The following is a 288,358-nucleotide window of genomic DNA, read 5'->3' as shown; positions in this document are numbered from 1 at the left end:
ACTTTTTTTTTTTTTTTTTTACCTCGTTTCTACCTCGTTTCCCTGCGTTTGTGTCCCCCTCCAAAAAGAACTTAACAGTAAGTTACTAGTTACTGGCAGTGACGGATGACAACATTTTATATTGCATTGATTGTATTCAAATTGCTAAAATACAAGTGTAATAATATAATATTTCAATATTTTCTATTTCTTTATTATTATGAAAATTGAGTCGGAGTGTATTGGGTAACACTGCAGCTTCCAATAGTTGACACAGTACTCCTATTTATTGTTATTTAGGCCCTCTTATTCCCCTGTGGCTTCATTAAATAATTTTAGCTGACATTCTCTCTCATCAAACTCAGTGGGCAGGCGCTGGGTGCAGCTAGCCCTGTTTCAGCACCAACAAAATTGCGTGTTTCTGCATGAGCTCTCTGTGAAGTAATCACAGATATTTTAAGAAAAGCCATGGATTTCACAGTGAACACTTAGGACAGCATGTTTCATGCGCTTCATGTCTCAGTTAAAGACAGATATTTTAGACCTTGCAGAGAATGCAGACGCAGGAATATTCGACCCTGAGCATGTGGCTTGCAAAGCGGAAGGATTTATGCAAGTTCTTAGGAGGTAATTTTCTCTCTGGTCAAGATACTGACCAAAGAATGCAAAATTACCGGAAGTTCTCCAGACATTCTCCTGGACTACAGTTCCTATTTTTAATTTTTAATTTCAACATATACATGCATACATTGGCCTGAAGAGAAACAGTGGTTCTGTAAAGCTGACTAGGCCTTTAATTAAGCTTATAATTTTATATATTAAAAAAAGACAATATTGGATGTTTCTTAGATGACTTGCACCTTGTTTTCGATTACTGATTCTTAGCGTGCATAAAATGTGTGATTTTTTTTTTCATATTTAACACAGTTCAAACTTGTCCTAAAAAGCAAAAAACAATAATACACACATAAGGTGGTATAAATCAATTTAGACATTTACGCTGATGGAATTTTATTGCTTTTATATCGACCACAATTGTTCTCTCAAGGGATCAGCCACATGTTGAATACACAATTAAATGCTCAATAACTTGATGTGAGAAACACTAATGTATTTATGTTGGCATAGTCAGGTACTCTAGGTGTTATTGACATTTTTCTAATCAATTAACATCCAGTGCATAAGGAGCATTGACTGAGCGTGGCGATAATGAACTGAAGTGCACATCTTCACTTCTTGTGCCTCCCTGTGCAAAGTTTCCACTATGATGAAAAAAAAGCATTTTGATCAAAGTGAGGAAATGTGAATATACTAAGCCACCAAAAAAAACCAACATGCAACATAACATTTTAACTTAAAACATATGTTCCAGTGAGGCGGCTACCGTTTGCCTTTTTGTCACCGGAGAAAATGAAAATTAGTTTTTCTTTTCATCATTGAACTATTAGCAGTGGAGTGGCCAATCCATGTAACTAAATACTATATCATACAAACAGCTGTGTACAGAGACTATTGAAAACAATGTTTCAATTCCTATTGTAGCTCTCAATCTTTAATCTCACGTGTCTTCTTGATCGGCCTCATTTCAAATTACAATGAGCTACATCCTTGACCTGGTTACTCTAGTAACCTGTTTTTTGTTGAATGCATCAAAGAATAACTGGGTTACAATGAGACTCAGTCTGATTGTGGGCAACATTGTTCCTCCGCTGTGAATTTCTCCCCATTCCCCAAACAAACCAGAAAACAATGATTTGCAAATCTTTATTTTCTATTCAGTTGAATACATTACAAAGACGAGATACAATTGTTAATGTTCAAAATGATAACGTTTTGTTTTTTTGGGGGGAAATATTCACTAATTTTGAATTTGAATTCCTGTAACGTGTTCCCAAAAAGCGGTCGATAAAAGACAGGGGCGAAAAGGAATGCTCAGAAACACGCCCCATATGAGCAAATGGGGGGAGACGATACCAGATGTCGTATTTTAATACCATAAAAGACAAAGTCAGTCAGAGTTTCTCCAAAATAGGCGTCTGACTCTCAATGCACACAAATGACACTTTTTTTTTTTTTTTTACCAACAATTCAGTCAGAAGCGAGTCTACCTTATCTACTCTCAACAAAATAAATATTGACTTGAGTTGTTTTTCTTTTTCTGCTGGTCCCACACAATTGCACAACAATGTTGCCTTTTTAAAACCTCTGGATGGCGGATTTAAGGATTAAGTGAACGTTAAGTCTTTCTTTGTTTTGGAACACTTATGAAATGATCCACAGACATCCTCTTTAAAGTAACCTAAATGAGGATGTTTTCCTTGGTCACGTTTGTGGGTTGTTATTGTATAGGTTTAAATGTGTGCTTCTGGACGAGAAGAAGAAAATCCCAAGCTGAACTTGTGTTGCACTCAACCTGGTCACACAACGATGCCACCTTAAATGCAGATTTTAAATCAAGAAAAGCATTGAAAATGAACAACAACTCAACATGCTGTCTTTCTGTAAATCGGATGTGAAAGGGCCTGTTCAAAAGAGGACGGGATTGTCGTCTGGCTAGCGACTCGTTCACAAGTGTCAAACTCGGGTTCTCGAGGGCCAGCAAGCTGTGCAGGAGCCTGATAACCATCCAGATCATTGGAATCAGTTGCCTTGGAGGAAGGAAACATCTAAAACATGCAGGGTAGCAGTCCTCAAGGACCGACTTTGACACTTCTGGCTTTGTTGATGGTATCATTGTTGACTTGTATCACACCACTATGTGCTGTGAGCTATGCCAAGAAACAATTACTCTGCATTTATGTTTTCAACCATCAGCTGGAGTGTTTGGGCCCATGATGGTGCTGGCTCCATGCATTTCTAAAAGCAGGCATGCTACCTGTTTTCCCGAGTTAAAGTGACAGTCAACATGGTGGCGCGAGCGCAAATGGAAGATTACACGCCAAGGCTCTGCTCTCTGACGATATTTCCTTTCCTCTCTTTTCACTCTATAGCAACCAATCCCTAACAACATTTTGTCTGTTTCCCCCTGTAACCCATCGCCTAAATTATCCCCACTCCTTCCATCTCACCCCCTCGAAGCATCTTCTTTCTGTATGACAGCGGTATGTAGCTCCGCTGGGAGGTAATTAGGAAAAAACTCAACACGCGCACACTCATGCACACTCAGCTGCTGAAAACAAGGCATTCAATTCTTGCTTGTTGTATTACAATAGCGACAATACGAGCAGTCAGGGATAAGGAGAGGTGGCATCCACGGAAAATACTGGGACACCCTCAGGGAATGTTGGGCAGAAAGTGCTGTTTTGGTAAGCTCAAACATCATTGCAGAAAAAGTCCCAGGTGCCAGTTTAAAATCACTTGGTTTCGTCAATGTGGCTCGACTGCTCTCGTCGAGCAAATGGCACTCTCAGTGGCAGTGCAAAAGTAGCCGGCAAAATGAAGGCAACATAACAGCTAAGAATGAGGCTACTCGGAGGGAGACATTTTTCAGCAATCGAGGGAGAAGATGAAGTTGGTTTACTTCCCTTAAGCACTTTTATTCACTTGAAAGAGCTGCATATATTTTGGCTTTTTGCCTATTGTTCTGCAGGCTAGTAAACAGCACCATAGGATAAATCCTCAGTAAATGCACCTGGTGGTTATTTTAGTTTGAAAGAAACTCGTCACGTTGCCCTCTGGGTTGATCTCGTAGTGTTCTTAATCTTAATCAAGCAATCTTCTGTGCCCACTCGGAATTATGTTACCCGTGAAACTAAAGGGGTTTTATTCCAGCAATTTTCTTTCCAAACCCAATACTTCTGTCCCTTGAGCTGTTGACCCTCAGCCAACATGTAATTGTGCTAAAACTACCACCCTGAACAGAACCAATTCAATTAACCTTAGTTTAAGGCAGCCAATTTTTCCACTTTAAAATATGATAATACCAGCAGTGGCGCTTGGTCAAGCTTCAGGGAAGCATTTTAATACTGCTCAACCAATGAGCGACCAGCTGTGGTTTACGCTAAAGTATTGACTTACCAGGTACTAGAAATAATATCTGCTGTTGTGAATAATAATTTTTAAAAATTCTTATTCGGCTTTCTGATTAAATGTCAGGATTTCCCCTTACAAGTTAATTTGAACTTTCAGCAAGACTGTGTTTGCTGATCAATAACAAGGAGCTGAGCAGCAAAATTCACAACAGGTGTTTGATCCACGGTTGCATTTATGTGCCTCTTCCAGTTTCTCTATAGCTCTATTGAACGTTTTCTGCTAATGACACTCTGTGACATTCCATGCTCGGTGGCCACTTCCCTGTGATGACATGTGGTTTGAAGCCTCGCAGTAGTGAGGTACAGTTGATCAATTGTAGGGGGATGATGGCGATATATGTGATTGAGCCGACTGTTTATATTTCACTTTCATTGGAACAAGGGAAATGTATTGGTCAAATCAAGGATGAAACAGCTGTTGTGAACCCATGTGCTGTGTTTCGCCATCCAGCAACGTAACGTTGTGCAAAAAAATAAAATACTGAAAGCACACTCAAAGGTTTTCAGGAAGTCGCTTTAAGTTAACCTTTAAAGGTTATATTGCATTTTAACTTAATGCTGAAATTTAACCCAAAAGTCAAATATCCCAAATAACCTTTTGTTTAGTGCACATTCAAAACTTTCAGACTCACAAATAAGATTAAAGTGCACTGATTCTTTTTTTTTTTTTTTAGTCTTTTTAAATCCAGTCAGAAAGAATGAAAATAATCCATACCACTATCATGTTTTGTGTGCTGCTGTGCAAAAATGTAAGTTGAATTCTGAATAGCCTTGCACTGTTATTAGAGGCTATCATACAGTGTATTGCAATACATTTCATAACCCTGTGACCACATGTTCTCTTTGAAATTATTTTCAAAACGATTCCAAATCCCATAGATGCTGTGTAACCTAGGATTGCGACAGTCACGCATCTCCTACAGCACATTATAATCTGGATATGCAGTGAATTAATCTGTTAGGCCCTTTGTTGCCGTGCACATGCAAATTATGTTATTAGGGAGCAGAGGGTGAGATGACACAGCTGCAGCTGCAAGTTTGCATTTGTAAGCCCAGTGCATAGAAAGTGTTGACAGCCTCTGTAAGAATGTAAGCCAACTCTTCATTCTCAGTACCTCTACCCAGCATCAACCAACATTTCCGTATCATGTTACTTAGTGATGGCTCGTAACTTGAAAAGCTTGGAAGTTGGGGCGCTCATAACTCAAAGTGCCACAGTATTTTAAATATTTATTACTATTAAGAGCATATAGAAATATCATGTTACTAGGTATGTAAAATATATCATGCCTTCTTCGGAAACGTCTGAAAGCATTGTCTTCCTTCTTTTCCAAACGCAAGATGAATAGCCCAATGATGCTAATGTGTTGTTGAAAAGGGCTGAAGATGGATGGATGGTCACACGGAGGTACGGCGAGGAAAAATGCGATAGCTCCTCTCGCAGTTCGGAGTGAAGGGACGGATGATCAAACTGTGCCAGAGCATCAAGGAGGCGGCTGAGGATAGATGACTCACATTTGTCTTTGTAGACTTAAGAAAGGGAGAGGACAAACATATTTGGATGGCATCCAAAAGACAGTGCTTTTGCGAGCAAAGGCAAGTGACGACAACAAAGTTAAACCGAGCTTATAGGAAGCAGCAGAGTTTATACTTTTAGAAATCCCTTGAGGGTAAAATGAACTTCATACTGCTAGTTTTTCGTCGCACGTACAATGTCTGAATTCAGAATACAAATGCAAAGATGATCTATACAGTTAAATATATTAGATTTAACTTGACCAACTCCAATTTGTTAAAATCATTATTAAATAAATTAATCCCCGATTTAAAAAAAAAAAAGTAAATTAAAAGTATCTTAAGCTTGATTCACTCACTCTACAAACACAGTAATATTGTAAATGAACTTATTACCTTCATGTGTAATAATTAATACATTAAATTTTGGAAGCTACTTGCCCAACACTGGTAATGAAAGCAATTAGGGCTGCACGATAAATCGAAATCTAATCGACATTGAGGTTTGACCGAGTGCGATTATATAATCGCAAGACAGTGAGTTTATATAGTTTTTCCCCCTCCCCACCTTTTGGTGTTTGAGTGATAGATGAATTAGCCAACCAGAATTGTCGATGCTCGGGTCTTAATGGCGCTGGCCAATCAGTGTTGATGGCTTATACAAGTTAGTCTGCGCTTCGGTGCCTACAGTCAACACAGCGCGACAACAACAAGCTCCACGTGCACCTCAGGTTTTTCCATTACTGCTGTTTACCGAAATGAATATTAATGGAAGAAGTAAGTTCTGCCGCTAGAGAGGAGGAGACGGAGAACCTTGTGGCAAAGAAGGTCGGTATGTCTATAATTTGGATTTATTTTGGATTCGATAAAAATGACACGGACCAAAAGAAAGGCGCCAGATGCAAATTATGCCGTCAGCCAGTAGCCAGATCCAGAGGAAACGCGACAAACCTTTTTCAACACTTAAAACACCACCACCGACTTCAATATGAGGCTTGTCAAACAGAATGGAAAACAGCAGAGGGGGCGGCAACAACCAGCGACCAGTCTCGTGTTCAGCAAATATTGCTAGCATCAGCATTCGCGCGATGAAAAAAGTTCGCACCGGCACAAAAAAATTACAAGGGCTATGACTCATTATATCGTCAGGGAGATGATTCCCCTAAATACTGTGTCAGGGGAAGGCTTCAAAAACCTCATACCCTCAATGGATAAGCGTTATGTCATCCCTTCCCAGACATTTTTCAGTCAAGTAGCGGTCCCTGAGACATATGCAGAATGTACGGCCACTGTGGAAGCCGAACTCCGCAGCGTACAGAATTTGGCTACAACATCTGATTTAGTGGTCGAGCAGGACGAGTGAGCCTTACATCAGCCTAACGGTGCATTTTATTGATGAGGATTTCAATCTCAAGAGCCGCTGCTTGACCATGTCATACTTTCCTGAGGAGCACACGGGAAAAAACATAGCCAACGGGCTAAAGGAATGCTTGTCCAGTTGGGCCTTGGATGGAAAAAAGCAGACGTGCATCACAACTGACAATGCACCAAATGTCATAAAAGCAGTGAAGCTAAATGAATGCACTTGGCTATTGTTTTTTGTTTTTAAATCTTTTGATTTTATTTATGTGTTGCTTTTTTACTGACATTTTTCTCTGTCTCTCTCTCACTAATGTTTACTTCGTTTTTTCCTCTAGAAAATGCAGTAAAGAATGAGCCAAGAGTGAAGCGGGCTACAGGGCTTTGCAAAGAATTAGTTGGACATTTTCCCCATAGCTGAAAAAAAAAATTCAAACTGACTGAAGTGCAAAAAGAACTGCATCAACCCGAGCATTCGCTTGTCACTGAATGTCCAACCCGGTGGGGCTCAAAGCAACGAATGATAGACAGGGTGTTGGAGCAAAACAAAGCGCTGAGCCAGGTTCTGTCTGAAGACAGAAAAACCCGACACCTGGTACCCACTTGGCAAGACATTGATGTCCTTGAATCCATAAATGGTGCCCTCAAATCCCTCCAAGCGTTTACCGACATCCTCTCAGGTGAAGATTACATTAGTGTGTCATACCTTAAACCAGTCCTCTATCTGTTGAAACATACAACACTGGCCGAAAAAGAGGAAGACCAAAACCATCAAATCAAAAATGATCACCTATTTGGAAAGTCATGATGACGACGCAGCAACAGAGGAGCTCCGAGATGTTTCATCTCTATTGGATTTGCGATTTAAAACTGACTACATCACTCCAGAGAAGGTTACAGTCATCAGAGACAGAGTGACGCTTGAGATGGAGGAGATTGTACGAATGGTAAACTTTTTTTTTACTTATTTACAGTTCAGGGTGTTCAGTATAGCATTAATACATTATTTTTGTTTATATTTTACAGGCGAAGACCCCTCATGTCGGCAGCACAGACTCGGCTAGTGAGGGTGGGGCCACTGGAAAGAAGGCTTTGCGCACTCTGGGAAGTTTAACTAAAAAAAAATCCATCCACTACTTAACAGGCAATGGTGGATGTCATTGCTGCTGAACTGAACAGTTATTTTTGGGCTCCAGTCATTGAAGGAGAACAGGACCCCTCCATTGGTGGAAAATCCACAACTATCCAATACTTGGAAAACTAGCTCGTAAGTATTTGTGTGGACCAGTTACAAGTTCCCCCTCAGAGCGTCTTTTCAGCACCAGTGATAACATGCATGTTTAAAACCAGCAATGGTGGATATGCTGGTTTTTCTAGCCAAAAACCAGTAAGTATTTTGCACTACTACATTTTGCTCAATTTCATACAGAAGCATTTTTTTGTTCTTGTTCCCAAAAGTTGTGAAAGACAAGCTACATACGAGAAGTGTTACCATTATATACTTGATCCAGTTCATCTATTGTGTAAAGGCACTTTTCTTTTCAAAAAGTGTGCAATATTTAAACTTCGTTTTATACTGTTTATACGAGAGTGTTTGAGTATTTTTGTGAGTTTTAAAGGTTTGTTCACTTAAAATAAGTGTATAACAGGGTGCAGTGTTAAACTTAAAGAGATTGTTTAAATTTGTAAAATAGAAAAATCGCAAATCAAATTGAAATCGCAATATTGGACTGAATAATCGCAATTAGGTTTTTTTATTATTTTTTTTTTTTCTTCAAAATTGTGCAGCCTTAAAAGGAATTAAACTCGTATGTCAACCTTGCACCACTGCATCTGTGTCAAGCAACATGAGCACACATCGTGAGCGTTATGGACAACATTGTTAGCTGTGAATGATATGTCATGCATGGTGGTTTAACTTCTGAAGCACATTTTTCAACCACTGTGTTACTCCATTGCATATAATCCTCAGTGGCTCTTTCCAAGGATCCTTGTTAAAATGCACTGCTGAACCTAACCAGTTGCTCTTGATGCTGCATCATCAATATAACTAGTAAATTTTATTTATAGAGCACTTTCACAGACAGCGGTCCCCAAGTGCCTTCACAGACCTGTGCAAAAATGCACAGTGGTAGGAGATAAACAAACAACGCAAAGCATAAAACTCTTGTCTGCTGTACAACAGAACAATAAGACCAACAGACTGGAATATACAAAGCAATGGGGCCCTTTTGAAAATACTTCATTAAAAGTTTACCAAAGGCGAATAGGACAGAAACAGAAACTGTTACATTCCTTGGCTACTATCATTAAATTAATTTGCAGAGTTGAATGAGGAGACTGTGGTGCTTTGAGTACCCTGAGAGTTTGAAAAAGGTGCATGGCCAAACACAACAAAGACGAGACCACCTCTTATTCTCAGTCCGAACAAAAGAATTTTAAGTTCAGACAGCATTGTCAGAATAGTTGCATCTTGGTTTTACCCAAACCAAATGTTTAGTAAAGTAGAAACACACCCATGTGGTTAGAAATGGGATTCACGTGCTGTAATGAACACCTATCCGTTACAGGGCTGACAATTCAAGACAGACGATGCTTTCACAGTCAGTCACTTACTTCCACTGCCAACAAATAAATGAACATCTTCAGTTCCCTAAATTCCTTGAATTTTCAAAGTTGGAAACATCACATGGGAATTAGCAGGTACAGCTTCGTCTATGACAGAGAACTGAAATGTTTCTGGAAATAATTTGTAACTCATATTAGAACGTTTAAATAGGAAATGCATGTTCAAGGTATTTGTGATTTTAAGAACCATGTGTTCTCATTAAAACATAATAGTCAGTTTTTATGTGCAATCTTTGCGCAACTTTGTACGCATGCCCCCCCAAGCCCCCCAAAAAGGTTGAATTTGAAATGGAGACCTTAAAGGGTGTTAATCTCAAGAGGTTCCAATTTATATGTAAATCACCCACGGAAAACTGAATTACATTGAAAAATGGTCAGAAGCAATGCCATTAATCATAATTTGTTGATTAATAGGTTAAAACAAATAAAAGAGCCAGAATGGCTCTTCAATACAACTGCAGATTCTCAGTTGTTTCATTGCGAGCAAAGATCAAAGTGATATTTTAATGATTTATGATAAGATGTCCATGAATTTGCATTCTGAGAAAGAAGGAGAGGTGTGGGCAGGCAGGTCTGCTGGTCTAGTCCGCAGCAGTGTGAGCTCTCCAGGTTCTAAGATGATTAAGGAGTAAAAAAGATGAAAGTCGGTAGAGCTTGTGAGATGAAAGCTGATGGCCACTGGGTGGATTGTGTGGACACCTCTCTTGCGGCATCAACTCGTTACAATTGTCTTCAGTGAGCCACAACTTTTAGCTCACTTCTTAAACAGTGCAAGTTTAAACTACAAGTGCAAGTTTCATGTTATAAAGCTGACACAGTGGGTGATGTCTGGCCAACTATGTGACACAGTCCATCTGAGAAGCAATGGGGCTGATTTTACTGAATTGTTTTCAGTCGAACAGATTTGGGCGTATTGCACATGATTGGAAAAAAATCAAAGACTGCAATCTTTTTCTAATATCCCAAACAGTGAGCACTCATTCACTTGCTTGCATTATTGGCAATTGATATAAAAGTTATGGTGACCACAAATGATTTCTGCTTTAGGTGGCTGTGTTGTTTTTCACCATGGAACATTTGAAAGAGCAGCAAAAACTCAAAATAAGGTTTGAGATGATGGAAGTGCTTGTCTAAAACGCAAACAAACATAGGACATTGATTAAGGAGTTATGGAAAATAAATTAATCACAGCCAGCAATGGTTTTAAAGCCATGCTTTGTTGAATCTAACTCATTCCGAGTGGCGTGTAGGTATTTGTGTAAATGGGAGTATGGATATACGTGGAAATATGTATGGAAATGTGTGGAAATATGTGTGGTCTCTAAAGCAGAGAGAAATAAACCAAAGTCAGCGACTACACTTAAAATGTTAATATGCTTATCTAATTGACATCAAAGCAGGTGAACAAGCCGTAATAACATGCGCGAACATAACGTCGCGTCAGCTAACGTCGGTAGCAGGACTGAAAGGCGACGCAACTCACCTCTCATGGAGGCGCACTCGGGATTGGCACAGATACAACTTTGAGCCTAACACACGGATCGAGTCATAAAACTCTATCGGCGGCACACTTCAACTTCTTCGTAACTTGCCTCTCTCTCTTTCTCTCTCTCTCTCTCTCTTTCTCGCTCTCTCTCTCTCTGTGTGTGTCTCTCTCTCTCTCTCTCTCGCTCGCTCGACCGCGGCTCTCTCTTTCTCTCTCTTTCTCTGTGTGTCTCTCTCTCTCTCGCTCGCTCGACCGCGGCTCTCTCTCTCTCTGTGTGTGTCTCTCTCTCTCTCTCTCTCTCTCGCTCGCTCGACCGCGGCGCCAAAATTACGAAGGACCCCATCTTAGCAGCCCGAACACTGCCTGCCTAAGAATATGAAATATGAGTCTTGAGTACACCGAGTGCATGACATGTATGTGCTCATCTTGCATAATATTGCGTTTAAAACTGCAGCACACCCTGAAAACTATTGTGGGAGCAAAAAAGTTATCCTGAATTTGCATGCTAGCTTGCATCTGCCATTGTGGTTTGTCTCAATTTTGATAAATTCACATTGCATGTGCTAAACTATTCCACTAGCAGATATTCCTCCAGAACGCAGAAAATGAACTGCGGCAATTTTGTGCATTCATCAGTTGCACTTCTGGTTGCACCCGGTTAGTCGATCAGGTTCCATAGGTAGTTTGGAAGCAATCAATTCAGTGCCCATTTTTGCATGCATGAACATTTAGTAAATCGGTGTGAAAAGGTTGAGGTTATGTGTTGATGGCTTCCAAACCCAAAAATATTTTAAAGCTTGTTCAAAGGTAAACGCAAAGGATCAGTTTCCGTGCTGTATTTATGAACGCTAAAACAAATTTCGATGGCCTTTTTTTGATGTGGTGAGACCAGGCTAGGACACCACAGAAGCGCAAGTTGTAAACGGGAGTCCCCTCCCACCTCAGCTTCAATAGATCTAAACAATCTGGTGCTGAAAGTGCCAAATCATTATGTTATTTGATAGTTCATTGAGTCTCTACAGTTGGGTGGTAATTAAACAACAGTCGATCAATGTAAGACGGGAAAGGCAATGGATGCCATGAAGTATATGATTGGTAATTAACGTTCTCACCAACGGCCACTGGAGGAGTGACTTTGCAGAAGAACTGAGGCGCAAACTCCCAAGTGGTTCATTGTAATATGTATGTTAATGAAGACGGCCCACACAGAAATCTGATAGAAATTTAAGTGACGTGGATAACGCAGTCCGCGGTGTAACTTCTGGGCTTCTTGCCCAAAGTCAGCTGTGTTTTAATTCATCTCAAATGAACGAATTGCATAAAAATTAGGGCATCGGGAAAGGCTTTATTTTTGTGGGCCAACAGAATTATTTAAAAAAAAATATATATAAATAAAAACTTAATAAAACTGACGATTGCACAGCCATGATTTTCTACAAAGATGACCATTTTCAGAGCCCATCCTTACTAACTTCATTACAATACAATACAACTTTATTTCGACGAAAGGCAGACCACAACCTCGGCTGATCACTAAAGTATGATGTTTTGATCTTTTCGGCCTCGTGTTTATGGTCTTTTGTTCTGTTTGGACCAAGCTTTTTAAAACTGGGCTGCACATTTGGCTCCAAAATGGCTTGATGGTCTTGAAATTTAGTTTGACACCACCATAGTAAAACAGTACTGGAATCTTCTTGATCAATCCTTCATTTTACACTTTTTTCTTATTTTTCTTACTATAAACAGACTTGATTTGACATGCAAAAAAAAAATCAAGTTTCACCATAACTCATTTTATATATATAACATGGTCTGTGCTTGTTGATTTTGGTTTAGCATTTTGTTTCATGTTTTTCCTTGCGTTCCTTTTGTGTTTTCTCGTTAAAGCTTATTCTGTCCACCTGTGTTTGTCGTCCTACTACTCCCTATGAGCTCCCTCCAACTCGTTGCCTCTTGGCCAGGTGTTCCTTGGTGTCTCGTCAATTTGTATGCATTTAGTTCCCTGGTTCCTTTCTGTCTTGTCAGTTCTTTGTCGTTGTCTTCTGTCAAGTGTTTGTTGTCTGTTTGTTTCACTTTTCATATTTATTTTGCTAGTGTTTGTTTTGTACTTGGCTATTTTAGTTTTTCCCAGTCTCTTGTTTGGCTTTTTGTTTTCTTTACATTAAATACCCTTCAAGTTACTCCTGCCTCATTTACCTGCATTTGGGTCCTCCTCAACCACCACACCAAACCTTGATGATATATATATTTTCAGTGATGCGAGTCTGATTACCCGAATCCAGATATGGTAAAAATAATTACACCATGAATTCTGCTACTATTACAATTAACTGTGACTACGTTTTTGTCGGACTTGGGACTCCACATGCCGGTCATGGGTATTAAAAAAACTACTACAAGTATGCAAGTAAGGAATCTTCTTACTGTCATACAATGGTGACTTCAATTTCTGTCCAAGATTCAGGTGGCCATCAGGTCGCCTTATTTCTGTCAGACCCAATCAGGTGTTACTTGACATTATGAAAACAAAATTAATGTATGTATGTGTATGAAAATGAACTTCTTTTAAAAATAAATAACACAGTTTACAGGCAACTATTGGCGATTTAATTCTAGGCTTACTAAAGATAAAAAACCCAATCATGTTCTTATAGTTCCTTCAATTTCAGGCTCGCACATATGTAGCATAGTTTTCTTTACAAGTCTAATGACTAATACAAATAGGCCTCCTGTCCGTGACGACCATGTCACATATAATCAGACATTCGTGCTGAAATGTAAGAGGGAGTTAAAGTAACATGTTAAAAAATAGCACTGCATCAACGGCTTTAGCAGAACTGAGAAGCTTTCGAGGTAATGACAGATATTCTGTGCAGGGCCCAATCCTCAGCGGGGCAGATGGATGCCGTATTGATCACAAACACGACAGTGCCATGAAAACAACGGAAAGGTCAAGGCGGCGGGAACACCGTCTGCAAAATATGAAAATCTCAAACTTGTGTGATAATAATGACAGTGTGCCACCTCCTCTTTTGCCTGCTGGCAATTAGCATCTGGAAGGGAATATGTCAAGACAGCTGAAATTAATTTCACAGTGGGACATGTCTTGAGTAGTCGGCTTAAAGGGGAAGTCAACCCCCAAACAACGTTTGCAATAATGTGTTTTATGCGCCTTCACCAGTCTAAACATGGCATTCATTAATATTGTGTTTGTGGAATACGAGTTAAGCAGAAAAATCCACCCGTTTTTAACCATCAAGGTTCTTTCTTTCTTACAACAGAAAATGACATCACTTTTGCTCACAGGGCTCATGTAATGACCAATCACGGCTCACCTGTTCTCTGAATATTTTTAAAGGGAAAATTACGTCAAATTTATGCATGCAAGATTCATCTAGAGAATTTCCAGTTTGATATAAGGCTACTTTATAGCCCACCTGGCAGTGACACACAATGCTTAATTTGTTTACAAGATGAAAAGCATTTGCACTTTATCTTCCACTTGACCACTGCATTCAAAGTGCACAAGTTCAGTTTGTGTAGCATTCGCACTTGCCGTGTCTCTTGTCTGAAGCAAATGCTTGAACAGGATTCAATAAATGTGTTTGGTTCAAAGCAGAAGTGAAATTTCTCTTCATTCAACACCCTCAAGTTGAAATCGGGGTCATCGTTTTTTTTTTTGTTCACATGGGGAAATACAAGAATTTCCTTTTCAAACCATTGATTTTAAAAGATACACAACATGAGGTAAACGGTAGACAGTTTAAATAAATTTCAGTCGATCAGCCCTGCTGGATGTTTAACTGAGCATTTCGTCAGTACTTCTTCCATCTCAAGTGCTGATTGTTTAGCTCCCATAATTGTCAAATTTAACACCATTATTTTTCTCACCTGTTATCCTGTTTCTATGATTGTACAAAAAAGCATCAAGCCAAAAAAAAAAATCAATCTTCTCCCAGCTGGTGAAAAGACACTACAGTTGGAGAGAAAGTATATAAGCCTGAGATGGCAGACTGAATCTCGCAGAAGCTCACCCTTATTTAACGCTGTCCTTTTATCACTGCACTTTTGATCCCCTCAACCGGCCATTCTGAGAGAAAGTAATCAAAGTTATGTGTGGACGAGAGAAGAGCATCATTGTGACGATGAGAGTAGACCGGGCCCCCAAGAGAGATGTGGGGAGGCAAATCTAGACTGTCATAAAGTCAATGTGTTCGCTTCAAAGGGAGACAAGAGCAGGTGGAGGGCAGCGGGGTTTTGGTGGGTGGACGTTTCCTTTGTGAGAGGAGACGATAAAACCTTCGGGCGGCGGCTCACGAAGCAAATTTAACATTGACAGGGAGGAAATCAATAGCTACAGCAGGTGAATTCTCTGTGTATCCATTGTGTTGCTGCTCAGTCAGCTCAGGTAGAGGTTTCGACAGGGAATTTTCACTGTTCAGGGTCCTCCCCATTTAAAAAAAGATATCATTCGTCATCATCATCAAAAACATGGCCAATTCTCACCCAAAAGATCTCAGATGTGGAAAAAAACCAAAGTTTAAAGTTGAACCCAAGTTTAATAAGTCAAACAAGCATGTGCAGCATACATTTTCAAGGAAACTAAGAAATAAATCCACGGACTGAAAAGCAGATTGGAACATGGCACTAAAAAAATTCAAAGAGGAATGCAAAAAAAAATGTGCGCGGTCTCACAAGCAGTTTGCATATAGTGAACATTTGTGAAGTTAGTTATAAATTTATTAAATTGTTATTTTGCAACATAAGGCCAAGGGAGCGTAAAAGACCTACTTTAGATTTGACGCAATCATGAGATTGGAGATGCAGGAGAAATTACATCACTTTTATTTATGACACCATAACTTCATAATATAAAATATGAAAGAGGAAGAACAACATGGTCAAATTCAATTATTCTGACTACAGCAAAGATACATGTAAACGCCTCACCCTCCATCCCCTAACACCATAATATCCTTATTTAATGGTGTGATGTTTAGCGCAAATGACACAAACTACAAATCCCATAATGCAGTGCCACAGCTGCCTTATCTGCGATCATCCGTAGCGCTGTCTACATGTGCCTCAAACGCTGAGCAGCTGCTCTGTTTCCTCATGAAAACGAAGAAAACGTCACTTCGAACTCACCTCCTGATGAATGCCTGCAGTCAAACCTGAAAATATCTACATCGGAAAACTTTACCCCAAACATACGTAAGAAAAAAAAGCAAAGTATCCAGCTCTCAAAAAATGGCATAAAATCATAACATTTTTTTTTATTATTTTAACTTTTACTGGATGAAAAGTCAGTTCAATAAAAATCCTGCTGGGCCCATGACCTAAAGTTAGCTTTGATTTTTGACACACTGTGCGATAGTTTGAAACACCTGCTACTAGAAATTGTCCTTACTCAGATATTCATATTGCAGATGTACATTTATGGGGGGCACACCCGATATTATCATTATTTATGTACAACTTTAAAGGCAACATGTCTTTGAAACAGTTCAGTGTTAACAATTTCCAAGGGAAAATTGTTTCAACAGCCCAACGGGTGGACCACTTTTCAACAACATAGTGTGTTTGGGACGGCACGGTGGAGGACTGGCCTCACAATTCAGAGGTCGTGGGTTCGAGTCCGGCTCCGGAAGTTTGCATGTTCTCCCTGTGCCTGCGTGGTTTTCCTTTACGACTCCCACATTCCAAAAACATACCTGGCATGGACACTTGGACACTCTAAATTGCCCCGAGATGACAGCTGGAATAGGCTCCAGCACCCTCGCGACCCTCGTGATGAGAAGCAGTACAGATAATGGCTGGATAGTGTGTTTGTTGACATTGCATAAGCTCAAGGAAACAAAGCCACAACAAGGGTATGTTGTTGCAATCCGCGCTAAAAAGCCTAAAATGAAAATTGCTACAAAGCCCTGACCATTATAATTATCATGTTCAAGGACTTTTTTCATGTTGTGCATTTGTATATCTGTTTGTATACAGTGCATGATAAAAAATAAAAAAATAAAAAAACGAGCTCCACAGTGCAAGTAAGTGGTCTGTGATGAAGCTATTCTATCAGCCAGTGAGTCGGCGGTTATTGCATCCGTTCCGCATCTGTGAACTCGCTGCTTAAAAAGCCAGCAAAGCAGCTCTTGGGGAGGCCTGTTTGCAAGTGCTTGAATCACTTTACGGAACGCGGAGTGGCCTGGCCCCAAAGGGAAGGAATACATTGAAGTTGTTGCTTTCCTGTCTGGCTGTATCATGCACAGGTAATGTCACAGAGAACACGGCGGGAGACGGTGGAGATCATGAATGTTTCAGCAAAGTTTCCGACCTGCAGTTAAAAACAAGCATCTATATTCCTTGAGTCAATATCCGTTGTGGATGTGTGGAGGCTGATCTATGTTTAGCCATGCAAATGTGGGGATTAAAACTTCAGGCTATGCTGGAGAGTGGGATGGAAAGCGCTGCTAAATTAGTCATTCTCAGAGAAATGCATTCACAGGCAAATGCGTGCACGCAGTCTCACATTAGCGAGACCCAGTTTTTTTTCTTTCTTCTTATTTTGTTTGGTTGCGGTTTTCTGTCAAATTGTAATGTAAAACCGCTTCACCAAAGTGTTTGATGTCAAGAATAAACTGTAAATCTACTGGCTTGCCATTTTTGGATGATACGCTACACAGCAGGGTGAGTGATGTCGTCCAAATGTGACAAACATCCGCTGTCCTGGAGACATCACCAATCTTCTTCGGCATCAATCAGCCCGAGGCACAATACTTGTCCCCAAAGCTCATTTGGGTCCTTTCATCGATGTGCTTCCCTCAAAAAGGTGAATCATTTGTTCCACCCCCAGACATTCTCTAATTGGATTGTAAATCTTCAGTGATGATTAATCATACGGCCTGCTTCAGAGGTGCTAATGAGGAGCTATTTTAGCTGAATGACATCACCACCAATCACCTCTGGCCACTCCGGGCTATACGACTGAATGTATTTTCAAATGTGTCTGTCAAAGACAAAATGGATTGGATTTTTGCTCCTTTAGCTGTTCGCACTATCCCTTTCCTCTCGCAACCATATTCTGCGATTTGCACACTTATTTCTTCGTTACGGGGGGGAATTAAGATAAGTGTGTTTTTATAATATGGCCTTTATATTGAACCGCCTTGTCCAATTTTAGCACATTGGGACTATATAAATGATGGTCTCATAGGATTGAAATTCAAGTAAGTATGCACACTGATTGTGTCACACAATAGTGATAAATTTTTTTACGCCAAACCCTTCAATATTTAATCATTAAGGACTTCTTAATGCTTGTTCTACACTTTGCGTTAATGCCATTTTATAGATTCGTGATCCCCAACCATGGATCAGCTTCACATAGAGGAGTGCTTTTCATTTATTTTCGATTGTGCCCTCCTAGAAAGAAGCAAATGTTTTACAAACTCTCTGCCGGGACTCTAAATCACATCATTTGTCTCTAAAAATTGCTTTAAGTGTGTACACTGCATCCTTATTAAAGAAAATAAATTTAAAAAAAAAACAAAAGAAATATGTATGGATCAACTTACAACCAGGTATAACTTAACTTTGTTTTTTTCATCCTTGTTAAATATTTTTCATGGTGTCTCTTGGGTTTGTTCACTGTACTTTATATGTCTTGCTCTGTGCTGTGTATGGCCATGCTGCATGCTGCCACCTACTGGAATGAATGTGTAATTAGTCATTATTCTAGAACGGCAAAAACATTACACATCGTGAAATGGGTAGGTACAGGAATTAGATTTACAGATTTTTCACTCTGTGTGATGGAATATACATTTAATTGTGCCGTCAGCAAATTTTAGTTTGAGAAATTATATGCTTGCAATAGAAATATTCTGCTTCTGTTTCTGCTCCATCTTTTTTTCCTTCCATTTAGCACTGATGGTGGCTGTTATTGTGTTGGCATGGTGATATTCATGTCATTAAATGATTCCTTCCAATCAGTTTCTTTGCTGACTTTGTTGGTGAGCAACAGTGAGAGTCAGAATTAGGTGCATCCAGTTTTGGGTGAGAGACAGTCACAGTACATTAAAAAAACTCATGCGCAAACACATAACCATCTTGGGATCTTAATGTAACAAAACGGAAATTTTACTGGACAAACAAAATACAAAAAAGTAATAAAAAATTAGCTCAAAATTTAAAAAAATTAATTGTTTTATTTATCAATTTGTTCATATATTTATTTAGGTCAAACTATTATTTACATTATATATATATGTATATATATATATATATATATATATATATATATATATATATATATATAGATAAAAAAAATCTTTTTATTTAATTTTTATTTTAAACATTATTTTGAAATATTTACTATTTTGGCAAACCAGAAACCCAAGAAAAGCAGATTAGCATAAACAGAATTTCTGTTTCCTATGTATAATTTAACTCATTGGATCTCAGACAGTTTTTATTTGGTTATTTACATTCTTCCGAGATTAGCATTAATCATCAGTGTGTGCCTCTGATAAGTGGCACATGCATCTAGTGTTTGGAGACCAGAACGATGGATGAAAAGCCAGAATAAGTCACTCCCCCGAGTCTGAAAGTGCTGCTGTGAAGTGCTACCAAAGATGCAGGAAAGCAGAATCTGGAAAGCAATGTCAGACTACAAAAAACCTTAAAGGTGTAGCTGCGGGGTCCAGCAGACCGCCATTAACAGGGCAGACAAATGCACCGGCAGGAGACCCAGAGGACGACCCAGGACACGCTGGAGAGACTACGTCTCCCAGCTGGCCTGGGAACGCCTCGGCATCCCTCCGGCAGAGCTGGAAGATATGGCTGGGGAGCGGGAAGTCTGGGCTTCCCTGCTGAAGCTGCTGCCTCCGCGACCCGACCCCGGATAAGCGGCGGATAATGGATGGATGGACAAATTCACTTGGGAAACGGGGTCCTAAGGAGCTGAACACTTTCTTTGCACACTCTTAGTTTTTAACACAATCAGCACAGCCACACACCCTCAATCCAGCCAGATGCCAGCCACCAATCACTGACAGCATATAGTAGTTACAGGATGTGACACACAGCAAGGTCAACCCCAGGTAGCACTGAGGTATGATGGATTCCTGCAAGGGTGCTCAGGGTCTCTGCTGACCAGGTGTCCAGCACTAGTTTTAACGTGTCTCTTAGACAGGCCACCATTCCCACCTGCCAGAAGTCCCCCATTATCATTCCTGCATGCAGTAAAACCACCACTGTCAGCCTCATGGACTGCTGCCCAGTTACACTAGCCTCAATGAACGGCAAATGCATGGCGCACATCAAGGCCATCATTCCTTCATCCCTGACTTTACCAGTTTGCAGACAAAGCAAATAGATTGGCTGAGGATGCAATAGCCATGGCACAGCACAACATCCGGAGCCACATCAAACACCGGGAAGGAGAAAGTCAGGACGTTCTTCATTGGCTACAGCTCAGTCTTCAACAAACCTCATCCCCCAACATCCTGATCAGAAAGTTATATAACCTGGGAATTCCCCCTACTCACCTGCTGTTAGATCAAGATTCACTTCCTTTCTAACAGAACCCATACCCTCCACCCCCCCATCAGTCAAGCATAATCCCTTCCCTCCCTCCTGTCAAAAAGTAAGCACCGGCTCCCTACAAAAGGAGTGTGTTGATCTTGATTCACTACACGCTCTTTATCGCCAACTGAAGACTGGCCAACACCAGCAACACGACAGAGAAATATGGACATGACAATGGTAGTGGGGCTCGTTGGTGACAAGTCTACCTAAAAGGATAATAGTGGTGACCTCGCTCTGAACAGATCAGCCTGGACTTCCGGAGGCACGGCATGTGGCTATCCCCTTCCGTTCCTGAAGGATATTCTGAGAGCAGAGGCACACCTGCTGCCTACTGGTCTATCAGAACCACAACAGACTCAAGGACAGGTTCTTCCCAAAAGCCATCACCGCACTGAACCCACAAAGCGTCCAAACCATTGAACAATAACATACTGCCAGCCTCGCCTGGCCCTTGCCAACCTCCTCAAAGTGCAGATCAGAAGTGGCCTGGGCACTCTCGTCTATACTTGGAAAAATTGAACTAGTCAACTATACTGCCTAAGCTCTTGGGGGTGTCAATGTCTTTGGCAGGTGCAGGTTTGCGAGCAGGATTGATCACGCCACACTAAAGTATCTCCCTGGCAGCTGTTGGCATGTGCTGTCCACCCCATTGATCTGGCCCGCCTGTGTAGGCAGGGCTGCATAATTCTACTTAATGTATGAGGAACAAGGGGGTGCTGTAGGCTTGTCAAAGTCACTGTGGATGGATCCATCTGGCTTTATTCGAATGCAGCCAAGCAACTGCTCTACGAGGACAGACCACAGCTTTAGGCAGTACCCATTCTGCCCAAGTGAATCCGTCGAACAGGAGAGCACTCTTTCTGAAAACACCTCGACAGCAGGAGTGGGGGGAAAAAAAAAGGAATGAAGATATTGCAGATTAGTAACACAAGTTGTCAAGCCTGCACACTCAAGTATATTTTCTTTGATCACAAGGAGGATGTTTGATCAGGCTAATGCTAGTGAGTGAATAGCTCCAGCAAAGGGAAACATCTTTTAATCATAGTTTGTGCGAAGGTGTAGAGAAAAAAAAATCCATAGCGATGTTGATCTGTCAAAGCAAGCCGATAATATTAACTCAACTTTAAAAACTTCATTACGTCATGACAACAAGTGAGTCAATATTATCACCTTGTTTCATCTATTTTCTCCTGCATGGACATTTAAGTCTGAAGTTTGAAAATGACTAATGGGTATATTCTCCCGCGTGCTTCAGCCAGAAAAGGCACCAAGCTGCTCACTTTGGTTCTGCAGATTGACTTAAGCACATTAATTTCATTACAAAAAAAAACTGTTTGGAAATATAACCAAGAGTGCTGGTTAATTTGTGTTTTTTTTTTTTTTTTTGTCTCGCACGGCCGACAGGCAGAGTGAATATTAAAAAATAGTGACTGCACTCACACAGCTTTAATCAAAGCCATTGTTAATGACTGATTACATAAGAGAAGAAGAAATGCCAGCAGAGGAGACACGTCATATCTTAATCGGGTCGAAAAATAGTGATTGCAGCATTTATGGCTCCCCATTTACATGTCACTGCTCATTTCTGACACTTTAGACGAACAAATTATAGTGCACTGCAAACATCATAATTTTGCAAAGCATAGCGTGTTGGGGTCAGCAAAGATCTTTGCGACCGTAATTAGAATGGCATTAACAGCAGACTTATAGTATTGTCAGATGTTAAGTCAACACCCCAGGCAAGTAAGTATTTTAAAAAACATTTGCAATTCATGATAAATAAAACTGGAAAATATTGATTAGATCCGGTTTCTTATGCTTTGTAATAAGCAAAATGAACACCATTCAAGACACAGAACACGAAACAAAACTCCTGCAACACAGAAAATAAAAAACAGCGCGGCATGCAGAGCACCAAATGACGCTTCAGCAAGACATGAACACAAACTGAAAAATTAAGACTCGGGTTAATCAGCCATATGAGACGCAGCTGGTTGAGCACAAGGGCAGGCAAGGAGCTGATTAGATGAAACGGAGGGAGAGGTGCAGAGATAATGACAGCACCTGAAACCAATGACTAAAAGTAAACAGACACCAGGAGAGCATCTTGAAAACCAAGGAGCAAAATAAAGCCTAATGAAAACCAATGGAATTCCAACCGAAAACTGTCACACTTGAGACTCCTCAGTCCTTGACGTCAATTAGGAGTTTTGGTGTTTATTTTTGGGGAATGATAGCGTTACCAACTTTATAAAGTGGCCCGCTCACAACAATTACAACCACTACAACAACATACAGTGACAACTGTATGTCATAATCTTGGCCCATACATTTTCAAATCAATATGTTGGCACGACTGTTCATCTAGTCATTATGTAATGTGTAAATGTGTAGTGATCGGTGTATAACAGACTTTTTTTTTTTTTCTAACGTTCACAGTCGCCTTTTAGATGCATGTTATACTAAAGTTGTAATAAATCATTAGTCTGGACATCCATTATCTGGACCGCTTCTACTCACTCGGGTCGCGGGGGGTGCTGGAGCCTATCCCAGCTATCTTCGAGCAGTAGGCAGGGTACACCCTGAACGCGTTGCCAGCCAATCACAGGGCACACATAGACGAACAACCATCCGCGCTCACACTCAAACCTAGGGGCAATTTAGAGTGTCCAATCAACCTGCCATGCATGTTTTTGAAATGTGGGAGGAAACCGGAGTACCCGGAGAAAACCCACACAGGCATGGATGGCAAAGCACTTTTAAGGTTGGATCTGCCTGGTCAAAGTTAGATTAAAGCTTTCAATTCCATTTGAATTCATTGCACGTCTTTTGCATTCTGCACTCTGTGCACTGCATGTGCCATTATTACAAAGAAACTATTTTTCAATATATTTTGCAGGCCTAATTGAAAGTATACCTCTTGTGTATGAGTAGAAAATGAAACATGAAAACATAATAATAGCTCTCTTTGAAGTCTTTCTTGACAAACAAATACTAGGACAATGTTCTAAATAATACCGTTCCTGTCGAAAATCCAGCCTGAACAAAATATTTCTCATTATTTCATATTTCTCTCTTTTCGATTTTAATAAATTAAATAATAAATCAGTAGTCTTACAAGGATATTAATTAAAGAAAAAAATGTCACTTTAGTCTTCTGTTTTCTTCTCCAACCCACGTTCTCGAGTCGAACAATTAAGGAAAGCGGTCAACTTTGTCGATGAACTCTCTCCTCAAACAGCTTTTGGGTGTTTTTTTGCATTCACATGAACTTTGACATCTCCTTGCGTACTGTTACCTTTTTCGTGTGCCGTCGATATTCTCAGCTTGGAACCATAGTCAGGGGCAAACTAACTGGGATGTTCGTGAGAAAAAAATAAATAAATCACAGAATCTATCAGTAACAGTGGAAACCGTGAGGCGCCTATTGATAGTCCACAACACGATGTCTTGCGCCTGTCATCTGTCGTGCAAAACATCAGTCAAATTAAATGCTAACTGGCCCAGTGGAAAACAATGAAAGCCGGATATTCTCAGGAATTTATAAAACTCCTCCGCACGCTCGGACAGGTCACCAGCAAATCTCTAACACAGTAAGCCATATCATATTGAGCAAGCCAAGTTTTGATTAAAATGCCAATATCGTGAAACAGGAAATGGACAAATGCATGAACAGCAAAGCTTAAATTCATATTTACGTTTTTTTTAATTTTGTGCAGTTTGTCCTGAAAACTTCTCACTGGTGATTCATCTCAACAAAGTTATTATCGAACAGGCTCATGTTGTTTTACGTTTTATTAAGAGCAACATCAGAGTACTAAATGTACAGAGGAAGAATCCAATGAGAATCGCATTTACAGTGCTTGCAAATACAGAGCTTAGTAGTTAGTACAAGAGTAACCAAATCAAAGTCACTTGGAAATCGTAATGTGTACCGATACCTACAAAAAGAAGAGGTGCGGTTTGTAAAGACAAAACAAACAAAATAAAGTTCTACAACATTTAGCCGTCACCGAGACAGACTTCTTTGTGAGTTGTGTTGTTTGTACGTGTTTGTAAATACAAGTCATAAAGTCATAGGTCTTATACAAAAGTTCACAGAGGTACTCATGTATATATTAAACACAAATATAAAAACTTTTAGATACAAAGTACAAACCTTTCATTTTTATGGCAACAACACAACTTGAGTCAAGTTTCTCATGAAAACTATGAATTGTGATTGTACTTTAGAACAGTGTGTCCCCCTCTTTCTCGACCAAATAAAATAACTTCACTCGTGAAAATATATAATTATTTTTTTTTTTAAGCCCTCTTCCAATCTGATTTCAGGATCCCTCTGTGAATAAGAACGTTGGTCAATGTATTCCAGATTCTATCTGCATTTTGGAGCTGTTAATTTGATTGGTTGACTCAGCATTGCTACCACCATGGCTGGACTCGCAGATAGCCGCCTTCTATTTTTGGTTCTTATTAATTACGTTGTGTACTTTGAGGCCGAAGCTGTCTGAACAGCATATCGGAAGCAGACCTGGCGCTGACTGAAGTTGCATCAATCAACGCTTCACTTGCAGCAAGGCTGTTAGACAACGCAAATGTATATTTTATCTGATGCGTGGTTTTTGCCGTTCAATAATTTCTTTTTTTGAAGCAGCTCTCTAGTTTTGTGTGCTACTATGGGATGCTACACAATGGGTAGGCAATAAAGCACCTTAAGGTGTCACGTTTTTCATCAACTCCTTCAAGAGAAGGTTTTCCCAGCAAATGGCCGCATCGTAAGCAGGCATGCAGTAGAGCCCGCATTTATTCAATTATGCGATCGTGGGGCCAAATTTGTTAAAGCGGGATGTCGTGTTCGCCGGTGTTGCAACTTTTGCACATGCCGTTAAATAGATGCACGGCGAAGCCAGCGTCTGTGAAGTGACAATTGCTTCCAACACAAAGGGCCACGAGCATCGAGTCTGTGAGGTGTTGCACTTCACACTCTGGCCGCACGGAAGCTGGCAAATTTACAGGTTGAATTCAGTATCGATTGATAGCGGGGATAACATCTGACCTTAGATTTTGTGAGTAGAAACTATAAGCGAGAAAAACAAAACATGACAGCAGTGAACCAAAAGCGGACATTAGAGAAAAGGTCTTCTTTTTTTCACATTAATACAACCGGAGATAAACATTTTTCTCTTTTTTTCCCCCCGACTCAAACATTTTACTTGTCAAATGTGAACCAGTTCTTCGCCAAGTAGTTCCTTTCCTCTCTGCAAAATCGATTCCATCTCAATGCTTGCAAGTGACAACACAATGGTGGTAATTAAAGAGAATTCATACACGGAATTTGCCCGTGTGAATCTACCATCTGCCTGATACACAAAAGTCCCATTTCTTGCAAACGTTGTTCACAAATCCGTCTAAATCTGTTCATGAACACTTCTCCTTTGCCAAGATAATCAATACCCCTCCCAGGTGTGGCTTATCAAGTTTCATGATTTTTGCACAGGTGTGCCTTAGACTGGCCTCAATAAAACGCAACCACACTAAAATGTGCCGCTTCATCACAGCACAACGCCACAGATGTCCCAAGTTTGGACGGAGCATGCAATTGGAATGCAGGAATGTGCAACGGAATTTCTACTTTATATCATTTCGTCATCACAAGCTCTCTCCAAAGGTGTCGCGGAGAATCACAACCGCTCAACACGTGAAGCCCCGACTTCTGCGTTCAGATTTCATAACCATTCATTATTATTAGGGCAAAGGAGAAGTGCTCACGAACACAGATTTTGACAGATATATGAATGTATTTAAGAAAAAAAAAATTTGTACATGGGGAGGCTCAGATCTTTGAGTTCGCGAATACAAAATGAGCAAAAACCAAAGTGGAGTGTTTATGATTTTGTTTAGGGTTTAACTATTCCCCAACATCTAATGAACACAACTGGCATGTCAATACATTAAACTTTGTTATGTGGCGCTGCAGCGCCTGCAGCTTGACCGGATTTCTTGCTGATTGATTGTTTGTGCAGGGGGGAGCACACGCGTTAATGGGGAGAAAAGGAAACGGAAACAATAGTCTGAAAATATCCATTTGTTGTTACAAAGGCATGTCAAGTCTTTGGTGTCTCGTTAAGACTTTTCAGCTATTGGCCTGTCTGAACTGTTTATTTTGTTGTTTTTTTTAATGAACTTCACTATAATACACCAATCCAACAGGCAACACCTACAGTAGATACAAATGAAAAGGCAATAAAGCACAAGTCATTTCCTTACATATGAGAGGTATAAGAGAATTGATGAATTTTTTTCTTTTCTTTTCCCCAGCTAAGTGTAATTCTGGTCTACCTTACAAACACCACACCTCGGATTGAGCTACAGTAATTGTAGTTGTTATAATAAAAATCCTTTCATAGTGAACGTCAAGTTTCAAACTTCCTGGCATGATTATGTTGGTATCAAATTTCACAACTAAATGTTGAGCAAAAATTTATATTATATTGTTGAAGTAATTCAGAAATAATCAAAATCCGTTCACAGTTTTTCAGGGAGCCTCGACAGTCACAATGGTCAACATTTGTTTGGGTGGCTTTGATATGTTTCGGAACAATTTTTCACGACAAGAGTTTTGGATTTGTGCAACTTGGGTCTTATGTTTGTGATTTATTTGCCAGAATAACATCAACAGTAATTGTATAATTAGTCACCACCCACCACAAGGAATTGTAAACAAGTCATTTGAGTCTCCACCAGGAACCTAATTATCATTTGATCAGCTTTGTTTTTAGTGGCAGGCAGGCAATATCATCAAGCAGCCATCATAGTGTATATATTTTCAAATTAATTGAGGGTTGTTCAGGCGATCAATGATTCATAGAATTAGAACAAACACAAGATGACCCCATGCAAGGCAGCAAAAGTTAGAGTAGAAACCACTGTCATGCAAAATGTAGTGGACAGCTGATTTGAGGGTATCCTGCGCTCTATATATGAAAAAATATATATATATATTACATGCTCACAGAGATGATGGGCATGCTAGTGTTGTTGCATTTTTACATAACGAGGGGAGGGAGGGGGCAAATTCAGTAAATGTGAAAGCAATTCATGCAAAAATGGAGGCAGTCCATGATATAGCGAAAGCTCTTGGTGGCACTGGAAGATTAATCAGCGGATCAAAAGTTGATGTGGTGACTTTCATCAAAGGACTGTGACTGTCTCTGCAGAAGCTTTTTGACAGGCCATCCAATATTTAAATATTTCAGTTATTTTATTAATTATTAACATGCAGAAGACCAACCAGCATTTCACTATGACTTGCCACTCGAGAGACACGCACAGAGTTTAGGATAAGGCCCAAGTTGAAATAAACCAAGATTATGCTTTGATAAAAGTTTTCCATATCGCATCAGGGACAGATCGACGCTTGGCATGTGGAGCCTACTAAGATTGACTTCATATGCACATCAATCCAATTATTTTTCTTCCTTCAGATACCGTTCTTGATTAGTCATTCAAAATCCCTAATTCCCAATTGCAGTAAATAGAGACAAATCATACGTAATTTGGCAAAATATGACACAACATCCAAGTGTGACAAATGAATGTAACACCAACTTGTTCAAATGCAGTTGGTTGTCTTTTTGGCAGCTACATACAATTTCGATTCATACCATTTATTATTCAAGTGATGAAACACGATATATCATAATTAACATGGAAATGACGGTAAGTCATTGGTTTCCCAGCCGACCACGAATACAGAAGAACCAAAGATGCCCCATCGTCACTTCTTTTTGCCCGACGTAACAGCCGGAAATTACGCTCCAGTTTCTGATCTAATTGCAGCGTCTACAGAAGTATTATACTGGTTGTCTAGAGATATAATACATGTACTGCTTGAAAGTGCAGGTAAGAAGCTTGGCACAAGGTTAGTTTTGTGTTTTAAAAGAAATACTGTCATTACACATGTAAACAAAGACACTATCTCAGACCTAGCTTAAACCTTCCCGCAAACGGGCGAGTTGTTGAAAAAAACAAATGTCACACACCTGTACACAAATAGAAGCAAATATATAGAAAATACATTTACACGTGTATAATATACATTTTCTTTTCATAACCCTCTGTCTATTAAGATAACACTCTTCATTCAAAAATATATATGTTATGTCAAAGAAGCAACTCGGCAGCCTGACACACAAGTGAGGCTAAACTGGTCTATGTCATTCATGAGTGGTTTTCATGTTGTAAATGGGCAAAAAGCAGTTTTGCGCCACAGTGTTTTTTGACCCAGTCCATCAGGGTACGTCCTTGATAACTTGCATTTATGATGACGATCTCGTGGGGGGCGGAAACCTGCTGTGATGTATCGTACGGAAATGACTCAAAACCAACTTGCGGGGACCAACGCAGTTACGTCCACATCAGTCAAGTGCTATCTACAGCCAAAAACATTTATATTGGCAGAAATGTATTTGTGCTTTGTACAAAACGACAGCACGTACAAAAGTCGACTTATAAGCGGCTTCCTGAAAGCACGAACATGAGCCATCCTCTCTAAGTGTGTGTTTCATAGTTGGATTATTGGAGCTAGGAGGATCTCGAGAGAGCCTTAGCGTGCTTTCAGACTTGCACCTTTTGGTCCGTTGTGATCCAAATCGCATTTGTATTCCCCCTCGGTGCGGTTTGTTTACCACCACCCAAAAAAAAAAAAAAATCAATCAATCAATACCCTTATTGGTGAATCAACAAAAATACTTGGGCAAATTAGTCGTTAGTTTTACATGCCTGAAGTCACCATGTGGACGTTAATTTGTTTGCCAACGTCGTCTTCATGTGCACTCGGCTATTTTCTAGTTCCTGTTTACATTCTTGTGCCCGTTATTGACTAATTAGATAAGTGAACAATGTGATGTATTTTTTGTGACACGTTTTTGGTCGCTTGGAGTTTTTTTTTAATTTTTTTATAAAAAGTAACCAGACAAGGGGGGCGGGGCCATCAGCTGTTTTGGACCACAAAAAGAGAAGTATGAAAGCACACCCTCCTGTCTTTCGTGCCTGTGAACTTGGTTTAAAAGTGTAAAACACTCTTAGCATCTTGCCCAGAAATCTCAGGTGTGTGGTACTGACTCGTTACTAACTTGTTGAGGCCTACTTTTGGTTCTTCACGGATGACCTGGATCCTGAGATATCCTTTTCTCATATTAATTAATCGACACATACTATTTGATTTGTATTCATGATATTGTATTACGTCATGTTTTATTCAAGGCAAACTCATTTTGTTTCTTCAAATTTTCGGATCATTAACTCGCGTCATAGGCTATGAAACTATGGTCTCATAAATGGAACAAACTGTGAATTGTCGGGGTTTCATCGTGTAATATTTTCCTATTCATGCGAACAATCACATACATACAAACAGTTATTTGCTTGTGAGGCTCGTTGATCGATTGCTGAATCATGACCAAATATAATATTGATCCCAAAACAGCTTTTTGTGTGAAATATAATAAGCTAGACAGACCTGAGGCAAATAAATGTCCTGTCCAGCTGTAAGCAGTTTGTTGTATCATTGAATCCATACATACGTGGGCTGCTGTGAGATATGTTGCAGCAAACAGATCTGCTTTAAAAAAAAAAAAAAAGAATACTATGAACTTCCCAATCATCGAAATCAGAGAAAAAGAAATCTCAGATAAAAGTCTTTCATGAGCGTGGCAAATCCAAGGGGATTTGGATCTCCGTTGTCAGGGGGTGTGGCAGGGTGTTCGTTATAAAAAAATAGCACTGTTCTGTTTTTTTTTTAAATGGGATTTTATATTATCTTTTTTGTTCCATTTTCCCAGTCTATTAGAATTTTAAATAAATAACTTCATAACCCTTTCTCAAAATATTTCTTAAAACTACATATCCAAATACAATTGTAGCATTTTCACATTTCTTAAAAAAAAAAAAACAACAACCAAAAAAAACAAACAAAAAAAAACAATGTTGATACAAGGTTAATATAGCTCTCTTTGTTTCGTCCATCTGTTGTCATTACAACTTCCTTCCATCCAGGTTGTGGCACATAGTGGCATTATTGGCACATTGTTCAGAAATTGAGTTCATCTTCCACCCGCAGAAGCCCCTTTGGGTGCCTTTGTCAAATGTCAAATATGTATCAGTGATTCGCGATATCCGTGATGTTCACAGTCTCGTCCACACTTCCTGTGAATGTACCAATGCGTTATATAGTCAGCATCTCAACGATGAAATATGGAGACGGGATGCACTGTGACTGCTGTTTGTCATCTCTAGAAAAATAAATATCTTCACCAGCGTCCAAAGAGAGATCACACTACTTTACAAAAGAAGCCGCTGCGTCCATTTGGATCCTGTAGAGATGCAAAGATCAAAATAATTACACCGGATTAGTTGGCGTTAGTTCGTTTCCGCGCCACAAAACATCGTACATTCCATTACATTTGGGTAATGTCTCTGACGTTGCGAAGATAATAAGAAATCCAGTGCCTTTAACGAATGTAGCAACGAGAGCGTCGTCATGGAGACCTTGCAAATGCATGTCCAGGACCTGAATACAACCTGCAGGAAATCTATTCAGTTTCAATTATGTGTCAATTTTCACAATTTGAATTTCAAATCCAGGCAATTATTAGTGTGTATAAAGATGTCAAGTGAAGTGAAAGTGACAGTATTGCTTTAGTTTTACAAATCTTCAAAACAATATCTAGTCAGTCTGTTTTAATTTTTTTTATTTATCAGGGAAAAGAAATAATTTGTTTGTAATTTAACTTATGTACTTAAATTTATTGATAAATAATACAAAGATGGAATGAGCATGTACAAAATGTATATCAATACTACAATTATTTGATTAAGCTTGTTTGTTTTTTTTTCATGCCTTAACTATCATGCCTAATGTTCTTATGTTGCCGTTTTGGTGCTCGTGCTGTTTAGTGCCCAATAAAACTGGATATAATCCGAACTATGGTCGACTTTATGTGACTGTTTTTTTTTTTTTTTACTTCCTCATTTACCTGAGTAGTTTACACATGTGCAGAGCCTGCGCCACACAGCTGATCTCCATGACAATCAACTAGGCGCTCGGACAACGAGGAAATAAATACCTAACTCTTGCCTATGTGACACTATTTACCAGTCTCTCTGCTTGGTAATCTTGGCTTGTTTTGCTAAATTTGCCGCTCTGGCGTCGTGCATTCCTTGTGGTCTCTCTTGTTGAATAAAATTCCTTCTTTTGTAGTTCTTGTGTAGTAAAGATGAAGTTCTTATTTTCACTTAAGCATCTTCCATCTCCTGTTGTGTCTCCGTCACTCTATATTAATTAGTTTACTGTCGAGCGGGTATTTATCACATCAACACTTTAGTTTTTTTTTCAGTTAGTCCTTTGTGGTTATGTTCTTGTGCTCCCTCTGTTCCATACACTTCTCTTTAATTTATTTTATTTTGGTCGGTCGCTGTCGTGTTGAAGATTCAGCGCATTCCGACCGTAATAGTTTACGGCATGCTCTTCTTTCGACGCCAAGCTGCACCTCCGCTCGAGCAGTGCTCTCTATTTTGCTCGAGCGACATCAAGGGATGTTTTTAATCAAAAATCATGTCCACATCGTAGACCAAACTAACGTTTGATAAGCCAACCTCTGAATGTTAAGTCATCCTTTGAGAGGAGAGAGCAAAGTAAGAAGCACACAATCCTAAAATATCAAACATACAATACATAGTTTGACAGTGAGAGCACAGAACCTACCATAGCATGAATTCTTGAACCCTCTTCCTCCAAAGGGAAGTGAACAAGGCCTTGAGCTTGTCAACAAGAGATCTCAAACCATTTCTCTGACACAAAGGCGACAGGAATCAGTTGTCTTTCAGAGGGGGAAGGCCTGTGAGTTGAGTTGAAATAGGTTAACACCTCATCTTATATTCAATGCGATGCTACAATGTTTAATGAAATATGCTGCATACATATTGAGTCCTCACAAACATTATGACTACATAGGTGGACAATTATAATAATAGTCAAATGAATGAGTCACAACAACCAACAAAAAAAAAAATTATGAGCACATATTCACCAGCAGTACATTTTGCAGGCGGCGTGTTTAATTATTGAAGACACTTTGGACTGTTTGTACCAGATGAATTACTCTTCCCTCACTGCCAGCATAATAAATCTGTTGCAGGCTTTGGATACAATAAGTAAGTGTGACCATCTTTGCATGCCCAGCAGCTCAGATGACAGAAACTGTTATCCACTCTGACAGAGAATGCTGTTAAAATAAAGAAGCTTCTCGTCACACGACACATACAATGTTCAAGGTATTAAACTCCAAAAGGCAATTTTTTAATGTTACCCATGCCTGCCATCTTCATCCACAAAGTGAAATGATTTCTAAATTGGAGTGAAATACATCCGCACCAATGCTTTACCAGCGTTTGTGTTGTGGGAGCTCCCCACGGTAAACAGGTAAACATGGATTTAAGTGTCAAGTTGCAGTGGTGACTGTACTTTATTAAACCGATTCGGACGTATTGCACTTGTCACATATTACACTGAGAGCCTTCTGGGAGGTGAGCTTGACTTTTCAAAATAATATACCTGTCTGCGATTTGAGGCAGAAAATATCCCTGTAGAGACTTCATAGTGTGTTTCACCACATCTATGAGCCGACTCATTATTCACAATAACAGCAGAGGCAAACAGCCCCTGGTAGATTTTCAGTCATACGATTGAACGTACGGGGCGTGCTGTTGATCCAGCATTCTAGGTTCCTGGATTTGTAAGGGGCAAGGTTGCTTCAGGTTTGCATCAGTTCATATCAAGATTGAAGTGCACCAGTCATGGAACCGAAAGCTAGGATTCCCCAAAGATTAAGATGGCAAATGGGCATTTTAGGGTTATATAATACATGTGTAATAACTGGTTAATTGGGTTTCAATTGAGGGAATGTCTTGTCATGTTCTTCACCCCACATACAAAGTGTGTTTCATTAATTGTTAATGAGAACACAATCGTATAGTCTTCACCCTGGAAACACAATTGTGCTTATGGTTTGTAAAGACAGGCAGCGAAATCATTGATATAGGAACTGCTAATGTCAAACAAAATCTGCGCTGGTTCACGGCCGAACAGTTTTTGCCATAGGAAATAAAAATAATTCATTGTTGGTTCAAATTGTTGCCATCATTCAGGAAGGTTGTCATTTGTGGAGGGTTATTATAGTTTGGGAATTATAGTTATAATTATTTTTTATTTTATTTTGCATTTTGTTTATTAAACTAAATTAGTTTTTAATTAGTTTTCATTAGTTTTAGTTTTTTTTTTTTTTTCAAAAACACTGTTTAATTTAAGTAAACACGTTTTACATGTAATCAAGATTTAAAAAAGTAAAAGAATATGGTAAGTATTGTGGAGTAAAAATTCAACAAAAATATGATTTCAAAACTTTTTGATAATACAGGATACAGTTTACGGTTTTAACAGTCCACAGACAATAAGTGCCAAACATGCCGCTTCTAAAGTTAGACGGCAGGCACGCATGGACTACAACGCCCAGATGACTGTTCAACCTTCTCATCTTCCGGGAAACGGCCATGCCATGAATATCGAAATCAATGCTTTTAAAATCAACCCCCAAGGCTTGTGGATTAAATTAATTGCCGAAGAATTCTGACATGAAGCCAAGAAGATTGTTTGAATAACTAACGTAAGATGGGTTCTGTGTACCTGTTTCCGTTGTAAGCAGACTTGTAGACGGGCGTCTGCTGGATCATCTCATCGGTGTAGATGGGCACAGCAGTCCGAACGCACTCATGAGAGCACTGCAGACTGTCGTTGTAGGCAGTGAAGATATCCACCTTGCTCGGAACCCTGGCTGGGGTGAAATCTGTCAGGTTTTGGCAGCTTTCTTCCTGCTGGTGGATCTTGCGCTGATGGCTATTGTGACGGCCATTTCCTGACTGTGCACAGCTACAAAAACACGCACCAAAGACAAGAAACCAAAATAAAATCATACCTTGTGCTTTAGGATTCTATCGACCTATTGGAAGAAACCAGTGAAGTCTTTCTATACATTGTCGTGTCATGAGGAATAAGAAAGGAGACTTTCCTACCAGTTTTTAAGGACGAGTGTTGTGATCAAGGCTGCGATAACCATAATGAGAGACACAGTGATAGTGATTATCTGGTGAACTGCCAAACCTAAAATACAGTCAAAAAACAAGAACACAAAAATTGAAATTAATAGTTGGGCAAATACTTCTTAAATAAAATAAAATGCAAACATAAAATCCTAAGGGTTGTTGCTAGGGTTGGATAATATGGCCTTATTTTATTTACCCCACAAAATTCCTCCAATAATTTTTTTTAAAACTTACAAAAAAAAACATTCAAAACTATTTACTCTGATGGGATTTGATTTACTCCTGAAACAAAACACTGGTTTCATTTTTTTCCCCAGCGTTTTCTTGTGTAAACGTCCACTCTTTTTTTTTTTTTCATTGTTTATTTGGCTTTGTTTGACCATTTCTTTGTCGAACAAAGGAAAATAAAAGAGCTCCCTCTTGCCGAAAATGTTTCTTTAAAAGCAAGCAATTAAATAATGTTGTTATTATAACATACATTTTCAATAGTTTAACAACAGCACATTAATAAAAAAACAATGAAGCATTAATTAAAATAAAAGCGGTTTTGGGAAAATAGGAAAATAAAATGGCCTGACCCAAGAACTCATTGAATCCTTTATATTGAATAACTGCACAGCCCCACTTATTGTTCACTAAATTTAATATGAAAAACATTTGAATAATTAACATTACCTTTAACAAACATTTAGTTAAAAAATGTGTGCTCACTACTTATTAGTTCTCTTTTCCCCACACTAATGTAGATGAAAATCCTTCCCCACGAAAAAAGAAAAATGTGACATTCATGTCTTCCTTCATCATTTGTACATGAGTTTATTGTTTTATATTTTAATCTTAGTATGACATGTGGGGGTGAGTGACACAATGACACATTGCAGCAGGTGACAGGCTTCAAGAGGAAAAGAGGAGCCGTCATGATAAAAAGGCCTCGGTGGGCCTTATACATCTCACCTCTCCATCAGCCAGCTGTCTAGTGGGACTGATCCAAGCCAATTTGTCTTTGGAAAGCTCAAAAGGAAGTGCAGCTCAGTCATTTTGGAAAAGCTGCCGGCTGCCTGGCTGGACAGCCTCCTCTCGGATTATAAACTTCTCTGGTCCAAGTCAACCTTGGATAAATGATATCTATACTTGGCAGGGGAAAGCCTTAACTTTCAGCTGCAATCAGGAGTCCTTTGCCACAGAAAAGACAGATTAACTTCTGACAAGTCATTTGCATTTCCTTCATACTCTCTCTGGCCGTGACTGACGTCAAGGCTGTGGCCATTTATAAAATAACATCTGTTCAAGCTCAGCTATAATAGAGCAAGCCCCTGACCTTGATCAATAGCTGAGGTCCCTTCAGACCAGAATAGCTTCACTTTATATATGTGGTCATGGTAGCAGGTGCTGCTACACTCCCAGGCACGATCGAGTCAATGTAAAACGACGCCTTGTAAAACAACAATTTATTCTTGCAAATTAAGCTATAAGATGCATTTCCCAATACGGAGTTCCCTCGCCACTTCGTACTTCACGTTTTGCGGCTTCAGTGCCTTGCGGGGTTTTCTCAAATATTCATTAATTAAATCGATATATGAATAGAATAAAATACGGCCATATCCACAGCCATATTGCGTTGTTTCGAAGAGATGAGTTGACTTGGAGGCGTTTTACAAACTCACAGGCACTCATACAAGGCACGTGATTGGTTGACAGAGCGAGATTGACCAATGAGAGCACGAGAGGATTTATCCTGTCAGCTAAATCGTATTTGTTGATGTTTTTCAATTTTGATGTTTTTTTCCCCTCACACATTACTGGGTTATAGTAGTGATAAAGTCTTATTTTTATGCATGTTTGAAATAAATTGATGAAAAAAAAAATTTGTTTTTGGTGGGACCAACATATGTTCTACTGCTGATTATCAAACAACGGCAAAAGCTACAACTTTTTTTTTTTGGGGGGGGGGGGAAGAAGAAATCTACCCTTTTTAGTAAGTTGTGTGCTTTCAGTATTTTGTCAAAGAACACAGTGTTCTGTTAGTCTTTGAAGATCAGACCAAATGCCCTAAATGGCTGGCAATATGGGAACACGACTTTGAAAACAGCTAGCTGTAAATGTGTAATGATGCTTAAATAAAACAATACAAGTTCAAATATAAATGTGTTAAAGTGTACCTCCGGCAGCCCATTTCGAGTTATTGATGAGGAATATTGTCAAGTTTAATATCTGGTGTTCCCATTTTTTTTTTTTGTGTCGACGCTCCACAACAATCCCCCTGGGTAATTCTCACGCAAGGCACCATGTTACGAACGGCTGTAACGTCAAGACGTTGACTAGCACCCACCAGTTGCTAGTGAGTGGTCCAATACGCCAGATCACTTGCCTGTGGATGGAACTCTGTTTTGTCTTTTTTTTTCTTGCCCCGAACGAGGCATAGAGACTTGGATATGTATCTATATGATGAAGAAAATGCTGCATTGAATTGAAGAGACGGCCGGGCCAAGACGGTTTTCAACGCCGTAGTATGGCTGTCATGGCATCTCGACAAATAGGTTCCGCAAGTTATTATATGCTTTAATACAGATGTGGGTAAACTACGGCCCGGGGGCCACATGTGGCCCATTAAACGTTTTAATCTGGCCCGCCGAACTAGAAAAAAAAAATATGAATAAACCTTGTTAATGTTTTATTTTCTAAATACTGTGGCGTGCCAAATACAGATATTTTTTGTAATGCTTTTGTTTTGCTTTTAAAATTAAATGTATTTTTTTTTCACCAATGAGGTGAGTTACCAAAACACTCCATCCATCTGCTCCTGGTCCCGGCCTCTCTGTCAAATTTTAGAACCCATTATGGCCCACCAATCAAAAAGTTTGCCCACCCCTGCTTTAATACAACCAATGTAACCAAAAATACGGAAAAAATTAAAATACTACAATGGAGTAACGCAAAGAAACGGAGAAAACACAAGGTCCATTTGTCCTGGGTCTGGGTATGCATCATATCACAGTGAATGGCAGTCAGGTTGAAAAATGACTTTTGGCAGGCACCTTTCTTTAAAGATATCCAGTTTGTTCAAATTGCTGCCAAGTAAAAAAGGCAGCAGAGATGATGCAGTAGATAAAGATGAAGGGTACAGAAGAGACCTCTGGGCAGCTAGCGTTGCAGACTCCACTAAAGCCTTCATGATGCTTTGATGTACATGACAAAGGATAGCGGTGAAATGGATTATGCCCCCTTCCTACTTAATTTAATAAGAGATCTGGAGCTTAATATAAAAATTCAGAGCAGTGTTAATAAATGTGCATGTAAAGGTAATCGGAAAATACACCGGTGCAGATTGTATGACTGTTGAAATACATTATCTATTACAAGAAACAAAACAGTGGATAAACCAATAGAATTTCCTCATAGCTAGCAAAAAAAAATAAAAGGGGAGACTGTGGAGTACAGTAATTGTCAATATTTCACCACTTGCTAACATGTATTTTTTTTATGAGGAACCTATAAGAACAATTAGTTAACAAACAAATGCCCACCTCCTTCTATCGTGCCATATTAGTGGCAGAGAAGTTAAAAGCGAACAGCCGCGACAGCGCAATGAAACATTCCACTGTAGCTCCGAGTGGTCTTCACGCCAGCGAACGAAGATGCAGAGAAGTGCTCAGATTTTCTACAAGGGTGAACAGATGTTCAGCCAGTAATCGGAGACTGACCTGAAGAAACAAGCCTTTATGATATATGCATTCTAACAATTTTAATCTCCTTGAATTACTGAATCAAAAACAATAAAATGGCTTGTACAAAAATAGTAACTGGGTTTTTTACGGTTTGCAATGTGACGACATGTACGTCATTGTCCTTGCATATCTAGAGCACTTTTAGGACTCAAATGAACTAATTGAATTTAATGATAATATTAGATGAGTTTCAATTGATATTATTGTGTTCAGGGTGCACAGTTTGGAAAATATCCATCCATTATCTGAACCGCTTATAGGGGGTGCTGGAGCCTATCACAGCTGTTTTCGGTCAGGAGGCGGGTACACCCTGAACTGGTTGCCAGCCAATCGCAGGGCACACAAAGATGAACAACCATTCACACTCACGGTCACACCTTGGGGTAATTCAGCAAGTTCAATTAACCTTTCATGCAGATTTTTGTGATGTGCTAGGAAACCGGAGGACCTGGAGAAAACCGTCGTAGTCACGGGGAGAACGTTCAAGTGGTACAAAGGAAGGCTGAAGCCCAGGATCAAACCCTGCACCTCTGTACCGTGAGGCCGATGTGCTAGCCACTCAATCACCGTTCCGCCCACTTTGAAAAATACTGAGGGATTAAATGTTTAATTGAGCCTGCAACCCTTGTGAGTGGAATCAGTACAGATATAATGGAGGGATGGATGTTTAATTTAGGCAATAATGATATATTTTTTTTGGGGGGGAGTAGTCAATCACTTGAGGATTTTCACAATTTGAGTCAGGGCTTGACCCTTAACTTCTAATGTGGACGTATTTTTAGTTTTTTTGGCTTACCTTTCTTGTCACTTATCCTCCCCAATGACAAATCTGCATGACCAATGAGGAACCGTTATGGTTTTACGAAATGCAATCCTGTGTGGTCAGTAACCAGAAATAGTACAAATTATGATAGAGGGCAATTTATGCAAGCAAATGGTTACCGTATGCTGGCTAACTCTCATCAGGCCCCATGATCTGTATTGATGGATCAAAACATCACACCCACACCTAATGATGTTGTGGGAATCAATATCTATGTCGATGTAGAGATCTCACGTGTGTTTTAAAAACAGGGTATGGACACGATCCAAAGATTATACGTACCAAAACAACTATGAATTCAAACGTTTGCAGAGAGAGCAAATTATGTGGATGTGAAGGCTATTTATCTACTAAAATGTAAGACATAACATTAATGGGGATATATGGACCCATGACAAGGAGTGAATAGGAAATTGTGATGCAAATGAGTTATAAGTGTCAAACAGCTTTAATTTTGTGTGTCTGCCTGCCTATCAGTGTGTACGCTAATTGCAGGCAATTGTCATAAGAGACATTTCGAGCTAATGGAGACAACACCCACGCGGCTCTTGCTCATAAAGCATTTGAATAATGTGGGGAACGCCCTTATCTTATCTACCTCTAATCTCGTTGCACACTTGAGTACAATGACAATAAAGGGATTTCTATTCTATTTTAAATGTTGATGGAGCTTAAAGAAATACATCCACCGCACAACCATCTGAGAGTCACACAGACATATTTAATTCACCCGAACACTTTGTAACTTATCCAAGCTCACCTCTGCCACAACCAGAAACCTTGTCAGGACAGATGAGGGGAAGACTTCCGTCAAAGGCGGGCTGCTGATAGTTAGGAATTGGCAATTAACGTTGGTGTCAAAGTGTCAATCTATACTGATTTCCACTGAGCCACCAGGCAATCTAAAACACTTACTGAAGGACAGAGTGCTGAGAGAGGCAAAGTGGAGAGCGGGGCAGAGAGAAATGAGGGAAAGGTTGAAGGGGAGATCACAAACAATTGCTCGACAATGCGTTGCTCTCATTGTCAAAGACATCACTGAATAATTCAGTCAGGCTGAATGGAAAATTCTAAAAAGGAGGCCAAAAACTAAGAAGCTGGGGTGTATTGCTACTGTGGTGGATGGATTATGTCTGTCCATTTATTAAATATTGGGATGTTTGAAGCCACTTTTTTTTAGACCAATACCAGTACGAGTATGCACTCTTTAAGTACTCACCAATTCCGATCACCGATACCGATAGTACTTTTGATCTATAATTTCATTTAACACAAGAACAAAAAATTGTGAACAAGCGTCGACATCTGAATTTGTTTTACCTTAAGTATAGGTGGGTGGTATCGGTAGCCTCCACAAGTATCGATACCTTAAAATATCCTAGAATTGGTACTCGCCCATGTTTAATTAAATACATCACATCCAGCAAATGTTTGTCTGCACTAAGGGTTAATATAACAAGCAATCCATAAAATGTCTATAATAATTATTCCGATTTTCATACATATGAACTCCCTTTTTAATGGCAGTGTTGTATCCGACAGAATAAAGCTGCAAGAAGAAATTACTAGAGAGGACATCGATCAGGTGTGGGCAAACATTTTGAGTGGCGGGCCACAATGGGTTCTAAAGTGTGACAGAGGGGCCGGACCAGGAGCAGATAGATGGAATGTTTTGGTAACCTCAGCTCATCAGAGAAAAAAAAAATACATTTAATTTTAAATGAAAGTGGATAAAAGCATTACAACAATATTTATGTATATGAAAAACCACAGTATTTAGAAAATAAAACATTCCCAAGGTTTATTCATTTAATTTTTTTAAAGTTCGGCGGGCCGGATTAAAACGTTTAACGGGCTGCATGTGGCCCCCGGGCTGTAGTTTGCCCACACCTCACATAGATGATGCATAACCTTCCAAAACTGACCATCTTGTTCCTTTTAGTGCATAATATACAACTCTACTCGTACCCAATCTTGCCTCAACTGCTTCAAGATATGATGACTCCACAATTAATGTTCCATACCTGTTATTTAGAACCAATATCATGTTTCTGTTATTACACGATTATCATCTTAACTCCCTGGTTAGCAGAAAGACATTTGAATGCCCATTCATCTCAAATATTCCAAACGACTGTATTTCCTGTCTAATAGTGGTATCAAAAATAGCCAGCATCCGGACGTCTCTTGCTTAAGGCGGATATGTCAAAGCCATGAAAAAGTTGCTGAGCAAAGGACATGCAGACAGTGAAAGCATCTGCACACTCTCGTCTCTTCATGTCTTCTTGGCTGGTGTAAATCGTGGAAAAGGGGGGTGTGAGTCGCCTTGCCTGTCAACAGACATCAGCATTTAAGCTTACGTTGAATACCCGGGAGAAGGAGATTGATTTTCATCTACTTTCAATTATCTATAGTGATCTTGGTGAAATGAATTGGACTGCCAGGGTAACTGAAGTTAAAGTGGTTTCCATGTTTTTTTCTCTGTCTTTTGTTGTTCAAGAGGCTTAGTTGCATGTCTTTAAACGTCTCAGCCCAGGTCAAAATGCGAACTTTCAATGCTCAGTAAACGTGGTCACCTGACCCGTGATTGGTTGTTACCGGAGCTTGGCAATTGGCAAAATGTGTTTTTAAAGGTATTAATTATACATGAAAAATGATGACGTGATCAAATTCATTATAGACAAAATGTTTACTGCCAAAAATTGTATTTAATGCACTCACTTACTCAACGCTCCAGTTACTATGTCATCTCTATACTTAAACGTTGAAGGACAAAAGTGTAAGGCCACATTATATTACTAACGGCCCGTTTGAACGAATCCGTAAGACATAACGCTTTTATTTGCATTTAAATGAGCGTTTATCTTGCATTTGGCAAGGCTCAAATTATCTGAAGTACTTTTACTGACTACATTTTCAGTCGTCGCTTATCTCCAATGGTGACAACTGCGCTGTCTTCGGCATACAGTGCACTGACAATTTTAAGAACGCACCCAATGAGAATAACCAGAAACCATACGAGGACATCGAAACACATGCTTTGGGGTCTCTCGTGATGTCATGTATGAACTGTCGCATTCGTCTTCATTTTCATTTTTTTTCTGTCATTTCTATGTTCTTTGTCACACATTTATGTGCATTTTGTGAGTGTTTCATTCCTGGCTGAGTTACTCTGTTTGCTGGCTGCATTGAGCTCTTTAAGAGCATTTAGGGCCTTCAAGCAGCATTCCGTGACAGACATTGATCGGAATGTATTTGCAAAAGACTATTGAATTCTTTATTTAAGCAAATGGTAACATTTCATGTGCTGTTATTCAAACTCTCCAACCCTAAGAGCTGAGCTAGCTATGGGTGGTATTCGTCTGCACAATGGCAAACAGGCCGGAGTTATGTAGCTCATTATTAGGTCGGGAAAGAGCTCTGAATTACAGCAATGCAAAAAAATAAATAAATAAAAGTCGATTTGTTGAAATGATTATATTTGCACGAAGGGGGAGACAAAACCGCCGCTGCAAATGAGAATTGAACATTTGCCCTTACAGTGTATTTACAGAAGAGCGAAAACATCTGATGTGATGTACGAAGATATTTCATTTGGGAGGCAACAAATCTTGACCGTGTTTTTAGCATGCTCAGAAGCTTGCATTTCAAACGTCATTGTGATTATTTTTACTCTGCGGAAATTGAACTCAAGAGAAGACCGGGTAACACATCCACTGCTCACCAACTAATTTAATGTCAAAGGGGCATTTTTCGGAATGAATTTGGGGATTGTGCACCGAACACTCGCCCACCAAACACATCCTCGATAACTCGAACCGCACATGAGATAATTACGGTCATATTACATGCGTGCGTATTCACTGAAACAAAGCACATTAATGGCTTTCATTTGTGCTGACTGCTGACGTTATTCATGAGTCGGTTTTACTCATGCAGATTATTTAGTGCAAGGGTGAGCGCACATACTGTAATCTCACAGTTACTGAGAGCCTGACTAATTATGATAAGTACTTTTTCCCCTAATCTGCAGTGACAGGAGCCTTATGTAAAGTTATAAGAAGTATTAAAAAAAAGTTATACAGTCCACTGCAGTTTCTTCAAATGCTTTCAATTTCAATAATCAGTTGAATCTGTGGCAATGTGTCTTTGGAAGATTTTATACATGAATAATGTTACATTAAGCAGCCGATCCCAGCCGTAATCGGGCAGTAGGCGGGGTACACCCTGAACTGGTTGCCAAGTCTGGTCGCAGGGCACACAGAGACGAACAACCATCCGCGCTCACACTCACACCTAGGGACAATTTAGAGTGTCCAATCAAGCTATCATGCATGTTTTTGGAACGTGGGAGGTAACCGGAGTACACGGGGAAAACCCACGCAAGCACGGGGGGAACATGCAAACTCCACACAGGATGGATGCTGTCTCTCACTGTGAGGCCATCGTGCTAACCAGTCATCCACCGTGCCACCTTAGATATAATCAATATCTGTGGATATATAGATTTTGTTTTTACTATATATGTAGTCGTGAACTGTGGCCCTCATGCAGCTCTTTTGTGGAACTTACTTCGCTGTCCCCATCCACATTTTATTTCATGAGCAATCCTGTGCTATTGATTGCTGTGTGGTAATTATATCTTACCTCTGGGCCACTACCAGCAGACATGCGTTAATGTTTTGTGAAGGCAAAGCAAAGTTTTTTTTACAACAGTAAGGCACCTGGGCCTTGCCATGTAAAGTGATTCTATTCATCTCTTCTGATGAGTCTGTCCATTGATGTTGTGATGCACACCCAACCGGAAAAATCTGACCTTTATTTTTTTCTCTCATTAGCTTTCAGTGAACAGTTGTTGACTTTATTAATATCAAACCAGACTTTTAAAACTACGGCTAACTTCCCAATCGTGAGAAAATGGAGAGATCAAAACAATGCTGACAAGACAACTGCCTTCTGGCATGCAGCCACAGCACATGTTCAAATGTTGTTCAACATGACAAGTATAATTAGTCCATGCTGAGTCCTCTTTCGGGCTTAAGGGAACTCTTCATCTAATATTTCTAAAGAAGGGTTTATATGTGCCCTAAGGCAGTGGTCTCCAAACACCGGGTTTGGTCCGAGCCGCACAGATAAATGACAGAAAAAAAGTGCAATACTTCCGGTTTATTTATTATTCAAAGCTGAAAATTTGTATAAGTTTAGTTTAGTTATTTCTCTCAATTATTACATCGCGACTACTGTGTGCCATAACCGACACAAACAACAGAGCAACAACCGTTTTTCGTCAAGAATCACACGGGACTTCCTCACACCCTCTCTGCTCGCTCCCTTCTCTCACTCGCACAACCCTCCCGTCCCACGAGTCGGGTGACGCATTCAGAAATTTTGGAAATGACATAGCTCAGCAAAACACAACTGTTAACACAACAATGCACATAACACAATTGGTTTAATCTTTTATTTTGAAAAATGCTTGGCTTCACTCCATTATATCGGACTTTTGAGCATTCTAATTGTATTGGTTGCATTAAGATGGAAAAAAAAATGTAAAAAACAGGCCACTAGATATGTGTGAAATTTTGGTGGCAGTGACAAACAGACAGATAACCAAATAGATATCTTACCTGATGTATCCCCATATGGCTTTGGTGGCTTGACAGTCTCCCCAAAGCTGTTTGTGGCCTTTGTGGTGCTTAGCCTCTTGGATTCCGGTGTAGTCACCATAATTAACGTCCTTTGGGAGAGCCTTGTAGTAGTGCTAGTGGTTGTGGCCACTGTGGTAGTTGAGACCCGAGTGGGCAGGTTAACTTTGGGCTCTTGTCTACCATTCTCATCTATACTATCTGTCCCTGTGGGTCCCCAGTCGATAAATCCGGCCACCGTTGTAGTCCGGCCCTCCTGAGACTTGTCAAAGCTCTCCCATTTGAGCTGCCTTCTGGCTCTAAGGAGCAACCTTGCTCTGTCTCCCCTGTTTCCTCTGGAAAAAGCTGCTGGAGATTCTGCTTTTACTGGCTCGCCCATCTCCATTTCAGAGTAGACCAATCTGCATTCCTTACATGTAGTCGGCCGTTTGTGCAGGGGCCTTCGAGGCTTTTGCACTGTAAGTTTTGCCCCGATCCCTAATTTACTGTCTTGGGGTGGAGGGATAGGGCTGAAAAGCCTACGTGCCAGAGGGTTCACTGTTCTCCAGGAGATCTTGTTCGGTGTGTCCCAAATGGGCTGCAGGCGAGGTCTTGCGCGAGGCACCGGCTTCGGCATGAGTTTGAGCGCCAAACCTTGACTGAGGGGGCTGCAGACAGAGAAGTCCAATGTCATGTGGGTCATTGCCAGCAGAATCCACATCCGGTGCCCCACACAGCTGCCTGGCTTCAAAGCAGATGGACTGCTGATAGAAGAAGACATTAAAAGAAAAAAGTCATTTTAGATTCAGGCAGTGCGCTACATATTCAAACCATACAAATTTGATAAGGGTCTATCATTAAGATTAACGTCTGTATTTACCCTCCATTTAAACTCTTGGCAAAGTTTGACTCCACAACTTCTACTCAATTAAGCTGTAATAATAATTAGTTTCACCAAAACCCACTTGAATTAAAGTGTAAAGGTCAGACAAAGTGAATGTACAACATGAAAGATGATGGCTTTTCTCCTTTTACGTTTTGTATTTGGAACGCCTTTTAATTTCCAGATGGATACGAAGACAGGGATAATGAAAGCAACGCACAGGGACATCCTTTACCTAATCCTCATTTCATGCTTTCGTTACTGCAGACACAAAAGCATGTTTCCCAGAGGCTAATTATAATACTATAGAAATTGTTACGATCAGTAAGTTCAGAGAAGGTCACAGAAATCTAGATCCAAATGGATGTTTGCAATAATGTTTTAACCAACAAATTTAGCATTTTTTTTAAAACCCCAACAGTAGACAGCCTTGACTAGTCCCTGTCAGAAATTTACTTTCCTGGTTTAGTTCTTCCCTAACCGAGAGGACACACCGAGTAATTCATCACAATGCAACTTCTGATTTTTGTAACGTAACGTGTGGAGTCCCACAGAGATTTGTACTTGGCCCTCTATTGTTTAGCATCTACATGTTTCTGCTTGGTGACATTATGCATAGCAATAACATTAGTTTTCACTGTTATGCTGATGACAACCAATTATAGATGCTGCTGGAAAAATACAAACCTGGACAATTGCAGTAATCTGGAGGCATGCCTTGCTGAGATTAAACAATGGATGTTTTTAAATTTTTGGGGGTTTCTTAACTCCGATAAAACCGAGCTCTTGATCAACGTACCATTACTCAAGTATGAATACTCAAAGTGATTCAGCAAAACAAAACAAAATCTTGGTGTTATATATGATTCAACTCTCACTTCATATGCACATTAAGAATATTGAAACCCTTAAAAAGAGTGCTACCTTGTCTTTGGGGGCTGTGGCGGGCCACAGTATAGGTTTTAGTTATTTGTATTTCTTCTGGCGTCTCCCCTGATAAAGAGAAGCGACACGGCACGGTTGTTACATTCATGTCCAGGCTCTCTCTAATTCACCTCTCTCTCTTTTCTCCTGCGCTCATGAAATGCAACGTACCAAATCAACAGAAAAGGGGACATATTTTAGCAGGATAAAATTACGTAATACTCCTACTAATGGATTCCACAGATTAATGTAAAAAAATTTAAAATACCAATTCACAACAAAATCATACATTATAATTTTACTCAAATGTTCCAACATGCTAAAATCCGTCCAATTTTATCTGGTTGATGTAGTTCTACAATATGTTCTTTTTCTTGATCCCAAGAGCCAAAAAGCAGTCTGCAGGTTCGACAGCATTTCCTCTAGAATGCCCTACCCACGGATATTAAAGCCTGAGTAGAAATGCTTAAAACACGACTAAAGAATCATTTATAATACTCTTGTATTTAGTACACGCTGGCCTGTTTGACTGCTGCTTGTATTCTCTCTCCCGTCCCCTTTTCCCCAGTTTGGGAAGGGGGCTTCCCACTTCACAGAAGATGTCTTTCGGCAACGCTCCATCTGAATGGAATTTGACACTATTTGAACGAAGATTGGGTAGCATCATAATTTGTGTTAATTGCTGCCTACTGAGCATCCATTGCAGCCTGGTCTTCCTGAAAGAGGGATTCCTCCATCAGTGGCCCCTTCTTAAGGTTTCTCATTTTTCCCCACGTTTTTTTTTTTTTTTTCAGCTTAAGCATGCAGAGAATTTGATTTGGAATCACCACATCAATTCTAATTACCAAGCCAAAGCAGTGCAAAACTATGACGAGGTTGAATTAAACGATATTTTTTATTTTTTATTGCCCATTGGACATTTATGGATTTTATTGGACACTTTAAGGAAGTTAATACTTTTCCTCCCTGGTATCTCTTGTTTTCGGTACATCCATGCCTCCGTAGGACTCACTGACATTGAGAGATCATGAAACTTGCTCCCAAATATAAAGGGTAGAGAGGAGAGCACAAGTATGTTTGCTGATAAATAATTTAGGGTGGCATTTTAATTAAGCCATAAAAGGTAAATGATGTTGTCATGACACAGCAGTGACAAGGTCGACGTATTATTGACAGCTATAATTAGTATTTCAAGAGCTTCAGCCCTGACCTCTAATGAGATCCTGGTAATCATCACACTGGAAGTGACTCCAGGCCAGATTATTGCGATGTCTGGACTTATTTTTATGGCTGTTTGTTAAGCACCTTCATTGCCTTTGCACTGCCGCTCCTGACTGTGGCTACAATAAAGAGCCATAGAAAACTGATACAACAAAGTTAAATACAGTGGCTAATCTTAGAAAATATGTTGCACTCTTTCTAAAAGAGAGCTAAATTCTGAAGCATGCAGCTCACAGTTGACCACAGAGCATAATATAAGGCTGGAAGTGCATTTTTACAAAACATTGTATATTTCCAGGACAGTGTCAATCAATGTTACATACACTTGATAGGCTAAAACAAACATTTTGAAAAATTTCCATTCCATTATTCAAAACAACACATTATTCCAAACAGACAGCGCGCTAAAGTGCACAAACAGGTTACTGCAGAGCTCTTACAGTCTCTCATTTAAGAATAATTTAAAAAATAAAATGTTGACTAGCTGACTGATTGGTATGTAGGACGGTCGTTTCACTAACCACACTGAGCAACAACAAAAAACAATTTATGAACACTCCCACTGTGGCATAAATGGACAAAATCCGCACTAAAAATTGAGAGCTGAAGAAATGTTTTGGTTTCAAGGTGAAATGTCTTCAACAAACAACAGAGCAGCTGCCCTGATTAAAACATTTGTGAATTACCATGACCTGGTTGACTGAGAATCTAAACAGACGAGTCAACCAGTATTCATTGTAAATCTACTAATATTCAGCAAGTTAACCTGCTCAAGTAAAAATTAGTTATCTTTATTCCCAGTTGTACCGTTATCACAATCCCAACAATAATCTCTCTCTTGCTCTCTTTCATAAAAATAGAGTCAAACTTTGCTTGTTTATTGACACTGCAGTGGATGTTGACTAAAAAACATGTTCCAGTAGTCTTTTCAAAACAATGCTAGCAACGCTAACAGACTCAATGCAAAACTCTGTTGACATGCTAACAGAACTAGCGCCTAATAATACGTACTTTTATGGCTCCAAATATCACACCCAAACACTGCCAGGTTATGTGACACTACTGAAAGGTATCTATTTGAAAAGCATGTTATATTCAATGCAGTTCACTCTCCACTTGCTTCTGGTCTTTTATCTGATGATGTTGCGTTATTTGCATGTGAGCACCACGCTGCCCCTAAAACAGGGGTGGGCAAACCCACAATGGGTTCTAAAGGGGGCCGGACTAGGAGCAGATGGATGGATGTTTTGGTAACCTCACCTCATCGGAGAAAAAAAATACATTTCATTTTAAATGAAGGTGAATAAAAGCATTAGAACAATATATATATATATATATATATATATATATATATACGTCTTTGAAAAACCACAGTATTTAGAAAATAAAACATAGCAAGGTTTATTCATTAAATTTTTTTCAAGTTCGGCGGGCCAGATTAAAACGTTTAATGGGCCGTATGTGGCCCCCGGGCCGTAGTTTGGCCACACCTGTCCTAAAAGGTCAAGGTGCACACATCACACTCCAATAAATTCATGCAACCTGGATCTCTTCATACATGATTCAACGTGCATCATGGATTCATGATTTAACAACCGGTCTAATATTTTCACACCATATAAAAACAATTTACAAGTATGCAGCACAGATGGAAGATAAAGAACAGTATTAGCGATGTGAGCGTGCCAGATTGCTTTCTGATGGAAATGGCTGCCTTGTGTCCTATTTTAGGAGCACATGCTCCATCATACCATCATTACCAAAAGTTAAGCCTAAACAATACGGTTGGAAATCTCTTTAGTGCAGATTGTGATGTTCTTTGACTCGACTCACAGGGTCACAAAGCATTCTGACAGTTTATGCTCTCTCTACAGAGAAAAAGACAGATGGGTTTTCATTTGAAAGCCACATTTCGAGCTTAACGCTCAACAATTTGAACCTCTGTTGGAGCAGTGACAATTCCCCGTTCACGTTAATAGCAAGAATGGGATGGTTTAAGTTGACCAAAGGATACTTTATGTGTAACATGAGCCCTATGAGTGACTTTACTAGCTACAAACCTGGGACAAGAATCTCCGTTTATATGAGTGCAGTCTAAGACCGCAGAAAAGAACAGAACGGTTGTTACAGCTGTAAAATAACAGGGGAGGGGCGCGTAGTCCAAGATCAGCTTTGATCTTCATGTTTAATGTCTTATCTTTAGCAGAGAAACTTGATTTAATACTTTTCCAATAATACATTTGTAATTTAGCCATTCTTAGTTTCAATATCCAGACTATCATGTAATTCTATAGAGCAATGCCGAGGCTGGAAACATTTCAGCCCTGATCAATGCTTTATTACAACATGAAATCACATTTTGTAGTGCCAACAAAAATATAATTTTCTGTTTGTTTTTTTCCCCCCCAGTCCATGATGCTTTGCAAACACAAAAAGTGAGCACTGACTAATTAACTGAATGGCCCAAGTTCCTAACATCATGAAGCATCAAATGACCCGCATAATGTCAGCAAAATGAATCGAGAAGAGTTTTTATAATGAGCTTCACAACAAAATCCTGAATAAAATGAAGAGTAATGATGAGTATGAACATTTTCATTCTTTGATTACTGAGCTTTTAACACAATGATTGTTTTTCACGAGAGAATGTTGCCCCAGTAATCTGTTTTTTTAATGTATGAGTATTAATCTGTTCTCTTTATGTTTGAAATGAGCCAGAGTGGAAGTTGAGAGTTTAGGAAATATGGGGACTGACAAACTTGAAAGAAAATGACTTGAAGTATTACCTCATAGATTTCTTTTCCATAGATATGATATACTGACACTGGTATTTTTCCAAAGCAATAGAAGAGAGAGAATTGTGGCCTGGAACTGTCACAACACAGCGGCTCAGATTAATTGCACAACCACCTGATGCCTCTCTGATCCAACTTTTACATGTCCTGGTCTTAAAACCTTTTGTCACTGCTCTTCCATCAACCCTGCACAAGTCAACTCACAATCCTATCCATCCTTTTCCTAAGATGTCAAATGTGGGTTGCGGTAAACTGGACCATATCCCAGCTGACTGAGACAAAAGACAGGGTACACCCTGAGATGGCGACCAATCACACGTCAAAACACAAGCTCACTCGTTCCACTCCCAGCGCCTAATTTGCTATTCCAATCACAAACCAAATATGGCGATTATGTGTTGTATGGATGAAGCGGTTTTCTGTTCGTTAACACCAAGGCGCTCACCATTGTAGAGGCAGCGGCGTACCGAGTAGGCTGCTTGCGGATCTTTCATCTACCAGGAGTGGGCAAACTTTTTGATTGGCGGGCCACAATGGGTTCTATAATTTTCCAGAGGACAAGGAGCAGATGGATGGAGTGTTTTGATAACCTCACCTCAACGGAGAAAAAAATTTTTAATTTTAAATGAAAGTGAGCAAAAGCATTATAATATACATATCTTTGAAAAACCACAGTATTTAGAAAATAAAACATTAACAAGGTTTATTCATTTCAATTTTTTTCAAATTCGGCAAGCCGGATTAAAACGTTTAACAGGCCGCATGTGGCCCCCGGGCCGTAGTTTGCCCACACCTGATCTACACGCATTCCCCCATCCAGAGTTCTGACGCACCCACAGGGCGTAATCAGGGAACAACCAAAGAGGTGTGACTCCAAGTCTGAGACTGGCTGTTAACCACGGAGCATGGAGTTTTTCCCGAGACCTGCAAATGTAATCCATCAGATAAATATCGCACACTTTAAATATGAAAATGCCTTACATAGCGGATGTGTCATTGCAGGTGGCACGATCTAACACACTACATTTCCAAGAAGAGCATGGATTTTACTCTGTGTGAAATTAATCCACTGGAAGTAATTGAATTAGAATAGCGTGCTTTTGACTGAATGCAGGTTTGGAGGTCCGTCAATGTAAAAGGGGGTGCGGTGCGCCTGTTGTGCTACAAAGCAGCTCTTTCCAAACGTGTTTGCGTCACAGGTGGGGTGAGTTGCATTAACATAGTTGAGGATAAACAAAGATGCAAAAAATAAATAAATAATGGATTCAATAGTTTGCTCACCATTGCGCCATTACGATTACTGCAGTTTTTGTGATAATGGCAACCCTGCAAAAATAAAAATAAAAAAGACACAAGTAGATTGTTTGAAGCAAAAAAGCTCCAGGTGGAAAAGAGCCTGCTGGCGCTAATATTTTTTGTCATTTAATAGGATATCGTATTTTGACATTTCAATCGGAATAATGTGGTCAGGACACAATGCAGCAGTGTAGTAGTGTGTGGTACGCGCCAGGTGTGTTGACTGAATCAAAGCACGCAGTATCACATTTCACCTTCATGGGGCGCTGGACTTACAAAAGTCTTTGGTGTGTGGAAGAAGAAAAATCCTTAAGGTCGCGGTAAAAAGCAATCATTAATGTGCAGTACTACATTTGACAGGATAAAAAAAAACATTTTAGGGTTTCTCCACCCAGAGTCCTCACGTGGCATGAGTCTGCATAAATGACCATAAAAGCATGCAACTGCATTTCCTTTTTTAATTGACCGGAAACAGGGACAATCTGACCTAATTCCATTTTTTCGGACTCACTCTTTGTGTAACATAAAATCCCGTAAACAATAATCTCCGCAGCTAATTAGATATGGCACCTAATTATTGCCTTCTGTACTGTATCCTTGGCCCACTTCAAGTGTCGGTATCACACCGTGATCACTTGTGTGAAGTCATGTAGGTCTTAATTAGAACTTGTCTGAAGTGCTGCTTCAATAGGTGGTCTTCGCATTTGGGGAAGGTGAAAAAGGCATGCATTGTTTCATCGCATCGCCTCGCATCCCAGGGCTGTCGGCGCTAGAAATGTTATCAGCACGGCCTTGACAGCCTCACCACTGAGTACACATCATTTCCTAACCCACACAGCCATTGAAAGGTCCCTCGGTGAAGGTGACTCCAATCTTGTAAAAAGGCAAGTGTGGCAGCAGATTCTCTTTGCCAGACAGGATTGAGACTGAATCGACGGTTCAATGTTTGTTTCCATGTCGGGTTTAGTGTATGTTTGGAGGTAGGGCTGGGCGATATGACCTCAAATCAATATCGCGAGAAATCGAGCAATTTTACCTCGATAACGATAAATGCACGATAAATTCCCCCGTGGACTAAAATCAAAATAAATGCAGGAATTGCATATTGACTGTTTTTTTATTGTCCAACTGGTACACTTTACTTTCAATGAAAAATAAAAGTACAAAAATCATTTGAATAAACATTCCAAATAGCTTGCTTTGGATGACTTGAACAATGTCACAAAGAAAAAGGGTCCCTCTTGAAAAATCTTTTTCCTCAAATAGATTGCACCAAGATGCTGGCATGATGTAAATAAAGCCAAAAAAAAAGCTAAATAAAATGAAAGAAAATGTCAATGCAAGCCAAATAAACAAGTGTGCATCATCGGGGGAAATGTGCCGTCTCGAGTACTCCGGTGCGCAGTCGCCACTTGACGTCTATGTAATGCACAGTCAGGCTCAATCAGGGATCCATGTTGCGACCCGACCACAAGTCGGATGGAGATGCAAAATGCTTGACATGTCTAAGCTCCCGGCCCGATGTAGTCCATATCGGGAAATACGGCTTTCATGAAGCGTTTAAATCCTGTGCGCGCCACTGTAACTAGAGGAGCTCTATCTTTAGCTATGTGCTAGGCTATCGCGTCCACCTCTGAGACATTCTCTCGTATGGTGTCGCCTCCGTTCATGGGCTGTTGTCACTTGTCGAACCTTGCTTCTCACTTTGAACTTTCAGCACAGCATGGTTGTGTTGTGGGTGGTGAAAAAGCTTCTGGATTTGAATCGCCAGCTACGACAGCGACGTCTGTTTTCTTTCTCGATCAAACGGGTGGAGTCACGTGACTAGAGGCGCTGTAGCGGTCTTAAAGGGGCATGAACATTGCCGCAGACAGAAACGGCTTTTCTTTTTTCTTTTTTTATTCACCGAATTTACCGACATGGGCAAAATGATTTCGGTCATTGTACTAAATTTCGGTAACGGTAAATTTTCGGTTTATCGCCCAGCCCTATTTGGAGGCCTTTGCTAAAATTTCAGGGAAACTAAACAACTAGTTGTGTTATTCAAGGTTGCACGGTCAATTGATCGTGTGTTTACATGCTAAACTGTGTTTCCTCACTTTCTCGCATCTACGCACACAAATGTCACTGGTATAAAAAAAAAAGTTACTGGAAAAAAAAAAAAGAGTTACTTCGGTTGAGGAAGTTTCAAACTACAGTGGGTGGTTTTCCCTGGTGGATCCAAACAAAGACAGCAGAAGGTGTAACGGGAACTTTCTGAACATAGTGCAGGAAAAATAGAAAGCTCGTTATCGCAAACATTTGTTGGGCAGCAATTAGGTCAGACTTTTTAACAAAATATTTGTGTATACTAAAAAAGTATCTGACTGTGATCGTGCGCTCACCATTTGAGTTTTAAGTTTTAAATTTGTAATTCAATTCAATAAATTTTGGTGCTCAACTAAATGTTCAAAATGCCTCTAAGTGTCACGAACCCCAAAGTTCAAACCTCTTTTTAAAATAATCCTGCTCGGACTGAGTTTCACCAATTAACCAACACATTTTTACTGTCTCATGAAACGGTTGTTATTCAGTGTAGAAATCACTCCGAATGATATAATTTGTCCTCTTGATGAATCTCGGACTCCATTCAGTCCAGTAAGCATCTCAGGAGACAAATGACCCAAATGTTCCAGTTAGAGCGCAGTTGTGCGAGAATATGGCCGTTATTTACAGAAACAATGTCTGATTATCGGTTATATTAGTGCTGCAGAATCTCCTGAACATGATATTGCTTTTATCGCTAAATCTGCTTTGCAAGAAATGGAGATAGAGAGCCGTGCATAACACATGTTTTAAAATCCACTGAATATAACTTTACATTTTGGCAAACTTTGTTTCTGGAAAGTTTCCTGAAAAACACAATGAAAAAAATGTTTAACCGTTTCGGTATAACTCTCTGTACATCCTATATTTAAAATGCAAGTCTGTCAAAGATGACATGTATTCACATACGAGAAAGGTTTTTTTTTTAAGTAGAAGAAATGTAATTTATCATCAAAGGGCATTGCGCATAAAAGTTTTGACAGTAATTCCTGTTGGTGCTTGAATACTCTAAAGATAAATTCACCAGTTGATGTCTTTTTTAAAATAAGTGTGTTTTTAAAAAATATATTTATTGTTAAAAAACTACTTTTGAGCATTGTATTCGTAAAATACACAAATGTTCTGCTTCTAATTAAAATATTTGTTGTTGGGTTGGGGTTAGCGCTAAATTATTTCATCCTTTATACAGTTCTTCTATATTAGTTGGATAATCGGATATTAAGATTTCCTGCCAGATCTGAACTGCAATCAGACAAAAAAAATAATAATTTATTGGTTGGGCCCTATCTTGTGAGACTTCATATCAGTAATCATTCCGAGGATTAACGCAATGCCAGCTGATGGTGTTCATGTGAGCAATATGATGATTGCGCTGTACGCAGAACTTGAATCAATAGTTGGTGTGAAGCAGTGGTAACGTTGCAAAGAAAATGATTCATGCATATATAGTATCGTTGGATGGAGAAGAAAGGAAATGGAATTCATCCCGTAATGACTGGACTACGGTCTGCCCTTGAGGTTCCTCTGCATAATATTTATTTAGAACAATAATACTATGGCTCAATATCGTTGTAGTGAAGGACGATCTATAAAAATGTGGCAATCATCTTTTTCTGCCGCGTGTCAGATATTTTTCCTATTGAAAAGGATTGCGTAGTATTTTATTTATAGCCACAAGTTTTGAAGATCCCCGCACCCCCCCCCCCTGCAAAACCTTGACACTCTCACAGATCTCTTTAAATGCCTCAGGGGAATGAGTGTGTGGATTATAGCTCCTTTTTAAGTCTTACACTCCGAGACATATTCCAAAGTACGTCCGATAGTTGTGTTGCTTGATTGAGCAAATTCAAAAGGTTCATCAAGAAAGAGAGCGTATACAGGAAGAATAAAGTGATGCTGTTGAGAGCTCATACATTGTGGTTCCATCCATTCCACTTCCCCTAATTCTGCCAGCCTCGAGGACAACCAGTTCACACTGGGGAGGAGACTTAAAATAGAGGGATGGAGACCATGCATTTATATTACCCAAAGAGAGCAATAGACATTGAAAAAAGAAAAGAAAAGAGGCACCAGGGAAGGAGCGAGGCAGCTATCTTTCACCTCTGGGGGGTGAAAATTCTCTGATAGCATCCAGGCCAGGGAACAAGGGCACTTCCCCCTTTCACAGCTCACTCCGAGGGCAGATAGGACCCTATCGGCTAAGAAAGCTGCATTTGACTGCTTCATCAAATTATTACAATGGCCCCATGAGTGTGAATACATGAAATATATCTAAGGGCAGGCCAACAGAAACATGCAGCATAGACAGTCGGGATTGATGTTTGACGGACTGCATTCAAATCAATTACGGTGATGACTACTTCCAAATTATACAAGTGATGCAACTGAGAATCAACTGCACTCATTTGATTGTAATTTCTTGAAGAGGTGACAACAAATAATTACACACAATCACTTAAAAAATTGGTATTTTGATTAATTTTGCGAATGTGAAGTATGAGTTAAGCAACAAAATCTCAGGTGGGCGGCCATTTTGTTTCTTTCTGTCAACAGAAAATGACATCGCATTTGCTCAGGGCTCAGGTAATGAACCATCAGGGCTCACCTGTTTTCTGAAGCTGAGCCATGATTGGTCGTTATCTGAGCCCAGAACAACTGCAATGTCATTTTCAGTGGATAGCAAGGAAAAACGGGCGGATTTTACTGCTAAACTCATATTCCACAAACGCATTATTAACCAAAATGTAGCGTTTCGACTAATCGATTAATTCATTACTATGCCCTTCCTCAACAGGCGGAATAGATCCATTACTAATTTGATTTCAGTTCAAATGACAAATTGCACTACATTCTTTTCCATCCCTGCGTCTGTCACGATGGCCTTCCTTTCGTTCTCCAAAATGACAGCTCAATTGCCGTAAATACTACATGGCTGTGATAGTGCTATTGTTTGCTCCATCACAAGGGCAGACATGCTGACAACCTGACATTTACTGCTGGGTTTGGAGACTGAAATAAGCGCATATCTGGACTTGGACTGTCAGGAAATGTATGCATCGTCTAGTCCGCAGATCACTGTCAGGTCAGGTGAACCAATAAATTATCGACTATTATAACAGACGTACCTGTAGTCTTGCATAATGCTATTCATTCTGTTAATAACAACACAGTCAAATTACAAGCACATAAAACACTGCCTAATCTCCTCTTAAAAAACAAAAAACAAAAAAAAAAAACACCACAATGGCCAATCACAAACAATACTAAAGGATTAATCATGCATTCTTTTTAAATCAGTCTTAATTGATTAATTATAAAAATCTTTAATTGTCCTGTTTTGTATAGAAAACATACACTATAAGGCAGAAATTATTCTGACCTTTATAAAAGCGCCGTGGGAATTTGTTTTCACCCTCAAACCCAGTCTGTTAACAAAATGAGGGCAAAGCCGTGCCTCTCTGCCCTACCCAACGCTATTAATTTGGGAAAGCAGCTTGAAGGGAACGTGACCCAGAATAATCACCTTTGTCAAGAGGTACACCCTGGCTTACTCAGGCTTGATTAATGGTCTCTTTATAGAAAAGAACTGTATAACAGATGGGATTTTACTAAATACAAATTCTAATTAGGGCTTCCATATGGGTTGGGAGGAATAATCGATTATTAGATGCGATCAATTGATCATTCAAATGTTACGTCGTACAGCGCTTCAGATTGGTTTTAATGAATGATCAATAATCGATGCCTTTATTTCGGCTATCACATTCGTCATGGTAAATTGAAGTCAGAGAAACTACAAGTAAAACTAGTCACGTATTGTGGCAAGAAAGAAAATACCCGCATTCAGAGCCATTCATCGAGATTCATAGAGAAACGGAAATAGAATTGGGAGGTGGCGGGAAATTCATACCTCGAATCTCAATAATCAAGGTAACAGGGCTTGAGACTGCAATCAAGTTTTTTTCAGCATGTGTGAATGAGAACAACATCTTTTCACATTTTTTCTAGTACATTCATTTTGCTCCCTCCAACGCAGGCATAATATTAGACATAGGAGTTAAAAGCCATCCGCTTTTGCCGTCCTCGCTAGTTTCTTTATTGTGCGTACGTCAACCGGTTTGGACTCACATGTGAACTGTTGTTTTGGCTAACTATAATTGTTTAAAATATGCCATATTGGCTCAAAATTGTGAAACTTGTTCAGTAAACTATTGAGCTGGGAACCTGGAGGCATTATTGATATGTTGTGTTGTGCCTGAAATCTCAAGAGATGTCAGGGAAATGTGTGGGCATCAATTAAACAGAAACACAATTACTCAAACACTTTCTGAAATTGGTATTCAGTCTCATTAGCCAATCCTCTCAAGTGTTCTATATGTTTTACACTCTGAATAATAAAAGAATGCAACAATATTGAGTTAGAATAGAAATGTACTTTCCAAGCCATGTTATTACAGATACTTTTTATAACTGTTTTCCATTTGTATCTTTAATTGTTTCAATAAAGGTTCTTCATCTCTACATGTGATTATTCTGTAATAAGCCACATGGAACAAAGATTTGTTGGGTGGTCCCCAATTTGGTATCAGGTCTCAAAGAGACAGACCAACATTTTTTTTTCCAGAGCATCAGCCCTTACAACGCCCCAAGACCTGCCGATTACATTCCGAAGGGCAAAGTAGTAGAGTAGAACTGGGCGATTATATGATTGACAATTATGCTATTATGTGACCAGCTGCGAGCTGTGGGCATATTAACGCCATCAGATGCGGCGGAAACCGAGTGTGACTGCAGCCAATCAGAGTCGTGCTTCTAACTTCGGTTTGCACGTAGAAGAAAACGGAATTCGCCAATAAATGAAAGAAGAAGCAGAGGAATGGTAAAAATGGCCGAACGGGCAAGCTGACTGGCAGTCATGACTTGGCATCATTTGTTGAAGATGAAGCTCTTTTGACAAGAGAAGTTCCTTTCCATCGCTTTGTGCAAATGTCTCGTCACAAACTAGGCCGGAGTTACTTCCAAGACCGGATTAACGAGGTGTCAATTTTACTACAATGCCCAACGCAAAATAACTGCAGGGCTGCCAAGGTGAACACATATTCCTGTCACCTCATAGACAAATCTTTCTGTTTACAGTTGGAATTTAAATCATTTGGGTAACATTGCCACGTCAATTCGAAAATCATATATCAGTTGCACAATGTTATGCTCCAAATTAATGGAAAGGTTCTTTTTAAGTACTTAGTATGTTGAAAGGGATTTAAAGATGCTTTTTTTGTAGTGATTGCTCTTAATTAACTGTGCACTTACGGTGGCATCCATAATGATTGTCTGGTTGACGGCTAAGTCACTCCTAATTTACTACCTGGTTGTCTTTGCAGAGACCGGAAGCCTGTTATGCAATTTAAATTTGAGGTTGTCATCATCTTAATTGATTACACTAACAAAGTGGCATTTTTTGAATGGAGAAATTATGTCTTGCTTTTAAATGAACAGGAGGCAGTTAAGTATTACCCTTAGGGGGGAAAATACAGTTCATTGATGTCTAAAAGCATATGTAAAATCAGTAAATATAATCAGTGGACAGTGTTAGTAATTCACTCATTGACAATTGTCTGAAATGGCGGTTTTACAGGGTGCCGAGGGGCACCAACTGCCAACCCCATCCAAAGTTTTGCCTCCCCATCTGCCACGGAATCTGCCAATGAATCTGTCAATACTTCATTATTTTTTTAATTATAACTGTTCCTTATATTGTCTCCATATTGTGTATTAATATTTATAAATTCCATTAAGATCCTACTGTCGGCAGCACGCCAATTGAGGAAAGCCCGAAAGTCATTGCAATCAAATTTTTATTAAAATTAGGAAGTCTAAAGGAAGTTTTAGAGTTTTACAGGAGTCTCTGCGTGCTCCCGTCATTTCGATCGTTCATTTTTAAGTGGTCTCTGACGTTTTAGATCCGTCTTTTCCTAATACGCATATAATTGTAAGTCTTTCAGTCTTAGAAGTGAAGTGACACACAATCAGTAACCAATAGATGAGCGCCAACAAAACAGTAAACGGGAAACTCTGCGATCATGACAGCAACATGAACGAGGGAGAAACACAGGGGAAAATGCGACCGCTTTGTGTAAATGGAGCGTCCAGCAGAAAGAGAAGCGAGTGGTCTCGCTGTCGTCACAACAGTCCAGTCTCTCTCGACTGTTGACAGTTTAAAATGACAAGCTATGACTGAATGTAACGAGCGGCCACATCCACTGACACCTCCCTTCCCTTGCCATGGTAACAAGGCGACTTTTTGACCACAGCTTTAGCTCAGTGGTTAGCACTGTCCGCTCCCGTTGTGATGGATGTCAAAGTGGATCCTATCCCGAGTGGGATGAACGCCACCGGTAACATAAGTTATAAAAATTACGTTATTATTGAAAAATGTCAAATAAATTGCTGCAGCATGCTTACTTGTTCATGTTTTTTGCTTTTTTTCTGCAAAATGCTCCATACTCTTTGGCAGATGCACCCAAAAACATCTGCATCTCTATTTTATAGGTTTTTACCAAGAGCGTGATGGGGAAAATTTGCATTGTGTGAAACAAAATGGCTGAAGAATCTTGTCGTAGGCAATATTTATACAATACAGTAGTGACCCTGCAAATTTCAGTCTAAAATCAGGGTCTGTGGTTTCTTTTTTTCCCAAATCTTCTCAAAATGTTCAGATAAAGAGGTTGCACAATGTACCTTCTCTGACCACAGCTGGTTGGGTAAGCGTGGTTGCGATCTTTTAATATGTTCAAATGGTCCATCAAGTATGACATGATTTACAGTTTGTGAATATCGTGACCATTTTTTTTTTTTAGTAATTTCGTGCCTAATGAGGTGCTGCGGCAGACAATAACCTTTACTACATTATTACATGGAGGTCTTCTGCCTGGGCCATAGCTTATACTAATTCGATTTTTAAAAACAATACATTGTCTTCCAAAGATTGTGGGAGTCTCGTTATAGTCAGTAAACTCTCGTTTATTCCCCACAAAACAAAGCAATTATATGGGTGTATAGCTGACAGCGCAACAATCACGTCACGAAAAGAGCACACTTCTTTTGCGTGCCAGATATATAAAGTCTGTAACACGCATGAAAACTTGTCAGCCCAGGGAATGCAGAAAAGTAAATATCTGTTACAAGCATCATAGAAGTTTTTATCACTTGATAGCACTAATATATATATATATATATAGAGAGAGAGAGATAGCGCTGTCAAAATTCAAGTGTTGATTTGAGAGATTAATTTAAATTTTAGAAAACGTGACATGAATATTAAATGTTTATAACCCTCCCACCCCCACGAAGAAAAAAAAAAGAAAACGTTTGTTTTTTTTTATCAATCAAGAGGCCACTAAGACCGTGGCTGTGGGCCGCATTCCGAAGGTTGCCCATCCCTGCACTAGATGGTCGAAGTTACATAATACATTTGTGCTCAGTAGTGTGGTGTGAGATATAATTCAATGTGCTCCTCGGTTCAAGAAATGTTGGGAAAAACAGCATAAAAGGGTGGAGTTTGGAGACATGCACAGTTGTAGCCTGTTTACTATGCCTAAAAGATATCTCTCCGACTCTGCAACAGGAGAACCAGCTATGTATAAATGCACACACGCATACCGGCACACAAATGTCTCTGCAGTTGTGAGCTTGAATATTGAGTTGCAAATGAACAAAGCCATGATGTCGTTAGTCACTCCCCATTTTACATTTATTGTCCACTTGCAGGCGCAGTAGAGCAATTGAAGCGTCAAGCTTCAATGCGTCATCTCACCATCACACTAAATGTGAAACTGTGATACAGGTCCGTTGGTAACCTGTTGAAAATGTGCAATGTCTGATGTCGCAAATTGGAATTGAAGAGGCCTGCGTGCTCGATCTCTGACTGTTCAACCCGGGAGAAGAGAACACAGCATGTGTAAGTGCACACACTCATACAAGCGCACAAACGTCTGCGGTTGTGAGCTTGAATGTCAAGTCGCAATTGAACAAAATTGCTTACTACTTCTGCCAACAGAGGAGGTCATGTTAGCTTGTATGTTAGCCTTGCACGATTTGCATGAAACATTTTGGACAAAAACCATTGATGCAGCTATATTTTCATATATATATATATATATATATATATATATTTATTATTTATTATTATTTTTATATTTATTCATTTATTTTTAATATGCAGCGTTTTATGTGAACCACATTTCTGCCACCAACAGGACAGGGGCGACAGCTACCAAAATTCAGCACATTCTTAAAATATCTGGCTTAACACACTTTTGGGTCCAGCTCCGTCTATAATTTTTATTTTTACTATCTGTTAAATTATTATCGTGTTTCTTAACCAATCCTCAAAATCCTCCATACAGAAGATTTTTTTTGCAGGTTTTATCAAAATATATTTACCCCATTATTTGATCTGTTTCCCTCCTTTTAACTGTGGCTTTGTTGCTTTGAAAAACAGGTTCAGTGTTGTCAAGTTAAGCCCCCACAGTCTAAATTTTGTAATTAGGAGATAAATGTTGGATCTACAAAGAGTTGCAGAGATATTTGGATTTCCTCTGTGTCGAAGGCCACTGGGGAGTGAATGTTGAATACAAAATAAATAAATAAATACGCTAAATAAATAAATAGATACTGGTAAGGCTGGGCAACTGCTGGTCCCGCTGTGCAACAGGAGACGTGCTACACTTGTGAAGTTGAATTACGATTCAAAGTGGGGAAAACAAAAAGAATAAAAATGAGCATGATGCAGAATATGCAGTATTATAAAGAATTCCAGGTGCGATAGTTAAGGATTTTGCACGCCTATATTATAATATCCTTGCTAAAATGACCCTCATGCTCCAAAATATAAGCAAGGCTGCAAAGATCACGGGAGCAAAAAAAAAAAAACACTAGAATTCTCCAATGACCTCAGAGCAGCACAGTCAAATCTCAATTTTTATTGCAGTCGAAGCCGCAATCCACATCAATAACCACTATTAGAATTAGAATTAGAAATCCCTTTATTGTCATTGTGGGCCAGGGATCCTTTTTTCATTCATAAATTATTTTAGTGAAAAGTGTCTCACTGACAAATGCACAGAGAAACAGTTAGTGGCAAGGTCCATGACAAATAGTAAATCTGATCTGCTAGAGAGTCGTTATTGATCCAAAAAATTAAAAATAAAAAAACACTCATCTGGGTGGGGCTCTGTGTTGTTAGGTTCTTCCCCCGTGGTATTTGGACGTGTACGTTAAGACAATCAGGTCTACTGCTTGCAACATAGTGAGAACCTGGACGTTGAGATTTGCATGTATGCAGTCACATGAATGCCAGGTTGTCACGGCCCCTCGCCTGAGGCACCGCATATGTGCTTGCTGAGTAGAAATGATCTCTCTCTGATGTCCGGCACACTTGCATCACCCACACTACACGCAACTGCGCTTTAATGGACATGCTGTCGGTGGTCAAGCTCATCCGTTGGCATGCGAGCCACAGAGACCAATGTTATGATTTCAAGTACTAAATTGTGTTGTTTTTTTTGTTTTTTTATTATGTTTAATAAGGTTGAAGTCATTGGAAAGGCTGTCACTCAGCGACATGAATGTGAATATGAGTCTGAATTGTTGTCTCGATATTTGCCCTGCGACTGGCTGCCAACCAGTTCATGGTGTTCTTTCACTAACTGGGATAGGCTAAATCCAGCAGGCCATGATTCTGAACAGGATCAGCAAAGTTATTTTCCAGAATGAGAAACTCAAAATGAACAAGAGCTTTTTGTTGAACACGTTCAGACTAAGCCATTGAAATGATTTATCTGAATAAAATTTGCAGGTCTGTGGTGGTTACATTTTTTTTTCTTATGATCAAGATGGATTCATAGCCTTTTGGGAAAGAGCTCTTTTCTTATTACAAGGAGCGTATATTTGGTTAAGTGTCATGGAAAATGTACACGCTGCAGCAGTGGGAGTATGATTTTTTTTTTTGACCTATTCACATTATATGAAGGTATCATATTTGGTGATAACGACTCAACATGTTTTTGTTGTTATTGTCAACACTTGTTGCTCGTGGATAAGCATGTTATTTTGGCCACGGGAATCAACAATTAATTATGGGCGACTTCATTTAAATAAAAAGACAAATCTGAGGTGTATCAGCATTCCGTAACAGATTATGGTCATCCTTTGCTCAAAGTTCCAACAGAGGTTTTGTGTCCGTTTCCTGTCGATTGAAATCAACCTGCAAATTTGCCTGCTTCTGAACTTGTGTCAGAGGCGACTAGCATGTACCGTGCCATGGAATGAACTTAAACACCACAGAGTCACCAAAAGTGATAATGCCGCACATCTAATTATCGTCATGTCCAAAACTGCAACAGCTGCGTCAATGAGCACACATGAATAAATGCTTAGCATCTGATGCAACAATTGTAAAACCCCAAAACCTATAATGCCCTTTTTGTACACCTTTCAAATGTATTCCTGAGGTTGTTAAAAATGGATTTATGTACAAAACGTAATGATCCAACACCCAAGAGTGGCTTTGTTATTTCCGTACAAGTAAACAAGTTGTTTTTCCTCCACTCCTGCGCTTGGCAACAATTTTCCAGCAGGAAATAGTATACACGTCTTGTGGCATACGCTTTTTCACAGGGACAACCAGTTCTGGTCCTTCTGGATTTAACAGACTGCTGTGCACTGGGTATTTATGACGTTGGAGCTTACAGACGCACAGACGTCTCCAGAGGATAGAATCTCAGAGAAGCAACACAGCCTATTTCACTGCAAATGAGGTTAATCATGCTCCAGAGAGGCCTTGCTAATAACCCTCATAGAAGCTATTAGGGTGGCACCTAAATTACATGAATGCAGGAATAATATCAGTGACGCCACCTCTACGCTTCGACACCTGTGAAGACTTTTAACTGGCCGTATCAAAAGCATTCATCTCTGACTACAGAAACCGCCTTGATGGGAAATGATATCTTTTGACTGGAGTGAGTCTATAAGATCAATTTTAATTGTTTCGTAAAGGGCTTAAAAACACAGTGAGTATATCCACAGGATATGCACCCTGCAATGATCATCTGTCCATCAGAACAGGCAACTTGAAGTTTTTAGGAAGGCTGGAAGGAAGCCAGAACCTACTTGCTTTTTGAGGTAAAAGTGGCTGATCAGTCCTCCTAGTTGTGTTCAACCTGAGATTCTATTCAAAGTAGCACCCAAATTATTCATCTCAGTCTACCAACGTTCTTTTGTTCTTATCTGGAACTAAATGCTTTCCTATATTTAACTATCCTTTTGATGTGAAGAGCTCCTACAGCGCCCACTTGAAAGGCAACTGGTGTCTCTGCCAATGATATTTTTTGCAGTTGCGTTGTGCTGTTTATTCTTTCCAGTGGCTTGGTGGGAGGAGAGCTTGGTGTGGGAAATGTTGACCGTGAAATAAGCATGAAATGTGCCGAAGAATGCTAATAATGACTAATGAAGGTTCAATCCCTGCTGGTAAAAATCTCGCTCACAGATTCCCCCCAATTGTTTCTACACCTGATATGTTGAGGTATTTTTCTTTTTATTCTGGATCTTTACAATGAAGAGAACGATTTTTGATATATTGAAAGAATATAATCTGTGTTTTGTTTTTTACAAGAACAATCCCCGAATGACTCATTTTTCTACCCCACATTTTGAATGCATATCTTCTGTCTTTAATACGAAAGCAATTGCTTTCTTTTTTTCCCATTGGAGAATGGCTTCAGTACTGACTTAAAACTACGTCGCATTTGTTATCAAGACCCTGAGTTTGATATAAATTATCATGCAGATAAAACTTAATCGACCGCACTCCATATGTTATTTATTAATTTTGTCATTTGAATATTAATGCTCATCTCCATGTTTGCTAATGACAGTGCTGTGGTACCACCTACGTTTTGTCTGTCTTGAACAAGGAGCTAGTAGTTTATTTGCTTCACTAAATATGTTCACTATCAGATGCAATGTTATTGACAGCTGTCTGACTAGTACTGAAGAAATCGTTGAAGTCTGATGATCACGAAGACAACTAGGTTAATGTGAGTGAGTTCAGTCTAACAGGACCTATCAAGTCGCCAAATAATGGAAACATTTTCATGAAATGAAAACTGGTAGATCTACACCTCTGACTGGTTTGTTAAAAACCATCGCACTTGCATGCTACTTTTTATACAAGCATTTTATGTTTGACTCCAGCGAACACCATTTCCCCTGCGAGATCACCCTTGAGATGTTCAGAATATGCCATATATGCATGCTAATGACCAGCTATTTGATCTGAGAGCAAGTGTCTAACTGCTAGTAAGTCGCATGTATTACATGTAAACCAATGTTACCCAAAACAACATTACACTTCATTTAGTAGAAGTATGTGGTTTTGTCTTCATTTCCCCCCTTCTATAGTTGCTCTTTCTAGACAACAAAGAAAGCATCCATTAAGGGTGTTGTTGTTTTCACCCGGTAATTAGCCAGATAATTGTGCGTATGTGGGACTGCGTGTGCTCTCACAGGTGGAGAGTAAACCCAACCTCGAGTCTAGAGGGCTGCTTGCGCCGTTACATTGGCGACCCCCAGCGTTTAAATTATGAATTGTTCAAACAAGACTTCAAAAAATAAAATAAAATAATAAAAATAAAATTATAATAAAAAAATAAATAATACTTCTAAATACATACATTTCAGCCATACAAGATATAAAATAATTCCAGAATATTGATTCAAAAAGCTGTAGCTGACAAGATTTATGGATTAAAAGAGTCCTGTCATGAATCAGTTCCTCCTAAATTGAGGTGACAAGCGTTATCCAGCAAAAGACGGAAACACGACGCACATTTTCCAATCCACCCAAACATTAACACATATACTTTGTTTATTTATTTATTTTTAATCGAGTCTTACCTGCGTGCGACACTCCGTTTTATCCACATGTTCTCCTTCTCAAATGTCCATCGGGTAACCTCCCATTTAGATTGGCGTTCAACCAAAGTCGACAGTGACTAATGACACTCAAGTGACGGACTTTCCTCCATCTAACGGTGACGCCAACATCATTTAAACCATATCCAGTCTGGTGGCGCACGCAATAATTCCTCCAGCGATGCCAGAAAACACCCTCTAACTTATTCTACTTGGTAATAATATTCAGAGTAGACGGGATGAGGGGGGAATGTGGGGGGTTAATGGGCGCGTGTAGGTGGGCAGGTGAACCAGGAGCCAAAAAACGAACCCTCAAACTTTGCCTTCATTTCTTCACCCCCTCTCAGGGAGAACAAGACTAAGAGAGAACAAAAAAAAAACAAGACATGTCGTCGGCATCTTCGTCTGCGCTCTCTTCTACATCGTTGTCAGGCTGATAAACGTCCAGAAATGTTGACATACAGCTGGAGAGAAGTCGTCGCGAGTTAGGGGCTCCCGCATCTCTAAAGAGGACGTAACATCTCTGGTTGGGGTAAAATCTCTGATTGAAAGGTAGGGGAGAAAAAAAACATTCAAAAATAACAAAAAAAAGAATAAAGAGGGGTGACGAAGGAGGTGGTTGCGGTTGTTTCGGTGGAGTTGGAGCGAGAAAGAGGATGAGAGCGTGTCAGTGGAGAAATGGGGCGAGAGAGGAGAGAGAGGGGGGGAGAGAAAGAGAGAGAGAGAAAGGCAGCTCCGTCTCCTCCCGCCGCTCGTCTTCTTCTCTGCCGCTGACAAACGAGCTGCCTGCTGAGGCTCGCGCCTTCGTGACGTCATTTTACAGCCGAATATGTCATGCGCCTGAGCCTGTCCTGTTACGTCAAATGAAAGCGCACACTCATGCCACATGAGGGGCGTTTCCTCACTCCTTGGGGCCCCCCAAGCAAGAATGACCATTGTCAGAAAAAATAGCAGGATTGATTACAAAATGTTTTATTAAACAAATGACATAAAAGCCTGGTTGGGAGTTAACAAGTCCACAGCCGTTCCAATTAATAAAGCGACTCGTCTTCTTAGGAAGTTGTTCTCATGTAGTTTTTAGCCCAGACTTCTTAGTAAACATGGTGAAGCTGCATTTAGCTGTTATGCTGCACACTATTGGAATAAGATTCCCAGAATGTAAATGCATTTAAATCCAGGTTCAAAACCCCCCCTATATCTTTGACCAAGGTCCGCTAAACATGTTTAAACCCTTGTTTTGTTTTAGTTAATTTAGAACCCTCATCTTATTTCTTTATTTTACTTTTAAATATTTTAAAAGTGTTTTGTTAAATAGTTTGAATGTTGTCAATGTAAGTTGTTTTAGTATTTTTTGTGATCTAATTTAGTTGTTTCTGTATTTTCTTGTGAATGTCTCGTCACTCTTGTGTTTGTAAATGCTTGCATGTGTTGTGTCTTTGCTTGTGTGGAAGCACATTGAGTTGTCTCGCGTATGAAGCCAGAAAAATAAAGCTGCCTCCCCTTGACTTTTCCAGCGCGCAAAAGAAGTATTAAGCTGCGTAGTGATCCTGGTAATCTAATCCAGTAATCAGCAAAGTCTGCAGAAGCTGGATAACCATCCTGATCATTTGAATCAGGTGTGTTGTAGCAGGGAGAGATGGTAAACATCTAGGAAAACAGCTCGCGTGGAACAGGTTGTGAAGAACTCCTGGTCTGAACGTAAGCCGTGTTGGCTGGAAGTTTTTTCCGAAAAACTTTTGATGCCAAACGACTGAATAAACCTATTAATCAACACCAGGTTATCACACATTTTAGAAGAGGTTAATTTTCATTCTAAGGGCATCCCATTAACTTGTAACATTAAGGCTCGGAATAAGTGTTTTGACATTACAGTTGCAAGTCAAACTTTGCTGTTTGCGCTTCATTAAAATACATTTAAAAGCAAAACCGAGAATCAACAATTTTTAAGATTTTTCACAAGAGGGTGCCATTAAACATACTGGGCTGAACGAACCCCGTGTCAACGTGGTGCAATGCACTTCCGGTGCCTCTGCGTGGGAAGTAGAAGGCGGTTGTTCGCGCCACAAAGATAAAATCTAAAGAATTTTGTGTAAAAAAAACAACGGACACCCATCCTCGCTTGGTGTTACTCATGCCACACCAGCTAGTGTAGTTAATACACTTCAGAGTCGCCTCTCAGTTGTCATCGTGAACAGCAAAATAGCAATTTATTAAGTGTCCTAGAGGGAAACATTGTACTCAATAACGAGTGTGACATGACCGGAATCGGAAATCCATGAATGTATGGCGTACATCAGGCAGGTGTTGTGGCCTACATGGTTAAAAATATATGAATATAATGCAAGTATGAGACTGTATTCGCAATGTTTTCTTTGACACATGCACTATAAATGTTTTAAAAAATACATTTGAGTAGAGTACATTACAGTCGACCTACGTTTTTTTTTCTTCTTCCGCCCCCCCATCAATTTAGCTTTATAACAGGGACCATACAACTCATTTAAAAATACTTATATTTGCGTTTGAAATTGTTTTGAGACAACAATAAACGGCTTGCTGCTATTCACATTTTGTTTAAAATACTTCATTTGTTATATTATCATATCTTTGTTGTTTGTTGTTTAAACCCTTGCATAGGTCTCTTTGATTAACTTGCAAAAAAAGGATCCTCCAAATTAGAAAGTTGCCCCTCAAGTGCACTCAGTCTTATATAATATAACATCATGTGGCGCTCAGTGCTCTTTTTCTATACTCTCTGTTGTTTATTTTTTTTATTTATTCTCTTTATTGTTATTTTGTTTTTATTATTTATATTTGCACTGAAGATGGGAGATCTCCATTCTTATATACTCAGTATAAAGACAATGAAAGACATTCTGATTCAGATTCAAATGAAGTTACTAATAATTTTAAATTGCTCTGCAATTTAAACAAACAAAAAAAAAGCTGTTCTGAACTTCAGCGTACTGTTCTGTATTGTTTTCCATTTAGTATTTAGTTTCTGTTTTTTTTCCTTGCGCTTTGTGTGTCTCGTCATGTTCATTGTGTCCACCTGTGTTTGTCTACCCAAGCCCCAGTGTTGACCAATCAGGTGCTTCCAAGGCTTCATGTCTTGTCCAGGTGCTCCTCGTTGTCTCGTCAATTTGTTTGTATTTAGTTCCCTGTTTTCTTTCAATTCTTGTCCGTGCATTCATTGTCCTTGTCAGTTGTCCTTGTCAATGGTCATGTACCTACGGCCTGTCTCGGTTTATTTCCAGATAAGTCAAGTCGTTGTGTTTTGTTGCTCCCATTTATTTTGTGCTTTTGTATTTTTTTTTTTTTTAATTAAATGCCATTTAAGTTACACGTGCCTTGCTTCATTGCATTTTTGGGTCCTCCTCTTCCTTCAACCTCCACCACCACCAGACATACTGATACGCTATCTGGCATTTCCACTGGAAATGCTTAATGTGTTGCTGTGCATCAGGTCCAATGCCTGGATTCCGTGCTCTGTCTTTGCTTATGAGTGTCACTTTGAACGAGGCAAGAGGCAGTAGTGTGAACTAATGAAGTAGTACTCAGGGGCGTAGCCATCATTTCAGAAAGGGAGGGGGGCGAATTGTTCAGAGGTCAACCACCTTTAATTTCTTTCCCAATTTAATTTGTGACATTTGTTATACTCGTCTTACATTGAGGAGAAATTCAACTCACATGCTGCATATTTGTGTGGCGCACCACACAGAATCAAACAAACATGTGCAGGCATGCAAGGAGAGATGTCATAGCGAAAGGGGCATGCAAATAGTGCTGCGCCGCTTGAGTTTGGGTGAGAGGTCAGTGCCTTGCTCAAGGGCACCTCAACAGTAGTCAGGAAGCAGACTAGCATCCCTCCAACAACTACTTGCCATTTCACATTTTGGTCGCAGCGGAATGCAAACAGTGACCCTCCAGTTCCATAGCCCAAATCCTAACAGATGAGCTACTTCTTTTTTTTTTTCATCCTCTCACATACATACAACTCCTCACTGTAGTGGCCAGAGGACCGAACCAAACTGTCAAATTCTGGCTGAGTCAAAACACAGTGACAGTAAAGCATAAGTAGCCAGATAATTGAATGCCTGATGGCAATACTGGACACAAAAATTCAGTCAAACTTCATTTATTGCACACCGAATGGACAGGAATTGGAAATGTTTTTAAATATTTTTATTCATATTTTCAAAAAGGGAAGTCAAACTCAAATATTTTTTAAAATAAAATGTTCTTTGCACCTTCACTAGTTTAAACACAGCATTTGGATTTAAGGTGCGTTTGTGGAACATGAGTTAAGCAGCAAAATCCATCTGTTTTTATGCATTTCAGGAGGCGGCCATTTTGTCACGTCTGTCGACTGAAAATATCACAGTTGCTCTGGACAACGAGCAATCACGGCTCACCTGTTTTCTGAAGCTGTGCCATGATTAGTCGTTATCTGAGCCCTGAGCAACTGCCTTGTCATTGTCAGTCGACAGAAGTGACAAAATGTACACCTCCTGAAATGGATGGATTTTACTGTTTAGCTCAAAATCCACAAACGCAATATCAATAAGAATGCCATGTTTTGAGGAGTGGGCCCGCATAGAACAAATTCTTGTAAACAAATTTTTGGCATTGCCTTCCACATGTCCAAAACCTGGAATTTAATCTTCAAATAAATTGTATTTAATTTACGCAAAACAAGCCTGGAATGTATCCAATGTAGGATATGTGCCTTGGCTCCAAAGTTGAGAAACACGCCGCTAAACTATGACATTTACCTCTTTTCATAATTACATTTATGTGAAGTGTCTCAATTTCCAGGTGCTTAAATTTTAGGACCTGGGGGTTTAACACTTCAATTTGTAGTAAATGACTGTCTGGAGGGCAGCGTGGTGTACGAGTGGTTTCCACATTTGCCTCGAATTTAAGAGGTTGTAGGTTATATTACATCTGTATTTAGGATGTAAGATCTCGCTTCCTGTTGGGTTTGATGAAATTAGAAGTACGGTCTGTCCACAGACCTCATAGATGGACACTTTTGGGTTTTTGATGGTTCAATACATAATGAGTATTATGTAATCCAATATTCACAGTTTGTTTGCTGGCTGTTTGCTCACAATAAAGCTGAGTCAGCGAGAGAAGGCGGCAGCCGTTAATGTCAGTGTGGGACTCAAAAGTGCAAGGAATAATTTGTACGCAGGTTGAGGCCTCCGCTGCTTCAAAGGTCACCACTTTGTGCAGCTTTTGGTGGGTCCATAGCTAAAAATAAAGGCCTGCCAAGAAGAGCGAGCACAAAATGCATCAAGAAAACGGGTAACATGGAGTTTACTCGGGATATGTAGTGATGTCAGACTTGAGGAACACTTAGACATCAGAATTAATCACATCACGCTGAGCATCGCAACGTCTGAGCGGAGTTGGAAGCTGTTTCCTCCTCATAATCTTTACCAACGGAATGCTGAAGTGAAGAGGACTTAAGTTGGGAGGGTTACTTATTCGACTCTGTTTCCCGCGTGACATGAATGCAGCATTAAACTGTCACCCCGGAGGCTTTTTTACATATCTGTACAACAAGATGTCAGCAGTAGGCAAAATCCATTACCTCACACACTCGCACACAAAAATCACCTATGACAAGATCAACTCTTGCGTGAGAACAAGAGAGAACGTGGCGGCCTTTCTTGTAAACCTCCAGGTCAAAGTGTCAAACCAGTGAATGCATCACACCTGCTTTAGCCGTTGCGACTGCTCCAGCCTTTACCTCAACAAATATATTACATTTTTAGACCACAGTTAGTTTATGCTTGTGTTGATGCTTGCTTTTGCACAAAACGTCGTCAATTATAGATTAGACTTGTCTTGAGATTTTCTAGCTGGTATGTTGCAGTTTCAACACGTCGGTAATTGTACACTTTGGAGTTTGTCCAAAATTTGGGAGAAAAAAAAAAACGCCAGAGAGTTTGTGTGATACTGTAATGAAGAAAGGGACTCGTATTATTACCCCTTTTCCGATCAAAGTCAACTAAGTTTCGATTAAAGTAGGAAAATCGGATAAGATCATAGTTTGCCAATTCTTGTCTCTTTTTAGGTAATCGACCACATACCACATCACAGGGGAACTATTCATCCATCCAGTTCTATACCCCTTTAGTGTACACCGTGGATTGGTCGCTGGTCAATCGCACAGGACATTAAAAAAAACAACAATTCAAGCTCATGTTCACATCTACTTTATAGACAATTTAGAGACTTAAATCAGTGCTTCTGAGTTATTTTCTGTTGCGCCTCCCCCCTAGCAAAAAGAAAACAATTCGCGCCCCCACCCCACCACCCACTTTAAATAATATCATTTCCGTCACGAAACAAACCTACAAACTTGAGTTAATATTCGCTGTGCTCAATAGGCAATGAGAGCGGCACTGCCAACTACTGGAGTGGATGTGCAATGACACTTTTAGTTAGGGCGGCAAAAAAGCATGTTCCCCAGGGTCACACGCAACCCCCCCCCAGGGGGCCCGGAAGTTTTTGCAATATAAAAGAAAGTCGCAGTACTCAGAGAAAACCTTTATGCAAGCACGGGGAGACTCCACAGAGTTCAGCCGCAGTTGAGATTGGAACCCCAAAACCTCAGACCTGTGTGGTAGACATGCTCATCACTCGTAAACTGTACTCCCCTCATAGGAAAACTATAACAATTACTCCGCTAATGAAGCCATAAAACGTTACAACTGAAAGTAAATTTTAGCTGAAAGCCACACACAGCGCAGTAGATCAGCAGAATTTTTCGGATTTCAAGTTCCTGGTCACATCGCATTTCTCACGGCGACATTTGCGAGCAGACTTAACAGGGCTCAGTATAACTGTCGCTTAGACCAACATGTTCGCCACGGCGCTGGGCCAGGACAGAGAGCTGACATACACACTAAGGGAAAACAGCACTACACGATTGTGAGACATCACTGCTCTTTATTGAATATGAAAGACACAAAGGGGAAAAAAAGCAGAATCTGCTGTATTTAATGGGACATTGCATGGCAATGGAGAAGGTCAGGACACAGACTTTTTTTATGGAGAGTGCATGTTCTTCACATGCTTGCGTGTGTTTTCTACGGGTACTTAGGCTCCCATCATGCATGTTGGGTTAATTAAAGACGGGACAATTTTTGTGGACAGTCGGATGCGCTCGGTTTGAAAATACAGGCACATCGTAATTTTGTTCTGCTTTATTGTGTTTTGGAATTCGACAGTTTTTTGTCTCAGGAAGTAGAGCACTCTTTTGGCCAGGTGAAACCAGATTTAAGTTGTGATAAAGGTGGTGTGATACGATTTTGATGGATTTGACAGACTGTGCTCCGCTGCTATGTGTGGTGGATGTCATCTTATTTTCTTCATGCATATGGCATCAGCGTACATTGAATCGTCTGAATCATTGTAGAAATGTATCAGTTTTATGCATTATTAGTAGTATGATTATCATTGGATTCGGCGTATTATTATTATTATGGATTCAGCTTGAGCTTTATTACCGGCATTTAAAATAAACTTCTTTTTGACTGTAAATTGATGAATTTTCTCTTTATTTATCTATGATTTTCAAAGTCATGATGATTAAAGAGATTTTACCCACTTCGTCAGATGAAGTGCTTTTTTTGCATTTGATCAATTAAACATATTTTCTATTGTCTTTTTGGCAACAAACAATCAGAGTAGAGTAAATATTGCTTTTATGTTTTGAGAAGCGGAGTTTACATTGGCACCTCTTACATCAAAAGCACCTAAAGAATTTGAAGTCAGTGTGGGGAAATCACACCTCCTAATAGTAACATTTCAGTGATGCAAGTCTTTTGCTTTTATGGCTATTTGGCTCCGTACGCTGCAGCCTTTAATGCCCAAAGTCAGATTTTTTGGTAGATCTGATCTTTTCATGTAACAGTTCACATTACAAAAACAATGTCACTTCTAATGTGAATGTGATGCGTCCATGATGTGGCACGCATGCGCACAGAGCACGATGAAAAAAAAAAAAAAACCTCACTTGCCACAGTGTTTAAGGAATTAAATATGGTCCCATGTGTAGAAGCTCATTATTTTTCATCTCATATCGCCAGAGTAGCAAGGTGTGATATAAGGCAACGCTCCTAGATCTCCTAATTTTATGGAGATGTCAATGTCGCGCATAATAAATTAACCCTCTGCATGGCTGAATTAATATTATCACCACATAAAGTATGTCAACTTTATGCTTCGTGTTTGAAGTGGGATTAAAGTCAACTATAAAGACAACAAACACTGTTGCTCAAAATAACTTTGGAGATTCACCGCCGATTGTCACTAGTCTCTCGAGCGCTGTCCCACGCCTGCGCGGATCGTATATTGGGCTTTTGATGACATATAGGGCAGGTGTGTATGTGTCTTCATAATGCAGGCGTATTGCATACATATGTGATTTTTATCCACATAAGAAAGAGGACCGGCGGTAAGGGATGCTGTCAGGCTGAAGAAGGAGTCCTATCGGGCCTTTCTGGCCTGTGGGACTCCGGAGGCAGCTGACAGGTACCGACTGGCCAAGCGGAATACGGCTTCGGTGGTTGTCGAAGCAAAAACTCGGGCGTGGGAGGAGTTCGGTGAGGACATGGAAAACGACTTCCAGACGGCTTCGAAGAAATTCTGATCCACCATCCGTCGTCTCAGGAGAGGGAAGCAGTGCACCACCAACACTATTTATAGTGGAGATGGGGTGCTGCTGACCTCGACTTGGGACGTTGTGAGTCGGTGGGGAGAATACTTCGAAGACCTCCTCAATCCTACCGACACGCCTTCCTTTGAGGAAGCAGAGCCTGAAGACTACGGAGTCTTCACCTATTTCGGGGGTTGAAGTAACCGAGGTGGTTAACAAGCTCCTCGGTGGCAAGGCCCCGGGGGTGGATGAGATCCGCCCGGAGTTCGTTAGGGCTCTGGATGTTGTGGGGCTGTCATGGTTGACGCGCCTGTACAACATTGCGTGGACATCGGGGACAGTGCCTCTGGATTGGCAGACCGGGGTGGTGGTCCCCCTTTTTAAGAAGGGGGATCGGAGGGTGTGTTCCAACTATAGAGGAATCACACTCCTCAGCCTCCCTGGAAAGGTCTACTCAGGGGTACTGGAGAGGAGGGTCCGTCGGGAGGTTGAATCTCAGATCCAAGAGGAGCAGTGCGGTTTTTGTCCTGGCCGTGGAACAGTGGACCAGCTCTACACTCTCTACAGGGTCCTTGAGGGTGCATGGGAGTTCGCCCAACCAGTCTACATGTGTTTTGTGGACTTGGAGAAGGCGTTCGACCGTGTCCCGCGGGGAGTTCTGTGGAGCGTGGTACGGGGTACCAAGCCCCTTGATACGGGCAGTTGGGACCCTGTACCACCGATGTCAGAGTTTGGTCCGCATTGCCGGCAGTAAGTCGGATTTGTTTCCAGAGAGGGTTGGACTCCACCAAGGCTGCCCTTTGTCACCGATTCTGTTCATAATTTTTATGGACAGAATTTCTAGGCGCAGTCAGGGCGATGAGGGGATCCGGTTTGGTGACCTCAGTATTTCATCTCTGCTTTTCGCAGATGATGTGGTACTGTTGGCTTCCTCAGGCCGTGATCTCCAACTCTCACTGGAGCGGTTCGCAGCCGAGTGTGAAGCGGTTGGGATGAAGATCAGCACCTCCAAATCTGAGACCATGGTTCTCAGTCGTAAAAGGGTGGAGTGCACTCTTCTGGTCGGGGAGGAGATCCTGCCCCAAGTGGAGGAGTTTAAGTATCTTGGGGTCTTGTTTACGAGTGAGGGGAGGATGGAGCGAGAGATCGACAGGCGGATTGGTGCAGCCTCCGCTGTGATGCGGACGCTGTATCGGTCTGTCGTGGTGAAGAGGGAGCTGAGCCAAAAGGCGAAGCTCTCGATTTACCGGTCGATCTACGTTCCTACCCTCACCTGTGGTCACGAGTTGTGGGTCGTGACCGAAAGAACAAGATCTCGGATACAAGCGGCCGAAATGAGTTTCCTCGACCCGACCCCGGATAAGCGGCGGATAATGGATGGATGGATGGATGGATAAGAAAGAGGCCCACGTTGGATTTGAGAAAAAAAAATCGGAATAGTACTGTTCACGCGTCATAAAAAAAATCTGAAATGTGTCACCTATGAGAAACACAATTGAGCTGCGGTGTGGCCTTTGTGACCAAACCAAGTACAGGTCTTGCCTTTGGGTTGTTAAGTGAGGGAGAGCGCTTGAGCATGAGAATAAAAATAGGAAATATTACATCATGCAAAGCAGTAGGACTCAGATGTCACCAAAAGTGTTATTCTTGAAATAAAGTTAGTTATTGTTAGTCATTTTTAACCATCAATGATAAAATAATTTTTAGACCGTTAAGAATTCTAAAACTGGACCTAAAAAAATGCCTGGACTTTTAAGCCTGTTAGAAAGTTGCTCATTGGTGTCAATGCCAGTTTTTTTTTTTAAATACAAACACTACTGATTTCATCCCTGAGACTTAATAAAAAGAAAAATGTCCTTTTGTTTTGGTTGTTTTTTAACGGGGAATTTTATTTTAGAAAAAAGTTGTTTAGGGGCCTTAGAGGCTTTGCTCCCTACCGATTCATTTCTGTGTGGGTATCTCCGAAAAAAAAATCATCTCTAGCTCCACAGGAGATGAAAGCTGTCATTCTCTTTCTCTTTTTTTCCCTTTCGTATTCACACTCTCTCCTCCTCACTAACGTTTAGCATGATACGTCAATATGTTGCATGACTGGCAAAAAAAAAAAAAAAAGAGCCAGTGCTGTGCAATGCTAACAGGCTTATTTTAGCCTGAGAGACACGGTCACAGGTTGTCATGTATGTCAACGTGTGTGATGGCAACACACTTCAGTTCACATGGACCCAAACACAGCACGCGCTAGCAAACATCTGTTGTGTAAGTCATTAACACCCCACCATGGCAGTGCAAATTAAAAGGATGAGGGATTTGAAGATGGCTCTGTATCTGCTAAACTCCAGTGAGTCACTCTTTGCAACATTTTGGGTGTAGTTTGTAGTGTTACGTGGAATCTGGTAGGGAGAATTGTTTCTTTGCACATCTAGAAATGCTACATCAAATTTGTATTTTTTAAATAATTTTTGATTGGTAGTGCAAGTTTTAAAGGGTGTTTTGCGCTGTTGTGGGCGTGCACACACTGTCTTGATTAACTGCCAATAGAGCGGCTCCGCTCATTGACAGTCCTTGACATGGTGGAAGGAGGAATTGAACTACTGGAATGCATTCCTGACATAAAAACGCGGAAAAAAGTTTAGGAGGAACTGCAAGCGGGGCTCCATGGGAATGTCCGTCGGTACCCAGCCCCAATCCCTCGGCCTTCATAGCTGTGCCGCCGCCAGCGGGATGATTTGAAAGGTCTATAATGAAGATAATATGATGATGTAATAATAATAATGTTTTCAATTAATTGTTTCTGTAACGATTCAGAAGGCTTGCTGCACACTTTTCTCATATTTCTGCCTTTGTTGGCGTTACAAATAAAAGTTACTTAATCTTGTACACGCCTGAGGTTGCACACAACAGTTGAGGAACCTCAGCTCTTGCAGAAGGTACAGTATTTATTTATCTCTGAACTCTCATTTAGAAATCGTTTGCATGCTGATAACCGACTTCAAATGATGGTGGTTTTTTATGTGTGTCATGGTGTCATGTCTTGAAGATACATTAATATTTCACAAGCTTGTGTTAGTCAAAGATTTTGAATAAGTTTATATTTCTTCAAAAAGAAGTGTATTATTCTCGATTGCTTGGCGCAAACTGTTACTGATTAACTGATTAAAAGTGTAAGAGTAAGACCTCTTCCTTATGTGGATCTTTTTCGAATTCGTTGACGTTAGCGCATCTGTTTCAGTAGTGGATCTTTGACGTATTTCACCTCGGAAGAAAAAGGATAATATATCGTCGTATTTGCACAAGAGTAGCTCATGACGTGATAAACGTACTCCAAAACACTTGATCCTTGGAAGACCTACGTCTTTGTGAGTGTTTCTAATTTCACAAACATATATTTTAGGTCAAGTCTGTACTTTATTTTGAATGCAGGTGGATGGTAATGTGTTATTGCATCAAGCTAACTGCTCATGTATAGACCTGCACTATATTAATCTACTGTATTTTTATTTCTTCTTTGTTTCAATTACTATATTTACAAATATACCTTACAATTGTTGTCTGTGAGGAGAAGAGAACTTCATAAAAGCAAGAAAAGTACACCTTTTCCGTAGTTCGCTGGCTGTCTAACTGCACTTAGGCACGTGTCGCGAGGACAGCACACGTAGTTTGGAGAAATTTAATATGACAGCTTTTATTTATTTCTTATAATTTTAACTATGATATTGTTCAACGATTGAGAAAAATTTAGAACAGAAATCACAGTATTTTTAAAGCAACTCAAACAGATTGTTATTTGGTGGGGGGTAATAGTGAATGGTGATTACGTATTCATTTTACATTGGGTTGCAGACTGGTTTTAAGGTACAGTTTACAGGAAGTTATTTCACACACGCACGCACGCGTGCGCGCACGCACACTCAAAAAAAATAAATTATTTCACATTTAAAAAGATTGTAGATGAGGCCTACATCCCTCCACTAGTCCCATTCCACCACATCAAGCTTGCTGTATATCATTATGTCTGACACTACTCATTTCATAAAAAGCGGATATGTTGTCATAGCAACAACATTACAGAGGCAGCTGGGCTGAATATTCTACTGTTAACTTTGAGGATCTGTCTTTTTTTATTTCCGACAAAAAGGCATAGAGGAAACACCACTGATTTATTTTTCATGCGCTCATCATTTACAAGGTTGTTGATTTTGGAGCATTATTAATTCCTTCCAAGGAGGTCATGTTTCACCCCTGCCAGGTAGCAGAACTAGACAGACATTAAGTTCAGTTTCACCCATTTTGTTTACGACAATAAATAGTGTTTAATTCTAGCTCAATAAAAAATACAAATCTGTTGACAAAGACAACTAATGTGACAACAAATATGTTAAATAAAAATAAAAAAAACAATGCTAATTCCGAGACCATGACTAAATCGTTCTTGCCAAACTGTGTGCTCAATATCTGTTCACATTTTTATCCAATGGGCAGACTGACTGGACCCTAAAGCAACATCCATTTTAAAAGGGATATTTTCCGTTTGAACCGCTTTAACATGACAGAGTAGCTCCTTCCTTCGAGCTTTATATTAGAGCAAGACGGCATTACCTGCATCATCTGCTGCCCACTCACTCGCCTTTAAGAGACACTCTAGTGACAGTTGGATGCTGTAGACTCCTTCATAATAAAGAGCTTTGTTTTTTTTTTAACATTCCCTCAAGACTTTGTCTCTTGCCTTCACTCACAATGTGTGTTTTTCGTCTCATCATGTATACCATCTGAGACGTAGCTGCCTTGTCTTCTCGTTACAAAAGCTACTCATGCTAGTCCTTGTCATTTTATCTCATTTATTGATAGAGTTAACAGCAATTTACGTTGCCAAAGTTTACATTATGGTACTCGTGGATGTTTTTTTTTTTTCAAATCTAATCTCTTACAATTGCAATAAAGGGCATTCTGATTTTAATATAAATCTACAATATTTTTACATGTGTAAATATATGTATACAGTGGTTCCTCAACTTATGAATTTAATTTGTTCCATGACTCCGTTTGTAACTCAAAACCTTTTGTAAATCGAGGTACATTTCCCATCTATCTATCGATCCATCTATTTATATATATATATATATATATATATATATATATATATATATAATTTATATATATATAGAATATATATATATATATATATATATATAATTTATATATATATATATATATATATGCGTGCACACACGCCATTCACAAGAGTTGCCAAGGGCCTTTCCCAGCTGCTGCATTTGTGCATGAGTACCAGGTGTCTTGCCTCCAGCGGCACAGTAAGGAACCTTGGCGTTACCTTTGATCAGTATCCTTCAACCCCCACATACAACAAATGTTAAGGACAGTGGGGGTTTGTTCCACTCATGTAAAATTTACGAAATTGTGTATGCTGGAAATCCTACTCCACGTTTTGCTGTTTAGCTTTTGTGACCTTAAGCCTTGATGATTAAAACTCGATCTTCATGAAATGGCTGTTCCAGATAATTCTAAAGATCCTCCAGGCAGTAAAAAATGCTGCTGCCCAAGTGTTGACTAGAATGAGGGGAAAAGTCATTTCTACTGTTAGCTAAACGCAACACCATAACACTTATCATTGATTTTAGAAATAGTAAACCATTAATAGTTAAGAAATATCTCACTGTTGCTCATCATCATGTCATTGGCACAATTATTAAATTTAATAGGCAGCATTATTAATTGTAATTGCTAAAGGTAGGGCGCCACGGTGGGCGACTGGTTGGCACATGTGCCTCCCAGTGCAGCGGTCGTGGGTTAGATGTGAGGGGAAGCTGGTGTGCGAATCCGATAATTGATGGATGGATGGTACAGGTATTATTGTACAGATTTTGTTCCTCTGGAAAACACGATATGTACGCGACAGAATCACAAGGAGTGAATGTGAGGAGCAAGCACGCTGGGCGCAGGGTGAAGATAAAGCCATCGTCCTGAAAAGTTATGAAGATATGGGTGTGAAACATGAAACCATGTTGTACATCTCCTGTGGCTCTGATGAAAATTTGGAAAGTGTGAGCATTTTCAAGTTTTTCTCATGCTGCCAGTGTTGGGAAGTGTTATTTTAGTGCCTAGCTTTTATTCTGAGGACATCTTTTATTTTGATTCATTCTTTTATATATTTCTTCCAAGCCAGTTAATACGCTACCGTTTCCCCGGGCACATGAATTATTACCTCTGCCAAGTGGGTTTTCTTTGCCCTGGGTTTGTTTGTTTGTAATATTTTTGATAAAGAAACCTTTTTTGTTATGCCGGTTTGGTTTTATTCCAAGGAAGTTGCTATTATATTTATGAGCGATTACCACACATTGACAAGGCCACAAAAAACAAATTACAATTGCTGTGGGCAAAACGTCAAAATCTTATCATGTGTTATTCTGTTGCAATGTCAAAATCAATAATGTCAAACCAATATTCATCCCAATATGATCCAGAATGCCTACATTTGTATTGCTGTCAAATTCAGTTCATGTTTAGAACTGCTCTACCTTGGCAGAGGTCATTCGGATTATTTTTCTTAAAAGATTGCTGTATGTTGACATGTTGAAGTGCAGCACGTTCTCGCATTGGCTAAACACTCCTTTTTCCTGAAATTTGAATGTATTTTTCAATGTATAGCTTATGATCATACTACAGAGCTTTTATTGTAGGCTTTTTTTTCTACTTGCCATGACAGTATGAAAGATTGAAATTAAAAAGGCTTAAATGCACAAATTGTCCCAGTTCATTATCAGAGTGAGCCAATCCCTTTTTCTGCAATTTTGAGTTGGCATGAAAATGCTTGAAGCCCTCTTGATTGAACAATACAAAGACGCAGTGTTTTGGGAAATTAAAAACTCAGCATTACTTTTGTTGAGCTCTCGAATACATCCATTTAGAGAATTCTCATTCCCTGAATTGGTAGTCCATATTCCATTTATCACATGCAATATTCAGAAAGCTATTTAAAGCCATTAAGAGCAAGTCATTTGACATTGTTTGTGCGACATGATTTGTCTGTTAGCAAATGAGTAGTGAGTAAGTGTGAGGAAGGCGGCTGTTAGAGGCCGAGCTTGGGCCCACAACACTGATTAACTGTCATTCGGCTCTTTTAAACTCGGAGCTCATCTGTAAGAGTCCGGCTCGGACCGAGATACATAATGCATGAATATGTGTGTACCCATTGCGTTATGGTATTCAATATTGACCCCCACACAAAGGCACTATGCCTATATTTTTCGGGGAGTGCCAAGGAAACCTTTTTAATTCGTAGACAATGATTGTTTTAATAAATCTCCAACACGTGGATCCATCCGCATGTAATTTTGGAAGGAGAACCAAACAAGTGTTTTTATTCTGCCGCATGTTACTTTAATCAGAACGGCTGACACAAGAGCAAAGCAACAGTATTGATTCGTTGATTTATGTATTTATTTTTGGGCTCCTGGGCTCCCCTAACACTAATAAAATTCACCGCATTGTAACATTCTGTATTTGCAAACACACTGTTTCTTGAAGGTAAAATTTTTTTTTGTTTGTGTGCAGCAAAGCACTGCTTGTGAATGGACACTTTACTAAGCATTCTAAGTGAATAATGTGGGGCACAGCATAAATGCAATGGCTCTGAAGTTGTATCATTTGGAGTTTGAAAGAATTCTGAAACTGAATCAAAATGCATCACAATCAGAGTATAGGTTGTTCTGGTGTAAAACATGTTCTAAATGTCAAACATCTTTGAGGGAATTTGTCATATCACATGAGGTGTCAGATTAGACAATCAGAAAATGGATTCGGCAGTGTGTGTCTGTGTGTGTGCATTAGGAATGACGCAATGCTAAAATTTCAAACTTCATATCGATATCCAGGAAAATATTCGATACTCTCTTTTCAAGGTATCGATACTTTTGGTCACACTTGTGTGCATGCATATTATTCTTCCTTGGGTCTTTTGCAACACTTTGTTCTGGATTCTGGAAATACAAAAATGAAAAAAAGAAGAGTTGTTGAAGTTAGCTGCCATTCCAAGAAGTAAAGACTATGGTTGTGTCCAAGTACTTTTGTCCAGTGTTAGCAAGTTTGTCAGTGCCAAGATAATGACTGAGCAGATGTGTTGATCTTGTTAAGTGTTTGGCACTGTTGCCATTTTGATTTAGGTAGCTTTCTACTTCCTAGTTTTGTTTGTCGTTGGCCGGTATTGACCATTCTTACGAACAAATGACTTTAATTTAGAACTGTCATGCATTTGAGTCAATCGTTTTTGTGCTGTTTCTCAAGAAGAATCACTTAGTGGACTCTGGAACTCATCATTCCCTGTGCAATTCATCTTAATGAGAATGTTTTTCTTAAGGGGTTGTGCACACTAGTGTGTTAGCGGTAGCACGTCTGCCTCACAGAGGCAGGTGTACAGGAGTCTATTCTAGTTGACGATGGCCAAGATGGAGCACCCTGGACTGGTCTCTAGGCAATTTTTATATATCAAAACTACTAGAGGTCTCAGTAAGTATCTGTGTTTACCCCTGAAGCGGATATTATTTGAATGGATGCCACAAAGGAAAGTGGCAAATAAATATTGTGATTCTCTGGGTATATTTGGGTTATTTCATCATGTATGAATATATTTGACTGAAGTGGGGAAAAGGTGACTAATGAAATCAATCCACTCTACTACAGGCAGTGTAAGTGGAAGAGTGTAACTACACTGGATAAGTACATCATTAGATAGTAGAAGGAACATTCGATTTGTCTATTTTCAACTGTCTCATTCTCCTCGCTTCACACGAATAGTATTTTTTTCTCAAAGCAAATTATGGAGTCAGCATCAGGAGCTTAGCACTAATGCACAGCTTCAAATGTTGTTAAACGTTGCAGTGCTTCACTCCAGATCTGGGCTGCTGCCGCTTGTGTTTTGTCATTTGCTTGAATCATACAAAGACAGCCGGATGAATCAGTCAGAATTTGAGCTGCGTCAGCTCAGCGGTGCCCGTGGAAGAAGGAGAGCGCTGATGTGGGGAGCTGTCCTTGAAGGATGTTCAATTTGCTGTGCTGATGGTGGTGGGCTGGATTCTAACAAAATGGTTCTGTAGCTAAACGTGCAGAATGGAGAGAATGATGCCACATATTGAAACATACTGAAGGAAAATTATTTGATATGACACAATGACAAAACAAGAACATTTTGTTTATACTGTAGAAACTGGTGCTTGATCAGATCTTGTCATTTTCGCCGAACTGTATCCCAAGGCAAGAGTAACCTATTGTGATATCCTCTCTTGCTATTCCTTTTTGCAGGCAATAAGAGTCACAAAGCCATTATTTTACGCTTATTGTTGACACAATCAGAGGATGTTCAAGGACGATTGACTTAACCGGCAACAGTTAAACGTCAGTCTTGCAGAGGAGCTAGGAAGACAAGAAATCTTTCAAATAAAGTGTTGTCATTGAGGCAGTCTAACCTGGAAGTACAGCGCGTGGGAGCACAGGAGTCATCGCTATGGAAACAAGCATAACACTGACAGACTGAGACATTCATAACTTAAAGCTGCAGCTGTGGTGCTGAGGGAACAATGGATGATGGGAAGAACTTAAAGCAGTTATTCCATTTTTGAGGGTGTGATTGTCTTGAAAACGCGATGTAGACTCGATTGATTGAGATGCATCGAGGAGCACAGTAACAATTAAATCATCGATGAGCCTAATATTCTTTTTTTCAAAACAAAAGAGAAACTGCAAATAAACAACTTACCGGCTTGTTTTCTCATTATTCATTCCAAACATCAAAATGAAACAACAGATAGCATCTCGTTATCTCACTTGGGATTCTGTGCACAAATAGAAAATGGAAAACTACTGATAACGGGCGAGTGTTTCATCCAAATTCGGATATTTCCATCTGCCGTAAATTGCATAAACTGGAAGGAAACTTGAACTGGAGAGGAGCGTACACTTTGAATAAACATTACAAACATTAATGCTTGAAAACGCCATAGTATTGTGATTCTCTCGGCATCAAAACCTCGGCTGTTATTGGTAATAGTCACTGAGGATTAGTTTCTGCAGGGAGAGACGGAGACTATCAAAGAGACACAATATGGAATTGACAACAAAGCAAAATTAAATTGATTTAAAGGGAAAAAAGCACTGCTGTCATGTAATTTGGAGAACAGTTATGGGGAGATTCGGTCGACTAAAACGAGACTAAAAACTTTTTGCGTTTTCTAACATGCCTTCCAAAAACAACACTAGTGTTTATTCACTCTAGGAGCGAGCCGAAGCTGTTGCTGCGTAAGTAGCACAGAGGTTCCCTTGACCTCCCGACCACCCGCGGTAGGTGATGTGATCCCAGCAAAGTTATTTTGGACCAGCGAAGAGTGATGCGAAACAGCTTATTTCGAGCATTGCTATCACTGGAGATTGTCTTTCAACTTACCATTTGCTCAAAGGTCACAATCTTTGAGAAAAGAATTGTAGCCTCATGTCTGACATTTGCAACAAAAGCAAAATGCATGAATATAGCTTAAAAAGTCAGCGGGTTCTAATTTTTGAAAGTGTGCTGATGCCTAAATCTCAATAGAAATAAGCAAAGCGAGTCAGGTGAACGCTCTCTTTCATTGCAAATTTCCCTCCAGTTCATGCCACTTGTGGCAGATGAAAATGTCAGAATTGGATGAAACTTCCTATTTGTTTTTTCCATTTGTCATATGTGCCCAAAATCAGCAATCAGAAAATGTTCGAGTTGTTGTTCATTTTGTATTCTAGAACGAACTAGATTCTATCTAGAACTTGTTTTGAAAAATAAATAAATAAATTATATACAGATTTTTATTGAGAATCACCATCATGCAACCACTTGTTGCTCGGCAGAATATGCGTTGCACATTTAATATGTCCTCGAAACTGATTAATGCAAAATTGCCACAAGCCATTCCTGCCTTCAAGAGGGCTCCGCTGTAACACAGAGCAAATAGAGATGTGGCAAGAACACGGTCAGAGTGTAGCTGAAAAAAGAAAATAGAATGACCATACGACAAGTACATGCAGTATAAACCCATTGGCCCAAAACACTATCGCTCCATCTTCTGTATTTGGTGGGACACAGCCCCACTTACCTTCCGGTAAAATCACAATCGCATTCAGTACTTCCATCAAGAGTATACAAAGACACACACACCCACCACATACACTTTTGGATCAAATCCTGTCCCTTTTTGAAGCCATTTGAGGTCGATTACCTACCGTTTCCTTACAGTTGATGACACCACACACAAGAGCAGTGCAGAGGTTGAATCATGACTATTGGAAAGTCGGCAAAGCCAATATCACACATGGTTGACTTTGGCATTAACAAGAGCGAGGTATCCATGAAGAGAGAGGGAGGCAGCAAAGGCGGCAGATAAATGGATTAAATGTACAGAACATGGCATTGGCTCTTTTTGAATACAACCCACATGGACTGATGCACTGTACACGTGCTGTTCTAGTAAATGAAAGTATCATCAGTGGATTATCATGCATAATTATGCGGCAAGCAGTAGAAGAGCCATTTGTTTAGTCATATCTACTCGGCAGGCGAAAGAATAGCATAAAATCAATTCTGGGAAGTCAAGTCAAATACGCAAAAGAGGAATTCTGAACATTCAGAAAATCATTCTCTCATCCATTTAATTAATCAGAATGTTGACAAATCCACAATCCAAAGGAAATTTAGACAAACTATCATATGTGGACATTTTACAAAAATTTGCATCAGCTCCCTTGGTACCCGTTCGTCTTTCTTCAGTCCGACATTTTTTTCCAAGGCGAACTAACCTGCGATCAGTTGGTTAGTCCATCAGTCAGTCTTCCCCTCACAAAAAGACATCATAATCCAACAGATGAAAAATCCAATGTGAATAAAATGGAGTGCACTATCAGCGTATCAACACCAACAAAGGGATTAAAAAAAGTTAAAATTCCTTATTCTAACCAGAATCCACACACCGAAAAGTTGCACAATTTAAACTGAGGCAAACACATTAATTTGGCCTACCCCGAAAAAGTCAATTAGGGCAAATTAAAAGGATTTGAGACACTTACAGCCACTTTACGCTTCTCCTCAAGGATGCGGATATTTATATATTTCCTCTATTTAAGATTTGAGAATAATTTTTCATTTTCAGTGTTCACCTGGCACGAGAGTAAAACATGAGAAATGATGCAATTAGTACCGTATATGACATTTGGAATGAGCGAGACCCTTAAAGCAAATGTAGCTCAAACATAAATTATCCAGCAATACCCCAGCACAACTATTGTTTGCCAGAAGCTGAACAATGGCGTGTTGTGATAAACACTTGTGTCCCGCCAGCGTATTACGTGGATCCTAATAGGTTTCACTAGCTTTTATCTGCAATTGAAAGGATTTTCCTCGACATAATCATTTGCCTTTTCGGTTTCTTTCACGTGGGTGTTTCGGTTCACATGGTGGCTGGATATTGAGAGGGGGGGGTACTTGGGGTTGTGTTATTTATTTGAGCTTGTCTTGCCACTCATCTCGACACCTTTTTTTCTCTTTAGTACTCCCCGGCGTCTGTGGGCTATGGCACTGACAGTGACATGAAGGTCGCAAATCCAATAAAATTCATCACAGGCTCAAATCAGATTAGTTTAATCCAGTCTTGGGCAGGAGCTAGACCCACTTCCTTGGGAAAATAAAAACCCTAACCTCTACCAATTCAATCATATGGATCAGACCATCCCTTTTTATTGTGTCTTCTGCAAATTTTAATAGCTAAAAGGGAGACTTAAAGCTGTGAAACATACGACCACAAAATATGGCAAAACTCGTGATTATGCAGATGCCACGTGCTAATTGTGTAAATAGCTTCAACGTTTAAGAGAAATATCTTGATTCTCATTCAAGTGAAATTTTGTCAGGTCTGCTCGGGTGTCAGTTGACATTTTGAATGATGGCAGTTTTGTTCTGTGTTTTTTTTAGGCAAATCTCATTGTAGTTTTTACCCAAATCACAATTAAATTCATGTGAAAACACAGACACGAGTATTTCAGAATAAAGGAAAAATGAATGTTCATGCATTTCACATCTTCTGACTTGATTTTAATACTTCATTTCTGGAATGGATTTCGCTTGACAATTCACTTTCCAGTGGCCAGCATTCCACTATCATCAAGCGCAATTTAGGAAAGAATTCTACGTGAATGATATCTTCGTTCCAATTTTTAGACAAGCGCTCGCCCCTTTAACAGACGTTCTTTTATCCACTTTTTATATATAGGTTCAACGCTTTTTCTCTTTTTTATTGCTCACTCCTCGCCCTCACTTTGGCATCTAAATTAATCATGAATGCATTGATTTAAGATCAGTTGGCTTTTTATGACTCCAATTTATTAAGATGTTTGAGAGGCTTATAGAGCTTACCCGGAACCTTTGCCATCTTGCCACCACCTTCCAATTCCACACCCGCTGATATATTCCTCATGTTTCATGACAAGTGATTTGAATGATTTATAATCTCTTTTACTTGCTTAGTTGGCCTGTCGACATACAACACGGCAGAGGAAGAGTGCCGCTTTTCTGATTTGAGAGCGACTGAATATATTTGCACGTTTTGCTAATTGGCAGAAAACCTAACAGAGTCTGCATCACGTTTGCTTCCCAGTGGCCATTTGATCATTCCTTAGCACAGGAAAGACAAATGATTACATGTCATGCTGCAGGCATGCAAGGACACTTGCATCGCCACAAGTAGTAACCACCCTGCCGTGTCGTCACATTTGTTTTGGCCTTTTCCTCTCCGCTAAATCCACTTGGAGATGACCTCGGGGATCCCTTTGTATTTCTATCACATGGGGTCTACTTGTCTGAATGGCAGCGAACATACGGTAATGATGCCTAGACAGGGTTTGGTGAGTGGTCAGACAGCTGCGAGCTACAAGAGCAGATGGACTGATGTAGCCTTTTCTGAGCTGAATGTCATTGGCTGGCATTTCCTACCACGCCTTGTGGGCAAGGCTTCAGAAATGGCCTGAAGCACAGAAGAAAGGCCCATCTCGGTGCAGAGATGGTCAGTTCATGCTGAAGGAGGTTGTGATCCGGATTACAAAGAGAAGATATACATACAAAGGAATGGTGTGGGCGTAGACCGCTATGCGACTTCCTTGGTGCATTAAACAAACAGAACTGGTAAACATTTAAACGCATAATTGTGTAACGTCCCTCCCTGCACAAAAACAAAACTTCCACAAATGAAGAGTCAGCATGGTATCATCAGAATTTCTGCTGTCTGTGGCACACTATTATGCGACGGCGACCAGCAGAGAGGCTGCGGCAAACCAAAGCCACAAAGAGATGACGCTCCAAAAAATGCTTCCAGGCTGATTTATAGAAATAAGCTCACGCTGTTGACTTGACAGGGACTACATTTAATGAAGTGTTAAGTGCATATGTATTTTTCGAGTTAATGTGTGGCTAAATATTCTGATGTTGAGTTATTGCGTGAAACAAGGCGGGAGCACAGTCCGTGGTCTGTCTGAGCATGTCTGCCTCAAAGTCCAGATGTTTTGTGTTTGACTCTCAATTTTTGGGGTACCCCATTTTCCTGAATGTGGGGATTGAAGATGAACTTGTCCCTGTAGCTGTTTGAGATACGAGTGACTCGACTTTCACTTGCAAGCTCAGACTTGAGCAACAGGCGCTGTATGGCGCCAGTTAACTCAACACAGTTCACTTCACATTAAGCAGCACATTTTCAAAGAGGGAACAATTGTTGGGAAAAAAGGAGGTTTCAAGCTGTTTATTGCTACTATTAAACTAAACGTAAAAAAACAAAACAATTACACTTTGTGTATTGAAAAAAAAACATATCGCTTATAGCTATACATATAGCCACTAGCATAATACTAAATAACATTTATGTTGTGAAGCTATCCTCCTTGAGCAAGAGACAGAACACAAATGGTGTAAGATCAATTGGGGGTAGATATAATGCAATCTGGAAAACTGGAACGTTATCCATTGCCCCCTTCTAATAAGATGAGCGGACAGAATGTATGAAAAATGTGGCATAACATGACTCTAGAAAAAAAATGTAGAAAATATATATGTTGAATCCATGAATTAGACTGATTACATACATCATCGCAACAATATTGTAACATTTGTCACGTGATAAGAAAGGCAAAAAAAATAAAACACACCTGTCAAATATACAGGAGACTTCTTTTTTTTTTTTTACACCAGTGCTGTTATTTAGTCTGCGTAATGACATGGTCTGCATTTGTTGTTTTTGGTTTTGGACTTTAGTTTCAGGTTCCTTTTCTATAGTTGTCTTGTCATGATTATTGTGTCCACCTGTGTTCGTTTACCTCCCTTGTGTTGACCAATCAGCTCCTTCCAACCGTTTGTGTCTTGTCCAAGTGTTCCTCATTATCTTGTCAATTTGTTTGTTTTTAGTTCCCTGCTTCCTTTCCGTACTTGTCAGTTTGTTGTCTGCTGCCGCGTGTCCTCTGTTTTTGTCTCCCTCAAGTCACTTCCTTGTCAAGTCACTTTTGTTAGTCTAGTCCAATTCTTCCTTCAGTAGTCTTTGTTACTTTGCTTCTTGTTGTTTTGCACTTTGATATTTTTGTTCATTCCAAGTCCCTTGTTTGCCTTTTTGTTTTCTTTCCCCTAAATGCCCCTTTAAGTTACTCCTACCTAGCTCCTCCATCTCAACCACAACCTGACACTTCATCTTGACTGATTATCTTCAATTTGTCTTGGTTATTGCCATCGCCTGCAGTACTATATTTATTTGAGGGAAAAACTTTCAAAATGGAGGCTAGCCGGTACTGACGTGTCCTTTTGGAACAAGTGTTGAAAAAAGTCAAAACAAAAGCTAAGAGTTAGTCCTTCAAAGCTCTGAGGTCTGTAGGGTACTGTTGACATTCCTCATGACAGCAGTCCATCTTAATTTGGTGTGTTGTGAAGGAAAGCAAAAACAAAGAGTCAATTCTGTGAGGATGGTACTGTTTGAAATTTTAGGCAGGTTTTGTACTTTTTTTCTGGAATTGTGTATGAGCTCAAGTGTTTGAATTGTACTCACAATACTTCACAAATAATGTTTAATGTGAACAATGCACAATGCAAGAAAATGTTGCTAGTACAACTATAATAACTGCTAAATGATTCCTTTTCAAAGAATGTAGGTGCCTTTGTAAAACCATCCGCATCACTAAAAAGGGACAACATCTTTGAGTTCTTTGAATAAGTAATAATCTAGTCTATTCTATTTTATACTCCAAGGCCAAGTGGGAAGAATGTGCTTTTCAAAGACCAAATCTTTCTACCTGGAATGTTCACCACTTCACTAACGTGTTTCCAGTAACAACTCGTGTGAGGTCCAAGCATTCCCTCTAACCCCCCACCCCTTCTTTAATTTGGAGTCTGCCGTTGGCGGTAGCAATAACTGTAGATTAGCAGTTGGGGATTTCTCCAGGGAGAGGGACTACAGAGGAAATCGTTCCAGACCATTCCTCGGCAAACGCTTTTCTTTCCAAAGGCCAGAATGCGCCGCTTCATTGTCTTCGCAGCCCCCGTATTACCCCCTCCACCACCGCAGCAGTTTTACGGCTCTTCTGAGGGACAATTTGTTTGTTGGGCCATGGTTTTATTTGTTGGTGCTCTGCGAAGGGTAGGAAAGGACATCAAATGAAAACCATTAATCACCTCACAGGCCATAAGAGATAATTGTGAAGGGAGAGAGAGAGAGACAGTGAAGTGTGTGGCAAAGGGGCTAAACGATATAAATCACAAAATGTGATGTTAAGCCTCTACATACAACTGCCTTGGCCTTCAGTCTTATTTGATTTACTTGTTCACACAACCCAAATATGAGCGGGACCGTGGGATTGTTTGGGCGAACAAACTGCACAATTGATGAGGTTGTGCTGTTTAAAGGGCAGAATTGAGCATTTAGTCACAAATATAAGATATATATGATAAGACAATAGAGGTTCTATTCTTTCTCCATAACAGTGATGACATATTGTTTGATGTGCGGGTGTAGTCCATGCGTTTGTCCTTGTCAGCATTCCGGCGGATTGATTTGGAAGAAGCGAAGCGCAATGAGGAAGAATGAACCACACGACAAGTGTGCTGGACGCCTCGAGTGCATTTCAAATGACTTATGAAGTCATCAACTGGCTCTTGTTCCATAACCTCTAATGAGCTGAAGATGTTTACATAATTTCGCAGAACTTTTAAGTCCATGCAGTGAAACAAATCATTTCTATGCATATTTCAACATGCTTAACTACAATATAATAGAATGTGAGAGTAGAGGTCTCCGTTGAGTGGAGTAGCCACTGGTAAAAAGATGGTTTGATGATCATTTTGGCAGTTCCTGAGCGGGTGGAACAAAATGGGTCTTTAACAGAAAAATAATAATATTGCAACAACTGGGTTGATGTAGTTATGGGGTATTGAGTGTTCTTTGTGTTGTGTTGACTCTGTTTTGATTAGATTTAACTCTGTTTCTTGTTTTCCTTGAGTCCCATTTTTCATGTCTTGTCTGTCTCGTTTTTGTTCCCACCCGTTGTCAGCCCGGTCCATTGTGTCAACCAATCAGCAACCTCCAATGAGTCTTGTCCAGGTTTACATCGTTGCCTCATCAGTTTGCTTGTATTTACTTCTCTGGTGTCACACTGCTTTCCACTTTTGGTTGGCTACCATTCAACTCGATACGTGTTTCCTCTGTGTGGGAATGTGGCCTTTTTTCCCCCATCACATTCAGATCTTGCAAAGTTCTCTCATGGAATTTCAAAGGGGCACGACGATTCCGGCCGCTGTCTACCATTAGTTCACACTGAGTCATTTTTTGTCATTTCAATTTAAAACATTCTGAATGAAGATGTCTGGTCACCTGTTTAGATGTGACATGATTGATTGCGATCGGCTCATTACATGCTCCACAACGTTAATCATGTCAGCCGTGTGTCACGCGCAGATTGATGAAGGCATCAAATGATTTGTCAAGATGGAGATCATTTGTCTTTTTTGGCACAGTAGTTGTGATTATTTTAATACATATACTAAAGCGACATCTTGATAAAAACAGGTTACAAATACTGAAGAACAAGTTTTCTTACCGCAGAAGAGCTCTGGTATGTTGATGCCATTTTAAAGTCCGTATAGGACGACAGAGCCTGTGCAGACTGGACCGATTAAACCGTTTACATCAGGGGTATCCAACCTCTTTTTTAGATGTTTCCCTCCTCAAACATACCTGCCTTTAATGATCATTATCAGTCTTCTCAGAGCTTGCTGATAATCTCACCATTTTATTGATCAGGTGTGTTGAAGGAGGGACTCGTCTAAAATACACTGGATAGGTGCCCTCGAGGACCAGAGTTGGACACCCGATGATTGCGTGATACTTTTGGTATGAGGAATATACCGGCCTTGTGAATCTGAATGTACTTCAGTTTACCATTCCGACTTTTTATTCCGATTGAGGTGTTTGTATGGGTCAGTGGTAGAGCGGGCGTCTCCCCAGGTTGTTAATTCGATCCCCTGCCCCTGACCATGTCGAAGTGTCCTTGAGCAAGAAAGTTGCTCCTGATGCTGCGTCATCAGTCGGTGAATAAAGAATCCATATGACGCCATTTTAGCGCCCTGTAGGTGGAAGAGCATACCACAAGGGCAAGCCCATTTACCGTTTACCACAGAGGTATTCAATTAAAAGTCACAGAGGTCCACGACGAAAATTTCTTCCAATTAAAAGGTCCGAACCAAAGTCCAACTTCCCGAAATGTCTAGCCTATGTTCACATTTTTATATAGTTTCAATATTTAGTAATTTCAACAGAGCGCACTTATGTACTAAATATTTAGCAATGTTCCCATTAAACACCTTTGCCAGTCAAACAAATATAAGGCGTTTATTTCACATTCAAGAAATGTGGCTCCAGGAATTTAAGGGTGCCACTTCCAGAAAAAAACTGTAAAATATCTCCTGCAGAAATATATCAAGTGCTAAGCATTGAGTTAACATCTTTTGCCTTTTTTTTTTCTTAAATCAAAGAGTTATCAACCTAAAAAAACGGAAAGCCTAATTATCCAAGTAAACCAGGTCAACATGTTCAGTACACAATCAATAAAAACGGCTGTCCTCATGAAAAACTAATTCAAAATGAGCTTTGACACCACTTTTTCTTTTGAATATTTTTTGAACTTCTCTTAATGAGAAAAATGAGTTTGTGACTGCCCTGCCAGTGACTTAAATCTGGGTTGGAACGGAGTCAGGGCCATTGGGATTTTGTAGATTATTTCACACATCTGGGCTTTGTGTTTTCCTTTAAATAATGTTTGTGCAACCACATTTAAGCACTCCTTCACAACTTCTCCATCACTGATTGTTTTTTTATGTTTCCCCAAAATCCATGATACTTTTACTGAATATGAAAATGTAAAAATCTGTTGCACGGCACTCGAAGTTCAATGTTTTTGCATGCGCTCACCTCAAACTTCAGCGGATAACTGTGCACAAAAGGGCGGTGCTTTGTTTCGTAGTGGCGCTTCGAAATGTTGCGACGGTTTCGGAGCATATGATGCACACTGGTTTTGAATTGGCTGCAGCCAGAACAAAACTAAATTTCTCCGTCCATTCATTTAAAACAAGACGCATCGACCTCGCTAACTTTTTAGCAAGGCATACTGTCAGCAGCACTCTCTTCCGGTCTGCTGCGCAATTGGCAGTGGATCGTAAACAAAAGATTTGATTGGCTCAAATCAGTGACGCCTTTTCCGTATTTACTAGAATTGCAGCGCCAACGTTTGCGAATGCGCCCTGAAAAAAAATCATCATAGATTGGCCATGGGTCCGGACCGAATCATCCCGCCATTTGGTGATGCCTGGTTTACCATATATGGAACATTTTCATTCCGCATGATCAAATGTATTCTTTCAAATCGGGTTGCAAGGCTCCATCCAGCTTTGTTCAATTCACGTTATCATGCTGTGCCGTGAACGTGGAAACCTGACCACCCCAATTCTATGCAATACAACTAAGTGGAGCTTTAACATTGTTTCAGAGTTGGGTCAAGTGGCCAAAACAACAGCTTTGATCTCTTTCAAGCAACAGTATGCAATAATTGGATTTGAAAATGGCAACCTCAAATTCATTCCATGAATGGTGTCCAATTCAGATCACTTGCTCTTAATATGGAGTATCATAAAAATATATTCTACATGCGATGTGGGCAGATCTGTTTCACAACACAATTTAGAGGCCTGTTAGCGGATGCCAAGTGTTTCCAATTGGATATGTAGAAACGATCTTCAAATACAACACTCATGCGAAATAAGTGTGAACTGTCACAGCTTGCTCCAGTCGTCCCTGTTCTCATGTTTCTCCTGTCATTCAAAATTGGCCTTGAGCATTCTGCCGTTTTATGACACTTGTGTAGTGTTTAATCATTTCTGAATGTTGACTCATTTTAGTCACCACCCAAATATGCACATCCCAGCTCCCCTACTTATTAAAACAAATTGTTAACTGTTCAAATGGTGGAATTGATTTGATACCTATCCAGCAATCTTACTTTGTAATTAACACTCACACTGGACATTGCTGTTTTAATTTATTCAGTATGATGTTGCATACCGAGCCAGGTCTGGTGTGAAGGGTGCGCGATGATGATCTTTTTTAGGCCAGGAACTGTCAGATGCTCAGTGCATTATGAGCGCATAGTCATGGTGAAGCAGCCCGGAGCTGTCCTGCCCTCTCACCTCTTCTCTCACAGTTAACCAAAACATACCATATAACACAACATCTCTTTGTAGCTTAAAAGGTTGTTGATCATCAGGTCTGGACTGATTTAGTTTAGTTTGTGTTTGAAATCTTTTGAGATTGCAGTCCTAAACCATTTTTACATACCCTATAAATACTGTAAATATACATACACCATTAAAAGTATTTGTGCTTTCCAATAGGAATTACTAAATCTTTTTGTCTGAAAACAAGCTCATTGATTTAGCTATCGCCTTTCGCTGTGATGAGCTATAGTAAACAGTCCCGATGTTATCGACTATTTGCCTGCGTAATTTAACTCAAAATAATTTAAATGCTATTGATTAAATATTCTGGAACATAAAAGTGATGTAAAGCTTCTCATTCGTTGCAGACTAAGCCAACACACCCTATCGCTGAATTCAGGGGCTGCTTATCAGAACAGAGTTGTTGAGATAATGACGCTATCTTTGAGATTAAAAATACAAACTTTTGAAAATAAGTCTCTTTTTATTTTTCAACTGTCCTTCTTCAAGTCAAGTCAGTCTTTTGCTTTGTTGGTCATTTCCAACACACAACTCACTTTGAAAGCAGTAAGCACACACTTGCTGTTTTTTTCTCGCAAGTGTGGGGTCCATCACACAAAATTGGTTAGAATGTTTGTGTGCACGCTGCTTGAGTCAAATTCTCGACCCAGTTGTGTCCTGAATAGATATATCAAAATAAACGACTGTTAAAAATGTCAATACGTTTTTAATATAACCTGAAGAATAAGCAGTTAGTGTGAATGTTATAGTCTCTAACGTCCTCCACAAATTGATTTATTTTTTTTCTCCCTGGCTGTACAGCTTTACAACTCATCACTGGCTTGTACACGTCCTTGATCATCGTCACTTCATTAGTAGCACGAACAGAGAGTCTGAATGGGTATTTGCACCTTAATACCATCTGCTCTTTTTATTACTTATGTTCAAACTCAAAAAATTTAATTTTCTAACCTGTTTGCTAACCTTAATTGTATGGTGTGTAAACAAATGAAAGTTGGAATTTCCCTCAGGGTTGATACAAGTTTATGTCTGCTGAAGGCACGCAAACTCTAGTATGTTCAATCATGGAAAGCAACCATATTTATGACACTTGTCATCTGCTATTGAAATTTTTCCCAAAACAAAAAGCTAAGTTTTCACTTGATTGTTGTCGTGTAGTTATCTTAGTAAAAGCCTGCAAACTACTTGACATTTCTTGTCCAGAAGACAAAGGGCTTTCTGATTTATTGCAATTCTTGAAGAGGTACACATTTTACAATTTTAGGATTTAAGTGTCAATTATTGTACATAAATTAACATACAAATCAAGCATCTTACCGTCCCATGCCATATTGTCCAAAATAGTAATTTAATGGACTTTTTTATTTATCGAAATATAGATTTGTTTTAATGCATTCACCCAGGTCGATGAAACTTGAATGACTAAAAACTTTACGTGCTTCTTATTTAGTGAGAGGGGAATATACGGTCAACCCTGGAAGGGTGGATCCTGAAATGGACCGGCCATTCAAGAATCTGCCGATAATCCCGATGGCCACCACGCCCCTGCTAGTTACCTATTGATCATCAAAACTTTGGTTGAGAAAACAAACAGTGAACTGTTGCAGCATACAGATAGGGAGAAGATAACTATATCATAAAGGAATTGGCATTTTTTTTTCCTGGCTTGGGAAAGTTGCTAGTGACCCCCCTCATGAGTTTTAATTGACAATGATATTTTTAAACGTATTCCTCCAGACGTCCCTCCACCCAGCAGTTTTTAATAACATTACCATCTGCTGTTTTAAGAATAACCGGAAGCTGTGATTAAATATGTTCATTACCGTCCCTGTGTGACTGAGTTCCACCATGTCATTTTTGCGCAGGTCAGGCAGGCCGAGAGCAATATCTATAAAAGAATATCTGTTGTGTGCTCACTTAGAAGAGAGCGGCCATTATGATGTGTCCACTTCTGAATAAGACAAAAAGACTTTTTTTTTTTTTTAAGTTGCACAAGACCTGAGGAAGATTTAAGGCTACATTTAAGTGTTTCAGATTTAAATACCAATGCCCCATGAACATTTTTCAACATTGCTGTTTGTTTTACTGATTATTTCTCGTCAGATACTTACTACTCATTTACACCACTAAGAGACAGCATGTAAGTTTTCACTCCATGTACCTCGGAGCTGCTTCAGAGTTTCAACTTTGAATGATGGTATAGACCGCAACCCGGTAGCAGCAAACGTTTAAAGCTCCCTATCGGATATATCGCCATGGTGACCTTGTTGTGCAGCAAATCATCAGTGCAGAGGTTGAGGAGATGACACTAGATATTTCATTGTCACCAGAGGTCAGAAGATTTATCTTGTATGTTTTGGCTCAGAACTTGTCTTAAATCTGGAGGGGAAACCTCGCTTTTACTGCGAGTGACATTGATTCTATTCCTTTACACTTCTAATCACCCCACTTTAAATCCATGTCCCCATTTGACTTCATTTCCTCTCTTCTCGATCAAGGTTAAAGCCCTGAGCAACCTGTAAACAAATTATCTAGCATGGGATTGGTTCAATAATCAATCAACAATGTGAACAGAGTGAGAGGGCCATCCATTTGGCAGTGTAAGGACTTCTGAACCTTACAGCAAGTATGTTGTTGTCACATGTATACTTTCGTCATGCATGTCTCCGTGGCAACCAGTCTAGCTTAAAAATGAGTTTTCTGTTTAACATGGTTGCATAGCTGAACACTTTATATGTTGTTTTGTTTCCGTCAATTTTTCTGTAGTGCTTGCTTGCCCTCATTAGGGTCACGGGTGAGCTGGATTCTATCCCAGGTGACTTTGGGTCAGAGGTTGGGTACACCGTGGACGGTTCACCAGCCAGTCACAATCACGTTGTCTCCATGACCTTATGTTAGCTCAAATCTATTTTAAGTGCTGACCCAGACAAAAAAGTCATGGTAACCAGATTTTGCAGGTGTGTTCATACTAGTCAAAATTAACGATCAGTAAAATTGTTTTTGGAGACCCCATAATTTTGTTTCTCTTGGCATCATGACATTTTCGTATGTCATGAATAGACTCACAAAAAAGTCTGAAAACCATGAAAAGGAAAAACATTTCTGCCCCATTTTAAGTCGTTCATTTACCGCTTTCCAGACGTCTTTCCCCAAAAATCTCCTTGTCATTTTTTTCAGATTTTATCCAAAGCTGAAACAGGCACACAAAACAGATGAGCAATAAGAAAATACCAAAATATCAGAATTGTCATCCTTATATGTGATTGGATCAATGCTGTTAAGTTCGATGACTGGCCTCCTCAGTTGCACATGGTCAGATCTCTCGCGAACAACTTGTGTGCAATAAAAATGTTTCGCTAAAGAGATTGCCACGAGAGCAGATTTTTTCTTAAATGATTTTTTTTCATTGATATTAAATTGCCAGTTTTAAAGCATTTGTAAAGATAATTAAAGTGTAATTAAACATTTTCTTTGAACATGCGCTACATAAATGAAGTTTTATTGTATTTTATGAAACAGCACAACAAATGTAGAACAATATAAAATAACAGGGAACTCCTAATGAACGACTACAAACAATTCCCCTCAAGAATAATGAATATGCCTTAAAATGTGCACGTAATGATTGTTAAGTAATGATCCTACATACAATGTTGGCGTCATAGCTACTTTCAAATGTGCATGATCAAAGCATGGCACATTAATCACTGCTTCACATTTCTAGCCATAAACGCACATGCAAAGGTACAGAAATCTGGTACCTTTGAGTACCTGTATCGGGAATCGGAACTGAACCGGTTCAAATTGGAACTGTACCAATAAACGTTAATACTCACCGAACCGATTGTAGCTCTGTGTGATTGGTTTTCTGCCCTCGCTGCAAAGCTCAAATGGGTCATTAAGAGAACCAGTTTTGAAGACCTTGACAACAGAGCTGAACTTAGGATTTAAAGTATATCTTTTGTGACACTAGTCCTGGAATATTTCTGACACACCTTGTACATGAAACAAATGGCATTAAATTTCCAACCGATTTCTCTATTCCTTCAATCTGAAACAAAGTTTTCCCTGTGACTCGTCTAGAGTTGCTACATTGTGAAGACATCCAAGCGTAAAGCAAAGTACACACAGAGAATTCAACTTTTGCACGGAATCCTATTGAAGATATGTCTATTTCTTTATTGCTTTGCTCCTGAGAGACTGTTGTATATATGATCTTTGTGAAAATAGTTTGAAGCTGCGGAAGACTGCTCCAAAACCTCCACCTAACCTTGTTGGAATATTCATGAGCATCGAAGTATTTCATTTTTGAGTCAAGGCATTTAATATTAGCAGTTTGGTCTTGGGATAACATAGCATTAAAATCTTAACAAAACCCTGCCCATTAAAACTTGGTCCAAATATACATAGATGGGCACTTAACCCTATTTTGTATCCTTCCGTCCTCACACTTTCGTCCTTATACATAAAAATAATCGCCCTCCGTCTTCATCCTTTTAAAGCGCTTCCGTCCTTGCATTTAACCCTCCGCCACCCGTGCAATAATAATTCACTACAAATCACCGGATTAACAGCCAACAGCTAAATTTAGGCATAAAAACACACATTGGACGAATGGCTGCGTGTCTTCATATTATTAAATGGTCAAATATTTGTATGTTATTGGATGCAGCAGATGCATTTTACGTACATTGACTAACTAAAATGATTACACAACAGCAAACTGAATAACACGAACAATTTGCACTTTGTTACTTTGCTCAAATGAAACATAATTTAAGATAAGATGCTTATTTTGGCTCTTAATTGCTTCTTCACTTAGCCATGCATATCGCTTATGTGTTTTTGCATAGTCGCAATGATGTGTCTCTCTCTCTCTCTCTTTCTCTCTCTCTCTCTCGGTCTCTTGCTTTCTCTCTCTCTCGTAAGGTGACAGCACACGCAACAGCATTACAAGATTTCATTATGCTCCGAGTACAAATATTTGAATTCTGTACATGCAGTACTTGACCCAGTTAGTGACTATTAAAGTGACAGATAAAAAAACCCTTCCGCCCTAGTTTAGTCCGTCCTTTTAAAAGCAATTCTCGTCCTCCCTCCTCCACCCCAAAATAGACTTTCGCCCAGGACGGATGGACGGATTGTTCCGTCTTAGAGACGAAATGCCCATCTATGCAAATATATATTTTAAGAGAGTTAAAATCGTACATAACATTGAGGAAAATTAATTCTGGTGTTTGTCATACAGCACTGAAATGATTTGAAAGCAGTGATTTTTTTCTTTTTTTTTGGAAAGCGATCACAGCAGCTGAAGCAGTTAATAATCATGTGTTGCATCACCCATTGGTTTGTGGATATGGTTATCGAACTATTTTGTCTTATACAGTGGAAACGGTATTCATAGTTTCGGGGGTTTTTTTTTTTTTTTTGGGTCAATATAACTTAACTGAAGACATGTTTTCAAAATTCCTTAAACTGAAAGGACACCCACCCAGGCTATGACCCAACTATTGTGATATAGTCATTCAGTCTCTGAAAGTTTGAAGTTGCGTTGAAAATGGCAAGTAAACCAATGCCAAGAAACTTCGACGTACATCAAGGCACAATCGGTTCCCATTTGAGAGAAATCAAGTTGATGCACTTTAGTTTCACCTTCAGCCTAGAAACTACCTTCACTTGTGTTATACACTCTTACGGTCAGCTTTTATGGTGGATTTATTATTTTTGGGTCAATCACGACAATTCTTGGTACAAGCATGTTTCTTCCCTCAGTTCAAAACACATTTTTAGTCTGTCCTTGATACACATCATAAAGCATTACTGTGCTGGATCAGTGATGTCGGCCATTCAGCCTGCATTGATTCCGTCCTCTTGCCACATCAGAAGGATAAATGATTTGACTCTCAACAATGACAAGAGCAGTGCCTGTTGTGTTTTAATGGACACCTTCTTGAACCGCAGCTTTGTCAATAGCCCACGTAAACAGCCAGACAACAAATCTTTGTGTACACTCATTCAGCTCCCTGCGCGCTGCAGAAAAATAGACCAGACAGAAGGTCATGATAATAGTCTTATCTGTCATTTTGTGCTGACTTGATCCACAATGTTGTTTCACGCAAGTCAGCATGTTGACAGACCCTGAAATTAGTTTTGTCAAATGTTCGGCTAGTTTCGATGATTTCTCTGTTGTTATTGTGGAGGGGGAAAAAAAGAGAATCAATAGTGAAGAGTCAGGTAGAACTTTGACAAAGAGGGAGAGGACACCTTGTAAAAGTGCGAACGGTTTCCATGTGATTAGAGAAGAGACAAAATCTAATTAGCCAATACAAATACATCGTGAGTGACTTGCTGTAAAACTACGTGCTTCCAACCTAGCAGGAGTGATCAAACAAAGCCAGACAAAATGTGAAGCCCACCTTCCTTGTCTGGTTAATTAAGGAAATGTGTTTTCTCTTCAAATTCTGCTCAACTTCCAAAAGGCTTTGTAACAATAATACAGAGGATCAGACATTTTTAGAGTTTTTGCCGGGTGCATTTTACAGTCATCAAAAGTTGAGCAAAATGTTTATTTTCTGAAAAGAGCTGAGACATTTCATGGAGGGAAGGTTTACTTGCAAAAAGAACCACAATATAGTACTGATCTCTAGCAACATGAACTTCACTGGCAGTCTCTGATGCCACAAACAAAATTATCATAATTTTTGTTGCATTTCAGCTCCACAACCATTGCTCCGACATTTAACTGTACAAATAACTCAAATCTGGTTTCTGTCGCAAATCGGTCGCATTATGGTAATAAATTATTGACTTCTTTCCTTTTTTGCCTTTCTTGATAGCCTACTAAATCCCCATTGATAGGCTTCCGCATTTTAAGTCATACCTCTCCAGTCGCGTTGATTAAACTTTCAGTCCTTCCATTACCCCTATACCTGTCACATCTGTAGTTCACCAGGGTTCTGTTTTGGGGCCACTTCTTTCGATTATTGATCTCCTATTGTCTATATCTTTCATAAGTTGAATGTAACTCATTTATGTCTATATGTGGCAAGCAACTAACTCTACTTATATACAGAACCCAATTCTATCATCTCGCCCAACTTTCTTTGTAAATGTCTACTGCAGAAAATCAAACCCTCGTTTTCTTGAAATTTTTTTAACCTGTACCACTGTAAGTCATAGATCCCCAATTCATTTTCACTGAGGGCCAAATTGTCGAGGTTGCGAAAACGCTAGCCAAATTGTCTGTGAGGTCCCCCCTCTCATTGGACCAGTAAATATTGTTTTATGTACAGAACACAGATGTTATTGTTATGTTTATTATACAGCTATTACTATATTATATTATAGTATGTATTATTATAGTATTATGATTCGCAGTACGGTTTGTTGTCGCAGCAGATAGTGCTTAGTAGTTGCAATAATAGCCTGTGGTGAGGGATAGACAACAGAAAAAAAATCCACTTGTTGAAAGAAAATAAGTCCAATATAAATTAACTTTTGAACGCTCCTGTTGAATATTTTGATCAACAAATTCTGACTCCTTTGATCAATAAAACACAAACACAGCAAGTGGTGCACAAGAGTAAAAGTGAATATACTCGGGCAAAGACGGCTGATAGATGTTCGACATAAACCTGCAATATTCCTGCTTATCAATATCAATAACACTGAAGCAGATTGTTTAGCAGTTTTCCCCGCAGTAAAAAGTCAAGACAAATTAAGCAATAAACTACGAAACACCAGAATGAAAGCCAAAAAATCAAAATGGTGTTCAGCATTTTTATATATTGTCTGGTCTGTTTTCTGTCTGATGAATTTTTAATATGGATGGTCTTGGAATCGTAGGAATCAGAAGCATTAGTGTTAACACGCATTGCGTTTATAACGCTGATGACCCGTGATGTCAAACTGCAAAAAAGCTTTCACTTTTTTTAATCCTCTATGACAAGTTTAGAACTTTAAAACTGTGGGTGATTTGAGACAGGAGCGTGAAACATTTACTCACTTGCCTGCAGGCTAGCCCGTTGCTAACACTCCCATGAAAAAACATTACCATTCGGGATAACTTTGCCTGCTCACACTTTTCTCTGTAAATGTTTAATTTACAATCTTCCAGAGAATGACAACCACCACTTTTCAATCATTTCCCTCTGAGTGGCTTTTAAACCGTCTGCGTTAGGCAAGCTGTCATTTGCTTCAATGGCTAATCCTTTCCTAGCAACGAGCAACTTGCTCGTCACTTGTCAACATAACATAATGCTATCGTTAGCTTCCATGGCTCAAATGGCAGCGATGATCACATGGTTTGCTTATAATATCACGGCAACGACTGTGTGAGCGGATACATGATGGCTCATTGAGCATTTTGTGACAATTTATCCACTTGTCAAACCAAATATACCAAAAGTATCACTGAGTCGACACGGGGGCTGCTAGTAGCTAGCTTTACTGCCCAAAGGCAGCTAATTGGGGATGGCTGTCATAGAGTATTATGCAGATGTGGGCTCGTCAGTAAATTTTGCTGGTCCATCATTCGTCAGCAGCCGAGTCACCCGTCCGTCATCGTCAGTCCATCATTATTTGAAGCCGACCAAATCTGACAATTTTTCACTTTGCCATCGCTCTACATTATAGTGCCTCACCTCCATTTTAGGACCGTCAGCCACTCCGTCCTCATTATTTTCACCACACTTCTGTCATCTCTAAATTATAGGTCACCAGACTCTGTCTTAGTGTCATGGTCCGTCTTGTCATGCCTTGTGTTTGTTATTTTCTGCTCAGCTGACGTGGGGGCGTTCCCTCCAGCACCTGTTCCTGTCTTGTCGTCACGGCTGGAGTGACGCGCCCACCTGCCACGCACCTGTTGCCCATTGACTTCAGTGATTACTACGCTATTTAAATGCGCCGCGCTGACGTCTCAGCGTCGGATTATTCCTTTGCTCACGTTCATAACCCAAGTGTTGATTCTCGATTCCCCGTTGTTTGCCTCACGTATTTCTCGATCTCGATTCTGGTTAATGACTCCGCTCTCAGCCTTTGTCCTTCTCGGTCGCGTCCGTTCCTCGATTGGCTTTCCTTATCTTTTGGTGGTAAGCGATTTTTGTTCCGTTCTGTTCCTTGCCTTTTGCAAGCGATTTTGGTTTCGTCGTTATTTTCCTGGTGCGGTTTTCCACCAGTGTTTTGTGTTGCACCTTTCGGTATCGCGTGATTGTAGTTATAGTTATAGTGTACATAAGAATTTTTGTTGTAATAATAAATACCTTTTATTAAGAACCCCACTTCTCTGTGCCTGCGTTTGTGGAGTCCCTAAATTGCTTTTCCAGCGACTTTGGAAAAGCACACCCCAACACTTAGGACCGTGAAATCTATGTCTATGACAACCAATCGACGTAGGGAATGAACAATACTACTTACTACGTCACATGCATTCGCAGCACAGACAAATAAGACACATACACACACACACAGCCAGCTTCCTTTACGGCCCGGGATGACCTAAAAAAAAAAAACAAAAGAGCAGGCTTGAAACTAAGATTTAGCAAGACAGTTCACCAGATTGACTTGTGATGCTCACATTTCTTTTCAGTGGGAGGACAAGGAGCCCCTCCTCTGTTCTGCTAGAAGCAATCCAGGTGTATTCACCCCAGCGAACAAACAAACGCGAGACACGCAGCGCATGTCAGCCGTCATCGAAACAGGAGTTCGTTAGTGTTGGAGTAAGAAAGTCCAACGGACGGAAACCTGCTTCCGTCTGTTCTTAGGCTGTCAGTTTTTTGAGGTTACGCATCATTCATCATTCCCCAGCAAACTGGGCGTCTGCCAGTGATGGACCTTCTGTCTCGAGTGAGGGAATGCCCACCTCCGGTACTATGCCTGCGGAAACGTGCAGTGTCTGATTTTTTTTAGCTTTAACAGCATAATACCAACGTTTCATTTAGTAACAGGGGGAAAAAATGGCCAATTTATCGTGACAAATTCGGTGAAGATTATCTTCAAGTTGACATAATTCACTGAGTATTCCAGACTGCGCTCAGAATAATGCAACAACAACCACAGGCAAGCTATTAGAAAATGGAAGACCTCACGAATGCAAGCAGTCTGGGGACGCGGAAATTCATTTTCTCGTTATTGAAAAATTATTCAAATGAGAAAACCATTAATAATATGATTCCTACCGAGAAAATCCCCTATAATAGGTCCAATGGGATGAACGATTTGATAAAAGACCATGTCCCACTGGATGAACGCGACAAAAAGAAAAAAGTAGCCTATGGAGTTGTCAAGTCATTGATAGAAGACATCCCTTCCTCATGTTCCTTTTTGTTGTTTGTTTGTCTTTTTTATTTTGTTTTAACGAGGGTTTCCATAATAGAACTGGACTCTGCAAATGTGCTGGCTTTTCCGACCTGTGCTAATTTTGCCATCAGCTCGCAGTGACGACCCAATTCCCATTAAAAATAATCTATCACTTTAACACTGGTCATAAAATCCAATGGGGCAAGGACAGGTACTGTGCCAGTTTTAATTATCTAACCAACAGCTTTCAACAGATGCTCTCTTGTTTATTTCTCTTCACACTTGAAGGAAGGCTATGCTGTTTTGCTCAAGTCTCTTGTCTGCTCTATTTTCCACCCCTCCCATTTCCCCACTTTTGTCATGTAGATTTTCCTAATGTTGTTTGACCATGTTATGTTACTTTTTATCTTGTGGGATGAGTGGGGGGAACGAGCACAGACATTATGATCATGACACTAGGCATGCAACTGACCTCAATGCATCATCTTGTCAGAGCTGCAGGCAGGATTAACGGGGTCTGCAATAACAGATTGTTGCGGCTTTTAATTGGTGTGAAATGACTTTCTGGTGTAGTATTTTGGCTTTAGTGGCTATGACTGAATTCAAGATTCTTGAACGCCGTGTGCGTGTGCTGATAAAATGCTGTTGGTGATGATTGCGTAACATTAACTGTACAGTAACAGGCTACAGCTCCAAGTTTTAAGCACAATAGTCATCTATAGTAAAAGAACCACGAGCAATACAATACAATAAAAAAAAAAAGAAAAACAAATCTGAACGTGGACTATTGGTTAGCACATCCATCTGACTGTTCTGACGTTGTCAGTTCAAATCCAGGCTGTTTGAAGTTTGCATGCTCTCCTCACACTGGATTTCTCTGAGTCTTCTTGTGTCCTCCCGTATTTCGAAAACAAATCTTAGGTGAATGAAAGGCTAAATATTAGGTGTGAATTTGAGTGTGAATAGTAATTTATAATTTATATTTTCCCTGCATTTGGCTGTCAACCAGTTCAGTGTGTATGATTTAAAACAGGAGACCTCAATCCTGTTCCTTGAGGGCCGGTGTCCTGCCTGTTTTCTATCTCTCCCTGCTGCAACACACCTGATTCAATTGGAAAACAGCCAGAACACCAGCCCTCGCGGAAGAGGAATTTTAAGGAAGAACAAGACATTGCTAATTTTGCTCTTTATTCTTTTAACAAGCAGTAGTGTCAGTGACATGCAAAAGAACGATGCAGTCACAGCACACTCAAATTCATCCCACAAGTATTCATCTGATCAATAGTTGGGCCTTCCAGCGGTTCCCGAATCTCGTCATGGTGTCCCTCTAGATCAGGCGTGGGCAAACTACGGCCCGGGGGCCACATGCGGCCCGTTAAACGTTTTAATCCGGCCCGCCGGACTTGAAAAAAATTAAATGAATAAACCCTGTTAATGTTTTCAATTTTTTTTTTCTCAGATGAAGTGAGGTTACCAAAACACTCCATCCTTCTGCTCCTGGTCCGGCCCCTCTGTCAAATTTTTGAACCCATTGTGGCCCGCCAATCAAAAGGTTTGCCCACCTCTGCTCTAGATTAACATGGCCTTCAATAATGAGAGGCTTCCCATTGTTTAAGATGCCACCCAACACCCTCCCACCGGCTTTACCAAAAGGTGTTACTCTGTCAGTGGAGCAACTCACACAACATCTCACCGTCTTTTCCACACTCTGAAGAACTTCCAAGAATATCGTAGGATTTTGTACAAAAACGTATTTTCAAGTATTCAAGTCCTATTATTATTAGAAAGCCCAACCACTATCAACTTACAACATTCAGTGTAAAATACAACTTGATTTACATTTTGGCTCTAGGTTGCTCTTTTTGGAAACACTTCATAGTAATTAGTATGTTTTGTAAATGTTTACTAAATTGTAATTGCTGGTGCTGTTTGAAAACTGGGACTGTTATATTTATCGCCCTATGCAATAATTTATAACAATGTTATCACTACCATTATCATACGTAACTTATCCCCCTAACTCTAAATTATTATCATTTGTTTAAAAAAAAACAAAGAAAAAAAAGAAAATCTTTAATTGGATTGGAAGAAACAAATAATACATATATTGATAAACCTTAACAGTGCTAAGGTATTTTAAAACTTGCTGTGGTAGATATTGAATGTCAAAGCAGAATTGTTTTTTTTGTTGTTTTTTTAAATACAAGACAAAGCTATACTTTTTTGTTAATGAGTATGAACTTGTGTAGCACCAAGTAAAGGTTATTGGATCAAAAGCCATTCAAGCTCATTAGAGTTTATTTCCTTCACTGTCTTCCCATAATTGAGTCAGCGCTGTCTTTTGAGAAGCATCAAGTGAGGCAGTGTGGCCCCATGATGGCCCGAGCATAGATTTCTGCTGCCGTGATGTTGGAGCAGCCTGCAGAGACAAATAGAGCGGCACATCAGGCAGGTCACGAAATCCTGTAATGATCATGCCATGCTTGTGGCAAGTGAGGTCACATTGTAACTATTAATATTTCGGATAGTCTTCATCTGTGTATACAGCATGTGACTGATTTATGGTAAAAGTATATATTACTATTTTACTTTTACTGTGTAGCTAGCATCAACAGGGGACAAGAATTGCTTGGATTCTTTTTCATGGCCACATTTAAAGTAACTACTTGTGGCATGACAAAATAAGTTGATGGGTTTCTTTACTGGTGTGAAAAAGTAATTGGTTGTCATATGATCACTTTGATTTCCTTTGCAACCTAGTGTCAGTGGCTGTGCTGCCATTTCATAGCATGGAAAGGACAAGGAGGTGTGGCATGAACAAAGTCATACAGAAGAAATGAACAGCCAAAGACCATATATGTAATACAGTAACTATTTATGATTGTGCCACTGAATTCCTTCCTTTGTCTGGTTGAATTTGAATGCAGAAATGTTCTGAAGAAATCCATAACCATGGGTCATTGTGATTTCTCCATTGAGCTGCACTTTTTTCACCAGCCGTGCTATAAAATTGCACCGTAGCAGTTATCACATCCCATACTTTTTTGTTGACTGAATAATCACTGCTGGAGGACACACCTGTCACTTATGTTTCTTTTTTTTTTTTTTTTCAAACTTAAATTTCTCTAGCAAAAAAATAATAAAATAAAGGAATTTGTGTCACTGTTCTAAAGCATTTGAAAGGGGTGGGTGAACATGTACTACATAACTTATCTTACCTTACTTATCTAAGGTTCTGCTGTCTTTCAGTCAAGTGTGAATGCCACGGAAGCTGCAACTTCATTGCAGAGGAGCGCTGGAATGTAGCCGCACAGCAAAGCTCTTTATCTGTGGCCAATCAAAAATAATTGCCTCTTCCTTCCAGATCAAGCTACCTATAAAAGAGGAAAGATCCTTAAAGCACCCCAGTGGTTGCAAGCACATATTTGATTATGAATATGATGATGCTAAATAGGTGCCAGAATATCAACACACAAAAACAAAGAGGTCCACCTCCTCACACCCACACGAACAGGGATTCATTTATAAACAGCATGAGTCAGTCAGGTCGGCTTTTTATTGCTGCTCTCGCTCGACACATGGCCGTCCTTGGACCAGACTCAGCCAATCACGCCTGCAGGAGCCAGGGAGATGGAGTCCAGCCGCAGTCATCAGCAGCTGACCACAAATGGGCAGAGAACACACTGACCAGAGGCTGTGTTCCTCTGCGGTAATTGGCTCCGTTTTAGATCTTAATTCATTCAACAGATGTATGCTGGAGCCGTGAGCCATGGAAGCGCCAACTGTGGAGGAACGCGCCCCGTGTGCTGTGGTGTCCTTGTATTCAGCTGCCTCAGTCTTTCTGCTTGATTCATTGGCAGTGCTCACGATGTTCTATACATCACGCTTGGTTTCAGCTTCGTGTTTGGTGGAGCAAAATTAAACGGCTTTGGCTGGGATGGTTTTAGCTGTGATTTGCACATGAATCCAATAAAAAAAAAAAACAGCTCAGTGCATGAAACAAATAAATCAAATTCTGATATATTATGAACACTATAAAACGTCGGGTGACGCATTGACATTACACCTGCAGGAAGTGAAAATGTGAATATGAACATTCTGATTAACCATCTGTTTGACAAGTAGGAGCACTGAATGAAGACACGGGTCTGTTCAGAAAGGCAAATCTCCATACAGTGATAGCGTTTCTTAGTCCTAGTGGCATGTATAATCAGGTCAAGGAAATGGGAAAGGGTACTTCCAGAGGATATCACTGTTTCACAAGAACTACATTTTATGTATGCAAAACTAACTAAAATTAACAAGAATTATAATGAAAATTCCCTTTGTTTTTGTCTTTGGCAATTAATTAAATACAGAAACACTTTGGGTTGATTTTAAATGTAAAGCTGGAAGAAGAGAAAGTCCAACATTTATCTGGGATTTGTTCATATTTGTCGCACTGAAGCGACATCATCATGCAGCAGCCATTAAAAAAAAAAAAAAAAAAAAGTGCCACCAAATGGCGTCGCTTGTGTGGCTTTGCAAAGTAAAAAGTGCTCCTTTTTTGGTTTGGTGTCTGTAAATATAATATATATATATATATATATATATATATAAATGAAAAAAATACAATATGTAAAAACAGATCGGGTAATGGATTGATATGCTGTATAACCTGGTTTAGTACTTATTAACAATAATTCAAGCCACAAATTCACTGTTGAAGTTGGCAAACAAGGCATCCTAGTTTTATTATAATTAGGGTGTATTCCTGCATCTCACATGAACTGCACTTCTTTTAATTCAAAGTCAGTGGACTTTTTAAACTGTGCTCTGTATTGTGTAATGTTCCAAAAAGAATATTTTTGTTGACTTTTTACTGCCCAATACTGAACATGGTCCAATCTTGCCAAGAAGTAAAAGACTTAGAAAACGAAAACTAATAATAAAACTAACAAAAACGTGTTTCTGAATAAACTAATAAAAACTAACAAAGCACAATTGAAAACTAAATAAAACAAAAAAGAAATAAATAAATACAACTGGCCAAACGAAAAAAAAAAAACTAACTAACTAAAATTCCTAGACTATAATTTTCCTGGTTGGAATATATCCCAGCAGACTTGGATGGTCAAAACCGTGGACTGGTCTCTCAATGCTCACATGGCACATAGCGACAAATACACATTCACACCTCGTGACAAATTAAGAGGAAGGCTTTGCCACTCGAACCTCCCGAGTCTCCTTTGCCCTGCCGGCCCACTCTCACACTGCTCTTGAGTTGTGCTATCACTTCATGTTTCATAACTTTGGGGCATTTCCTCGTGTTGTTTGTTTCTATTGTTGATAATCATAATTAACAGATGATGGGAACCGTTGCATGAGTCACACATCAGCTTGTGAGTGACCTAGCATGCCGTAGTCTTAAATTATAATGTCAGATTCATCTAGATTATACAAAGTGACAGTTATAATGAATAAATGTCCATGATCAATCGCATCACAGTAATTGCATGACACATCGACGCTTTACGCGTGTGTGCATGACCATTCGTGCAGGGCCAACTCCCACCTCTTCTAGAAGAGAAGTGGACTGATCTCGGCTACAAAATGTCGAATAAGTTTGAAGAGTACGCCCGGAGGTTCATTAATTAATCCAACAAGCAAGTTGTTGTTCTGCAGAAGAAAACATGCAAAGTCTAAAAAATAAAAGGCATGAGTTGAGATTTAAAACCACATTTCTTCAGCTGTGGCGCAGGCATACAAGGAATATGGCCATAATTGATCTCAATGGCAAGTTTTGCTTTGAAAGTCGACGAAATCAAAGTGACTGGCATTACTCGGCTCTTTGTGATGCATTGACATCTGCCTACAGCTGTGAATCCGATTCTTGTATGACAATATACCATAACGTGCAACGAGTTTCATTATTTTGAGATATCAGCTGGCTAAAGTGGTCGAAAAGATTGGTTTTCATTTCATTCAGCTTTCAAATGAGTGTTTTAGACCAAGTATGGCTGTTTATGGGAAGATGGAAGACTAACAAATACAACTAGAACATCTTTATTCTTTGGCTTTCCATTGTCACGCTTTTTAAACATTCCATCAAATTCCCCAAGTCTCAATGTTTGTGTCATGACCCGTGTCGGTCATGTCAGGGTTTTTGTTTGTTGTTCTTCACCTCCCATGCCATGTGCTTGTTTGTTTTGTCAGCTGAGTAGGGGCGTTTCCACTCAGCACTCCGTCCCCACCAGCCACGCACCTGTTCCCCGTTAGACTCGCACACCTGACTCCCATCTGCGCCCCTAATCACTGGACTATTTGAACACCTCATCCCGACAGCTCAGCGTCGGAACATTGCTCTATTTGGACTGTCACGACCGCTCCCCGATCTCGTTCACGCTCATGTTCTCGCTCTCGCTTCGCTCCCGCTTCGCTCCCGCTTCGCTCCCGCTCTTGCTCCCGCTCTTGCTCCCGCTCTTGCTCCCGCTCTTGCTCCCGCTCTTGCTCCCGCTCTTGCTCCCGCTCTTGTCCCTAGTTTTTGTCACTGTCTTCGTTCCTCGGTTTTTGTTCTGTTTAGTCACGTTTAGTTCGACTTTGTTATTTTGCACCCTGCCACGTTTGTTTGTCCTAGTACCTTGTTTGCCTTTTGGTTTTGTTTTGTAAATAAATTCCCTTTAAGTTACCCTTATCCCTGCTTCCTCGCATTTTGGGTCCAACCCCCTCCTCGCCGACCGGCGACCCTGACAGTTGGATGGGTCAAAAGTAAAACTGATACTGAAGTCCCATGTTACATTTCACACCCAGGGGAAATTGAAAGTCTTTTTTTAAATAATTAAATAACACGTGTACATGGGCGTTAACTGTGTAAAGAAAGAGAATATTTATTTTTGAATCAGGATAACCGATTAACATCTAACGTCAACATTTATAAAACGAAAGTTGATACTTTTTTTTTTTTTTGTATTAACGTGAATGCAATGACTCCACATGGCTGTCAATTTAGGGACACCTTTGTACGACGTGAATCATTTCTGCCAAGTAATATGCGAGAGGCAATGTGGTGGGGGTCATGCAGTTTGTATTCACTTGATTAATGAATTGATTTTTAATTGCATTCTTTTAAAAAGAACCATAAGAGCACCTTATGCAATCATGACATTACTCCTGATCAATGTACACGCTTGCGCTAAGCAAAACAACCTTGAGGGCCTCTCAGTTCCCCTGAGGTGTTTGTTTTGCAAAGAAACTCTTGATAAGGACAGCCACTGTTCGCTTTGCAACTCTTTTAAAGCCCCATAAACACCCTCCTCTCAACAAAAACCCACTTTATTTGCTGGCTTTATTTTTCAAATGTGGCCTTGTCATCTGTGGGTGGTAATGAATTCTTTGAACATAACACACAGCAGTTTGGAAAAAAGCCATTAAACAGAGTGTGTTTAGCCTCCGTCTTGTCTCATTTCTTGACTTCAATGTATGGTTTAATGACACGCATGGATTCACCTTGGTTCATGTGTCCCGTCTTCCCGGTGGATTTGGACTCATAACCTTGAATATGTATGTTCTATCATATCAGCATATTCCACATGTCCTTATCGCGTTATGACTTTTGCGACCGCTGCAATTGTGTCTCCATAACTTGCTGCAGAAGATGTAACCTCCTCTAATAATGGCAACACCATTTTCTTCGAGAATGTTCTCAGTGGGTCAGTGAAATTGAATCTCCCCAATTTATGTTGTGAATGGAAATGCTTTGAGCTTCTTTTACTGATCGTGTGCTATAGTGTCCCTTTGTTTCCACTCCTATTAAACATGAACAATTGAACATACAACTGTATCCACAGAGGACAGATATGTTAACTTGCTGTGGTTTAACAGCATTAATAGTTAAATCCACTGCGGAGTAAGACATAAAACCTTTTTGAGACATTTCCAGTGTGAATATCCGAGGTCCATAGCAGCGTTTTTATTACCATCATTTTTCTACCAGCATATGTAATGAAAACATCTAAAACATTTAAATATTCATGCTCTTGCTCCCACCATGTCCTTATGTTCTTCTACATTCTCGGTCTTGTCACCTGATGTTTTCCTCCAAGACGTAAACTATTCCATCAATCTTTCCATGAAATTGACTCAATCTAGCATTAGGGTGCTGCTAAGGCCAGCCACCTAATGTGAAAAGATTGACTGCTGTGTGAGTCTGGATGGAAAGGTACACCTTTTGAGAAGTACTCTGATGTGGAATAACAGATAACTTAAACTCAATTACCAATTCAATGTTTTTACTAGATTCCATTCTCACGATCTTTGTGGTGAGCTACGATAGTTACCGCATTGGAACCTCTTGACACTGTGATTCTGTCCACATTATTCCAGTTTCAAACCGATGTTTCCATTATCAGGCTATGCATTATTTTTAAGGTCAGACAGAAAAGAAAAGAAACAGGTTTGACCAAAATTAACCCAAAAATGTTAATATTGTTGCATATGTTTTAAGGCATCAGGACAATGAAACCGTGTGCACCTGTGGACAGGTATTTTTGGCCTAAAATTCACAAGCATAAACTCTTGCTCTCTTAGGTTTGAAAGGGTGTGTTTTCCAGACTACCTGCTTCAGCTCCTTCCACAGATGTTGAAGAGAAGTCAGATCAGGACTTTTCAGAATACAGAAATTCAAGTATTTGGATTTTTTCACTTTTTCTGCTCTTTGTACATTGCTCATAGACACCACGAGAGCCTGCCAAAGCCATGTCTAAATAGTCAAGGAAGTGATGCATCTCAACTGAGAGTCAAGCCAAGTACGTTGGGGAGGAGTTAAGTTGAGTCTGTACTTTCACCATATTAGAACTTACCATGCCATCAAAACCATCGGAATCTGTAACATCAACTAACCCTATCTACAACTGCCAGTTTGTGTCGACACTGCATGGACCAAACGGTTTTGGGTTAATAGAAACTGAAGCGCTAACTTTGGAACGCTACATCAATCAGACTTAGCGGCGTACAAAACAGTGGAGTCTCCTGTCAATAGTGCCTCCACGGTTCTATTTTGCCCAAAATGCATAATGAGAGACCCTGAAGATCTGGCAAAGGGTCCTGGGTTTGTTATTTGTTGTGTTTGAGTGAATCTCAGACAAAGCTAATTGCATAAAAGAAGCAACACCTCACCTCAGTCGTCCACGTGGCATCGTTACATGGAATAACTTGATATCGTGCTGGACAAAGAAACCACGTTGTGAGACTCTTGAAGCCTTAAAGAGTCAGTTCAGAACTAAAATTTGTGAGTTCCTGCTGCTACCTAACAGATTTCACAGGTTTCAGTGAATAAAAAAGCCGGTCCATTAATGTTCATGGTGTCACCTCGAGTTCCACATTCTGTCACACCGATAAAGCAATAGTTGGACATTTTGAGCGCCATTAAAACAAATAACATTGGCCCCCCATCAACGCTTCAATATTCTGGACCAATATGCTTTGTGGGCCTAATGGGGGAGTTCCAACGTCTGGGGAGTCATTAGAAATGATTTGCAGTTTGGCCGACACGTCTTCATTATTTTTTTTAATGCATATGTGGGAGTATTGTGGGGGGGGAGAATGACCAAAATGGGATTAATATACCATGGATCATTCTCCTATGAGGACGTTGAGTATTTGGTTAATTAGTAAACACCAGTGGCTGTCTTTTGCGTCGAAACCAAAAAAAGCCACCGACATAAAAACCTTCAGGATTCGTATTAACAAGATGGTAAATGCCTCCATGAATTAATCTTTCACATTAACAGTCTGGTCAATGAACAGCGGAAATCAAAGCGATTGTGATCCATTTAAAAGAAAATCAATGCTCTGTAGTTAGGTGTAGGTTACACTGAGGTTTAAGTTTCCCCAATGAATTGTGGCCAGAGATTTATCACTCTAAATTTGAACTGTGATTTCCTTTCATTTGCTTCATGGTTTCAGAAAAGCTGAATTGAACTGGTGCCGACTTTAGGAAAGAGGTGCAGCACACCTTAGACTGATCATCTTTCAACCACCCAAAAAAAATGTTACCGTTGATTAATAACTTTTAATTTAAAAAAAAGTCAGTTTGAAATACTGTGGCTTATGATCACAGCAGTACAAACCCGGCCTCAAGTGACAATAATCCTGAATTTAAATATGTGATTCTAAATTAGCTACCGGGTAGAGCAGACCTGGGCAAAAATAGTGCCCGTGGACCACAACTGGCCCGTCCAAACTCTGACTAACCCTCACAGTTGTTATGAAGTCAAAATAAAGCCTTTTAATTTGAAAGAGGTCCTTTCATTTTGATCTGTGTGGGCTGTCCAAGTGAAAAAGTGCGACCACTTGTATGTGTCCTCAGTGTTCAGTTTTCATTTCTTTGAGCGACGCTTTTCAGACCACTCTAGCAACTATTTAAAAGAAAAAACGACAGTGGTCCTCAAGTTAGTAACATTCTTATTTCATGCATGTTGGAGAGTAAACACGGATTTTGCCGGCTGATAATTTGTGAGTTCCAACAAGGAAAATGCTAATCTGAGTCTGTCCGCATTGTTTAAAACTATAGAGAAAATTATGCATACAGACATTGTTTTTTGGGGATTCTCCTACGTGGTGATATAACGATCATATAATGTTAATGACTGCGGAATATTTTGTTCAAGCATTTTAATTTTTCAGGATAACAACATGTAAAAAGTAGCATCTTATTTAAACTAGGGATGGCCCGATACCACATTTTCATATCCGATACTGACACCAATACTGAGGCCTCTATGCCAATACCGCCCCGATAACATTTCGATTTTGTCACTCTTAAAGTTGTTAATAGTACGTGGCTGTAATTTTCTTGATATTGACATCTAAAAACACCATGAATATACAAATTCATAAAATAAATATGAAACACTATTGCGATTAACAAGTTGGCCCTCAATAGTCATTCCAGATGGGCCAAACTCTTAGCCCCCCCTATTCTGTCGTGCTATTTCGTCATCTTTAACCTTCAGTAATTAAAACCTCATTTTGCTCTTGCTGATTATGAAGAAAGCAAAAATAATGTGAATGCCGGCTGCTTCCTCTGACTCTGACATTGAACCTCTGCCTTCCACGAGATGTCAGATGTCAATTTGATTAATTATTCAGTGCCTCCCTTTGAGTCTTATTCAACGGCAACTCTTCTCCCTCGTCAATACAGTATTTGATTCAGAGAGTCTGTATGGTCTATATACGGTCTTTGATGGTGGATGATGAATTGAATGCATGAATTTGGAGGCATACAGAGCTCCGGTTATTCCTCAATATATCAACCACAACTTGAACAAGGTCAAACACAAAATGCGGTAACAACACAAACTCAAAATAATTGGCTGAGACCACTGTAAAAACGACGGTCAAAACAACCTGTCATTAAGCAGACACGGAATGTGAGGAGTTTTTAGACGCGGGCTTGTTATTTCGCCACCATTAAAAAATAATCTACACAAAAGGCATGTTATTACTGCACAAGTGATTTCTGAACATGAAAATTAGAAAGGCTTGAGGAAATCGGCTGGGGAAAAAAAACCGTAAAAAACCTGTGGAAATAAGATGGCGTGTAATGGCAGCGGCATAAGTGTGGCAGTTGAACATGAATAACAAACACTTTTACATGCGGCTGTGAATGGCAAGCTTTAAATTAATAGATTCTGTATCCAGACATAAAGGTGAATAGCCGTGAGAATAGTCCGCAGGACTGCATGTAGCAAAAAAAAAATATATATCTTATTGGTGTTTGCTAAATTGTCTCTCATTCATACATTCACTCATTCTGAAAACTGCTTATCGTCACTAAGCTGGTTGAGAGTTCAATAAACTATCAGTCGAGAACAATACAAGAACTATACATGTGTAAAATTATATAAATTCAAATCTATATGCGATTGTAAACACAAGGTGATGTTAGTTTATTTGTTAAACACAACAAAACCACACAAACATGATACATGTTTTTGATTCTTCGCACAGCAGGGGTGCTCACACTGCGAGCTACTTATAAAATAACCAAGGCAAAATGATCTACCTACTATAAAAATGCAAATTTATATATATATATATATATATATATATATATATATATATATATATATATATATATATATCTTTCGCTGTTCAAGTAAGTTGTCTGAAAACTGAATGCTGTCCTGACAACTGGCTTTTTAATTCCTTCACCTTTCTCTTCCTCAGCTCGCTTTTCGGCGGAAAGTCTGTATCATATTTTCCATGAACAGTCCGAAAATGCCGCTCCACATTTCCCTTCTTTGGTATTGCAATGGTCGACTGGCAAATGTAGCAAACGCACTTCGAAAATGTCATCGTGAAAAACAACTCCTCCTTCCATTCCGTATTAAAGTAATGTTTTTGTCTTCTTACTTGTTCCAGCACCCCCACTCATGTTTATACCCCCCTTGAGTTCAAGAGGATAAAACGAGGGCTTAAAATTGGAGGTAACCAACTCGCTATCTTGTTAGTTGTGCTGCACTTATCACCGTTGTTTGTGCATGCGTGGTGATCTATGTGTCACAAAAAAAAATCAGGTGTCATCTGACTGGGTGCCCTGTAATCAATTACATGACAGATGATAGGCTGACTTATATATTTTTTAATGTCATGCGATCTATCCATACTACCTTTGCGATCGACTGGTCGATCGCGATCGACGTAATGAGCACCCCTGTGGTACAGTATAGCAAGTTGACAACAATAATTATTAAAGACTTAAATTATTAATTTCACTAACTGACAGTTAAGAATGTTGAAATGCCCTATAACCATCCAAGCACAGCAGCAAATAATTTTCTTCTCTAAAAATGTTTAGAATAGCATATATTAATCATTAAAACAGTAAATATACCATAGAGTACAATTCCAAAACGCTTTGATATAATTTAAAACTCATCATGCAACATTACCCTCTTAAATAAATCGCCTACAGGTAATTCGATTTCACTCATTCGGGTCAGCAGGGTAAATCCATATACGAGTCTTTGTAAGTTCCGCTAACAACCTGGGGCAAAATTAGCTCCTCCATAGAAAAAAATAGAATTGTTGCGATGTACTTTATCTCTTCAGCATTGTGAAGAAACCCATTCGCGGTGTAGGCAGGCCACACTCCGCTGCGATATGTTTTGTCCAAATGTGTCACACATTTTGAATGGTCATCTGCATAGCTTGCCCATCTTGTCTGGATGCAGTGGGGCATGTCCTGCTAGGATGCAGCAGCCAATCATATTGCAGCAGGGCGTGTCCTGCCTCAAGTGCGAGTGAGATTCATCGTTACCGCAGAACTTCAACTTCTTTGACTTCCTTGACACCAATTACCACTTTCCTATAAGACAGGCACCATTTTGGGCATTACAGGCAAGGTTCTCTGTACAGTTTATAAAGGAAATTAAGTCAGTGTGACTCTAGAACGGGCATGTGCTAACTATGGCCTGGGGGCCATATGCGGCCTGTTAAATGTTTTAATCTGGCATGCTGACCTTGAAAAAAATTAAATGAATAAACCTTGTTAATGTATTATTTTCTAAATACTGTGGTTTTTCAAAGACATATGTATTCTTGTAATGCTTTTGTTCACGTTCATTTAAAATTAAATGTATTTTTTTTCTCAGATGAGGTGAGGTCACCAAAAGACTCCACCCGCTGCTCCTGATCCGGCCCCTCTGTCAAAATTTAGAACCCATTATGGCCCGCCAATCAAAAAGTTTGCCCACGCCTGCTCTAGAACATCAAAGGTTCAAAATATTTCATTTTGGGAGCATGTGAATTTTATTGAAAATTGTTACCTGGCATTTTCCACTTCCGCCATTCTCAAACCAGTTCAATTGACGATAAAAGTGAAGGTCAGCAAACTTAGTGAAGCATCATTGGTGAACTGTAGACGAGTACATGAAGTGAGCAGGGTGGCACTGAGGCGGTCCCTCCAGGCCCACGCGCTCCTCGGGAGGGATGGCACTCAAGCAAAAAGCCATTTATCTGTTAAACACATCCTCTAGATAATTTATCGCTGTTATACATGGCACCCGTTCGCTGGAAACTCAGCTGCCAGGACCACTCAGGTAAATCAAAGTGACTTCCACTGAATGGAGTATGTAAAACCATTAGGGCAAATTGCAAGAGCCAAAATGGAACGCTGCACCCCTTACATTGTGCTACACAAACTGTGGGCGTCATGTATCACCAGAGACGAGTCGTATCAGCTTTAAGGGGAGGTACTGTTGCGGCCGCTTGTCACATCGGCAGCTTTATAGTTAAGTGAGAAATCTCAAGAGGGGCCTGACTAATGGCTTTATATTGATGCACAGCCACACGCCGTGTGTCTCTGTGACCTCTCGGTGTTAATGCTGTTTGCCATTGAGGCATCATAGACGCCTAACTGTGGTTATTTACATTGGATGCTCGTCCTGTGGGCAAGGCTTTTCATTACCTGGGCCTCCAGCATTTCTTGCCAAGGCCCTGCTTTTGATGCTTCGGTTTTGAATTCACGCACGCAATTCCATATGGTCTATGTGGATTTCACCTTAAGTCCAAAAGACTTTTTCCATTTTCTTTTCTCCTGTTTATGTCTCTGGTGGTGTGTCCCAAGGGTGTGGTCACATTATGGTAGCTGGTTAAGTTTGGATAAAAAAAAACAAAAAAAACACTTGCTCACCTGCTGAGTGGCAAACTGATCCCAGAGAATCTTTGGGAGAGCGATTGAGGTAAGATGACATCAGGTAACCCATGTTTAGAGAGAGGGCCTTTCTCGTTTGCCATTGAAAAGTATCAAAAAAGGACTCATCTCCTTTTCGAACCAGCATCTCACTCCGTCTAGAATTTGCAAATTATAGTCTTCAAAGGAATGTCATTTCTTTTTGAGATGTAAATGAACTGCTGACTCTTGGACCCAAAGTGGCTGCCCTCTTCGGTTTGTGCGGGTCGCCCGGTCTCTCCAATGTGGAGGTCATCGCACCCCTCTCCACACTGCACTCCGTAACAACATTAGTGAGTTTGCCTCAAGGGGATTGTGTCGTGGGGGTGAACCCGCTTTTGTTTTAGGGTGAAGCAGCTTGAGGTTGAACTTTTAGATTCCACTTTACTGTGCATCTTGTTTAAAATGGGAAAGAGCCGAAAATGTGCAGGATTTCAATATAAAGCTCAAGTTGTTTTCGTTTCTATTTTGTCTCTGCTCTGCTCGACATGCAGTTCAATGTACAGCAGAAGGGAAGCAAAAGGTTTTCATGTCATTTGTTTCACTGTTGTGTTTTTTTTTTCTTCTGGAGTGGGGCGCAGGGTTCATGCCTTCCTGTCACAACCATTTTGGTTGAGGCAAGGTGGGCTGTTTTTTGAACCAAAGTGCCCTTGAGATTGCTCGCCAAGGTTCTCCCTGGGAAGAAAACCACAGGCTTCCACTCCATGAAACAATTCTTTCTGCCAATCCTTAGAGAAATGCCACAACAATATTGTAAATTTCAAACCTGACTGTGACTGGCAGCAAGACAGAGGCTTGGGCATTTTGTGTGTGTGTGTGCGTGTGTGTTTCTGCCTTCAGGCCATTTAATCGATTGCTAAGATGGAAGTTTTTTCTGTATGGGTGGTTGCCCACACATTTAGGTTTAGGTATTTAGATTTCTTGCCAACAAAGCGGAGAGACTGAATGGCGGCTGAAAAAAAAAATGGAGAAGTCACATGCGTGCTAAACACAACAAAAGGCTCAACAAAGTATTGAAAGTCTGTGGCTGTCAATCTTAAAGTGTTAACTTCAAATTGTTTAAAGAGTAAAAAAAAAAAAAAAAACTGAGTTAAGTTTTATTTCCTTCTTATGGCGGTTGATCGATAATCTCTGCTCATGTGTGCTGCCAAACTTAGAGGAGAGTCACTGAAGCGACGATGGACCAACGCGGATTTTAGGTAGTTTTACTTTTGTTTTTCTTGTTTGATGCTTGTTGAAGAATTCTGAAGTGTTATTTGTGCTCTTTGCAATGCCATACTGAAAAAGTATATTAGTTGTACGTCTTTGGCATATCATCTTAGGCAGGTCCCTTAAAGTTAACTCTCTGTTAGCTCCTTGCCAGTGCTCGTGTGAATGACATTCTAAGATAATTGCAGCTGCCACTAAAGGGGGGGAGCAGAAGTTATTTGAGAAAGAGGTTTCAGGTGGACCATTCACAAGAGAATGTACTATGAAACATTATCGACAGGTGCATTTCAATATATAAAAAGATCATCAAAAAGTTCATGTATTCAAGTATTTCATTTCAGATTCATTAAACACAAAGAAAATAATTTTGGCTGTTGCATTTGTGGTTGACATTCATTGTAAGCTAGAATGTTCAAAATAATGAAAAAATATTGAAGAAAAAAAAAACAAGTTAAATATTCTTTGGGTGTTTATATTTTGTAAAGATCTGATGAATGTTTTGTGTAGATTACAAATTAAATTCAGTTAAAAACCTGCATGGCTCCAAGTAATAGTGTAAGCCCAATGAAATATACTCACACTAAGGAAATAATATGGTTTACAAAAACAAACAAAAAAAATACAGTCTTGTTACCAAATCAATTCTTTCAATGGGTGCCCTCGTGCGGGTTAACAGTCAAGCTTCTATCGGACTTACTGTACAGTCCCCACGCAAAGCACATCGGGCAAATGCACACTTAGGACTGAGACGTGGTGTTTTCTGACGAACATTTGCGCCGGCGGCCTGCAGAAGCCGACTTGTCGGGATGAGTCCGCACTGTGGTTCCTTTCAGCCCTGCAGTGTGTCTCTGACTGAATAATGAGGCCTTATTAATTCAGATCAGTGTGAATGATTACCTCATCAGTTCCATTCTCAAGAGAGCTCCAGCTCTCTCTTAGCTCCGCTCAATAAACGCGACATGAGACTTCAATACTGAAGCCGTAGCGAACCTCGAATGTGAACAAGGTCCTTGTATGTGTGTGTGTGTGATCCTCATGGGATTCAGCAATGGCTTAGAATTGTTTTAGGTCAGCATAAATGACTTGTATCCGTTTTATCTTTTGTGAAAAATAATCATTTCCATTCTATTTCGGAGAGGCTGCACTCCCACTAGCAGCATATCTGTGACAGTAAACACCGAACACCCGCCCCATCTCTGTGCAGAGACTAGTTGCCTAGCAATGAAGTCTCTGATTTTATGGGCTGTGAGGCTCACATGCACGAGGAAACAAAGAACTCCACCAGGATTACATTTAAGGTTTTTGAACAGCCATACCCGACTAGTTTGCATGTGCACCTGGTCACCGGATATCAAGTGGCTGGCTTGTACCTGAAAAAGCCAACAGTGATTCTAGACGAACGAAAACGCTCCATGTTGAGCCACGAGACATCCGTCACTGATCCAGTTCTGTAGCTTCATTGTCTCGTAACAGAGTTAATGAAATTTTTAACAAAAGTTTATCTCCAAGGGCAACACAGGGTTGGTGGTTTAATCGCCTTTGGATTGATTGAATTGAGAGCTTCAGTGAGATGAAATGAAGCCTCTGTTCCGTCTTGTTATTTTCCCTTCAGGATTTCATTCCCCCACAGCACCTCGGTGGATGTTAAAATTTTAATGGTGCACTGGTTAACAATACAATCCTTGAATGTGTTTGTTGTACTCAAACAACTTAAATGTTTGGAAGAATGTAAGAGCCGAAAAACTGGATATTGGTTTTGCATTTCTTTGGATACCCACTGGTTATGTATGTATACTTAACGTCTGATTGTCTCCATAAACTTTCCTCGTACCTTTCAATATTCATGATGGTAAATGTTCTTTTCTTCATGCAAACTACACTGCTTCCTCAATAATTAACCGCCTATATAAGGTAGCTATCATTTTAGTAGCCCTTGGGGATAAAAGCAAGTGTTTGTTGGAATGAAAACTGCGTTTCCTAAGAGCCAATTCTTGCTTTGGGCATTTAATTCTAATTAAGACTTTGGTTGCGATGTTTATGTGGATCGCACAAGCTTGATATGATACACATAAATATATATGATGCATATGTCTGCAGCAATTGACTATTAGAACACTGTTCCAAAAACAAGGACAAACAATTAAAAAAATGGACTCTATTTTTTCTTTTACAGTTGAGCCCAAAATTATCGATCAACTAGATAATTTTTCTATTGTTTGCTGAATCTTTTTGCTAGGAATTAGTAAAAGATGCTGTGTGAAGTTATGAGTGAAATACGTATATATGGATAAATATTCAACTTTGTCTGATCTAATGTTTGGCAATAAAATAACCCTTAAACGATACATTTTAAAGGTCAAGTACCACAACCACTTGTGTGCTAATGACATTATTTATGTAATACAGGTTGAAGAAAAACAGTAAGTAAAACTAGATGAAGAATCGTCCGCCCTTGCACCCCCACCCCCGTATCTGTGCTATATAAATACGTCTACTGTGCCATGTGAACCTCATTTGTTGATATCGTTATTTTGATGTGTGCGGTATTGCATTAGCTCTGTTGCTTACTAATACAGTGCTCAAGACAGTAACACAAGACAAGTCACCATTCTGTTACATCATCCTTATGCCTCATTCATCAAGCCACGCTGAATCCGAACTGTTACATTAGCGTAGTTGCATTAAGTGTAAATCAATTAATCATGCCTGGGGAGAGAAGCACGGGGATGACATGCTAAAGAGGCACCTGCTTCTGTAAAACTTTAACGCCGGCCGTTGTTCAATTGTGAGCTGAATTCAATAAAAGGCAAGACAAGGTCATTTTATTTATACAGCACATTTCATATACAAGGCAACTCAATGTGCTTCACACAAGTAAAGATGCAGCCCCTAAAAAGTTATCTTTACAGTGTGCATTTGTAACAGATGCCAGCTAGTGCTGTGCAAGTTTGTAAGTTTTATGTGTAAAAATGAATGAGGGCTAAAGTGACTGCAGCAACATGTTGACATCACCGCCAATACTTTTGGAGATGCTTAGATGGAAACTAAATTGTACATTACAGCATATTACAATATACGCGACAAAAGGGTCCTTGAAAACTGGTTGGACTGTCAGATATTGTGAATCGTATATTTACACTCAGGGTTTTTTTGGTTATCTTCTATTCATTACATTGTTTTTAGTAATATATATTTTATGAACAAATGGCGAATCAACCCAAAAGAGTGGCCTCAAGAAGAGAGCGTCTTTTTTGCTCAGCAGGACATAGATCTGACTGTCATCCATAGCATAGGTAGGAAATTCCATGATTTCGTAGGATGGAACCTAAAGGCAGCAAGTACAACGAAAACAGCAAGGGCCCCAAAACAGAACCTTGTGGAATACCATACGATAAAGAGGGTGAGAGAGAGAGAGAAGAGCACAGCACTGTCTTTCATATCAACAAATCAGTCAATGATCTGTATAATGACAAGGAGATCAATGACATCATGTATCATTCATATTATTTACTTCCTTCAACCTCCAAGTCACAATCAATAAGGAAACACATTGAAAAACAGTATCAATAAGATCAGCGTTGCCAAATTTTTATTCCTAATCTCCACCCCTACAGGCGGGACTAAATCCAGATGCATTTTGCTTTTTTTCTTGAGAAATAATTGGGGCTTCAAAGGGAAAATGTTATTTGTGATAAAATGAGGTTATTTTCAGATCATTTTGGTATACCTACAAGCGAAAGAAAAGTAGATGATGTCGGAGAGGAGGGAAAAAACTGTCAAGCTCATTAGTCAGGAGGGGTTATTTCTCCAAAGCTCCATTGTAAAATGACATTAAAAGCTTCTGCTGATGTGAAAACATGTTCACTTACGTCTTTTGACCGTTAAGAGGTACTTAAGAGAGCTCACCAGAGACTAAAGCTACCTTTATTTGGCAATAGTGTCCCTGCACTCGCTCTCCGGCATCACACAGAATGTCCGATGGTGAGTGTGATCAGCTTGTAACATCAATGATGATGTACATATTTGAAAATGCACTTTATATGACACATACCAGAAGAGCGCGTGAGAACGCCTGCTCGGTGAAAAGCGTCTGCCGATGTTCTGCTGCATTTTTAATTAATTTCTCCTTACACTTCACCCCCGCTTGCATCTCCCCAGCTCTTTAACAAGAGAAGCTCTGGGAGAGACACACTGCATCGCATGGCTCATGAAAAAGTTTGAAGATGACACAGCCCCTTCCCGCTAGAGCAACTATATGTGTGTGTGTGTGAGAGGGAGAGATCATCTACAGCTCTTCCACAGTGAAAATCAGAGCGTTAAAAGACAAGAGGATGCTTGGGTGGTTCTAAAACGCAACTGTGTTGAAATTGCATTTTCTTTTTTTTTTTTCCTACCTCGCAGGCCATGGAATTCCATTAACCGCCTGACTAAATAGATGGAGACCTTATCTGAACACAGACAATCAAAGCTTTACATAAAATAGTAATGTGAGTGTTTTATCACTGGCAGAGGAGACAAATGCATTTTTTTCCATCTGACTGACAAATACACGTTCTACCTCGTACATCGGTATGAGGATTCAAGCACAAACATTGTGGTGGTGCTGCGAAATGTACGCTAAAGTGAAGCTGCAAATCATTTCAGGTATCACTCAAGTGAGCTCAGATTCATGACCAAATTGAGAATTGACCTTAAACGCAGGCTGGCCAATCATGGCGGAGCACGGAACAGACTTTCACAATTTCCTTACAACACACAACTGAATTTGGTCTTACAGTACTGTTTTTTTTTGTGTGTTTTTTTTCGGTTTTTGAACCATTGGTCTTCTTTTAATTAAACCGTAACAATGCAAACTCAGGACAAAGCTATGTGTCCTTCCTCATAGTAAAAATCAACAAATACATCACTGTCATCTACAAACAATCTGTTATCTGTGAAAGCGATGATATGCTGTTGTTAGCTTATTAACCACAATGTTAATATTAGGTTACTAATTTAAGACCTATCGACACGAAGCCAGCTAAGCTAATGAGGTTTGACGAAACCCCTTGTAATGGAGCTACTGTATTGCTTGTGTGGTAGATGCATTTCATTTTTCAACATAATTATCATCAAGAGTAAAAATTAAATGAAACATACAATTAAAGATTAAAGTCCCCACTCAAGTTGACACCAAATGAAGAAAATAACTCAATTAATTGATCTGTACCCAGTTTTTGTTCAACTTGTCACTGCCAATGAAAGATTCCTTTGAAGGAAAAAAAAAATTTTTACTGCTTTTTAAGATTGCTTTTTTTTTTGTTGTTGTTTTTTTTTTACTCTCCATGTTCTTATCTCCAGGGTTGGCCAGTTTGCAGGCTCAGTATAAATAGAGTATGTAACTGTAAAATGGTCATTCACTCAGTGTTGCTCACAACTTTAAGGAAATATTCCTGACTTCTTTTCAAAAAAAAAAAAAAGTTTTATTGATTTCCAGCCGGCGGGATCTGATCTTCAGAGGTATGACTTCACAGTGAATGCAGATTTTATTTTCCCCTCAGGTAATTGTACTATATTTGCCCTGCCCTTGTCTACAGGCTAAAAGCAGCCACGAAGCCTGATAAGTGCAAAGACCTTTTGGAGCTCATTACAGGAAAAAGGAAACCATAAAAAGTTAGACGAGCTCTACTACGTTACGGAACTCCCAAATCTTTCTAAGTATTCTTACCTTCCAGTACCACCAGAAAACAAAAACAATAAGGAAAAAAATACCTCAAACTCAAACCACATTGATTAGCGCAATGCATCGGAATTTTCAAGTGTTTTAATTGAAAACCTTTTGTAATTACAGCGACGATAAATAATCTTCATTTGCTGACATTTCGACTCGTAATTAACATTTCATTAGTTGAGTAAGTGTGATAGTCATTTATGTAAAAGAATGGAAAAATATTCAGATTTTGATCAATATTGGTTGGGTGAGTTGTAGTTGGACGTTCACAGCACTGCACTCTTGTCTGTATTCGACCAAAGTCCCATTTTAAAGGGAGACGATCTGATTCAGTTTCATGAGTTTCTTGTAGTCACTTATATGAATTGAAATTTGATCTCCATACTCACCCTGAAACCAGTAATGTTTATGGTCTTCCGTAATTAAAATTAAGAAATTGTAACTTTTTGTAGCAGAAAGAAAACGAAAAGAAGTAATGATGACCTGACCAACCCTGAATTCCTCTTATATTTCTTGTTGTGATCCAAACTCTGCATGCCAACATTTGGTGCACTCTCCAAGTTTGAGCTAAACAGCCCGTGTAGCCAGATGTGCTTTGCATTCTGAGATGCAGCAGAGCATGTATTTACTTTCTTGCTTCCGCCCCAGAACATCGAACCAAAAAAAGCACAATCAAGAACATTTGCACGCATGCAAAGTGTTTTTTTTTTTTTTTGCTTGGATATTTTGTCTGCAAAGAGAACAATGAAATAAATGTTGTTGACAAACTTTCAAAGTGAAAAAAAAAATGGAAAGAGCAGTTAAATTACGAGCATAAAGCGGAATGATGCTGGGGCTGATTGTATAAAATATTGGATGTTGGCAACTGAGTGGAAAATGCAGCAAATGGCAATAAGAAATCTAATAGCTGCTTATCTACTGAAGGTCAAACTGCACATTATGTAAGTTTGTGTGTGTGTGTGCGTGTCTTGGGCGGACAATATCATGTCATGTGAGAGTGTGTATATCAGGTCTTCACACTGCACTAGATCCTCAAGTGCAGAGAGAATCTCATTTCCTCTCCTCGCCAAAAGGCTCGGGGTGAATTGATGCGCAGAACTAGCGGCCCGTGTAAAATTGACCATGAAAGTCACTCAATTCAGATCAAAGTCAATACAACCCCACTTGCCTGTTCAATAGCTGCAGTGCATTAGAGGTTGCAAGGTGCCATTGAGTCCCTCCCCTCTCTCCCTCAACCTTAGTCAAAGACCACTGACACTGACAAAAAGATGCCATTGTGTCACGACAGATGAGGTGGTGGGTAGATGGTTGCTGTTAAAAAATGAGGATAACTCCAGATTGGTCATTACAACATAAAACCATATTAGGCGAGAATGATGAGAGGGACTGACTGCTTAATATGGAATGCGCCTCAAAAACAGATGAGAGATGTGTGGTGAAAAAAAGATACTATTTACTTTAGAGGGCCTATTTACATTATAATCGCTCATGTAGAAATAGTTGTGGTTGCCCATCCATCAAGTGAGAATTTAGAGAGCCAATTAAATATTTTGTTAGCGTCACTCTTACGTTGATTTATCTGAGCCATATTTAATTTGACTGGATTGTGACATCAAAATCTGTCTAATTTATATTTACTTGCTTCCAATTAGATTTACAAGAAACCACCGCACCTGAAGAAGAACGACAATGGCTCGGTTGTTTCTTGTATATTAAATTATAGGCACTAGATGATGCACAGAATAAATATATATTGTATTACTGTCAATACTTAATGACTATTAATTTAAAAAAAAAAAAGTCAAATTTGATTAAACAATTTCCCCTTTAAATGTTCTGTGGGATGAAGAAGGCAAGGGCACATGCAAAAGTCCCAAAAATGTATTCATGTGGAAGCTTTTTTCATGCTATTTACAATAATCTTATAATAGTAAGTAATAGTAATAAACTTTGTGTACTCCAGAACCTAGAGACAGAATTTTGAAAGTACTTTGTTCTGATCTTTCGCCGCCAAGATGGATGCTTTTGAGTTTAACGTGATTTCTTCCGAGGCTGTGGGTCGCTCGTCCATATTTTTTTTTTCACGGTAATCAGTAAAATGTTAGAGACCCCACCAAGTTCAAACAACTGCTTCCTGGAGGTTTGACTGACTCTCATCACACTGTGATGATTTATGTGTTCCTTTATTCGAGCAGTGTGTATTGCCTGATAATGTTGTAATAACATTTAAGAGTTTGTGCAACACCATTCATGATAGAAAGGTAAATTGCCATAAAAAAAAAAGTTCCCAAGGAAATGTATGTGTGGGAGTGTCTTCCAGAGGTAATGCATTAATAACTAGGGATCAACTGAGCTGGAAAATTGCAGCTTTTCTGCTGCAATGCTGAAGTAAATGAACCTTGGGAGATGGCAAAATCTCAGCTGGTGTCAAATCTCTCCTAATCTTGTCACCCAGCGACAGGGTGACGGATGCAAACCATTCTTAAAGGTGGTCTTTCATAGATTGGTGATTTACGAGCATTGTATTTGTATAAACGAGAATATTTGCTTTTGGAAAAAGTCATTTATTATAATGTTGCTGCAAAAGAGAGCACTCCACAATCAGGATCCCCCATGCATCATTAAACAAAGTAGTTTTTTTTTTTCATATGGATACAATTTGATACCTGTGGAATGCACCATTTTGTTTGAAACTACATTAACTTTTTATGTTTAGTGGCACAAAATTTCTTAATGTTTCTTTGAGGAGTGCGGAACTCCTGACGCTTAAAGGAGACTGAAGAATTGTTACTCTTCTGAAGCTGATTTTTAAGGACAATACGACCCCCCACCCAAAAAAAAAAATAAAAAAAATATATATATATATATATATATATATATATATAAATGAACCATTTGAAGAAAAATGTATTCATTATTTATAAATGTTAAAGCACATTTCCGACAAGCTTTTTTGGGGAAAAAAGGCTGTGTCACAACACACCAACTATTAAAACAAACTCAGCTTTTATCAGCGACAGCATTATGCAAATGGTGGCCTCCATGCTAATCGACATACCCCAATTGAATAATTACTGACAAAAGACCCTTTTTTTCTACCCGAGAGAAAGAAAGTAACAAGTAGTGCTGCACACAACACCCAAAAGCAGCCACTGGTATCTGGGAAGCTAAACAGTTGAGTTTTAAGAGAACTGGGCCGCTGAAATATATCATTTACTTTTGTTATGATCTGTCTTTGTTGTTTTTGGTTTAGTATTTAGTTTTTTCCTTGTGTTTGCTGTGTCTCGTCATGTTCATTGTGTCCACCTGTGTTCTTCAACCCAGGCTCGAGTGTTAACCAATCAGCTCCTTCCAACTCTTTGCGTCTTGTCCAGGTGCTCCTCGTTGTCTCGTTAATTTGTTTGTATTTAGTTCCCAGGTTGCTTTCCCTTCTTGTCGGTGCATTTTCTCTGTCAGATGTCCTTGTCAGCGTCCAGCTCTGATGCCTCCTGTCCAGTGTTTCTTGTCCGTTCCCGAACCTGTTTTTGTTTTTATAGTTATTTTGCCTGTCTCTGTTATTTTGAACTATTTTTGATTACCTTGTTTGCGTTTTTGTTTTTTTTAATTAATTAAATACTCCTTTAAGTTACTCCTGCATTTTGGGTCCTCCTCTTCCTCGACCGTCACGCAAATCCTGACGACTTTTATATTTGCAGAATTATTATTGAATTTATTAGTCATTGATTTGTGTTGGGCAAAATTATTTAAAAAGTAAAATGGAAGAAATTCACAAATAAACTGCTACTCTCAAAATACAATATGAGCATTACCTTCTGTGTTAAACACTGTATGTAATTATGCTGTACAAGTATATGAACACACAGTGCAGACGGTGTATTTGTACCAGATTAGACATTGCTTGATGCCTTTGCCATCAAAAATTAACACCCCGTTAAGTACCTCAGACATCTTAGTTTGAGGGTAATATATTGCAATGGCCAATTAAGGAGGCTTTATAAAAATAAAATTTAAAAAAATCTCATTTCAACCGGTGTTGATGCAACAAACCAAACCACGGCTGACTTCACAAGACCTCGGAGAGATTTTCCACTAATGCACATTTGCTGCGCCTCACTGGCAGCGATACTTTGTGTGCATTGTACAGATCTACGTTCAGCACGAGCGACTCCAGCATTTGCTTGGTTTCCACCGTGCAGGACATTAAAGGGGAGGCCAGATTGATTAACGGCGTTTCATTTTTCCCGCTTGCGATGCCGGGAAACCCAGGAGTGTTCTGATGTATGTCCTCTAATTAGAGCGGGCCAGCTAATGAGCCTCGTTTGGGCTTGGAAAACTAATAAGGGAAATCTAACGCAGAGGTGGCGCCCCGTGGCAGTTAGGTTACCAGACAAGCAGTATTTTTTCGAGCGCTACTGGGGGGCACTTGAACGTCTTCATTATCTGAGATAAATTTGTCCATTGCAGTCATCAATTGATCAAGATTGATCAGACCGAAGACATCGTCTTGTCAGAGCGAGTCGATTCTTTAAACAGCCGCCTTATTAAAGAGCACAACAATTAAAACGCTACGTGAATATCTGCCCAGAGAGAAACTTGTCTGATAAAATAATATGAAGTGCAGTTTCTAGAAACCTTTCTCCGTGTCCTTTCTCAACAATTAACTGGTCTATGCTATTTTTGACTATGAAGTCTGCCTAGCAACAAGGGCCCACGAAAACTAAGGAAAAACACCAGCAGTCATATCATCAGGTGGAGAAAATATGGCACAACACTGACGTTATTAAAATTGGGACATGACCCCAGAATTGTTGAAAAGATGAGAAGAAAGCTGATCGGGGGGGGCTTCGAACAGGAATTTCTGAATAAATGCAGGACAAACATAGTACCTCAATAAATAGAGAATTTTTGTGTGAGGATGAAAAAAATGCGCAAAATGAATTCTGGCACTTAATGTTGGTTTCTTGGTCAACAGTTTTGCCGTTCTTCAATGGTCTTTTCAATGGGCGAGACAGCCCTTGGCACTGGAAAAAAAAAATCACAGTAAATGGTTAGTGTGGTTTTTTTTCTAGGAATAACTTGTTGACTAGTGGATCTTTTATATAATGAGAAATGTATTTAAAAATTTAACGTATGAAGAGCATGTATTTTGCTCATATGCGTGTATTTTGTCCATAATTAAATATGGCATTTTAATCATAAATCTGCTTAATAAGTACGTGGTCCAATGAGTCCGCCAATAGCACGGATGAAAAATTATGGCCAGCTGCCCGTCCTTGGTTTCCTTGTATTTCTTCAGCTGAAACAGGCGTTTTAGTCACGATGGAGAAAAAAATGAAGAGTTCCAAATACCAGTAAGTGTTTACACAAAACCTTTAGGCTGCTGCTCGAAAGCATAATAAAGTCAGAAAAAGCCTACTAGATCATCTGAAGTTTAATGAGAGGCACTTCAGATGTCGGCAGTTATGTGATGACTCCCATTCAGCAAAGATTTAAGTGCAATTGGTTAATTCAGCACGCAGCCACGTCCCAATTATAGGAGAGAGTGCACACTTGTACAACCATATTATTTCACTTGTTCGATTCTACTCTTAAATGAGGCCGTCACGCTGAATATTGAACTCAAAAGCAAACAACAAAGCTTGCTCAAATAAACATAAATTTACTAAACAAGATGTGCAAACAAACGGGAGAAAATGACTAATGGAAAAAATACAATGGCAAAAGGTCGACAAAACAAAGAAGATGACAGCAGAATATTAACTTATAGAGAAAGACAAAACCAGGGCAGAAGAAAGACGGCATTAAAGAGAACGAGAACTGAATCAGCTCACATAAAGACAATCAGTCTACTTTGGTCCCAATTTGCACCCTGCAAACCAAGGACGGAAAACTCCAGACTATTTTGAGTTTTATAAATGTATCCAATAAGATTATCTTTTGGCTGCAATTGGGTAGCAACCAGTTCCTCTCGCCCAAAAAAAAGCCCGGATAGGCTCCAGCATGCACAGTAAAAACAAACTTCCTATCTGGTGTGATTTCGTTGGGAGAAAAGGGAGTTCCCATGACAGACACAATAATTTTATTTTTTTATTTTTTTACGACAACACCATTTTACAATGCGCATGCATCAGGTGATATGGGAAAGACTCGAGTAACAACGGCGCATCATATAACAAAGTGTTTGCTCTTCATTTTTGTGAGTCCAAGTGTGATCACGCAAGATTTCTGCCTCTGTGTACTTGTTTCTAAGTAAATGATGTATTAAGATTTAAAAAATCCGAATCTGGCCTAAGCTTCCAGAGTAAAAACCAACTGTAACGTCTTCATCCATCCACACCACCCCAGCTGACCGTAAAACCAAAAACACACACCAGTGACGGGAACATGATAGCGTCAACATTATTTTGGGATTTATTTAAAAAGCAAACATGATTGACTCTGATCCTGGTACAGGGTTGTGCTTTTTTCTGATTTTAAGAGTCAACTTTAGCGTTACATTTTTTTTTTTTGCTTTGCTTTAATGTATGACAGCCTCATAAAAGTCCAAGACAGCGTACATCCTGTACTGATTGCTGTGAGGCTCGGAGCAGATGGCAGTGGCAAGGGGAAAATATTATCATCTTCTCCGAGCCGAATGACTCAGTACAAACTTCTAAATGTGTTTGAGCCGTAACAAAATATAATGGATCCACATCATCGTCCTATGAGACGCTCCATTTCTCCATTCTTTTGCTCCAGGGCACGATATTTGGAAGAAATGCTGACTTCTCCCTGAACCATTTTGTTTTGTTCATCCTCTGAGCCATTGCAATCCTTTCATAATTTCTCCACATCTGTTTTGCTGCACAGCAAGATGATCACGTTTTGGACCTACCTTGTTTACAGATATTAAAGAACTCATTTATTGTACTGTAACGGCACTTTTTTTTTTTTTGTGAACCTGTCAGAATTTTGACACATAGTAAATCTCCAGAATGACAACTTCTATTCATATCTGCATTTAGAAACTAAGAAATTAACACCATCCTGAAACCAACCCACCACGTGTACGTAAAGACATAATTACATAATGTTTTTATACACATTATTTATTTTATTTAAACAAACAGCAAGGCGATGAAGCAAAATGTCAAGAATTTTTCTGTACTCTAGGGTGGAGAGTAGATAGCTCAGCCCCTCCCTCTCATTGGACTCGCAAAATATTTTTATAGACTCAACTGAGTCCAACTATATTTTTATTCCTGAAAATTAACGTCCTCCTTCAAAAGAAACTTTAAATTAAGTTTTTCAGAATATCAAAATAGCCATCTGATTGGTAATTCTGGCCATGAGCGCCAAAGTATGCAGCGTTATTGTTTCATTTATGTGAGCCAACAGTGGGGTTGTAAAATTTGGTTTTACCAACCATCGAGAAATGCCACAATGTTGGTTAAAAAAAAAAGAAAAAAACAAGCGTGAAGAAACCTGTCTTCTGAAAGAAGACTATTTTGGACTCGTACGGCACCATATCAGACTTTGTTTGACACTTGCTGAGGCGCCACAAAAGTGTTTTTTTGTTTTCTGACAGCACACACGGTTAATAAAGCAAAGGGCCATCTAAGAAGTGTGTTGTGGATCATGAAATTTTTCTAGTTTTTTGGTCATGAATTTGTTTTTTTTCCGGTTTTACGGTTCGCTCTTAATCTCATCCGGACTTGGACTCAGACCTTGTGAACTCGGACTTGATTTTGACTCTGACCTTTGTGACTCAAACTTAACTACAGGGTACTGAAAATAAATTGTGCTTACTATTTCTGCTATTTTATTATTATTATTTTATTTATTTTTTTTTTTTTTCAAATCTAGAAATGTTCTACGGAAAACCAATGTATTATTATTATTATTAATATTCTTCTTAAATTTTTTGTTAATATTCTTATTATTCTTATTATTATGCCCTGCAATTGGATGGTAACCAGTTTAGGGTGTACCTTGCCTACTTTCCGAGAACGATGCTTGCGTCAAAAAGTCAGATTTTTCACATTGGTGAAATTACACACAGCACTGCATTATTGGGGAAGTTTGTTGTGGTTTGACTCCAAGCATGTTGCTGTTGGGGTGGTCTGTACAAATGCCATAGTAAAAAATAATCAGCTGAACCATTACCACAGTTGCTTTACTTTTTGTCAAATTTGCTCCTAAATTCTCGTGAGAGCAAGTTGCCCACAGTCCTACATTTGCCCAGGTCACATGATGTCACAGTCCTGCCTTCTGTCGTTGGACCATCTTGAGTTTGGTGCGACGCTCCAGGGCAGACTATTTGGATTCATTATTTAATTTTTGCAGCTTTATCTCACTTCCTTCACTGGCAGTGTTTTGAATCATCCAAATACACATGCGCCAAGAGTCCGACCCTGATGGAACAATGAGAGCATAAATAATCAATTTAAGAACGCTGTACCCGGTAATATTGAAATATTTATCAGCTGTTAAAAACAATTCCCCCCCCAAAAAAAAAAAGTTTCTTCTCTGTTGTAGTTTCTATATTGTTTTTTCTTTTCTTTCTTTTACTTACTTTTTTGAGATACTTAGAAATCTATATATGTACATACATACAAGTATATGTATGAATATGTATTTCTTTTAATTACACCAATTATAATATAACTCAAGGATAAAATAAGATTGCCTATTGAGAGTGATAGTGACACGAGCAATTAAAAAAAATGGTGTGCAGAAGAATAATTACATTTCTGTATGCGCAAGAACACACATGGCTTAATAATAATGGCATTAGCGAGATTAAACGGCACTAAATTGAAAGTTATCATGAAAGTTTGAGTTGTGATTGTGATTTTTGTGGCGTCTTTTGCATTGGGGTGTTTATGATTTTATCTTTGATGATTTCTGCTTCGTTTGTTAACTGCTGCTGTTGCACCAAGCATCATCATTTGGCTGTAATTACCAGTTGTGGGCATGTCAAAGAACTTCCGACATTCACCAGCGGTGGACTCGGAAGTCGTCTGTCATCTCTCGGTCCGTCAGTGAGTCATTTTAGTTTAGCTTCATTCAGCACTGAATTACATTTCTTCACCGCAACTTTATGACTGTAAAAACGTTTTACCTGGAGCAAAAATATACACATTCTTGTACTAATACTGCTCTTCCTCCTGCTTCTTGTCACCAAAGTGCCCATCGTATTTGCTTTTTGGGTTTGTGGCGGTCCGGGGGATCACTTAAGTTTGCATCTATTCCATCCATGTTTTAGTTTCCTTTAGTCCGCCAGCAAAAACAGGAGTCTGGCAGCAACAGACTGACAGACAGGTGTAAATGCCCGCCTCTGATAATTACCCCTTTTCGAAGAGCATAAGTTGTTTGAGAAGTTTTAAAATTCATTAAGTTTAGCAGGAAAGTTTCTGTTGTTTAGGAAAATGACAATCGTACAAATACACTTGGTAAAAGTCCTCCTCCCAAACTGTTTCTAGAAGCACACTGTGTTATCTTGTCACTTTTGGTGTGTTCATTCTTTCAAATGCGACACCGGTTACAAAACTTCCGTGCTGCCGTCGCTGTATTATTAGAACCAAAAGAAAAGACCAACAAACAAACTGAAGAATCAAAGTGGTTCACGGTTGGGATGCTCAAAGCTCTCCCCCAAAAAATGCTCCATGTAAGGTGCCTCAAGCTGCTGAATCCAAGAAGCAGTGCAGCCAGTAGCAAAGACAATGTTTTGGTGGCCCAAGGCAAATGTACACGAGGCCCTCCATATGCTCCACGCTCCCGCCTCCCCAAAACTATCAGCCCGTCTGTTATTGCAGGAGACTCTGCTGTGTTTCGCCATTTCATCACATCTGCTTTCTGGGTGAGCAAAAGGAATATGTTCACAGTTAAGGAGCAGAAGGAGAATGTCTCCCAACGGAAGTGTGTGCTACCGTTTACCCTCCGCTGACTTGGCAAAGTGCTTTTTGTCACCAACACAAAAGACAATTTGCTATGATCATTATGAGCAGCAGCAAGTCTCCAAACTAAGATATTAAAGCAGGTGTATTATGTATTTTATTTTTCATGCCGTTTAAAACAGTTCCCAGGTGTCTTAATAACATGTATATGGATTGCTTTTGTCAAAACACTACTCGGCTCGAGAATCACCGCACACCTTTTTGTACCTTCTGTAGCCACGTGCTTGGTTTTCACTTTTGAAACATCATCATCAACTCTCAAAAAGGCTTTAAACTCCCAGACAGTAATGACTAAAAATGATATCAGCTAGACCTTGAACAATGCTCAACTTCAAATGCAATCATTTTTGGGGGGTATGTTTGTTTAAATATTACATTTAATTATTGAATTAAACTGCTTCATGGTTGGCGGAGTGGTGGACGACTGATTTGCTCGTCCGCCTCATAGTGCAGAGATGCAGGATTCGATTCCGGCTCCAGGCTTCCAGTGTGGAGTTTGCATGTTCTCCCCGTGCCTGAGTGGTTTTTTTTTCCGGGTAATCTGCTTTCCTCCCACATTCCAAAGACATGCATGGTAGGTTAATGGGACACTCTAAATTGCCGCTAAGTGTGATTGAGAGCGTGAGCGATTGTTTGTTTTCGTGTGCCCTGCGATTGACTGGCAAACAGTTCAGGGTGCCCGTTGTCAGATCACGTCAAAGTTACCTCCGAATGAAAATGATGAGGCGAAGCGATGACGTAACGGCCGCGGAGTTTATAGTTGTTCCTTGAAATTGACCAAGAATTAAAATTTTATATCAGGTTGTCGGACAAATAAGTTGTCATGAATCATTTTTAGAGGTATTTTTGCACCAATAATTGATCATTTCATGCTTCAACTCAAGTGCTGGTGATGTGATACATCAATCTGAACAAGCTGGGTAGAAATTGTTAAATACATAATTTACGGTTTTGTAAATCATACAGGAAAGAAAGTCTGTAACTGTCTGAAACAAAACAATCCTAATTTGACGCATCGTATAATTTCAATGACATGGACCTCTGGCTAAGGTCTACTACAGATAATGCCTCATTAACTGAAATATTGAGGAGGGAAAATGTATCTGTTTTATCACCTCTTGCTCTTGAATGATGAGATGTAGCGCTTTGTTAAAAAAACGTAAAATACTTTTTCCAAACACATGCTTTAGTATTCTAATGTGATTCATTAATAAATGTGAGATTAGTTTTATCGATTTCAGTATCATAACTTGTAAATATGTATTTGGTCCTTGGTCAAAAGCATAAAATTATACTCCATGAGTGACTCAATGTCCAGCTCCTTCCTTAACTGACATACTGAACCACCAGTTGCTCCTATTGCTGCATCATTCGTGTTTGAATGAACTGATCCTTTCAAAAGCAGACTATATATTGTACCTTTGTGTTATTGGTTCGTTTGAGTGCTTTGATTTTTTTTTAAGGGAAAAAAGACAGTTCAAACACATTCACTCTTCCTTGGGTCAAATCAAACTTGTTTACGTATATCGTCCTTATTCACAGAAAAGTCTCAAAGAGCTTCACATGCCCACAGTTGACAAATATTAATGACATCCCCTGGTTTTTTAACCTCCATGCGGACGAGGAAAACCTCACCCCTCCCTCCCAAATAAAGAATCAAGGGAAAAATGTGAGACCTTGAGAAGGGGCCGCAGTTGGAGAAATCCCTTTCCAGGATGACCAGGCTGCAATAGATCCAGAGACATACCAATTTTATACTCACACCTTCCACTTTCTGGCGAGTCAAACTGTGTGGCAATGACTGTGCTGGTGTGGTTCCTTGTAATGTGCTCAGCGTGACCATCTGTATCATGGTCTGTGTTTGGGGAATTTGGTTTTGGTATTTAGTTTCAGGTTTTTTTTCTCGTGTTTCAATGTCGCTCGTTATTGCTTATTGTAGCCACCTGTGCTTGTCTTCCCACTCCCTGGAGTTGACCAATCGACTCCCTCTTACCCTTTGTCTCTTTTCCAGGTGTTCCTCATTGTCTCGTTAATTTGTTTGGGTTTAGTTCCCTGTTTGCTTGCACTTCTTGTTGGCTCATAGCTCATTTCAGGTGTCCTCCTGCCTGTCTTGACTGGTCAAGTTGAGTCATTGTGTTTTGTGGAGCTCTGTTATTTTGTACTTTTGATATTTAGGTTTTCCCCAATGCCTTGTTTTTTTTTTAATTAAACTATTTTGGTTAAGACCACCCCATGCCTGGCTTCCCTGCATTTGGGTCGTCCTACAATACAACGAAAGCTGCCAATAAGCAGCAAATAAGCAGACAGCTTGAAATGAAAGTGATCAGTTTGGTGCAAACCAAAAGAATGGACCAAAGACACGGTCGATTAAAAAAATAAAAATAAAAAAAAAAGACAATTAAAAGACAAGACAGATTGTATCAAATATTCCAGTGTGAACGTCAAGTGATTAAGGATCAAATGTTTTAAGCATCATCTCTTGATTTGGCCCGAGAACCAAATTTCAGTGACGCCTTGATCTAGTTTAGTCGAATTCATTCTGAGACCAGTGAATCAAAACACTTGAATCTCAAACCGCCGTTCCCCACTGAAATGAATTGAAATCCCATTGACTCCCTGGAAAAGAAAAGTTTGTTTTAAAAAAAAACAACACATGCTGTGATATGGTAATTCATAAAAACACACGGTAATGAAATAATTAAACAGAAAGTCAAGAAATTCTTTTTTTTTTTTTTTACACAATTTTCATGTCAATTTGATGGATTTTGTGCTGCTCCTACTGGTGTGCACCTCTTGACATACAAATATACTGCACATGGAGACTATTTCAGTTCCTCAGTTCGGCAGCAATATTAGTTATTCTTTGCATAGGATAAAGAATATTTGCCTGTAATTATTGTTATATTACCCATCTAAATATGCCGTGCAACTATTTGTTTTCAACTATCTGTTACTTTAAGATTTATAACCCCTCAACTGCAATGTTTTTAGCCCATCTGTGGTGTTTCCCTCTCTGTATATTTTAACATTAGCATCAAGCTAGTTTTTGTAGGTGTTGATTACTAAATGCCAAAATGCTTGTGGAGTTTAATTGACTTCAGTTAACTGGATCATTCACGCATGTCTCTCAATTTTTTGCTTATACGTCAAAGCAAAAAATGGCATTTCAAAAAACTTGCATATTGGGACAAGACACCACTTAACAAGTTTGGTTACAGGCAAAAAAAAAATCTCTTTGAGTCGTCTCAGTCCATCTACAGTATTTTGTGGCCAGCAAATAATTTGTTTATTTCAATTACAATGGTTTTAAAGTGATCACGATGTTTATGTTGGTGTTATGAACTAAGTAAGAACTTCAGAAGATCCTCTACGTTTGGCAACCCAAGCAAGCAAAGCTTCGGTTGCACACCTTCAAAGCTCAAAAGCACAATGTGTGTACATGTCAAGAGTGTGGGCGTTGACGTGCTTTGTTGCCGTTATTTAGCGCAGCTCGACAGCAGCTCTGTGTTTGCTTCATGACAACTTTCCCCACTTAATTGGTCACAGTTCACCTTTCGTTAGACGGAGCTGCTCCACACTGCTCACTTTCTTGCATTGGAACAAATCTTTTTTTTTTTTTTTTTTTCAATTTATACTCTCGGGTAAAGGTCAGGTGCCGTTGTGAATTTTAGGTTACATTTTATGATTGAAAAATAAATAAATATATGAATAAAGAACTCTGCTAGAGCACAGACCTCAGCCACAACTTAAATAGTAGTCACCTGCTAGGTCTAACAGTTTTTATTACATTTTGATACAGAAGAGATTCTGAATCCATGCGCACATATACTGTATGTGTAGCTATTAAACTTATTTATAAGCACAAAATAACCCTTCTTAATCCAATATTTACACAAATAAACCTGTTCAATCTGTTTCTTTAAGATTTATCACACCATAAACTTCAAAAGAGACTCGCATTAGATTTTTCGGGAGTGTTGTTTACGATCTATCAAACTGTTGCTTGTCGTGAAGGGAGTTGAGTTCAGTTCACTGGCCCATACGCGATTGTCTCTCAGGTTTTTGCTGCAATTTGCGACTGAATTCTTTTTCAGAGTACATCCATTTAATAAATTCTCTTTGCTTGAGCTTTTGCCTTATGGTCAACAACCCCATGGCCACAACCAAGGCCAAATAAAGTGCCCTCCTTTGATTAATAATGTGGCAGACATTCCCTCAATATGTGTCTGTCCATGCAGGACCCTTCACTTTCTTCCATTTAATCGTGCAAATGAGGTGACAATCCAGCTCCTCAGTTGTCAGCTCCACGCGGATTGCAAAAGGCATTGTCTGAATGTGGCGGAATCTTTTTGGAGGCGGGTAGTTCGCATTGTGGGAGTTACAAACAGAAGCAATCATGGCTGAGGCAGGCTGGGATTTTGCTGCCTGTTTATTTCCAGGCCTATAAGAGAGGAGCAGTTAAATAGCAAAGCAAATTGGAGGAGAAAATGGCAGTTGAGGGCTCGCAATACCCAAAGCTACTATACACTGTGTCCCACTCACAGGAAGCAGGGCCCCTTTGGGTGTACTTTTGTAAACGCTCTAGATGCGTCAACGTCTTGATCCAGTTACGGATGTTTTGATTTGCGTCATATGATCATCATATGCTTGTCCTCGAGCCTAAACAGCAAGGCAAGTTATAGTTCGTTGCTCCAGATGCCTTTCGTAAGAGTTGTACTTCATGCCCTTGATCGTGATTCATTTCAGCTAAAATACATAATTTTAGGGGTCTTTCTGTTCGTTCTTTTGAGCCAAATCCAGCACGCCAAATCAACCACCTGGAACAAAAACTGTTTGTCAGGCATCAGGTAAAAATTGTACTTGCACCTCAAGTGCATGTTGAAAAGCTATAAATATTAGTTTTGGAAATAATTAATTTGCACAGATATTATTCTATTCATGTTACACTCTCATTTCCCTAAAATTTATTTCGGCTTCACTCTCAGTCCATGTTAGATAGTGAACAATGATTACTTTCCGTGTCGCTTTTCATCCAGCCGATTTTGTATACTTTCAATTGTTAGGCAAACACACGCCAAAGCTTAAGAGTGAGGCGTCAGTGAATTCATGCAAGGCAGTGGGATGTGCTACTTCTCTGCTTGGGTGTGAATTCACGGAAAGCTTGACTGGGCTCTTCCGCTCTTCAAATGACCAAAGCCTGTTACCAGAGCACCTGATGATTAATGCGGTTATAAAACCATCTGGGCCACTTTGAAGCGTTTTACTAGATCACCAAGCGAGAGCTCGGTCATGTGCACCCGAGCAAGGCAAGAGCTGGGAGCTGAGAGAAGAGCACGGGAAACAAATCAAACCCCTAACTCGGATCCGCGCCCACCTTCTCTGTCATCTGGAAGACTTTATTTGTCTCCGGAGAGCTTTGCTAGTCAACTATAGCATGTCGACAACATTGACAACGTGCGGCTTCTGGTTTTAGATCTGACATTTACTGCCCCATAAAGTAAAACCTGCAATTTATAGATGATTGGTAAGGTGGAAAGCTCATTTTCCAATGGCTCAATGATGAAATTGAATCTCACTTGCAGCCCTTCTAAAAAGCAAGAAAGGGCAAGAGCTCAAAAACAAAAAGATTGTCATGTTTTGGAGAATTCTTCAATCAATCCATGTTACATGTTATTAATAAAGGAATAGAGCGATGTATAAAAACATAATAAAGGAGGAAAAAAAATGACTGTGCATAATATAGAATTTGTGTGTCCGGAACTGTTGTCACTGGAGGAATCCCAGACAAGCCGAGGGAGCAGAGCAAGAGAATGGAGCTCATTTTGCAGACACATTCCGAGGCACATGATGACACGTCCTCCGCCAGCAGAATCCTGGAGGGTGATGTCAGGCCGTCAGGTAAATTGCATTTACCTGGACTGACTCCCTGATTGCAGTGTAGAAGCCTCTGGCAGTCTCCTCATCCTACTCCCCTGGCTTCTTTCCTGACATAGTCGTGCTTTTGTTAATCTTGCATGATGGTAAAAATATTCAGATTAAATCTAATTAGAATACAGTTTGTAGCCCTGTGATTGTGTCTGAGTTTTTGCAGGGTCCATGTCTTTGTGTAGAAGAGGCGTTCCATTACTTTAAGCGCTTTCATTTGAAAATAGACTGTATACACGTATAACATCCTTCAAACTTGTCATTTTCAAATTAATATTCAGTGCTGATAACAGGATCTAAAAGATTAAAAAAAAAAAAGGAAATTAAATTGTGTTTGCCTTGATTTCGTGAGGATTAGCCTCTGTTTTATCGAAACAATTATCTGAGCATTTAATAGGTGTACTTTTGATTTAAATTATTTCATTTAATTTACTCAAAGCACGACTCCAGGTATGTTTGCCATTGCAACAAACTTATAGGAATTTCAAATGTAGAATCAATGCCCCGGGGTTGACTGGTGACCAGTCCAGAGTGTAATGACGGGATAAGCACCATCTCCTTGCAACCCTGACAAGATAAAGTCACACTGAGCACAGATGGATAAAGTAAAATCGCTGAAAACATCTGGTTGAACACTTTTTGTAGATCCCAAAAGTGGATGAGAAAAAGAAACAATGTGGCCCCCACTTGCAGCATAAGTTCAAATATTTCCACAGCTTTTTAAAATGTTCATTCACTTGATCATAAATAGTCCATTGCGGGGTTTAGCAAAGCAGTAGGTAGTAAGTGGCTAAGTCTCGTATATCCACAGGCTGCAACGCATAAATTGAGTCAGTAAATATTAGACGGCACATATGGGCTTGAGTCATTCTTTAAGAGAAAACACAATAACATTCAATTCAAAGGACAGCAGGTGTGCGGCATCCAATTAGTAGACACAACATGAAGCGCGGGAGCTGCAGAATACTAAATGTCCAAAAGACTCAATGGAGACTAACTGCAGTCTTTGAGACATATATTGCTATTGAGCAGTCAAAAAAATAAGTTCCCTACCTAAGTTAGGCGATGGGGATCAGCAGATCAAATTAATGATGAATAATGAATACCGTATTTGGTCGTTTGATCAGCAGTCTGGCTATTCTTGTTCTGGGGCAAATATTGTTGGCCTCACTAACAACCAACCGCATCGTCGTTAGTCAGAGTTCTCTTTGGGCCCTTTTGGAGCAACGGCAACATTTATAGGTTTGTTTTCAACCATTTGCCGGTATGCCATTCATCATTTATATGCGGCCAGGGCACCCGTCCATTATCATCAGTCCGTCATTATTTCAAGCTGAACAAAACTGTAATTGTCAATCCGTCATGCTGTTTTAACTGTGCTTCTGTCAGTGAACTTCACAATCTGTGGGGGAAAAAAATCAATAATCCAACTATTGAAAATTGCAACGTACCGATCAAACCTGATTTTGGATGGAGGATGGCGTTGTGTTGATGTTGGTAACAACTATCTAATGGGGGAAAAAAACTAAGGAAAGCCAAAATGTCGAAAAGACAAGTCAAGCTAGCTGTCACGTCACCATGTGGGCCAACTTCAAAATAAAAGCTCCCTAAGACTATTGCATGGGTGTCAATAAATTATCTGGTAAGCTTTTATTTTGAATCTAGTTTACTTTATCAATTTCAAGCTTCCTTGACATGTCTAAAATAATGTGACTTTTTTTTTTATTTTTATTTGCGCTACCCAAATTACTGAAGGGGTGTCAATGAGGCTAGTGTAGCACCGCTTGAGAATATCCACAAATTTAGGCAACTCTGTCCACCAGCATGTTTCTGTTCATACACCGTCATTCCTTCCAATCGGGGATGGAAACTTTTAATTATTATAAAAGTTCCTCGGTGTTACTGTCAGTTTCATTTCAAATAGAATGCTAATGTTATTGTTATTGTTGATGTTGTTTTCGAAGTCTTTGTTGTTGGCGGCTTTTTGTTTCCTCAATTGCGCGACACACTCTCAAGTCTGTCACCTTAAGTTTACCTCTAGATAAGACTTTGTCAAAGTTTCCTAAGGGTATCTCCAAAATATTCACTTTAACACAGCATTTAATGTTCCTCCGGTATTGCTCTTTCAAATTTGCAAAAAATAGTTGCACAACAAAATTGTTAGACTGCTGATCCCCCCTTCGTCTCCTTTGACTGTCTATCTCTATCCTCGTGTGAGGTACTGATTGAAAGTCTGACTGCCGGCAGTGTTGGTGAGTTTGCACCATCCTTTTATAGCCTCAATTATATTGATGTGTCTCCCCATCTTTTCCTCTCAATCCCTAAAGCGTTAGGTAGGCGAATACAATTATTTGTTCTGAAACGAGGGATCAGCGAAAAGGATTCTGTCTGGATTAAGCAATCTTTTAGCTGTGAGGCACATATGACAGCACGTCATGTCATGGAAAAGATTCACTTTGTAATCGGTATATACGCTATATAGTCAGTGTGCCGGAGAACAATGACACACGAGGCAGGCTAAGCCTCTTCGCTTGTTATCCAATGCCAATAATTTGTTGGAACATAGTTTCTCAGACCGTACATTAGAGGCATACACGCGAGAGGTGACGGTGACATACGAGACCTGGGTGTTGTTTTGACGACATCTGAAACGGAGAGGGTAGGGTGAAGCCCACGACTACCTCTGTGTTTTTGCATATTGCTGCCGGCGAATATCTGCAGGGAATCTGCCTTCAAAGCATTGTTTTCTACTGAGTACCTGCATCAATGCGCATCTGTCAATTTGGATTTGAATAACATGTTTTCGGCGCAGAAACGCCACGGCAACATCGTGCACTTCCTCCATGCCGTGTCACGTTTAAGTAATAAAAGCATAAATCACCAGGGCCCTCCGATCCATTAGTCGCCATTTTGTTTCTGATTAGCTTTGATGCTCGTCCACAACTCGGGTGTATGGCTCGACGGAAATGAACATCAGGTCTTTAGCCGGATGCATTCAAGCAGCGTTATATGCGGAGTATAAAAAAAGAATAAACATCATTACATCCAGGTAGAGAAGGTTTACACACTGGGCAAATCCAGGAACAAATTTGAGCATTTTCCTTCACTTCCAATCAAAGTCAACAAATGCCTGATTCTCAGTGACTGTGGAAAATTACACGGAGCGATTATCCGATGGTGTGGGTTCTCTTAAGAGTGTTTTTTCGTCTTGGAATGCAGACGGCCTGTAATCATGAATGTCAAACCCGTTCGATAAAATCAAATATTTGTTTCGCAAAATGATATAGGAATATTTAGGTTTGGTCATAATTCATTGATTGGTTGTTAAGTGTTTGGTCAGACATGTGCAATTGATTGTTGAGGAAAATGAGGAATAATGGAGTGCACAGTTTGGGCTGAGAAATATAATGAATTAAAATAAATACAATTTGTTAATTTCTTTTTAATTGTTACGAAAATGACATTTTGTCAAATATCCATACCTTTTTTCTTTTGTGAAATTTTACCGACTTAATTAAATTGTAATGTCGTTGTAATGTCCAAAATGATGCAGCATATCGTAACGTGATGTGTACGTCTGCCTCACAGTCAAAGATTCTTGGAATGAATCTCACCTTTGGCCTTCCTTTGTTTCCTTGTTCTCCCCATTCTCTTGATATTTTCTCAAGTCCTCTGATACACGCCCACATTTCCAAAGCGTGCACGTCAGTTTAATTGAATATTACTTAAGATTTCCAAAAGACGTGAATGGTTGCTTGGCGACACGTGCCCTGTGATTGGCTGCCAACCAGTGCTGGGTGTTCCCCTCATTTGGGATTGGCTCGTGCACATCTGAGTAGGAGTGGCATAAAATGGACAGATAAAACGGAAATGAAGCGGCATAAGCATGTAAGGATTGCTTTTCCGGCCACGAAAGTGCTGGTGGAAAACTCACACCAGGAAAACAACGCGAAAAACAGAAAGTGCTTGCAAAAGGCAAGAAACATAAAGCGAACGAAAATAGCTTACCACGGAAGGGTAAGTTGAGCCAATTGGCGAGCAAACACGGCCGAGAAGGACAAAGGCTAGATGCGGAGTCAATGGACGGAAACGAGGTCGAGAAACACGTGAAGCACATAACAAGAATGGCGAGAATAGACACTTGGGACATGAACATGAGCACAAGGAATATTCCGACGCTGAGCCGTCAGCGTCGCGCGTTTAAATAGCGCGGTAATCATAATCATCAATGGGTAACTGGTGCGTGGCAGGTGGGCGCGTCTCTCCAGCCGTGACGACAAGACAGGAAACAGGTGCTGGAGTGAACGCCCCCACGTCAGCTGGGCAGACAATAACAAAACGTGAAGCATGGCAAAAACGGATCATGACAAAGCATTTTTGTACGCTCAATTTCAAGAGGCGAGATGAAGCTTTACAAATTAAAAAAAAAAATCTAGTTTTTTTTTAAATATAACAAAAAAAGTATTTGAAATTTGTAGGAAACTGACATTTTTAATATTTTAGATTTACAAATTTAGCATATAGAAAGCCATTATTTGTGGAGTGTGTTGTGAATATTACCGAGCAATAGTGACTCTTTAAACATATTATAATGCTTTCCTTAATTGTTGGTATTTTTTTCCAGACCAAATCCTGATGAGAACTGATTGTTAATTAGCCATGGTGAAATTGACACCGAGGGCTATGGTTCAATAACAAATATCCTAATTTGTGAAATATGTTTATTCCCTGAATGGAGCCTGTTCATTTCGCTACTAACCCACTTCCTGAAATAGATCGGCTCCATTCACTGTCTGAAGTGTTCCAAAGAGGAAAAAAAGCCCTTCTGGCTGCCCATGTCCTACATAATGTAATTATTGAAAGCAAAACAAGAGAAAGATGCCAAATACCGCATCATTATCATCGTCATCATCAGCATCAGCATCAGCGCCATCTCCTTTGCCATCGTCAGCCATGCAGTCAATAGCAGAATAATGATCAGAAGAGAACTGTGAATGGACACAATGAAGTGTATAAAAGTAATGGTAGAACACAGTGATGCTTCTGGTCTTATCCTGAGAGTATAACGGCCTGTTCTCACCACCACTGTGTGTCCCAGCAGGCACATGAACCCAAACTGTGCTAATAATGCCTTTTTTTGTTGTTCACAGGATGGCAGATCAACCTCAACTCTGCTCAATAGAATACATTTCTTGAGTTTCATGGAGCTGTTCTCATTTTTTTTTACATTAAGGACCATCTCATCGAATACAAGTACCACCATAATGGCCAACATTAAAATACAGTAGCATAGTGGGTCTAAGTGTGAAACAAAACCTGAAGTGAGCGTTTTATTCTTGAAATGTATATTTAACATTATTGTAAGCCACTGGAAGATTATTCAGGTTAAACTACATTTAAATTTCTTACTGCAAAGAGCAGTTAAACTAAAGTATAACACTTGGCTGCAGAATACAGCAACCTACCTTAAGCCCCTATCTCAAAAAGTGGGCGACGGTCGGCCAGTGATTGTGCACGACTATAATGTTGATTTTTTTTTTTTTCATCGTTCAAGCTTATAAACTGCTACAAAGATGTTCGCCAGACGTGCTCCAATATTTTTAACAGTCAATTGTTTAGCATGTTTAAAAATTTCATTGTGACGAGAAAAACGGTTTGCGCCCATAAAAACTGCTGGCTTTGCGACCGTTTGCGGCCTACAACAAACCCTGACAAAAAAAATTAAATATAGATAGATTTGCTCCATGTGCACACACTCGCAAACCGGCGTTGCCCACTGAGAGCAGAAAATACCCTGAACCGGTTGCCAGACAATCTCAAGGCACACAAAGACGAACAACCATCACACATCACGATCACACCAAGGGACAATTTAGAGTGTTCAATAAAGCTGCAACGTAATCAATGGACACCATCTCCATGGCAATTTTCAGCACATCTGATGGTCTTCCACTGACTTCATTTCTTGTCAAATGGGAAAAATAATAGAAAATGATTCCGCTTTTTTTCTATTCCTTAGCAGGAATGACACACAACAGACAAATTAAAAAAAATAAAAATAAATAAAATTAAAATTCGAAAAATCGAGAACAACATTTGTGTTTTCACCGTGGAGACGGCACTTTGTCAATTGCTTGATAATGATCTGTCACATTTGATTACGATAAAACAGATTAGCATTTTACAACTCTACAATAGGTTTAAAGGTTAAAAAAAAAAAAACCGCCATTGTGATAACTGAGTGTAAATATTCCAGGTTAGTTCTGCATTCAGACACACAGGTACAACCTAATAACTTTCCCGCTACAAGATGATTATGCCCCTAACTGCTCTTTTATACGCCAATCTGGCTGTGAATATTTGTAGAACAGATGTTGCCGCAAGGATGCTCATTGAACACATTATGGGCCAAATATTCTCCCAGGAAATATCGCGAGTCAATTTCAGTGTGGCTGCACGTTTTGCTGGATTCTGTTGCTTCCTTCAACTCCAAAAGAGCTGTATTAGGTTTGACGCTTGAAACATTCTCAGTTAGTCTGATGAACTAAGAACAAACGTTTAAAAAAAATCCCAAAGGTGATTAGGACAAGAAAGGGACAGATGAGTGGTATCGTTTATCACCTTGTCACTTTGTTTTAAGTTGCCAATGCAAGGAAGCAAAATTATTGATTAATGCTGCGCGTGTCATTCGTTGGAGCTACTGTAGTATTCATTTAACTTTGGGAGAATATTGTAACAAAATTATTATGTTGTAATTAATGAAAGACTTAAGCTATGATTTAGTTAAATAAGTGAATACAGTGGCGCCTTAATACTAAATACATGCTTATTTTATGACAAAGGCAAATTATGACTTTTGTTGACAACTATAGCTTCTTTCTTTGTGTGTCGGCAAAGTTTCTCCCTGTCTTTATTTTTTTTCATATTGTATTTTTTCATACATAATTCATACGTTCAGGGTTCCACTGGCAAATCTTTCTCTGTTCAATGATGACTTAGTGTGTGTCACCATTCTGTGGCTTGTGTGCTGCAAGTAGATTGCTTTGTTGAAACTAAACGACAACTATTATTTGACGCCGGCTTGTGAAAGCCATCATTGCTCATCATTCGGTGGACTGCAGCCCTGCCATCAAATTTTCACTGATACACGAGCCTTCGCGTGCATGCCGCTGTTGTTTTGGCTATTGCACAACAGTAGTTTGTGCACATGCTTCACAGCATATGCGCCTCAATTTTGAATCTATGTCAGTATGGAATTCGAAATGCAGGAAGGGGATTGAAGCCGGTGAAAGAGAGGGAACAATAATGGCTTGGGGTGGAAGAACAGCTTTGCATGTCTTATCTTACGTATATTGCCGCATGTCGCTAGCACAGCTCATTGGCTCGACCATTAGCAGGAACAGGCTCGTCACTTTCCATCTGTGTTGCGTCCATTGATTATATGGGCTCACACGGGCACACTTGTGTCATTACAGGAGCGGTTCACTCCACAAATCATTACAATAAGCATTAGGGGACACACACACACGCAATTTTTGTAATGGGATTTTTGATAAGGAAAAGCAAAGGTGTGGGAAAAATGGTCTAACAGCACTAAAAGATGGTGCTAACGTCACAGTTTCAGTAACTGCCATGATCTGTTTTTGTTCTTTCGATTACATTTAGTTTTGAATGTCTTGTTCATATTAATCTCTGTATGTATATATATATATATATATATATATTTGTTATTTTTTTATTAATTTATTTATTGTCATTTATTTGTTATTTATTTATTTATTTACTTATTTATTTATTTCCACCTATGCTCATCAACCTGGTCCCTTGTGTCTACCAAAGGTCCCTCAGCAACTTGTATCTTTTCCAGGTGTTCCTCGTTGTCTCGTCAATTTGCTTGTATTGATGCTGCAGTCGAGGAAGGTGTGAAGTCGGGCTAATTATCACCCTTGAAATGTCGTGCTTCTGACCCGAAAGCGGTCGAGGTGAATGTCAACAACAAAAATGGCTGATTCCAATAAATTGTTTGTTGTCGTGGTTCATCACAACACATTTTGACCTCCAGCAAACCTTCATGATTTCCTTTATAAATCCAAATGAAAGAAAAGGCATTTTCATTCATTTCACCAAATAACTTTGTGCAGGGGGATAACGGCATATCTTCACGCAGTCAGAAGTTATTTCGAATAACAAAATTAATATCAAAATAAATAAAGAACGTGTTTATCATCTTGTAAATTATGTTCTGCCAATCACGGTTTGTGTCTCCGTGGGGGTCGCAATTGTGTGACATCACATTAAAATCAGACGCTGAACTCGGGGGGCCTCCACTTCCCTCCCAAAACTTGGCCAGTCGGACCTCACATTCAGTTCTAGTGCACTTTTCCAAATCGGAAACCGACTGACTGACTTCCCACCGTACTCGAATGCGGCAATAGTTCCCTGGTTTCTTTGGCCTTGTTCAGTGGTTGTTGTTCCTGTCAGTTGTCACGCCCACATATGATGAGTTAGTTTAGTGTGATCGTTTAGAGTCATGGGTAGATGAGGCGTCATTAATTATTTCGGCAAATTGGGACAACTGAAGTGAAACTGTGTTAGCTCTGCGTCGGTACTAGGTCAGTCTATTGTTTGATAGGAGACCTGCTGGATCTTACACCATTGCAGTGCAGGCAATCAAAAATATTTGTATTGTATGTTATTTTGGATTATTTCTATTACCATATAAGTTTATAATATCTTTGACAAATGCGGTCAATAAATAATGTGAACGTGTGAATGTGGAAATCAGTCGAGGTCTGCGTCTCTCGTCCAAAGTCAGATGGGTTAAGCTTGCAGCTCACTCTTGACTCTGACGAGTATATGCACTTTTGAAAATGTAAATATCTTGTCATAAAAGTAACTGCAAAATGATGCAAAGTAATCAATGTTGTAACAGAATCGTGTGTCTATTAAGTCAAGAATGGCCAGCCGGAGGATAAGCAGAGGGACAATCGTCTCCAAATCTCTCTCCAAAAACAAATGCAAGTTGACGCAAGCTGTCGTCCTGCGACGGAACGCTCCAACAGGTGTTTCCAGATGTGTTACTCTTGCTGTTCCTCTTTTATGAGCCAAAGCGATGAAGCAGAAAGTCCTGTCATGCTGGAATTTTATGCCGAGACTGAAATCGGTAAGGGGCTAAATCCTTGGAAATAGGGTAGAACCATCATTCCAATGCAATAAAAAGGAAGAAGCACACAAAAGGGGGATTTGTGCCATTTTAAAAATACACAATGGACATTCTGCATAAAACTTTTGCATCCTCATATTATTATTCTTGTTTAAAAATAATAAAATGTTTAAAAAGTTGAGTTCACGTGATGTGTGCAAGCGCAGTGGCACGTATAGCTCGAGAAGCAGAGTATTTGACGCAGTATTGCGAGTTTGTTCAGCAGTGTGCGTCAATGACTTGTAAGTAGCATCATTATGCATGCAAACATATTCTTATGATTCGCCATTGTCCGTTCTACCAGAGTTTGTGTTTGATGTGAAGTTCATTAGTGAACCTATTGTTGTGATCAGTAAGTTGGTGTCAGTCCATGAAGTAGTGCACTGGAAGTAGGGCGAATTTGCATTTCAAAATAAGAGTGACATCAGAAGTGCTGTGTTTATCTTAATTGTTGCTGGATTTTCAGCGTTTTGAAATAAGTGCACCTTAATATCCAATGTTGTGTCCACTTGAAAATTGTATTGAAGGAAAGTAAAGAAAGAAAAGTCACACATTTGTCCGAGGGTATTTATTGTGATCACTTCTAAATCGCCCTGAAGTTGTGTTTGGCATCACATTCACATGACGCCACTGTAGACAGCCCACTTCTCCAGAAGCAGTGAGAATCTACTTTTACGACCAGTTTCCGCAAGTGAGAAAGACGCATAACTAAATTTGCCATTACCATCTGAAGAACATAAATTGAATTCCGGGCTTTCTTTCTCAACCAGACACAGAACAACATGTTCATGGTTTTATTTTCAGTCGGCTAGATTACTGCAATGGTGTCTTTATAGGTTTTAATATAAAAAAAAGAAATAAATGAAAAAAATCAATCAGGCAACTGCAGCTGATCTAAAATACTGCCGCCAGAGTTGTTACAAACCGGAAAGTGGACCGCATCACACCTGTCTGCAAATTGCTACACTGGCTTCCACGGAGTCAAAGATTTTAAAATCTAGTTGCTGGTCTAGAAATCTCTAAATGGTCTTGGACCAAAATGCATGCAATATGGATTAGTTTCCCAAGCAGCATCCGGACCCCTCAGGTCATCTGGGACAGGTCTCTTGTGTGTTGCCAGATCCAGAACCAAACAAAGTCAAGCAGCTTTTAGTTACTAAGCTCCTCACCTATAGAGCAAACCCTCCAAAGACATGAAGTCTGCCCAAACCAGCAGGGTTGAAAATATATTTGTTTCCTGCAGCATTCTCATGAATATATCCTTTATTCTGGTCTTTTAATTTGCACGCAATCGGTTAATTTGTCTCGGCTGCTACTTGGTCTTAATCATTTTGATCAAATAACTTTCATTGTGATTTTTGTGACTTAATATTTTGTTTCTCTTCCTGTAATGATTTTAATGCTTTATGCAAAGCACTTGTACATGAAATGTGTTATACAATTATACTTGCCTTGCCTCTGCTAAGTGGCGAATAACTCTGGGGAAACCATTCTGATCATTTAAAACTTTGCAGTCCGAGATGGCAATAAAGGTGTATTTTCGATGAGGAGTCTGATCGATTAAAACATTTTGGCTTCTTTCTCTTCTGCGAGTGTCTTCTGGACTAAACATCATCAGAAGCACTGACCTACATTCACAACTTAAATTAAATTTTGTTTATTTTCAACGGTCTATTATTGTCACTTTACAGTAATTCTCCAGGCTGCCCGGCTTCTTCTTATACTTGTATATTGGATTATTATTTTTTTTTTTGGTCCAGTGAGATTTCCAGAGTCAGGAGTGCCGGCCCATGACTCGTACACATTATAAGCAATGTCTCTTTTTTTTTTTTTTAAACCAATAGATTTCAGATTCACAACTTTTGTCACCGTTATGAAGGTGAGCAGGTAATTTCTCAATGTGACGTACATATCGGTTGGACAAGAGGTGGCCATCATGTCGCTCCGTCCCTCCTGCTCACAAAACGGATGCCCCTTCAACATGGGCCACCATTGGCGCTGGCCGACATGTCACAAACGATTTTCATCATGGAGCTTGATGCCATATTGTGATGATTTGATGATGCAGCATGATCATTCCCACCCACAAGCCCAGTTTATACTGGTTTGTATATTTGGGGAAGCATTGATTGAGATAACGTATGAAAGGAAGGTGCTTGGATACATGCGTATGCAAAGATTCGTACATTGGAATTTTTTGTTGCGTGTGCCATTTTCTGAATTTGGCCATTTGCCGTGTTTAAGCAAGAAAGCCGAGCAAGTTTTTGTACAAAGTACACGAGGCCGCAGTTCTGAAATGCACCACTCGACACTGCAAAAGCATGTGACTGAATTAAACCATGTGTTTCTGGAAAGCATCGTTATTATATTGCTCTCACTTTCAGCTCACTTATCAGCGAGACTTGCTTTCCACTGGTTTGAAAAAGAAGCAGTTCAGAGCTGCCAACCCTGTTTGAACGGGACAGAATTGGGACATGGGCATCTCACTGCGAGGCCATCAGCAGGCATATGGTTCAAACAATACTTGAGCTAATTTCACATATGTGTTTGTTCAGAGCACTCTCTCCGCTGTCCTTATTAAGTCGTCGAGTCTGACTGTGTTTCCTCTTTCGGACTGGTGTCCCGACATGGCCTGGGCTCCATGACCACAGGCCCTGTTGTAAATTGGAAATGAATGACATGGCAGCGCTCCCAGCTCTGAGAAAACTAGGGGATGGCAAAGGAGGCAACCAATTAATATTTCAACAATAAATCCTCCGTGGCCTGGGATTGACTGCCTCAACTGCTGGTGTTGTGTGCCTTTTCATGCTATAGCACCATTAACAGTGAACGTGTCAGTTCTCAGACTGCCATGAGGGAACAAAGACGGTTTCCAAAAATGTTCATGTCAGGATCCAATTTAGAATTGTGTACAGACATGCGTTAAGGTTGCACTATAAACGTTTTTTTGTTTTTGCTCTCTAGTCGCACGATTCTGAGCTGTGTATTTTTTTTAATACCCCATTATGCTAGCCTGATTACCGATTATTTACTTGTCCACACCCGTGTCTCCAAGCAACACACACAAACTCATTAAAATATGATGTCAATTTACTACAGAAAAACAGTGGCCATCAATTATCTCCTAAATTTGCTCAATTCTATGTGTATCGACTATTAAATGATAAAAGGTAACGGCGCTGACGGTGCCCCGTGGAGTAATGACTGAGTTATCCTGATTTCATTCAATCACTCAGTCCAGGCCAACTAAACGGTTTGTAAAGCTTAATACATATTCTTGTTTTATTTGTTTTATTTCATTGTTGTCTCCTTACGCCAATTTTCTTTCTGGACGTGGCATGTTCCAATTTGTTCAGTGAATAAACTCACAAAGATACAGTATTTACTTAGACTTCATGTAAACAGAAATTCGCAGGCATTTGGGCCACAGTGTAAATTCAGCCACTCCAAGTAAGAAATCGACCAAAATCTAATTATTTGTAAATATGTGTAAAATTTCTATTAAAACCAATGACAGATCGTTTAAAAGAAAGACCTCATCAAAGATCAACATAAGAAAAAAAATCTCACTTTGATTTAGGATTAATTTGTAATGAATTAACATAAGTGCAAAAACAGGCAACTACCTGAGTTTTCGTCTTTGTTCAAAATAAATTTAAGTAGCAAATAATTAGGTTCAAGGTTCAGGTTCACTGTAAAGCATGACATTATGAAATTTGAAGAGCTGCATCCCTAATGATGATGATGATAATTGTATTGTTATTATCGCTATTTTAGAATTCCGTGTAGTACAATTGCTGCTTTTAATTAGTTATTTATTTATTTTTTTATTGTTAGAGGTGCTCACCCCAACTGTAGTAGCTATCATGTGGTTGAGCTTCTTTCATCATTTTCCCCAGGGTTTAGTTTCAGTATAGGGAAGGTACGTGTAATATAGAGTAGCTTGTAGCTTAGCTCGCTACAATTTCCAAGTCGCTTGCCAACACTAAAAATGTGCCACATCGTCATCGTTCTGTTTGGTGATCATTGGATGATAAATGAGAAAAAAAAACAAATCAGCATGACATACAAAATGTATTGGCAATGGCACTACATTTGACTGCACATTGTATTTTTTTTAATAAACTGTCAGGAGCAAAAGTAGCCTGTGGAACAACAGCCCCGTAACACTTTGCTGTGAGACGGCATTCCGATCCTCAGACAATGTGGTAACGTTGCTCACTCAACCATGGCAGCACACCCAAGTAGATCTATTCTTTCTACTCCCAATTTGTGGCGGTAGTGTCAGATAAAACACCACTCGGTTGGGGCGAGTGTTGTCATCTTTGAGGTTTGAATTCAACTTATAGAGCGGTGATACGGGAATGGAATGATGGAATCTCATCTCATCGCTTCTGCTTTAAGATCGCCTTTATTGATGACATCAACACCACCCATCCATCAAAAGAAGCGGCAATTAGTCGTCCCTTTCCAGTGGTAAAGATCGAGCACATAGTTCACAATGGAAATCACGTCTTCAATTAATCTTCACATGCATGTTGTTGGCCTGTAGGAGGATGAAAACTTCACACCGCTGAGATTCAAGCCCAAAACCTCTCGACTGTGACGCAGAAGTGCCAGCAGTCACACTCCAGCAAATTACAACCGTTTGAAATTGCTCCGACCAGAATATTGTCTGTGCAGCTGACATTGCTCTCGGCGTCGTCTTAAACGTACGTTTAATAGAATTATTCCTGTATCTTGTGGAAAAACCCAAGCTTTCTGCAGGGCTATGGAATCGGAGATGTGCATGGAGGAGCACTGAGGAAGCACTTAAAGGCACTGACACTTTCTTCATGTGAACGGACGCAGTAGGACTTGTGAACGTTGATTTTCTTTAAACTTCTGGAGAATTTTTTTTTTTTTTTTTTGTTTAGTTTTTTTTAATCCATGTGCTCTGGAGTCGCAGGGTTTCAGTTTCCATGCTCTCCTCCTCTCACTCTATCTATGTAGGGCAGCCCGTGGATCAGCTGACATCCCCATCCTCCCACATGCCCACACAATCTTGTTAAAGCATGCAGTTAATCTGAAGAGGAAAAGGGCTCGCTTTCCTAGCGAGTCGTTCTTTCATCATGCTAATGTGTTTCCTTCATCACATGTTCACAAAAGATTTTGTATTTGTCCAAAATCCAGGTGCTGGGTTGACTTTTGCCTTCATCGTGACTCCCTGTGATGGCTCTTCTCCCGACTGGGAGTGTCACTCAGATCAGGATTTTGCGCAGCAGGTGCGAATTTAGACCTCAAAATGTGCTGGTACGGGTTGCCATTCAAAACTCGGCAGACAAAAAAGTTTGCAAGTGTGGTATTGGTGGCAGAGCAACAAGATGGTCCCCGGTTCGATTTCAGTTTGTGAGGCACAAAAATTTGGGGCCTTTTGGCTAAGAGTTTGCGTGATATTGCCATTTCATTTTGGGATTTTCTGGGTGATCTTTTTTACTAACAAACCAAAACATCCATTAGTTTTCTGTACTGCTTATCCTGGATATTACCGATGCAGCTGAAGACTGAAGACTGCCTTATAATCATAATGCACGAACAAAAAAGTTTAGATTAGGTAGGGTGGAATGTTGTTCCGGACAGGTGTGGATATTGTTATTGATATTGTTGGTCTGCAATAAGTGGTAAAATTCATAACATGTATGTATGTATGTAAAATTCTGCTCGACAGCTGCCATTTCAACGCTGCAGGCAGTGTGTGCTGTGAATTCTCCTGTGACACATGATGGTATCAGTGTCACCATATAATAATAATAATGATGATTCTAATAATTGTAATATTACTCTCTCGGGCGGCACGGTGAAAAACTGCTTAGCACGATGGCTTCGCAGTGTAGAGGTGACAGGTTTGATTCAGCTCCAGCCTTCCTGTGTGGAATTTGCATGTTGTCCCCGTGCGTGCTTGGGTTTCCTCAGGGTAGTCCGGTTTCCTACCAAAAACATGCATGGTAGGTATTGGACACTGAATTGTCCCTAGGTGTGCCCGGAGGAGAAGCAGCTCGGATAATGGATGGATGAAAATTACTTTCTCAACTTTACAGATGCCATGTCTGCTCTGCGGGTTTGTCCAAGGTTCAGCAAGATAGTGTAATAATGTAATAATATGGGGTTATATGTAATAATATGATAATAACAATGTACTGGTGTAAAACTTTATTTTAAATTTAAATTCATCCTTCCATCCATTATCCAAGCCGCTTCGACGCCCAAGTGTGCAGGAGCCTATCCCAGCTGTTTTTGGGCAGTGAGTACACCCTGAACTGGTTGCCAGCCAATCGCAGTGCACACACATGGACGAACAACCATCCACACTCACAATCACTCCTAGGGACAATTTGGAGTTGTTCAATTAACCTACTGCGCATGTTTTTGTAATGTGGGAGGAAACCGGAGTACCCGGAGAAAACCCACGCAGGTGTGGGGGGGAACATGCAAACTCCACACTGGTTGTCTGTGTGACTTGAGTGTGATTTTTCATCTAAGAATGCATATAGAGGCATCTGTGACATACTCGTTAAAAGCACACTTGGGCCTGGGCATTGTTTTTGTGAAATAGATTAACTATGGATGTTCTGTACTGTCTCATATCCTTATCTTAAAAGTTGTTGAATTTGCTGCCACTACATTTGGAAGAGCAATTGCACTCTTCATGGAAAAGCCCTCTAGCATATTTAGAAAACATTACTCACATGGTATTTAATTTTGAGGAGGTAAATGTGTGCTATTGTCTGCTTCTTTATTTCATCCACAACTTACTGAAAGCTGCTTCCTTCGTCATTTTGCGCGCTGGGGTGAAGTGCAGCAATTTGATAGCGGGGATGCGCAGCAGCAGCAGAAAGGCCATGACAACGGAATTGCCATTCACGACTGGCGCGTCTTCGTGTGGTACCCACCTCGCAGTGTGTGAGAGAGACTGAGGAGAGTGGCGTCCATAAGCGTAGGAGGGATGCACCCAGGCCCTCATTTGAAAGGAGAGGTATTGTCTGGTGAGAGGAGGCGGGAGGTTGCGCTGAAATCGTTTATCCCTGTGCTAGAGTGGCTCAAAACCTTGAGACCTCAAACACTTATCTGTCCTTGTAGGCTCTTAGAGATCACATCCTGCTCTTTTACGAGCTGCAGAGGAATTTTTCTAAAGCGCATTCCATTCCTCCAAAAAAGCAAAAGAGGAAGCAAATCACAGCAAACTTGAATAACTCCCCCACATCACAAGTGGGCCTTTTCAGACAGCATAAAAATGCGTCGAGCACTCAAATGAGCTCAGGAAGGAAGACGATCTTTGGAAATGAATTTTAATTCTCCTACCACTTGTTACTGTCTTAAATGTCTCCAAGCTGTTGATTACAACAATGCATTGCCTAAAGGTGTTTAAATCTTTCAGCTGCAGTTGTCACATCACCAGGATCTTCTTCTGTTCTGGAGCATCATGCGAGAGGCAATGCAGGTTTAAACACTTTTGCTTTCTTCATTCTAACTTCGCGCTCTTGTCATACTTGGTTGTCTTGGCAACACTGCCATCTCATGGTGAGGAGAAGAACAACCCGAGTTCTCCTCCAGTACATTCTTGTATGTTCAACGACAGTCCTGGAGAATGGCACTCTGCAGATCATAAACGGCCAAAGAATCATGTGGATAAGCGACACATTGTACTGCACTATACACAACCTTTGCATTATTCACTGAAAATAGAGAAAGGTTTACAATACACTACTATTTTTTTTTTACATAATCAATGAAATTATCTTTAAAAAAAACAATACATATTATCAAAAAAATAAAAATAAAAGAACAATATTGGATGGTAACCAGGCCAGACTGTCTTGCCCAAAGCAAACTGTGATATGCCCCAGTTCAACCGTGATCCGAGTGAATTAGAGAAGTGGTACAGAAAATAATGGATAATATAATATATTTAATACATAGGGTAATTTTTTTGCATTCATTTATTATATACTCATTTTGATACATTTCATAATCACTACCTGACAAATATTTTATAAGATGTGATATTAAATGGCCCTTCCACAAATTGTGTGGATATTTTATGATTATTTTTTTATTTGTATTTATGTTTAAATGAGGTACATTGAACTATTCCGATGCTGGTTTGAAGCCATGTATCCTGATCAAATAATAACCCCCCAAAAACACGATTTACTTTTATTTATTAAATCTTTTAAAATAAAAAAAAAACACCATTTATTTACAAGTGGAAAATCTGTAAACACCGTAAAGTTTGCATGTTTTGACGGACCTTAAATATGAGTGTAAATAAGAATACATAGATAACATGTCTCACTAGTATTCATTTTCAACTTCATAACACAAACCTTTCTGGTACATTTATTCAAACTGTATATGCATGTTATAATGAACTTTTTGTTATTTCTACAAAATAAGTAAAACAAAGACTTCTGTTCATTTTGGCTTGGGCTTGTTTGTGCAATTTGTTTTCAAAGAATAAAATCAAAGTTGTTGTTTGGTAAAGAATGGTTCTTTTTGTGAGTCTTTTTCAAATAAAGCTGTTTTGGGGTAACCACAATGGGCGCTGTTTGATCTCACACCTCTCTCTCCGTAACCATGCATTGCCTCTCGCTATCCTGTCCTGAAGTTGTCAATTCAATGTCTGCTATCTGCAGGTCACTCTGCGTCCGCCTGCAGCACCCGCCACAAAACAACACCCTGCTGGCTAAATCTCCAAACTTCTCCTCCTTCTCATCCTCCCATTTGATCACAAATATCCGATAGAACTCAATGAGGACGAGGAGGATGTTCTTGCAGGTGAAGAAGATCATCAGCTGGTTGAGCACGTTTTCGTACACCATGAGATAAAGTCGGTAGCACATGAAGGGACCGTCTTGCAGTGCCACCGTGAGAAGCAAGATCCACACTTCACTTGGGCAGCACCTCTTCACGGTCCGGGTGATATTGTTAATAGGGCCACCAACGATGCGCCCGGCGGTCCTCCGGGCCTGCCCGCTCTTATGAGTGAGCACCAGAGGGAACTGCATAAGTGCCCATGAGAAGAGGACTAAACCGACGATGACGATCTTTTTCTTGAGCATGATCTCCTCTAACCTGAAGGTATCAAAGATATCCAGGATGTCAGCGCCCAGTCCCACGTAGACCATGAGGAGCTGGGAGAGCTGGTCACGAGACAAATGCCCCATTGGCATCAGCCAGCGGCCGATCACCAACACAATGAGCATGGTCTGCTCCAGACCAGTTGCCCATTCGTCTGGTTCGATATGAATCATTTTCTAGGTCAACAAGAAAAGCACAGCAAATGTGGAAGGTGAATAGTATTTAGAGACACTTAGTAGAAATGTTCAATTGTAGAAATTGTTTAAAATGACTTTGTTTCTTAAAACTCAGCATAAACCACATCTTGCTATGATCGGTTGATATTTTGGATTTTGTGCAAAATCACTGCTCAACTGTAATGTCATAATTTGCGAGATATATCGATGACGTCATTGATCATATCCGCAAAATAAGACATTACATCAGTGGTGGGCAAACTACGGCCTGGGGGCCACATGCGGCCCGTTAAACGTGTTAATCCGGTCTGCCAAACTTGAAAAAAATAAATAAATGAATAAACATTCTTAATGTTTTATTTTTTAAATACTGTGGTGTGTCATATTGTTGTGATGTTTTTGTTCACTTTCATTTAAAATTAAGTGTATTTTATTTTTCTCCGATGAGGTGAGGTTACCAAAACACTCCATCCATCTGCTCCTGGTCCGGCCCCTCTGTCAAATTTTAGAACCCATTGTGGCCCGCCAATCAAAAAGTTTGCCCACCGATGCATTAGAGCAAATAAAGTTTGTTTGCTTGTTCTGTGCTTCCACAGCGTATCCACGTTATATTCCTGAGGGTTTTCATGGAGAAACGATTATGTGCGTGACTTCCTGAAAGACACCGGGAGAGGCCACCCCTTTTTTTACAAACGATCAAAAGCCCTCATTGAATTGAAAAAAGTCTTGCATGATTTGGGAATTTGTTGCCGGTTGTGCTATAGAGCAGAAGAAGTTGAATCTCTCCCCGGTTTCCAGCGTCTACCCAGGGCCGGGGATTTAGTCTGAACTCTTCGTTTGAAAACTTTACTTGTTCTCCTTTCTATTTTGTGGACAATGAGCACAGCGCTACACATGCATTGAACGTTGTGCTAATGTGCTTACATTGCAACAAACCTCTGGAGAAGAGACGCGTGTCACAAGAATATCAGGTATATTTTTTTTTACCTAAAACTCACACACATAATTTTTTATTCTGATTCTATGAATAAGCAGACGTGAGCATGAAAGCTAATCTATTTTTAGCTTTGCTACGTGTCTATGAGCTTGGAGGTGGAAATTCCGTTTCCGCACCTTGGACCATCCAGTTTTTTTTTGACTGGTAAAAAGTCAGAAAAGTATTTTATTCGCATAAAAAAAATAACAGTATGTGTGTTATTTAATTTGGTCTCTTTAACGCTTTAATACTAGCTCAGAATTGTTGCTATTTTGTTAAAGCGTTCTCTTTGACTATCATGACGAGCCTACGTATTTTCTTAATATGGCCCGTATGACAAAAAAAAAGATCATTTCTTCCCCATTTCCTGCAATGAATCAGCCCCCCTTGCTTATGCTTGCCCCCCTACCAACCCAGTGTGGCGGAGTTTTGAGAAGATACTTTTGAGATAGGACACCTACCATTGATACGTGCATCTTTTCCAAAAGATTGGAGGCTGAATTGTTTCGTGTTGAATTGTTTTTGACATGCTCTTGCAACAGGCTCAGCTCCAGGACCCAAATGGAGGGAACAACAGTGCAGAGGTAGAGGAAAACCATCGGGGAGAACCTAAAAGAGGAGGGAGTTTTATATTTATGGCATGCTTTCAACACTGGCCAAGAATACTTGTCGTTGGGAAAAAAATATTCAACCCGAGAGATGTCTTTATGAATGTTACTTTCATGAGTTTAAAATGAGATTGTCCGGCATCACGTTCTTTGGACAGATGAGCCCAAGATCACGCTCAACTTGTGGCATAATTAGAAGAGAAACAAACTCATGTTCCAAGGCATACCACATCATGTGTCCTAAACGGGAGGCAGCGTTACGACACGTTCATGTATGCTAAGTGAACGAGCTGACTGGTGTTTCTTGCTGATGCGACCGCTGGCAGAAGTAACGCAACGAGTCGGGCTCTGTTCTACTCGCAAGTCGGACAAAACTGATTGGACGCGGCACCATAGTAAATTTAAAACTATCGGGGGGGACCTAAAAGAGGGGTAGATTATTTTTAGAGCCACTGACTACAGAATAAAGAGGTCCATTTCTTGCCTCGGAAAGTATCGTCTTTCAGAGGGGCAATTATTCTCATCATAAATGCAAATCCCACTTGACAGTGCAAAGCCTTGCGCATGAGGAGAGAACTTCAAAGTAATACTTGGAGAAAAAGCGAGAGGCCTGAAGAAAGCTTGTGTGTCTCAGAAGGTTCAGTCAGCTTTTCTATGAGCAGGTGTGACACTAAACACTCATGTCCGCCCGACGCTTGCAAAATGAAGGTCAGCCCAAGTTTATTTTTATTCAAGACAAATCGCCTTATTATGTCACACACACACACCATTTTTTTTTTTTAACCAATCATATTTCAGATTCAACAAATGAGGCTTGCTGGATTAGTGAAGTCGCCATTTTCCTAGCCAATGACTGGTACAGCTAGTACACAGAAAATTAATTCTCTGGGCATGATTCAAACAGTATAAATATATGACGTTAGCTTAAAGTCGGGCAGCAGCAAATGCATCAGCATCTCTGATAAGTCTGATACATTTTATTTAAAGTTGTTCATATGGACAAATATTGATTGTGAGCTGCTATGTTGTAACTTAGAACATAGATTCCCATATTTTATTTAAAATTTTAAAAATCTCACGGCACATCACCAAACGAAGATGTCGCAAACAAGTCAATTCTATACTTTCTGTCATCTAATAGAAGGCAATGTATTTGTTCTGTCGGTTTCTATAATTCGCAGTCATAGATAATTGAACAAAGATAGATTATTTCTTATAGATTTTCCAAAAGTTGATTATTTCCCGCAGCACACGTGGCGAGCTCATGGCACAATTCTCAACGGTGTAGCAGTGTCACTCCCTACCAATGATTTGCCGCATGTAAGAAATCCATGCTCTGTTTACGAGCACTTATTTCCGCAATAAGTTCCTCTTTTTCTATTTTCTTCCGTGAACATTTTTCAATTGCAACGCATAGTTAAAACAAATCATTCAATTGTAAATTCAGTATTTACTACAAATGCCTATCAATGAACGAACATCAATTTGCCCCATCTTTTTCGATGTATAATAAATGTCCTGGTAAATATTTACGTGTTACCATTTCCACTCTGCATTTGCGGTGCACTTCAGGGTGATGGCCAACTCAACGACCAGTAGAGACACTCCTATTAGGAGAATCCAGTACTCTGGTCCTTTCACTGACACCACCCGCCACACGGTCACGACGCCGTGGACCACAAACAGGATGCGGCTCAGGACAGCCAGAAGGAAGTTAAATAGATGGCGCATCGTTTGTTAAAGAATCTGCACAGAACATTACATAGTTCACACAACAAATCACACAATTCCCATATGAGTGAAAATGAAACTCCTGAAAGTCCTCCTCAGTTTTTATAACACAAATAAACTTACAGAAAAATGCTCAGTGTCGGACTTGCACGTGTGAGAGGAAATGAATAATTACAAAAATGCTTGCAACTCCCTCGCTCATTAAGCTTTGTGCTCAAAAGGCTGTCCTTATACATTAGTACTGCACTAGAGCAGTGCAGAAACATATTCACTTTTAATTAACCAACAGGATTGCCGCATCCGAGCTCAGAGGGAATGGAATACGTGTGGCGAATGGAATTCCTGATGATGACTTCATGATGACATAAAACATGTCACCCTTTGTATAACTCAAAATGGTCAGGAAGAGCCTTGTCATGAGGTCTATTTATTAATACTTTAATTGGCTTTAATTCACACTTTTGAAAAATCCCCAAATCTGATCCGAAGTAGTGTGTAGTCAAATTTCCAGAGTTTTGAATAATCCATTTCAAACCAATGATTTTTCACTCGGGCGGCTTGGTGGTCAACTGGTTAGCACGATGGCCTCACAGTGCAGAGGTCTTGGGTTTGATTCCGGCTCCGCCCTTCCTGTGTGGAGTTTCGTCCAAACACATGCATGACAGAACCTCTAAATTGCCCTTAGGCGTGATTTTGTGCGTGAATGCTTGTTCATCTATGTCTGCCCTGTGATTGGCTGGCAACCACTTCAGGGTGTACCCCGCCTACTGCCTGAAGCCGCTCCAGCACCCTCGTGAGGAGAAGCGGTTCAGATATTTTTCTGTAATCAAACAATTCAATTGGGGGGTTTCTGTTTTCACAGTCTGTTTCCCAGGAGAACGTAGCACAAGTAATTATATTTATTATTAGAAATGTGAAGCATGACTAATTTATTAATTAGATATTCATTATGTGCACCATTGAAAATGTCCAGGTTTCTTTCTGAGCTTCAATGAATGATTTATTTATCGCCTCAAGCGTACTAACATCTTTTTGACTCAAAAGTAAGTTGTTTATGCTTACCATGGAGAAGAATCTTGGAAGTAATCAATGGGAATCGTTTGGCCCAGTTGCTGTTTGTTTGAGGTTCGTTCTGCTTTCACCTTTGTAACCAAGTCCCAGTAAAGTATTATCTGCTTGAGATCAGGTCACTAAACTTCAATTTTTGGGTCAACCAATGACGTACTTTGCCGTTCTTTGTCTTCAAAACATTTTGCTTCTCAGAGAAGACAAAGTAAAAGATCACTCAGAAAAAAAATGATGAGTAATGTGCAAGATGGGGTGAGGAGAAAGGCGACAATGTTCTGGAAAGAGTTTCTCAGGAAGATTAAGTCAATGTGAGCTTGTCACAAAGATGGGAAGAGAAAACTGGTGACAGGAAAGCGGCGGTCCTATTGCATGGTCACACGGCTGCTATTGGAACAGTGTCACTCTAGTTGACCGCAGACTGACAAGACGAATTGTGAGGTGCAGGATGGCACTCCTCACATTGGGATATACTACAAAACCTTTTCACCGCGCAGATGGTTTGTGACAGGAAACATCCTTTTCTGCTGGAGCGACTCAATACTATTTGAAGGCAAATTGAACTTTTCTCTTGGTGAAGACTAAACTGAAGGAGGTGAGACCCACAAATAAATGACGGTTGCATATTATTGACATTTTTTCAGCTATAAAAAAATGCCATGGCCAAAGTTTGCTGTGAAATAAAAAGTGGACTGTGACAATGGGCGATTCACTGAAGGGTGAACCGTAAAAAATGTAGATTCATTGTCGTGCCAACCAGCACAAGACTCATGCCAGAAAACTGTAGCTGTGCATGATTTGAAATTTGAAATTTGAAATGGCACCGTGAGCAGAAGTAGACAAAGTGTTTCGTCAAAAGTCAGAAGAACAAAAATAAATGCACTGTAATTGTCATCAAGCTGAAAGCAGGATTCTTGTCACATGACAAACAATAAAAAGCACCAAACTCCTCATGAGGAGGCGTGGCTTTTAGGTAAGCACAAGAAGCCAGTCCCATTCAGAAAGAATTTAAAAATCCATGACAAAAATGATGGACACAATGTTGGAAGCCAAACTAAAACAGAATGACTGCTAAAATTAAGCAAATCGCACTCTGGCTCTTATTCAAATAGTTTAGATTTAATTTATGTCAAAATGCAAATTACATTTTACTTTGTATTTTTGTTTTGAATGTTACAGTGTCATCACATGTTCTGTCACCTTTCGAACCTCGTTCTGTCCAACTACATTTCCAGTAAATATCTATCAGTATAAAATAAGCAAAGGTCTTGGACCATATGGATAAACTTTGTATTGAGTCCATCCATCCATCTATTCTCCATGGACCATCATGGAGCCGATCCGAGTTTACTTTGGGTAAGATGGTAGAAGTATAATTTTTTTTTCTTGATTATATTGTAGGTAGCACGGTGGCCTCACAGTGAGAGACCGCATCGGTCGTGGGTTCAATCCCGGCTCTTTCCTTCCTGTGTGGAGTTTGCATGTTCTCCCCGTGCCTGTGTGGGTTTTCTCCGGGTACTCCAGTTTCCTCCCACATTCCAAAGACATGCATGGCAGGTTGATTGGACACTCGAAATTATCTCTAGATGTGGTTGTGAGTGCGAGTGGTTGTTTGTGCGCCCTGCGATCGGCTGGCAGCCGGCCGAAAGACAACTCGGAGTGGCTTCGGCAACCCCCACGATCCTTGTGAGGAGAAGTGGCTCAGATAATGGATGAATGGATTATTGTAGGTAATTGCTTGACTGCACTGTGCATAATCGTGAAATTATTTTGGCAAAATTCTATAATCATGACATCGTACTGCAGATACAGTATCTAAAAGACACTTTCGTAACATCGGTGGATTTAGTTTGAATCACATTGTCTTTTTTTTTTTTTGGACTAGTTTGGACATGCACGCACACTGAGACTATTGGTGTAAGAAGTTCTTTAATGGCGAAATTTGCAGAACTGGAAGAAGGAGATGAGACGCTGCAGACAACGTCCAAAACGAAAGATTTAATTTGGAAGGAAACAGGTGGAGGACCACAAAGGGGGATAAGGCGCAGGAAGAGAGAGACTTTATCAGCCATGCAGAGTAGTGGGAACAACTCACGTTGTTCTTGTTGGAGTGGCGCTACGATAACATGGCCCACTTCAGACGCGGATTTGCAGGTCTAAGCGAACAACGGTTTGCAGGATATACTGAATGTGTGTGTTTTTGTGTGTGTGTTTGGGGGGGTCACTACTGCACGTGCACGAGCCGGGTGATGCTCTTATTAAAGCTGTCCAGGACCATATGACATTGCATACTTGCATTCCGTGTCTGTTTAGATTTGAAGGTCCCATCTATCCTTAAGCCACATTTTCCATTTTCACAGGCTGAAACACCTCATTCCCTTTTAACTTATTTTCGTGTTTACCGCCGCGTGTTTCCGCTGCATGACTGCCAACACTGCCACCGTTCCAGCAGTATTGTATATATACAGTCCATCGGCACGTTCTTTGTCTTCCCTTTTACATGGTATAGGCCACCCAGTAGATCACGTTGACTACGGCGAAGGTGAAAGGAAACACGGCCCTGGCGTAGATGTCAATGGTGTCGGCGTCAATGGGCTTACAGACGCACTTGGAACAACACTTCTTCTCCTCCTCGCTCTCCCTCATCTGTCCGGACCTCCTCCTGGACTCAGACTCCTCAGAGACGGCCTCCCCCGGGATCTCGCTGCTGGAACGCTGCGCGCGGCTGTGGCGGTTGGAGATGACCACGCCCTGGTTCATACCGGTGACAGACAGGGAGAATAGAACCATGGCCTGTTTGCCGTTCTTCACAATGGACTGCAAGAACACAAGGAGAAAAGTCTGAATCCTAGCTGTTAATTATGCTTTTGAGTGAAAACTTTGCAGATGAATAAAGGAGACGCTGGATCAGATTTTTTTTTTTTATGTAAATGCAACTACATTAAGTAATCCTATACATCAAAACTTTGCACCAACTAAAACCTAAAAAAAACCATATCATTCCAATTTCGAGCGTCACAACAAACATTAAAATACAGTAATACATAAGGTTTTATTGTAATTAAAAAAAAAAACTTTTTTAATAATGACTAGTATGCACTATCCACAAAATAAAATAAAATAAATTACCAAGTTAAATGTTTATAAACAAAAAGGGTAAAATGTGAATATCTTTAACTTAAAAGATAAATTCAAGTGAACTTTGCAAAGTAAAGCCACCACACAACTGGTTCGTGAAGCAGATTTGAAGCTTCATTTACCCATCACTAGGATCATGTGATGCCAATGAGAACAGACAGTTTATAGTGCTAGATTGATATTTAAAAAAATTGTAAAATATCAAATAAAATGTTACTTTGCAAGATATCCTTTAAGTTTTATAGCTCAATGAGGGTAACAGAATGACTCCATTTCTATTGCTTCTTATGAGGAAATCATTTATATTCCCTTCATGTGCTACGGAATTCTATAGCTGTACTCAAGGTCAGTTAGCATCGATGCTCGTCAGCTCTGTGATTTAAAAGCCAGCACAGGTGTGTGTTTGGAAGGCCTACTCATTACTCACAACAGGGCCCCCAGCTGTTAGCGGCCGAGAGGCTAAAACAGAACAGGAATGGAGTCCTCACCTCAGAGCCCAGCTTGCTGGCCTTCACCTTGGCTTTCTCTTTGAGTCTGTAGTCAGCATTGTAATGAGCGAAGGCATACTCGATTAGTGCAGCGAACACAAAGACGTAGCAGATCCAGAAGTAGACGTCCAGGGCCTTGATGGCTGATGCACGAGGCAGGGAGGAGCGGGCGCTCACCATCAGGGTGGTCATGGTGAGAACGGTCGTGATGCCTGTGAGGACAAACATGTCAATGATTACAACTTTGGTACTTAGGCTCTGGAAATGAGACTTGTGTCAAATATACAGCTGCGTATGTTTTTCCAATGTATGTTTATATTTTCTACACGTAGCATCTAGAGTGGGATCAGTTGGAAAAACAATTTTGCTCCTGACCAGGATTGTAATAGATTTGTATTTTCCACTGTAGTTGGGTTTGAAATCATTTTTGACTGTTTTAAACTCAGTTAATTTATAGAGCAGGTTTATTGGTTGTTGTTTTTCCAATGCTTCATTTAGCTTAGTTTTAGAATTAGTTTTAGTTTTGTTCTGTTTTTTTTAATATATGAAGTATTTGTTGATTGCAAGAATAAAAAAAAGTCAGTAAAGTATGGTGTAATATATTAATTAAGCCCTATACACTGTTTGACCGTGTTTCTTTTTTCCAGCCAAACAGTAATTACTGAAATAAATACCGTAAAAGCTTGTGAATGAAATGAATGGTCAAAGATTTATTTTTTGCAATAATTATAGTTAGTTTCAGTTAGTTTTATAAAAATAAAAATGCCATTTTGGTTAGTTTTTTATTTTTGAAAAGCTCTCCAGTTTTTATTTTATTTCATTAACATTTTTTTCATTTAAATGTTATTAGTTTGTTATATTTCATTAGCTATGATAACCTTGATGCTGGATGGGTTTTTCAGCTTTAAATTTGTACTGATAAAAACATCACATGAATTTTAACAAAATGAATCAATTTGAGAATCCAAAGTCAGAGCTTCTTGCACGAAGCAAAATTGAAAAAATTGCTCTCCAAGTAGCACCAAAACCAAAAAAGGCCCAAGTGTTCCTCGAAAAAAAAAAGTTTTATTCCTCGCAATAATTCCATGGAAATACCTAAATAAATGTTTTAAAAACGAACAGTTCCAATATTTAATACAAATTTGTTGTGCTTAAAAGTTCAAGTTCAACAGAACTATAATTAGCAAATTCAACATACTGCTTTGAAATAACTGTTTATTACTTTTTTGAAGGGAGTCCAGAGTAATTAAAGAATAGAAAACTAATGACACATAAATCACTGCGTAGCATGCGTTTAAACCTGCCAGTAAATTATTGAATAAATTTTTTTATCTTGACTCGTCATACCAACCTAAGGACACACGAGCAGGGACTGCTGATTGGCTGATCCAAAAGGACACCCAAGACATGGCAACTAACAATATGGAAGGCATGTATGACTGAATGATGTACACTCCTCGGTTACGTCTCAGCTGGAAGCGAAGGCTCAGCCTTGGAAATCTTCCCGCTGAGAAGAAAAGGACAATCAGTGGTTAATTGCTTTTTTTTGAAGAGTGTAATTATCAATTATGAAAATGTCTTGTGAATTGAAATTCAGCTGTTCTTCAGACATGCTGATGTTGGGGAATTTGCAGCCTCGTCGTTTTATGTGCGCTAGTGGAGTCAAAGCTGTAAATTGTAAGACATTAAGAGGTGTTGTAAACTGCAACATCCTTGCTATACACACACTAGCTGCTATCATCCCCTAATCCTTCCGTGTGGCTCAGCACCAAGGGAGCCCTCATGCATTCCTTCTGTGCATAGAATATAACCACAAAAGGGACTCAATCAAAAGAATATCTCGCTTCAAAAGGCGGGAGTCAAAGCACAACAAAATGCAAAAAACACTTGAAAAACTCAGCTTTGACAAAGATGAAGACTCACCTGATTTGAAATTCAACATCTCCGTGACAAACCGATAGTCTGTGATGGTGAACTGGGAGAGTTCCAGTTTGTCCAGGCCGTGAATGTGCCTTTGGCTTTCCGACCAGTGGTAGACAATGTCCTCTGAGGAGTAACCATCTAAAATGGAACAAAAAAGAGTTTTGTATTTTTGTGCCCCCAGACAGGGACATGTAGCGCTCCCTGGGTCTCGGAATGCAGTATTCAGCCTTTCACACCTTATCTTAAATTCCTCAATTTTACATTAGGCAAAAAATAATTGAGCCATACACGAAATGTTGTTTGTGTGTAAACATCAGTCAGAGAAGATAAAAAAAAAAAAAATCATCACAAACCTCAGACATACTGCAATTTTGAAAATTGTGATGGTTTTCAAGCGTGTACCACAACTAAGTCACGCACATCCTCTCATGCAAAGAAAAAAGGGGCATCATATTTTACCATGCTAATGGTGGATCGAAACATTTGATAAAAAGCACCGTGACGTTTATATGGAACATGAAATTTCTATAGATTAGACACCTTCTAGGGTTGAATACCTAAAGATTTTCATCTATTTACTATATTGTGATGAAAGTCGAGGCGAAGTCAATTGATCGATGACACCGCATAACAAATTATGCAAAATATTTGATTTGATTTGATGCGAACTACATATATCGTATTTTTATTTCTCTGTGGCGAATGGTGAGCGCCTGTGTTTCTCTCGCTTCAACCCAGATTATTTTTTTTGGTTTTTTTTTATCTGTGATTTGTCATTTGATCGTCTATAATTGCCAGCATTGCGGCACTATGTAATGACGAATCAACTCGAGAAATCTGACGGCACAACCCTCATGTTGCGTGTGTTCAGTGGAAGCATTTGATCGCACTCCAATGGATTGTCGCCCCGTGTGATGGAAAAGCAACCAAGGCCAGGCCGAGCGATTGAAACTAAATGAATAATAATAACAAATATTTCATGTGCAGCTTACAGCTTTCCAGGTCGAGCATGCACTCTTGTTCATCCATGGGGTATTTTGTCAGGTCCATGTCACATGCCACGGTTGAGGTAATTCTGTGGGGGGGAGCAAATCAATTAATCAGCAACCATCTAGTGTTTTCAACTTTCTTGTATGTTCTTCAGGAATTATTCAATACCGAATGCTGTCACAATTATACATTTCAATTTATTTTTTTTTAAAGTCAGTCCAATGTCAAAACAGTATTTGATGTGCCTTGCAGGTTGTAGTAAAAACATGATGAAATTGTATGCATCTTTCATGACAGTCGTGAGGTTGTGCATTACTGCTGCAGAAACTGCTGGTGCCTCAAGACGAACAAGTTAAAACTTCAGAGGTTACCATAGAAACTGTGTTTATTCTCCTCTCGTGGCATGAATAATGAGGCACAGTAAGAAGGAGACATCGGTGCACTCACGTTTCCTCAAGTGTAAACATTTGGCTGCAAACAAAAAATGGCCTCCTTTATCTGGTTGGTTTTATGGACAACATTCTGCTCGTACCGGCTGCTGTAAAGAATGACACCATTGGGCTGCAGGCGTATCAGTTTGTTCTCCACGGTAACGTCGTGGAACCAAGCCGATTTGGCGTTGACGATGAAGGTGTCGGGCAGCCAAAGCTTGTCCACGAAGCGACTGTCCAATCCCAGCGTCTTGTTGGTGTGGTTGTAGGACAGGCGGTCATCGTGCCAGCTCTGCCGAAGGAACACGGTCATGGTGTACTCCTGCCAAGACATACAAATGAAAAAGGTCAACCCTAACCCTGATCCTCGAGGGTCCTACCCACAATGTTTTAGATGCCTCCCTCCTCCAACACACCTCCTCTGCAGAAACACGATAACGATCCTGATTATTTGAATCAGGTGTGTTGACGGAGGGAGATATCTTAACTCATTCACTACCAACCGAGTTGAAAAAAATAAATAAATAAATAAAATAGATTTTGACGTCTATAGCCGTCAATGGGAGTAAATGAGTTAAACATTGTGAATAGAGACCCACAAGGACCTGAGTTGGTGACGCCGTCTTCTATGGCATTTACTAACAATAGTTGCCGTTTGTTTTTTATTTTTTAAATATAAACTTTATTGAAGCAGATTGTCATGGTCTGGTTGTTGATTTTGGTTTAGTATTTAGTCAGATGATTGTGTCCACCTGTGCTTGTTGTCCCATTCCCTAGTGTGAACCAGTCAGCTCCCTCCCACCCTTTGTGTCTTGTCCAGGTGCTCCTCGTTGTCTCGTTAATTTGTTTGTATTTAGTTCCCTGTTGCCTTCAGTTCTAGTGTGTCTTGTCACGTCAGTTGTCCTCCTCCTGCAAGTCTCCTGTCATGTTCTCATGTGCATTTTGTTCCATGCCACGTCCAAGTCCCTTTTCTAGTATTTGTTATGATACTTTGGTCATTGTTTTGTACTTTAATCTTTTTCTTGTTTGCCTTTTAATTTCTCTGATTAAGCAATCTTGAAGTTACACCTGCCTCGCTTCCCTGAATTTGGGTCCTCCTCCACCTTAACTTCCATGCAAAACCCTGACACGGATTGGTTGCACAGAGATCAAAAAACTTTTTCTTTTCAAGAGTGACCTGATCGCGACCGACATCAGCAAAAAAGAAAAAGAGAGCTAAAAACAGACTATGGAACTGTAAGTCGGTAACAAATGTTTGTTGAAATTACCTGTAGCTGACAATGTTTTCGGGAGAATTAAATTCACAAATAAGGTTTCCAAGATGAATAAAGCACCGGTGTAAGTTGCACTGATTTTTGCAAACAAAACCATGTTCAGCAGTTGTCATGTCATTACAAAGTATTTAAAGAATCACTCGCAGTGGATTTTGCATACGTAAACATGTTGACAATGGATGCAATTCTTTAAACAGATGTGATATTTACCGAACGTGATAAGCGATGAAAGAACTCAATGTGGCAACATGTCAAACGTGTTCACTCTAACTGCATTCAAGCCCTCAGAGGGATAAATCAGGATTATGAAAAGAGCAAATCTGTCATCTCTTCTGGTGGGTGATTTTTGCTGTGCGTAGGAGGGAAAGGCTCAAATTTACCATGTTGGCTTCAGAGATGTGATCAATACTGGCCACTTCGATCGCCATGGCCACGTTCACGGGTGGACCTTCAGGGGGAGAAATGAGAAGAGAAAAGCAAACACACATATATATATACACACACGCTACTACATCACACATCTATTTTCCTCCCACATCTCCAACACTCCCACGGTGCCGAGAGATTAGGCATTATCCAGTTGAACCATGCTAAGTGGCACATCACACCACGGGCCGTCATAAACACCAGTGAGCTTTCGTGGGCTCACACAGGGCAAGCTTCTGCTGGCATTCATGCACACCCACACATGCAGTATAGCTCGACGCACACACACACATAAACACACGTGGTTGGGTTCTCACTCTGATCACCATATGATTAGCATGGAGTGCGCCTGCAAGCCTCGAGGGCACAAACTAGCGGGGGAGCTCAGCGATGCATAACATCGGGGCAATTTAGGCTGAACATTATGGAATCATACATGACCGTTCTCCACCATTCAACACCTTCTTTCCGGAAATTGTTTATGGCAAGTTAAACTCCATCGACATTGCATGTATACTTTAAAAAAAAAAAAAATATATATATATATATATATATATATAATGGCATGTATACTAAACTGTGCTTGTTGAGGTCATTAGAGGAGAGTATACGGTTGTGACGCATTCGCTTTTCATGCCAGCTTTTGCATTCTCAAAGACGGATTTTAAAGACCCTGTAAAGTGATATAAGAGATATGTTTCGAAATACATTATACATGTTAGATAATTGCTGAAAATTTGCAAAGACTATGTAGTCCTCACTTGTGGGGATATAGCATTAAATAGTTTTTTACAGTTTGAGTTTTACTGATTTTTTGGGGGGCGTGGCTCAAACAGCACCCAATGATAAACTTGGGCATCCCTGTAGAAGTCAACAGTACCACATCAACTGCAAAAAGCAGGAATGTAATACTGAGAGCACCAAACCGAACACCCTCGGCCATGCCTAGAAATTCTGTCCAAAACAGTTCTGAACAGAATCTGTGACAAATGGCAGCCTTGGCGGAGTCCAACACTCACTGGAAACGAATCTGTATTACTGCCAGGCCAGCAATGCGGACCAAACTCAAAATGCCCATCACCGAAAAGTCCATTTGTGGTATTCAACATTGGGGGTGTCTTCTTGTTGTTTTAGTTAACACTTTAAAATACGAAACTATGTATCAGCAGTAGCTACAATTTAGCTAAAGTGACATTAAATTAAAACATCAGTGCTGGTGCCAGGCCTGAATAAACAGAGAGAAAGACTGAAGTCGGGAAGATCATCTGTCAATAAAATCGTTGCCTCAACTTCTAAGGAAATGAGCCTTAAAATTGAGCCACTGATAACTAGATTGAGCTGACTTAATTTTTATTATTTTAAGTGCAGAATAATTTAAAAGACAAATCTATCAGATGACTACTTGTCAAAATCAAGCTTTGGTTGCAGTTTTGATGTTTAGAGGCGAGCCATTTATTGCACTGCAACTGCCTTGTGCCAGCTCTCATTTCGAAGATGGCTCCGCCCATGAAACCAGGCTTCAATTTTATAAAAAAAAAAAATCCCAAAAAGTGAGGCTCAGAGATTGATCAAAGAGAGTTACAGATGTTCGGATTATGCAGAAATTGTTTTTCTTTTATTTTTTTCTAATCAAAGTTTGTTTCTTCTGACCAATGAAACTGAAGCTAATAATAAGCCAGACGATTCAATACAAATCACAATTTTTGAAAAAAAAAAAAAAAAAAAAGCCAAAATAAGAGGAAAACCACAATAAAAAAAAAAGATAATTGCCCAAAAAATTGCCACGATATAACCCCCCAAGATTTTATTGCAACCATAAATTCTTCAACTCAGTCTCCTGCTAAATGACAAAAATGAAGTGGCTCAATTGGAGAAGGTGACCCCCGACAGGGAAAAGGCAGCAAGAACGAGATGCCGTTCCTATGGGAACGGCCGAGTTTCCGCTGTATGAAAATGTTCATCGGTCTTGGTCTTGCAATACACACAGTATTCTAGCAAGCTTAAGCGGCAAGCCTTAAATAAACAGCATCAATCTTTAAGTCACTCGCAGCATGAATGCAGTATGACATTTACAAATGCAGAAATAGGACGTGCAATGCTAGTCATGCAAAAAGCTACATTATGATTTACATGAGATGATATAAACCTAACAACGTCTCCTTGTATCGCCTGTTTGCCTTCCATTATAGATAGCATGCAAATTATTTCAGTATCTGTATTTGCAAAACTGCCTTTCTGACATGGAGTACACACTAAGTGACTTGAATGAGGGGAATGACAGCACATAACGTGATTCCTGAATGGTCAGAGCACCACTTGAATTTAGTCAGGTTGTTTTATTTTTTTTTTAAATAGGATTGTAACGTTCCATAGTTAGCCTGCATTGAGAACAGGATGTTGCATGATGATGGTCATTGTGCATTACATGCTCCACATGTTCACCTTTGCACAACTGAGTTAAGATGTGAGATTGAGAAATCTATCCATGTGGTCATTGGATAGGTCACATATTGCAGCCATTCTTAGCAAAGTGCATTTTTCCATCCTCACCAACACCGTATCCATATTTTTTTTTTATGTTCATTAAGTACTGTAAATACTGAACTCACTAATGATACATAAAAAAAATGTATGTTAGAGGATGTAAGGTTAAGTTATGCTAAGGATGGCTGTAAATGTCAGGGGATGAAATGTGAACCAATGCCACAAGCAGTAGATCTCATACTCACCTCCTATCCCAGGGCGAAAGTTTCTGGCATAGCCCTTCATGAGCTCATCCAGGTTGGGTAACCAGGATATTTCAATGTCGGTACCTACATAGTCCCCAATGTCACTCAGCATGGCCCTGAAGGAGACAAAAGAGAAAAAGGAAAGCGCAAACGCAGCAGTCTTTAATAGTAGTTCAGTCACCTGTGAAATAGGTGTCAAATATAGCCATTAAAAGTTGCTTACAAGAGAAGAATAAAATAACGCTGAGGGTTTGTTTGTTGTTTTCTAGGGTTACACTATTTTCTGACTCTGAGGGCTTCTTTTGGGATCTCGGTCCGAACTATTGATGCTATACAGTATATATTTCTATAGTTTTATTTTCTTTAGTTAATAGATATTGTATATTTAAATTTACATTTCATAGGGCACACATTGAGCATTTTTAAATTGATAGAGAAAAAAGATTTTCTTTTACTTGCAACTCTTTTTTCCAAAAATTACTATTGATATATATATGTATATATATATATATATATAGATATATATATATATATATATATATATATATATATATATATGCTGACCATTTTTTATCCATGATTGCGATTGTCATAAGAAGACATAGTGAACTGCTGTATATTATTATTATTATTCGTTTATTTTATTGGGTTTCTGTTATTTTGTTTGTACGATGATCATTTTTCTGAATGGGATGCATGCTAAAAGTTTAGATTTACGATGCAGTATTGTAGAGTCTCAACATTCTGCTTAAAAAAAACATATCTAGACAAATTTTAATGTTGTTTTCTTCTTTGACAAAAAGCATAAAAAAATGTCCACCACGGGGATGATCTTTAATAAAGCGCTTGTGTCTTCTATTATTCCACAATCCGATGCCTTCATTGTTTTCTCAAATATGTTCTCATTATAATTCTAAGACCCATTTTAGTGTTCTTCTTTGCAGATTATTACACAGCTATCTTTTTTTCTTATCCAGTTAGGTACTCAAGGAATTGTCACAGGAGTTTAAGGGGACTCTAAAGGGACTGCCCTGAGGCCCTGTAGCCCCATTGAAGTGGAATCGGAGCCCTAACAGACCACCAGTAATTGTTTGGCTTCCTCCATCAGAACGCCTCAAACACCACTAGGTGGCAGTTTTGTATTTTAAAACTGTCAACCTAGAATGTGGCCACCATGTCTCCTGCAAATAAATAGCACACTCTGCATCTTGTTGCACTTGACAGAATGTCATGACAGGCACATATTCAATAATGAGTTTTCACTCAATACAACGACCTTTCACCACAGACTGACTTTGATACAGGGCAACTGGCGGAAAATAAATGGAAGCGAAGACGAGGCTGATCATGGGCAGAGCATCCCGTGGCGGCATTGACAGAGAAAGAGATGCATGAGGCCTTGATTGAAGACAGAACATCAAAGTGACCTTTGCGAGAAGTTCACACCTTTTGATGAAAGTCACCTTCCCAACACCGCACTTGCAGCTACACAAGCGTGACTTTCAACTCCTATTAAAGCATGCGGGGGAAATATTTGAAATCGTTCATCCACATGAACAGCAACTACATGCAATTTGTGCCATCATTCCCTCAGTGAGCTGAAGCGGTATTTTTAGCTTGGCAATCACTGCCATGTCTGAAATAAATGGGATCATTGTGCAAATTAATTAATCACTGCGTGACTCCTGGATTGTGTTCACAAAATGGTCACTTCTAAATGTGGAAATGAAGCGTGTTTTGATTTTTCCTTGAGGAGATTTTGTGAACACAACAAGGTCAAACAGGCTGCAGTCAGTGCTCACGTGCCAAGATGAGCTCGCAATGAGCAAAATCCTCCATATACTGTAAATTGAAATGAAGTCTCTCAGGCTGAAAGTCGTTAGCCTAATCACGTAGTTGTCTGGGTGATGTTTATACGTTGTTGTTGAAAAAGCAAGAAGAACTACACAACAAACTTCAAAAAACGAGCAAAGTACAGTTGCCTGCATTTAACTTTAGCAGATTATCATGACCAAGATGACTGAGAATTTAGACAGACACGAAAAAAAACCTCAGATTGATTGGTATTTTTCATTTATATTATGACAATACATTCAAAATGGCAATTGTGCTATTAGGCTAACGATAACTGTATTATATATGTATTACATATATATTCATATTAAATAAACCACATAGTTTTCTTTGGCAGAAATTTCTTTTGCATCTTTACTTTACCTCATGCTTCATTATCTACACTATAGGGCTACAACTATATAAAGATTATTTGAATAATTTCTTAATCTCGATCAGGCGATAAATCGGGTTAAAAAAAACTTAATTTCCTTTGCTTCAAACAAAAACATGAAATGATTTCATATTGACAGTGCAGGAAATGCATAAAAATAAATTAATAATTATTCAAATACTAGGTTGGTCCGTAAAATGTAAATGGCCAAAAATATTGGGAAATGTTTTCATCGCTCTGTTTATCTTTTTTTTTTTTCCAGTACAAAAACATTCACGCAACACACTACTTCATAAACAAGTACGTAGCAGCTCAACATCTGGCAAGCATAAGTTATAGTTGGGCATATTTACATCAAAACTGTTAAATTGTTTGAAACACAAATATTCTTGTCAAGAAAACCGTTTTCATAGCTGGTCAAACTGGTACTGATGCACTTGTCTGCATTCTTCATTTCTTAAAAAAACGTCATATTTTTATGATATACTTTCCTAAAAAGAAAATATCCAGGCTAAATTTAATACAAAAATCTATATACGGCTGTATAATTAGGCCCAAAAGGCTGTGAGGTTCCAATGGCTACAGGAAATGTATACCCTCAGAAGTTTGGAGACCATTTCTCATTCAATAGCACGAGGCAGCGTGTTCGAACTTTTTCATTGGTACTGTACAGCTGTGTAAAATGGAATATACATGGATGCTCTTCAAAGACACATGCAGGGTTACACATTTGATTGCTCCCCAGGGGAGGCGCATTAAACATTTGGACCCCTCCATCCATGACAAACAACTCCGAGGGTCGATTTCCTCTCTTCCCCTCTTCCTCTCACTCAAAGCCAGGATCTTCACCCCCCGTCTCTGTGTGTCAGCCAACATCTTTGGAGGCATTGGATGTGAAGCAAAAGCTTTGAGACCTAATTAGATTTAGACAGCGGCACATCTAGTAACACAGAAGCAGGCCCCTGATCCTCACTCTGAGACAGTCTTTAGATTTAATTGGTTCTAAGTTCAAGAACATGCAAATGAACAAATGATCTCATTACATGAATCCAAATAAAGCCTAAATAAGGTGATCATGTGGATTCAAATCTACTTCAATGTGTGTACTGGTTGATTAACCATACATTGAATTTACATCTGTACACTAATTAAGGCACTCGCCCGAGTTGTGTGCGGGCAGCGTGGGTTCAGTTCCCACTCAGTGATGGTGTCTATGTCTGCCCTGTGACTGGCTGGCGACCAGTTCAGGGTGTAGTGCGCCTTTCGCCCATAGTCAGCTGGGATAGGCTCCTGCACCTTCCCGCGACCCTCTACAGGATAAGCGGTGTGGATAATGACACATGACACACTAATCAAGGGCTCATATGACATTTTAGATGTTACTATTCAATTTTTCAATTAGCTCAATAAAATCAGCACATTCAAAATCACATTTTTGCTCTCAAATGTATTTTTTACTGTCAGTGGATTTGTTGATGTTCGGATATTTGTTTACTTCGGCGAGAAAGAAGTGAAGTATAAAAAGTATAACATGAGAAGTCAGTCTTTTGGAGTGTTTTAATATTTAAATCAAATTGACTATATATCCGATGACAAAAAAAATCTGACATACAGCTAAATATCCAAAATGATAGCATTGGCTAGTAGGACGACAGAAACCTTTTAAATGATGTTCCCAAAAAAGTAAAGCAGGTTGCAGTGAAACTCCATCCCTCCATGTATTTCCAAAATCACTTGTCCTCATTTGGGCGAGAAGCAGAGATCACCCTGGACTGGTCGCTTGCCAATGGAAGGAATGTCGGGCTAATTAAAAATGCACTAGTGTAAAATTGGACTTTTGAAGAAAATCATTTTGTGTACTTGGTCACAAGCAATCACAACTGTGAAGTTGGATCAAGCGCATGAGAGAGAGAGAGAGAGAGAGAGAGAGAGAGAGAGAGAGAGATATCACGGAATTAAATGAAATATCTTGCTTATAGGATCTTAGTTCCTTGTATATTATAGTTTCCCAGTTTTTTTCAGCTCTAGTGTATAATTATAAATTTGGTTCTTCCCTAATACCCAACATTAAACAGATCACAATTTGCCACAACAATGCCACATACCATACGTAAATTATTTTACACAGAACACAGAAGACACAAATTCACCCAAACAAACACGAGTCAAAAAGCTCTTTGCCGAAAACCATTGCATATCTGCTTCATGATCATTTGAATAGCTGACAGCATTTTACTCTGACTGGTCATTACATGGTTGTTAGTGAGGTCACGACCTGCCAAAATGATGTCTAATCCGATGTTCTGCTCTTTGCTGTCTCATATTTTTGCATTTCCGGTGTACAAGAAGCATCTCTCGGCTCTGCAAGTTGTCAACACCGCCATGTCCTGAATCTGACTACAAAAAAGTGTCATCAGATGCTATTCCATAACCAACACCAATCAAAGAAACCACATATCCTTGCCTGTCGAGCGCTATTATTCATGATCATGCAATGTTCTGACTTAATGTGGATGCTGTTCTCTGAAAGATCTCTCCAGATTCTGTTCTCAAATACACTATTCCTTGCATATCCAATAAAAATCATCTATTCTTAGATGCAGACTTGGTGCAGTGACTTGGAAGGTGACTGACAGCTCTGAAGCAAAAAAAAACAACAACTGGGATTGCAAAAGGTGGCCAAGTCCTAACTTTAGCCACAAGCAACTTCGATAAAATGGAGGAGCGAGATCGAGTCATTATTTTCTCAGATGGGTGGGCGGTAGTAGTGATGCGGCAGGCTGCAACTTTAAGCGTGAGTGTCCGAGAGCAAGAGAGCTGACACACAGCGAGGTGGAAAAAGCACAGCCTACACTTTGCATTGTACCGAGAAGAAAATAATAGAGTAACTGGATAGTGAGACAGAGAGAAAAAGCAAAAGTGAATAAAGCCGCGGAGCCAAAAAACAGTATTTTGACCAAATTCAACCAAAATTTCACCTTGACGTGAAATTAACACTATTCGACCCTTTGGGGAAATTGCAGTTATATTAACTCAGGGGTGGGCAAACTTTTTGATTGGTGGGCCAGAAAGGGTTTGAAAATTTGACAGAAGGGCCGGACCAGGAGCAGATGGATGGACCTCACCTCATCGGAGAAAAAAACCCCATATAATTTTAAATGAAAATGAACAAAAGCATTACAACAAAATATTTGTGTTTGAAACACCAAAGTATTTAGAAAATAAAATATTTACAAGGTTTATTGATTTAATTTTTTTCAAGTTCGGCGGGCCGGATTAAAACGTTCAACGGGCTGCATGTGGCCCCTGGGCTATAGTTTGCTCACACCTGAATTAACTCATTTTTTTTAAAAAGCCATCTTTTTTCTGGAACAGATTAAAGCCATGTGGATCAATTCCAGTGCAAAATTATATTTTAAGTTACGAGTGTGGTCATGGAATGAATTAAACTCATATCTCAAGGCACCACTGTACTGCACAATTGAATGGAATAAAATTATATAGGTTCACAATTTCTGTCATTATAACAAAAATCCAGCAACCGTATCATATCACTTAGGTCACAAGATGGCACATCGAGAGCTTTCAGGCCAAAAGCTGCAAATGTGTTTGCTTCCCAGCGCGGCTTCAGGTTATTTCTAAATTGAGCAGACATGTTCAATCAAGTAAAGTTGTGAAACATCCACTGAGCTATTATTGCTTTATTCTCCTCCATCACCTAATGTTTGACCCCCATTGACCAGGCCTCGGATGTGCGAGTGCAAGTGACATTGTGAGCCAGGACGGACAGGCGCACCTGCCCACCTCATTTGGCATTCATCTCCATAACAAACAAGTCATCTCCTCCTATGCATATGTATTATGCAAATCGAGTCATTGAGTCCATGGGAACAGAAGTAAACCGGACTGTTGGTGCTTTTGTGCAAGTGACTTAAAATTAAATGTACAAATAGTAGTTATGATAATATATGATACATACGAAGCATATCAATTGGAATTACAATTACGTGCGTGGGTATGCACGTGCATGCACGCTTTTGTGTGCACGCAGTGTCCATGCTTATATTCTTGCTTTTGGTTCACATTCATACGACTAGCATACAGTAGATATAAAAAGTCTACACACCCTTGAGTTTTTTGGGATGTAAAAAAATGAGATCAAAATAAATCATATCAAAATGTTTTTCTTCCATATCACTTATCAAACTCAACTGAAAAAAAAGAAGAGTCAACATGACACTGTCACCACCATGCTTCACTGTAGGTACAGTGTTATTTGAGTATGAGCGGTATTGTGTTTGCCCCAAACATACATTTTGGAAACATGGCCAAAGTGTTTAACGCTGGTTTAAAGATTTTGCAAAAATACATGCAATCTACCAAATGTGGGAAATATTTCACGGTCCAATGACAGCTAGGTCAGAGTTTTGGGTCATCATTGAAAATGTATGTTTGATGTAAATAATACTACTCATAACAAAAAGGACATTTCTGTAGTAAAGTAAAGCGGTGATAGCCACAAGCTTTGGGGCTGTTTATTTATTTATTTCGCTGGAACTGGGGCCTTAGTCAAAGTGGAGACAATTAAGAAGAGTTCCAAATATTAGTGAGTGTAGTCTTCAGGCTTCTGCTAGAAAGAAAGGAAGTTGTCACGATAAGACTACTAGATCATCTAAACTTTATATGGCGTTATTCAGAGATACTTTAAATTGTGGCAGGTCTAAGTTGACTCATTAACATGAGTGTGAATGTGGCTTGTTAATTATGACCACAGAGAGGCAGCTACATTATCGCAGTTGTTAATTCCCTCTTGAAAAAAAAAAAAAAAAACATACAGTGAATGTACTTTTTCCCCCAGCTGTGTTGTACTGTGGAAAATGTTTTGAGAGGATTTATGTTGGTCTCATTTCTAATATATATATATATATATATATGTATATATATATATGTATATATATTTTAACATGTAATTTGAAAATTGGTGTGTAGATTTTTTATATAACCATTGTATACAGTATGGAAATATTCTGTTCATGTTATTTTTCTTGCAGTCATCATTCCAGTTTATTTTTAATACTGTTAACGTTAATTTCATTCTAAAATGCTTTTACTGAATATTGGCAATATTACAAAGCTGCTGACCTTTTTTTGTACATTTTGTTCACATTCCTCGTACTATGAGCATATAGGTAAGTATAAGAATTACATTCCATCGTTCTATTGGATGTTTTTGCCTCACACTGCTGCTATTTTTGCTGCTATTCAAATTCACTTCTGCATAATATCAATTTGAGTAACCCTGCAGCCAAAAGTGTGTTTTGGTACTTAACGAACCCAAATCCAGGGCAGTTTAAAAGAAAACAACCCCCAAACCCCTCGAGAAAAACAAGTGCTGTTTAAATGCAAAATGAGTTCACATTTACATCAAAGTGCCATCGCATCTGCAGTTCTTTGTTTTCTCTGTCCAACTTTTCCCGCCTTGTACATTATTGATGCAATCTTTACTAACAGCAAACAGCATGCGCGCACATCAATCTGCTCAAATATAACTGGACACCTGTAAGAAGTCAAATCATTGCTGATCTCACCTGGTGAAAAGATCCCTTCCGACATGCAGCAGAGCCAGTGTGCAAAGCAGGAAATTTGGCAAATCCATCTTCACACGTGTTCGAAATAACAGCTACCAACAAAATCGAAGTTTCTCCTCAGTGGAAATCGACGCCGGAGTTGTTTTTTAAATGTTATTTAAAGCTCTCCTTGTGATCCAGTGATGTGAGAGACAACAAAGTAAAAGTGCGTGTCTGATGTAGATGAAAACGTTATCAATAGTCATGATTTTGATGGTGATGATAATGACGAAGACGATGCCACCATGTTGTCCGAGGGCGCGCAAGGGGAAGGCGCACTGGAAGGTAAGCGCAAAAGTCTTGCTCCAAACCGCAACGAACCGATCAGACAGCAGCGCAGTGCAGCCTCCTCCTCCTGATCTCTCGCACCAGGCTGAGAGAGACAAGGCAAAGAGATGGGGGAGAGAGAACGAGCGAGCGAGCGAGAGAGAGAGAGAGAGAGAGAGAGAGAGAGAGAGAGAGAGAGAGAAAGAGAGAGTGATCGCGCGCGTGCGAGAGAGAGAGAGAGAGAGTGAGAGAGAGAGTCACTAATCTGCTGTTCTCCCCTGCCTGACTTGGCATTTTAACACGACACTCAATCTGGCGACATAGACACGAATATGGGACTTTATGGGATATTATAATAAAGCATTATGTAATGTCGTAGTACATACACAAATAATTCCCATTAGATCATATGGTGTCTGGTTTTACACCATTCTAATTTAATGTTGTGGCTGTGTAGATGGAGAACTGTAAGACACTATATAAATAAAGTTGTATTGTATTGTATTTTATATATATATATATATTAGTGCTGTGAAGTGATTACATTTTTTACATCACAAAAAATCCATAATTAATTGCAATTAATCACATTTTTCAACTGCTATTTTTTTGTGAAGCTTGTTACAGACATTTACTAGAATAATGTCTTGGAATTAATGTAAAATCACCGAATATTAAGTGTATTATTATTTTTAATATTATTTTAAATCAAAGACTGTTCTAAAAGCTGTCTTTGCTCCTTGAATACGAGCTAAACGGTGTCATCGTTGTGGGAATTGCATTAACATTAAATGCACTAAAATTAAAGTTCATTTTACAGGGAATGGCTATGTACACTCCGAAAAGATGTCAAACTTTTTGCAAAACCCTCTATTGCATTTGTTTATTGTCTGCGTGTTCTCCCTCTCTGCTCTCTGTTATGTGGTTGTGTGGGGCAATGGACCCTTTTCCCAGGGGTGGGCAATGGGCCAGTTGGCATAAAACTCAGGAATATTGCCATCTTTCTGTATATTTCCTCCATCCCTTGGTAATATCCTTTGCTTCTGATTCTTTTGTTCTTCCTTTCAACTGCTTTTGGGAATCATTACGTTTCGATGTAGTCTGCTTAAAGGTACAGTGTAGAATGTTTTCATTTTTCAAAGTCCAGTTTCAAAGTTCATTTAAAAAAAACTACTAATTTCAACAATATGCAAAAAAAAATGTTTTGTCACATCAATGTAATTGTTTTTATGTAATTATAGGTGATGTAATTGTTCATTATTTTACATAAGGCACGCCTCCACGACAAGAGACTGCCATGTTTGGTTGTAATTGTAAGGACACCAACTTAGCAAACAGTGTTCCTCAACATCATGACTACAACGTGTAAAAAATGCACTGCACTTAATTCATCACTTGAGGGAATACTTGAAGTCGTTAGTGATGACATTTCGCTTGCACCTTTGTTGAAGAAAGTGGCGGTAGGCTTGCAAAGCGTAGTTTGTGTGCTATTTCGAGCTTAGGTTGTTGAATTCTATTAGTTAATCACTCGATGGCACTGAGTTTTACACACTGTACATTTGACTACTCTATGAGGCAATCTGATTAAATTCAAGTTGTAAATGACAGTGACCCAGGCCGTACAGCTTGGTTTGCACATCTGTCTCACAATCGAAAGTTTCTGCCTTTTAATCTTAGCTCAGGGCCTCCTGTATGGCGCTTGCATACACCAGTTTCCTCCCACATTCAGAAAACATGCATGTTAGGTTGCTTATAAGACTCTAAATTGGTCATAGTTATGAGTGTGAATGCTGTATGCATACAGTAGATATAAAAACTCTACACACCCCTATTTGTTCTACTTTGTAGTCCGCCTGCATTTCACCCAATGTCAGCTGGGGTAGGCTCAACTCAGCCGCGACCCTCATGAGGACAAGCGGTATAGAAAATGGATGGATGACAGTGACGCTGTCAAATGAAGACAACTGTACAGCTTCAATACCGATCAGCTAGAATGCACTGTCAATGTCGTTTTCCAGGGGAGCTTCATCAGATAGGGACAGTATCTGGCATGTGTAACAAAAGATTTTGCATAGCTCACAGATTCATCATTCTTTCTCAACCAGTCCAGACATTTTCTGCTGAATGTGGATTTAGAAATATCAGCATTAACAGAGCAGTATGACATTGGGAGTGTGGGAGTGTTGGTAAAAACAGTAACATTGGTGTTTTTTAAAAATTTAAAATCTGTTTAAAATTGGGGCATTTATGTTATGCAATAAGAAGTGATGGAACCAAACAATGGTGATTTTGACCCCAAATTTGAATTGGTTTGTCAACCACCAGCACCCCGGTGAGCATAGGCCATCAATGCCCCCTCTCCATCGTATTCTGGGCTTTTTTGGGCCATCTCAGTCCAATTGTTCCCAGCTGACTTTGGGTAAGAGGTGGCACACAAGTACACGGTGGCTACTTCACCGTGCTCCAATCTTCATTTAAAAATACATTAAACAGAAGAAATAGTCATGTATGCACGGTGATTGAACTCACCAAGAAATATAAAACTAAACCTTTATCTATCTGCATCGGTTGCACCAAATCATTGAATGGATTACTATTTGCTGAATGACAAGATTAGACTAATATAAAAACTAATAAAATGAAACAAAATCAAAATCACAAAAGTTCTAAAATACATGCCATTAACATCATAAAGCTACGTTCATTGCAATGTTTAGTGCAACTGACGAGCGGGTCGGCTTCGTCTGGAGGGCGGGAGATGTGTTTACTTCCGGCTTCCTGTGTTTCCTAGGTAACCGCCAAACATGGCCGACTGATTGAAGCAAAAAAAAAAACAAAAACAAAGTAAAGTAGAGAGAGCGACGTCACGACTGAAGAACGGACAGGTCGAGTGCGGTAAGTGATAGTTGAGTATCGTGTGTTTTAGTGACTTTTGGAACATAAGGTAAATGCTAATGATTAGCAAGGATTTAGCCAGGAAATGACACGTTGACGTTGCCTGGATGGCTTGGGTTTGTCACAACGACATACCACGAACTCCCCTCCACTTGTAACTCTCGCTCGACAACAATGTGAATGTATGTCAACATGGCAGAACAATGGAGTATATACTGTAACATGGGAAGTTTGACAAAACGATCCGTGTTCAGGTTCTTGATTCAAAGGCGAATATGGAGGAGGCAGACAATGGATGTGAATGGGATGTGGCGTCTGACACCTGTGAACTGACGACCGACCAGCTTAGCTCTGATGAGGACACCGAAGGTGAGTGTCACTTAATTACACGTCATTGACTGATGAAACTTATCTCGAAGAAAAACAAAACAACAGTTTTGGGGGTGAAATTATAAAAAACAGGGCCCACGAACCTTCTCGAGAACATACCGGTCCTTTCTTTTTTTTTTTTTTTTTAATTTCTTTTTTAACATGCACAAATGTGGCACGTTAGTGAGAACCTATAACTTGCCGATGTTCCGACGCCTCCTAAATGGTGACAATTTGCCCTAGAATTTAAGACAATTTTTCATCTACTCGAGCATGTGTGACCAGTAAATATGCAGCAGATATATTTTTTTATTCTTGTATATCTTTTGATGGTCGCAAACACTGAAAACATATTCTACCTACCAATTCTCATTTTGTTATTATTCCAAAAAGAAAAAAAAAACTATACATACCTATACCTTTGGCGCTCTTTTTAAGTACTTCTTTGGTGTGGGTAATAGTTTCGCACCCGCAAAATATGCAGCTTGTCCAGAAATCTTGCATGGCAAGAACTACGCAAACCAGCATGGCAAGAACTATGCAAACTAGCATCGCTTGGAATGGTCATCAAAGCTGTCACATTGATGGCATCATAAGTTTGGATCACTGCAGAGTGTGCTTTCACAGAACTGTGAGCAATTTTGTGCAATTTGCTCTCTATATATTGCTATTGACGCACAAATTCTATAAAACTAGCCCATATTTTGTTGTTGCGTGTCACTGCAGTGGATTACTTTTCAGGTCTGATACACACACAGCAACATTTCTCACAGTATTCTTCGTTGCTCTATAAAATTTCGGCCATCTATGAGTCCAGTATCTTGCATGCTTTGTCGTTGAAATAAAATCGCCAATAGCACGTACGGCGTACAGTCAATACAGCGCTTCTCAATGGTCAAGACAGGTATCGCCTGCCTCTTAGCTGCAACTCTGATTAGCTAGGACGGGCAGTCAATTTACAAACCGAAATACGATAAAGTTCATTTATAAAATGCACACATTTCATGCATATGAAAAGCCACAATAGTGAATTTAAATGTTTCCGATATTTATTAAAGGTTTGACTACCACTCCTGTCCTGGAGTCATTTTTACAATCTGTAGCTTTTATGACATGAAGTTTTCATTTAATATTGACGTGTTTGTTTCCAAAGGCAAGGAAGAGGATGTCTTTAAAATGGATGACCATAAGGATGAAGTAGCAGATGAGCTTCCTGATCTGGAGTGGTTAGAAGAATTATACAAGTGGGTCATTTATGATTTTCTCGGATAATGACGATATAGCTTGTTTATTTGTATTCATTACACTCATTATAATCCCTTGAGGGGAAATTCAATTCTTAATCTTCCATATGTTGGTGTTGCACGCCACACAGGAAACCAGCACACACTCATGCACACATTTGAAGCGAGATGTTTGAGTAAAACAGCCACACAAACCGTGTTGCACCTTCTGAGTTGGGAGTTAGACACGTGGACAGTAGTCAGGCAGCAGACCAGCATCTCTCCAACAACGACTTGGCATTTTACATTTCCGGGACTCGAAACACGACCCTCTGTTCCTTGTCCTAATTACTCAGAAAATCACTGTCGCTCAATATTTTATAACATGGTTATTCTATGGGCTATTTTGGTGGGAAAAAATCATATTCATATACATTATATCATATTTGACTCTAAATCAGTTGCAATTGCTTTCTGCTCCCTCCACTTGCCTCTAAAGAGAGAGCGATAGTGATAATGACCTTGCCAGTGAGCCTGGCGATGAGAAGGAGAGGACCTTTTCGGCGACAGCACGGATGTTCAAGCTGAGACGGAACCTGGACCAGCTGGACAACTTCCACAGACAGAAGGAGTGTGCTCTACTGAAAGCCAGGTTTGGCGCACGCAACAAAGACACATTCTACACTATGCGTGCCCTAAATGCAGTTGGTCTCGGGATTTATTTTCACAGTCTATCACGGATTTGTGGCCGTGGGGGGAATGGACGGGCTCCAGAGTCCTGGAGGCTCAAAGGTGCACAATGGTTCGCCCCGTGGTTTTACCACAAGTGACAGGCCCGTCATATTTGGAAGGCGACCCTCACGTTCAAATCAAAGCTTTCTACTCGGGTAACGTAGTGTAAATTGTGGTATCTCGGTTTCAAAACAAGTAAATGAGCACATTTGGTTACGTCATCAAGCCTACTCTCTCGATTGTAACTCACAAATAACCTGCTGAGTAACATGCACAGTAGCCTTTTTTTTTGCTGTTGTTTTTTTTTTTTTTTCCAAAAAAGAACGGCGTCCTCTGAAACAAAAAGCACAAGGATAAATTGTTAATAAGAGAGGGAAGGTCATGCCACTAGATCGGAAATATTCTGGATATTTTAAGAGGTTGAAATTTGTTTGATTGCTATTCCTCCATATGCAGGTTTGTTTTATGTTGCAGATATTTGCAAATAATTTGCATTTTTGGCATATATTTTTGGATGTGAAGATAGTGCAATTGGTGACAAATACTTTGCACATTTTGTTTAAATAAGCATCTATTCAATCTCTATATTGACAATTATTTGACCTTTTCATATTTTTGTTGACCTCCTTAAGGTTAACATTCTGTGCAATTATTTTTCTTTACCATGGTATTTCCCCCCAAAATTATAATTATTTTTATTTTAAATAGAACTGGCAGTAATATTGACATAGGAATTTCCTCCAGCCAACTAAGTTTCTCATCTGTATCATGAGTGCAATGGCCTTTTTTTTTTTTTTTTTTTAATTATGTCGCAATATATATAGTCAAATGTGACAAGGCATGTCAATCATGGGCTGTCATTATTTCTGCACATATGAAATGTTGCTCTAAACCCCAATCAATTCATTTCCGTTGCAACAGATTTTGCAGCTTGCAAGAAAGCAGCTTCCAGAATGTCTGTCATATGGTGTCCATTTTTTTCCTTTGTCGTCCATCTGCTGTGCAAGTGGTGAAGCGCCCGATGATGCATGATGCAGTAGCCCGCAAATGTGTCCGTCATTTTCTTTTGCACCCAAACCTTCCCAAGTCATCAAGACACTGCACTGCATTCTGATCAAACATGAGTTAAATGGAACTCGAGCACGCCCAGCTTTTAACCCATCTGCGGCTCTTGACACATCCCATGCGTCATCATTTTTCTTTTCATGACAAACTCGCAATATTTTTAGTTGCATTGTTCCTATATTAGTTCTTCTTTAATTGTAATGGCCACACTTGAATCGGAAGCTTCCGATTGCATTTGGATTGGGATTGTTTTCTCTCTGTCACCACTTAAAAGCTGTCGCTCTCGTCTCGTGTTTGTTTCCATTTCAAGAGGAGACCTCAACCTCTTACGTCAGAGCATTGAGAGTCTATTGGAGCAGCGGGATGTCTTGGAGCAAGAAATAGAACATCAAGAAGCAGCAGAGAACAGGTCTGTTCATCATAAATAATAGGATCTGTGTGCTTTAACGATCATAGCGTTGGTACTAATATCACAGAATGTTCCTCCCGTCACGACTTGCCCCTCTGTTTACAGCGTGGCAGTTATTCGTTTGCGGGCTCAGCATAAGAATTTGTGTTACGAGCTGCAGAGGGAAGAAGAGATTCGGGCCCACACCAACAATGAGCTGAGGCAACAAGAGTGAGTATCCTTGGGGAAAAGTGTTTTGGCAGGGACTAACCTGCTGAACCACTGTTCTGCACAGTAGGTGGGTGCGACCACAGATGGAGCAATAAAAATAGTGGAACCTGGCGAAGTGCAGTTCGACATAGTCTGACCACACTGTGGAAGTTGCGCCTCATGTACATGTACATTTTATAGTGGACAACCCTCTACATTGTTGCGATATAAACAAAATGAGCGACAGAGGTTTATGAAGTCAAAATAAAACGTGAACTATGTACTGCTATTATTTTGATGTGCATGTGTGTTGGCTGTGCAAGCTAGCAAGAGCAGCGACTTCTTCAGTGTTCCTTACTTAAAGTCGGTTAATTGCATACTAATTGATTATCAAATTAATCAATGATTATTTCTGATAATGTATTCATCATTTAGAGAACTCATATCATTTAAACTTGCGCAAATAGTATCATACCATATTTCAGCCTCAGCAGAAAATAACACATTTCTGGAGTCCTCCATGATAGCGGAACTAATCTTTGCAAAAAGTTTTTTTGTTTTATCATTTTGTTGAATCAAAACAAAACCTTTGTGAACATCTGCTTTGACATAGGAAAATAATGATCAACATTTCTGGCCATTTTTTGACTTGTTACGGACCAAACCAGTAACTGAATCATAATTTGTTTAATTTCTATTTGAAGTAATGTCCCATTTTTGTGTAAATGGATAGAAATAATTTTTTAATTCAATTTTTCGATTAATCGTCAAAATAATTGACATTAAGGTGACAATTGTTAGTTGCAGCCCGAATGTCTTTAGTCATTTTTCCGATCATTCTAGTTCGTACTTGTGACCCCCATACTGGCACTGATCCATTTCTTATAAACCTAATTTCAAGTGCACATTTAGTTCGGAAGCTGCTTGTCAAATCAATAATTTGATATCTGGTTTGAGTTGGTTTCCAAAGCTGTTATGAATGTTTCTACTCGATCAGGTCTATGGGCTTTCTCTCGATATTGTGCGGTCAAGTCTGACATATTTCTTCCCAATGTCTGTCTTGTATTTAGATTAGAGCTGAGTGAGGTTGAGCTGGAGGTTGGCAAGTTTTCTGTATTGCGGCAGGAGGTGCAAGAAGAAGAGCGGGTCTTCAAGGTCCTCAAAGCCCAGAATGCTGTGAAAAGGCTACAGCAGGAGAAGAACAACAGTCATACCCTGCAGCTAAAGATTCAACAACTGAAAAAGTTTGAATCTTTTTTCATTTCGGCTCGATAGATTTGAGTGCAGTTCATTTGTATGCATACAAACTTTAGAAATCATGATCTTGGTATAGAACTTTGTAACTCTCTCCTACAGTGATACCTTGACTTGCAAGTTTAATTTGTTCTATGATCAAGCTGGTAACTGAAATGATTTGTAGAACAAATCAATTTTCTATTTTAAAATTAATTAAAATGCCAATTATTCGTAACAACACCCCCCAAAACACCCATTTTTGGCGCTGTCTTGTAAAATATAAATATCAAAACAGAAGAAAAACTAAAGTGTAATAAAGCCAAAGTCACACTTTCATATTTGCATTTTTATTTTTGATTTTTTTTTCTTCACTCAAGGTTTGATATATCTGAAGCAAAATCCTAATTCAAATTTTGGCTTGCAACACAAGTTAAGAAAAAAATACAAGTGGCGGCTTGAAAATGAAAAAAAACTTGTTGGTTGGGCCGCACGTAAGTCAAGGCACCGCTATAATTATAGGACAAGCCTATTGCATTAGTTTACAATCAAATATAACTGCAGTGTAAGACAGCTTTCAAACGGGGACAATCTTTATTCTAAACATTGAAAAGTCACTTACAACTGGTGTGTCGTATGCATGTGATTGCATGTGCTGAAAGGAAAAATGCAGACACGTTGGAGAAAACGGACACTTTGAGCCCGAAAAAAAATGAAGATGGCCAGACAAACCGCAAAGTGGGGGCCAAATACTTGAGGGCAACAGTCTTAAGGTAATAACGAATGATGGGACTCCTCCGAGTACAAGTATGAACATGGTTCTACACTTGTGACGTACATTATAATAACTATATTGATAAATCAATTAATTAAATATTGATTTGATAATTAATTATATCCCCTAGTCTTTATTTTTTTATCTTAGCAACATAAGAATGCTATCCACAAGTTCCACTTGCTTCCTGCATCCTGTTCCCAAGGACATGGGCTAGTGTTGCAATTGTATTACCCTTGTGACTGTCCTCTTCATTTAGAATGCAACAGCAAGAGGCTGAGAGAGAGCAGAAGAAGAGAGAGGCAATGCAAAAGAGAATACAGGCTGTCAAGTTACTGAAATCGAACATTGAAGCAACCCAAGTAAGCCGCACAAATCTCTTCCACACCTGGTAGCATATTATTTTTGAGGAAATGATATATACTTCTGTCTATATGTTAAGAGAATCTTGTTAGGGTGGAACAGACACACAAATCATGTATTTTCTGTCTTCAATTCTATATTCGGAGTAAAGAAACATTATTAGCTGCACAGTTAACAAGATGCTGTTGACCATTCTGAACTCTCCCTGTAATGATGCAAAATAGCGTACATCAAATGGAATTTTAATTCCTGCAACCATGGTAACATGGCTAATTGAAGTGCATCCAGTTTTATGCTCGCAAGAAGTTTTTTAAACTAAATTGTGCAATGCACAGTGGGTGTAATGTGGCCACATTCCGCTCGTATTGTTGTTCAGAAACACATTTGTCGAAGGTGCAATGCAATCAGTTATGGAAGGAAGGTCGACCTCTGATTTGTTTGACGTTCAAAAATAATTTCCTATAGGAAATCAAGGAAATTGAAATCACTCCATATTTCAACTGACATAGAAAATGTAAATATGGAAATCAAAATTAAAATAAAACTACTCCTATTTTGATGGTATATGAAAGAGTTGTAGAATATATGTAAGTAAAAAGGGAAGGAAGTTTTTGTTGTGCTTTTGTGATTGTCAAAACTCTTCACCATTTTTGCAATCTTTGATTCCAACTTTGGTGGCTTCCCAAAAACTAAAGCGTGTCACAAGATCTTGTGCTGTATGATTTTTTGGGGGGAGTTTGTGCCACTTTTGGACATATAGGCGTATTTTCCACCACTACCAAATAGCATGGCCATTTTTGAGGTTCCACTAGACGCAGGGGTGGGCAAACATTTTGATTGGTGGGTCACAATGGGCTCTAAAATTTGACAGAGGGGCCGGACCAGGAGCAGATGGATGGAGTGTTTTGGTAACCTCACTTCATCAGAGAAAAAAATACACTAAATTTTAAATGAAAATGAACAAAAGCATTACAACAATATATAGGTCTTTGACAAACCACAGTATTTAGAAAATAAAACATTAACAAGGTTTATTCATTTAATTTTTTTCAAGTTCGGCGGGCCGGATTAATACTTTAAATGGGCCACATGTGGCCCCCGGCCCACAGTTTGCCCACACCTGCTCTAGAGAAACATACATACTGTAAATGTTCAATATTTTCACCACATAATTTTTTATTGCACCAATGCAATATCCCCAGATTTGTTACACTAAATTGTGGACCTCCTTATATTTGTTTTCTTGGATAAATTGTCAATATATGCCTCTCCAAGTGTTGTAAAAAAAATTCTAAGAGTCGTGTGCCAGGTTGTTGTGGTGTTGCCTCATGAAGCTTTTTTTTTTTCTTGAGGAAAACCTACGGGTCAGACAGAGCCGAGCCAAAGCAAACACCCTGAAGAGAGAACGGCAACAGAAACGTCTGAAAGAAACCCTGCAGGCCCAAGGCATCAACAGCACCAGGCACATATACCAACAGAAACGAGACGAGGAGATGAAGCAAAAACAAGAGTACGTCCTCCAGCCTCTCGGAATATTCTCATGAGAATTTCAAAGAAAATTTCATGAAAAGTTGCAATGTTGCATTGGAGCTAGACCTTTTTTCTCGCTCTGTACGTGCAAACCTTTGCCATGACAGTAACTAGAAATGCCAAGTGTCTCGGGTTGTTTTCTGGAGATTTCGATTTTATACGAGTTACAGCAAATGTGTTGCTCAAAAATCCAGCTAAATTAGCACAAGAACAGGCTCTTTCTCCTCTCCTCTGCTCTCTGCTGCTTTCCCACATGCATGTCCTCCACTCCCACTCCATGGAGCAGCGTGTAGGTGTTTTCTCCGCTGTGTGCCGAGGTATACATGACCCCATTTCTGTATAATCCTGTGCTGCTCATGTGCTCCTAGGGAATTCAAGGAGAGACAGAAGGCGAGGAGAGTAGATATTGTGGACAAACTCCTTGAGGAGCAGCTGGTGAAGAGTAGAAAAGCACAAGAGGCACCGTTGCCAAAAACCAAAACTGGTCACAAGATCATTTCCCCAGGCAGGATCCGAGAGAAGCTCCTGCGTTACCTGGATTCCGTACACCCATCAGGCACAGAGAGAGAGACAACAGTGGGTGGAGCTCATCACGTGTGATGCTATTTGTATGAAATGAGTGTAAGAAGACTGATCACGTGTGTTTCTCAGCAGTTGAGAAACTTAAGCGCTAGCGGCTCATCATCAGACTCGGAATACCAGGAAGACATCATCCAAAAGGAAATGCAGCACCCGAGCCTTCCCGACAGCCTGGAAGAGCCCGAGTTCTGTGGGCTGTGGGACCAAAACTTCAAGGTGAAAACGAACCCCTTTGCTACGACCCCCACAAGGTGCCAACATGAAAACCCCATCAATCATTTCCTGAATACCTGTGTAGTATTTTTTAATATGTGACTCGCGCAATCATCCTGTTCATACCTAATTAGAATGGCGTAGAGTATAGTGAGTACATGACATGTTTTTCTGTTGCCCTTTATCACACAAGAGCAGGGGTCTTCAATCCTGTTCCTCGAGGGCCGGTGTCCTGCCTGTTTTCCATCTCTCCCTGCTGCAACACACCTGAACAATCGTTATCTAGCTTTTGCAGACCTTGCTGATTATCTGATCATTTGAATCAGCTGTGTTGCTGCAGAGAGAGATGGAAAACCGGCAGGACACCGACCCTCAAGAAACAGGTTTGAGGACCCCTGCGCAAGAGTTTCACCGTCCTACGGTTCACAATCATCAACAAGACTCTCATCTAAAGCCCCACATCAGGATGTTTGGGTGGAAGTACATGGTAGCGTTATTAGTCTTAATTAAATCTACAATACTGCAGCGTGAAGTTGCATTGGAGAATCTTTATTTCGGTTATTAGCCTGGTTATGATGTTGCGGCCAGTCGGCATATAATGAAGTTGAACGAGAAGAGTGCTGCAGCATAAAATGCTTTGCTCCAAGACAGCTCCGTGGCAATAACTTGCAGTGTGTCTTCTAACTCGCTGCCACGGAGGTGTGTTGGCTCTCGAGCTCATCCAGCAGCCCACACATGAAATGTAGGGCGACAGGCATCACTTCTCATTGTGCCGGTGCCTTTGATGCCTCGGAGCGAGCCACAGTGCAGCTCCGAGGCCTGAGCATGTGACAAGTGGAGTGTAAGTGATCTAACGGACCCGACTTGTGCCCTCATCAAAGCTCCGTCTCCGCATAGTTAATGACCGGTAATAGATGAGCACAGCAATGGGAGCATGCGTGTGAATTGATATATTCCTGCCAAGCAGATGATCAAATGACACTTTTTATCAAAGTTATAAATTGGAGGATGAAATGATGCCTTTTCATATTTAAGTCATCCATTTAAGATCGATTTACAGTGGATATAAAAAGTTGATACATCACTCTTCAAATGACAGGTTTTTAAAGCCAAGATAAATCATTCCACCACGAATGTGACCGTCAATACACACCTGCCACCTGTCTTCTCGTTCTTTCATTGATTTAGGAGCATTTTGTTCTGTGCATTCTGATAACTTTGAACAATGAGATGCCTGTGAACCACCAAAATGTCAGGAAAAGTCTACTAGAGCAGATGAACTTTCTTTGGGGTTAATAGGAGACCTTTTAAATTATGACAGAAGTTTGCTGTCTCAAATTTAAAACAAATTTCAATGTGATTAATTCTGAATCCAGCCAGAGCTCCAGTTGTAAGAGGATGTGCGTTCTTGTGTGACCACAAAATTTCAGTTCTTTATTTGTATTTCCCCTTTTAAAAAATTAAAATTTTTCTGTCGAGTTATCCAGGTTATCGCATTAAGGGTGGAAAATGATTTGAAATGATTACTCTTGTAACATAGATTCTGTCTTATAAGGCTTAAGGCTACTATTGAACTTCAAGACAACTGCATGAAAAACACTTTGTGTTATTTTCATGCACAGTGCAGTCTAGCTACGTGCATTGGTGGAGTTTTTTTCCTTCTGGTAGTTTCCTGCACTGGCGGAATTGGGCATAAAATAGGCATTTGCACAATTGTGCTCCATTTTAAGATGTATGCATGACATTGGAATGTGCAAAGTGCGTTTATACAGGTAAATTGCAAGATTTCCCCTTGCAGAATATTTATTCGGCCATGCATGTGATGTGAGCAATTGGAGACTAGATTGCACCCACTGACGCCCCCCCGAGCAAATATTTTGGTCAAAGTGGTGCTAATGAAATATTTTCAAGATGATAATGATTAATTCAATGAATTTATTTCTATAATGATTCTGATGGATTGCCCCACGTTGTATGAATTCTATACAATGACATCCACCATACGCATCTGCGGCGCACCGAATATGTCTGCGTGTGGCTTGATCAAATACACCACCTGCGCCACATGTTAGATGTCTAAAATTTTGTCTACTTTCTCCACTTTTTGTCTAATCCTACAGTTGCCTACTACGTGTCTATAATTGGCTGATGCGCCATTATGTTGACTTTTAAATTGGCTCTGACATTTATTTTTTTTTTGTATTTATATTTGTTAGTTCAAAGTGAAGCGTTTATCTATTTATACACCAATAAACTGTTTTTCATCCACCGAGTGCTTTGCTCTATATTAAGCAGCTTTTTTTTAATGCCAATGACCTTTGATTTCATTATGTTATGTTATTAGAATACTGGAGGGATTATACATTATGTTTCATTTCATCACTAATTCCATCCTTGTGTGCTCACAGCCCCCCTTGAACGAGAAGACAACGTTGACGCCGACGGATGTGAAACGAGAACGTGCGGTGGTCTGCCCAAAGCCCACCACAACCCCCAAAAAAGTTGGTGGAAAACAGATCAAAGGCCCTTCCTTCACTAGTAAACCAGAAGTCATCCTATTCAAGGTATGACACAAAACACATCGGGGATTTTTAAATTTGTTGCAAGTCTAATATTTATGATTTTGTCATTTAATGTCTATTTTAGGATTTTGAAGTAGGGGAAACGTATAAAAAGAAAGTAATCCTGACTAACATCAGCTACATCACGAATCACTGCAAGTTTCTTGGGATCTCTGCTCAACTCCAGGATTTTATTATGATCAAGTAAGTGACTGGGGCAGAATTCAAAGAATCCAGTGACAGATTGTTCATTTGAAAGAATACGTGCAGCACACAAAAAACAATGTCTTCCGACTAAGCCACCGCCTCCCAAAAAATGAAATACAGTCATCCATTAGATGGCTACCAAAAAAGCGTTAAAACCGGCGAGAATTTAAATAGTATTGTAGTACCTTCTTAACTCATTCACTACCAGCCAAGTAAAGAAAAAAAAAATAAAAGGACATTTGACGTCTTTAGCCGTCAATGGCAGTAAGTGGGTTAATAACTGTCTTACAACTGTAAACAGGAAACTACCATAACACTCCGAAGTATCTTTGTGCATGCTACTCTTAGGAGCGGAGTGCAAAGGTGGAAAGTACTGCAAATGCACCTCATGCATGTCTTTTTTTTTTTTTTTTTTTTAACACATTTGTGAAAATAATTTATGACAAGAGCTGGTGATGACTCTTGATACTCAATATAAATTAATGATGCATTTTTCAACAGACACATGTGCCTCTTCATTCATACTACTAACCATAAATCAATGCATTCACTGACAATGTTGTCAAAACATCTTCCAAGCATCTTTGTGGGACGAAGAGTGTTCATTATTACTTGGAAACATCTACTTATGCACCACAATTTCCACAAGCACTTGTCATTTTAACAACGCAGTCGATGTGAGAGGCAAGCCTGTCCTTCCACATCCGGACATCAGCTCGCGTCATGACGCTTAATACCCCTCAACTGCTGTGAGTTAAGTCTACTTCACTCTCTCAGCCTGTGAGGAGTGCACCAGGAATTCTTGTTCGCCACGATTCTAACTGCATGTGACTTTCCCATCAGCATACACAGCCCCAAACATGGATTTAATTTTTTTTTTTTTGCCTCGTTGCACGGGATCTCCCAAGCTACAAATGATCTTCTGTAAACATTGTCGGAACATATAAGCTCTTGCACTCTTCTCTTAACTCACATGTGGCTCTGTTTTCATTGTCTGAAGGGCATCATAAAAGTGTACTGCACATTCTTGCATTCAGCCCTTTGAATTGTCTTATTCTTTTTACTGAATCCGCAGGAAACTTATTTCAATTTTTTGTACAATACAATGACGAGAAAGCAGCAATACCAACAAATGCAAATAACAACATAACATTTTCATTAAACGTGACAAACAATATAGAAACCGTTCAGCAATGAAAGAGCATGAGAGGGAGGGAGGTAGGAAGACAGACAAACTGAGCGAGAGAGGGAGAGGGAGAGTGAGAGAGACGTATACCAACCCATGTTCTATGTACACCCCCTGAGCTTCTAAAAATGAACCAACCGCACCCCACTCATTGGCCAGCGTGGGTGCGTTTGCGCCACAATGCCAGAACCAGCTCTTCTTTGACTTTTTAACACTGGAAATGTTACTAACCGAGACTTCTACAAACACACACATACACGTAGTCTCGGAAGCATAGAACATATTGAAAAGAAAAGGTTTGACTTGCCTTCCCATATAAAACCTTGATACAAAATCTTTTCATATTCAGAATTTTTTATCATCCAACTATCATTGCTCTTTTCTGGCAAAGGGCCATTTACAAGTATACGGTTTGATGGCTGGATTATTCTTTGAAATGAAAGGGACACTCGAGTCACATGTCCCGGATCGCAATTAAAATGGTTATTACACAATAATAATGGCGATCAATCAAACCAATCAATTAAAAAACTGATGACTATCACCTGGCATTTCCTCCATGCTCTTGCACTGCTGGGAGAAACATGAAACCAGTGGCATCATACTTTTGTGATGTGTATGCTCTACTGTATGGCCTCATTTGCAGTGCTTTATATAGTGCTGTCGTAGGCTTTTTCCAACTTTGTCTCATTCAGCGTTTAATCCCCAGTGAACTGTTCTATTTTACTTTGAATGCGTCTTCTTATTGTTTCTTGGAACTAGAACAGAAGAATGACACTCAAAAGATGAGAATTGCCCAAAAAGAGAATGAGAGAGAGAAATTCTGATGAAACTGTCATTTCAAGTTGGCATCTTAGTGCTCACGCCAGGTGGAGTACTTTCATACACTTCCAGGTCACAGTGGTGAACTAGATGACAGCTGCCAAAGTTGTTCACCTGACAATTGGGCATGCGACATAAAAAAGGGCTTGAATCAAGCCAACTTGTTTGTTTCACATGATATGCAAAAAAAAAAAAATCAGCTGCAGTAAGAATGCAGTCAGTTATTTTTGACTCAATAAAAGCACAACCCAGATCAGTGTAACGATTTAGCATCCATTGCTGAGTATGTTTACAATTTTAAATGGGTGGTTTTTTAAGCTTTTGTCCATCTCTGACAGCCATATCTTTTATTTTCGTATTTATCTTTGCTGTGTTTGAGCGTGAAAAATCTTTCAGTGTTTTTTGGGCAGTCGCAAACGTTGCTTTCTGGTTTCCTTCCTTATCTCTGATGCTGTTATGGCTACAATGTATAAAAATAACAGCAAGACTTTCTATTTCTTCTCTTTGTACAGCAAAATCCGAGAAGCGGGTTGACTTATAACCTTCACTCTGAGTTAAGCTCAGAGTCTATTCTCAGAAGATCCATTGCATATGAGATATTTAATCGAAGGCTTTTGGGTTTTTTTAAAATTTGAAAATACAAAGACATCTCATGTTATGATTTTTTTTCTTTTTTTTTTCATAGTTATACATTGTGGCACAATGTCAACCCCTATTATAAATGATACACGTCAATGTGAAAACACAGGACACTTTAAATGTTCTTTTTCATTGAAGCTCTTCATTGTTCACTAACTTTAATATTCGTTTACAGCTTTCAGCCTCCCGGTCCATTATCAACTGGGATGTCCTGTGAAATGCACATTACGTTCCATCCTTCGGTCAGTCACAGTTATACTTTTTTATTTGTTTTAATTTGAACTAGACTGCAGTATCAAGCCACACGTTATGCACAACTTGCTCACAATAACCCGATTATTCCTTTGTATTCAAAGCTGGGATCTAAATAAAGTATGTCATCTAAATTGCCCCTAGGTATGAGTGTGAGCGCGGATGGTTGTTCGTCTCTGTGTGCCCTGCAATTGGCTGGCAACCAGTTCAGGGTGTCCCCCGCCTACTGCCCGAAGATAGCTGGGATAGGCTCCAGCACCCCCCCGCGACCCTATAGTGAGGAGAAGCGATACCGAAGATGGATGGATGTTTTAAAGCAACACCGTCTTGTTCTCTGACCGCTACAGATCAATGAAGACCTTGAAGGAGAGGTTGACTTTGCCTCAGCAGCAGGTCGCTTCTCTGTACCTGTCAGATGCACCATCAAGACATGTGATGTAAGTCGAATGTTGGGTCAAGCCCGCAAAAACTGGCTGTTGCTTCTGAGTAACGGTTACTCTAAAATGTCCATTGCTTGGTCATCCACTTACAACAGAAAGAATAAAAAATACAATACAGTTCTATTCTAGCATTGAAAACACTCTCATTTGTCTCAGACATCAATTATGACGTTGAACATAGATTTTAAAACATTGCTAATTTCAGAGCTGGGCATTACGTCCTAGAGGCGGAACGGTGGCGGGCCTGGCCGGACGCCCATTTTTGGGGCGAGGGGGGCGGTGACAAATTTTGTTTTTAGGAGTGGGAGCCGTAATGAGGTCAGGGGCTGACAATTTTTATGAATAAGGCCAGAGGGTCAAGGCCGGAATCGTACCGAGCTCGCGGCCGCAGGCCGGGGGACTGACCGGCAAAAAAGGGTCAAGTGCCCAGCTCTGGCTAATTTTGAACAACTTTGGCGCATCAACATTAATGACACAATGCAATACAACTTTCTTTACGTAGATACTCCCGATGTAGTTTAACTGTACCACACTGTGCTTAAATTGACCAACTGCGTAATCCAGTTATGTATTCTGACAGGTCGGTGCCTTTGAATCATGTTATCTTTATCTCTAGTTGGAGGTCGACAACCAATTTATTGACTTTGGTTCGCATGTAGTGGGCCAAACTATTTCACGGACTATCACTTTGACCAACAAGGGCGCACTCGCAACCCGCTTTAACATGGATACGACAAAGCCCGTTCCAGAAATTCACCAGGTCCAGATGCCAGCCCAACGCTCGGCTGGCACACAGCAGGTAGGACAGAAAATCTGGTCTTTCGTTTCATTTCATTCATGTTGGAAAAGAAGCAAACTGATGTCAAATGAGTTAGAAAGTGAAAATAAATTCATAAGTAAAAAATGAAAAAATTAAATGAATTTGCTGGTGATGATGGCGGACAGGACACATCCACGCTCAACACACCATGTACTGATAAGAACCAGAGCTGTGCATCCCTGGCCAGCAGAGAAGCACTCAAAATGGAACATGTTTTGGACCGGTCTACTTTTTCCCGGCAACGTCAACGAGGTAAATCAGACACAAACAAATCTGATTATTTTGATCTTTTTCTGTTCATGAATATTTTTGTTCTGCATGTTTTTGTTGGAATACCTCTGTAATATATTTAAAATTCGTACATGAACTACAAGATCAAACTGACTTTTGTTTGCCATGCTAATTGAAAATTAATTGGCCGTTACCCACCAGAAAAACTCATTTTATTTATTCTCATTTATTTTTTTTTGTCTGTGTGTCCTTGGTGAGCTATGGAGAAAATTAACAACCAATTTGCTGATTATTAATATATTTTTTTAAGTATTAACACAAGAATCTCTTTATGGGCTCTATTTTCATAGAAAGCTAACATGTGCATGTGGTAAAAACTGGCACATTTTGAAATTTTCATGCCGGTACAAGCCGAGTTGTGTTTGGAAATTTGGTAGAACAGACTCGGTTCTAGAGAACCGATCTCGTTTTCTTTTACACGCCACCTGACAATTTGATGGCGGAAAGTAGACTTAATTTTACGCCCAATGGAAAGAGGTCCAAGTTGTGGCTTAGGTGGTGCAATACAATTTTGTTGAATTTGATCGAGGTGCCTGCTCTCCAGGCACGTGTGGTGGAGATCATCATATTTTATTTATAAATGAAAGAAGAGTGTGCAGATAACCCACCGAATCATGATAGAAATCAATTACTTGAACACATGGGGGGAGGCGTGGATCAGTGGTAGAGTAGGCGTCTCTCAATCCAGAGGTTTTGGGTTTCATCCCCTTGCGGTTCTTTATAAAATATCTCTGCATGGACTCCAGCAAGTCAAGTTCCACTGCATCCAATGCATCGCTCCTGTGCTTAATTTAAAGGGAATCAGAAGAGTGTTCACGGCAACAGCAAAAAGGCGTGTTTCTAACTGCACGTGTCTGAGTAGTATCCAATGAAAAGCCCCACCCAAGCACAAAGTTGGACCCCGCAACTCATGTGTCTAAGTTGTACAGAGCAGAATGATGTCTCTGTTTTCTGTTAATTAACGGCTTATCATGGAATTTTTAGGTCCTTGTTTTGATGTTAAAAAAACACCCCCAAAAAAACAGAGACACAATTCTGCTATTATAAAGAAAGCTGCTGTCTAGCATTGATTTACGTGTTTCCTCGAGAAGGTTTAGTACTCCAAAAACAAAAAAAATAAGTAACCTTACTGTCTGTGTTGGCAGAAGCACGGGTTTCAACTCCAGATCCAAGAGCAGCTTCGATGTCTTCCAGCATGCGTTCCCAGATCCCAGAAAGCCTGTCTGACACATGTGACATACGTATAGGGAATGTAAGTATTGTTAATGTATGTCCGTGGCAGCGTCTGTTTTTCAATCAATATATTCCAATTTACCATACACATAGTTTCTTCATGTCTTTGTCAAATTACATTGACTCTTCAAAAGTCGACACGAATACGGGAGTCAACACAAATGAAAAATGATACTATGGCTGACCCTAAATGAGAAAGTCGTTCAATTTTGACTTGAAAATCCTGTGTAAAAACACTGCCTAGGTTTTAGAATTGAATAATGTTCCCTTTGGAATTTAATTGCGATGGGCCATTAAATAAAGGATTATCCCCTTATTTAATTGATGAGTGGGCTGTTCATCATTGACGGATCGTCCTTGTCGACTACTTGACACATAGTCTTGTTTTTACCCTTATGTTTTATGTCCCTTGTAGCCTGCGCGTTGTTCTTGCGAGCTAATGGCGCATCACCTCTCCCTTTGCATTTATTGTAGCTGTGTGTTACTCCAGCCCCTCCGTCATTGTCATTTTGACGGATACTTGCACATGGCCTGTGTGAAGGCTGTGCTGTATAATGTTAGATAATACATCACGCTCTCGTGGTCCTACAGGACCTGATAGATTGTTGCGTGGATGGCTCACTTCTCTATTTCATTTGTCATTTTGTTCCCTCATCACCTTTATGTTTTCTTGCTGTTGGCTGTGTTGTGTGTCATTTTAAGTTGCTCGGTTGAGTGATTTTGGTGGCTACTGTAGTGGTGGTTGAAGTATTGGTTCTGTTTCAAAAGGTAAAATGGTGAAACGGTCCTGCATTCCTCATGCTTTGTATTAGTCTTGGTTACATTAACATGGTTACATGCAATATTATTTTTGATTTCAGGTTAGAGAAGGGGATATTGGACCCTTTGAAAGTGTCAAACTCGAGATAATATTCTCTCCGACTGTTCCCGGTGAAGTCAAACTGGACCTCTACATCAAGTTTTCAGATCCGACCAGCTTCCCAGTAAGACAAAGAATGTTTATCGTAATCTGTTATAGGATGCTGTATTTTTGTTCAAAAGACGCTGGCTCCAACAGATAGCCATCCTGGTGAAGGGTGAGGGAGCGGGCCTCCCAGTGTGGGTGGTGGAGCCTAATATTGACATGAAGATCTGCATGTTTGACCGCCTTTATCAAGAGGTTGTCACACTCCAAAGCAGGTAGGTCCACACACCGTCTCAAATCTGACTTTTATATCAAAGTATATATATATATATATATATATACCTAAGTAGTAGCTCTACATCAGCAGTACTTCTCTCTATTCCAAGCATAGTGTCATACGTTCATGATGAACCATCAAATAATTAAAAGAAAAGCTTTAAGCAAACTGCGATACAAGAATAGAATCAAACAATTTCCATCCTTTATCTCACTAATGTTCAGATGACACAATAACTTTAGCCCAAGCCATAAATACATCAGAGATACTGTATGGCTCACTCATAAAATAAATAGTTTGTCTTGGTGTCAGGTTGATTTACAGTCCAAATGTTTTTCAATATTAATTTAGTCTTACATTTTTCTTACATTGCTTGAGAAGGGAGCACGTGTACATAACTCTATGGCAAGCTAATTATTACAGTGATGTGTCACTTTTAGTTATCTATACTGACACAATAATAATATAATAATAATAATCATCGTAATAATGCCTCAGATTTACCATAGTTGGTGCTTTTCTAGACACGGGACACTAAAAACACCCCCTGCCAGAATGTAGTTCATTGAGCTAATGATTTGTTCTTTTGATGAAATGAAATATATTATATAATATCTGATTTGTTTTGTTCTGCTTATGTTGTGGTCGAGCCTGGCAACCCTCTACTATGTTTATTATAAATAGTGCATCCAGGATCACATGAGAAACTGAAAACTGTTATTGCATTATGATGGAGAATGTCTTCCGTAATGTGAGTGTGTGAATACCATAGTATTGCAAAACAGTATTTTTTTTGCACACACACACTTTTCAAAATCCCTTAATAGGGACAAAGCAAGCTTGCAAACCAACATAAAATAATTATTTTATATATATATATATATATATAATTTTGACTCTCAAAGTGAAAAATTGTCCTGCTCTATAACCCGTAATCAATGAGAAATATTTTCTCTTCAACTTGCTATGTAGTCGGAGCACAGCAGGAAAGGATAGTAACATGAGGAGGCGTGTGGTCCGCTGCCCCTATACAGGAATTGTGACACATCATGTGGGGGAGTATGGTTGAGGGGGGGTCTTTTATGATAACTACCATCTGGTGTGACATGTGACAACACAACAATGACAACAGCCTCAATGTGGACCGCAGATCTCAAAGCAAACCATGAAATATGTCACTCAAATTCCAGCGGTTTGGGCAAAGAAAATGGCTTGACAGTTTTTCGGGAGGTGGACAGAGCTGTCATTTAAACATTTACCGTCATGTCTGTTGAGATGATGAGTGGATATCACACGGAATTGTTCATTAATATTTTCCAATTGCTGTGTTGCAATTAGTTACTGCAGTGGGTCGTCCACTTAAACAAATACGCCCCCCCCCCTCCGCCCTCAAGAAAATACAGTTTGATGCCACTAAGTAGCTGTAAATGATTCTGCTTTAGGAAACTAAGAAAAAACAAGTGCATCCATTTGCTTATTTTCAAGTAAGTAGAAGCACAGCAGTACATTTTTTCAAAGCCTTGTCACATTCCAAGTTGGACATGGACAATAAGATCATGCATTCATTACTAGAGAATTTTTTTTTCAAAGAATTATTTCAGATTAATAGTCATCATATCGTCACTTTTATTTGTGTTTGGTGACAATAGAACGTTAGTACATTAGAAAAATCCAAACAAAATCATTTTTATACTTATACTTTCAATCTTGATGTGAATGTATTGTAGCATCATCACTAAAGTAACATAGAATCATGAATTGGTTATGCTTCCGCAGCATTTATGTTTTTTTTTTCCCAGAGGCCTCCAAAACCATGTTTTTTATCCTTGAATGTGAAGATTAGAATTTGGCCACACTAAGGATAGAAATAAGAGTCCTCTTCCGAGATGTGAGCCATTTATGTGGACATCTGTCATGGCATGAACCTCTTTGCTCTAGTGGGTCATAGTTCATCCAATGGAAAGTTGTCAAAACTTTTTTTTTCCCCCCTGTAATTGTTTAGGTGTGAACAGGGGTCTGGGTGGTTTTGAAAATTCCCATGGTAGAAAGCCATTTATATCACAAGCTCTTACTGAGGCTTGTAGCCTCAGGCACAACCATCTGTTGGAGCTTCTGGAAACTGGGTGACCTAATTGATATGGACCTGGAGTGCACATCTCATTGTGAGGTATTTTCTGCTGGGGACACGCAACAAAAAAAGTGAAAAAGAAACTGAAAGGACATGTGTGTACGTGTGTGTGGGGGTGTGGGGGGTGTGTGTGTGTGTGTGTGTCTCCATCAGAAATTGCCTCAGACTGAGATGTACACCCAAAAAGTGTTTTCCCCGCTCCCTGCTGCATAAAGAAAGAAGAGATTTGACATTGCATTGGGCAAATGAACTTGTATGTATTTTTGTTAGTGTTGTCAGGCGGATGGGGATAGGGTTTTGCCAAACCAAAGGTCATATTGCCTTAAAGGTTACTTGTCTAGTGAACTAGCTTTCAAGAAAATAAAGTCGAGAATCTAAAAATACTGCTATATCAGCTTCCTAACTGGATTTTAACCGGTGTTAAGAGTAAAGATAATGCAGTTACAGTAAGTATTGCTCTTGGTTGTAACGCAGTACCGTAAGGAATTATTGACATTTCTGTAATATTCAACCTTGCAATTTCTCTTACATGTGTTACAATGCATTTTATAAGACATCAGTGTTTCTATTTACTCTGTCTGTGTGCCTGACACCACTGTGTTAATGCTGTCTGAATGTAGTGTCGTTTGCTGCTTTTTCGATTGGTCACTGAGAGGTCAATGAGGTCAATCATTAGAACAGGAATATTTTATTTGTTCGGATTGGTTCGGATAATGGATAGATGGATGGAAAAAAAATAATCACATAACTCCAATAAAAACCAGTGAATTCATTTCACGAGCAGCGGCACGTGTTCATTTAATAATAGTCCCAACCTACTTGACATGTGATGTGGTATGCTTTGGATCATGAGCTCTCTATGTGCATTTCCATAAATAGCGCTTTACCTAAAAAAAATATTGTGGTTGTGTAAAATACAGACGATTATTTTTGCTTTAATATTACACACAATACATTTACAATATTGTATGAATTGTCACCCCTTTTATAATCCATCCAACAATGTGTTTTCCCTGTCAGCACCAGTACAGCCTTGAAGCTTACTTTTGACCTGTGGCCGGAGATGAGGAAACACATGGAGATCATCCCAAGGACAGGCTTTCTCCAGGCTCAGTCAAGCTTCACTGCTCACCTCAAGTTTGTGCCAAGGTATAGGACACACACAGAACTTACAGTCCTAATGGAATCACTGGAGCAGTCATAATCAAATTTGTATTTTACCCTAAGCCTGTTAATATTAACCTTCTGTGAAAAATCAGAGGAGAGGACTTGCACAGGCTCCAGACCGCAGTCTCAATATATTGGCTGTGATTTCAGAGAAGCCGATACATTAAAAGCACAATCATTACTACTAATCACACACAAAAAAAGATTTTAGTGCAGTAGTGAATGCCAGAAGATCGAGCAGGCGACCTTGAGGCCAAATATGCGATGCACGCACCATGTGGGCGCTTGTTTTCTTCTTCCACTCCTCCTTTGGCTTCATATCTTAACATCCTTAATGTATTGATAGCTTAGATGTTTCAGATTCAATAAAATGCTTTATTCAAACGACAAAGTTAAGGGTTCTCCCAGAGCAGCGAGGTGGAAAGGGAAAGTGGGGAAAATGGCATTAATCTGCTTTAGTGAATCAGCCGAGGTTTTAATGTGAGGATTAGAGTGTGAGTCGTGCTGCCGCATCCGTGATGCCGAGCACAAGCCTCGGCCTCCACTCCCTCCCTACTGCCTCTATCCTCTTTTTGCTTCTGAACTGCTGGCGCTGGCTTCTCCCACTCTCTCACACACACTTGTATTTTCTTAGCCTTTCACCCCTGTGCTAACAATTCTATCCTTTTTCCTTATTAATTTGTTTTTATTATTTTCGACAATAGCTCCCTCTCGCAGCTCACTCAAAGCCTCCTTTTACGCTTTGGCATCAGATTTGTTCTTTGTTATTTGCAAAAACTGCCATTGTGATGAGACCACTGTTTTTGAGCAGGCTCAGGGAGGGAGACACTCTTTGGGCTACATTGCTGCTGAAGATATTTCCATTGTTTGGATTGTATAGTATTGTACTTCTATTGTATTTGGATAGAAGATTGGACTTCTCTGAAGATTTTTAACAGTATATGGAGGCACTCAGACACTCAGTCGAAATCTCAAATAAGTAAATCAGTCAATCCGTTTCTGGGGAAGTGTTGATGAAACAATCAATATATGATTCATTTGTAGACGTTCCCCTTTAATTCATGAGGAGTTATAAATATCTGGCATTCGTAAATACAGACATTATTTGTCATACTTATTTGAATGTGGTTTCATTAGACTGTCATAAGTCTGTCATGAACATGAATGAATCTTTACGACTGATGTCATTAAGTGTCATTCGGTAAATGATGTCACTTTTGATACAAAGTTGACATTGTTTCAAATGTCTTTGTCATGAAAACTTGACATATAAATTATGTCACTTTTGTTGCAAAGATGACAAAGACATCTTAAACAATGTCAATTTAGCATCAAAAGTGACATAATTTACTGAATGACACTTCATGCCATCTCATGTTCTTGACAAGTGTCATGTCATGATTATGATGATTATTATCTTATAACAATCTAATGAACCCACATTCAAATAAAGTGTTACCAAATAATTTGCAAGCAATCACCGTGGACATCAGCAGATGCCTTTACTGCATCCTAGTCAGTCCATCATAATGGTCTGTATGTTCATGACAATCTGCAGACACCATGCTATTCCGCGTCCTAGGTCATAGTCACAGGCTTCAGTTGAAACGTTGACTTCACCATTGACTTGTCACCAGTCAATTACATGCAATGTACAGAGTCAGAGAAGCCGCTCAAACTCGCATTTTCACCATTAATCCTCACCACGTCACATCACACACTGCAAATTATGGCGGGAAAAAAGTCTAGCATATCAACATTCTAGTATGTGTCATCTCTGGCCAGCTTCTTTGCATATGTGATATTTCATTTCAAAATAAACTGCCAAGGTTTCCTACCCATAGGCATGTTTGGATTTCCAAACCCATATTGGCATTATTGCTTTCAGTCACAGTCTTATTCTCTCACACGCACACACACATTTTCATCGTGCTGTTAAATCGAGAGCCTAGAATGACTCATAGCTTTCCTGCAGGTTCTTGCTCCGCTTCCTGTCCACAATCTTACTTCAGCCTGCCCACCAGCGTTCCTTCACTGCATCCCTCTCTTCTTCCACTTGTATTTGTCACCATGCAGCCCGCGCCTCCACTACCCACTCCCGCCCCATGCTGTAAATCCGTAGTATTGTTCCATATCCTCGACAATCCCCTATCCATAATATCGAGGTCAGTGGTTCATTTGCAAGTGACCCCGGTCATCTTATTGGAATACTAACCATACAAATGTACACAGACTGAAGAATATTTCTGGTGGTTTTAGTCACCATGAAAACATTCATTGAAAAAGTGATGAGTTCCCAAAAGACCTGTTCTAACTGTTGGAACAAATGACAATTTGAGCCGAGAACTATAGTGCTTAACCAATTTTTGGCGATGTAACGACGCATCATAGTTGTGCGGGTTCTCTACTGTGCCGAACCTGATGGCAGAGTCATTGGAAAAGTATCCCTTGAATCAGCCGTTTTAGGCTTAATCTCGGAAGAGTGTCCTACAGCTGCAGTTCCATCTGATAAAAGGGAGATTACAAGGATGATTTCCTGCCGACTTGCAACAGATTATGTGGAACGGCCAACGCTGCCACTGCGAAGCCCGCTGCTGCAAACACCATTAATAGAATTTTTAATTGCGTTAGAGGAACAAAAGTAAACAAACTTTCTTGCCCTTAGTTATTTGGCGATATCTTGTGAGGTCATTGCATTTTTTGTGTTTATTCATCGATACAGAGTAAAATATCACTAAACCTCTTAATCCATGTTGTAATCCTTTTTATAATCACTTTTTAACAGTGAAGTCAAATCCAAGCAGGGGTCCATGCTGAAAAAAACATTAGATTTGTTTGGTATATTATATTTACATGGCAGTGGACAGTGCTCAGGTGGCACTTCCAACTAAGAGGGCAACCATGCTCAAAAAATAAATATATACTTTGATGGGTTGCTACAAGTACTTATGATGCTGATAGTCGCCATCGTGAATAAAGGGGTGTGAAAACGTTGGTGGCAATAGGCAAGGGGTGGTGTGCCTCCAGTGCCCGACACCCCAAAAGTGCTACAATTTGGATTTCCACTAAATTTACATAAACGGTATGTCCAAAGTCAAAAACAAGTTCAAACCATCATGTGTGCCATTACACAAAACTTCCGCAGTTGTTTTGAGACTTCAACTCAGCAGATGTCAAAAGTATGTTTTTTATCTTCTTAGCCATATTTTTTGTGATGCTACCAAATAAGGCAAGGAAAGGAAAGGAAACGTAATGATAGCACCTGTAAACTCAACTCCAATGTCTGGCAACTCAATACAATATGAGCATGACCATTTATGGAAGATGAGTTACATGCGAAGGAGATGAACAGCAAATAGCTTAAAGGAGAATTGCTCAAGACTTCGACCTCTCTCCATAACCGCCAGTTGTCTTGAGTGCTTTAACTTCATTTAATTAACTTGTCTTTTTACTTGTATGACAGTTAGGAATATTAAAAGGTTTGTATAGAGAGCAGAGGTCATGGGATCAATTCCGGCTCCGGCCTTCCTGCGTGATTTGCATGTTCTCCCCGTTCCTGTGTGGCTTTCCTCCAACATTCCAAAAACATGCATGGCAGGTTGATTGGACACTCTAAATTTCTCCTAGGTATGAGTGTGAGCACAGATGGTTGTTTGTCTCTGTGCTCTATGATTGGTTGGCAACCAGTTCAGAGTGTCCCCCGCCTACTGCCCGAAGACAGCTGGGATAGGCCTCCAACACCCCCCGCGACCCTAGTGAGGAGAAGCGGTACGGAAGATGGATGGATGGATTTATAGAGCTAACATTTTGATGCTTTGGAGAGTACGCTGTACAACTCTTACTTCAACATACATTTAAGGTGGTAGCTTTTTTCAATCATTGTTTTTAGAAAAAAAAAAACTCAAGTGAATCATGTCTATAGTGAACCCGTGTTAAAACGTCACTGTTTAAGGTCCTCCACTGATCTCAGCGTAATTATACCAGACTGTAGTCGAGAAGTACAGTATTTACGTATGACGCCGTGGTTAATCTGCCCGCATGGAATCAGCACCCACCAATCTGTGCAGGACGCTGACAAATCTGAAACTTCATCCATCCATAAAATTCTCCCGAGCATATGGGCCTGGCGACATCCCGCCAGGCTTTTCCACTTTGGCCTGCCAAGCTAATTCAAGAGTGTCTCTCCAGCAGCGATTCTATTAGCAAGCAGCACCAGAGTGCTTCCTTAAATACACCCTCTGCACTCATTGGTCAGGCTACAGCTACTCATTTTCATCACTCCCCTTTGTTAATGTCGAGATTTCATTTGGACATTTTCGGAAGTTGTTTTTTTTTCTTTGTCCCAGCCATAGATTCCTATATCAGAACCCCCCATTTTACAGTGTGGAGTATTAATGCCTCTAGGATATGAAAAACACACTTGTCCTCTAACACTGAATATGACAGATTTCTTGATGACAAGCATTTGGGGAAGAAAGCCACTGACATCTGGGGAGCCTTAAAACCACAATCTGCAGCATTAACTCGTAAGCCTTTAGCCAACATTAAGAGAACGGGTGAAAAACAAGAGAAGGCAAGTTGTAGATAGAGCGGCTGGCTTCATAAGCGAAAATGTGAGAGGTGGTAGAGATATCTATATTTGGAACTGCATTTGACATTTGACCACAAGCTGAGGATGTACAGTTCCCTTCAACATCCATGTGGAGACTACGCTGATATTCATCAAGCGGGTAACTCTTGGTTTGAGGGGCTGCAGTTTTACATGTGCATAACTAGTGGGCCTCTTTGAATCATACTTATGTCTCCCATCACCATGGCTACAACCTACAGCAGTGTGGAGGCGTGCTCTGCGTCTCTCTCCTGCTTTCCCTGGCGAGCCGATCCCACAGTTGTGGGTTAAAATAAAATAATGGGTCTTCTGGGTATGAATCCTTATTTTACTTTGAAACGCTCAGTAGTAGCTTGTGGCTTTTGACTTTTTGTATCCTAGACATGATCTAAATTGTTGGCTGTGTTTGTTTGGCTCTTTCTTTATTAGCATAAGCAAAACACATTGTTATGGTAACATTGTACAATGGAACTAAGGTCTAACACACCCACACCAGTGCCCAAACGTTTTCCATCATTGGCCACAGACAGAAAAAAAATTAAGAATGCAGACGCAACCTTTCCCTTTCATTAAAAATGCTAATAAAAATCCAAATGTAGGTCAACATATGATTATTAAAGGGGTTACTTGACTAATTTAGCAATTTTTCTGCAGTAAAACGTTAATATTTTGTCTGGAATGAATTTGAGAACTCCATTATTGTTCATGTACAATGAACATTTTTTAAACAAATTTTGTCACTTTGTCGACTGAAAATTACATCACGTCTCCATCTTGAAATATTTATTGATTCTAAAAGGCAAAGGTAAAATCCGTTTTTTAACTATCATACTAATGTAAAAGGAAGGGAGCGCTAAATGTAGTTTGGAGAATTGCTTCTAAGAAAAATGCCCGACTCTGTTTAGATCATATTCACGGATCAAAGAAAACTATTAAAATAGTCTTTGATATGAAATACTCTTCATATTTGGTTATTTTACAATAATTCTGAGATATAATTCAAGTAAATACCTGTTAAAATCTTCACAAAAAAATAGTAGTTGAAAAATGGGATTAATCGCAATTAATTACGCAATTTTTTGCGAATAATTTGTTAAAAAAAAATGTCTCACTTGACAGCACTACTCTATAAAATAGTGTACTGTACAAAGAAGTGCTGGGGAGTTGCAGCCTTTTTTCAAATATCACTCATCCGAGTGTAAAACATTAACATTTTCATACTAAGAAAGATGTCCATTGGCTTAATTCCGAAATTTCCAAATATTCTGCCGGTTTACTCCTTGCCGTCACAGAACACACTTTATGCTGAGTCTATGATGAGTGTATTTTTCATTTGAACAGTATATTGACAATTGTCTCCCAGGAACACCTTACCCCAAGATGCGAACAAGTATTTTGACAGTGCTACTGGTGTCCTAGAGGTTCCAATGACAGTACAAGTTGCCGGGCAGGTTTGTATTATACTTGTACTGTATTATGCACTGTCCATTTTAAATTTCAGTGATTCTAAAAAGATCTGTGTTATCCTTACCACGAACAGACGTTAAGCCACTGGAGGTCGTAACCTATTCAGCTCGTTAGCTAAAATGATCTCTTACCCCCAAGGCCCAGTTGCACCATGGGTGTTAACAAGCCAAGCGTAAAAGTTGTGCCGCATAATCTAAAGGCAAATGTCTCTCCATTGAAGCCTCGATTCTAAATTGCACAGAATCTGTTTAAACATTGCGAGAGCACTGATGACAGTCGAGTTTTTCTTCTTGCAAAATTGTCGCCTTCCCCTTCCTCAAACTCCATCCCCTACTGCCTGTCCCTGCACGGACAAGGAAGGGAACCAAAACCCTGCCAAGGAGCCAAAGACAGGGCCAGGAAGTTCCTGTGGAGCACCAAATGTGTTGCCTATAAGCCTGAGCTCCTGGCATTAGAGCGTGCGCCCCCACACAAGCAAACACACGTACATTGTTGGAAGGTCAAGAATCTGAATTCTGATATTTGCAGAATAATATGGAAATTGGGATTGATGTGATATGATTTATATGCCAAGGCCTTAGAGACACGATAATGACAACATGACGTGATAATTCGGATTACTCTTATGGCTCCACTTCAATAGACGACATCCACTTGAATGAATAAATGCCACACCTCAAGTGGCTGCCTCCTAGAGCACACAATACTTGTTAAAATGTTTGAGTTTCAATAGAATCTGCTCCTGTTAGCAGCATAGAGCAACAGCAAAATGAAGGAGATTACTTCAAATGATCTTAGGGAGAAATTTGTTAACGCTGCAGTGGGGGAGGAACGTTTGTACAACTGAGTAGTTTCCAGAAAAATAATATAAATAGCGGATAGCTAGCCTTCAGTGAGTGACAGAGGCGGTAGTACTATCATATTTATTCAAATATTATATGATAAATTATGTATTTTTTTTTTTTTTAGACAATTACTATATATAAAATATACTATAGAAATAAGGTGTGTCAGAATAAACTAAAATACAATGCAAAGATATTCTATTCTGTATGTTGCTGATTATAGCTAAAGTTTCAAACACTTCATTTTCATGTTTTCAGGTGCAGCCTGTCATTTACACAGTCCAAGCAATTGTGACTTCGTCCGACTTGAAATTCGGCCAGAGCGAGGTGGACTTTGGCTATTGTTCTATTTACCAGTCAGTCAAAAGTAGCGTTCGCCTGACCAACATGTCACTGCTACCTCAAGAGTTTGGTTTTGTTGGCCTTCCAGAGGTGAGTGGAGTGATGCCCCAACATTGTTCAAACCGGTATATAACTCAATGCTCGACAAAGACGATATATTTAATGTTTTAGTAAATACTCATTAACTTGGGATTTTATGGCTGCAATATGCTCCAAAAATGCTGGACAGCTGGCAAAAAATTCTGGGAAAGTTGAGGAATGCTTATCAAACACATCATTTTAATTTGCTCGTGTCCACCTGTGTTTCGCTCACACCGCAGTTTGTCGACGTCCAACCCAATGATGGCTTCGGCACTCTTCTCCCGCAAGAAACACTGGAGATTGATGTCATTTTCAGCGCTAACAAAGCCAAAGAGTACCGTTTCCATCTGAGCTGCAAATCTGGAATTAACAGGTGAACTTCTTGTCCTCTATTGTCATCTCTGAAAGGCCGATTAAATAATCTTCTTTCAAATTTGTCTTCAGAGTTTTTCCCTTGGCTTGCCGCGCCATGGGTGTCTGCCCTACGTTGGCGCTCTCCGATTCCCTGGTGCAGTTTGGGCCCACGGCAGTTGGCGACCACTCCACTGCTCTCCTTTATCTCACCTATAACCAAACCGTGCGAAATCAGTCCAAACAACGACCCTCTGCTGGGGCCAGACTGTTTTCCTTCACCCCACCTCAAGACTCCAGCATCAGTATCACTCCTGCTGCAGGACGCCTGCTGCCTGGGAAGGTATGAGGAGTACCAGTATCATCCAACTTTATTTTTTTTGTGTGCGTGTGTGTCTAGTCAAGGCTACCTGAATATGTTTTTACTTTCAAATCTGTTATTATTATATTATTATTATTATACCTACGGTTTGTGTCTTTTTTTAATTTTCTTTTTTTTTTTACAACAGTTAAATGATTACTAATCCCCAAAAATCAATTATTAATAATCAAAACAGCTAAGTGATCTTCCAGCTCAGGATCAAATAAGTACAGCAAAACACTAATCTGCTGTGGCCATGTCTCTACTAAAGTCTTAGGACTCCCTCTCCTGGAAATCTGACAGAAGTGAACGTCTTTTTGAAAATATGGGCAACTTATTGGTAGAGTGGTAGCATGCCTCACAGTTCTGACTTTCGGGTTTTGATTCTCAACTCATGACTTGAATGTTCTCCTTGTGTTCGTACCCACATTCCAAAGTGGGACACTTGAGTAATTATTGATTCATTTAGATTTTACAGATTTCCTATTTCAAAGAGATCCTTTTTGAATGTAGCCTAAAACTACTGACTCACCACTATTACCATTTCCTTTTTACTAAGGGGTGACTTTTTTTAAAAAATTATTATTCGTTGTAATAATTCAATGATATTAACGAGTGTTTGCCTTTATCCCTGCTGCTTCACTTCAGAGGTGTTTGGTCCTGGTCACATTTAATCCCAAACTGGAAGATCGAGACATCAAGGAGGAGGCCCTGCGCCTCCTCAAAGCCAAGCAGACCAATGAGGAAGACAGTAAAAAACTTCTTGAAGAGGAGGTGCAACTTCAATTTCTTGTCTGCAACTCAGGCCATGATGATATTTTGTTCACTTTCATGTCAATAGTGGTATTTTTATGACTTTTGTTTCGAAAGGCGAAACGTGAGGCGGAGCCCAGCAAAGGGAAGAAATTGTCCAAGAGCAGCAAAATGTCTGATTTTTCCTCCAAAACTGCAACCCCTGTAGAGACACCACCTCCTGACAACATAGATGCTGGGTAAGATTGCGTTGTAATACTGCATGTTGAATTAAGTACACTAAACACCATTAACATTTCAAATATAAATCAAAGATCCAACAACACTGAATTATTCTCAACGGTTTAATTTATTACCAACACAGTACTAAAATCTGTCAATAGCATTCTCACGCATTCTGTTCATGTTACAATGATCACTCATCGACACTAACAATTCTGAGATTAAAATGCACACATGGCACCTTTGTGTTCTTTTTTTATCCTTGATGCCATATTAGCTTTTTATTTATTTTTTTCTGTTTTTATTTCCTGTCTTGCAGTTTCGGTTGAAAATTTTTTCCATCTCAGAATTCATTTTGTTAACTTCCATCCACAATCGCGTTATCAATAACCAATAGCAAGTTTGTTCTATTATCACGATCAATCATATCCATTCTCAGGCCCACGCCAACACACTACCTCCCTCAAGTTTGACTGATGTGGTATGATTTGGAGCATGCATTCCTTTAGTTCTTCAATTATATTTTTGTTGTTCTTGTTTTCTGTCCACGTAATGTGCTTCGAAAACACAGATTTTTTTTTTTTTTAGTATGTCTGGTTAAATTTAGCAAGTGGTGTGTGCCTTGTAACTCACGTTTACTTACCGAAGACAAAAATGGAGGCAGTAAATGCTTTGCAAAACCCCGTCCTAAGAGGCACTCAAAAAAATTCCGTTATTTGAAATTATACTTAAATCTACAACTTGGTCTCTTTTTCAAAATACTTTTGAGACTGACAGTGTGAGATTCTAAATTGGCATTAATTCATAAACGCTAGCTCCTCATTAGTCCCGCTCACCTTGATTGTTTTATTTCAAATCAATTGTGTTGGATTTTATTTTTAGAGGTCAGAGGTTTGAGGAGGCAAGGGCTTCTCTGCTGCACTCCTTCACCTCACGCTACAGTGAGTACACCATCCCTTGTTTCGTGTCAGACGGTGATCCTCCTGAGGAAGACAGGCAAGCCCAACCAACATGGAGGTAAAAGGATAATTAAGTCTTATTTTGTTGTCAGGTGTTTTACATCTACATACATTGAAACATTCTTAACTAAAGTCTGTGTAGTAAAATCAAAATAAAGTAAAACTACTCACCATTTGATGACACCTAAAAAGGCACACAATAGGTTCACCACATGGTGTTTTTATTGGAATTAATTGGGGGGGGTTTTTGTCTGTCAGTACCCAGTGGTAATGTGGTTAACTGAGAAAAGAAAAAAAAATACATCTTTTCAGCCATGTTAAAATGTATCATTTCTTGTCAGAGATCTTTGGTCATTATCAGGCTAATCATTTTTGTTTATAATTACAACTACAGTATGATCTTTAATAGTTTTCTTCATTGTGGGATGTATTTCATGTACTCTGATAGACAAAAAGACCTCAAATCTAGGACTGTCTAGTGCAGGTTCACAAATTGGGGTGCCTAGGTTCCTGCGGCTCCGCAAGCCACACGATCATTTCATATCTCCCATCTGTTATGTCCACAGTCCTCTGAACACAGTCTATTTGAAGCTGCAATGTCCCGCTGTACAGCCCCCTCTAGTGGTGGTATCCAATATTATTAGAAATTATGCCTTGGATTTCCAGCAAGTGGCAGTTGGTGAGTACAGTTACACGCCAATCCTATCTGTCACTCCAAACATACTGTGTACTGTTGTGCTGTGGACTTTCTCCATGCTTTTGGGCTTCTCTGATTTTTAGGAGAGCGAGTGACGAAAAGGTTTTCGGTCAAGAACATTTCAGCAGAATCTTTAGAGGTATTATTTCACCTGCAAATATTGAGTATGAATTTATGAATTAACTGAATGCTAGGATTTTTTATATCTTATTAGTAGTAATATTAGCAGTAGTAGTAGTAGTACACATATATTAAACACCAGACAACATAGATCTTGATTGAAAATGATATCAGAATCAGAAATCCCTTTATTGTCATTGTACTCAAGTGTGCAACGAGATTAGATTAAATCCTAATCAGAAATATATTTATCAGAGAATACTTTATGTGTACTGTATAGTACAGTGTTGTTTTTAAGAGTAATATTTATTTGGCTAAATGTATATTTTCAGTAATATCTTAAATGCCTCCTGCTGTTGGTCCTCAAATCCATCACTAATTTGTGCTTTTTTTTTTTCAAGTTGAGGTCATCATTGCTGGACATATATGGACCCTTTTTACTTCTTAACTCTCTTCGAGGCATAGGACCCGGAGAGCAACACACCCTGGTGTTGGCCTTCTGTCCAACGTTGGAAAAAAAGGTGCCATATTTAAATTACACCTGCTCAGCGCTGGCTCATCTGAACACTTATTGGCGTATGAATCTAGCACAATTGTTACTCTAAGGCAGAGGTATTCAATTAAAAGTCACAGAGGTCCACGACGAAAATTTCTTCCAATTAAAAGGTCCGAACCAAAGTCCAACTTCCCGAAATGTCTAGCCTATGTTCACATTTTTATATAGTTTCAATATTTAGTCATTTCAACAGAGCGCACTTATGTACTAAATATTTAGCAATGTTCCCATTAAACACCTTTGCCAGTCAAACAAATATAAGGCGTTTATTTCACATTCAAGAAAATGTGGCTCCAGGAATTTAAGGGTGCCACTTCCAGAAAAAAACTGTAAAATATCTCCTGCAGAAATATATCAAGTGCTAAGCATTGAGTTAACCTTTTTTTTTCTTAAATCAAAGAGTTATCAGCCTAAAAAAACGGAAAGCCTAATTTTCCAAGTAAACCAGGTCAACATGTTCAGTACACAATCAATAAAAATGGCTGTCCTCATGAAAAACTAATTCAAAATGAGCTTTGACACCACTTTTTCTTTTGAATATTTTTTTAACTTCTCTTAATGAGAAAAATGAGTTTGTGACTGCCCTGCCAGTGACTTAATTCTGGGTTGGAACGGAGTCAGGGCCATTGGGATTTTGTAGATTATTTCACACATCTGGGTTTTGTGTTTTCCTTTAAATAATGTTTGTGCAACCACATTTAAGCACTCCTTCACAACTTCCCCATCACTTGAACGTTTTTTTATGTTTCCCCAAAATCCATGATACTTTTATTGAATATTCATTTGCATGCCGCTGGGATGTAAACGAAAATGTAAAAATCTGTTGTACTGCACTCGAAGTTCGATGTTTTTGCCTGCGCTCACCTCAAATGTCAGCGGATAACTTTGCACAAAGGGCGGTGCTTTGTTTCGTAGTGGCGCTTCGCAATGTTGCGACGGTTTCGGAGCATATGATGCACACTGGTTTTGAATTGGCTGCAGCCAGAACGAAACTAAATTTCTCCGTCCATTCATTTAAAACAAGACGCATCGACCTCGCTAACTTTTTGGCAAGGCATACTGTCAGCAGCACTCTTTTCCGGTCTGCTGCGCAATTGGCAGGGGATCGTAAACAAAAGATTTGATTGGCTCAAATCAGTGACGCCTTTTCCGTATTTACTAGAATTGCAGCGCCAACGTTTGCGAATGTGCCCTGAAAAAAAAATCATCATAGATTGGCCATGGGTCCGGACCGCGGTCCGCCATTTGGTGATGCCTGTTCTAAGGCATGACTTATATTATGACAACAATTTAATTATGTCAATCCTGATCATTAGTACTGTGAGACTTTGGAGGTGCGTTGCCAGAAGATGACGCTGGCCGTGACTCTGCGTGGGGAGGGAGTGGTACCTGCCATCACTTCCTCCCACTCTGGAGGTCTCCTAGACTTTGGTTATGTGCTGGAGAAGGAGAGCACGTCGCATGTCCTAAAGGTGAACCAGCATATTTTCAACAGCTAAACTGAACCACCGAATTGCTATAATGTGCTTCACTTTTAAAGGGGGAAACACGTCACATCACTGTCTAATATTTTTTCTTATGCACTCACAAAACGTTCACAATTTCAAGTTATTCTTTTCCAAAGGTATAATCATGTATAATCACATAACCTCTAGGATCAAGGACTGTTTTATAAACCCATACACTCGCTTTATAATCTTGTCCATAACGACATAACCGAATATTTATTTTGCATAAGTTGGTTACCTACAATATTTTCATTGCACCCTCTAGATCAGGGGTCTCAAACTAAATTTACCTGGGGGCCACTAGAGGCAGACTCTGGGTGAGGCTGGGCCGCATCAGGTTTTCCGCAAGAAAAAAATCAAAAAAATCTAATCTTCTCAAATGTCTTTATTTTTATTTTTTAACACAAAATAAGATTTAAAAATAAATAAGGAATTAATAAGAAAATAAATAAGGAATTAATAAGAAAATTAATCAGTAAAAATAATAATAATTATAATAATAATAATAATAATAATGAGTCAAATGTCTGTATTAACAGTTCTTTAATATTGTCCTGAACATGAGTGGAACATTCATCAATCAAACCCCTACTAAAACATCGAAAAAAAATTACAATCCTACCCTCGTTTTAAAGCTGAGGATGTGCCCAACAATAATCCGCGGTTCAATTTTATCCACTGTGACCAGGTAATCCTACATTTTATAATTAGTCCCGTCTGTGCTAGTGCTGATGCAAAGCTCCGTCAGACTGCACATCCTGTTCACGCATGGGTCTCCTGTCAATCAAATCAAAATCTTGTCAAATAGCAGAGATCCTAAGCATAAACCATAGTTCTGGGATGAGTAGGCCTACTTCTGTAGTTATAAAGCTTTAATTACACTGTAATTAAAGCTTTATAACTACAGACTGGCACGTAAAGTGCCAGTCATATCAAATTCGCGGGCCGCACGAACATTAAACTTTCATAATAAGGCGGGGGCCGCAAACTATCATTTTGCGGCCCGTGGGCCGCGAGTTTGAGACCCCTGCTCTAGATGTTCAAATACTATAATTGTAAGGTTTTGTGTTTGTTGTCATGACGAGCCTTGCGTTGCTTGTAGCTCCAGAACAGATCGGCTGTTGCTGTGGGTTTCAAGGCGATGTTGTACAGCCTCTCGCCCTCCAAGACTCAGGGTGCTGATGAGAGGGTGGCCCTGCTCTTGGGTGGTTACACAGACTCCAAGATCCAGCCTGTGGTGGGTAAGTAAGTGTATGGGGTGGTGAGTACACTAAGTCGGTAGAATCTACAAGTGGAAACATTGACACACACACACACACGGTGCATCAAATAAAAAAAAGGGCAGTTTATAAAAATGTACACAGTGAATAAAAAAAATAGCCTATATAAGGATTAATAAATATTAAATTAAAAAGTATATTAAATGAAAAAAAACAAATTATCATAAACAAAAACAGCCTCGATAATAAAGAAAAAATATAAACGTATATATTTTAAACGGAATAAAAATATGTATAATTAACACAAAAAAAAACATTGACATGTTAAGATGGTGGTGTCAGCTTTTCCATATTTCCCGTCATTTGCCAGCAAAACAGGCATCTGTCAGTGATGGACTGACATAAAGCCTACTTTTGCATCTTGGTTAAATTACTTTTCATAAAAAAAAAGTATCATTATTGATGTGTTTTACAAACAACGTTATATCTCAGTAAAAGTTGTTGCAGCGCTAAACACATGAGTATAAAACATAGTACTGGTATGTTATATCAAGCAAATGTACAAGAGCAGTGTTAAGCACACTAGTGTAATCTAAATCGTATATGTTGTGTGGTGTGCAGGGACGCAGAACTACAATGGGCTTAGTGTTTTCAGTGTTCTGCCTGTAGAAGGAAGCATCGCCGCAAGACAAAGCCAGGACGTCGTCGTCACATTTCACCCTGATCACCCCTCCGTCAACTATTCTGATCAACTCACCATTGAGCTTGTCAATAAGGTCTGTTCAAGCAACACTCAGCTGAAAAGGCCACTCGGCTAGTTTGGAGCGAGCAAAAATAATGTGCAACTTAAATCCTGTATTTAAATATTTCTCAGTATATTAGTGGCTCGACATTTGATTCACTGTATATTTAAATCTTCATCCATCGTTGGTAGTTAGAAATTGTATGTGCCAATTGATTCAAAAGTAAAATGAGTAATTCCACAATTACATTCACACAAAACATCAGTCAATATCATGCTTTTAATTGGCACTAAGCGTAGGGAATCGTAATTGGTTTAGTATGTTTTATTGACATCCAACATAATGCATTATAAATTATTTAGTGGACCCCTAAGCTATGCTATGGCTCTTGGATCCCTGGGGGTCTTCTTTGCCCCAGTTTGAGAACCGTTCCATTTTGATAGTGCTGCTTTCTAATGTGGTTATGTTTTCGCGTGCTAGAGCAAATTGTGTGTCCTGGATCTGAGAGGTGCAGCGTCTTCACACAATATGTATCTGCTTGGAGGAGATCCACTTACAGTTCCTATTGAATCACTTCTTCCTCCACTGATAACCAGTCAAACTCAACTCGCAGGTACATGATTTTCTGTAATACATCAGGGGGCATATGTCAATTTCTCACGCGCCTTTCTTGTGCAGTTTCAATGAGTCGCGATTCTCCCATCCAGACTTCTGATACACCAACCACCAAAGCGGCTTGATTCAGTGAAGTCTAAGGGTTGCCCTAATTACGCTATCGAAGAGTTTTCATGAGACGTGAAGTCCATAGCGCTCCATGTGGAAAATATGTCACCCTTTAAATGTTAAAATTAACCTGCACCTTTGCCTGCGACCTGTGCGCGACTCATCTATAGGCTACTTTGAAGGAGCATGTTTTTTTCCATTCACTTTTTAATAAATCAAAGACAAGCGCTCATAAATGAACGCTTTGGCGACGGTGCAAATTGCAAGTTGACCAGGTTGCAGAGTAACGCAATGCGATGCGCATCAAAGACAACTATACAACTACTCACAGCCCATCATTACGATGACTGCAATCTATGTCATATGCGCTACAACCCCAAATTCCATCAGTATTTAGTAATTCTCCTCACAGGTGGAGAAAAAAAAGTCCACTAGTGCTGAGCCTTTTTTTCCACTTTTATATATGGTAAATTGTCTTTCACTTGTATAGCTTTTTTTCCTCCTGTGAAGGCAATCAAAGCGCACACAGATGTTGCATCGACCCACTGATGACCTAGCATTAGGAGCAACTGGGGTTCACCATCTTGCTCAACTTCGACCAAGAATCGAACCCACAACTTCCAGATTAAGAAATTCCCACTGAGCCAGGACGCCCCCAATATTATATCATGTCAATGTTTGGCTGTCATTGGAATGTAGTAGGGAGAGTGTATCTTTTCTGAATTTACAGGGGAAGTCAAACCAAAAATATGTTCTATGCCACCCCACTTGTTGAAACACGGCATTCTGTTTAATGTACGTGTTTGTGGAATATGAGTTAAGCAGTAAAATCCACCCGTTTTGTACATCTGAAGGGGTGGCCATTTTGCCACTTGCTGTCGACTAAAAATCACAGTTGCTCAGGTCTCAGTTAACAACCAATCTTGGCTCAGCTTCAGAAAATAGGTGAGCTGTGATTGGTTGCTACCTGAGCCCTGAGAAACTCTGATGTCATTTTCAGTCGACAGAAAGTGACAAAAAGGCTCTGGATTTTGCTGCTTATCTCATATTACGTGAACGCATTATTCATTAAAATGACTAGTTTTGACTAGTGAAGACACATACAACTTATTGCAAATAATTTTGGTGGGTTGACTTCGCCTTTAAGCACATGAGCAAATATGCCGCTTAGATGGGGGCTGTCAAACTCATTTGTGTTGTGGGCCACGTCGTAGTTAGGGTTTCTTTCAGAGGGCCGTTGATCGAATTTGCCAATCCAAATATATGATTGGCTCATATTACATATTCATCGCTTATCCTGTTCAGCAAATTGATGAATAAATATTACTGTGTTTATTTTAAACAGGACAAATACTTGCAATATCTCAAGGTCTTTTAAAAATGAAGACAATATGTCATTTTAGTATTTTAGCAAAACACATGAAACCTATGCATATAATTTGCTTTGGCGGGCCACGCAAAATGATGTTTGACACGTGTGCCCTAGATGAATAATGGTTTTGGACTGATCAATGCTACAGTGTGTATATCAATAAAATGATGTTCTGGTACATTGTACAGCAAGCCTCATAAAGCAGACAAAGACAATGTTTATGATGAATAATACCTCACAGGCTTATCTGTATGTGCAAATACTACAATTTATGTTTATAGCGGTAGCAGATGGTTTCCTTGCTTGTCACTAGGCAACTTGCGGGGAAGCAGTTAATATGTTATGCTCGTCCCCACTAGGACAGTCTGAGGAGATGGAAATCCCTGTGCTGGTCACCCTGCGCGCCAGCTACAGCATGGGGACCATCAGGCCGGCAGACAGAGAGCTGCAAGTAGGCTGCATACGGGCCAGTAAGAAGGTGCTGGGACAGATATGAAACTTTTAAGAAAAGAACACGGTCATGTTTTAATTAGCGTTAACAGTTTCATCACTGTTGGAATTGTTCGACTGTAGTTTTGTCTATTTATTAGCTTGATGGAGCAGCGTTAAGGCAGTATTCCTGTATTAAAGTGTCAAATGCTTTTTAAAAGTTAAATAATTGTGCATATAATAAAAGTCGATGCTTTGATATTATCCTGACTACTTGTTTGGATCAACCCATTCAGGGGAGTGACTTTAACTGGGACAACATGGCATCTCTACAGCAGCAGGGCTTCAATGTGGATCCCAGTAAAGGCAATGTAGAAGCAGGCTGCAGACGCGCCATCAAGCTCACATGGACCCCGCAGAGTGGGCACAAGGTGAGGAGGATTTCACTTGTTGTGTCTATGTTATGCAAATAAATATATGGGAAAAAAAAGGGTTTGGCTGTTGGTTGGGCTGGCAACAAAAGCATACATATTTGAAACTGTTTAAAAAGCAACAGATGTGAACATGCAACAGCAAGTGATATTGCAAATTAATGCAATTCAAGATATTTACTGCAGAGTTAGTGAAATTGTGTAGTAATGATATAAAAAATGTGTGTTTCAGCCCAATGAAGTGGTGCAGATGTGTGTGCCTCTCACGTTAAAAGGTGATGAAACAAGGGTGTACAGCGTCACCCTCATGGCTTTAGTCTCCACTTATGTGGACTGATTCTTTTTTTACATGGACTCTTTTTCCAAGAATTAGTTTTGTGATTGAAAGCAAAGCCAAAGACAGAATGATTGTAAACCACAATATTTTGCCCAACGCAAATAGTTAATACTAAAATTGGAAACATTTCAATGTGATGTAGTGTTATCCTTACAATTACAGACTACAACCAGAATCAGAAATCCCTTTATTGTCATTGTACTCAAGTGTGCAACGAGATTAGAGTAAGTAAAAAAAAAAAATGAACGTTTTAACAGAAACTGTACATTATTATCTTTGTAAGTTTTGTAGAAGCTCTTATATTGTGTATATAAACATGTTTTGCAGGTGTTCCTAATGATGTGGCTCTTATTTATTTATTTACGTACATGACTATTTGACCAGAATGAACATGTGTTATTTACAGACAGGTAAACGTCTCATATCCCACAATGTTTACAATAGTTTTAGAGATTCCTCAACTCTGCCCCTTTATTTACATCTGCACCAAACGGTATGATAAATGTCTGTTGTTTTTTTGTACCCAATAATGGCAGTTAAGTACTCTTGGTATCGTCTTTCTTCCGGAAAGCTTGTCTGAGGTAATAAGGTGACTCAACTCCATTGCATTTTGTTTTACTGTGTAAGCCTCTATAAAGGTTCCTTTAAACTGCCTTCCTTTTCAGCTGAGAAAAAGGAAATTGGTCCAGCACAGCGATTGAGTGCTTAACACTGTGGGCACGCAACAGAAAGATTGCAAGTTCGACTCTGTGTCTGCTTTGGCCTTTCTCGATAGCATTTTGTGTATGCAATCCAAAACCAAATTAAAAGTTGCATTCTAGGTTCATTATCGACATTGCCCATCACTGTATGATTTTTTTTTTCTCTCTCGGGCTGACTCAGTCCTGTGAGTGACGAAAGATCTGTCCAGTTGGGATAGCAACCATCGCAGCGTACGTTATACTGTATCTAGAAAATGGTTGTGGATGGATGGAAGTGTATAGTTGGAGCTACGGTGCAATTCTGGTTTCCAATATACAATTCTGTACAGTAAATTGAAGCTTCTGGCTGTAGGAACTTGATTCCGCTACCAGAGGGTGTATGTGACACCATGATAGCAGGAGAGGAATAGACCTTTTCTCAACTAAGTCACTCGTACTTGGGGTTGACAATTGCTCCACTGATAACACAGGCAGAGCAATTAAGGAAAAAAATGGAAAAATGAATGTGTCAGGCAAAAAGATGTGTGAAGAAAATTGTTTGTAAAGGAGATGGCACTAGCTGTAATTTGTATGAAATTTACAACAGGTGATTGAAAAATAGAACCAGAACTTTACTTACATGATGTGAAAAGATACCAAGATTTCCGCCCTCTTTCTGACATGAAATCATACAATTTTATTTTTTCCCCTTCATTTTAGCCCAATTACCCCATAATTATTCCCCTCTCCTTTTTAAAACACAGTCTGGCAATACAATAAAGAAGATTGCATGGATAGTATTTAATATGACATGTTAGATTCTTCTATCAAGAGCAGTGTCCAATGTAAAAGCTAAACGGAATGGAGCTGAAGGCCAATTTGTCACCACAAAGCCGTAAGAGCAAAGCACACCTCTGATTTTACATCTGAACAGCAGATGTCAGCAAAGGCCCAGTATAGTTCGTTGACCTCTCTTCCCAGATCCATGCAGTAAGCATTTATCACAGATTGCAGGAGATTATTCTAAAGCAGATTATTGCACTCCAACCTGCCTATAAAAAGCAAGGTCATTATGAGCTTAGCCTCGTGTAATGACACTGGCTTTTATGAAGCGTGTGCTTCAACATATTAGACAAATATTGGCGGCGTGATTTTGCCACTATTTCTAATCTGATCTTTTTGCTGATCTCTTATCGCTAATACTAAGCGATGATGCTACTTACTGACTACCTCTGACTGTGGTGTGCCTGTACCTATATGTCAGGAATGGGACACTTAAAATGTTGGTTGGGGGACCAGGCACTCTCTAGTACCAGTAAGTTTTAGTAGTTTGTTTTTTATGTTAGTGTTTTGCCCCGTCATCGCTCAACACAAGATCTTATTTTCTTCTCGTCAAAAGTGTCAATTCAGACGATAAACTTCTCCCCTGGGTGGCCTGAAGCCCGGGCTTAAGCAGCTTCACAACACATGCATGCAGACAGGCAGGAGCGTATCCAAGGGCAACTAAATCTCAGCAGCAGTAACCTACGCCAGATGAGTCCCGATGGAAACTCACACCCAGAGACTCTGCATGACAAGCAAATACACACTGGGTTAGTGTTTGCAACTCATGGTTTGATCAGGGACTTGATTATAAAGTTGTTATGTACACACAATGCGCTATAAATTGGATAGCGCAAAACAAGCTTGCATGGGCATACATTAACATTATGGCAAGCTTTTTCATTAACCTTGCACATTTTAGGGTACGACTGCATTTTTTTGACTGATTTTTGATTCATCAACTTAAATCAGCAGCAAAAAAAGTAGTATACCCTCTACTGTTGCCAGCAATTAGCAAGCCACTTAAAAACAAACAGCCATTCATACTAATGCTCCATTTTGAGTCTACAATTAACCTGCATGCTTTGTGAATGTGGAAACAAGCCGGAATACCCGGACAAAACCCACAGAACATATGGAGAGCATGCAAACTCCACAAAGGAAGGCCCAAATAGAGATTTTAACCTTCAGAACTGTGGAGCATGTGTGCTAACCACTTATTCACCACGCTGCCCCAGCCAAATCATAAAAACTCCAAATACTTTTTGACCCGTCAATATGCATCTAAAATCATATCTCACTAAAATTTTCAAGCACTGAGCTTTACAGGCGCAACTCACTAGACATCCCAACGGGAGCTGATAGCTAGTACTTGTATTGTCATCCCCCCTTGGACTAAGACACTCCCGGAAGAAAATAAAGTCTCCAAGTAACACTTAAACTCAGTATGCAGTACAAACTCTCCTGCGACTACTGGTCGTAATGACTGAGGTGCTCTGTCTCTCCAATGGACAAACCTGCACAGGAAATAAAAAAAATAGATAAAATATGGACGGAATCTGAATTTTCTGATTACAATCATGACAAATAATAGCATATTGTTGCATTTATTGTCACAGAAGAATGTTATATAGAGTGCACATGCGTCGCATAAAAGCATGCTGCCTTTACTTCGAGTCGGACAACAAGTGTTTGCTTGTGTATGCAAACATTGTTCGCTGGATGGTAGAGATGAAATCCCTAGGTAGCTTAGCGCCAGCTAGGACGTACCTGGTACAACACAACACGGATGGATTTAAAATGGGACCAAAAGTAAAAAAAAAAGAAATTATTACCCTTGACCCTTGGCCAAGAAAAAAAAATCACATTATAAATCACAATTACAATATTGAGGGAAAAAAAATAAAAGTCTACATTTTTCTGCAATACTTTCTCTCTATTGTTTAATATGTGCCACACCATCTGTTTTGGCTTGCAAATGACGCAGTACTGGAAAGTAGCGGTTGTAGCGGTCATGTAAATCAGATAGCCAGCTCTATTTTCCACTGTATCACATTGACAAACCGTGAGAGGAAACACGTTACACGTACAAGAACAAGGACAACATGCAAACTGTGCAGATTGGCCAGTCTACTGTCCAGATACAGTAATCATAATGCAGCAGTGCTAACAACTCTAGCATGTAGCAAAATTGCGAGCATGGGTAGTGTGCATGTGAATGCTGAAAGACACGATTACTAAACTGAAATGTAAAGAAATTGGTCATGTTTACTACGGTGTTGCATTCTCTTGTCTTTTAATAACATTCAATAAATGTTTGGGAAATGAGGACACTTAATTGTTGAAGTTCTGTTGTTGGTTCTTATTTTTGCTTGGTGTACAACTTCAGCTGTTTTAACACATGCGGAATGTGATTTAGAATTGTCATCTTTGAGCATTAATGGTGCCTTCACAGATGTCATGTCACTCATATCGGCTTTTTGGGAATGTGATGTAGCCATATTCTAAGTTAATGATAATTTGCTAAAAACAATGAAGTTATCAGTTTGAGCATTTAATATCGTGTCTTAGTAGTGTTTTCAATGAAATATAGGTTTAACATGATTTGCAAACGGTGCGACCAGAAAAACAAATGGTAGACGCAGAGGGTGTGACCGAGAGGTATTGTCTTGCACACACAAGTGCACACGCAACCTCGCCTTCTCGTCAGAACTGCCAGCAGCCTAATTGTTGGCTTGGCTGGATTATTTACCACCGGTTAGTGACAAAAGTAACAATTAAATACCTGGACATCTCTCAAGGCAAAACAAGGACAACATCACAACACTCCATCCTGAAGTTAGCAGTATGGCAGCTGCGTATAAAAATGTCTTGTTTCCATGCACATGTGTACGGTGCATGGAAACATGTTTTGTTCATATACTCGTGGGTTGTCGGAACCAAGTGAAGGTCCATTCAAATCTTGGTAGCAGTTTAAAAATGGCAAAGTCCCCCTTTAAACAATGGCTCTAAGTTATCAGAAAACCTTTCAATTAATTTGATCAATTAGTTGTCAATAAATTTGGACACATTTGATTTTAGTAAAACTACACAGGGGTACATATCAATGGCCAAAATGCAAATCATCCTATCTGGCAGAGGTGTCAAATCCACATCCAGAATGTAAACTGCCACAGTTTGTCTTTAACCACAGGTGCTTCTACTCAACCAGCAGGTAAACTAGTTCTAGAGAAGAAACACCCGTGGCTAGTGACAAACTATGGCAGGGTTTACTTTCTGAACCTGGATTTGACACTTCTGTCAGATGGGAGGATTTGCTATTTGGGTGTCGATTTGGAACAGTACACAGCACACGTTAAGTAACAGGAAGGGGCAATTTTGTAATAAAGTGCGCAGTTTGCATATAGAGTTTGTACAATACAATACAACGTTATTTATATCGTCATTTTCACAACAGCTGGAGCTTTAACACAGTGCTTTCCATAAGGTGTAATATAAATTAGTGGGAACAAACAAAAAATATATCAAACTAAAAGTACATTAATTTATTACCATTGATGGCTAAAGACGTCAAATATATGTTGTTGTTTTTTTACTCTGATGGTTGTGGATGAGTTAAATTGTCCTTGTTTTTGGCGTACTTCTTTGAAATTTACAATTGTACTTATATAGAGTGGGCAAAAAGTAGGCATGAATTACTTGAGGAAAAGAGAGGAAGGATGGGAATTTAAGGAAGGAACAAAGAATGGAAGGTGGGTCTCCACCATGCCAACACTCGCACACAACCTTATACTAAAATGAATGGCCTTGAAACCCTAATTTGGAATCTTAACCTCTGTTTCAAAACCTAATGATGATTTGAAACCAACTACTACAGACCTTAACCCACGCTACAAACCCTATAATATATACAAGATGAAACGATGTTGAATTAATGTAATTGTAATAAATATCTCTATTTGTAATAATAGACTATTTCAAATAAAAAACGACTTTATCCCACTCTGTATGTACAGTATGTATGTTGAGGGGTAACCAAAGATAGCAGTATTTCGTGATTTCTTGAAGTGGTCGCCGACCCTTGGCCGTGCGTTGTGACGCCTTTCGAGCGTGGGGTTTCCCGGAGCTGAGTGCAGGGTTACCGCGCCCATCTCTGCTGTTTGATGGCCGCAGGAAGAAGCCGTTGAGATCCTGACGCCGAGAAAGAAAAGAGGGACGACGCCGCCGTAGGACGAAGGTTTTTTTAGGGACCGTGAAGGTGGAATTTGTGGCGGCTCCGGAGAGTGCTCACGCGGGACTGTGAACGCCTATCTCGGGGTGAAAACACCGCCTCATATCTGCTCGACTGTGCCGGTGTGCTCCCCCCACCTTCTCCTCGACGGGTCTCAAAACTCTGTTCGGGGAGTGCCGCTCTTCGCTAGCTACACTGAGCTACATCTGAACGCCTGGCTGCAGAGAGGAGCTTTTACTTGTTTCCAGCTAATGTGATTTTTTTGAAGCGCTGATTTCATTTGAAACCAGGTAAGGATTTTTTTTGTCTTGAATGGAGTATTCTGTATGTGATTAGCTAAAGCTGCGGAGATGAACCAAGGGTGAACTGATTTGAGTGCCTCCGTTAGTTAGTTGGTTACCTAGCTGGCTGTTTAGTAAGTTGGTTGATTGTCGTTAGCCTACCACTCGCTAAACAGTGGAATAGAGGTCAGTATGGAAAGGCACCGTTGGATTGTAATTGGGATGTTTGTGTAGAATTTGCATCGAATGCTCCCATCTTGAGTAAGCATTATATGGCACTGTTAAAACTGGTTTTGGTAACATTTTTCTACGTTAACTAGATCCACTGCCTTCCCGATAACTTTATCTTATTCAGATTATTTTACTGTGCAATGTGGGTTTGTTTAAAGTGCAAATTCCTATCTTGGTTGTTGCCAACAAGTCGACTTGTCGGCCCATATTTTCCATGTCTTTGCTACATCTAAAGCTAGTATAAATCTCGCATGTAGTGGGCTTCCCCTTAAAACTTGTAAACTTCGAGATTACCTATCAACTTCTGGCCTCTGTTAAACACTTAAAAAAACGATCGATTTTGCGTTTTTTTCCTGTGGCGGTGCAAATTGTAGCATCATGCAACTGACTACGAAGCGAGTCTAAAAATGGCTTCTTTGCCAACCCGAAGCACCGCCGACACCACCCCCTGTTTTCTGTAGCGAGTCCAAGCAAGTTAGCCCAGCAGTGGACGAAGCCTGGCGTGGCCCTCATGGGTGTGTTTTGCTCGATTGTGACATAATTGGGGCAGATTTTGGGCGTATTTTGCGAAGAATGTTTAAACCCGCAGGGTGTCCCTATTTGCTTTGCTCAGATTATTTGCGTAATTTGCGTGGAGTGGCAGCTAGAGGGTTTTCGTCAAATTCGTCGCCTTTAAAAAAAACCAAGTGGATCTACACGCAACCGTGCTGAGTCTGCATTTGAAGTACTTTTTAGTTTTAAAATGATCAATAATAAGGCTGCACAGGGATACCTTCATACTCTCCTAATTAGCCTATGGCAACATTGTTGACTTGAATCAAAGCGCGTGGCTTAAATGGTCTTTTGGCCCAAGGTTCGAAAGCGTAAAATGTTTTTTACACATTTGTATCTTGAGTGAACTTCTCACTGTAATGCAGGGAAAACGAGTCTAATTGGCTCTTTGCAATCCTGTTATCTCTAGCTGGGGTGTGTTGCTGGGAGAGCTGTTAGCAGCTACACCGGCCAAGTCCCAAACTCGATCGGCTTGCTCGTTCTAACGTTCACCGAGAAAATAAAACACGTTTAAATGTCATTCATCGGCTCGGTTCCACTAAAGCACCACTATGGCCGTGTGTGCATGACAGAATAAGGCTAATGTGTCGAGCAAGCGAAGCAGCTAGTCGGACGTGTTGCTCTGTAGTGCGCCTCCCCCCTACGAAGGGGCAACAAGATGCCGCTCGGCGCAACTTCGCGTCGAGCCGGATCACTCGCGAATGGATGCAGTCAATTGAAGTCATCGTGTGGATTTCTTCTTTTACTTCTCTGCCGAAGAACCGTTAGAATTTACACCGTAGGGGTTCGTTTGGCCGGTGTGTCCCCACCCCGCACCGCCTCCAATGAATGAGTTCCTGTATTGTGGGCCCGAGTAGCTGCACTCAACAAGATGGCGTTCAAAGCCTTCCTCATCAGCGCCTTTTCTCCCACCCGTAGACAGCTGCCGAGCGCCGGAGGGCCTCGAGCTGGGGGTGGGAGGGGGGGCGGCGCTAGCCTTCGTTATACTGTTGTAAAGGGAAAAAAATCCCTCTCTAATTTTTGTTCGATTGATGTTTAAAGGCAATTTGTTTCCTGGTCAGGCAGATGTAGGACAACAAGGTGGGGAATTGACTGCTAGAGTATGAATAACAGCAAGAACGACAAATCTATTTCTGATCACATGTAATGTCTGCTTGTCAACAGAAATATTAGGAGTATGCGGCCTTTTGTCGTTGTATTTGAGCTGCCGTTTTACTCAACCTCAGATGTTGTTAACTTCTTAGATCCATTCTTTTTGGGCGGATGATTTGCTCTGACAAACTGTCACCGTTCTAAAGTATTTTTTAAATATGCAGGCGGTCATTTAAGTAGCCATTCAAGTGTGTTCATTTTTTGCAGAAATTAACTAATCTAATCCTTTTAGTAACGGAACACTCTTTACTCTCGGTTATCATTATTCCGTATATGCATGTGCTTGCACCTAATGCAACTTATTTGTCATTTTTACAAGTACAAAATGACCCCTCATATACAATGACAGCTGCAAGTCATGTTCGTCTTCAATGAAAACAAGCAATTTAATGTATGACTTTCCTTCTCAAACATACTATGTTAAATTTGAGGGAGATCAGGGACAGGGCCCTGTCGTAAATGCCAAAATCTAAATAGGTAAACCCTTAAATATGCCAGACACCACGATCCAAAGCACTTTAATGTCATGTCAAACTCATCTTACAACATTGCCCTTAAAAATAAATGGTAGTGAAAGTAGAAGGATTGGGCAACGTTTGAATTTGGGCAGTTTTGATTCCTGTTCTTTTAATTAATTCTGGGTCCTAATGATTCTCCACTGTTTTTTTTTTTTTTAATTATTTTTTTTTTATTTTTTTTTTTTGCCATCCTAAAATTAATTGTAATTGTGCACATCCGCTACAGTAGGTAGCAGGGGTGCTCTAATTTTCAGAGGACGCAAGGCGTATTTGCTCTTCTACAGAGGTCTACTTAACACATTGTTGGAACTTGTGAGCATCAAGCACATACTTTATGTTGGTTCTTCGGTCTTCTTCGTTTGTGTCCAGCGCACCACTCACACACACGCACACACACACACACGTCCTATCGGTCCTTCTGTATTCGCGTTCAGCGGCTCACAAACTAGCCAAAGAAATCTAACCCTGCTAATCCAAGCGAATACGGGAGAACCAGAGTGTTAGTCACAGTTCCATTTAATTCTCGATGCCCAACCCTAAATAGTAGTGTACTTATAGTCATTGTATTTGCAACCTGTGAAAATAATGGTTGTCACTCCGAAGGTGGTGTTACTTTGGTCCAGGGTTGGGGTGGAGGGGGGCACTGTGGGTGAAAGTCCACACCCACAGCCCAATTACGAATGCATCAATCTAGTGTACTTTGAGGTTCACGTGGAGAACTATTTTTTTTAATCGACAGCCGAAGCAGTGGTTCTCAAAAGTATGGTATTGTGTGGGCTGGATCCGGCCCCCTGGGCCTAGAGTTTGACATCCGTACTAGAATCATACTGAATACATCAGTGAATGAAACAAAGTCAAACTGTGACTGATGTTGCACTGGCTAATTTCTTTTAAATCCTGTACAGCACATGTAATTGTAGCTAGCGGTTAAGTCAAATACATTTGCATTTAACTATTTAGAAAATTTGATTTCAAACATTTATTGAGACAATAAAAAAATGATTTTTTTTCTGTAATAAATTTTGATTCAATCACTTTAGTAGTATTTTTTTTGTATTTTCTACATACAGTGTAATGTTCCAGCTTTGCAAAATGTTAGTCATATACAATGGCATTAACTATACCTTTTGCTTCGTTTTTGAACACTTGAAACAATTACGCTAATATAATTTAATATCAGACATTATGCTGGTACTTGGGAGAGGGGGGGGGGTGTTTTTTGAGGTGACACTAGACTAAAAGATTTGAGAGGATTTGAAATACAAACAGCATAGCTAGATATTTCACAGACATTTGTGCCTCTTCACTCACTGCTTAGAACTACAACTAACCATTTTTTCAGTTTGATGCTTCTGAACTGGCCCAGTCACTGTCATCTGTCCCTGCACCTGTTTTCCAACCAATCAGGATTGCGGGAGTCCTTAGGATTCTGCTGTGGCTGACGGCTGTCTCGCGAACATGTCGGGATTTTTCTATACAGTGCCTGGGGTACTTGTTTCCTTGAGGACATAGGTATCAAACTCTGGTCCTGGTGGGCTGGTTTTCTTTTTTTTTTTTTTCCGTCTCTCCCTGCTGCAACACACCTGTTTCAAATGAGCAGGCGCCTTATCAAGCTCCTTCAGAGGTTGCTGATGACCTGATCATTTGAATCAGGTGTGTTGCAGTAGGGCGAAATGGAAAACATGCAGGAAAGCGGCCCGGCAGGACCGGAGTTAGACACCCATACTTAAGGAGGAAGCAGCATTGCGCGTACACGCGCGCGCTGTCGTCTTTCCTCAAGACTCGTTGCACACTGCGCTGCTGAGTTGGTGGGGAAAATTGATCTAAAAAGATCACCTTTGTAATGTTCCAAGACCATCACAATGTCCCATTGATGTGCTATTTTTAAAACAGGCCCGCAGGCTACTCATGTGGTCCTTGAGGCCTCCCTGGTGCCGACGGGCACCACATTGGTGACCCCTGGTATGGACCACGGCACTGATGTTATTGGCAGGCATTTCCCGTGTGGTCCAAGTGCTTGTTTCTCAGTTTATTAGCTTGTTACAGTTAACCTATGGTAGGGCTTGCGTTGCAGAACAAGCCTGCAATAAATGACATTGATTAACAGATTCTTAAAAGAAATGATAATTTAAGTTTAAATGGTCCAAATCTTTGCAATTCCAGTATCTCAACAATAAATATTCTGCAATTTCTGTCATCCTCCATGAAAGGAGACTTACTGTTTCTTTGTTTTTGAATCAAAATCGGCATGTTATTGACGCTGTTGGGCCATTGATTAGGAATTATTACTTAATAGTCGCTACAATGTTTATTCAAATGCATTTGGGGAAAAATACTTTAAACCCCAAAAATTCTTTAAAAAAATGCTGATAAACAATATACAGAAAATGAGTGAGTATGCAGGAGGTTGACTGCATATGCTGTTGAATCTTGGACTAATAACTTGGTTACCATAATATTCCAGGGAAATTCTCATTCAGGTGGCGTTTTGTTTTTTGCGTTTTGGTAAATTATCTTTTGATTTTCGGTACAACAGCCCCATCCAAGATTAACTTTTGTGACATCACATTACTCATCCCTGACAAGTGCTTCCTAACACTATCTTTAGCCGTTTCGCTTTAGAAGTCATTCAACTCTTCATAAGACAAAATGTTGCTTGGCTCTGTGTTTCTTTGATTTGCAAAATGTGAATGTAGCTGCTTCAAGTACGCCACGCTGCAAAGAGGAGGAGGGTCTCCTTCTGACAAAAATAAAATAAAAAGTAATGCATTTGCATCATGCTAAATATGATACGTGTTTAGGTTCAACAACTCTCAACAAGTAAATACCATTTTCAGCTACACCAACTTCCTGGATTCCCATTCTCAAACCTGCTCCTTTTTGGCTTGTATTGGAATCTGGTCCTTGTGCCCACAGACCACAGTAATTATTTTGTCCTCCATTGTTTGTCCATGCTTCGTGGATTGGACACTGTATCTATATCCCGTGTGTGTGATGTAGTAAGCTGATTCTCTTAGCACCGTCTACGCAAACTGCATGATATTGTGTCGCAAAAAAAATAACTCAACCAACCCTCGTTCCGCAAAAGTTCACGCATCGACAAAGAACCTACTTGTGTTAGTTAAAACCATCTACTTCACAAAACGCCTGCCTTAAACTTCCCTTTAGTGATGAAAGCCATTTTCTCGTCAATCACAAAATTACACTCATGTTATACCTTTGTGATTGGATGGTTGAGGATGTGGAGGTGTAACTCCCGCCTGCCAGCACAAAGCTTTTCCGGTCACGCGGCCCTCGGCAAAAGTGGAGTGCACATGTCCCCCGTCTTGTCCTGTAAATTATGCCGATGCAGTAACTAAACCGTTAAGATGAACTTCTTAATAGCCACTCAGCAGAGCAAAAACAAGCGCATGAAGTGAAGACTCTCCTGACCTTCCACCTGCAATCTGGACTAAACCGACTCTGCTTATAAAGATGTTGTAGCAATGATGTATTCTTTCAACATACTTCCATGACGCCAATAAATATTTTACTCTACACCAGAGCTGTAGTTCTATCTTGGGTCATTACAGAAAATATGAATGTTGAGGATAGGTATCACAGAAAAATCTCAGGAAAAGAAAAATATAATATATATATATATATATATATATATATATATATATATATATATATATATATATATATATATATATATATATATATATGCATGCCAATCACAGGGCTCACAAAGGTGAACAGTTTGACCGTAAAGACAGTGTTGCTGGTTTTTCATGGCTTGTTTTGCTTTTCTACATTTGTGTCCGAAGTTCCGAAATTTCGTGTGTGCAGTACATTTTATTTGGACGAGCGTCACCACACTATGATTTTTTTGGGGGTGGGGTTTTAATTAACTCGTATCATGAGTAGACATTTGTACTAAGAGGGTGTCTTGTTTTCAAAAAGGATTTTTATTATGATGTATTTTTAATCTCCAAGTACTGGATGGAAATGGGATTATGTTCTTAGTCTGTGTTGCACTCTGTGGGATTATATGGCTTTGGTTGGTTGATCGTTAAGATTTTTCTCTCTCCGCAACAGTGTGTTTTTAGCTAATTTCGATGAATTATTTATTTTTATGAAGAAATCAGAATTATTCAATCATGAAATAAGGCGTCAGATTTGTTTGCATCATCCAGTTGTGGTAGATTCCTTGTGTGACAGTTTCATTTTGTGACTTTCTCTGCATGTGCATTAAGCCTGGAACAGGCCTAATCATTTTTAATATAATTTTTTAAATTATTTGTGGCAGATACACTTACAGATACAAACTAAAATCTTTTAAAAAGCATTCATTAAAATGAATAAAAAATATATCAATTTGAGTATGTTTACTTGTAACAGTGCGTTGTTGTTTGCTATACACTTATCGTGTTTGCTATACACTTATCAATTGTGATAAAACTTGCAACATTTAAATGAACAATTTCAATAGAATACTCACTATAGTTTTAAACGTAAAATGAGTACTATTTCAACAATGTATAATATATACCGTATATTAGGGCTAGGCGATATGACCTAAAATCAATATCGCGATAAATTGGGGAATTTTACCTCGATGACGATAAATGCACGATAAATTCCCCCTGAGGACCAAAATCAAAAGAAATGCAGGAAATGCATATTAACTGCTTTTTTTTTTTAATTGACCAACTGGTACACATTACTTTCAATGAAAAATAAAAGTACAAGAATCATTTGAATAAACATTCAAAATAGCTTGCTTTGCATGACTTGAACAATGTCACAAAGAACAGGAGAAAAAGGGTACCTCTCACAAAATCTTTTTATGTAAGTATATTGTGCCGAGATGCTGTAATGCCATTTGCAAAGGCCTAGATTTGTGTAAAGGTATCTTGGAAACAATATAAATAATGCCATGTGCAAAGGCGCTAGTCGCCTGTAAACAAAATGCTAAATAAAATGAAAAAAATGTCAATGGTATGCCAATGCCAAATAAACGCGTGTGCTTCATCAGGAAAATGTGCAGTCTCGAGTACTCTGGTGCGCGGTCGCCACTTGTCGGCTATGTACCGCACAGTCAGGCTCAAACAGGGATCCATGTTGCGACTCGACCACAAGTCGGATGTGGATGCAAAATGCTCGACGTCTCCGCTCCCGTCCCGATGTTGTCCATATCGAGAAGTGCACAGCCCTTCTCGGATGTATTTTGTTTAATTTACTGCCGCATCACAGTTCACGGCGTCAAATGATTTCAGAGTAGTCGGCTTTCTCCTCTAACGAGAAGAATTTTAGTTGTAAATGTTTAATTCATTTTCTACCCATTTCGGACTTTATTTTTGGAACAAATCTCTCAACGTACCTCGGAGCAAAAGACAATCATATAAGACATGAGAGTCGGGCATTTGTCGTCCTTGGTCAGGAAGGGACAAAAACAGCCTTATTATCTTTGTGTACTTGACCTTAAAGTTAGTGCTCTTGTGGGACTAATAAAGGACATCTTATCTTATCTTAATTAATTCACCCTGACTGGTGTTTGGGATTTCATTCTTGACGTTTTCTGTTTCCTCTGTCCACCCATCTTTATAGTTATTTTTTTTTTCCAACATGCTCTGTGATTGGCATTTGGACAAGTCAGGGAAACCGCGCCCTCTTTTGACTGGCTGGCGCTCAAAGATGCAATTTATGTATCACGTCAGTGTTCTCATTAAATGATTCTAGCCAGTTACAAATGTTAACCATTTACTTGAATGGTAGAAATAACCCAAACAAAAGTCAAAGCCCTCCTATGGGTGTTAAACCTGGGCATGGAGTATATCTATTGCAATCCTTACTCTTGTACTAATAATACAATACAATACAACTTTATTTATATAGCGCATTTCGCAACAGTACCACCTTGCACAATAGAAATAACCAGAAAGGCTTGAAATAATCCAGAAAGGAAACTCCGTGCTGTGTGCCATTAGAAGAAATGTGCAGGGTTAATTGCATGTAAGCACGGTACTTAAAACTTGCCAGGTGCGATTGTGCCCTCAATTGATTTACGCGATCTTCTGGCTCTCACACTCACAGGCCTATCCTCATGTTAGCAAAATCTTCAACTGCATAAGTTGACTCCCAGCTAGGAAGAGAACAATTCAAATGGCGATTGTTGCCATCTCACGTTAAAAATGCAGGAAAATTGTTGCTCATTGTAGATGATTTTTGTGAATGTTGATTAAATACTGATGTTAACGTGCATTTACATGACTATTCATAATTTTCCATTTTTTTTTCATAATTATATAAACAATAAAATAGTTTCTCACATGGAGCCTTTGGAAAATGAATGGCCTGACCCAATTCTGAAGCTTTATTCACACAGGAGGTGACAAAGATGTCAATGAAATGAGCCAAGTAGAAGTGATGACAGGCAAAATAAAGTGGGGGGGATTCAACACTGGCGGTTATGGAGTGAGACTAATCTCTTCTTTTAGCAGCCAGATTATGGCAAAGAACAGTCAAGTTTGCCGACAGCAAGTTAAAAATGACGTAGTAATCAAAGCTACAGTAACATGTATATAAAATGTTGTGAAATGCATTGTATAAAATAGAGTATTGTATATTTATTTATTTAAAAATCTAACGGGTACATTTATCCACACTGACTGTCCTCATTCTAGTGAGCGCTAACGGCATTATGGAACATTTCATAAATCAATCAAATCCTCCTGTCAGCCCCATTCATGTCATGTCTGCCGTCATCTGACACTACCAGCAATACACAACCACAATGATGGACTCGTAACAATAATTTCAACTTGGCCATTAACATAATGTTCTGCTTTTAAATTTTCCCCTCTGCTGTTTAGTTTAATTACGCAATAATGCAGCTAATATTGACTATGCTTATATGAATGTGAAGCATAAAAAGGCCATAACTTCCTGCAAACCATTTTTTTAATCCATGAAAATAACGTGATGGCTGAATGTTAATTTGTGGTGGACTGTAGTCCAATAATACTGCAGCGAGCAAAATTAAAGATTTACTTTCTCTAAAACATTAAGAAAATGGCCGAAAAAATACATTGGAAAATTGTAGCGTTTTCTATCAGAAGACTGATGAAGCAAACCATCTATTGGAACGTGCTGGTCAGAACTGTGTCACTTTATGCCGGCTCCTTTGTGGCCTCGGGATTTTACTCTAGTTATGGCAGCGCAAAATGGGTTACTTGGCCTCAGGCTTTTTAATTTTAAGTGTCATTATTATTCGTTAATCATATCCATTAAAACCTACCTGTACTCAGACAGTGAAACTTAGGTTATTTCACTATTGTACATTGCTAGCCAAAACATTCTGACTTATAAATAATAATATGACACGCAGGGGGATGTCAAGTGTTGCAGTTTGCTCGAATTTTGTTACAGGCTGTTGCAATGAGTTCCGCTGTTGGAGGGAAGTTGAAGACGATGGTATATACAGTAGCTGCCTGCCATTCAACGGCCGTAAAGTAACTTGTTAATTTGTAAGGTTGCAAATCAGTCTGTAAATTCCACATCTTGTGATTGGCCTTTAGAAGATTTGGATTATTTTATTTAGTTGTTTTTTTTAAATCTATTCAGCTTGGCTAAACAAGTGTACATCCTCGTGCCATCTTGTACTACATGATTGTATGTTTAGCAATTAAGTGCCAAGGTAATGTAGTGGGAGGAAAAAAATCCAAACTGAAAGAAAGTATTTTGTCTCAAAAATGGAAAATATGAATGTTGTGCAGTCTTTCTAGAGGTGTGTTCTTGTTTTGGCTGATGTTACTCATTGATAAGCCTTGGCACAAGAAATCATTATCAAATATTCTGCCTTTTATAAAAGTTTTTATTAACACTCTCAGGGTTTCTTATTTATTGTATTTGTTGTTATGGTGGTTTTCAAACATGCATGTACATCTGCCTATACACACTCAAGTTATATCCTGTATCGTTCACAGTTTACTATACCACCTTCAATCCCTTTCCTGTCGAATTTGAACCGTAACATTACATCAAACGGCACAGAGTTTTTACAATAGCCCACTATAACATTTTTTTTTTGTCATTTGAATTGAAACCAATGAGCTTGACTTAAACAAACATTCATTTGTCTTGACAGACTGAGACTTGATGGGGCTTTTACAAAATGCCCCGGGGCAATATCCTTCTGTATTTTTCCATATAACCCATACCGTTGTAGCATCATTCTTCATGACCTGGTTGCATTTCAGCCACATTTGACATGCATCACTTCCTAAATGCACTTAGACAGACTTTGACCCAACCACCAGGAGGAAGTCGAGGATGGAACCCACATCCGTAAAATGGTCAAATCTTTTGTCACACTGAGATGCCATTAGTGATGGCCCCTTCTTGGTATGAATCCCTGTTGTCCTCCACATTCCTTTACTCTACCCCTTTTATTTGGAGGGAACATAAATGATTCATCCAAACCTTTTTGTGCAGGTTTATACTTGGCATTTTGCTATCAGTCGTTGTTTATTGACACTCGCCGTTGTATCAAGAGCACATCAAATTGCGCAATGATTCTGTGTGTGATTCATCTGCACAACTGTCATTGTTTTGCAATTTTTGCACCACTGGTTACTTTATCTGAGTTTGAATCGTCGCATTGTTTGCACAGCTGCCGTTGTCCAGTTCTACACCTATAATGGTATCCTTGCATTACATAATCACTAACTGTACATATGTGTCATGTTCTAAATGTTTTGCTATAGTTGCTTGCAATACTAGTTTGGCTCAAACTACCGTAGACAAATTCTTTTTTTTAATACAAATCTGGCCGATAACGATGATTCTGATTCCGATCAAACAGGCGATTGGGCAAAACAACATCCGACTGACCTAATTTAGGTGACTTCTCTGCCTATGCCCACATTAAACTTGCAGTGCCCTCCTGTATGCAACCCATCCCTATGACATGCTTTCAGTTCAATGTTTGGCTGTTGCCATCAGTTCTCCTGTCAGGATGTACCCCGTGACCTGGTAATGTCATACAGTAATATTGTCCGAAGCCCGGATGAGCACTGGCAAGTGTGTTTGTATTAAGACAAACCACTTTGTGTGTGCGTGTACTCTTACCGCCACATCCGCTGAATGTTTTGACAAAGGAAAAAGAGAAACGGGGGAAACGCCTTTTGAAAAAGGAAATGCCTGCTTCGTGATGCTCTGTCCTCATCAAGACTGCCACCTTGTAGAAACATATCATTTCAGGAAGAATTTGTAGTTAGCTGCAAACAGATTTATGACAAAGATCATCTGCAATCAGAACAAGAAATGTTTTTTGAGGATTTGGCAAAAAAAGGGCACTGTATAGATTATTTTTTTCTTAAACTGGTTGACAGTGACTACGTTTACATGCCATCAATATTTGGGTTAAGGTCAAAATTCTGGGCTCTGAAAGATTTGGAATATGGCAATTGGAAAATGCCAGTTTAAATGGTGACGCACGAACAACATTGTGAGCTATTTGGGTTTTTAAAAACGTACAAAAAATGTATATAGCCATATTCTGTTTTTCTGTGTGTTAAGGTGCCCTTTCACATTCTGGTTTTGAAATGTTTTTTGACTGCATGTAAATTTAGTTAGTGGCCTTAGGGGCACCCCCAAAAACAAACCAAAGTGAATCTACAGATGTGTGTACCAATGTCTACAGGTTTTTTGGGGTGCGGACAGTTTTCGGTCTGTACTATGGCGTAAAGATTCACGTGAAATCAAACGGTAACTCGTTTCCGTGCCTAAGCAGATTGTTGTGAGTTGTGACTCTGGAAGAGATGGCAATTTTCTATGCATGCAGCACCAGTGTAACAACGTCACTCATAAACTCTAAAAATACATTTCCAGGTTTTACTGCAAGTGAGCAGACTCAGCCAAATGTGCAGCGCCCTGCTGTCAAGTCGCACGAATACTATATGTAAAAGTGGTGAAGTTTCCCTGCATGCTTTGATTCTGCATAGGGAGAGGGACTTCCACTGCTGGCGCTGGGCAATAGCGGATTATGTGCCAAGGTTTCCCGCACCGATGGCTGAAATGGAGAATGCCACCGCCCTGCCAGCGTGTGGGCAAAATGTAGCGAGTAGTACCTATTACATTGGGTGTATTCATGTGAATAATTTAATCCCAATTACTATCAGTCATGTCCTCTACCAACTGGCATAGTTTTGCATTGGTGCTTTTCAATGTTGGGACTTGACATGTTCTTAAAAAAAACAGCTGTATAAGGAATGAAGTTGAACTGTAATAGAAAGAGAATAAAGATGAGTAAATCTCTTTGTGTTCATGTTTCTAATATCCAGCACTTAGATTTTTGTACTGTTGATTTAAATGTGTCCATTTTGCAGTTCATTGCAAATAACTGTATTTTTTAAAATATTTTAATAATTATATATATAATCATTTGGTGCACAAAAAATGATTAAATTTAGGACCCAGCTTTTTGTCCTTGGTAACGAAGGCTTAAGTTGAGGTTCCAACTCTGCTTGTTCCCTCGCATTAGTTTAATCTGACGCTGTCCTTCTTCTTGAGTCTTCTGCCTCTATCCTCTTTTGCATCAGAGCTGGTCATTGCTTACTCCTTATGTCATAGTTGAGTAGCCTCTTGAAGAAATTTAATAGCAAGATGTAAGTCCACGACTGTAGCCTGGAACTGCTTCTGGGTTACTAACGTGAGTCAAAATAACATTGTAAGGTGTTCCCAAAAAAAAGGTCACTATGAAGAGCAACTCGCCAACATTTTGGTTCCACCAAGAACTATTACACGACTTCCTCGACTCCACAAGCACGGCTACCGCGTAAGAAAAGATGAGTAAAGCTGAGCAAGGCACATAATTATAAACCCTTTTGCCAACCATTGATGAACCAAGTAAATGTTGGTGAGATATTTTACGCCTTCATCACAGACATTACTCTGCTAAAGTTAGCCGTATGTTCGCTATCACTAAACACTCAGTTCTTACACACTCGTTCTCCTCATCATAGTCAAATTATCGTTACCAAGATTTTGGGAAAGAATATTGATTATTCATTTATTTATTTTTAGCCCACATCGCTTACTCGGACTACCCATAGCCAGTACACATCTTTGCACCCATGGCATATCTGTAAGCTACAAAGTTGAACTTTCCTCACAACTGTCGCGTATACTTTCACCTGAATGAGAATGAAAAATATAATTTTATTTGTCATGTACTTTACATTTCAGTAGAATCTAATAGAATCGTTCCACTTTGAAATAGTCTAATCAAGACACATCAAATCATCTTTTAGTGGAGAGGTACTTCACATTTCTGAACGAATTGACACATTTACAGTATGCTACTGAAAAGTTCATTCATATTAATAAAGAGAAACTCATTGCATCATACCTTGACAAATGGAGCCCTACCACATTAAATCGTAATCCTGCTGATGCTGATGTATTGATAAATCATCTTTTATTCGAGAGATGCACACCCCAAATACCATCTTGCCCATTTCTTACGTTTGTACTGTGTGCAAGTGAGAAGGACTTCCATGGTGTGTTTGGTAGTAATGAGAAATGCCGATATGTGCCTGTGTGCATGGCCCTTCCTCCCCTGCTCGTTATTATGCAGTGCACGAGATGCCGTTACTGATAGGAGTGGCTGGAAAATGTGAAGTCTGCTTCCCTCCCCTCTTTCTCTTCCCCCTCCCCTCCTCCACCCATCTCTAAAAATAGCTGGCAGAATGAGAAGGCACTGAAGTCAATGCTCCTTCTATTGGGCTGCTACAGTATTGGCCTCAACACCACAAGTCCCCAGTCATGCCGTAATGCTGATATGAATCATTGACAATGAGCCATTTTATTATTTTGAGACCAGAATAGTTCAGATTAGATTTTGGATTAAATCTGTAAAATAGTTTTTGCAAAATCGGTTATTGGTTTTAATGTCACCATTTGCAGATTGATCAATGTCTTCATTGATGGGCTCCACAAAATAAGACATTACAGCAAACAAAATCCCGTTCAAGCAGCCAACGCAAGCTTATGCATGTAACCGTTCTCCATTTTTGCTCACATATCATGCCAATTTTACTGCTAGGTTAAGCATTTTGCAAACGGGTCGAGCATCTCGGACAATTTGCAATATTGGCCACAAGACAAGTAATATACTGTATGTATCTCGCATGTAATGCATTATAATGAGAGAGAGAGAGAGAGAATTAGCCTGTGATATAATCTTAAAATATTTCAGCGGGAAGATTACTGTGTGTAGTTAAGGCCCCTTGTCTAGGTGTAGACCCATTTGTCAACACTGACCAATCAGGTGACTGCTAGCTCTTGAGTTGTTCCCTCAAGGATAAGATGTTCCTTTAGAACGTGTCAACGCTACCCTGGAAAGTAGTACAGAGAAAAGTAGAGGTAAGATATGCTAATATTGTTTTGGGTTTTTTTTCCCTTAAGGATTTATAGCTTTAGTGGTTTAGTGGGTGTTTGGAGTGGACAAGGCTGCTTCAAAAAATATAATTTTTGTCATGTTTGGTATTTCGGCTTATCACTAAGTTAAATGTCAACTTGGTGCAACTTGTGAGTGAATGAACAATTTTGTTCTGCACCAATTATTGTTGCCGCTACTAAAAGCCATAGTTTATCATGGTAACGTTTTAATAATACTTGTATGTATGCAAAGTGAAAGTATGGATGCTTGGCGCCTCAACCCAAGGATTGGGGTCAGCTGGATAGCCACTGCTTTTCAGATCATCAGCAGGTTTTGTCTTAAACGGATTTGGCTGGAGGAGCTGAATCAACTGTGTCCCAGGATTACGGGAATGACATTGGAGGATGGATAGCTGAGAGTCTCGAGGCCTGAGCAGCAACATTTTCATCAGCTGCCTCTCATCTATCGCGCACCTGTGTATTACCTGTAGTGCTGCAAAAGCCAAAGTGGTGGTGTTGTCTTCCCGTCTGATTTCTCAACAGCTGGAACCTTGCCTGGGTTTGGTGACTTTTTGTTGGGTAAAGTTTGCTCCTGTTTTTTTGTCATTTGGGTGAATGACTTATTGTCTTAGTGTTAAGCGCTATCAGCTCTGTTGTGTTTTGCTCTTATGGGGACAAATGCATTCAATGTAATTGTCAAATTTGTTAAGCTTGGAGTGTCTGCCAAGTGTTTGTTGCTAGGTAACAGTTTCAAGATGGTAAGAGAAATGTTGAGCTGTCTTGAAGTTGTTTTCCTGTTGTGAATCTCCGCAACTTTAGCCTCTTTCATCCTGCCATGAAATTGCAAGTTTTTACTTCCTATTGCAGTAGTATTACTGTGCAGCCATGTTGCATCTTAAAGAAGTCACTAACTTTCCGATAATAACCAATACGATCTTGTCACCCTCAGATCAGACAGAGTCTAGGCGGCGGAGCGAAGCGCACCATTAGCTGAAGAAAATGAGTGAACTGGATCAGCTACGCCAGGAGGCGGAGCAGCTCAAAAACCAGATCCGAGTAAGTCAACTGCAAAACATTTTGACTTTCTTTCGTTTCCGGACTATAAGAGGCTAGTTTTTTTACACACATTGAACCTTACGTCTTAATCTATATGCAGCTAATTTATGAATTCTTACATGTTAACAAATTTAACGCAGCAAATACATTTAAGGGCCAATCCCAATTCTACGTCTTTGAAACCTGAGCCCTTGATTGTGCGCATTCACGAGAACATTGCGGTCCCAATTCTCAAGGGCTCGATCTCACATCAGGGAATGGCGACAGCACCGTGATATAGCCCGCAAGTGAGTGAGGTACAGCATGTTGTGAGATCAAACCCTCTCAGGTGACGTCACAAAAGCGAAGAGGAACAGTCCAAGCTATGAGCCAACCATCTCCAATGTTTACCAAGTTTGTCCGAAGCATTGGGAAATAGTGCTGTGTCCAGAAGTCATGGCACACAGAAACGTGTAGCATTGGTTAGAAATATCGAAATAACTGTCCTCCTTAATTCAAATGTACTCGGCTTGCTATGTTTCAGGATGCCAGGAAAGCGTGTGCTGATGCTACCCTGTCTCAGGTACTGAAATGTCTTTCTCAAGTTACATTGTAAATAATACTCATAATTCATTTTGGTAAGTACTACTCACATGCTGAAACAATGGTGGGGGGTTATGGTGTGTCTTTCTTTGACTGTTATGGTAATATGTTGCCTCCTTTTTTTTTTAAAAATGTCTCTCCTCTTAATCCCGTTTAGATTACAGCTAACATTGACCCTGTTGGCCGAATTCAGATGCGCACTCGCCGGACACTGCGGGGGCATCTGGCTAAAATCTATGCCATGCACTGGGGCACTGATTCAAGGTACTCTATTCAGCTGCAGTCAGTCCATTAACTAAATATTTCATGCCATCGACCCACCCCCTTTCGTAAATGCAGGAAATGGATATAAAAGCTTGCTTGAGTGTCTTTGTGCTCGGTGTTTCTCCTCAGGGCCCTTGTCAAGTCCTGGAATTACACAATGGCTCTAGCTTGCATCCACCAGCTCTTCTATTTTTAACATATGCCCAAAGCCATCGTCGATTAGATTAACATAAACCTTGTGTTCTAACAAGTCAACAAAGTGTATTTAGACGATATATTCCTTTGTGTTTTTGTTGAACAATTATCGGACCTGTATTAATCACACCCTTGTAGTGTGTGTCTTCTGCGTTTTTTGTGCTGTTTGTGGTTTAGGTGTCGTTGGGCAATGGGCATGTGGGTAGGAAAATACTCAAAATGGCGACGAGGTCATTGAGCGGTATTCGGTCGTTAAGAGAGAGGAAAAAAAAAAAAGATTTTGCCCAGATTGTTTCATGTACACACGGCAGCAACTAAACTAAATACTGTTACCCCACCAGCTCAGCAGTCCAAATCCCATGAAAAAGTGTGCAATTTTCCACCAACTGTCAGCTTTCCTATTTAATCTTCTGATTTTTTTATTTGACGTAGGGCTTTGAGTATTTATTAGACTACCAGCTGAGATTTAGCCTCGCAGGAAAGGAGTCACATGTTTTGACCCAGAATGTAAGCCATGTCTCCACCTTTTAGTCCCATTGACACAAGATAATCTTAACCCTAAAAATGTAACACTGATCTTTTTTTAAGGAATAGTAACATAATTAAATTAGCAGCAACTAGTGGTCTAAAGGCCTCAACACACCAATCGCCTGTCGGGAAGTCAGTGCACGCAGTCTGTTTGGTGTAGCGCCTCACATTGTACATGTTAGATCACCAAAGCTGCAGCTTTTTTCAGCCATCCTGACTGACCCAGAATCTGGTTGTCAATTATTTCACACATACACGCCGTCTCCTTCCTCTCCCACCACGCTAACCAGTCAGTAGCGGCATGCTATTTGTGACGTCACACAAACAAATCAGCTCCGAGCTGGATTAAAAAAAAAAAAAAAAAGGGCGTGTTGGCATGATGCTGCTCGTTTTGCCCCATCCTCTTTGTTTTGCCAGCGGCTGGCGAGGGAGTAATGCTAGGTGCTACGCTAACTTGCTCCGCAGCAAGGCACGTCTGTGATTGCTTGCTGCCATGGCTAAACATTATCCTCCCTGGGTGTGGATCCTCTCATGGCAGCAAATAAGCTCCACATCTAATAAGCATCGTCTGTGATAAAGGCAGACAAGGTGTAGCAAAGCATGCGACACACCGAGCAAGAAAAGAGATGGCTAAATTAATATGAAGATTTGCTTTCGGTGTACAGTACACTTTTCACAGATGTCTGCCTGAAACCAAAGCCAGGCTGGTTCTCCCTTGCCAACGAGTACCGGAAATCAATTGTAAATATATTGTTTAAATGCTGGAAATGATCAGAGTATGTGAAGGTGAAAACAATTGGCCTTTTGGCCTTTTTTTGAAGGGCCATAATTGGCCGGCTTAATCAGTCGGGGCCCTACAACCAACAATGAACAGCAAAATAACAGCTTCATTATTAAGTGTGTGGGGAGAAAACAGAACTGCTACACAGTCAGCACACACACCCAAAACTGGAAATGAATCACTCTTAGATCAGCCATGAACGAAGCGTAAATTACACTAAAGTACCCTTTATTCATTATTTATAATAAAAAAAAAACGTTTGTTGGCCCTACCGTATTTTGAACCATAAAATACAGCGTTCTATGAATTTTGAGTTATAAAATATGTTTCAACATGACATTTTTTATTTTGTAACTCCATTTACGTTTAAGTGGATATATTTATTGTTTAAATGTATTACATTGCAAGGAAGAAAAAGCAGAAGTTTACGTGAAAATGTAAACATTTTAAAGGCAGGTAGAATAATAAATCTGTTAATGATATTCCCATTCAAATGTTTACAATTGAGTTTATATACTATTTTGGTGTATATATACTATTACTGTGAAGGGACTCATTTTAAGAAACAACTTTTAGGCCACGCGCACAGTCCTCAGTCTCCATTTGAAGCGTGCCCATGATAGGAGAACTTGTTTTAAATAACTTTTAACTTGCTTTTATCAATTGACTTCATTAATAAATAAATAGTGTTAAAACAATCCTAACTATTGTGCTCAAAAGGCGAAAGAACTCCATCTTGATAAACCATGTGATGTTTACATTGATCTTTGCCTGACACACGTCTGTAAACTGGCTGTTTTGATTAACATAGTGACGTATGTAAACGGCAGACTGGAATAGATCACGTCACATGTAATCAGATGACCAGAGCTCTTCACTCTGAATGACATAAAAAGTCTCTATGTAAAGCCGGCTATGGTGGAGCGTGTTCCTGTCTGTCTGTGTGTCATAGTAGTTAAGATTAGAAAGCTCCCAGTGGGCCTCGCTGTGCTTTGCTCACTGGTCTCCCTGCTCCTTTCTGCGTTGAGGCTGTTGCTGTAGTTACTTGTTGGATTCACCTGCATAGTAAAGCTCAGCCCCAGTCACCCACAACGTTCTATTTTTGTTCAAGTGAATCTGAATTATCATCACCTATGGCATCTTAAATCTTCAATAATAATGAAAATAATGTGCGACACTAAAATACTGAATTTAAACAATCTTTAATTTTTTGTTTTCTTTATATTAGGCTTTTGGTCAGCGCTTCCCAGGATGGCAAACTCATTATTTGGGACAGCTACACCACGAACAAGGTAAATTCTTTAACAGAATGTTAGTGACAATGGCCTGAGTGCCTGTTCTTTTTCAAACATTCACCCACATTGAAGTGGTCTTTTTCCCCATAACAACATTTGAAAATAAATGTGTCCCGTGTTTAACATAACTTGACATGTACCCGTGCATAGTGCATTACAGCTGGTATAAAAAAAAACTGAGAAAGGACTGCTTTTATTAAGATAAAGTGAATTTGATATTTTCACAGCTTTGTGTTAAGTGCCAAAATGGGGGGAAACTATAGTCATTGATAAGATATTGGATGCACATTGAACATTTGGTATTTCCATCTACCAGTAACGCAGCAGTTTTGAAACATTGTACCAAGGCATCCGCCTGCTGTTCATTATATCTAATAATTTCCCTCTCTTCAGGTCCATGCTATCCCACTGCGCTCCTCTTGGGTAATGACGTGCGCTTATGCCCCTTCTGGTAACTATGTTGCGTGTGGGGGCTTGGACAACATCTGCTCAATCTACAACCTGAAGACCCGTGAGGGAAATGTGCGCGTTAGCCGTGAGCTGGCTGGACACACAGGTAGGGCTGGGCAACACATTGATTTGTTTCATCTCCATTTACAGTCCCGCAACCTTGAAAAGGCTGATTTACTGCTATTTACATTGTCATAAATCCTCCTTGTCACTTCCAAGATATTCCAGTCACATGGTGTATGAGTGCGTTGTGCAAAAGTAGAACATATTGCAGCTGTATAGCCTTTGCTTTAACTGATGAAAGTTTTGTTCTTGAAGACGAGAATTATTCATCTGATCAGTGTCACATGACAGAGGAAATGTGTCAGCATTAAGATCTTGTTCCTTCACCGTAGGGGGGGGAGCACACCATCGACTAGCTAGAGATGAATAAAGGAAGCAAGTTGTAAAGTGACCATTTCCGTTGTTGAATTATTACGAATATTAAAAAATTTGCCAGATTAATTCAGTTGCTTTTCTAAGGTTTGGAGTGTGGTGATAATACAATTTTCCTCATGAAGTGGTGACATGGAACTGGAATATTTTTTCTTATTTTTTTTAAATGGAAAATTTTCGAGAGACTCTCAAAAATGAACATTCAATCTTGATGCTGTTGCCAACAGGCTACCTATCCTGCTGTCGCTTCCTGGATGACAACCAGATTGTCACCAGTTCTGGAGACACCACCTGGTGAGTTGTTACATTGCACCCAATGCAGTTTGCCTCAATATCTTGTGCCTCAAACTAGGGCTGGGCGATAAACCGAAAATTTACCGTTTCCGAAATTTATTACAATGACCGAAATCATTTTGCCCATGTCGGTAAATTCGGTGTTAAAAAAAAAAAGAAAAGCCTTTTCTGTCTGCGGCAATGTTCATGCCCCTTTAAGACCGCAACAGCGCCTCTAGTCACGTGACTCTACCAGTCTGCTCGAGAAAGAAAACAGACGTCGCTGTCGTAGCTGGGATTCAAATCCAGAAGCTTTTTCACCACCCACAACACAACCATGCTGTGCTGAAAGTTCAAAGTGAGAAGCAAGGTTCGACAAGTGACAACAGCCCATTAACGGAGGCAACACCATACGAGAGAACGTCTCAGAGGTGGACGCGATAGCCTAGCACATAGCTAAAGATAAAGCTCCTCTAGTTACAGTGAAGTGCACAGGATTTAAGCGCTTCATGAAAGCCGTATTTCCCGATATGGACTACATCGGGCCGGGAGCTTAGACATGTCAAGCATTTTGCATCTACATCCGACTTGTGGTCGGGTCGCAACATGGATCCCGGATTGAGCTTGACTGTGCATTACATAGATGACAAGTGGCGACTGCGCACCAGAGTACCCTTTTTCTTTGTGACATTGTTCAAGTCATGCAAAGCAAGCTATTTGGAATGTTTATACAAATTATTTTTGTACTTTTATTTTTCATTGAAAGTAACGTGTACCAGTTGGTCAATTAAAAAAAACCAGTCAATATGCATTTCCTGCATTTATTTAGATTTTAGTCCAGGGGGGGGAATTTATCGTGCATTTATCGTTATCGAGGTAAAATTCCTCAATTTCTCGCGATATTGATTTGAGGTCATATCGCCCAGCCCTACTAGTATACTTCTAGTCCACAGTTAAGTTTACTTAAAGTGTACTACAAGTACACCCATTTATATACTACTAAACCCCCGTTTAGTTTACTTAAAGTGTACAACAAGTACATCCATAAAGTGTACTACAAGTGCACCCATTTATATACTACTAGTATACTTTGAGTCCACAGTTTAGTTTACTGAAAGTGTACTACAAGTACACCCATCAAGTGTACTACAAGTGCACCCATTTATATACTACTAGTATACTTCTAGTCCACAGTTAAGTTTACTTATAGTGTACTACAAGTCCACCTATTTATATACTATTAGTATACTTCTAATCCACAGTTAAGTTTACTTCAAGTGTACTACAAGTACACCCATTTATATACTACTAAACCACCGTTTAGTTTACTTAAAGTGTACTACAAGTACATCCATAAAGTGTACTACAAGTACACCTATTTATATACTACTAAACCACCGTTTAGTTTACTTAAAGTGTACTACAAGTACATCCATAAAGTGTACTACAAGTACACCCATTTATATACTACTAAACCACCGTTTAGTTTACTTAAAGTGTACTACAAGTACATCCATAAAGTGTACTACAAGTACACCTATTTATATACTACTAGTATACTTCTAGTCCACAGTTAAGTTTACTTAAAGTGTACTACAAGTACACCCATAAAGTGTACTACAAGTGCACCTATTTATATACTACTAGTATACCTTTAGTCCACAGTTTAGTTTACTTAGTGTACTACAAGTACACCCATAAAGTGTACTACAAGTACACCCATTTATATACCACTAGTATACCTCTATTCCACAGTTAAGTTTACTTATAGCGTACTACAAGTACACTCATTTATATACTACTAGTATACTTTGAGTCCACTGTTTAGTTCACTTAAAGTGTACTACAAGTGCACCCATTTATATACTACTAGTATACTTCTAGTCCACAGTTAAGTTTACTTAAAGTGTACTACAAGTACACCCATTTATATACTACTAAACCACCGTTTAGTTTACTTAAAGTGTACTACAAGTACATCCATAAAGTGTACTACAAGTACACCTATTTATATACTACTAGTATACTTCTAGTCCACAGTTAAGTTTACTTAAAGTGTACTACAAGTACACCCATAAAGTGTACTACAAGTGCACCTATTTATATACTACTAGTATACCTTTAGTCCACAGTTTAGTTTACTTAGTGTACTACAAGTACACCCATAAAGTGTACTACAAGTACACCCATTTATATACCACTAGTATACCTCTATTCCACAGTTAAGTTTACTTATAGCGTACTACAAGTACACTCATTTATATACTACTAGTATACTTTGAGTCCACTGTTTAGTTCACTTAAAGTGTACTACAAGTGCACCCATTTATATACTACTAGTATACTTCTAGTCCACAGTTAAGTTTACTTAAAGTGTACTACAAGTACACCCATTTATATACTACAAAACCACCGTTTAGTTGACTTAAAGTGTACTACAAGTACATCCATAAAGTGTACCACAAGTACACTCATTTATATATTATATATATATTTGAAGGATTCCCCTTATCTAATCTCATCTGCAATATAATTTGGTCTCCTGTAGTGAGTACTTTGCAATGTCATCACCGATTGTAGTTGACTGCCGTGAACGAGGCCTAAATATTGGTGTTCCATTCTGGAGCTCTTTTGCCTTTTTACATCCGATGAGATGGATTCACTCATTTTCCTTTAGGTAGCTTTATTTTAATTGTGTTTTTCTCGCTGCATTTCAGCGCTCTGTGGGACATTGAGACTGGACAGCAAACCACTACGTTTGCTGGCCACACTGGTGATGTCATGAGTCTCTCTCTGGCACCTGACACGAGGCTGTTTGTGTCTGGGGCCTGTGATGCCTCAGCCAAACTCTGGGACATCAGAGAAGGAATGTGCCGGCAGACCTTCACTGGCCATGAGTCGGACATCAATGCCATTTGCGTAAGGCTTCACACTCAATTCATAAGTGACATACTATAATTGTCCATCATAAGTTGGTTTTGCCTTGTTTAAAATTTATTTTAGTAGTTGATTATGTGGAATTTGAGTATCATAACAAGGTAACAGGTTCTATGTAATTTTGGTGTCCTATGCAACTTTGTAGCAACCAGCAAATGATGCCGATAAGTCAAGTCCAATTGTTTTTTTTACCACAAATGTTAACAGGATGAGAGGTACATTTTGGCCCTTTCAGTTGCTATTTTAGCTGTTTAAAACAAGATGGTTTATATTTAATTTTATAATACAAGGGCGGCCACGCCATAACTCCACTGAAAACACGCACATGCGAGGTTCTGCCACAATATTTCACGAGTGGCCAATTCTTGGACTCTGGTAGATTTTGAATCACCGTTGTTGTTGGAAATACATATTTTGCTAACTGAATCATCATTCACGCAAGTTTCTCCAGTCATCCCTATTGCATACAAATCAAAACCTTAGCAGAAAATGTATTGCTTTTGAATATGCTAAATAAACATGAAAAACATTCTGCAGTTCTTCCCCAATGGCAATGCCTTTGCCACGGGCTCAGACGATGCCACCTGCCGGCTGTTTGACTTGCGTGCTGACCAGGAGCTGATGGTGTACTCACATGACAACATCATCTGTGGTATCACCTCTGTGGCATTCTCCAAGAGTGGCCGCCTACTGCTGGCTGGCTATGACGACTTCAATTGCAATGTCTGGGACACTTTGAAGGCAGATCGTGCAGGTAAACATTGCCTGATGTGGTGTATGTTGATCTGTGTTTCTGCTATCTTATTCTTAGTATAGGTCGGTAGATTGATGTACAGTGGACCCCTACATACTTGTGGTGGTTCGGCAAAAATACTATATTTAGTTTTTCTAATTTTGAAGCTCATTCCTCAAGCTACATTGGGCCTGTTCCTTGGCAGTGCTCTGCCAGGCAATACTTGTTGGCTGTTAAATACTTTTTGTTGATCGATTTTTGTTGTTTCTTCACAGAGTCATTAGTTCACATCAATTTAAACAAATGAATTGCGATATTCTGTTGGAAATCATTATTAATGTGTAAGATGACAAATTGAAGGTCAGTTTCCCATTTGATCACTAGAACAGCAGGTATCACCTACAACAGCTGCTGAACCCAATAGGACAGTATGAATACTTTACAGCTATTGATCACTAAGGGCTCACATCTAAAACACCCACCAGTTTGGTGGCTATTTATAACTGAATTTTGAGTACAGGGGAACCTCTAAGGTTGACAGCATTACGTTCTGTTAGGCTGGTGGAATGTTCCTATTATAATTCAAATGTCCCGTAGGAAATGGTGAAAATGGAATTAATTAATTTTTCAGTCAGTTTTTGCCATCATTAAATCTTGATGAACTCTGTAGGCAGTGTTTAAGTAACATTTTATGACCTATGGGGAAGTGCAGAGGGAGATTACTGCTTGGAAAGCAAATCACCTTGCAGAATGACTTATCTGTAGGCAGTTTATTTAATAATCGTAATTGCCATGTATTGTATTTTATTTTATTTTTGCCATGCTTTGGGAGCAAGTTGCTTAACATTACAAGATTAAATGCAATTATTTTACACAATTACAATGAAGTTGGGACGTTGTGTTAAACATAAATAAAAACAGAATGCAATGATTTGTAAATCATTTTCAATCTTATATTTAATTACACTCCAAACAGATAAACTTTGTTTTTCGCACATAATCTTTAACTTTGAATTTTACAGCTGCAATACGTTCCAAAAAAGCTATGACAAGTGGCCAAAAAGACTGAGAAAGTTAAGGAATGCTCTTCTGTTTCGAACACCCCACAGGTAAACAGGCTAATAGAACTTCCCTGAACTGTTTATGCTTAGTCAATCACAAGTAAAGATTGGGCGAGTTTCACGTCTTTGTGAACAACTGCGTGACTTAATGGTCGAATAGTTCGAGGACAATATTCCTCAATTTACAATTACAAAATATGTAGGTTGTACATCATCTATGGTCCATAATATCAAAAGGTTCTGAGAATCTAGAGAAATCACTGCATAAAAAGCGACATCAGTGTGGAAAGCATATCACCACAAGGGCTCAGGAACACTCCAGAAAACCAATGTCAGTAAATACAGTTTAGTGTTACATCCGTAAATGCAACTTAAAGCTTCTCCGGGACCCAGCCCATCTAAGATGGACTGATGCAAATTGGCAAAGTGTTCTGTGGTCTGACGAGTCCACATTTCAAATAATTATTGGAAATCGTGGACGTCGTGTCATCTGGGCTGAAGAGGAAAAGAACCATCGGGACTGTTATGGGCGCAAAGTTCAACAGCCAGCATCTGTGATGGTATGGGGCTGTGTTGGTGCCACTGGTTTGGGTAACGGCACATCTGTGAGGGCACCATTAATGCTTAAAGGTACATACATGTTTTGGAGGAACACCTGGTGCCATGCAACCATCATCTTTTCCATGGGCACCACTCCTTATTTCAACAAAACAATGCGAAACTACATTCTGCATGTGTTAGGACAGTGTGGCTTTGTCGTGATACTGCAGGTACTAGATTGGCCTTCATGCAGTCCAGAGCTGTCTCCCATTGAAAATTAGTGGTGCATTATGAATCGTAAACTTTGACAACGGAGACACCGTTACTCATGGCGTTGTGGTTGAGCGAGAGAGAGAGTAACCCGCACGACGAGCAGGTTGTTAAGCAATTAAAGATTGTGTCGCTGCTAAGTGATTTATGATAAGCCACCCCAATGAAAGGGGGTCATCAGAGTTGAGAGAGCGACAGACAGTTTAGCATTGTCACACGTCCAAATGACTTGACTTCAAACAGAAGTTTAACGAGTGTCATTTATTTGGTGACGAGCAGGCTTGTTTCTCACTGGTTGCGTTTAACGAGGTAAAAATCAATAGTGTTGTATATAGATGAGTGTTGTCACATTATAACAACCAACTGTGCAGTCTGGACACGTAATTTTAGCCTGCGCACGCCAATAAATAACCATGTAAACATATTCTTTATAATTAAAATAAATCAAATGCACTCAAACGGAGGAGGGGGGAGTAGGATGCAAACTATTTTTTTAAAAAATGCATGGCTGATCAGATATCTGGATCAGCAGATATTTAAAAGACTCCGACTCAATTACCAAAAAAAAAAAAAAAAACATGCATCCCGGGACATCCCCAGTTATTTACAGAAATGCGGATGAGTTTGCTGGGCTTTTCTTGACTCTTTCCTGTGTTCACAGGTGTCTTGGCTGGTCATGATAACCGGGTGAGCTGCTTGGGTGTGACTGACGACGGCATGGCAGTGGCAACAGGGTCCTGGGATAGCTTCCTCAAGATCTGGAACTAGAGTCTAAAGGTAGGAAAAGGCCCCAGGGTGTTCTGGCTTTATTTACGGCATTTACATTTAGGAATCCTCTCATATTTGTTCCAATTATTTTGCTGCTTTTTCCTAAAACGTATTAATGAAAAATATTGTTTCAAATCATTTATCTCATTTAAATAATTGGTTAAGCGATTTGTAAATAATAAAATATTGGTAGAGTAAACCATTAAAATGTTATTTGATCTAGATGACACTAAATTCTAAACACTCTCCCTTTATAAATGACACAATTAAAACTTAGTTTGAAATAGGTCAGCAAGTCTTATAGCTCGAAATGACATGACGTTGACCTTTTCATGCTGATAACATGACACAGTTGCTGTTCCTGCTGATCACTTTTTAACAAATTGCAAAACTAACATTGGTTAGCAAATCACATGTATTAGATGCTGCATGTAATGTTGATACTGAGTGGAATCGCAGGGTCTTCTTTCAAATCTGTTGGGGGGTACAATACATTGATAAGGAATTTTCAAGCTGTGGTGCAACTACTTTAAACTTTCTGCTCTGAAACGTGATTCCCAACTTAAAAAAAAAAATAGCATCTAACGTTTGGGAGCTAATTTCGTAGAAAAATGCCAAACTGGTTTTGTGCAAGGCGCAGAGGATGACTGCCATGATGTTGAACGGATTGCATGGCTGCTCATGTTTGGGAATAGCTGTCAGTGATGATCTGGAGAATCTCATCTGTGGTGGCCTGTCTCTAACAGGCCGCCACGAATTCCGCTTGCATTGTAACTAGCAGCAGTCGCAAAGCATAATGTAGTCGTGTCCGTCGTTTCTCTTTGGGCTTCAAGTCTTTTGTCAAGTAATTCTATCAACTAACAGCGGTTTGTTCATTCGCAGATGGTATCCGGACTCCAAAGTGGCGTGGAAGACCATTCCAACATCACAATGTTTAATTGTATTGCATATCCAATCTTTTCAAAACAACATGATACTGACTCAAAACACCCAACAAACTATTAAGGGCAAAAATCTCTCACTCGCTCTCTCCTCCTCCTCCTCCTTAAAAGAGCACAATTGTCTGTCACTCATTCAGCTCCAACTGTACAGGTCAAGGAATTTGGTTGTCTCAGAATGGATGGATGGAAAAATTGTGCATTCCTCTCATGACCACAGGTTGAGTAAAGATTAGTACACGACAGCGATCTAACTCTTTATAGCTTCTTGGCCGTCTCTCAATTTTTTTTTTCGTCATCCCTGTCGAAGTAGATCTGTAGGATGTCGTATAAAATGCGGATCAAATCTTTTTTTTTTTTTTTTTTGCTAATCTTTACATGTTTTAAGAATGTTTTAATTTGAAAATATCCCTGGGAATTCAGCTTTATCCCACTGGAGAACAAAGCGAGAGAATTTTGCTTCAACAGGGAGTCCAACAGCCACTTCTGGCCTGCTATATATTTAGACCCATGAAACTTCTTTTTTTCCCCCAGTGTAGTCCACAAATCTTTGTTTGCACAAAAATGGAAACTTTGCATATATAGAATATTGTCTAAAGAAAAGAAAAGTTAACTAACCAAGCACATGCTGTTATAAATGAATGCTCGTTTTTAAAATGCAAAAACCACAAAAAGAAAACCATTTAACCATTCTTAAACCTTTTTGTCTGGCACCAGTCTCGATTAATGAAATGAAGATTAACCTATTGGATCATCCACCAAACCCTTTCTATATTTTATTTTACTTCTTTTTTTTTTTCCTCCTGTAATTTTGTGTTGCTGTGGTTGGGACCGGGGGATGTGACTGGTCGGGTAGGGAGTCGCTCCATTTTTGCCAGACTGCGTTCCAGAACTTTCTCGAACGGGTTCCCATTCCGTGCTTGGAAATGCAGTTAATACTCTGTGAATGACATGTTGTATAAATCAATGTTTGAAAATAATATTGAAACTTTTTAAGTTAAAAACTAAAAAAAAAAAAGATTTTGGTTGTCTGCCATGGGTGGGTTATCTCTTAGAATCGCATGCTGTAGAATTGCTTAAAGGTGCATATGGAATTAAGTCCTTTGATGTTTTCTTTAAGAAAAGAACCTGTTGACTATATCAATCCAATGGTATTTATTTTTCTTCCCCCCCCACCCCCCCGTTTTGGCTTCCTTTGTTTTTTGCTACTCCGTGCATACCATAATACAACTAAATGGCAAAGCTATGCACATGAGATGCAAACCCTGCATTATAAAAGGTTGCTTGGTCCATACTTGGGAGGGATTACACAAATTTAGATGTAAATTGTACACTCTTGCATATATACACATTTAATCACCTAAACATACCAATGGGACACATTTTCATTCCTTCTGTAGCAAACAAAATTCCACTTACAAAGAAAAACATTTTATAACAAGTTTTTTTTCTGTCCTTTAATAAAAAAAAATCTTGCAGCATCTGGATGACAGACTTTTTTGTTCCCTTCTTGTAAACAGAAGACGCTCTTCCTTTTAGCAGTAGTACCATTGTTTTTTTCTGCAACAGTCTGTACAAAAAGATGTGCTGTAATTGTGTTAGGCCTGGAGTTGGCAAAAAAATAAACTGAATTAAAAAAAAGTCTAAATTAATTAAATTCCCTTTACTTTTCTCTCTTTCTCCATCAAATAACCGTAGAGCTCTGCACCCCCTCTACTCCCTTTTCACTTTTGTATTTAATTTTCAAGTCAGTCAGTGTACAACCGAAAGCTGGATGCAAGATAGAAACTATATTAAAATGTACTGTTATTTAAGATGTAATAAAAGCAGTTTGAGATGACATACTGTGTTCAGCGTGATTCACTTAGTAGTTCCCACTTGAAGCTAGAATCTTAAGCAACAGGTTGTTTTTTTTGTAATTATGTTCAAGGTAAATAAACTATTTCTTATTCACAGTCCCAGCCATCTGGCTCTGTTCCACTCATTTTCACACTTTTTTTTAGTGTCTGAACAAGTTAATTGTGTGTTGGTTGCAGCACTATGGCATTCATCATAATAATAGATCTGTTCCCCCTCCCCACTTGTACAAAACATTTTGTTTCCACTGAATTATTTTACCTTTTTCACAGTTAATGTCACTTCAGCTTTTGTCAAAACTGACATTTCTGTGATTTTTATAATGGACGTGGTAAGAGAAATTCTTAACTGGAAAGAACATGTTCTGGTGTGGGGTGGTAAATAAAACTTAAAAACTGTGTTGATTGTGTTCAACTGTGGCTCTTGTCTTATTACTGCCTGGTGTCAAGTACTTTGCTCAAGGTCCAGAGTTTCAATCACCTTGTCTACCTTCCACTTGCCCCTGTTGAACCTGCTGATTTCGGATCTCGATCGCCATCTGTTGGACAGAGTGGGAACGACTTGACCCGCAGCCGATTGTGACAATAAGGACTTCGCAAGTCTTTACAAGTGAGGGGGACAGCACTGTACACACTACGGCACCGGTCACATGATAAAATTCCTTGCACAGTTAAATGAGAGCCTGTCCAAAAATGCTTGCTCGGTTTCGTAATGTTGGGCTGATAAAGAGCATGCACACAAGTATCACCTGTTGTAGCTGAGCTCATATAGATTATCTGATTTATTAATTCGACTGGTCTGATAGCTTTCGAGTGACGACAAGGTACCATGGCAGCATTTGGAGGCCATTTATATTACTTGCGTCACGAATGTATGCTCTCTGATTGGCCAGTAGCTACCCGGAAGTGGTTGTTGATAGTTAACTTGAAGTTAAGATGGTGAATTGGTGAGCGAGGGTCATAGTCTACGACAGTGAATTAACGCCTGCATTTGTGTGGTCGACTAACATTGCGAGTGCAAGGTACGTTTTGATAATGGGATACCTGTTATGTTTAGCACCGTATATGTCACATCTTGTAAAGTAGCTTTGTTAGCGTGGTTAGCAACACTGGATAGCAGTTGGATCCGTCATTCACTTGTTGCTCGTCGCTCAAGTCGGAGGTCTCGTGATCATTACCGTTTTGTTATTAATTTTTAATACGTCTTTTTCCTCAAGGAAGCAAACGTTATAGCGATGTAAAAGCATTTAACCAATATGACTAGCCTCCGTAACAGAGCTGCCAAAGCCGCACTTACATAATGAAGTAGATCTGGAGGCAGCTGTAACGTCAGTATTAATCCAACGAGATCCTATTAAGAAAGACTTTGTTCATCCCGCTATATGAAGCTTGCAAGCTAATTTTTACGCATGCCAACAAATATTTGCTAATTCATGTGTTATGCGCAAATCTATGTCATACTGCATTCTATTACTTTTATTCCATTTGAAAGCTAAACATAGACATTGCACTCCAAGATAGATATTTTTGGGTGACGTATCCCAAGTTATTTCATTTTAGCGGTTTATGCCATATTTGATGCTTCGATGTAACGGTGACTTCATCTTTTGAGTGTAACAATATGAATAATGAATTGTGTCCCTTTAGATATTGAGATGGACGCCGGAGATGAGGTGCGAATGAAGGCGTCCCCTTACTGCTGGTCTACCCGCGATGGAGGGAACATAACAGCGCCTCGCTTGGCTCGGCGCTGCAAGAAGACCCGAAGCCTGAGCACTTCCTCAGCCAGCAGTTCGTCTGAGTACAGGTAGTTGTCTTTCAGAGGACTTACACCTACACTCTACTTATGGATGTATTTTTTCAACCTGTGATAAATATTTAACATGAGGATTGCATTGGATTTAAAAAGGAGAATGGCACATTTGGTGAGATTTTCCAAACTTAATGCCTATCAGTCAAAGCATGATGCCCCTTGAACGTGCCCCTTAATGATCAAAGTAATAAGCATAATTCTTGGTTCTATCAGTAACAGCAAGTTGTCCAGTTGGTGTGTTTCATCAATCCATCATTTTTGCCGCTTCTCCTCACGAGGGTCGCAGGCATGCTGGAGCTTATCCCAACTGTCTTTGAGCAGTAGGTGGGGTACACCCTGGACTGGTTGCCAGCCAATCGCAGGGCACATATATGGACGAACAACCACCCGCGCTGACAAACACATCTAAGGGCAATTCAGTGTGTTCACACCTACCATGTGTGTTTTTGGGATGTGGGAGTAAACCACTAGACTCGGAGAAACACCACGCAGGCACAGGTAGCCAATGCTACACACAGGAAGGCCGCAGCTGGTATAGAATCCTGCACTTCAACCATACCGCCCATAGTTTTTTGTTTTTATTTTTATAAAAAAAAGTTTTTAAATAAATTTTTTAATGTTATGTTACATTTACGCCATATCTAACGTGACACCCTCAAAAACATGGTACATTTTTGTCTCGTCAGTGGCAATAATTCAGACATTTTTTTTTTCTTTTTCCCCAAATGTAAGGCTGCCCATCTTTGGCCATTTTGGTCAGCAGTCAGAACTTTGACATGAATGTCATTTTTGTCCAGTCTCTTGCTTATTGTAGAGTCATGAACTCTAGCCTCATCTCGGGAGAGGGAGGCCTGCAATTCTTGAGATGTTTGTGACCTCCTTGATGAGACATCGCCGTGTTCTCGGGAGACGTTTTGTAACCGGCCACTCTCGGGAAGGTTCACCAGTGTTCCACATCTTCTCCATTTGTGGATGACGACTTTGCTGGAGTCCCAAAGCTTTAGAATGGCCTTGTAACAATTTCCAGACTGATAGTGTGAATTACAAGATTTCTCATGTGTTACTAAATTTCTTTGGAACGTGGCATTTTGTTGCATCTTTTTAAGCTCTTATGACCCGCTTGCTGTTGTTATAGGTGTTCTATTTAAGTGAATTCTTGATTAAGCAGATCTAGGGGTAATTAGACTTGGCTCTAGTCGGTGAAAATGAACTTTCCCCAAAAAATTGATTATCCACAGTTAATTCATGATTTAACAAGTGGGGTAAGCTTTTTTTTTCTTTTAAATTTCAAACCATGTAGCATTGAGTTTATTTTATCTTTCTTTTTTTTCTTAATAAATAGAAATATTTAAAATCGAACATTGCCTGGTATTTAAATGTTTTATTATCTTTAACATTAAAATAGTGAAACTATCCAAAAATGGAAGAATTTGAGAAGCAGGCAAACACTATTTCTCAGCACTGTAGATGGCATCATGAGGAAAGAACACTATGTGGAAATACTGAAGCAACATCCTGAAACATCAGCCAGAAGTTGAAGCTTAACCGCAAATGGGTATTTCAAATTGACAAAGACACGACGCATACTGCCAAACTATTTATAAAGGATAACAAATGTATTTTTTTGGAGTGGTCGTCATCACGTTCAGTCATATTGAAAATGTATGTGCTGACCTGAAAAGGCAAGTATGAGCAAGGCGACCTAAAAACTTGGCTCAATTACACGCGTTCCGTGACTAGGAATCTGCCAAAATTCCTGCCAACTATTGTGAAAGGTTTATGGAAGGATATCCAAAACATTTAAACCAAGTCATACAGTTTAAAGTCAGTGGTACCAAATAGTAATGAAATGCATGCGAACTTCTAACTTTCAAGAAAGTCATGAAAAATTGTCTTAGAAAAATAATTCTCTCATTATTCTGGTATGTCGCAAATAGACAAAAATATTTTTGGTAATCCCGTTTGACCAGCAACAGGAATGTTAGCCTCATTTAATGTTCAGGTTTAGTCTGAGTTCATGTCAGACATTGAGGGGGAAAATCATTGTCTTTTTATAGTAAATGTAAACTTATGTTTTCACCTTCAGTTGTGCTCAGGTTGGACGTTTAATAATGATGGGAGGGGTGAGACAAAAATAGCAGAGTTTGTGTTGTCTTTCATTTGGGGTATTTTCAAAATCACGTCAGCGGGCATAGTGGCTGAGCTCAGTTGCAGCACCCCCGCACGTTGCATAAATTCCCATGTAGTCATCAAAGGTCCAACGTTGCAAAATCCCCATTGGTGTGCTTTAGCAATTGCGGCAGGATTTTTTTGTGGGTGGGAAGTGAAGGAAGTGAAACTTTAAGCCTTTTTTCCCCCATACTGTCAACCTCCATTGAACTTTTCAGTTTTTGATGAGGATACTTGAATAACGTAATGTTACATGTTGACAACACACGCTCTTCAGTGACATGACAACATTCTGATGATGTGGAGATTATTTAGATTTTTGCGGTCAAGACGTGACTGCTCAAGGTACAAGTTAAAATTTACGGGATGATCTGCTTTTATGTCTTTACAGGTCTGTCTGCCTCCTTTTGTCATTGAAGCGCTAAATGTCTTAATCTTTTGGTTCCGTCAATTTGTTGCATGAGAGCGATGAAAATATTACACACAGAGCATATGAAGCAGTACCTTTCTACTCTACAGCAAAGTACATTTTTTTTAATGAAATATCTCTGACAGTGTCAACCAAAATTGAACATTGTATTCAGCTCTTGTTTTGGATCTCTTATATTGTGTTAGTGGTCATAACGTTGCTGGCTGATGTATAGTCTGTTTTAAAATACTCTTCATTTAATTTTCTTATTTTTTTATGAATATTTCAAACAAACATTTCTCCCACATTCTACTCAAATTTTTTCCACCGTGTTGCATTTAGAGCAAAATAAAATACCTTGTAAAATATGCCTGAATACACCTGTCAAATTCTTTATTAGTCACTCCTTTAACTTTGGAGAAGAGTGCCAAACTTAACTCAAATTGATTGAAGTGCTGAAATATGTTATGCTAAAAAAATCCACCAGATATCACTGTGCATGCTTCTACTTCCCCGCACTAACCCGCATGACAGAAAAAAAAAAGGATTGCTTTTTGTCATGAGGGCTTTCAATTCATCACTTTCATCTTCTTTAATGCCTCTTTAACTTTCAGAAAAAGACAGGTTGTTTTGTTTTTCCCTGTAGTAGAACGTCTAAATTCTGACCTTGTCTGCTGCTTTTTTTTTTTTGTTGTTTACCTTCAGGAGGACACAGTCTCTTCACGGACCAAGCCCTGTGACTACATTTGGCCCGAAGGCATGCATGCTACAGAATCCACACACAGTGATGTAAGTACAGCAGAGCAGTTGCATTTTGACCTTACCCTAACTAGAAACTTCACCCGAACCAATGACAGCGGACACAAGGCATGACTTGTTTTGTCGATTCCGATGTTCATTATTAAAAGGTAATAGAGTGGTTGGAGGAATAAATCGATAAATATGTATTTTTATTTATTTTATTTTTTCACAAAAAGTCATTTTGGGCCACACTGGGGCATAAATATGAGAAAAATGCATAATACTACAAGACAAAAATTATGTGATTTTTTATAAGAATTATGTAAGGACGCACCCTCGTCCAACGATGAAAAACCTCATGTTGGTGCACATCAACACTCTCAACAGTAGGAGGAGTTTAATGTGATCATGTTAATGTGTGTGTCGAGAATTACAATATGCTGAAATCACCTCTTTTTGTTGACTCTCAGCAATCAGCAAAAGTGTTGATAACATATAGAAGTCAGGTCTCAAACTGTTTGTGTGGCAATGTTTAATTCGACTTGTCAAAATTACAACTTTATTCTAGCCGTTTTAGTTTCGGTCTGAGATTATGACCATTTTTTTCAGGAGCGAAAAAAGGTGTTTTCGTTGGGTTTTTTTTCTGAATGTTACTAGAACACATTTGTAATTGTACACAAATTATGTTGTAATAAGTAAATAATATATTTTTAAAAAATGAAAGATTTTTTGGGAGCAAACTATCATTCAACGCAATGTTTTGAATCATTTTCATCCTGAAAGCCTATTGTGCCCATGTGGTTCATGAGGCTTTGTTGTCTTTGCCTAAACTGAAAACGATAACCTCTCCTCGACTCTCTATGGAAGGGGTGTGGTTGTGATACTGGCAATAGGTAACCTCTTTTTTTTTTTTCTTCTTTTTTTTTTTTTTTTTTTTTGACCATCACTTTGTGCATTCATCTTGGTTGCTTTGACGTCCTTCCCACACCCTGAAGTGAATCTAAATAATGACCCATTATGAGTGGAATGCCTTTGACTTTTTTTTATTTTTTTAATTGCCTCTGTTTTACAAGCAAGATGATGCCAAGTTGCACAGCGCCTGTGAGCATTACCTCACTTGTTTTCCATAGAAACCATTTGCAGCTCTGACAGTTTACTGTAATTTCTTGAGTATAATACTCTCTCAAATTAAATACGGGTAACTTTTTTTTATGGAAATTGGCAGTCTTGTGTAACTGACTTAGTTTTAAACAAGTCTCATCAGCCACTATCACATGTGACGTGGAAATCTATCCTAATTGTAACATTGCACGAGACCAACGCCATCAGCAGGTCATGTCGCTACAAGCTTGTGGTTTGGGAACTTTTTAGTAACGCCTCTTGTCTGTTTTGAAAACTGGGAGATAATTCAGTGTGCTTCTAAAAGTATAAAGCCTTCAGCGGCAACGATAATATATGACATACGCTGACTTCTCAGCTACTGTCCGCTTACACTGAAGCGTTTCTGCCACACACGTGCATACGCAAGCATGCCTTGACACGGTTTCTCTTGACCTGCTTTGACGACAGTACGAGGCGGACAACATTTGTTGTGATTGCCGAGTGGTGACAAGCTATTTTCAACTCAATAGTTTGCCATTTTATACCATAAAGGTCAAACATTACTCCAACGTGGAAGGCGCATTTTCCACCTACATTAAAATGTTACAAAATCACGTCAAATAATGACTGATTGCTAAGTGGGCAAGCTCCAAAAATACATTGAGATCATTTTGTGTAATTTACTTCCTCTTGCCTGAAGGTTGTCTGAACTGTTTCCTTGACAACAATTAGCTTGATGAAGTAGTTATAGTGCATCATTTTCTTTCTTTAACTAGAGCATTAGGTCACATCTTTCGCTTTTTATCATTTGTTTTGAATCCCACTGGCACACATTTAACCTCTTGGGGACTGTTGTTCCTGTTTGAACGCAATGTATAATTACCGTGGATAAAAAGCTTCTGGGCAAAGCAAAGCAGTGTCTTCAACTGTGCTCTGGTAAACACACCTGTTAAAAAATAAAGGAGTAGTCTATAGGCAAGCCCTTCCTTGAAATGGGTGTGCTGAGTAGAGAGCTGAGTGGGCGTGGCTAAAGAGGAAGCTTAAAACAAGCAGAAGTTCGATTCAGCAGCAGAACTCACCGGGAGGGTTTACTGTTAAGTCCTGGCTGGGACAAATATAGCAGTTGTGAGTCGAGCTTGTAAGGTTGTTAGCTGCTCCCCGCCTACCCCTCTCACATACACAGAGGCCCTCACCGTGGACAGAGGCTCATCTCTCGGCTTTAAGGATGTTGTTGGTTTCCTGACAGATCGTCATTCTCCAGCTGTGTCTGTCGCCTGAAGCCACATCCAACCGTGTCACATGTGTACAGCTATGAAGGTGGTACTTCAGGACGCACCGGGCAGTAAGGAGAACAAAGTGTGGAAATGGTGAGAGGACCTACGAAGCATCTTCGCTGTGTCAGAATATGCAGGCTGGGTGAAATTTTAACCTTTCCTGCAGTGAGTGAAGAATATTCAACCCAGTGCTGAAGGTGATGTGTGCTTTTGGACTGGGCCCACCTGCTGAAGGTGGCAGGGGGGCTAGGGGGTATTGTGGTGTTCAGTGGGAAACGCTCAATGAATGGATCACAGATCCTCCCCGTTTGAAATCCGAATGTTGTTTGAAATCTCGGCGGTTGATAGATGTCAGTGTTTGATTTAGTTTATTAGTAATTAGGCTGTTTTATTCCACGTGGAAGTTTATGACCAGCTGTTGCTGCATTACATTTAGGGATTAGCGTAATAATCAATTAAATGCTGAATTAATTACGATTTTTGTCTAATGCGGATTTGATTGCCATCTTGTTGAGGCAAAATAAAGATTGAAGTAATTGGTGGCAACCAGCAGGCCTGTTGTTGTTTCAGTCTCAACTAGATTGTGATGTGAGCAACAGCAGGTCTTTACCAATTTGATTTCTTACATAGCATTACATTTTTAATTATACAACTAATTGTAGTAACATTTTTTTTAATTTCAACTAGGTTTCATTTCATAAAACCATACCACTATATTCTTAGTCTTTGGAGTGCAAACGGTTAGGAAATCTAAGTGTGTTATGTTTGTTTGTTTAGCCATGTTTGTTAGCATTTTCCTTCCTGCTTCATGAATGATGATGAAAAGAAACAAATGCCATTAAGAGTCTGAAGGATGGCTTCATCCAAATCCTCCCGATATTTTAAATGGTGTTTCCCTTCGCACATGCACCATTGCTCACTATGATTGCCAATGCTATAGAAATCTGTAATGCTTGAGTTTTCCATTTATTGAGCTAATCTTTTCTAGCAGACAGACTATGGCAACTCCCAGTGGAAGTTTCGAATGCTACGAACCTTTGTGTACTCATGGGTCAGCACCTGAAGATTCATGTTAGCTGATTTGTTTTTTTCCCTAATATGTTTTCATGTTTACCGTATTTTCTGGACTATAAGCTGCTACTTTTTTCCTAGATTTTGAACCATGGAGCTAATACAACGGTGCGGCTTTTCTGTGGATTTTTCTTTCATCAGTAGGGGCATTCTATAGTTCAGAAAATACGCTAAATAAATCTCGATTTTTTTCTTTTTTTTTTTTTTTTTTGGGCCTGTTCTGTTTTAATTAGCAAAGTTGTTGCCGTGTTAAAAGGCACTGTTTCAACAATTTATGTGCATTCACAGTACAAAATCGTTCTGTACATGCAGTAAACAACACATTTTTTTTCTACATAGAAAACTACGGCTTATAGTCTGGTGCGGCTTGTATATAGTTTTTTGTTTTTGTGTGTTTTTTTTTTTTTTTGCGTTACTGCGGCTTATAGGCGTGTGCGCTTTATGGTCCGGAAAATGCGGACCGTGGTTTACTTTGTTACTACCTCCTATTTCTCCCACATTTTTGGAAGACAGCTTATTAAATGTATATCAGCCATTTTTTTTTGTAGAGTTTTGGGTGGTTCAATTTGGCTCCGATCAGACCATTTCAGTGGGTGTCATTTTAATGCAAAGCATTGTTATTCACATGCCAGCCCATCCCTATCCCATTGTATAGCAATTCAACATTCTTTTTTTTATAATTGTTTCCTGTAGTCAATCAAGGGAAGTTATGTAACAACTCATACTGTATATGCAAACTAAGTTCCAGGGTCATTTCTTTGTAGTTATTTAACTTATGCATTTGAAAGTATTTGTGCACAACTCTCAAGGATATTGCTGGAGAAGGGATCAGTTCTTTTTTTGAAAAAGTCAGTCTGCAAATCAAATCTTTAATCGCAATTTTAAGATTATTCTGGGGGTGGACTGCTATTGAATGCCAGCAGAAGAAGTTGATCCTACTTTTCTTCTTATACTTAAAAAAAAAAAAGTTTCGTTTTAAACATTGAAACAGGTCGATTTGACCCTCAACCTAACGGCGTTAAGGGAGGCTGAATGCTTGAATCTTCTAAACCGTCCTTATTCCTGACTAAATGCAGTTTGCATGCATGCTTTCCCACTGCTCTCATAATCATTTTTTAATGCTTCAGTATTGAGCCCCAAGCGAACATTCTCTTCACACTATGTGGTGGTGGCATGTCAAAGCGAGGGAGCTTCACAGGCAGTTTTAGGCTTAGTGTTTCACTACAGGCCCACTCAGCAAGTTAACACCAACAACAACAAAAATGTGTTTGTCCTGCAATTAGAGAAATGTTTCCTCTTGTTTATACTTTCATCCATTTTCTATTGCGCTTGTCTTCATTGGAGTCACGGGTGAGCTCGAGCCTATCCCAGTTGACTTTAGGTGTGAGGCAGAGTACACCCAGGACTGGTCGACAGCCAATCACAGCGCATCTCTTGTTTATGGAAACGAGAAAAAAAAATCCTCAGACAAGACAGCATTGATTTTTGTAGTCAGGTTTAATTGGTTACGAGCCCAACAGCTTCCACATGTGACTAGCCCAAATGTCACAGTGGCATGCAGAATTTAATATGCAGCATCTCAAATGGCCTTGAGGTTTAAAAAAAAAAAAGAAGGCATTTGTAGGGTCAAAGGATTAGGTTTGTGTAATTTATGCTTTCAAGCTCTTCATATATTAATCACGTAAAGCCAAATTGAGTCTGGAGGCCTTTTTAGATAATTCAATTGCCCAAAACGTTTGACTTGATTTACAGTAAAGATAATCGGTAACACTTTATAATGCGCACACACTAATCAGCATTAACTAAGCATTTGTAAATACTGGTCATAATTGAAAACGCGTGTTTCTGACGTGAATAATCACTTGCATATAGTTTGCAAATACCTTATTTACATGACATAATTCAGAGTGTTTTCATTTGTCATTTAGATGAATGGTATCGACAAAACAATGGTAAAGCTGAGATTTTCATCACATTCAAAACAGCAAAATCATTCAGTGTCCAACTGTATACTGTTGTTGGATATCCAAAAAAGAAAGTCTCAAGTGGTACCTTGCAAATTAATGATGGGTAACACTTTATAAAAAGGTATTTACAAACTGTATGCAAATGATTATTCATGTCACAAACATGCTTTATAAATGATGACTTCAGTTTTTACAAATGTTTAGCTGATGCTTATTAGTGTGTACTTTTTATAAAGTGTTACCGATAATCTTTTGTTGATGCTGTACTTGCACAACAGCAAAATCATGAACTAAACTAAGAATTGTTTCTTCATGTCCAATAATCTGCACCTAATAATTGTTTGGATGGATGAGTACCAGCCAACCCTATTCACAGTTGTAATGGCATGGCCAACTTGTTCAGTCACTAATTTCCAGCTATGTTCACTGGTAAGTCAGCATACACTTTGCTTGGCAAATTCAAATTCCAGTGTTTGCTTCCAAGTACACTGTGATCCATATTATTATGCAAATTAATTTTTTCTTCTGTGTTTTGTAAATGAAACTTAGCGTAATTTTTAAGTCAACTGTCAGATAATAATTTTAATGTTCTGAAACATTTCTCTAGTTTTTCCTTTAAATGCACGGTTGTAAAGAACTGAAAATATGTATTTGTTGAATTTATTTGAAAAATCAAAAACTACAGTAATCCCTTGCCTCTTTGCGTCCTCAGTGCATTGCAGGTTTTCAAAAAGTATTCATCGAAAAATAAAAATGCTGTTTGCATGTGAACTGCATCACACCTTCTTCAATGTTTGCTTGCGGATGCTTCAAAGGTTCTGAGCTGGGTTGAGGTCAGGGGAGGTTGGTGTCCACCTCATGAACTTCTCCCCTTTCATGCCCAATGAAGCGGAGGTATTCCCTCCTGCAAGCAATTGTTTACTGATGAGTGCTGCCCAACTCTGCATGGTCAAAATTGATTGAATATTATTTTGTTGGTGGATGGCGACCATGTCCCAACAAGGCTGCAACGTCGGAAATTCCTCTGCATCATGGACTGCTACTGTATGGGCATCAAAGAAGAGAAACTAGCGTGTGGCCCCAATCCTCCCCTGGCTATCAACGCTACTGAGAATATTTGAAGCATCCTTAAGCAAAAGCTCTGACGGAGGGAGGCTGTTCACATCCAAACAGCAGCTTTAGGAGGCTATTGGGGCATCCTGCAAAGAAATTCAAGCAGAAGCTGTCCAAAAAAAATCATACGCGCAATGGGTGCAAGAATTGCAACGCAGCTATGAAGTAAGAGGTCCAATGTGTAACTTGAGATTTTGATTGAATCAGATTTTGATTTCAGCAAATTGAACAAATGACAATTTTCAGTTCTTTACAACCTAGAAAATGTCTTGAAACACTGCTGCCCATAATTCATTTAAGCAAAATATATTTTTTTATTTGTATATATCGGCAAATCTGTTATCATTGAAAGGGTTGTTTAAAACATTCAGATTATTCTCTTACAGTTGATGACTTTAAAATTGCGTTCCATTCGCATGGACATAAAAATAAGAGAAAGACATAATTTGCAACGCTGTGTATTCTCACAAATCTTGCTTCCCACATTTTATCCCAGAATTCCTGCAAAAAAATGTCCTCTTGACAACAAGTTTCCATTTGGATTGTTTATGATTTTTTTTTTTCCCCATTCATGTGACATTTTGCCGTCTGCGGTTGTGTCGCGCCAAAAATATCCACCAGTCGCAGTCGGGAGTTTGCGTTTGGGTGAAGCCTAGCAGACGGTACCTGGGATTCGACTGCAGACCTTAAGCCAATGACTCTAATAGGATAGCGGCCACACGCTGCTGCTTGCATACGCTTTAGCTTGTTAAGAGGCCTTACATCAGCCTAAGAGCCCAGGCTCGAGTGTTGTTAAAGGTTTTATTTACGTGTTTACTAGGCACATTCAGGACCCCGCCACTCAGCGGCTGACGTGGAACACGCCCCCCAAGAGTGTCCTCGTCATCAAGAAGATCCGAGACGCCGCCCTGCTTCAGCCTTTCAAGGAGCTCTGCATGTTCCTCACTGAGGTACGGCAGAGGGTGGACAACTGAATCGTTGGTGCTGGTTTCATGCACGTGTGTTAGATGGCTGGACTGATGTCTCTCGGTTTGTGTTTCAGGTCAAAAACATGATTGTTTATGTGGAAAAGAAGGTTCTGGAGGACCCGGCTATTTCTGGTGATGACAACTTTGGGACCCTTACAAAGAAATTCTGCACTTTCAGAGAAGGTACCTTGTGAGGAATAGCCACAATGAAATGCATATTAAAGAGTTAGATCTGCAAAAACTACACCAATGATGGGCAATTAAATATTAATTTAAAAAAAAATAATTAAAAAAAACAAAAGGGCTCACATTCAAAGATGTCACAAAACCAACTTTACGTGCAAAAACTCATTTTGTGCATGTTTTCACAAATATTAACTCGTTGAAACATTTCCATGTCATACTACCATGTGTTTGTCCAGCATGGCATTCAAATCTCTAAACTCATAGGCTTGCTCACTCACCTGGGTGAAAATAGTGCAGTAAAAGCGCCAGATGTGTGTTTCGTAACTTGGGGTGGATACGTGAGCGCATTGCAGGGCATATGCGGAGAGATTAAAGATCAATAAATTGTGGCACAGCTGCACCAAATTCACAACAGTTGCGTATCAGCTCAAGTGTCAAGTGACAACTGCTATAGGCTGTCAGTGTTTTGTCCCTGATAGTTCATGTTTAAACCGGATTCATTTAAAGGTGAAGCAAAGTCAAAAAATATTCTTTACAATCATATGTGCTACGCGCACCCAATGGTCGAAACATTGCATTCTTGATTCTGAATCTTATTGTGTTCGGGGGTTGAAATCTTATTGGACATAATTGTCCAATGGCCAAAGAATAGGCTGTCCTTTGTAAGCAGCAAAATCCATCTCTTTTTATTCAACTCAAGGAGCCTCCATGTTGCCACTTGTTTTCAACTAAAAACGACACCACCGTGCGTAAGGGCTCAGGTAACGACTGTCACGGCTCACCTGTTTTCTGGGTTTGGTGACGTTCGCAATCTGAGCCCTTAAGCACTGTGATGACTTTCAATCAAAAGCAACTGGCAAAATGGCCGCTCCTTGAGTTGAATAAAAAGAGATGGATTTTGTTGCTTACGAAGTACAGCCTATTATGTGGTAATTACACAATAATGTTCAATAAGATTTCAACAATGATAAATGATATGAATTGTACTGTCAGCCAATAACAAATTCAATGAGCGCAAGTCGAGCTGTGTTCTGGGAACACACCGTTCCCTGCCTCGGTGAAAAGAAAAGCTTGCGGTAGACTGGAGCGAGTACTGCTAGCCTCTGAGCTAGTCAAACATCTCCGTCTACTCCGCCACACACCAGGTTCTGCAATAAGGTTGAAAACCCAGTTGGAGTTGTGACAGAAGAGGACGTTGGTGCGTTGCCGCTGCTGCTGTGTTGAGCACTCCTGAGTGGATCAAAAGTGCAACAGTCATCTAAAAATGATGAAATATTATGAAACAATTTGTTATCCCTTCGTGTAAAAGGCAAACAAAACATGTTCCTTGCTCGCCGCGCAGGTAAGTGGTGATGTCATTCATCTGGACTGGAACTGAAAAGGGAATCGTTTACAAATTCGTCAAGTGATGCCAATGAATGCGAAGCTTTGTAAACCAGTTCTCAACAGGAACCATTTTGCGATTCCCATACCGACATATAACAAAGTTATAACAAAGTTTTTTTTTCTTTTATCTTTATTTATTCATTATTCATATTACTTAAATATTTTAAAAGACATTTATTTTTGTTTCCATTTAGTGAGGCAGTACTCAAATAGGTTTGGGGGTGGCACAATACAAAAGATGGTTGGGACCTAGGCAAGTTCATCACACCAGCTGCTTGTCCAATTAAGTCCCCATACACATATTTAACACTATTGAGCCATGAATATATTTATGGTTTTGGAGGACACAGTCTCATGCACGTCAAACGAACTGTCATCACTGTGATTTATTTTTTTTTTTTTTTTGTACTTTTGAAACCAGTTGTTTAGGGTTTTGGGACATGTTGTACTTGTCTAATGCACTGGTGAGTGATGTCTGTCATCCCGTTGTTAACACTTCAATTACAGCTTTCAGCATTAGTAAATATTTTGCCTCCAGTTGCCCATCCCTGAACTACTTCCACAATATATCCAAGTGTCTTGCAAACTACTGGAATGAAAACTTGGGTTTAGTTAAGCGTGGGCAATATGGCCTTGAAATAAATTTGATTATTTCCCCTTCTTCGCTGATAGAAGAAGCAAATGAAATATATAATTTGAAACAAGATTTGCTCTACTCTCCCACTTTTCTGGAATTTGCTTTATAAACAACATGCTTTACAGATGACATGGAAATAAGAGCTTCCTCTAGAAAAACAATGTAAACACAACCCTTAATGAATATTTAAAATGTTTCACTATGTAATATTTACTGAGCAATCACACTGCTCCCGTAACAGTTAACTCCCGTATATCGGTTACCGAAGAGTAATGCCTCACCCTCTCCAGCTCTCGCACGCTCTTTTCTCATATAGAGTCGTAAAAGTGGGGCAAGGCGATCTCAGCAAAATATTTGTGGTTGGAAGCACATACCTCACATACCTGCTTTTGCAACATATGTGTGTCTTTGACAATCCTCAGCTTATGACTCCTTGATTATTTGCGCGCAACGATAGTCGCAGTTCCTAGAATTAGAAAAAGTGGCTGAGCAATAAACAAGAATTATTTAATAAAATGAAATATTCACTGCACCCGTGGCTATAAGCTGCATTACATTGCACATATACTAGTAACTGGTAACGTATCTTTTATTAGCTGGAACGGAGACATTTTACACATTTTTCCAGACCTTGCTGATTATCTGATTAGCCGTCCGTATTGACGGAATGCGCACCTCTGGAAAATGGCACGAATGACTCAGAATCTGACCAAGAAAACGCTGCGTTAAAATGGAGAAACCACCGGGACAAGACGACTTTTAACGACTCGACGCCACGGCCCCGCTTCTTGCAAGCCAAGGAGTATGTTTGTACACGTTTCCTGCCGTGGCGTCTCGAGCAGAAAGGTGCCACAAGCTATCATAAGCTTGATTTAAGACAACCAGTGGAACCAAGCCATGGTTGGCTGCAATTATTTTCTTTATAAAGCATGTATAGTTTTTCCTTCTGACCACCACAGGTGCACTTTAATGAGCCACTGTGTATTAATCGGATCACATGTCAATCGTAGCATATCGCACAAACTGCTGTCCTTCTATAACTATCATTGGCTTACAGCTTAAATTCTTGTATGCGCAAATTAAAAAAAAATATTGACAGTTAAGATGATTTAGAGCAATCAGCTTGTATGCAGCTTGTGCCGCCATTCCTGACATGTTTATAAATGATGCTGCAGTTGCGTCATCATTTATAAAGGCGAAAACTGGCTTTAACATTTTATTTTGCTGTAAATCTTTATTGCATATTTAAATGGAACCAAAAAGCATATACTAATTGTACTGTGAAACTATAAAATAAACAACTGTGTTGGTTTTTAAGTTTATGATTTTACTCAACCAGTATTAGTATGTATAGGTGTCTTAAATTGATCTGCACAATCAAAAAATATTCATCTGAAACTGGAAAATAAATCCTTAAAGATTCGGAGGAAATATTTTGCCGCTGTCATGAACTTGATTGTGCGTGTATTGTTGTCATGGGTTGGCATTGAGGGTTTGTGGCAAATATCTTCAATTCTGTTTCTTTGAGTTCTTCTTTTTCCAAGTTCTCTCACTGTCCGCATACGTGGGAATGAGCGAGAGTGTGTGTGCTTTCCTTTCTTTCACTGCCGTGCTGTCATGAAGGCAGGCTTGCATCACAAAGTATTGTTGGTGAAATTTGCCCTATTTTTTTGGAACTCCTTAGATAGTAAAAAGTAAGCTTCCCACCTCTGTGTTTCATAGATCTCGACGACATCTCCAACCGTGTGGACTTCATCATCTGTCTTGGTGGAGATGGAACTTTGCTCTATGCGTCTTCGCTCTTTCAGGTATCCTGTATTGTCTTACTGCGTGTGTTATCACAATCAATGTTGTCAAGCACAACTCTTATGCGTTATTGTCGTGCAGGAGAGCGTTCCGCCAGTGATGGCCTTCCATTTGGGCTCTCTTGGCTTCCTGACGCCTTTCAAGTTCGACACTTACCAGTCTCAGGTCACCCAAATTATTGAAGGTATTGTATTGTTTCTCCAACAAATGTGAGAGACGGGCAAAAAAAAAATAAAAGAAAGTAATTTATTTTATAATTTTTTTCAAATGTCCACTGTTTTAGGCAATGCAGCTATAGTGTTGCGAAGTCGCTTGAAAGTGCGCGTGCACCGGGAGAAGGAAAAGAGCGTCATTCTGACCAATGGCGACATGGACATTAACCGCAAACCCACAAACTATCAGGTATTGTCAGAAATGCTCATTGCACACCGCTCTTGTGTACACACATCGACAAGATAATTGACAATCTCAAACAAAACTTGTTTGCATAGACTTTGAATCAAAAAGTCGCTCGAGCAGTTCTCCCCGTGATGACATCATAAGTTTCTGTGACACCAAAGGTTTGAGCTGAGCAGCTCAATGTTAGGAACCGGCAAACTGTTTTTTTTTGTTTGATTTAAAAGGATACAAAACTAGAGCAATGACAGTTGAAAGTGAAAATGACTACAATGTGAAAACAAAGTGAGGTTTAGCTGCGCACAAGGATCGCTACGTGTTAAGATCCAACGGAAGCAAAACAGATTACAACATGATCTGATGAGATCTGACAGGCGGTTGTATTAGAGCATGTTATGGGATTTTCCGTATTATATTTAGCCACCAATTGCACAATCTGCAGAAGAGCCTGATGAAACTTGGATTGACCCTGCCCATATCTCGCTTGATAAAAGACGGATATATAAAAATATATCCATGAATGTCTTGCTTGCCTTACAGTAGCCCATTGCTCACCGGTGTGTCCTGGTTCCCCAATAGATGGACACCTGGACCTCGTTGAAAATGTATTATTTTAGTTTATTACATAATTGGTGCAATGAGTTGTAACAAATACAATCTAAAAATGAGAATCAGCCTCCACTGTGCTACTGTGGTCTGTTTTCTTGCTGCCTTCAGTCTATTTTTGAATAATTGGTTGTAGATTCCCGCTCCACTGTTTTGTTTTGTTTTTTTCAGCGGAAAGCTGGTGAGTAGAGCTGAGTTGCGGTGGAAGTATGACTTTTGGAATAAATCCACATTGTAGCTGTCGCGCAGTAACATGAGGTGCAGATATCGAACGTCATGGCCTCTACATGTTTCAGGTGCTGAATGAGGTGGTGGTGGACCGAGGCCCCTCCTCCTACCTCTCCAACGTGGACCTCTTCCTGGACGGACACCTTATCACCACTGTGCAGGGAGACGGTGAGCGAGCACGTTATTTGTCTCCCACACAGAATGTGTCGGTGGTTCATACCTGTTCGCTGAGCTTAGGCTTGGCAAGGATGTTTGTTTCCGTGACGGTAAGGAAAGGTGTGTCTTTTTATCTTGAGACACCGGTATTTTGAAACGCGTCACAGCTGCAACAGTGTGGGTTGACACATTTCATCATCCCGGAAGTCTGCATGAGAGACGGAGTGTCTGCGGAACCTTCAGAACTCTCTGTTACAAAATGGAAGCTTGATTTGTTTAAAAATGATATATAATCACATGGTAAGGATAAAAGACAACATCTAGGGACGGGTGGGCAGAGTAAGCAAGTGAGGCGCAACCGGACAGCTACCTGCTGGGCGTTTGCTGCATGTTCACCGTGAAAATGAAAAAAAAAAAAAAAGATTTCATTCTGTTCCATTTTAGGCCTATGGTCCACACTTCCAATTGATTTTCTTTTGAAATCGAATAATTAGCAATTATTTAATCGTTACAATAGCTCAATGTGCATATTTCCTATGGGCAAGAAGTGAAGTGAAGCATTGCACGCTCTCTGCTTCTAGTTCACATTCACACATTCATTGCCGACACCGACTATTGCTGCGTGCACTCACGCGAGACGTGGCTGTTGACCATGTTTTATCACACATGTCCTGCGCTCGCTAACGTCCAATAGGCGTTCTAACATATTTAATGAATGCTAATATATCCAATAAATGTGTCTGACATATTTAGTCACTGTCTAGGCCACAAAAGCGACTCAAAGTGCACGCTTGAATCAGGAAAGAACGGAGTAGCTGCCAACATGTTGGATGTTATTCTTCATTCTCTTGCACAAAAAGGAGACTGACGGACCTTCCGTCGGTACTGACGGAACGTTCACCGATATCATGATAATGTCATTACGGTCTGTGTGGTCAAAAGGTATACAACACAGCTATCTTCCTGTTTTGGCTGGGGCGACCGAAAGAAGGAGGAGACGTCTGACGACGTCATAGGTTCACCAGACCTTACCTTGTAACGGCAAATTAATGGGCACACAATTTGATGTTTTCGACTTGCAATTTGGGTTTGGGTGTGTGCGTGCGTGTGTTGAAATATGTGTTTTAATAAATTTAAGTGTGTTTCAAGTGTGTGCGCGCGGTGTGTCATGTATAATGCAGATTTTGACCCCTTGCTGTTGGGTTTGGAAGGTATCCACCACAGCAAACGTGGCTTCCTGTCAATGGATATCAAAGATGTGTTGCATTGCCAACTTTCCAAATTGTCATATTGGAATAAACAACGGCTGACTTTTGATCGAAGGGGCTCTTCAAAGTCTGAAATGAATCTTCCTTTAGCACCTTAAGATACAAACTGAACAAAAGTCCTTTCTTGTTCCCGCAGGCGTGATTGTGTCTACGCCTACAGGCAGTACAGCGTATGCAGTGGCTGCGGGAGCCTCCATGATACACCCCAATGTGCCAGCAATCATGATCACTCCCATCTGCCCCCACTCCCTCTCTTTCAGACCAATTGTAGTGCCAGCCGGAGTGGAGTTGAAGGTACATACACACTAGACTCAAGACAATTGCTAGTTATTTATTTATTTTTTTTAAGTGGACATGAGAACACTTTACTGCCCAATACATTTTAGTATGACTACAAAACAACAAGCTAGCGAAAGCACAGTCATGATTTGAAGCTCAAAACTGTCAGGCAGACTTGTTAACCACTCGCTCACAGTGCTGCTTTTTATCTAATTTACAAAAATGTCATTTGAATTATTTTTATGTGATTTTCAAATTTCGTGATGGTGAATTTGAGGTTTTTGTTTGGTGTAAGTGATAAAGAAATTCAGGAAATGTTTCACTGTAGTGAATCTAGTTTCACTTGGTGAACCGCACGACACCAGCGATTAATGAGCGTGTTCATGCTAATCACTAACATGCTGCGCTGTATGACATGGGCAGCAGTGGATCCGATCCTTTCTCAAAATGTTCACAATTGAACCGTGTTGTATGCATCTCATCTCAATTTAGGGACAATGTACTTGGTGTGATATATGCATTTGTTAAGTTGAAATTAAAGCTATTAATTATTCTGATGTTTGAATTAGGCTGTTCACAAACAGGGTTTTTGGGGTCGATCAGAGGTCAGAAGGTTTGATTAAAAAAAAAAAATTATACTCGATTCGATCAAGGGATGGCGCAATATATCGATTTAAATGAGCTTTTCTATCTTCGGTACTCAAAGCGAGTTCACACAGTTTCCACATTTACTTACTGATGACGTCGCATGAAGAGCAACTGGTTGTTCAATATCTTGCTCAAAGATACTTACACCACTCAACCACTGAGCCTTGCCACCCCCAATATTTACACAACTTGTGTAGTTACTCTGTAGTCCACCCCCACTATAGTGAAAATGCTTTTAAACCCCCAAAATTATTCAGATAAAACGCTGAATATGAATATAAATGTAACATGTCATGTTCAATACCTTCGCTAATATTAATGAAAAACTCTGCAGTCTTTGGGGTGGCCGGGGGGATTTAATTTGCTCAAACTTGCTATCTTGCTTCAACAGCTGTCCATACTCTTTTTGGCTCGTATTGGAAGTTGGCCGTGTTGCAGAAGTTAACAGACCGCGAAGATTATTTTGTCCTTAATTGTTTTTACCTGCCGTGTATGTGATAAAGTAGCACTTCTTAGAACCGTTCGGCTTCGGTGTACAGTAATTGGACAGATTCGGCTCGATCTACACAAACTGTATTGACTTTGTTATAACGTTGCAAAAATAGCTCAACTCACGTTTGGCATGTCCGCAGTATATCTTGTATCCTCATTTAGCAAATGTTTAGTCCGTCTGTCAACACTGGAGCTACTTCCGTCTTTGTTTATTTGCTGGTTGCATCTGCGATTGGCTGAATTTGCGTGGCCGAAAGTCAGCTATTTTACGTTGATTGACTGGCCTTGCGCATAAAAGTTTGCCCACTTCTGCTCCAAAGTGTGCATTGATGAGCGAGTTTGTGGCGCGACAACCATTGCACACTGCTCACAGTTATCCTTCCCTAGATAATGCTGTCGCGTGATGCCAGAAACACGGCGTGGGTGTCGTTCGACGGAAGACGCCGGCAGGAGATCTGTCACGGAGACAGGTCGGTGAAAGTGGAACTTGCTTTGCACTCAACATGGAATTTTGCGTGATCTAATCTGGAAATCCAAAGAGTGGCAGCTCTTCTTTTTTGCAACATCTCGAACTACAATTGGCTGCCGGCCACTTTGACGAGTTGAACAATCATTGTGCAAATTCCCAGTGTTGCTTCATAAGGAAGTCAGGTGGCCTCACATAATAACCTCGGCGTGTCTTTTTGTTTCTCTTTGATCCAGTATTGCCATCACTACTTCCTGCTTCCCCGTTCCTTGTATCTGCTTCCGCAACCCGGTCAACGACTGGTTCGAGAGCCTGGCCCAGTGTTTGCACTGGAACGTGAGGAAGAAGCAGAACCACCTCAGCTCAGAGGACGATGAGTTTTGAGACTCCGGGTTTTTGTTTACCGTCACTTTTCTCTCTAACTTTTTAACAGTTGTAGGTCTCGACCAGCACCAGTTTTGTATCGCTTTAGAATGGGACGACAGACGTTTGAGTAATGCAAAGATGTTTAAATCTAAAGATTTTTAGAAAAACTCCCTGTCGGCACGGGTCATCCCTTTTTCTTTGTCGTCCCAAGGCACCAAATCCCAAGATTTTGAGATGTTCTTCTGAGCAACTTCAAAGGTTATTATAAAACCGCTCCGAACGGGTGTTTTCTGATCTTTTTAGTTTGTGTCAACGTACTACCTGGTTAAAAACCATACATTCTTTCTTTCTTTCAAGGTGGGAGTGTTGCACTTTAGTGGCCAAATCTCATGTTGTCACATCTTCTTTCGGATTTTGATGTGTGAAAAACATGAACCAACATTGCTGACTGTGCCTTACATTGACTATTAACAATGGAATGTGTGAAGACAATACTTTTCCAGATTTATGTCATGACTATTTTTTTTGTAAAGACAAACAACTAAAACAATCAACATCAATCTATTTTCACAGTAGCCATCCATTATTGTGGACATCACATGCCGCCTATTTTTTTACGATAGACACAGTCTTGTTTTTTTAGACCTGTAAGCCATAGTTGAATTCAGCCCTGTGGCCTAACCTCTATCTTGTCGCCACGGCAACGTTCCATGTAAATGTTGCATTGGAATGAAAAGATGAGCAAAGAGGACCAACTGAGCTCTTACACTCAGAAGTTTGTACTGTATATATGTGCCGCTTTAATAAGATGTATTTTGTTAAATGTTTTTTTATTAACATGTTTACGATGTATCAAAGGGGAAAATAAATCTGTTTGGTACTTTTTGTGCAATATTAGTTGTTTATTAAGAAGTTCTAATTAGAAGGTTAGCAGCACTTTTGTGTCTTGTTTTGGCCCCCCAAAAAAATTTAAAATTAAATAAAAAAAACACTTCCAAGGACATTTAGGCAACAATACACTTAATTGAAATTTATCAATCCTGCACATCGCGGGTTGTCGAGATCCAGTCCTGGAGGGCCGCTTTCTTGCATGCTTTCAGTCTCTCTGCAACCCACCTGATTCAAATGATCAGCTCTGAAGAAGCCTGAGAAGTATCCCGCTCATTTGAATCAGGTGTGTTGCAGCCGGGAGAGATCGAAAACGTGCAGGATACCGGCCCCCGAGGACTGGAGTTCGACACCCCTCCTGTACATAAAATGAATGGCTGGGTAGTGTTATTATACAATATACACTTTTCCAAAGGTAGTTATGATAAAACAAAATGCAATGTTCGCAAGAATTTCTGGGCACAAAAACAAGAAACATCATTCAACCTCAAATAGCTGTTGTCCTCATGACCTTTTCATCATCAACGGTCATCAAGCAATCCTCTCGCAATGTATTTTTAATTGAAAGAACAAATAATATAATATTAAAATGCCAGCTTTTGAATTTTTTTCCAGAACTCACCATGAAAATGATAACCAAACACTGAGAAAATTACA

At 39.6% G+C, this 288,358-nt stretch overlaps 6 protein-coding genes and 1 long non-coding RNA gene across 14 annotated transcripts; 3 read left to right on the top strand and 4 right to left on the bottom strand.

Moving 5' to 3' along the window:
* Positions 1-26,291: 26,291 nt before the first annotated feature.
* Positions 26,292-67,113, bottom strand: ajap1 (adherens junctions associated protein 1). 2 transcript variants are annotated; one of them, XM_088290850.1, is made up of 6 exons: positions 67,074-67,113; positions 44,916-45,676; positions 34,711-34,798; positions 34,325-34,567; positions 32,348-32,480; positions 26,292-30,956 (listed from the first exon to the last, which is right to left on the bottom strand). In XM_088290850.1, exons 1-5 carry the CDS (start codon positions 67,100-67,102, stop codon positions 32,408-32,410), a joined length of 1,194 nt encoding a protein of 397 aa, XP_088146976.1. In that variant the 5' UTR covers positions 67,103-67,113; the 3' UTR covers positions 26,292-30,956; positions 32,348-32,407. The 2 variants fall into 2 exon arrangements, with proteins under 2 accessions (XP_088146976.1, XP_088146977.1); XM_088290851.1 differs by having other exon boundaries at positions 44,916-45,673.
* A 41,645-nt stretch (positions 67,114-108,758) lies between these two features.
* Positions 108,759-110,405, bottom strand: LOC148340135 (uncharacterized). Its single transcript, XR_015842619.1, has 3 exons — positions 110,369-110,405; positions 110,113-110,268; positions 108,759-109,313 (listed from the first exon to the last, which is right to left on the bottom strand). It is a non-coding gene; the product is annotated as an uncharacterized LOC148340135 (long non-coding RNA).
* Positions 110,406-161,623: 51,218 nt separating this feature from the next.
* On the bottom strand, positions 161,624-169,100 carry LOC148340134 (transmembrane protein 26). Its single transcript, XM_088290402.1, has 3 exons — positions 166,009-169,100; positions 164,322-164,469; positions 161,624-162,884 (listed from the first exon to the last, which is right to left on the bottom strand). Exons 1-3 carry the CDS (start codon positions 166,197-166,199, stop codon positions 162,183-162,185), a joined length of 1,041 nt encoding a protein of 346 aa, XP_088146528.1. The 5' UTR covers positions 166,200-169,100; the 3' UTR covers positions 161,624-162,182.
* A 142-nt stretch (positions 169,101-169,242) lies between these two features.
* On the bottom strand, positions 169,243-186,904 carry gabrd (gamma-aminobutyric acid type A receptor subunit delta). Of its 3 annotated transcripts, none has more exons than XM_088290399.1 (9): positions 186,479-186,904; positions 178,664-178,779; positions 175,889-175,956; positions 174,336-174,556; positions 173,806-173,888; positions 172,814-172,951; positions 172,242-172,397; positions 170,891-171,102; positions 169,243-170,081 (listed from the first exon to the last, which is right to left on the bottom strand). In XM_088290399.1, exons 1-9 carry the CDS (start codon positions 186,544-186,546, stop codon positions 169,761-169,763), a joined length of 1,383 nt encoding a protein of 460 aa, XP_088146525.1. In that variant the 5' UTR covers positions 186,547-186,904; the 3' UTR covers positions 169,243-169,760. The 3 variants fall into 3 exon arrangements, with proteins under 3 accessions (XP_088146525.1, XP_088146526.1, XP_088146527.1); XM_088290400.1 differs by having other exon boundaries at positions 169,243-170,015; XM_088290401.1 differs by having other exon boundaries at positions 178,752-178,779.
* Positions 186,905-189,668: 2,764 nt separating this feature from the next.
* Positions 189,669-233,201, top strand: cfap74 (cilia and flagella associated protein 74). Its single transcript, XM_088292170.1, has 39 exons — positions 189,669-189,679; positions 189,934-190,048; positions 191,202-191,292; positions 191,771-191,923; positions 193,379-193,477; positions 193,583-193,687; positions 194,737-194,910; positions 195,562-195,672; positions 195,934-196,036; positions 197,390-197,547; positions 197,936-198,143; positions 198,222-198,362; positions 200,768-200,923; positions 201,006-201,124; positions 203,950-204,016; positions 204,374-204,463; positions 205,083-205,289; positions 205,412-205,538; positions 206,723-206,829; positions 207,671-207,793; positions 207,868-207,989; positions 211,140-211,268; positions 217,259-217,346; positions 218,466-218,639; positions 218,870-219,003; positions 219,075-219,324; positions 219,991-220,116; positions 220,213-220,334; positions 221,200-221,334; positions 221,843-221,955; positions 222,057-222,112; positions 222,495-222,614; positions 223,966-224,121; positions 225,260-225,398; positions 225,999-226,153; positions 226,601-226,733; positions 228,575-228,693; positions 228,941-229,075; positions 229,308-233,201. Exons 2-39 carry the CDS (start codon positions 189,955-189,957, stop codon positions 229,410-229,412), a joined length of 4,944 nt encoding a protein of 1,647 aa, XP_088148296.1. The 5' UTR covers positions 189,669-189,679; positions 189,934-189,954; the 3' UTR covers positions 229,413-233,201.
* Positions 233,202-235,024: 1,823 nt separating this feature from the next.
* On the top strand, positions 235,025-265,251 carry LOC148340131 (guanine nucleotide-binding protein G(I)/G(S)/G(T) subunit beta-1). 3 transcript variants are annotated; one of them, XM_088289265.1, is made up of 11 exons: positions 235,025-235,435; positions 251,255-251,361; positions 251,885-251,923; positions 252,101-252,207; positions 254,940-255,003; positions 255,400-255,562; positions 256,119-256,185; positions 258,882-259,083; positions 259,639-259,855; positions 262,367-262,482; positions 263,356-265,251. In XM_088289265.1, the coding sequence occupies exons 2-10, from the start codon at positions 251,305-251,307 to the stop codon at positions 262,471-262,473; spliced, it is 1,023 nt and encodes a 340-aa protein (XP_088145391.1). In that variant the 5' UTR covers positions 235,025-235,435; positions 251,255-251,304; the 3' UTR covers positions 262,474-262,482; positions 263,356-265,251. The 3 variants fall into 3 exon arrangements, with proteins under 3 accessions (XP_088145391.1, XP_088145392.1, XP_088145390.1); XM_088289266.1 differs by lacking the exon at positions 235,025-235,435 and adding an exon at positions 250,146-250,290; XM_088289264.1 differs by lacking the exon at positions 235,025-235,435 and adding an exon at positions 250,700-250,884.
* Positions 265,252-266,141: 890 nt separating this feature from the next.
* Positions 266,142-287,705, top strand: nadka (NAD kinase a). 3 transcript variants are annotated; one of them, XR_015842542.1, is made up of 13 exons: positions 266,142-266,289; positions 266,915-267,074; positions 270,364-270,447; positions 277,746-277,875; positions 277,968-278,076; positions 281,825-281,910; positions 281,990-282,092; positions 282,192-282,310; positions 283,207-283,306; positions 284,699-284,856; positions 286,369-286,451; positions 286,684-287,071; positions 287,171-287,705. XR_015842542.1 is itself a non-coding variant. In XM_088291147.1 (12 exons), exons 2-12 carry the CDS (start codon positions 266,923-266,925, stop codon positions 286,829-286,831), a joined length of 1,272 nt encoding a protein of 423 aa, XP_088147273.1. In that variant the 5' UTR covers positions 266,142-266,289; positions 266,915-266,922; the 3' UTR covers positions 286,832-287,705. The 3 variants fall into 3 exon arrangements, 2 of the variants coding, with proteins under 2 accessions (XP_088147273.1, XP_088147274.1); XM_088291147.1 differs by having other exon boundaries at positions 286,684-287,705; XM_088291148.1 differs by lacking the exons at positions 266,142-266,289; positions 266,915-267,074; positions 270,364-270,447 and adding an exon at positions 272,583-272,867 and having other exon boundaries at positions 286,684-287,705.
* The last annotated feature ends 653 nt before the right edge of the window (positions 287,706-288,358 follow it).

Source organism: Idiotropiscis lumnitzeri, chromosome 3 (assembly GCF_059441095.1).
Source record: "Idiotropiscis lumnitzeri isolate Australia: NSW breed Sydney's pygmy pipehorse chromosome 3, RoL_Ilum_1.0, whole genome shotgun sequence".
Lineage (NCBI taxonomy): Eukaryota > Metazoa > Chordata > Actinopteri > Syngnathiformes > Syngnathidae > Idiotropiscis > Idiotropiscis lumnitzeri.
The sequence above is the reverse complement of the archived record's forward strand: the minus strand, read 5'-3'. Positions and strand labels throughout refer to the sequence as shown.

What these genes read in the sequence shown, in the direction of transcription:
- nadka (XM_088291147.1), top strand. Translation starts at nt 266,923, where the DNA reads ATGGACGCCGGAGATGAGGTGCGAATGAAGGCGTCCCCTTACTGCTGG. An exon ending in GGTCACCCAAATTATTGAAG is followed by an intron (nt 282,093 to 282,191) that starts GTATTGTATTGT and finishes CCACTGTTTTAG; the next exon opens with GCAATGCAGCTATAGTGTTG. An exon ending in GCAAACCCACAAACTATCAG is followed by an intron (nt 282,311 to 283,206) that starts GTATTGTCAGAA and finishes TACATGTTTCAG; the next exon opens with GTGCTGAATGAGGTGGTGGT.
- ajap1 (XM_088290850.1), bottom strand. Translation starts at nt 67,102, where the DNA reads ATGTGGATAAAACGGAGTGTCGCACGCAG. An exon ending in ACACTCGTCCTTAAAAACTG is followed by an intron (nt 34,568 to 34,710) that starts GTAGGAAAGTCT and finishes GTGTTTTTGTAG; the next exon opens with CTGTGCACAGTCAGGAAATG. An exon ending in TCTGCTTACAACGGAAACAG is followed by an intron (nt 32,481 to 34,324) that starts GTACACAGAACC and finishes CTCAACTCACAG; the next exon opens with GCCTTCCCCCTCTGAAAGAC.
- LOC148340134 (XM_088290402.1), bottom strand. Translation starts at nt 166,199, where the DNA reads ATGCGCCATCTATTTAACTTCCTTCTGGCTGTCCTGAGCCGCATCCTG. An exon ending in GCAAATGCAGAGTGGAAATG is followed by an intron (nt 164,470 to 166,008) that starts GTAACACGTAAA and finishes CTCCTCTTTTAG; the next exon opens with GTTCTCCCCGATGGTTTTCC. An exon ending in AAAAGATGCACGTATCAATG is followed by an intron (nt 162,885 to 164,321) that starts GTAGGTGTCCTA and finishes TTGTTGACCTAG; the next exon opens with AAAATGATTCATATCGAACC.
- LOC148340131 (XM_088289265.1), top strand. Translation starts at nt 251,305, where the DNA reads ATGAGTGAACTGGATCAGCTACGCCAGGAGGCGGAGCAGCTCAAAAAC. An exon ending in AGTTCTGGAGACACCACCTG is followed by an intron (nt 256,186 to 258,881) that starts GTGAGTTGTTAC and finishes GCTGCATTTCAG; the next exon opens with CGCTCTGTGGGACATTGAGA. An exon ending in CGGACATCAATGCCATTTGC is followed by an intron (nt 259,084 to 259,638) that starts GTAAGGCTTCAC and finishes AACATTCTGCAG; the next exon opens with TTCTTCCCCAATGGCAATGC.
- cfap74 (XM_088292170.1), top strand. Translation starts at nt 189,955, where the DNA reads ATGGAGGAGGCAGACAATGGATGTGAATGGGATGTGGCGTCTGACACC. An exon ending in CAAGAAGCAGCAGAGAACAG is followed by an intron (nt 193,478 to 193,582) that starts GTCTGTTCATCA and finishes CTCTGTTTACAG; the next exon opens with CGTGGCAGTTATTCGTTTGC. An exon ending in GTCCAACGTTGGAAAAAAAG is followed by an intron (nt 222,615 to 223,965) that starts GTGCCATATTTA and finishes CCTGATCATTAG; the next exon opens with TACTGTGAGACTTTGGAGGT.
- gabrd (XM_088290399.1), bottom strand. Translation starts at nt 186,546, where the DNA reads ATGGATTTGCCAAATTTCCTGCTTTGCACACTGGCTCTGCTGCATGTC. An exon ending in GGAAGGGATCTTTTCACCAG is followed by an intron (nt 178,780 to 186,478) that starts GTGAGATCAGCA and finishes TGTCTCCTTCAG; the next exon opens with GGCCATGCTGAGTGACATTG. An exon ending in GATGTTGAATTTCAAATCAG is followed by an intron (nt 172,398 to 172,813) that starts GTGAGTCTTCAT and finishes TTTTCTTCTCAG; the next exon opens with CGGGAAGATTTCCAAGGCTG.